Source organism: Pleurodeles waltl, chromosome 10 (assembly GCF_031143425.1).
Source record: "Pleurodeles waltl isolate 20211129_DDA chromosome 10, aPleWal1.hap1.20221129, whole genome shotgun sequence".
NCBI classification, from domain to species: Eukaryota; Metazoa; Chordata; class Amphibia; order Caudata; family Salamandridae; genus Pleurodeles; species Pleurodeles waltl.
The window spans coordinates 29,113,794-29,402,151 of NC_090449.1; the positions used below are offsets into that span (position 1 = coordinate 29,113,794).

At 46.1% G+C, this 288,358-nt stretch overlaps 1 protein-coding gene across 1 annotated transcript; it reads right to left on the minus strand.

The window, feature by feature from the left end:
- Positions 1–52,217: 52,217 nt before the first annotated feature.
- Positions 52,218–199,707, minus strand: LOC138262299 (adiponectin receptor protein 1-like). Its single transcript, XM_069212199.1, has 7 exons — positions 199,408–199,707; positions 197,197–197,349; positions 195,693–195,864; positions 161,230–161,416; positions 130,794–130,981; positions 86,006–86,202; positions 52,218–52,370 (listed from the first exon to the last, which is right to left on the minus strand). Exons 1-7 carry the CDS (start codon positions 199,705–199,707, stop codon positions 52,218–52,220), a joined length of 1,350 nt encoding a protein of 449 aa, XP_069068300.1.
- Positions 199,708–288,358: the final 88,651 nt, after the last annotated feature.

Below are 288,358 nucleotides of genomic sequence, written 5' to 3' on the forward strand. Positions count from 1 at the left end.
ACCGCCAACCCTTTAGGCTTCAGGAGGGGGTCACGCCGTCCTTCTGGTATTGGTTCGTTTAAAAGGACCTTGGCCAATCTTGAGTACGATTTTTTCCCATGTCAAAGTATGGCTATCTGCAGAAGCCAAAATGGGGTTTGGTGCGTATGCTGTCTAGTTACACGGCCCACACTCCCCTTACACCTCATTAATGTATGCATGTCCTGGAGACCTCAGGGCACATTAGCTGTGGTTAGCTTATGGTTGGGGTAGGAAACTGGCACTTGTTGCAGTTGCACCCCCCCTTCCCCACACACACATTTTGCCTGATATTGATGCTGACTTGACTGAGAGAGTGCTGGGATCCTACTAACCTGGCCCCAGCACCAGTGTTCTTTTCCTAGCAATGTACCATTGTTTCCACAATTGGCACACCTCTGGCACACAGAGAAGTCCCTTGTAAAAGGTACCAGTGGTACCAAGGGCCCTGTGACTAGGGAGGGAACCTAAGGGCTGAAGCATGTGTTGTGCTACCCTAAGGGACCCCTCACCTAACACATGCACACTGCCATTGCAGACTGTGTGTTGGTGGGGAGAAGAAGGCAAAGTCGACATGGCACCCCCCTCAGGATGCCATGCAAACAAAACACTGCCTGTGGCATAGGTAAGTCACCAATCTAGCAGTCCTTACATCCCTAAGGCAAGGTGCACTATACCACAGGTGAGGGCATAGCTGCATGAGCAATATGCCCCTACAGTGTCTAAGTCCATTCTTATACATTGTAAGTATAGTGTAACCATATTAAGTATATGGTCTGGGAGTCAAAACGAACTCCACAGTTCCATAATGGCTACACTGAATACTGGGAATTTTGGTATCAAACTTCTCAACACAGTACACCCCCACTGATGCAAGTGTGGGATTTATTAAAAAATGCACACAGGGGGCATCTTAGAGATGCCCCCTGTATTCTACCCAATTCTCTAGTGTAGGACTGACTGGTCTGTACCAGCCTGCCACTAGCAGGCGAGTTTCTGACCCCCTGGGGTGATGACCTTTGTGCCCTCTGAGGCCAGAAACAAAGCCTGCTCTGGGTGGAGGTGCTTCACACCTTCCCCCTGCAGGACCTGTAACACCTTGCGGTGAGCCTCAAAGGCTCAGGCCTCGTGTTACAGTGACCCAAGGTGCTCCAGCTAGTGGAGATGCCAACCCCCCGGACAAAGCCCCCACTTTGGGTGGCCAGTGTGGCGGTACACTTAAGCAAAACTAGGAGGAGTGACCACTTCAGCTGGGACCACCCCTAAGGTGTCCAGAGCTGAAGTGACCTCTTCCCTGCAGAATCCTCCATCTTGGTTTGGAGGGCTGGGACCAATCGAAATGTGGCCCCCTCCCCAAAGGGAGTGGACACAAGGAGGGTGTAGCCACCCTCAGGGACAGTAGCCATTGGCCACTGCCCCCTGACCCTAAACACGCCCCTAAATCTAGGATTTAAGTGCCTCCCTGAACCCAGCTCACCAGATTCCTGGCGACCTACAAGAAGAAGATGGACTGCTAAGCTGAAAACCCCAGCAGAGAGGAAGGAAGATGACAACTGCTTTGGCCCCAGCCCTACTGGCCTGCCTCTTGCTTCAAAGAACTTGCAAAAAGACCAGCGACGCATCTAGCCAGCCCAGCGACCTCTGTCAACTCAAAAGGAGTGGTGTGGTGCAGTTGGCAGTGTGTGCTCCTGCAAATTCCTTGGTGACTAGCCATTTCACTGGTAGTGCCATGCATAGTGCGTAGGCATCTTCCCTGTATGTGAGGGTGCTGTGTACACCAACTGTGGTGTTGGCACAGTCATTGACCCTGTGTATCCTTTGTCTCTCTCCCCCCTTTCCTGTTTTGTCATCCTGTCCTTATATGCATTAGCATCATCTGGCGGAGGAACTTAGGCACCCGTGACAAAGGGAGCTGCACCCCACAGGACCCTGTAGGCAGAGTCCACCGACGCTGAGGGCACGAGTGGGACAGAGGGCGAGGGGAGCACCATGGTGGAGACTGTAGGGGAAAACACAGACTCTGATACCTCCCAGCAGCCCCTCAGCGAGTTGCCGGTGCCCGCTCACCCAGGAGGGTATCATGGCTGCTGACCCCTGTGAGGAATGCCAGGACAAGGGCAGAAGAACCTTATAATGAGGCGCATGGACGAACCAGAAGGATCATTGAAAGGACCTTTGGCCTCCTAAAGGTCAGGTCTCCATCTGACAGGTGATCCCTGTGCTACTCATCCAAGAAGGTCTGTCAGATAGTAGTGACATGCTGCATGTTGCACAACCTGGCCCTCAGACGCCATGTACCTTTTCTGCAGGAGGATAAGACTAGAGATGCCCCTATGGCAGCAGTGGACCCTGAGGACAGTGAGGATGAGGAACCAGAGGTTGAGGATGTGGACAACAGAACATCAGTGATACGTCAGTACATCAAATGACACACAGGTGAGACAGTGCAACTTCACATATCAATGAGTATGGTGTATTCTGTGTGGCATTGGCACACTGGCATTATCCACTTCTTTCTCCTACTTACTCTTACCTATGGATGTTAATTTTGCAGATGTTGGTGATATGACAACATTCTCCTGGTGTGATCACAACAGTCAGCTACATGTCATTTATTCTATGCTCATTCTATGTACAGTTCATTTGCAATGGTTGTAGCTGTTTCAATCAAAACAAATTTGCAATACATGAAATACTAGTAGACTAGTTTATTCCAAGGGTGTTTGTTGTAGTGCTACAATATTGAGGGGAAGGTGCAATGAAATGGGGTGATGATGGAGGAAGGTCCAGAGTATTGTTCCAGTCTGTTTGTAGCACAGGTGCATTGTCCATCGGGACATAGGAAGGGGAGCAAAGGCAGTTCAAGGTGGACAAGATGACTGAGTGAGACACAAGCGGGACATTCAGGTGAGTCTCATTTCCTGGCGGTGGTCTTGGCAAATGTCTCTGGCTTCTGTCTGGTTCGTGGGGAACGTTTGCAGGGTGGTTCACCTTCTGCAGGGGGAGGGGTGCTGGTGGCCTGTGTGTCCTGTGGCGAGGCTTCCTGGCCATTACCGGCAGCAGAAGTGGAGGGCTGTTCAGATGACTGGCTAGTGGCAGGGGCCCGCTGGTGTGCTGTTGCTTCCCTCATGATGCTGCCCATTTCTGCCAGCACCCCTGCTAGGGAGATCAGGGTGTTGTTAATGGGCTGCAAGTCCTCCCTGATCCCCTGATACTGTCTCTTCTGCAGCTGCCTGTTCTCCTGCACGTTGTCTAGGATCTGGCCCATCATGTCCTGGGAATGTTGGTATGCTCCCAGGATCACTGAGAGTGCCTCCTGGAGAGTCGGTTCCCTGGTCCTATCCTCCACCTGGCGCAAAGCAGTCCTCCCAGTGTCCCTGTTGGCCTGTGCCTCCGTCCCCTGAACGGTGTGCCCACTGCCACTTACCCCAGGTCCCTGATTGTCTTGTGGGCGAGGTTGCCTGGGGTCCCTGTACAGGTGGGCACACTGATGATTGACGTGTCCTGGGGACAGAGGTGTGGGTATGCAGGGTGGGTGCTGTGATGTGGGATCCTGATGGGGGAGGCTCTGTGGTGGTCTGTGTGTGGGCTTCGGTGACTGACTGTCCAATGGTCCCTGATGGGCCAGGTAGATCATCCAGATCCTGAAGTCCAGAGTTACTGTCATCACTGTGGACCTCTTCTGTTGGAGGACTGGATAGTGGTGGCACCTCCTCTCCAGTGACATTGGCTGGGGTACCTGTGGGGATGTAAATGATGTATTATGCTTCAGGTGTCTGACATTTGTACTTCTGTAGCTTCCCCTCTATGGTTGTTGTTCCCCTGCCAGCTTTTACTTGTGTATGGTGGTTATGATAGTTTCCCTATGCTGTGCATGCTTTGGTGATGAGTGTCCATGCAGGGCTGGTAGGGCTGTCCAAGCATTGGTATTGCATGCAGGGCTTGGCACAGGGATTAGTGTGATGTCATGGTGGAGTGTGTGGGATGGAGTGGAGTGATGGGAGTGACAGTGAGGGTATGTGATGGCATGCAGGTATGCGGGGTGATAATTGTCAAAAGTTGACTTACCAGTGTCCAGTCCTCCTCCGACTCCAGCAAGTCCCTCAGGATGCAGTAATGCCATGACTAGCTCCTCCCATGCTGTGAGTTGTGGGGGAGGAGGTGGGGGCCCACCGCCAGTCCTCTGTATAGCGAGCTGGTGTCTTGCTGCTATGGAATGTACCTTCCCCCGTAGGTCGTTCCACTTCTTCCTGTTGTCGTCCCTTGTTCTTGGATGCTGTCCCATGGCGTTGACCATGTCCACGATTCTCCACCATAGCTCCATCTTCCTTGCTATTGATATCTGCTGCACCTGTGCTCCAAAGAGCTGTGGCTCTACCCTGACGATTTCCGTCACCATGACCCTTAACTCCTCCTCAGTGAAATGGGGGTGCCTTTGTGGTGCCATGGGTGTTGTGTGATGTGTGTTGGTGAGGGTGTGTTGGTGTGTGTGATGTGAAGTGCGTGAGGGGTACATGTGTGTGAATGGTGTGTGTGTCTAGTTGTCTCTGTCCTCTTCTTCTCATTCTTGTGGCGGCAATAGTTGTTGGTAAAGGGGTGTGAGTAATGTGGGTGTGTGTTTTATAGTGGTGTGGGTGTGTGGGTGTGGTGTGTGCATGGGTGTCAGGTGTGTGTTGTTTGAATTGGCCAATGTGGTGGTGTTTTGTATGTGGGTGTCTATTGTGAGCGTGGCGGTATGTACTGCCAATGGTTTACTGCTGTTGAATGTCCACCGTGGTGATTCGTGGGTCATAATGTGATGGGCGTTGTTCTGTTGACGTAACAGTGTGGGTTTTGGGACCACCAGTTTATCACTGACCTTTGGTCTGGCGGATTTGTGTATGTGGCTGAATTTTGTCGGATTGGTGTGTGTGTGTCATAATATGGTGAATGGATATTTACCAGCGCAGTGGTAAGTTGGCGGCCGTCCGCAGGGCAGTAAGGGGGATTTACCGCCAATGTCATAATGAAGGCCTATATCACATTTTGATATAGTATATACAGAGACAGCTTCCTACAGTTCGGCTTTGCCTCTCCCACCCGCTCTTCATGGCACTCTCTCATTCCTCTCTTTAATCATGCCTACCTTTCTCTACCTCTCTCGCACTCATCCACACTTCATGTCTTCTGCTCTCTCTCTTTCAAACCCTGGTAGCCTACCTCTGACCCTTTCTTCCTCCACCATTTTTCTCTTGCCTGCGCCCAACTATCTTTATTTCTCTCCATATCTCATTCCTTCTCTTTCTGAGCACCTATCTCACTTCTTTCTGAACCTTATTCTAGTCCTCTTTTACTTTGCTCCTTTCTCCTTCACTGCCTCCCTTTCTCTTCCTCTCTGCTCTCCTTCACATTTTTCTCCTCGTCTCCTTCAGTATCACCCATTTTCTCACTTCTCAATTTCCTTCTGAATCACTCTGTCTCCTCTCTCATTAGACATCCTAATTCCTCTAGCTCCCGCCTATTTCTTCACATGCTTTCTATTCCGACCCTCTCCCTCCTTCTTTCCCACGTTCTCACCATTCCTCTCTCACGTCTGCCTCACTTTGTCCCTCTCTGACCTCACCTTCTCAGTACTTTTGCCCTTTTAAGCCACTAATTCTCTTGCTGCTTCTCTACTTCTCTCTCTCCCTTGTAATCTCATCCCCGCTTCACTCTTTCCTGTTCTCTGCCTATCCCTCTAAACTTTCCTGCCTTCCTTTAGCTTCTTGTTTGCTCTCTCCCTCTATGCTATTATTTTAATCTACTGCTCTTTGCCTTTCTCTCTCCCTCTTTTTTCCCTTCTCTTACTCACCAGCTCATTCTCTCCCTTTTCCTCCCATTCATCCCTTTTCTGATCCATTTCACCCCATTTTCCCTCCCTTAACTCTACTTTCCTTCCTCCTTTCTCTCCCTCTTTCTGTTTCCTCTCTCGTAACTTGTTTTTTTTCTTTTTTCCCTTTCCCTTTCCCCGCTCTCTCCCCTACTCATTTCTCCTTCCCAACTCTTTCTTTCTCTCCCGCTATCTTTTAGCTCCTTCTGCCACTTTTGCCTCATTTTCTCCTGCTTTCATCTTCTCATTCTGCTGCCTTTAACCTTTACTTCCCTCACTCTCCTTCTCTCCATCACCTGCCCTTTCTCTATATCCCTTTCTCTGGTTGTTTCACTCACTCTCAGCCTCCAAATCTCTCTATTATCCTCCCTCTCTTCTTCAGTCCTTCACTGCCTTCTTTTTTTCTACAAATCTTCCCCTCTGTTTCCATTACTCACTCCTTCTATGCCTCACTTTCTCTATCACTAATCCTCCCTCTCTCCTTTTTTGACACTATTTTTCCTCTCCAATTTGTCCCTCTATTTTGCATCCCTTCTTCTTTCTGTCTCCCCTTTCTTTGTCCCTCCATGTCTTCTTTCATGCCTCCCCTTCTCACATCTCATCCAAGCTGCTCTCTTTCTCTCCCTTCTTAACATCACTGCGTTCTTTGTGTCAGTTTCTTCCTCTCACATTTTCTTTTCTTTCTGTCCCTCCCTCTTCTTTCCTGACGCTCTATCCATCCTCTGACCCAATATTTCTCAGTCTCCCTCCTTTCCTGCTTCCCACTGACTCCCTCTTTCCCTGCTTCTGTTCATGTGCTTCACTCTTCCTTCCACTCTCCTTTCCTCCTTCTCATAATCTTTCCTCTTTCTGCTCTCTCCCACTGTTTCACCCTCCCTAATTCACACCCTCCGTTATATCCCTGTCCCACCCTCAGTTCATCTGTTCTGTGACTCCCTCTCTACTTCCTTTTCTGCCAACTTATAACGCTCCCTCCACTTATCCTTGCTTTCTTCTCTTTTTCTAACATCTTGTCTTTTTTTCTTCACTTTTTGTTTACTTGAGTCCCTTATTGCCTCATTGCCCCCTTTTCTCCATTTCAGTTATGCCTCACTTTGTCCTCCTGGTTTTATTCCTTCCTCTTTTTCTCCCTCTTATTTCCTGTCTGCCTTCATCTTCCTAACTCCCTCTCTCCCTCTTTTAAGTATGCATTTAATTACTCTGCTCTGCTTCTCTTTGACGTACCCACTCTGTCACCATTTCTCATTTCCTGCTGCCCTTCTTTTCATCCCTCAGCTCTCTTTGACTTACTCTTTTCTCCTTGCCTCTTTCCATCTCCTTAGTCTTCTGTGTCCCTTCTTAGCTTACCCACTCTGTTACCATTCCTCATTTCCTGCTGCCTTTCTTTTTATCCCTCAGCTCTCTTTCACTTACTCTTTTCTGCTTGCCTCGTTCCATCTCCTTAGTCTTCTGTGTGTCCCTTCCTAGCTCCTTTCTTGCATACTTTGGATTCCTTTTCTACATCTTTTTGTTTCACTATCATTCTCTTCTTTGCTTCGTTTTGTTTTACAGCCACTGTTTCATACCTTTTGCGTCACAGTGTTTACAACTATCTTCTCTGCCTCAATTTCTTTATATGTGCCATTCACTCCTCCTTTTTTTCTCCGTCTTTGTATTTCTCTCTCCTTCTATCTCTTTTCCTCCATTTCCTCCTATTGCTCACTCACACCTGTCTCTCTTCAGTTCCTTTCCTGATTTAATTCTCTTTTTCTCTCAGGATTACTCTCTGTGTCTTGGTATCTTGCACTTTTTCCAATCCACTGTCATTTTCTCTCTGCTTAAACTATTTCTGTAAAGCCAAATATTTCTTGAAGTTCTTTCATTGCATATCTCTTTCTGTATCAACAGCAAAGGAACAAACAGAGAGAAACCAGAGAATGACTGCCCCAAAACAAACTAGCGTTTGCAATACAATGGGTCTCGCGTTTGCTCGAGTTAGAGATATTAGCGTTGTAAATTCCTAACTGGACTTTTCTTACCACATAAATTGAAAATAAAAAGTAAAATAGTAGACATAAGGAAGCCGATTCGAGGTACCACGGCCGCCATGAGCACGAGTGCGAAGGAGAGACACAAAAGGAAAAAGAAGTTTGCAAGCAATCAAACGTATTGGCAAACACGCAATTATCCATGTAATAGGGTCGATGGCCAAGGCGGTAACAAAATTGACCCAAGGAGGGACAAATGTAAGTCATTTACCAATGATAACAAAGGATTTTTTAGAGGCAAGTTCATGAACGAATGATAGTAATGGGTGTGTGGTGGGCGTGGTTAAAAGCCCACAGAGATTACAACAGGTCAGAGCACTTGCTTGCTATACCTAAAAACGAACAACAACAAGCATCATCTATTCATGCAGCTAAAATGTTAAAGATCAACACCCTTATAAGGGGCATTTAAAAAGGTAGCAATATTTTGTGTCACAGAAGACTATACTAAATACATAGAAATCTTAAGAGAGAAATGTTATAGAATTCTTAAGAGAACCGAAACCCAAAAAGAATGGTAAAGAGTGGCGGTAGAAGTTAATTCTTTTGCATATTTGAGTAAGTCACACTATAATACTCAGATTGAAAATAGCACACTCTTTGTCTTAATTACTTTGCATGTTTTTTTAAACTCTGGGGATGATATACAGTTTGGTAGAGAGGATACTCCATTGCAATGGTGAAGGTTTACAATCTCTGCCAATCTGAAGGTCCGGCTGCCTGGTGGTTCGACCTTACATATATCGACGATGAAGCCTATCCCGGCTCATTCACTGCCATACTCTTCCGACCACCAGATGGAGTACGTGTGACCGGAAGTTCACACACAATACCGTCACATCACCCAATTTAATGCGGACTGTTATACATGTTGTTTGCTGTTCATTAGGGACAGTAAAAGAAATGGTGACATTTACAGTACGGGAGACAATTCCCATAGTGTGGGGGCCATTAGTTTTCACTTTTAAAAAAAACAACAAAAAAACGTAGTCTTTATATTATTTTCTTGCCTACTCTGTCTCACATTGTATAGTTAGGTTTCAGATGGTGTTTCCACTGAAAAGACATTTTTTGATTTGCCTATAACGTTTGACTCAGTAAAATGATTTGCAAGAAACTTGACTACCTACTTACTCAGTCAGCTTTGCCAATTGCTGTGAAGATCCATGAATTGCAGGAAAAAGTTATGGATGGGGGTGGGGGTGAAAAGAGGAGGGCTTTAGATTTTAGCTACCACTGGATAATTTGCTAATAAATATATTTAAAAAATGATGAACGGATTTACAGCAAACTCAGCATCAAACAAAAGTTACTTACCTTTGGTAAAGGTCTTTCTGGTGAATACCTGATGATTCCTCATTTGTTGAGTATCCCAGGTGCTATACTGGATCCAGACAGCTTTATCACAGCTCTTCCACATGGGAAGAGGGTGCTGGTTCCATCTTGGTGCTGAAAACAACACCACTGTAACACCCCATCCATTATTTTCATGCCAAACATGCAGAAGTATGAAGGGACCATTGTGCCAATTTAAGTGGAAGACTTGGCCTTCATGGAACGGGCACTTACGACTTCCAGTGATTCTTTATGTGCTAGAGCTTAGCACAAATGAATGCATGAGATGTCCACCTTGACAAGATTCTCTTGTGGACGACTTGTCCCTTAATGTTGCCTGCTTACCCTACAAAAAGCTAGCCATCTATCTTCGAAAATCCTTTGGGTGGTCACTATAAAAACAAATAAACCTTTTCAAATCCAATTTATGAAGCCTTTCCTCGCCCTTGGTAAGGAGTGGAGGGTGATAAATGGAAGTAAGGGTAAAGGATTGATCCAGCTGGACAGAGGCCACTGCTTTAAGCAGGAAAACTACCCTGGTTCGAAAAGCCAACTTATCATGGATAAAGTAAGTAAAAGGAGGGTGTATACTCAGTGCTCACCAAAGTAACAGCAACCAGAAAAACAGTAACAGTTTTGAAAGAAAAGAGCTTCAACTGAAAACTATGAAGAGGCTCAAACGGAGACATCCACCAAAAACATAAAAACTAAACTGATGTCCCACTGCAGCGTGAGGAAAGCAGCAAGGGGAAATACATTTGTCAAGTTTAGAATGGTAGGTGACTGAATTAGGGAAGGTTAGTCTCGAATGCACAGGAAGGCCAACAACGTTGCAAGGTATCCTTGACAGTGCCTACCGCACACCTGTGTTCTGCCAGCAAGATTGCAAACTTACTGGTCCAAACAAATGGGCCATCGAGGGGATCCACATTGTTCTCAGCACACCATCTTAGTCAAATCAGGCCGAGCAGAGAAAATCACATCAACTACCTCTGTTGGCAGCTGGAACAAACTCAAATGTCACTGTTCACTCTCCAAACATGAAGGTGGAGGCTTTGGATGTTGAGGTAGGTGCAGGACCATCTCCTCTCCACTGGGAGAGAAGGTCCACCCCAAGAGGAAGACAGAATGAGGTACATACGTATAGGAGCAGGAGGTCTGCACATCACACGCTTCTCAGCCAATCCAGGGCAATGAAGGTGGTTTGGGCCCAGTCTTAGAGAAACTTCCACAGACCTCATAGAATCAAGTGCAGGGGAGGACATGGTTAGTGGAGGGGAAAATTCCACTTTATCTAAAACCCTTCTCCCAGGGCACTTTGCAATAGATAATGGAGTGCACCAAACTGTGGGCAATGCATGTTGTTGTGAGTAGCAAATACATCCACCTGAGGGATGCCCAACTGAGCAAAGATGTACTAAACCACCTCTGGATGGAGACACCACTCGTTGTCAGCCAAATGACGCTGACTCAGGTTGTTGGCTACGGTGTTCAGAAGGCCCGCCTGAAGGTTTTCAACCAGTCAAATTCCATGCCGGTGAGCTCAAGACCAGAGCCTTAATGCTTCCCAACAGAGAAATTGCTCCTAACTTGTTGACAGACCACATTGCTATAGCATTGTCTGTCAAGATATGGATGAACCGACCACGAACGGAAGGGTGGAATGCCTTGAGAACATCAGAATCAACTTAGCACGAGCAGTCTGTTTTTCTGGAGACCAGTGCCTTCTAATCTCTAGATGATCACCCTACCCAAGAATGGAGGCATTCATCACCACAGTCACCACATTTGACAGGGGCTGGAAGAACATCCCTACCACAAGGACCACATCCTGCCATGCTAGATCTGCTGCAGCGTCCCAGGAAATCGCAATGGTGTCCAACAGATTTCCCCTATGCTGGAACCACTGGCTGTGGAGACATTTGCAAGCATACGTGCATGATGAGGAGGATTTAAGAAGCAAACCAACCTAGAAGGTATAAGACCTACAGGACTGCAATCAGCTCTTGTGGGAAACATCTGGATCAAATTCTGAATGTACTAGATTCTTTGAGATGAGTGAACATTTTGAAGCAATATTGTTTCCAGCACTCCTCCTAGGAACCGGAGGTGTTAAGAGTGCTCAGGTGAAATTTAAGTGGGACTTCTGCAACTCAGGTGACTCAACTTTCGGCAGTCAGTCGTCCCTGTACAGATACACCAGGATTCCTAACCTTCTGAGATGAGCCTGCACCTCTGCCATCACCTTTTAAAGACTTAAGGAGCTGATGTAAGTCCAAAGGAAAGGACTGCAAACTGTTAATGGGTGGACCCAACCATGAATAACAGATTCTTCCTTTGTGACTGAGGGATCCGTTTGTGAAAATATGCATCCTGCTAGTCTAAGGACAACATTCCATCTCCTGCTTCCAGTGCCAAAGGAACTTGAGCTAGGGAGCGCATCTTGAATTTCTCCTTGTGGTGGAAAAGATTCAAGACCCTGTAATCTTACTATCAGATGAAGGCCACTGCCATTCTTAGAAACCAGTAAGTACAGAGAATAGCAACCCTGCCTACTTCCTTGTTCTGTCACCTACTCCACTGTTCCTTTCTTCAGTGAGACCCCTACCCCCTGCAGTAGAGTATGTAGGGGCTCTTCTGTCTGACAGGGATGGTGAGGATGGATCTACGGCGCAGTCTACTGCAAGAGTAAGGGATACCTCTTCCACAACCTGAATGACCCACTGGTCCGATGTAATGGCCAGTGGAAAAGAGGACACCCACCTCTCAAAAGGGCCCTCTGGCTCAACAAGATGGAAATTAGAGATGCTTCCTAGATGGGTCAGAAGAAGAGGAGGAGGCGGAGGAGGTTGTTGGATGATACTCAGTTTCTCGTTTCTGCAACCCTGGTATTGTTTGTCAAGCCAATTCTGAGATTGTGTTGTTGCGTTTGAGAGGACTGTGGTTGCTTTAAGTTGAAGCATTGAAACATGTGCTACTGCTTTGTAGTCCATTTTGGGGAGGATGTGGGCCAGGGGACACTGCAGTTTCTATACTTTCCTTGAAACACTCATGGTGGATTTGGCCTTATTATTGAACAATTTGGTGTCCTCAAACAGTTCCATCAGTGTGAACCGAATGTTGCTAAAAAAATCCATAGGTATTGAGCCATGCATGGCAAAGGAGGACCACAGATAAGCCCATGGTTCCTGCCACAGACTCTGCCATATCCAAGCCTCACTGGCTATCCTGCCTAGCTGCTACCTGCCCATCCCACACTAATTCTGTGACATGTGCCAGCAAGTGATGTGGCAAGTTTGGAATTACAAGATGGGCCACATACACTAACAGGCAGGTCAAATGTAAAGATTTAATGGCTAGACTTCCTGTCAACAACATCTTCTTCCCAAATACCTTTAGCTTTTTTTAGACTCTTAAAGAAATGACCCTTGTAGAGAACAAAGCCTGAGTAACAAAGCAATTTGATGACATGTGAAAAGACAGAAGGGATGAATCTCTAGTGTAGGCTTGTTGTGCCTAACCACTGTTAGGCTCACTGCGGGTGGGAACTGTTTTTGTCCCAGACTGTAAATACCAAGTCCAGCATAGTATCATTAAATGGGAGCAGAACCTCAGAGGTTTGGCTATCTAGTTGAAGGACTTAAAATGTTAGCCATCAAATCCACTGTGGGCAGACGAAGCTCTAACACCTCTGAAGCTTTCCTAATGCCTGAGTAATAAGATGTCAGCTCAAACTCGTGACACACATCTTTCCCACAAGATTTGAGCATTAGAGCATGGAAGTCTGGGTCGGTAAATGAAACAAACTACACATTCCAAACGTCATCCTCAGGAGGATCATAGCAGCTACCAAACAGGGCATGCACAGTTTCTCTGCAGCTTGAGTGGTGCAGGGGTTTGCTGTTTCTTCGCCATCCCTTGTGCATTGCTACATCACCTGATCACTAGTGCCCCAGACCGAATTTCAGAGGGGCCTAACGCCTGTAATGGCATCTGGATTAGAGCTGGAAAGATGTAAGGTTAATACTGAAGTCATGGTACGCAAAAAAACAGCTGATGGTAGTGTTGAAGGAGTTAGTGCCCTAGGCAAGGGCAAGATGGGAGTAACCAGCGCCAAGGGTGGCAGCTGACACAAAACCATACAGCACTCCTGGTGATACCATTTAAGTAAACTTGAGGAGCCAAGGGCTGTGGTGCTGGGTCTTGGGGCCTGGAGTCGGCATCATGTCCAATGGAGCTTCCGGCGCCTAATCTAACAGAGCTGGATTAACAACCAGTAACTGCCCAAAGATGAACTCGCTTGAGTCAGGAACTGTCTAGAAAGCTTACATTTTGCGTTTCTGGTGTTTTTCCTTAAGAAACCTCAAAAACAAGGACTACGTTGACTGAGGCCCGGATTTTTGTCTGGCTCTGCATTTTTCCTGGCTAGCCATAGAGAACTTGGCTTCCCACTCTTTAGAGGCATTTGAGTGCAGGCTTAGGCAACTCTCATGATTCTGTATTGTGCTCAGAAATGAGACAGCAGAGAAAGTTGACTTTGGGGTTGGTGATGGACATTTGTCCATCACAGTCCTTGCAGGATTTTATTTATGATCCTCTGGTAAGTGACATATTAGCACTCGTAGAGAAAAACAGTGAAGAGAGAAAAACATTAATAAAGCGAGCTCCGGGTCTGTGTTTTAGGCACAGAAAAAGGGAATCAATGTCAGAGTGCCAGGGTGGGTGCTTTACAGTTCCAGTGATGTCATAGTGGAATTGTTTCTGGCACCAAGGTGAAGCCAGCGCTCTGTGTGTGTGTGTAAGAGCTATGGAAAAATATTCTAGATCTGTTCTAGCACCTGGAACATTCAAAAGGTGAGGTACTGCAAGGTAGACGTATCCATCAGAAGTAGAACTTTACACAAACTTTACACAAAAAGCATGTTTATTTAGCTTTGGTGAAAATCCATTCAGTAGTTTTATAGTTACAAGCATTTAAAAAACTTGCCGGGCTTGAAAGGGTTAACACTTTTGTATATCTGTGTTGTTTACATTCCTGTCTATCACATTTAAACTTTTCCTCAAATCAGACTGGATGGAAGAGGCACCAGCTTAAGTTGCTGACCCCTCTTCATTTTTGTGAAGTCTTGATTAGGATTTGGCTGGTGATATTACCCTCACTCCAACAAAGGTCCAGGTCTCCGCCCACCACCATTCTCACTCAGATACACATTTAGGTCTACACTCAGGGACATGAACAATCCAATGAAGGCAAACATACAGTTAGGCAGCAAGTGTCCAATGTAGTCACAAGTTTTAGTACAATGCAACTCAATCGCAGCAACATCCAACAGAAGCAAAAGTTTACAACCCAAGCACAAGTGTATGCACCCCCACTACCCACTCAGATACAAACTGGGGGCTACAGTAAGGATATGAACATTTTGATGGAGGAAGATGTACAGCCAGGCTGTGGGAATCTAACTCAGGTACAAGTTTAATGCACACTGCAACATGTTCAAGGCTACTTTCAGGGATATGAGCATACCGATGGAGGCAAAGATACAGTAAGGTAGTGGCCGCCTTGTATAGGCATACATTTACAAACATCACCACTCACTTTATGGATAAAGTTTGCTAAAAGAAGAAAGGTAAAATGATTGTAGAAAGAAATTAATGGTTCTACAGAGTATATAGTGATAAGTCACACAATTTTTGCAACTACATATCTTAAATTCAGAACTCTTCAAAAAGCATTGAAATTCACAGAAAAAAGTCAAAAAATGAGATATGAATGTAGCTCAAACATATAAAACCACTGAAATTCACCATTTACCTTTGAGGCACAAACCGTAACTTAAACCTCCTGGGCTTGTAAATTACATCACGCTTGAAATCAACAATGACATCACAAATGACTACTTATTACATCGTTTATGAAATCACCATTGACATCACTGATTGACCCATTACTTATGCCACACCCACTCCATATGACATCACACATTACATCATTGGGAACATCAACCTGCACAAGAGGCCAAGAAGGTTGGCTGCAGGCTCATTACCGAACCCTCTGGGTTATCCCTTTCTGCCCATGCAGCTAGGTCCTGCATCCAATCCACTGCAGATGGCCAACCCCCACTGCCCTTAGAAGGTGGCCCACTGAGCTTGGCCTTTGTAACATTATAAAGGGTATCATTTTAAATAAGGCAAACAAAAGCTGGCTTTGCCAAAAAGTCACTAATAACAATAAACAAATGTACATTTCATAAATTCACACCATAGAACCAACCACTAGAGGTCTCCGCACTCCAGCTGTAGAGCATACAGCTCCAGCTCAGACTGCTTTGAAAATAAATAGGGAAAGCTCTCCTGGGGTCATGGATGTAATGGGTCAGGAGACTCACTGTTTTTTTTTAATGCTGCTTGAGGGCTTCTGTACTCCCTGTAGTTCACACAACATTAAAAAAAAACGTTTGGTGGTACCTCTGCCTGTTCTAGGGGCACCACAAGCAAGAAAATATATACTTGAAAAAAGCCCAAGGGCATTATGAGTAATGAGTGGCTTTTGCCAGCTCTTGTGCCAGCACCAAACCTGGGTGCCGGTATGAGCCAGCAATTGTTTTCATTTTTATAAAATTGGGGAGTGGGCTTATGGCCCCCCTCCTTAAGCTATTGCTGACCCCGGGGACCACATCCCCAAGGAAAAATTGTTTTATGGGGAGATGGCTGCAGACTCTTTCCCCAAGCCAAAACAGATTCCAGGGACCACATTTCCTGGGGCTGAAATTATTATAAAGGCAAGCAGGGCGTGCAGTCCCCCTCCCTGAGCCACTACTGTCCCCAGGGAACCCATGCTTCAGGGTTGAAATTCCTCTAAAGGAGATTGGAGGTGTTCAGCACTCTTCTTTGAGCCAACACTGGCTCACTCAGAGAACCTACAACATATACGCTGAGGACAACTGGGGGAGGCCCATGGCCCCCACTGGCTTCTGTGCATGCACCCCTCTTGGGTACAGCGGGTACCAGCATTGCTTTTGATCGAGGGGAGCAGTATTTTTTTCTCTGCATCCACCAGGCAGGAGCAATCTCTGTTTCCCTGCCCACAAGAGAGCAGAGAAATAAATATGTGCTCTCACCCGACGGGAGCATTTTTGCAGCTTCTGCTGGGTGAGAGCACACATTTTTCCCTGTCTGCACTCTTGCCAGCAGGGAAGAAATAGTCTGGGGTGGGCTACCAAGGACCCAATAATTGAGCTGGCCCTGGGGAATGAGGTCCCCAGAGCACTTTGAAGCGGGGGGAGGGGATGCACACCCCCTCACCTTTTAAAATAGCAGCACTGGGGGATGTGGTCCTCAGGATCATTCGGGCACGGAGGGGGTGGCCATGTTGAGTCCCTCCTTCCCTTTGATTAAGCCACGGCCCCAGGGCATGCAGTCCCTGATGCCTTTTAAGGCTTGGGAGAAGGAGTGCCTTATGATAACTCTGGTAGGTGTGCCCCCAAGCCTTCCACTATCATCACAAAGTCTGAAACTTATTCTCGAAAGAAGTGCTTGTTGCACCATCCCATCGGGAGCCACCAGCGGGGAAAGAGCTTGATGCAGGATATCATCTTCCTTTGCAGGTATCAGTAGATTTGTACAGTGCCAGTGAATGATAAAGATTTCTAGGGCACTTTGTTACCCTACAAGGCATCCTGGTGATAAAAAACAGAAAGGCATCATGCCAGAGGTAGGTTGTTTGAAAGAGCAGCACCTTAACATTTTTCCTGAAGGAAAGGAAGGCAGGTAGCTTCACATTAAGGAGTGTAAGGAATTACATATTTTGGGAGATAAGAAAAGGCTCGGCCATATGTACAACTTCATTTGAAGCAGACAGGTACAGGAAGATTCACAGCTGAACGGCACGGCATTTGGTTCAAGCAGTAAAGGAGACATTGAGTTAAGATAGCCTGAACTAGAATATGGAAAGCTCTGTGCACCAAACAGAGGGATTTGAACATGCATTTGATTCCCATAAGCAAATGAAGAAGATTGAGGTGAGAAAGCACAGATTCACCTTGAGGGAGCTTGAGAATCAAACTTACAGCAGCATCTTGGACATTATAAAGCTGGTGAGGTAGGTAAGCAAAGGTAAAGAGAGTTGTAATTTAAATAAGAAATTATGAGCTCTTGAGTGACAGTTTTTCAGGTAAAGATGGGGAGAAGAGGAAGAATCTTATGAAGCATTCGTGGGATGGTAAAATAAGTGGACGCCAAGTGTGTGATTTGAGGTACCATGATAGAATCAAATGAAAAAGAATATCAATATTTTTGGTGCAAAAAGAAGGAGTAGGAGTTCAGCCTAGCTCAATTGGCCAATAGTAGCCAATAGTAGGAGTCTGACTAGTTAACAATAAAATCTCCGTTTTTTTCCCCTTTCAACTTGAGACAGTTGTCACACATTCAGCCCACCACTGATGATACACAAGCAGAGAAGCGGTCCCAAGTAGATGGAATACTATCAGAGATGGAAACCACAATTTGTATATCGTTGGCATAAGACATGATTTTAAAGTCAAAGGATTTTATCAATACCGAAAGAGGAACAATGTGGAAGTTAAATAGAATTTCGGTGAGCAAGGTACCCTGTGGTACCCTGTAAATGACCCTGGATGGGAATGACTGAAATAGAGTCTGACTGCATTCAGTTACAGAGAAAATATCTGAGCCGACTTAAAGGTGTACAAGTTACTTACTTTTGGTATCGATATATTTGGTAGAGACATATTCTAGTTGCAGATTCCTTACCTTTGAATTTTCCCAGGCGTCAGACTGGATCCGGAGATTTTTCTTCGAGCGGTACCTCTGCGCGTCGTCAGGTGGTGTCAGTCGACTCCGTGGGCATCGTTGGCGTCGGGTTCGCCATGATGACGTTGCGGTCGTATATAGGTGCCACTCCGGCGTGCTGACGTCAGTTTCTTTTCACGACTTTCCACACCCGTAGCGCTGAGCCATGAAGAACACAGAGTGGTGCGCCAAAACTAGGGCCCTTAAGGGGACGCACCAGTCCCTAGAAATCAGTTCGCAGTGTGGGGAAGATGGGCAGGTCGGAAAGGAATCTGCAACTAGAATATGTCTCTACCAGATATATTGTTACCGAAGGTAAGTAACTTGTACATCTGATAGAGGCTTCTAGTTGCAGATTCCTTACCTTTGAATAGATACCCGAGCAATACCATCCCCGCTGTTGGGCTGTGAACCAAGATCAGAGCGTAGCACATTTTGATGCATAAGAGTACCCATTGTAAAATGATCCACTTCTGCACCTCCTTCCCCTTCTTCGCACCCACATATCCCACAAAGAGTTGATCATCCACCCCAGAAGTATTTGGTACGATCAAGGTAGAACGCCAACGCTCTTTTTGGGTCCAGGCGGTGGAGTCTCTCCTCTTCATGAGAGGGATGTGGGGGTGCATAAAAGGTAGGCAAGGTGATGGACTGTCCGACATGGAAGGGTGGCACTACTTTAGGAAGGAAAAAAGCCCTCGTGCGAAGTACCACTTTGTCAAGATGTATGGCCAGGAAACGTGGCTTAGATGACAGAGCCTGGAGCTCACTTACTCTGTGGGTAGAGGTAACGGCAACTAAAAAGACAGTCTTGATGATTAAGAGCCGTAAAGGGCAGTTGTGAAGCGGCTCAAACGGGGCACACATAAGGTATGTTAATACCAGGTTTAGATCCCATTGTGGCATGATGAATGGGATAGGAGGAAAGATATGTGTGAGGCCTTTAAGAAACCTCCCAACTATAGGAGATTTAAATAAGGAAGGCTGATCTGGGAACCTCAAGAAAGCAGAGATAAGCAGAAAGATATCCCTTAAGAGTGCTCAGGGTGGAACCCTGCTAGGCATGGGAAAGAATAAAGAGGAGGACTTGAGAAAGAGGAGCAGATAGAGGATCAACAGATTTGTTGATGCACCATGCCACAAATTTCTTTCAACGACAAGCGTATATGGTTTTGGTTGAGGGACGCATGGCTGCCAAGATAACATTACAGACTTCAGATGGCAGGTCAAAAGACTTCAACTGTCGCCGCTCGATCTCCACGCAAGGAAGCAGAGGGTGGACAGGTTCGGATGGAATACCCTCCTCTGCCGCTGCGACAGAAGTTCCTCCCAAAGAGGCAGTCTAATTGGAGGAGCTATGGCCATGCTCAACAGCTCGGGATACCAGACTCTTGATGCCCAGTCCGGAGCCACCAGTATAACTTGGGCCCGGTCTTGCCTGATCTTCATCAGAACTCTGGGCAGAAGTGGTATGGGCGGAACGGCGTACAGGAGGACTAAATTCTACTCGCAACGAAAGGTGTCGCCGAGCGAGTGCTGCCTTGGAAACTCCAATGCGCAAATCATCTGACATTGCATGTTCTATATGGAGGCAAACAGCCTCCCCACTGAAGGAAGAGACCTTGCACCACCTCCGGATGGAGATGCCATTCATGACTGACCACGCATCGTCAGCTGATTTCGGCTGCTCTGTCATTCAAGGAGCTCGCTAGGTGTTGAACCACCAGGGAAATGCCCTGATGTTCCAGCCAAGTCCAGAGGCGTAGAGCCTCTTGACAAAGGGTCTACAACCCCACTCAGCCTTGTTTGTTGCAGTACCACATGGCGGTGGTGTTGTCTGTGAAAACTTGCACTGCTTTCCCCTTGAGAGAGGGAAGGAAAGCTTTCAATGCTTGTCGAATTGCTTGGAGCTCCAGATGATTGATATGAAGCTCGGTTTCCGCCGGAGACCAGAGGCCTCTGATCTCTGCCTCTCCCAAGTGGCCGCCCCATCCCAGGAGTGACGCATCTGTCATGACTGTAAGATCTGGTTGGGGAAAGGAGAGGGATCTGCCCTTGACCCAATCCTGATCCATTAACCGCCACTGCAGGTCTCTCGCAGTTCCTTCCAAGATCTGGACCTTGTTGGAGAGATTCCCCTGTTGTGGCGCCCACTGGAACTCCAGGTCCCACTGCAGAGCCTGCATTTGCCATCTGGCATTTTAAACTAGCAGGATGCAGGAGGCCATGAGGCCATGAGGCCAAGCAACCTCAGAGTCATTCTCACAGAAATCCAGGACAGAGGCTGAAACATCGGTATCATAGCCCGAATATCCTGGACTTGCTTTTTGGGAGGATATGCCCAAAACTGCACTGTATCCAAAACAACTCTGATGAAAGGGAGCGTCTGAGAAGGAGTCAGGTGTGACTTCGGCAAGTTGATAGTTAACCCCAGCCAATGCAAAAGGTTTGCCGTAGTCTGGAGGCGGGAGCCGACTGTCTGGGGCGAGTTCGCCTTCAACCGCCAACCGTCGAGATAGAAGAAGACTGGGACCCCTAACCTGCGCAGATGAGCTGCCACCACTACCATCACTTTTGTGAACACCTGAGGGGCTCTGGTAAGGCCAATGGGGAGCACGGTAAACTGAAAGTGCTTGTGACCTACCACGAATCGTAGGTAACGACTGTGGGCCGGCAAGATGGGAATGTGAAAGTATGCGTCTTGCAAGTCCAACGCTACCATCCAGTCTCCGGGATCCAGGGCAGATAGGACCTGAGCCACTGTCAACATTTTGAACTTCTCCTTTCTGAGGTAGAGGTTGAAGCACTGGAGATCTAACATAGGACAAAGACCATTGCCCTTTTTCGGCACCAGAAAGTAGCGGGAATAGCAACCACGACATAATTCTGGCAACGGAACCCTCGCTATAGCTCCTTTGGCCGAAAGGGCTTGGACTTCCTCGCAGGGAAGCCCCATATGATCTTCCGATACTCGATTGTATGAAGCTGGCATGGCTGGAGGAGGTATCTCGAAGGGGAGGGAGTAACCCCTTCGGACAATCTGGAGGACCCAACTGTCTGAGGTAATGGATTGCCATTGGGGCAGGTGAAGGCGAATCCCGCCGCCAACTGATTCCTGGTGTACCCGTGGACTAGGAAGGTTTGGAGGCTGAGGAGGGGGTGGGGGTGGACTGGGCGACCCACTGGCTCCCTGATCCCCGGGGGCATGGGATCCCGCAGTCGCGCATGGACTGTACAGCATGTGCGGGTCGATGGCCAGGGGGAAAGGATACGGTTGGGTGTCCCTTCCGTAGCCATGAAATGGGCGAAAGGTGGACTGCTGGGGTCTAGAAGCGGGCACGAGGCCAAAGGACCGGGCCGTGGCTCGAACGCCGAGTCCATCTTGTCTCCAAAGAGTCGTGTGCCATCAAAGGGCATGTCCATCAAGGATTGCTGGACATCGCCTGAAAAGCCAGATGTTTTCAGCCAGGCGTGGCGTCTCAATGCCACCGTCAATGCAACCGATCTGCCCAGAGAGTCAGTCGTATCCAATCCACAACGAATCATGAACTTCGCTGCATCCCTCCCATCTGTTACAGCTTGGGAAAGTATAGTCCGGGCATCCTCCGGAATTCTAGGCAGCACTTGCGCGACCATATCCCAGAGAGTAATGGAATAGCGGTCCAAAAAGCATGCAGTGTTCACAGACCGCAGCGCTAGACTGTTGGAAGAAAACAACTTCTTTCCCAAGTTGTCCAGTCTTTTTGATTCCCTATCCGGGGGGCGGCAGGGAATGCGCCAGATGAAGAGGAAGCCTGCATGGCAAGGCTCTCAGGCGTGGGGTGTTGGGTGAAGAATTTTGGGTCTGTTGGTGCAGGCCGATGGTGGCAGGCAATCGTCCTATTCACAGGAGCTCCTGTGCTGGGTCTGGACCAAGTACCCAAAAGGACGTCTGTCAGTGCCTCATTAAAAGGAAGAAGGGGTTCGGAAGAGGAGGACTCTGTCTGAAGCACGTCGGTTAGGATATTAGGACTAACCTCCACAAAAGGTAGCTCGAGTTCCAGGACCTCAGCCGCCCTTCTCTCCACCATGGAATATGAGGCACCCTCCTCCATGGCCACAGTAGGAGGAGAGAGCATACCAGTGTCAGGGGAGATGTCTAGACCACTGGGATCACCCAAATCCTGCACCCAGTCCATTTGGGGGTCAAGCTGGTATTCTAAAGGGTCCAGCGTCCCCTCCATAATGGTATGGATCAACCCTGGGCCCAGGAGAGCCCATAGAGAACGGAATCGGCGTAGAGCGACGTCGTTCTAGCTCCGGGTCGTCGGGTATGAGGATGGGATCGATGTTGATTGTGGGCCCGACTGATGTCAGAAGCGTCGACGTCAAACCCAACGCTGGGGAAAGTCGCTGTGGCATGTCCAGCGTCAGGACAGATCCGCAATTGGACCTGGAGTGGCCCTCCAGAGCCGCGCCAAAGCCGACGACTTTGTGTCCGAGGGTGCTGAAGGTGTGTCTGTCTGACCAAAGATGTGGCACATTGCCTCATAAAAGTCTTTGAGTTGGGCAGGGGTGGCTCTGGCTCCCGGGGAAGTCGGGGAAGTGCGGAGCCGACCCAGATGAAGGCTCCGAGGACGGAGGACTAGAGTGTCGGTGCTCTTCCCGCGCTGCATTGTCCGAGTGATGGGGTGAAGTCAAAGAGCGTTTGTCCTTCTTCGACTTCTTCTTTTTGTGACCCGAATGTCCTGATGACTTTAAGGACGAAGAGTGGTGGTGACTCCACGGCCAATTTCAAGACCTTCCTCTCGAACGAGACCGTGAGCGCCGTGGAGTCAAGTGTTGGGCCGCCATGAGCTTTAGGGTTCAAAGCTTTCGGGTTCATGGCCCGACACTCATGACTTCGGGTTGTGATCGCGCACCAGGCACCGAAGACACATGAGGTGCAGATCCGTCACCGACATAGTTCGGTGACAGGAGTTGCAGGGCTTGAATCCAGTCTTGCGGGACATCCCTCCACGCATCCACAAACTCATCAAACGAATTTGACAAAAGTGTTGACGTAGTCAAAAAATAACTGAGGTTGCTCTCTCCGGATCTGCGCGTAGGCTGGCGTAGAAAGAAAAGAACTGATGCCAGCACACCGGGGTGGCACCTATATATGACTGCAACGTCATCATGGCGAACCCAACGCCAACGACGCCCGCGGAGTCGACCAACGCCACCTGACAGCACGCAGAAGTACTGCTCGAAGAAAAATCTCTGGATCCATTCTGATGCCTGGGAAAATTCAAAGGTAAGGAATCTGCAATTAGAAGTCTCTATTAGATACCAAAATCAAAAAGACTCTGGATAGGGATAAGATGAGAACCCATGTCAAGGGGCAATGAGAAAACCAGTAGGACCAAGGCAGGCGAGCTGCCCTGGTTGAGGACGACTGATATCATCTGCGACAGCTAGAAATGCTATTTCTGTATTGTGAAGTGCACTGAAACATGAAGGGGTTTCATCAGATAGATTATTTTCCTATGAATACATGGAGAGTTGAATATTGCCCTGTTCTTCCAATAACTTCATATGCAAAGGTAATAAGGAGAAAGGTTGCTATTTGGCCAACATAGCTGGGTTTAAAGTATTTTTTAAGATGGGGTATGGCTATAGTATGATTTCAGCTGGATGGGACTGTGGCAGAAGCCGAATAAAGATCAGAGAGATCAGTAATAGAGGGAGTGAGAATATCAAGAACTGTAGCTAGGACTTGGGGGATCGACAAGGATCTAGACGGGAGCCTCATTTAATGTAAGTAAAAAAATTGTCTGACTGAATCATCAGTAAACAGAGTAAACTTGAAAGACAGGACCCCGTAGCTGATGTTGAGTTTCTGGTGTAAGTATCAGAGAGGACAGTAGAGAGGGGTGAGTAGAAGCTAGAATAGATTTTAGCTATTTTGACCTACAAAAAGGAGGCTAAATTGTCACATAGTTCCTGAAAAGGTACAATGCTATTATTAAACACAGCAGAAATTAGGAGATTTTTAACATCGAAAACAATTCTCTGTCTTTCAGTTTTCAAAGCAAAGTATGCAGAATGTGACTAATTGTTTATAATACTTAGTAGCTTTTCTATAGGATTCTTTAGCATTTTGACTGTAAGACTTCCACTCTAGCTTCTTGATGGCTTTGCACTGACGCTTTCCAGTGCAGAGATCTTCCAAAAACCAGGGATATGAGGGAGTGTTTCTGCGAGACTGATAGTGCTTGACAGTTGAAACAGAATCTACTGCTAAGCAGACTGATGTGTTAAACAGGTCTGTGCCTGCTCTGATTTCAGATGGTAGGGGAGAAGCAGAAGCCTTAAGAGCAATAGAAAACCTCTTCTTGTTGATTTTGGACCAAGCACGAGTAGGTTTGGTGACCTGGGGTTGCATACACGAATAGGCTTTCAAGATATCATAAGGAATCGCATAATGGTCAGTTCAGATGAGAAGTGGGTCTTCACTTCTACGGTATCAAGTTTGGTACAAAATGAAGTCAAGAATATGCCCCTCAACGTGGATTAAAGATGAGATTTTTAGATACAGTCCTAAGATATTTAGACAGACAATTAACATGGTGAATGTAAGGTCCGAAACCTCTGCAGCTTCAAATTTAAGGTTAGCTAGGACTGTAAAATTGGCTGCTTTCAGGGCGTTTGGGGCAATGAAGTCAGCAAGGGCAGCACCAAAATCAGTTTTAGGACCAGGTGAGCAAGACATAAGGCCTCAGAGAGTGCAAAAGTGGAACAGATTTTTCACAAATAGAGAAGATGATTCAAACTCAGCAGGTAAGAGTGGTCTAGCTCAATGCAAGAGAAATTGGACTTGAAATGAACAGTGACCCCACCTTCCTGTTTATATTCTCAACGTAAGAGGAAAAATCCAGAAGGGATAGGAGCAGCTATTTCTAGTACTGAGCTTTCTCTCTGACATGTGCCTTAAGAACAAGACATCTGGATTTTAAGTTTCAATACACTTGTTGATGTCCAAATGGTGTTTGGGAAAAGTGTGAACGTTCAGAAGAAACCACTAATAGTGGGGAAGAGAAGAAGGGCGCTGAGTGTGCAAAATGCGCAGTGAAGTGCCGCAGATTGCAAGATATTGGAACATGAATAGCATAGGGATTAGAAGGGGCCAAAAGACAGCACTTTCCAGAGGTACTGAGCATTCTTTGGTCGTCTGAAATGTAGAGTGTAATGTGTGGATGAATTCTGGAAGGGCCAGGGGTCCTTGCACTAGACGTAGAGGCGTGCAGACAGGCTTGCCTTTATTGTCCCTTCATCTGGCACTGTTTAATGGTTGACAAGATCTTCAAGATGTGCTCTGTCGATAAGAAAGCTTTCCCGGAACACGTGTGAAGGGCGCACCCCAAAAACGTTTTAGAAGAGAAAAGGGGCAAAGCCGATTATTCTCTTTTAAGAGTTAGCTTTAGGCAGGGGAAAATGGTGGAAGGAGGTCTGCGTTGAAACTCCGGCTTGACAAGATGATCTGCTCTTGATTAGTCAGTTGAATGGGTAAGAGAAACAACTTAGTGACTGTAGGAAGTTGGCTCTGTATATACTATTTCAAAGTAAGAAATAGTGTGCACAGAGTCCAAGGGTTCCCCTTAGAGGTAAGATAGTGGCAAAAATAGATAATTCTAATGCTCTATTTTGTGGTAGTGTGGTCGAGCAGTAGGCTTATCAGAGGGTAGTGTTAAGCATTTGTTGTAAACACACAGGCGATAAATGAGGAACACACACTCAAAGAATTACTCCAGGCCAATAGGTTTTTATATAGAAAAATATATTTTCTTAGTTTATTTTAAGAACCACAGGCTCAAGATTTACAAGTAATACTTCAAATGAAAGGTTTTTCACTTAGATACTCTAGGAACATTGAATGAACACAATATGATGTACAGTCTTTGTAAAAATGGCAATAAGCTATTCTAAAAGTGGACACAGTGCCAAAATCAACAGTTCCTGGGGGAGGTAAGTAAAGGTTAGTTTTGCAGGTAAGTAAAACACTTACAAGTCTCAAAGTTGGGGCCAAGGTAGCCCACCGTTGGGGGTTCAAGGCAACCCCATAGTTACCACACCAGCAGCTCAGGGCCGGTCAGGTGCAGAGGTCAAAGAGGTGCCCAAAACACATAGGCTTCAAAGGAGAACAGGGGTGCCCCGGTTCCAGTCTGCCAGCAGGTAAGTACCCGCGTCCTCGGGGGTCAGACCAGGGGGCTTTTGTAGGGCACCGGGGGGGACACAAGAAGGCACAGAAAGCACACCCTCAGCGGCACAGGGGCGGCCGGGTGCAGTGTGTAAACAGCCGTCGGGTTTTAGATAGAAAGTAATGGAGGGACCTGGGGGTCACTTCAACGATGCAGGCAGGCCCAGGGGGGGCTCCTCGGGGTAGCCACCACCTGGGCTAGGCAGAGGGCTGCCTGGGGGTCGCTCCTGCACTGGAGATCGGTTCCTTCAGGTCCTGGGGGCTGCGGGTGCAGTGTTAGTTCCAGGCGTCGGGTCTCTTGTTACAGGCAGTCGCGGTCAGGGGGAGCCTCTGGATTTCCTCTGCAGGCGTCGCTGTGGGGGCTCAGGGGGATCGTCTCTGGCTACTCACAGGCTCGCAGTCGCCAGGGAGTCCTCCCTGTAGTGTTGATTTTCCGCAGGTCGAGCCGGGGGCGTAGGGTGCAGAGTGGAAAGTCTCACGCTTCCGGCGGGAAACGTGAAGTCTTTAAAGTTGTTTCTTTGTTGCAAGAAAGTTGCACGTTGTTGAACAGGGCTGCTGTTCACAGGAGTTTCTTGGTCCTTGGTTGCAGGGCAGTCCTCTGAGGCTTCAGAGGTCGCTGGTCCCTGTTGGATGCGTCGCTGTTGCAGTTTTCTTCGAAGTTGGGAGACAGGCCGGTAGGGCTGGGGCCAAAGCAGTTGTCGTCTCCGTCTTCACTGCAGGGCTTCAGGTCAGCAGTCCTTCTTCTTGTTAAGGTTGCAGGAATCTAGTTTCCTAGGTTCTGGGGAGCCCCTAAATACTGAATTTAGGGGTGTGTTTAGGTCTGGGAGGGCAGCAGCCAACGGCTACTGTCCTGGAGGGTGGCTACACCCTCTTTGTTCCTCCTCCCTGTGGGGAGGGGGCACATCCCTAATTCTATTGGGGGAATCCTCCACTCACAAGATGGAGGATTTCTAAAAGTAAGGGTCACCTCAGCTCAGGACACCTTAGGGGCTGTCCTGACTGGTGGGTGACTCCTCCTTGTTTTTCTAATTATTTCCTCCAGCCTTGCCGCCAAAAGTGGGGGCAGTGGCCGGAAGGGCGGGCATCTCCACTAGCTGGGATGCCCTGTGGTGCTGTAACAAAAGGGGTGAGCCTTCGAGGCTCACCGCCAGGTGTTACAGTTCCTGCAGGGGGAGGTAAGAAGCACCTCCACCCACTACAGGCTTTGTTCCTGGCCACAGAGTGACAAAGGCACTTTCCCCATGTGGCCAGCAACATGTCTGGTGTGTGGCATGCTGGCAGAAACTAGTCAGCCTACACTGGAAGTTGGGTATGTTTTCAGGGGGCATCTCTAAGATGCCCTCTGGGGTTATTTTACAATACATTGCACACTGGTATCAGTGTGCATTTATTGTGCTGAAAAGTTTCATTCCAAAGTTCCCAGTTTTCAGTGTAGCCATTATGGAACTGTGGAGTTCGTGTTTGACAAACTTCCAGACCATATACTCTTATGGCTACCCTGCACTTACAATGTCTAAGGTTTTGCTTAAACACTGTAGGGGCATAGTGCTCATGCACATATGCCCTCACCTGTGGTATAGTGCACCCTGCCTTAGGACTGTAAGGCCTGCTGGAGGGGTGACTTACCTGTGCCACAGGCAGTGTGAGGTTGGCATCGCACTCTGAGGAGAGTGCCATGTCGACTTAGTCATTTTCTCCCCATCAGCACACACAAGCTGTGAGGCAGTATGCATGTGCTGAGTGAGGGGTCCCTAGGGTGGCATAAGACATGCTGCAGCCCTTAGAGCCCTTCCCTGGCATCAGGGCCCTTGGTACCAGGGGTACCAGTTACAAGGGACTTACCTGAGTGCCAGGGTTGTGCCAATTCTGGAGACAAAGGTACAGTTTAGGGAAAGAACACCGGTGCTAGGGCGTGGTTAGCAGCGTCCCAGCACACTTTCAAGTCATAACTTAGCATCAGCAAAGGCAAAAAGTCAGGGGGTAACCATGCCACGGAGGCATTTCCTTACAGTGACCATGCCTCTGGAGAAAAGCCACCAGTGGCATCAGGCACTTTGTGGAGACCCTTGGATACGATTTTAGCCTTAAGGATCATTTTTGACCAAAAAAGGTCACTGTCAAGAACACGCGATGCTTGGGTGTTTGGGAATATGAAAGTATGGCCCATGCATTTTAATCATCTGATGAAATTAGAGCAGTCGAGGATCTGTTAATGGCAACTGTGGAAAACAGCTTTTTTTTAGTCACTTTGTAAACTGTCATAGGCCTAGGATAGGACATCAGTCTCCGTGCTTTTCTTCATGAGGAAGAACCTCAAGCACAAGCAATTATGTTGGTGTAATCTGGGGAGGAGCTCCAAGACCTGTTTCAAGCATGGACAGAATTTTCTGCCTGACAGAGGCTGAAGGTCTCCTTCGCTTGGTCTTTTTTCACAGCAGGACACAATGAGGTCTATAGCTGAACTCTTACATTTATCTGTGCAAATTAGGTCCAGGACATAATTACTGGTGATGTACCCTGGGGTTGTTGGTGTCCTAACGACTAAATCAGGCACACCAATTGGACAGTAGGCAGGTGACAAAGGTTTGCCTAGGAAAGCCTTACATTGTGATATTGGGCAGACACACCTCAGTTACCAAATAAGATTATATGACTCAATCAGGTTAAGGAATATAAGTATATTATAAGTCCAATCAACAATTTACCATGTACGGATTTTCTATAGATACATATAGGAGCTCTTGTAATTGGTAAATGCTGTGTGCAATACTAAAATGAGTCCCCTGAAAGCCAACAGGGACACTTCATTGAGCCAAAAAGTGGAAGGAGTATAGTAAGGATGATGTAGTAAGAATGACATAGATGGTAAGTGTATGACAAGAAAAGCCAATGATTCTATTGTTTTGTAGGAGACGGTTACCTCAATTCTGTGTGGTAAAATACTTTGAAAATTAGGATAATGGTAGCTTAGTTTAAGTATTTGTACCAAATATGGGCCCTCAATTATGTGAGCACTGTAGGTGTGTAAGATGCTTCTTTGAGGTGGTCATTGATTAACTTTCTAATTATCATAATATAGTTCACTGTGAGTAAGAACAAGCGTGGAAAGGTGTTGGTACCACCAGTCGAAAAAAGGATGCTGGTGGTTTTAAAAACAGGCTCCCATGCGAATAGTAATTTGCAGTAGGTTAATTTTAGATCCTTGTTTGGGCACACGTATTTTAGCTTAGGCTTGTGGCCTGTGCCCTTTAACCTAGTTACATGCTCCATTTCATTTATTCATTTTAATTCATTTTAGCATAACTTGTTTTTAGAGGGATGTTTTATTTTTCTAATCGGCTGCTATTCTGCAAAAGTATATTTACTGCTTTCTTTGCAAGACATTTCACCATGTACCTCTGCCCAAGGCTGATCAGGGCTGTACATGATAATCTATCTAGAATTGCCGCCACAAGAGTGCGCAGACAGGCCGACACTTAGACACATGATCACGTTAGGCCTGTTTCTCAGAACACCAACATGTCTTATTATAAAAACATCATAAAGGCCTAAAAAAGTTAGAGAGGTCATTTTGGCCAGTGGATCCATCGTATGCTGTATGCCATTCCATTGTCACATTGCTGACTTCAGCCCTGTCTCTGCAACCAACCGAGGAGATGGCGGGCAGACCCCTGCTTGTCAGGTAAGGGGCGGGTGTTCCTTCCATGGAATAAGTATGGGCAGAGAAAAAGGCTATCACTGCCAGACTCTGGCATAGATGCTAGGAAGTGTGGTTAGGAATTATGTTTATTCCTATATGCTGGGGTTATTTATTTTCTTTCCACTCATAGTAACAATCATGATTGTGCTATGTTCCATCATTCTAATAATCTCGGATCATATATCTTATCATAGATTGCAGGCCTTTCACTAAATTAATTGAAAGCTGTCCTGCATCTCTTTGTCCGCCTATGTGTGTGTGAGACCTGTGCTAACAAGAGAAAGAGGTAGGATCTGCCAACCCGACTTCCCTGCAGAGTCATAGAATGTCGTGCATCAGGCTTCCACAAATCACCCTTACTTCTAGGTTTGGGTGAGGTACCGCTGGCTAGCTGAAAGAGTTAGGCCGACAACTACCAGACAGTGTGGGATGGACTCAGTCCTCTACACGCGATGGTGTTGCCGCCCAAAACCAGCATTCTTGTCCCCATGACAAGGGTCCTATGACAAATTCAGTTCATTAATAAACAACACAGCTCATAACAGATCAATGCTATGATCTACATACAAATTCTCAAGAACAAAGTGAACTACTGTGGAAAATCAATCCAAATACATGATGCAGTCTATTAAGTCCCTTAATTAAATGAAAATATTAAATAAGTAGCCGAAATATGAGAGCCATAATAGAATGGTGATGGTGGTTTCAAAACCAGGTATCCTCAACAGACGTAGGGTGTTAGTTAATAAGAAATCACATTATAGATACTCCTAGGAAAGGTAAGGATATTTGCTACATATGTATCTTTTAAAGCATATTATGTGGGATGTCTATGCTAAGTATGGTAGTGGGGCAGAAGGGCAGTACCCCTGGTATTGTTAATGATATATTCCGCATTGGAGCTACAAGAAAAAACAAAACCAACATAATGTGTACCACATAATGGAATCGTAGACTTGGAGAATAACATGTTTATGTAAGCACCGGAGCAAATGGTCCGCCTGTGGTGTGCGAGCCATTCACCATGTGCTATAGGAACAGAAGTGGCCACGATGGAGGCTAGGGTGGCTTTTGAGTGTGATTATCTGCATTTCAGGATGCTGGCCTCTGGCACTCTCTCTTAATATTTATTAGATCAAAAGCATTTTGGGGTCCCCGCAGGCATTGAGGAATTAAGATCCTACAATGCAGAGTTTCCCATCACTAAATCCCCCAAAATTAAATTCAGTCCCAACACACGATGCACAAAATACTTCTGACCTCATTTTAATCAAAGAACTAAAATCAAATGTCTTCTCTGCCTCGTCTCTCCTTTGGTAAATACAATTCCTTGGCATCACACTCGATTAAATCATGTCCTTAGTCAAGCACAAAAATAATGTAACCTAAGTGGTTGATTACCACATAGACTCTCTCTCTCTAAAAAGATAAAACATCTTTTCTACCTCAATGATCTAAAAACTGCAGCACATGCACTGGGCATCTCACAATTTCAGCAATGTCTCAGTTCAATGCAAAAGGCAAGGTAACATTACTGCCCACAATAACATATGGGACAGAGATCTCATGTAGGCAGAACACTTGACACAATCCAATCCAATGTATATAGAATTTATTCAATCTTCGCAATAATACATCACAGGTGCATAACTGTTTAGAATTCAGCCTGAACAAACAGCAATTAGCCCAGAAAGGGAATTCATCAAAATCAGCAAAAACCTTAAAGACGCCCCAATGGTCATATAAAGAAATGTAATATTGGAAGAGAAATCTAGATCAAGGCCAAACAATACATAGTATAACCATTTTAAAGCTACTTTAGAAATGCTCCAATTATATAACTTAAGGGCATCCGCAAGTACAGATGCAGAACTCAAGCAAGTAGTGAATATAACTTTATAGATCGCTGCAGAGGGCTATATCGATTGCTAAAGGCCCTGAATCCGAGTTATAGGACCTCGCCGCAGGGAAGTGGCCTTTAACAACCAGTATAGATTGAGGCAGAAAGGCTATAATGCTATTAGAGCATTCCACCCACTGAGGGTAGAATGCCCTAAGTTATAAAGGGAGAAACATTAAGACAAACATTGAAATGCTAATGCTTTAGCTCTAGGGTTATACAAGTAATTATAAGCCTGGAACTACCCTATTGTCCTCAACGGAGCTCTCAACAGTCCAATGTTATAATAAAACAGTAGAATGAATATCACATGTAAGGAAATGCCTCCTTGGCATGGTTACCCCCTGACTTTTTGCCTTTGCTGATGCTATGTTTTGAATTGAAAGTGTGCTGAGGCCTGCTAACCAGGCCCCAGCACCAGTGTTCTTTCCCTAACCTGTACTTTTGATTCCACAATTGGCACACCCTGGCATCCAGATAAGTCCCTTGTAATTGGTACCCCTGGTACCAAGGGCCCTGATGCCAGGGAAGGTCTCTAAGGGCTGCAGCATGTATTATGCCACCCTGGAGACCCCTCACCCAGCACAGACACACTGCTTACCAGCTTGTGTGTGCTAGTGAGAACAAAATGAGTAAGTCGACATGGCACTCCCCTCAGGGTGCCATGCCAGCCTCTCACTGCCTATGCAGTATAGGTAAGACACCCCTCTAGCAGGCCTTACAGCCCTAAGGCAGGGTGCACTATACCATAGGTGAGGGTACCAGTGCATGAGCACTGTGCCCCTACAGTGTCTAAGCAAAACCTTAGACATTGTAAGTGCAGGGTAGCCATAAGAATATATGGTCTGGGAGTCTGTTTTACACGAACTCCACAGCACCATAATGGCTACACTGAAAACTGGGAAGTTTGGTATCAAACTTCTCAGCACAATAAATGCACACTGATGCCAGTGTACATTTTATTGTAAAATACACCACAGAGGGCACCTTAGAGGTGCCCCCTGAAACTTAACCGACTATCTGTGTAGGCTGACTGGTTCCAGCAGCCTGCCACACTAGAGACATGTTGCTGGCCTCATGGGGAGAGTGCCTTTGTCACTCTAAGGCCAGTAACAAAGCCTGCACTGGGTGGAGATGCTAACACCTCCCCCAGGCAGGAGCTGTAACACCTGGCGGTGAGCCTCAAAGGCTCACCCCTTTGTCACAGCACCACAGGACACTCCAGCTAGTGGAGTTGCCCGCCCCCTCCGGCCCCGGCCCCCACTTTTGGCGGCAAGGCCGGAGAAAATAATGAGAATAACAAGGAGGAGTCACTGGCCAGTCAGGACAGCCCCTAAGGTGTCCTGAGCTGAGGTGACTCTAACTTTTAGAAATCCTCCATCTTGCAGATGGAGGATTCCCCCAATAGGATTAGGGATGTGACCCCCTCCCCTTGGGAGGAGGCACAAAGAGGGTGCACTCACCCTCAGGGCTAGTAGCCATTGGCTACTAACCCCCCAGACCTAAACACGCCCTTAAATTTAGTATTTAAGGGCTCCCCTGAACCTAAGATTTTAGATTCCTGCAACAACAAGAAGAAGGACTGCCTAGCTGAAAACCCCTGCAGAGGAAGACCAGAAGACAACAACTGCCTTGGCTCCAGAAACTCACCGGCCTGTCTCCTGCCTTCCAAAGAACTCTGCTCCAGCGACGCCTTCCAAAGGGACCAGCGACCTCTGAATCCTCTGAGGACTGCCCTGCTTTGACGACGACAAGAAACTCCCGAGGACAGCGGACCTGCTCCAAAAAGACTGCAACTTTATCCAAAGAAGCAGCTTTAAAGAACCCTGCAATCTCCCCGCAAGAAGCGTGAGACTTGCAACACTGCACCCGGCGACCCCGACTCGGCTGGTGGAGACCCAACACCTCAGGGAGGACCCCCGGACTACTCTACGACTGTGAGTACCAAAACCTGTCCCCCCTGAGCCCCCACAGCGCCGCCTGCAGAGGGAATCCCGAGGCTTCCCCTGACCGCGACTCTCTGAAACCTAAGTCCCGACGCCTGGAAAAGACCCTGCACCCGCAGCCCCCAGGACCTGAAGGACCGGACTTTCACTGCAGAAGTGACCCCCAGGAGTCCCTCTCCCTTGCCCAAGTGGAGGTTTCCCCGAGGAAGCCCCCCCTTGCCTGCCTGCAGCGCTGAAGAGATCCCTTGATCTCTCATTGACTTCCATTGCGAACCCGACGCTTGTTCTAACACTGCACCCGGCCGCCCCCGCGCCGCTGAGGGTGAAATTTCTGTGTGGGCTTGTGTCCCCCCCGGTGCCCTACAAAACCCCCCTGGTCTGCCCTCCGAAGACGCGGGTACTTACCTGCTGGCAGACTGGAACCGGGGCACCCCCTTCTCTCTATTGAAGCCTATGCGTTTTGGGCACCACTTTGAACTCTGCACCTGACCGGCCCTGAGCTGCTGGTGTGGTAACTTTGGGGTTGCTCTGAACCCCCAACGGTGGGCTACCTTGGACCAAGAACTGAACCCTGTAAGTGTCTTACTTACCTGGTAAAACTAACAAAAACTTACCTCCCCCAGGAACTGTGAAAATTGCACTGTGTCCACTTTTAAAATAGCTATTTGTGAATAACTTGAAAAGTATACATGCAATTGAAATGATTCAAAGTTCCTAATGTACTTACCTGCAATACCTTTCAAACAAGATATTACATGTTAAATTTGAACCTGTGGTTCTTAAAATAAAATAAGAAAATATATTTTTCTATACAAAACCTATTGGCTGGATTTGTCTCTGAGTGTGTGTACCTCATTTATTGTCTATGTGTATGTACAACAAATGCTTAACACTACTCCTTGGATAAGCCTACTGCTCGACCACACTACCACAAAATAGAGCATTAGTATTATCTCTTTTTACCACTATTTTACCTCTAAGGGGAACCCTTGGACTCTGTGCATGCTATTCCTTACTTTGAAATAGCACATTCAGAGCCAACTTCCTACATTGGTGGATCAGCGGTGGGGTACAAGACTTTGCATTTGCTGGACTACTCAGCCAATACCTGATCACACGACAAATTCCAAAATTGTCATTAGAAATTGATTTTTGCAATTTGAAAAGTTTTCTAAATTCTTTAAAGTCCTGCTAGGGCCTTGTGTTAGTCCCTGTTAGCATTTCTTTTAGAGTTTAAAAGTTTGGTAAAAGTTTGAAGTAGAACCTAGAACTAGTTTTAGATTCTTAAAAAGTATTCCAACTTTTAGAAGCATAATGTCTAGTGCAGAGATGAATGTGGTGGAACTCGACACCACACCTTACCTCCATCTTAAGATGGGGGAGCTAAGGTCACTCTGTAAAATAAAGAAAATAGTAATGGGCCCCAGACCTTCCAAACTACAGCTCCAGGAGCTGTTGGCAGAGTTTGAAAAGGCCAACCCCTCTGAGGATGGCAACACAGAGGATGAAGATAGTGACTTGGAGGAAAATTCCCCCCTACCAGTCCTATTTAGGGAGAACAGGGCCTCTCAAGCCCTGACTCCACAAATAATAGTCAGAGATGCTGGTTCCCTCACAGGAGGGGCCAACAACTCTGAAATCACTGAGGATAACTCCAGTGAAGAGGACATCCAGTTAGCCAGGATGGCCAAAAGATTGGCTTTGGAAAGACAGATCCTAGCCATAGAAAGGGAAAGACAAGAGATGGGCCTAGGACCAATCAATGGTGGCAGCAACATAAATAGGGTCAGAGATTCTCCTGACATGTTGAAAATCCCTAAAGGGATTGTAACTAAATATGAAGATGGTGATGACATCACCAAATGGTTCACAGCTTTTGAGAGGGCTTGTGTAACCAGAAAAGTGAACAAATCTCACTGGGGTGCTCTCCTTTGGGAAATGTTCACAGGAAAGTGTAGGGATAGACTCCTCACACTCTCTGGAAAAGATGCAGAATCTTATGACCTCATGAAGGGTACCCTGATTGAGGGCTTTGGATTCTCCCCTGAGGAGTATAGGATTAGATTCAGGGGGGCTCAAAAATCCTCGAGCCAGACCTGGGTTGACTTTGTAGACTACTCAGTAAAAACACTAGATGGTTGGATTCAAGGCAGTGGTGTAAGTAATTATGATGGGCTGTACAATTTATTTGTGAAAGAACACCTGTTAAGTAATTGTTTCAATGACAAACTGCATCAGCATCTGGTGGACCTAGGACCAATTTCTCCCCAAGAATTGGGAAAGAAGGCGGACCATTGGGTCAAGACTAGGGTGTCCAAAACTTCCACAGGGGGTGACCAAAAGAAAGGGGTCACAAAACCTCCCCAGGGGAAAGGTGGTGAGACAGCCAAAAATAAAAATAGTAAAGAGTCTTCTACAGGCCCCCAAAAACCTGCACAGGAGGGTGGGCCCAGAGCCTCTTCACAAAACAATCCTGGGTACAAGGGTAAAAACTTTGATCCCAAAAAGGCCTGGTGTCGAAACTGTAGTCAGTCTGGACACCAAACTGGAGACAAGGCCTGTCCCAAGAAAGATACCACTTCTAACTCCCATCCAGCTAAAACTGGAATGGCCAGTCTCCAAGTGGGATCAACAGTTTGCCCAGAGCAAATCAGGTGTCACACTGAAGCTACATTAGTCTCTGAGGGTGGGGTGGATTTAGCCACACTGGCTGCCTGGCCCCCTAACATGCAAAAATACAGGCAGCAGCTCTTAATTAATGGGACAAGTGTAGAGGGCCTGAGGGATACAGGTGCCAGTGTCACCATGGTGACAGAGAAACTGGTTTCCCCTGGCCAATACCTGACTGGACAAACTTATCCAGTCACCAACGCTGACAATCAGACTAAAGTACATCCCATGGCTATGGTAACTTTAGAGTGGGGAGGGGTCAATGGCCTGAAACAGGTGGTGGTCTCCTCAAATATCCCAGTAGACTGTTTGCTTGGAAATGACCTGGAGTCCTCAGCATGGGCTGAGGTAGAACTGAAAACCCATGCAGCCATGCTGGGTATCCCTGAACTGGTGTGTGTCAAGACTAGGGCACAGTGCAAGGCACAGGGTGAAAAAGTAGAGCTGGAGTCTGGAAAAATGGCCCAGCCTACCAAGAGACAAGGAAAGTCAGCTGGGAAACCAGCTGCAACACAACACCAAAAAGAGAACCTCTCTTCTCAGGAAGAAGTTCTGCCCTCTGAGGGAACTGAGCCTATGGAGCTGGAACCTTATCAGGTTGAGCTCTTGGGCCCAGGGGGACCCTCAAGGGAAGAGTTGTGTAAGGGACAAGAAACCTGTCCCTCTCTTGAAGGCCTTAGGCAGCAAGTTGCTGAAGAGTCCAAAGGCAAGAAAAATGGAACACATAGGGTCTATTGGGAAGATGGACTCCTGTACACTGAGGCAAGAGATCCCAAACCTGGTGCCACTAGGAGAGTGGTAGTGCCTCATGGTTTCAGAGAGTTTATTCTGACCTTAGCCCATGATATTCCCCTTGCTGGGCATTTGGGACAAACCAAGACGTGGGAGAGGTTAGTCAACCACTTCTACTGGCCCAATATGTCCCAGAAGGTTAAGGAGTTTTGCCTCTCCTGCCCCACCTGTCAATCCAGTGGTAAGACAGGTGGGCATCCAAAGGCCCCCCTCATTCCACTTCCAGTGGTGGGGGTCCCCTTTGAAAGAGTGGGTGTGGACATAGTTGGTCCACTAGAACCTCCCACAGCCTCAGGAAATATGTACATCCTAGTAGTAGTGGATCATGCTACTAGGTATCCTGAAGCTATTCCCCTTAGGTCGACTACTGCCCCTGCAGTAGCCAAGGCCCTCATTGGTATCTTTACCAGAGTTGGTTTCCCTAAGGAGGTGGTTTCTGACAGAGGTACCAACTCCATGTCAGCTTACCTAAAACACATGTGGAATGAGTGTGGAGTGACTTATAAATTCACTACACCATATCATCCACAAACTAATGGCCTTGTTGAGAGATTCAACAAGACATTAAAGGGCATGATCATGAGGCTCCCAGAAAAACTCAAAAGGAGATGGGATGTCCTCCTGCCATGTCTACTTTTCGCTTACAGAGAGGTGCCTCAGAAGGGAGTAGGATTCTCACCCTTTGAACTTCTGTTTGGCCACCCTGTAAGGGGACCACTTGCTCTTGTTAAAGAAGGCTGGGAGAGACCTCTTCATGAGCCTAAACAAGACATAGTGGACTATGTACTTGGCCTTCGCTCAAGGATGGCAGAGTACATGGAAAAGGCAAGTAAAAACCTTGAGGCCAGCCAACAACTCCAGAAGTTGTGGTATGACCAAAAGGCTGCACTGGTTGAATTTCAACCAGGGCTGAAAGTCTGGGTTCTGGAGCCTGTGGCTCCCAGGGCACTCCAGGACAAATGGAGTGGCCCTTACCCAGTACTAGAAAGGAAGAGTCAGGTCACCTACCTGGTGGACCTAGGCACAAGCAGGAGCCCCAAGAGGGTGATCCATGTGAACCGCCTTAAGCTCTTCCATGACAGGGCTGATGTAAATCTGTTGATGGTAACAGATGAGGACCAGGAAGCTGAGAGTGAACCTCTCCCTGATCTCCTCTCATCAGACCCTAAAGATGGCTCAGTAGATGGAGTGATCTACTCAGACACCCTCTCTAGCCAACAGCAGTCTGACTGCAGGAAGGTCCTGCAGCAGTTTGCTGAACTCTTTTCCCTAACCCCTGGTCAGACACACCTGTGTACCCATGATGTGGACACAGGAGACAGCATGCCTGTCAAAAACAAAATATTTAGACAATCTGACCAAGTTAAGGAAAGCATCAAGGTGGAAGTCCACAAGATGCTGGAATTGGGAGTAATTGAGTACTCTGACAGCCCCTGGGCTAGCCCAGTGGTCTTAGTCCCCAAACCTCACACCAAAGAAGGAAAGAGAGAGATGAGGTTTTGTGTGGACTACAGAGGTCTCAACTCTGTCACCAAGACAGATGCTCATCCCATTCCTAGAGCTGATGAGCTAATAGACAAATTAGGGGCTGCCAAATTCTTAAGTACCTTTGACTTAACAGCAGGGTACTGGCAAATCAAAATGGCCCCTGGAGCAAAAGAAAAGACAGCATTCTCCACACCTGATGGGCATTATCAGTTCACTGTTATGCCCTTTGGTTTAAAGAATGCCCCTGCCACCTTCCAAAGGTTGGTGAATCAAGTCCTTGCTGGGCTGGAATCCTTTAGTGCAGCTTATCTTGATGATATTGCTGTCTTCAGCTCCACCTGGCAGGATCACCTGGTCCACCTGAAGAAGGTTTTGAAGGCTCTGCAATCTGCAGGCCTCTCTATCAAGGCATCCAAATGCCAGATAGGGCAGGGAACTGTGGTTTACTTGGGACACCTTGTAGGTGGAGGCCAAGTTCAGCCACTCCAGCCTAAGATCCAGACTATTCTGGACTGGGCAGCTCCAAAAACCCAGACTCAAGTCAGGGCATTCCTTGGCTTGACTGGGTACTACAGGAGGTTTGTGAAGGGATATGGATCCATTGTGACAGCCCTCACAGAACTCACCTCCAAGAAAATGCCCAAGAAAGTAAACTGGACGGTAAAATGCCAACAGGCCTTTCACACCCTGAAACAAGCTATGTGCACAGCACCAGTTCTAAAAGCTCCAGATTACTCCAAGCAGTTCATTGTGCAAACAGATGCCTCTGAACATGGGATAGGGGCAGTTTTGTCCCAAACAAATGATGATGGCCTTGACCAGCCTGTTGCTTTCATTAGCAGGAGGTTACTCCCCAGGGAGCAGCGTTGGAGTGCCATTGAGAGGGAGGCCTTTGCTGTGGTTTGGTCCCTGAAGAAGCTGAGACCATACCTCTTTGGTACTCACTTCCTAGTTCAGACTGACCACAGACCTCTCAGATGGCTGATGCAAATGAAAGGTGAAAATCCAAAACTGTTGAGGTGGTCCATCTCCCTACAGGGAATGGACTTTATAGTGGAACACAGACCTGGGACTGCCCATGCCAATGCAGATGGCCTTTCCAGGTTCTTCCACTTAGAAAATGAAGACTCTCTTGGGAAAGGTTAGTCTCATCCTCTTTCGTTTGGGGGGGGGTTGTGTAAGGAAATGCCTCCTTGGCATGGTTACCCCCTGACTTTTTGCCTTTGCTGATGCTATGTTTTGAATTGAAAGTGTGCTGAGGCCTGCTAACCAGCCCCCAGCACCCGTGTTCTTTCCCTAACCTGTACTTTTGATTCCACAATTGGCACACCCTGGCATCCAGATAAGTCCCTTGTAACTGGTACCCCTGGTACCAAGGGCCCTGATGCCAGGGAAGGTTTCTAAGGGCTGCAGCATGTATTATGCCACCCTAGAGACCCCTCACCCAGCACAGACACACTGCTTACCAGCTTGTGTGTGCTAGTGAGAACAAAATGAGTAAGTCGACATGGCACTCCCCTCAGGGTGCCATGCCAGCCTCTCACTGCCTATGCAGTATAGGTAAGACACCCCTCTAGCAGGCCTTACAGCCCTAAGGCAGGGTGCACTATACCATAGGTGAGGGTACCAGTGCATGAGCACTGTGCCCCTACAGTGTCTAAGCAAAACCTTAGACATTGTAAGTGCAGGGTAGCCATAAGAATATATGGTCTGGGAGTCTGTTTTACACGAACTCCACAGCACCATAATGGCTACACTGAAAACTGGGAAGTTTGGTATCAAACTTCTCAGCACAATAAATGCACACTGATGCCAGTGTACATTTTATTGTAAAATACACCACAGAGGGCACCTTAGAGGTGCCCCCTGAAACTTAACCGACTATCTGTGTAGGCTGACTGGTTCCAGCAGCCTGCCACACTAGAGACATGTTGCTGGCCTCATGGGGAGAGTGCCTTTGTCACTCTAAGGCCAGTAACAAAGCCTGCACTGGGTGGAGATGCTAACACCTCCCCCAGGCAGGAGCTGTAACACCTGGCGGTGAGCCTCAAAGGCTCACCCCTTTGTCACAGCACCACAGGACACTCCAGCTAGTGGAGTTGCCCGCCCCCTCCGGCCCCGGCCCCCACTTTTGGCGGCAAGGCCGGAGAAAATAATGAGAATAACAAGGAGGAGTCACTGGCCAGTCAGGACAGCCCCTAAGGTGTCCTGAGCTGAGGTGACTCTAACTTTTAGAAATCCTCCATCTTGCAGATGGAGGATTCCCCCAATAGGATTAGGGATGTGACCCCCTCCCCTTGGGAGGAGGCACAAAGAGGGTGTACTCACCCTCAGGGCTAGTAGCCATTGGCTACTAACCCCCCAGACCTAAACACACCCTTAAATTTAGTATTTAAGGGCTCCCCTGAACCTAAGATTTTAGATTCCTGCAACAACAAGAAGAAGGACTGCCTAGCTGAAAACCCCTGCAGAGGAAGACCAGAAGACAACAACTGCCTTGGCTCCAGAAACTCACCGGCCTGTCTCCTGCCTTCCAAAGAACTCTGCTCCAGCGACGCCTTCCAAAGGGACCAGCGACCTCTGAATCCTCTGAGGACTGCCCTGCTTCGATGACGACAAGAAACTCCCGAGGACAGCGGACCTGCTCCAAAAAGACTGCAACTTTATCCAAAGAAGCAGCTTTAAAGAACCCTGCAATCTCCCCGCAAGAAGCGTGAGACTTGCAACACTGCACCCGGCGACCCCGACTCGGCTGGTGGAGACCCAACACCTCAGGGAGGACCCCCGGACTACTCTACGACTGTGAGTACCAAAACCTGTCCCCCCTGAGCCCCCACAGCGCCGCCTACAGAGGGAATCCCGAGGCTTCCCCTGACCGCGACTCTCTGAAACCTAAGTCCCGACGCCTGGAAAAGACCCTGCACCCGCAGCCCCCAGGACCTGAAGGACCGGACTTTCACTGCAGAAGTGACCCCCAGGAGTCCCTCTCCCTTGCCCAAGTGGAGGTTTCCCCAAGGAAGCCCCCCCTTGCCTGCCTGCAGCGCTGAAGAGATCCCTTGATCTCTCATTGACTTCCATTGCGAACCCGACGCTTGTTCTAACACTGCACCCGGCCGCCCCCGCGCCGCTGAGGGTGAAATTTCTGTGTGGGCTTGTGTCCCCCCCGGTGCCCTACAAAACCCCCCTGGTCTGCCCTCCGAAGACGCGGGTACTTACCTGCTGGCAGACTGGAACCGGGGCACCCCCTTCTCTCCATTGAAGCCTATGCGTTTTGGGCACCACTTTGAACTCTGCACCTGACCGGCCCTGAGCTGCTGGTGTGGTAACTTTGGGGTTGCTCTGAACCCCCAACGGTGGGCTACCTTGGACCAAGAACTGAACCCTGTAAGTGTCTTACTTACCTGGTAAAACTAACAAAAACTTACCTCCCCCAGGAACTGTGAAAATTGCAGTGTCCACTTTTTAAATAGCTATTTGTGAATAACTTGAAAAGTATACATGCAATTGAAATGATTCAAAGTTCCTAATGTACTTACCTGCAATACCTTTCAAACAAGATATTACATGTTAAATTTGAACCTGTGGTTCTTAAAATAAACTAAGAAAAGATATTTTTCTATACAAAACCTATTGGCTGGATTTGTCTCTGAGTGTGTGTACCTCATTTATTGTCTATGTGTATGTACAACAAATGCTTAACACTACTCCTTGGATAAGCCTACTGCTCGACCACACTACCACAAAATAGAGCATTAGTATTATCTCTTTTTACCACTATTTTACCTCTAAGGGGAACCCTTGGACTCTGTGCATGCTATTCCTTACTTTGAAATAGCACATACAGAGCCAACTTCCTACATCACATTTCCAAGATAAAGACGAATGTGCAAGGAAATCTGATTCCTGGATGGTGACAAACACATAAATCAGAACAGGCAGCAAACATACTCGTGCATTCACTTTTCTGAATATCTTAAACTGAAGTTTATATCTTATAGAATGGTTTTTTGGTCATAGACCTAATCCCAAATGGGAGCAGTCTTGGTCAACCCAAACCTGCAGTCTTTGTTGTTATAAAAATAAATCAACACTGCATAGTTTATGTACCTGTCCGGAGCTATTTGGTGCTCCGAACTGCTGATATGACCATATTTAACAACACTGGAAGTAGTTACATGTAGGCAAGCATTAATCAAGAGTCTAAACAGTGAGCCCATCCAGACAAACTGCAGGTTTGTAAGATTTAAGTGCATAGCAGCTACTAAGCTTGATTCAATGGTGTAATTATTGCCAGATAGTGAGGCTAGGCTGATAACTGTTTTTATTGTAAATACGGTACGCCAGCAACTAAAAAGACTGGTTTAGTTGGCTGAAAACAAACGCGAATTATTCAAATGACAAGTGTAAAGGCCGTTAAGGCACTGTTTTTTACTTCTAGTATTTTTTTAATAACTTATTGGATTGTAAAATGGTGTGAAATTGTAATGATGGTAATTAATCGAACAATAAAATCTACTAGTTACTCATTAATTGTCCTACCACATTTTTAAGGGGCTCCATTGAAGGCTACCCTTCACTCCAAGTAAACACTCAATACAGCTTTGACAAATATGACTATATAACCCCAAAACATACTAACTTATTTTGAATACCTTTGGATGGTAGAGTGAAATTCAAGATTGGATGTTTAACTTACAAAACAATTCACCTAAGGACTCACCTAATAGGCGATCTACTCATCCTGTCTGGAGAAGGTCTTACTAACAAAGACTCACTGCAGCTCTCCAAAGTTCAAACGTTCACAAACTCAGTTATTCTGTGGGCCAGCAGAATCCTTCTTGAATTCTCTACCACTGTACGTAGAATGCAACCCTCGCTAGTCACCTTCAGGAAATGTGTAAAAACCTACCTTTTCGAGCTATCACTGTAAATGTGACTCTTCAACTCTACCAATTGTCTGATTTTGAACTGCAAATTACAACTGCAAAATATTTGCTACTGTTAACCATTTTGTTACAGACCAAAACATGAAGTCTTTGGGACTGATTTAGATCTTGGCGGTAACAGTCCTGATGTTGACTTTTCAACTGGAAACTCGTCCGCCTCTGAGACAGTCCGCCTGTCGTACTTAGATTTTGGCGGTCTCACAGACGAAGGCCCACATTCGAACTGCTCCCTCAGCCTAGAAATATCACCTGCGTCGACGGTGGGAGAGGGAAAAGGGGCTGCTGGTGTGACCCCTGTTACCCTTTCCGCCATGCAGATTTGGATGTGTCTTACCGTCAAGAAAAAAGGGGCGGTGAGACCTCCATGTCTGAGTTGACAGTTAGGGAGGGGTGGGGGGGAGAGATACTTACCTTTTTCCCCCCATTCCAGCCCCGTCTTCAACTGGACACAACTGGACAACACTTGCCATCACTGCTGCCACCAACCCACGGAGAAAAAAACACCCCCTTGTCACCAGACTCGAAGGTAGGGATGCTCCATAGGTAGGGACCACTGCAGGCATATACATGACACAGTAATTTTTTTAAAGGTTACTGTGACATGCATATGTCGGGGACACAAGTAGGTCAGACACGGATGGGGACACACTGGTAAACAACACATATTGCACACGTACGACAGTGTCATGGTGCTAGTATTAATTGGCAAATGAATGCTGGCACCACAATGACAGTATATTCACACCTGTCAACTGTGTCTATGTGTACACAATGCTAGGGGACCTGTCCCTGTCATGTTGTGCTGTGAGTTGTGTGTGTGAGTCAGCAAATGTATGTGTGAATGCAATGTGATTGGCTGGGTGAGGGGGGGGCTGGAGTGGGGGCTGTGGTTGTGAGTATGTGTGTCACGTGCATCTGGGTTTGATGTTGTGTATGTTGTGTTGTGTTGCTGTGTGTTACATTCAGGTGAGTGGTGTTGTGTGGTTGTCATTTTCATGATGTGTGTAGTTGTGCTTGTGTGAGTGTATTTGTGTAGATGAGTGTGTAATTGTGTTGGTTGTTGTGGTTGTGTGTGGGTGCAGTGTCAATCATGAATGTATGTTGTGTCATGGATTTGGTCAATGTGTGTTTGCAGCATGTACGTGTTGTGTTGGGATGGGATGGCAATGGATATGGGTGTGTATGTGGTGTGTTGTGTTTTGTGTAGTGCAGAGGGACAAGTATGGCAAAGGTAGAGTGTGTAACTTACCTCTATTCCACAGCCACTGCCATTGTGCGATGTCCACTGAGTCCCGCAATGTCTTCCCTCCATCAATGAACTGCCGGCAGTACACTGTCTTCAGGGCTGTAACATCTAAATGTTGACGGTCTTCTCAGGTCCGGCGCGGCTTGGTAGTGCAACCCGCAAGATCTAAATCAGGCCTTCAATTTGCCCTCTTTATTTGTAATCCAAACCTCTTGCTCTCTCTGACAGACATCTCACCTCTGCTCAGTAAATATAACTGCTCTGCATTAATATATGTTTTTTAACTGCAATGCCACTCTCTGTCATGAAAGTTGAGTCATCTCATTTCATAACTGTTTGCATTTGTTCCTTGTTATTACTGTTAATTGTAAAGTATACCACATGCTCATGTTAATTTGTTCAATGGAAAGCCTTCTAATACCACCTAGGGGCAGTAGTGCTCTAGAAAACCATAAAATGATAAATAAAATACATAAAATATGGTGTATTCAAAATATAGCATCGTTAGGAAACCAAAGAACAGTATTTTTGAACAGCACTGTGTGAACTGACATTGTGAGGAAATCACAGCACAGCACTGTACATGATTCATACAGCAGTACGGTCGGAAAAGCTAAGATTAGCACTGCGAAGAAAATCATAGACCATACCTACAATTACCAAACTGTACAGTACACCACTTTAAAACACAAATTTCTCTCTCTCACAAGCACATACATAAAATGAACAGCAGATCCTGTTTTCCTTAGCTACTACTTGAACCGAGACAAACATTTTGAACCTTGGTGACCTTATATAAAAATGCTGAAGCAAATCTTTCAGTCCAGTTTTGAGATGTAAGACATGCCTACACTATGTAGGTTAGAGTAACTAAAGCGAATCCAGTTAAGATCTGCAGACTTTTCAAGTCGATCTGTTGACGAAGTGTGTAGAAGGCAGAGTGTAGTACCTTCGTTAACTGTTGTTATTGCCACCAGTGGAAGTGATCAACAAAGGCAAAGTCAAGCCTTTAGAAAGGGAAGGACTGGAAGACATGGTTACTTATTTGTAGTCCTGGTTCTGCATCTTAGTCATCATTGAAGTCCTAATTGTTACAAACATTCCCAGCTGCCTGCCTGTTCCCAAATGTACAGCCCTAAAAATAGGGAAAGCCATTAGACAAGTACATTGCAGCATCCTGCTCCTAGCTGGCTGCTAAGTGTGTGCTGCATGATGGTAAAATGAGACTTAAGAGGCATTACATTGTGAAAGTGCATCTAAAGGTCGTCTGTGCTCTATAAAGAGGTCTAGATCAGTGGTTCCCAACATGTGGCTGAGGGCCCCTTGGGGTCCCCAAAGCCTCCTCAGGGGGCCTGCGACAGCTTAGAGATTAGGTCCTCAGCTTTCAGTAATGACTTAGTGGGGGTCCCCGGATTTTAATAATGTTCAGCGGGGGTCCCCAGGTTCCAGTAATGATAAAGTGGGGCTCCATAGATGTCAAAAGGTTGGGTACCACTGGTCTAGATGCTCCCAAACCAACATGCACTGTACTGGCAGTTGCCTCACAGATTCAGTCCCTCTTAGTGAATATTTAGAGATAAAATCATACCAATGTTTATAACTATGTGTTCATATGGCTGAGAAAAAAGGTGGGTGGGCTGTTTATGAGTTTAACGAAGATGCAGAACTTGGCCTACAACTAACATTTCTTCTATGCTGTAGGAGCTTCATTGATAGACAGAAAAGTTAAATAGAGTAGAAAGCATGTCCCCAAAACGGAGTCACTCAGCCAGTATGGATAAACACAGGAGATTTTCTAATTAGATTATATTGGATCTAAGAAAATAGATTATTCATAGCACCTTGATTGAGTCAGCTCCCGTGTCAGAATCAAGGCAATTGTGCTTTGTGAACATATGGGCTGACTTCCATGTGGCCTCTTTACAAATCTCAGCTAATGGAATATTTCATAAACATGCTTCAGTGGCTGCTTTAGCTCTTGAGGAATGAGTTTTAGGCTTAACAGGAAGAGATTTATTAACCAATTGGTAACGCAAAGATAAAGAAGAAACAATCCTTGTTTTGATAAAGCTGTAATCGGACCAAATTTCGAATAATTGGTTAGACTTCCATATTAATTTGGTTCTATCCAAATAAAATCTTAAAATAGTAAAACTCTTTTGGCAGCTAAGGAGTGTAGGAAGCATTCATCTGGAGTAGATGGATTACTGAAGCATACAGAAAGTGTTATTGTTTGTTATGGAAATCAGAAACTATTTTAGGAAGATATGAAGGGTGTATTCTTATGACAGAACTTGTAATTTGCTAACTCTACCAACTGAAGTGATGGCAAATAAGAAGGCTGTCTTTCAAGAAAGATGCTGCTGTAACCAAGCCTTGTGAATGGGTTTAAATGGAAGTCCCAATAATTAATTTATAAAGTACAAGATTTAACTTCCATGAAGATGAATGTTTCTTCTGGAATGGTAAACTTTCTTCAACCTCTTTAGCAAATTTGTACAGGATGTTTGAACAAGGAAACTTGTGCTGGCGTTTTCCTGTATGCTAGTATTGCAGCAAGGTGTATTTTAATAGATATGAACTGCAAACTGGATTTGGTTATATGCAGAAGACAGGGCAACTTTATTTCTTCTTGGCATGGAATAGAGTCAGTCCTGTAATGCTGGCACCAAATACAGAATCTCTTCCATTAGAAAGAATAAGATTTCCTTGCTGAATGTCTTTTTTCTTCCCTTAAAACTTCCATGCATTCTTGAGGTAACTTCAAAGGTTCATATTTTCTGAACTCAAGAGCTACACTGCCAAATTCAATTATGTCAGATGCAGATGGCATACTTGACCTTGCTGTCTTGGCAATAGTGTTGGCTGCACAGACAGCTCTTATGTGGTCGTAGGGGCATTTGCAGATGGTCTGTAAACCCCCACTATCTAGGCCATTTGGGAGCAAACAGAATTAGTGTTGCTTTGGATCTCCTCAATTTCAAGATACCTACTCGAATTCGAGGTAATGGGAGTAAAAGCATAACACTTCATGATAAGTTCATCAAAAGGACATTGCTTTGAGGTCCTCGTTCCGCTGAGGCAAAGCTTTGGTATTTTGCACTCAGAGCTATGTGGAATAGGTATATCTCCGGGAATCATCAAGAAAAAAAGACGTCTTGCAAGACTGCTGTCAAGCAGAAAAGACATCTTGCAAGACCCGTTTGTGATTTTCTCTGAAATATTGCTGTAAATAGCTGCCCTTTGTCCTGGAAGGTGCCCTGCCTTTATCAAAAGATTCCTGTCTTGTAACCAAGACGAGGTTTTGTGGGCATCTAGCAACAGAGGCTCAATATAGTGTCTCTATGTTTGCTTAGAAACTACATCGCAGTGGTATTGTCCGTCTGCACCAAAATCCGATCCACTGTCAGAGCTGCCAGTACCATCTTAATAGGTAGATGTATTGCTCTCAACTCAAAGAAACTGATGTGGTATGATGTTTCCTTTGGAACCTATAGGCACTGAACACACAGTTCTCCTAAAGAAACACACCAATCCAACAGGAAGGCATCTGTCACAATTGTCTTGGAGGGCAGGTCTTAATGAAACAGAATTCCTTGAATTAGCTTGTTCTTCTTGCACCACCAGATTAGAGACTGTTTGCGGACTACAAAAAAAAGGATCTTGCTCTCCCAGTGCTACTCCTTCTACGTCCACTGATCATCTAAGCATTGCTGTAAAGGTATCATGTGAAGCCTTGTGTCAGGACAATGGCTTTACATGATGTCATCAAACCCAGAATAGATTTATGATGGGCTGGTGGGTTTGATGAATGTATGAGGAGACACTTTTTCAGAATGGACAATACTCTGTACGCTGAAACAATCACTTTTCCTCGTTTTGTGTCTAAGGTCGCTCACAAGTAGTTCAGAGCTTGATCTGGGAATAAGGCAGAATTTTTGTAATTGATGGGGACGCTTAACTGATGAAGAAGTTAATTGGTACTTTGTAAAGCACGGGCAGTGAAGGACATGGATAAATGGGCAAACCTACCCCTTAGTGTCCTAGGACATGTTTCCCTTTTTAAAATGATGAAGCTACCCAGGTTCCTTTATGTACTCAGGCTCCTTTATGTGCTGTAAAGATTTCTCTCTCTCCATCCCCCATGCCTAGTTCCAGCAGCACATGGTCTATACAAGGCTTTCTTTGGGGGAATAAAACACCTAAGATTGCTTTCCAGAATCTGTGCAATCCACACACGATGGGGGAAATGGGGGAATGGGAATGGTCTCTACTACTAGGAATCTGAGCTTCAAGTGAGGTCCTAAAGATTCTGCCTTCCATCTTGAGGTGTCCTTACTTTGCTGGCAGAACATCAACAGACTCCTATATGGGGCCCCAGCCCCATGCTTGCTCCTGTAAGTGCCGGAAGTCCCACTCCACTGCTGGCAGGCCGCCCTTCTATGGACCGGATGGGACCGCAGACCCATCCAGGAACTAGCCCCTATAGCAGGGCACATGGCTTCAGCAAACTACCATACTAAAAGGCTTTAGCCGATGGAATTTTACATGCATTTCAAAGTTAGAAGATGTGAAGGTTGTCACACAGTTGGTATCCTTTGCAACATTAAAAGCAGACTTCACACTCCACAAACTCCAATTTTACAAATACCTCTACTTACAATTATGGAATGCATTGATGACCTACCGACAAGCGCTAACCGACCTTCCGGAACACAACCCTTTAGAATGCAGAATCACATGTGGCACATTAGGCCATGGAGCTATCTTGACAATCTATAAATCCCTTGTGCTAAACACCCCAACTTATGGTGCCTGTTCAGGAGCGGTGGGAAGACTGCGTGGGCCCTTTGGACTAGAGTGATTTATGGGATGCGAAGATCGCCCAGAGAGAGCTGGCCAACTCCTCCCGCCTTCACCTTATAACACTGAAATACTTACACATTGCCTGCACTGCTCCCAGAACTCTGCAGCAATGAAGATGTGCACAATGGCCTCTTATACCGGGAAAATGTGTTTCTGCACTAAAATAATCAGATACCCGATGGACTGCTCCCCATGCATTGCCCTATTGGGGATTCTGAATGATGGGGGTGGTCTATGGGGGGAATGCATACTGGTGAATATTGTGGTCACCATGGCAAAGCGGGAAATTGAAAACATAGAAAATTTGCCCAGGCCTGTTGCAAACTGCATGGATTGTAGCGATGGACTGGTGGTCAAACTGGAGAAACCAGTGGACCGGGCTTGGGGATGCCCGCACAAGCATGAGAAGATTTGGGGAAGCTGGTGGGTCACTAGTCCATGATGCTTTTTATCCGATTCTCACCATATCTAGTTGCATGTACGTGATGTACTTTTCTGTATTGTTTTCTTGTTTGTAAGAAAATGTGATTAGACAAAATACTTGTTTGTTAGCCAATACTCAGTTTGGCATTGTTGGCAGCTTTTATTAGCCAATCATTCATGTATAGCTAGACATGATGTTGATCTGGAGACCATCAACCTTGATGCTATAAGTGGAGGCAAGTTCAAAGGTCTCAAGGGCATTCAACTTGACCTTCTGGTGGAACCCAGAAAGACAGAGGCCCAAGAGATGCTGGTGTTGTGTCTGACGACAATCTACAAGTTCTGGTAGAAGGTACTTCTATTATGGAAAATGTTTGTGACAAAGACACTCTTTAAGACGATCTGGTGTAATGCTCTGTTTCTTAATGTCAACCAAGTTTGAGGAGAAGGGTGATTTTATGTCGAAGGTCTCTTCTGCACTGAATGTTTCGACATTGAGTGGCCTGCCGCTGAGCAATGAAGTGCTTCAACATCGACGATCTTCCTGACATTAAATGATGGTGTTTTGGTATCAAAGCTGACACGGATCTAACACCTGAGAATAAGCATGTCAGCGTCGTACCTTTGGCTGATGTTGAGCAAGACTGACGATGAGGCAAGTGTCAAGAATGATGATGACTCCCTCTTTCTTAATTACTGGACAACTTTTCCCTGTATATGTGAGCACTTAGGCACAGTAAAGAGGGGACGCTTTCTGGAGGCCTTTTCTGCTTTCAACTGAGCCACCACCTCTTGTAATTTGTCAGACAGTCTGATCCCCTCACAATCCTTTAACTTCTTTCTGACAATCCTTAGAAAAAACTCACATTCAGTGGTGGAATGACAGTTTGGGATGGAGATTACACAGCCTTGAAGGTGGTCAGAGATTGCCTTTTTTCTGCCACATGAAGAGCACTTGACAAAGTGTAGATATTGTCACAGAAAAAAGTACATGGAAAAGCTTTTAAATCCTTCACAATTATGGGAAGCACTGAGTGAAGTTGCAAAAAATGATGTTCTGAGCAAAGTTGCAAAACATGAAGTTCCGTGAGAAGAAGCTGTATAATAGTGGGCTAAAACAACAGCATTCCTAGGTCTCACTTGCATGGGTCAGGGAAAAAAGAACTGACTCTGAGAGGCAACTGCCAGTACTGTGCATGCTGGGAGTGGAACAATGCAGACCTTTCTTTTCCCTGACTAACAATAATGTGGTGGACAAGGTGGTTGACAAGACTGTCAAAGAGTCGAAAAGGTTGTCAACAAGGTTTTTGTGGACGAGTTGAATGAATGAGGAATATTTTTGACAGGGAGGTGGGTGATGAGCAAATCAGACATGCTGTAATTAGCAAGACTTACATTGCTGACCGAGCAGCACTGGCAGAGGGCTAGCAAAGTCTACTTTTCCCTGTAATAAAATATCCTGTTAGCCATTTTCATTAAAAAGGGCACTTTTCCAGTCTGCGGGACTCGGAGACAGATTACTACCAGGAGTTCTATTGTTTTCAGCCTTCTTCTTTCGATAAGTGACACTTCACAACCACTGAATTACAAAAAGATGGAAAAAACATCAAAACCCAGTCCGAAGAGGCTGTGAAATCGCTCCTGTTTGTAAAGATGCCAAATGAAGTTGAAAAGCTGGTAATATGGAAACTATGACTTTTTGGAAAGACAAAAAAAGATTATTACACATATATTTTGAACTGCTTCGGAATGCTGCACAGAGTGGGGCTATTCTATGATCAGTCTACATATCCATTTGTTGAAGCTTTTAGTGCGCAGACCAGACAACACCATGTCCTTCAAGAGACTTTCAATGCAGGCTATGGAGGGAATCATAAAGACATTTTATTCAAGAAGGGTTCTCCATGCACTACCCCAATGGTGCCCATAACCATTCACAGGAAGGACTGCCTTCCGGGCGCAGTAAACCTGTTCTCCTTTTTGTCATGAGTTCTGCATATCAGCTCCCACTCGTTGCCCATCAGGTCCGCAGGCTCCACCAGTGGAAGAATGGAACTCCTGCATTTGCGAAATGTAATACAGATGAATCATCGCTCCCACCACGACCAGCGTATGGAAGATCTGGTGGGAATGGAACTTGAAAGAGAAAGAGTAAGAGGCCAAAAGACAGTGAAGGAGAGAAAAACAGAGAGAGTGAGAAAGAGAGAGAGAACGAGAGAGAGAGAAAACGAAAATGAAAGATTATCAAACAGCACACGGGAACATTTTCAACCAGACACTGCACAGCAAATTTGGATTCAACAGTTTTTAACAGCAGTATTGTTAATAATGGGTGCTACAGGTGTAGGAATTAGGTACACTGGCAGAGGTGTATGGGTCTCTCAGTACTAGAAAACTGAGAGGTACAGCTGGTCAGCTTTGAGGCGAACTGGAAAAGCTGTGCAGAACCTTACCCAAAGATGAGAGACACCGAATTATAATCATCCCCCCGTTTCAAAGCAAGCTAAAAAAGGGGTGTACAGTTGTGTTTTGGTCACTCTAATGCTGTTGTGTTTAGCCAGGTAGGTCCTCATTACAAGTGGCTGGATGGAGGTGTGATAAATATTGCCTATTCCGAGGTGTGCCGTAGTAAATGAGGCAGAAGAAAACGAGTTGCTTACCTGTAACTTCAGTTCTCTCGTATTGGTATCTTTCATAGATTCACATGCCTGAATCATCCCTGTTGTCGAAGTGACAGTCCCACAGTACATTAAGTTAGCAGTACACATCAGTACCATAGGCCCTAAAGGCAACGAGTAGTCAGTTTAATAACATATCAATGTCCCTTTTATTAAAAAAGGACCAAGGTTGACTTCTGACCAATCAGGCATCGGCACCCTCTACAACACTCCCAAGAGAGGCAGTTTCTCTCAGATTTTCTACCACACGTTGTGTGAGAGGGAGTCTTCCTGGGCTCTACCAAGTTTTGTTCACACCTCAGGTATTTCACCTAATTTTTTCAACTTCAGAAATGGCTGATACCCCTACTAAGGGATTATTTCAATCCTGCTCCACTTGTGGAAAAAGAGGCTTCATATTGATGATCCTCATGAGGATTGTATTTACTGCCTTCATCCTCATCATAAAGTGAGGGACTGTAAAATGTGCCACAAATTTTCATCTAAAACCCTCAAAGACCGCGAGGGCAAGCTACTTCTATGGCTACAAAGATCTCAGCCATCTATATCTCTCTCCTCAGAGGAGGATTCCGACTCTTCTACAGTCCCTCATAAGAAGTAATCAAAGAGAAAAATATTCTCTGAGGAACAGCCTGAAACAGATTAAAAAAAGCCCTTAAAAAGTCTCACACAAGACTATCAAGGGTGTAACTAAAAAGCATGAAAAACAAAGCCATGAGGCTAGTCAGAGTCTATACCATCCTTCTACTCCATCTAGAAAGGCACTTCCAATCTTCGAAACCATCCTCAGAACCATCAGCTACGAAGCCACAACTGAAAATCACGTCGACAGGAACTCCGTCGACAATGACAGGAACAACCACAATGACATCTAAAATGGCATCAGGGACAATGACAGCGGCGACAACACCGTTGATGTTTGCATTAGCGCCTATCCCGTCGACGAGGATCTCTATGACTACAGCCCCAGTGACGTTCCAAGCACTACCGACAACGACACCTTTAAGGAAAAAATCTTGCCTCCGTCGATGACACAACCAACGATGGCCCTACCATTGTCGATGCAAACGACGGCCCTACCGTCGCCGATTCCACCGTCGTCCACTTCCTCATCGATGCCCCTACCATCGATGACCCCATCGTCAACGCCACTGATGACGACCTCGTTGACAAGGACCTCAGCTACAACATTGCCTCCACTGATAATTTTAAAGCCGTCGATGACATGGTTGATGGTGATCAAAATAACAAGGGAGACAATAACACCAGAACATACCTCTCCCAGCAAAGTTTCTCCTTATCCTCCTAGTCACCTTCTGGAAATAGAGGATTCTGAGGATGACAATGGCCCATGCGGGACAGCATATCATCAGTCGCAACTTCATGTAAAATGTCAAGATTTAGGAGAGGATGAACTGTGATCACTGTTGTGCAGCCAAGCCATGTGACTCCGCCCTGGGATTGCTGCTGCCTGAAACTGCTTATAAGCTGCCTTTTCCTGAAGCTCCTCGTCGTGCATTGGAGTTCATTTCATTGGAGTACCAGACCTCTTGTTGGCCTCTGTTCCAGTTTTGTTCCTACTTTGCTTCAGCCTGAACCTGCTCTCTGTTTCCCAGTCCTGTTCCTGCTTGTTCCAGGTCTCTGTGTTCCAGTCCCGTTCTTGCTTCCTTCAGTCAGAGCTTGATCTCTGTTTTCCAGCCCTATTTCCCCTTGCTTCAGCCAGAGCCTGCTCCCTGTTTCTCAGCCTTGTTCCTGCTTGCTTCAGTCAGAGCCTGCTCCCTGTTTTCCAGTCCTGTTCCTGCCTTGCTTCAACCTGAGCCTGTTCCCTATTCCTGCTTTTGACACCTAGTTTGTTCCTTCTGTTTCGGTTTCCTCTTGGGTTATTGTGTCTGGTAAGTATACTATCAGTCCTCACATGTGTCTAAGCTTTTTTCTTTGTACTGGGGTGGCTCCTGGTTTCCAGGAGGCCATTCCTGCCCCATCCTTTGTCTAGTGTTTTATGTAGACTTAAGTGCCTAACAGTGACAGTGTGCTATTGATGTTTTCCATGAATTGCCACTGTGTTTCCAGCTGGACCCACAAGGGCTTGTCTTGTGTATGAGTGTACAATCCTTGTTTGTGCCCTAAGGGTCCAGAGACAGAATCACTTCTGCTGCCTCCTTTCTATGGGGCTTGTGGGGTGACTATCTGTAAGAGAAAACTGCACAGAGGCATTGATATTCCCTGTTGCTGTGGGAAGTTCTGATACTTACCTGTGTAAAACCTTAGTGGTAACTCCAGTGTGGTTGTCCATTACTGATTAGTTCCCTGTTTGTTCACATTAAGGTTGCTCTGCCTTCACTATCCTGTTTCTGTGCCTTACCCTAGCTGTCCCTTCCCAGTGTATGCCTTTAGCTGCACTTCTGCTTCGGTACACTGCCTTCATAGGGTGATATTCTGTGACCTCAAGGGGTGCCCCAGCCAGAGCCCAGACAGAGCCTCCTTGAACTGTGACAGTGTCACCTTCCATTAACACTGAAGGCTGCAAATGTCATTTAACTCCAATAAAAATCAAAGGTGGGATTCACTAGTAGCCGTTCAATCTCTTAATCAGAGAGTTCAGTCTTTGACAGAAGAGAATGCTGTTTTAACACAAATATTAGCTGCCAGCAGTCAAATTACGCTAGACTCTGTTCTAAAGACAGTAGTATTAAACAAATATGATGGATGCCCAAAACAGCAAAAATAACTTTAAACACCTTTACCATACAATCCATGTTCCGACCCCATCATTTTTGAACTCACAGATCCAACTTTGGATTTTGATTAGTAATCTCTCTGTAAATGCCTTAACTTGGACAAAAACTTTAGTCACTACCAATGAAGTTGTACTTGATAAATATACAGCGTTTATAGAACTGTTAAAGAATGTTTGATTACTCTGAAACACTATGTTCCAGAGAAGTAGCTCTCTTGTATTTTGTCAGGACCCTTTAGAGAAGCTCAAACAAGTAACCCCCTTTAAACAGATGCCATTAGAAGTAAATTTCCCAGAAAAGACACAGTACTCTTTGTTGTGTCAAGGGGTCTGTGATGAAATTAGGGATAAGTTATCCAGATCACCTCAACCTGAGATTCTGCAAGGATTAATGGAAATTTTTTCACAGTTAGAGCTTTGTATTGCAGAGAGATGGGATGAGAGGAGGTGTAACAAGGTACATGCCCTACCTTGCTACCAGCTTTAATTACTAAAATCACAGAAGTAACCTCTAAAAATACCAAACAGCCTATGCAGTTAGGTACCATTGAAGGACCTCTGTCTGAGAAAGAATGAGCAAGGCATAGGGAACAGGTCTCTGTTTATTTTGTAGTCAAATGGGTCACGCTTTATGTATGTGCCCAATTTGCCATAAAAGCCAGGGGAACACCAATACCTACCCCTAGGAATGGAAGTGAGTGCAGGTACTTCAAATGTATTACTCTCTTTAATAATCAATAATACTGTTAATATTTTCAGTCAATACTTTGTTACTGTTACCTCAGGCTACACTGTCCTGGTCAACTATTTCCATGTGATTTTGACAAAATTAGTCTAATCAACACCAAATTGCCGCAGTTTTAAAAGAAATTCCTAATATAGTACGAGCAGAAGATGGGTCTATTTTAAGTTCTGGTTAATTGAATAAGAGAACTGTACTACTAAAAGTGCCCAATGACAAACGTAGAAAATTGGTCTTTTGATTTGACAGCCTTTCTTCATGATCCTGTTATTTTAGAAAGAAAATTAGTTACTAACCTGTAACTGCAGTTCTCCAGTATTGGTATCTTTCAGAGATTCACATGCTTGAATCATCCCCGTCGCCAAGGTGGAGCCTCAGGGTAACCTCAAATACACAAAGCAGTAGGTTAAAAACCACTAGGCCTAGGTAGGCCCCACAGGCTGTTTTATAGCCTATCCATTTTGTTTTGTGAAAAGACCCAAACTTGAGTCCCATCCAATCAGGCTTCGACACCCTCTAGAACACTCCCAACAGAGGCTGGTTTCCCTCAGATTTTCTAGTACAAGTGTGAAGTCAAATATTCGTATATAAGGGGAGCCTCTGAGGGGAGGAGGGTGGGTCGCATGTGAATCTATGAAAGATACCAATACTGGAGAACTGCAGATACAGGTAAGTAACTACTTTTCTTCTCCAGTATTGGATCTTTCATAGATTCACATGCTTGAATCAGAGTAGCGAGCAGTAATGTTGGATAACCAGTGAATTAATCTGTATCTTGCTTATATAGCAATCCTCTGACTGATATTAATAATAATCATAATAAATATAACAGTAATACGAAAAATCGTATCTCTAGTTATTATGCTATAGAAATGTGCCCATGTTCCTATCAAGTTAAAAAAAATTAAGCACAATATCAACAAGACTTGGTATTACGACCAGTACCAAGCTAAATATGACACCAATAAGTACTAAAAGCACTGTAATATAAAAGTAAATGTTAATGAAATTGAAGAACCATATCTCACATACCTTGTTTGTGGGGGTGGGATGTTTTACGAGGCTCACCTTAGCGAAATAAATGCCTCAGCACTGCCTGCCGCACCGCTGTGTCCATGTTACTCGTTTCCTCGAGACAGTAGTGCTTTGTGAACGTATGTTGGCTGGACCATGTGGCCGCTCTACAGATGTTGTGCAGTGGTGCTCCCGCGGAGAGTGCGGCCGAAGTGGCTACCGCCCTTGTAGAATGGGCTCTCACCCTGCTGCGGAGCGGTTTGCCAGCCTGAGTATGACAGAATTGGATCGCCAGGCCAATCCACCTGGATATAGTCTGCTTGGATACTGAGTGGCCCTTTTTTGTCCCTCCAAAGGCCACGAATAACTGGTCTGATTTACGTATGCCTTGTGTTTTCTGCAGGTAAAACTTTAAACACCTTTTAATATCCAGTGAATGTAATGTATTTTCCGCTACTGTCTGTGGATTTGGAAAAAAGGTTTTTAAGATGACTGGTTCCTTCAAGTGGAAAGTTGAGGGAACTTTAGGGATATACTTAGGATTTGTCCTCAGAATTACGCCAGAATTAGTGAATTGGAGAAAAGGCTCTTTAATAGTGAAGGCCTGAATGTCGCTTACTCTTTTAGCCGAAGTAAGAGCCAGTAGTAACACAGTCTTCTATGAAATGAACTTGAGATCTTCTCTGTGGATTGGCTCAAAAGGAGCTTTCATGAGTTGCATTAAGAAAACATTCAAGGACCATAAAGGCGGAGGTCTCCGAACTGGTGGAAAAGCACGGAACAGGCCCTTCAGGAATTGCTTAACAATCCTGGTGGAATATAATTAGACCATATCTTTTGATATACGGTATCTCGAGATCGCTGCCAGATGTACTCGAATAGAGGAGTATGAAAGCCATGACTTTGCCAGATGTAACAGATATGGCAGTATTTGCTCTGGAAGAGAAGAGATAGGATGTATTCCTTCCGCTGCACACCATACACAAAAACGTTTCCATTTAAATTTGTAAGTCTTATTAGTAGTGTCAGCTCTAGCCTTGGCTAAGATTTCCCTACATTCCGAGGAGATGTTTAAAGTTACATACTCATTGAATTCAGGAGCCAAGCCGGTAAGTGAAGAGATGACGGATCTGGATGTCTGGCTTGTCCCTGGTGCATCGTCAAGAGGGTTGAACTCTGTTTGAGTTGCACATGTGGCTGTTCTGAGAGCATTAGGAGTTCCGTGTACCACACCTGTCTGGGCCATCTGGGAGCTATTAACAGAGGGTGTCAACCCTTTGTCTTCATTTTCTTGATCAGTCTCAGTATCAGCGGGATCGGTGGAAAAGCGTAGGCATAGACCCCGGACCATCTCATCGAAAACGCATTCCACCACGATCCTCTCTGGGGAAGCCAACTTGCATAATTAAGGCATTTCTTGTTCTCAAACGTGGCAAACAGATCGAGATTTGGTCTGCCCCATAAAAAGAAGAATTGATAGAGAATTTCCTGGTCTAGCTCCCACTCGTGGTATGGGATAATTGTCCTGCTCAGGGTATCTGCCAGAACGTTGGTCTGTCCTGGCACATGCTCTGCTTTCAGAGAAATGTGTGTGATGGCCCATCTCCAGATGTCCTGAGTCTGTTGCGAGAGTTGCAGAGACCTTGTGCCCCCCTGTTTGTTTAGATAAAACATGCTGGTAGTATTGTCCGTTCTGATTAGTACGCTTGAGTTTTGAGGTTTTGGCAGAAAGGCTTTGAGAGCTAGACCTACTGCTTTGAGCTCCAGTTGATTTATGTGGAGTCAAACCTCAGGAGGGGTTCATCCAAGTCTCTGTCAGGAAGGTGACGTCTGGGGAAGCTAAGTCGAGTAGATTCCATAGCTCTACTGCGTGCTTGTGGATGGAGCGGGTGCTGAGGAGGATACATCTGAGATGGTTGCGTCCTGCCTTGGTGCGTGTGTCGTTGGCGTGGAGGCTGGTGACTCCGCCAAGACCTACCTCAACTAAGGAATAAAGGCCATCACCGAATGGATGAAGAGCAGCTGCCTCAAACTCAATGCGGACAAGACAGAAGTCCTTATCTTTGGCTCCACCCCCTCCGCCTGGGATCACCCCTGGTGGCCTGCCACTCTCGGAACCGCTCCGACTGCCACTGACCACACACACAACCTAGGATTCATCTTGGATCAATCACTATCCAAGACCCAGCAGGTCAACGCCATCTCCTCCTGCTTCAACACCCTCCGCATGCTCCAAAAGATCTACAAATGGATACCCACCAAACCCAGAGGAACAGTCACCCAAGCCCTTGTAAGCAGCAAACTGGACTATGGCAATGCCGTCTACGCAGGAACCACAGGCAAACTCCAGAAGAGGCTGCAACACATCCAGAATGCCTCCGCACGCCTCATCCTGGACATCCCCCGCCACTGCCCCATCACAGACCACCTGAAAGACCTGCACTGGCTCCCAGTCAACAAGAGAATCACCTTCAAACTCCTCACCCACGCTCACAAAGCACTGCACAACACCGGACCAGATAACTCAATACCTCAACAAACGACTCTCCTTCTACACCCCGACCCGGCATCTCCGCTCTGCTGACCTCGCCCTCACAACCGTCCCACGCATCTGCAGAACTACAACCGGCACTAGATCATCTTCACACCTCGCCGCCAAAATGTGGAACACTCTTCCCACCCACCTGCGTCAGACCAAAGACCTCCTTACCTTCAGGAAACTTCTCAAGATCTGCCTTTTCGAGCAGTAGCAGCACCTCCCTCCCTCCTTCTCCCCCTTCCCTCCTCAGCGCCTCGAGACCCTCACAGGTGAGTAGTGAGCTTTACTGTATAATTCGAAACCTCCTCTGAGACCTTCACAATTTTAAACATTAGCTATTTGGGAGTTAGTGGCCAGAAAGCAACAGAAATTTGAGAGAATGAGAAAAGCTGAGAAACTTTAGCTGAGGCGAGATGGGACAGTAAGCAGAAATTTGGGAGAAACTGAGACTTTACAGGGAATTAGGATGTTTACGGCAATTACACAAGAGAACAAGAGCAATGCCAAAGAGAGTGCCGAAAGGAAAGATTCATATCCTTTTGAGGGGAGAGAGCAGAAGTCAAAGGAGTCCAGAAAATCTTTGACTTACGATGAAGACTCAGATGATGACAAGTTTATTTTGCAATTACTGAGAAGTTGTCCCCCACCACATGCAGCACGAGACAGGTCATGTACTAATGCAGATCCTATAGCTCCGATACCAATTGAGACTACACAAAGGCAAATAGAGGTTAGCCATATTGTCCCTAGCACTTCCACATTTCAGACTCCTATGCTGCAGGTTGACATACCCAGGATTTATCCAGACGTCCCTATTTAAAACTCAAAAGAGTTTAATAATACAGACAGGACAAGCGTCCCAAATGAGACAGGTTTACCAGAACTCGACATTGATTCAATTAGAATCTACACCTAATTTGATGTCCCCAATGCAAGCCCAGACGATCCCAAGATACACACCCATAACAATGTCAATATGCTTTGATAAGTCAGAATACAGGAGTAACGCACCCTGGAGATCAGAACGTTCGACCAAGTCGGAACGCTATTTCAGTACCTGTTACTATTGGTCCCTGTCATACTCTTGTTTGCCCAGGGAAACAATAAGAGCAGTGAACAGAATTTTTTAATTCAGGTGTAGAAATGGAAAGGTCCAATGTACATACAGGAAAATGACTCCAATGTAACCGACATTTGATATGACAGGTCCGTTAATTGACTTGAATTACCCCAGGACTCCAGCGAATGATCCGGGGAGACCAGAAATAGGTCCTAACCCATTTTCAGTGACACCAGAGACTCCATGTTTTGCGCTGCAGCAAATACCCAGTGTATGTAATAATAATGTCTCATTACAAGGTTTAATGCCCCAGCAAATAACTAAATGGCTGGAGAAGTTGAGTAACACACCAGGAGATTCCAGTGGAGGAAGTCTGTTAAATTTGACCAGGCTTAAATAAGAACTAGACAAATTAATTGAGGGAACAATTGGATTGGATAGACTTGACTCATACTGAGAAGAGGAGTTGCGCTTTTTGTGCAAACTAATTACCAAAGAAGCGGGATTGGTACATCAGAAATTAGCATACCTGGCAGATAAATACGACATAGAAATTGAGGAAAAGAAACATCAGAGAAGAAGTTACAGATTAGAATCTGACTCAAAGGATATTGAGAACATGAGAATACCAGGAATGAAAATTCACATTAGGGAATAAATACAAAGCATCCAAACATGGGGAGCATTAGATAAATGGAAGGGAGATGGGTAAAGAAACAAGACAAAAGGAAGAGGGAATATGCAAATCTAACTGTTATCGTATAGCAGACTGACGATCCAGTAAAAATATTAACAATGAGAGAAATTCCGGGAGGGAATTTTGTCCATGTCCCTTGGAGCAGGAGTGACATTTTGTCATTTAAAAATGACTACCCCAGATTGAAAGAGAAACTGGTGAAACTGTACCAACAAACAGATAGGTTTGTGAAGCTTGCTAAATGCATGTGGGAGGATCTAGATACACTGTTGGAAAGAGTGGTTCCAGCAGATCTGTGGGTGGAATGCAAAAGACGTTTAGATTGGCCAGTGAGAGCCCCCACGAGACCAGTCCACAGGTGCACCATCTTCTGACGTAATGAAGTACTATTACAAAGTAACTGAATTCTTGAAAATATTGATTGACAGAGAATAGACAGGACAGCTCCTGAAGGAAGGAGTCCATACATGCATACTATGAGAGATTGTTGCAGGCATTTAAACATTACAGTGGTACAGAAACCATTGAGCCGAAAGACATGATTAATTTTGTGTTTAGATTTGTTGAAGGATTGAAACCTGAAATTGGTCAGATGATTAAGAGTCATTTGATTTGTTGACAAGCAAAGCCAATAGATGAAGTATTGCAATATGCTAAGTACTATAGTGACGAGACTGAATTGAAGCAGAGAAAGTTGAAAGAAAAAGCAATGGTAATGCAGATTAAAGCGGCACAATCAGGAATGCAAGGGAGTTTTCTGCAGAAGCCACAGCAGAGAAATATGTTGTTTCAGAATCAGGTAAGAGGTAGGGGTTGTGGTGGAAACAGAAATGTGAACCGTGGTCCTCATTTGAATACTGTAGTCACTTAGAATTACGTGCAGGGAAAGAAAATGTTGTTACCTTGTCATGTTTGCAGAGGCCTCGGACATTGGAAGCGGGCGTGTCTGATGCTAGGAAAGGAAGGTGTTGCCCCACAGACAAATAAAATCAATTATTTTCCTAACATGAGAGGACCGAGAGGTCAACATTTTGCTTTCCAAAACAATGTGAATCAGGTGCAAGGTCCTCAGCCTAAGCAACAGAAGCAAATGCCACGTTTGAGGATGCCACATTCATAGCAAATGCAACCCCAAGTTCAAATGGTACCTAGGCAACAAATTCAGATATCTCAAGTGCCAATGGATCAGCTTCCTTGGCAGGGCACAGGTCAACAGTTTAATACGAGTAATAACACAATACACCAATACCCATCACACAGTGAGAATGGAGCAAATGATGACTGGGCGAGTGAGAGTTCAGATGAAGAAGAATGCGTGTTAGCAGCCTCATTATAAGTAAACCAGAAAGTTCCTTATGTGAAGGGAAAAGTGATGGGTCACAAAGTCTCACTCCTAGTTGATACAGGAGCAACATGCTCTACTGTGAAAAGTGCAGAAGTCCCTTACCTACCTCTTTCAAGTAAAACAGTACAAAGTGTAGGAGTTGCAAACCAGTATCCGACAAACCTGATCACAGAGCCAGTTACAGTCAAAGTTGGAAATTTACACATATTTGGAGTTTGTGACTTGAGTCCAGTTTTCTTACTAGGAAGAGATTTACTGTGTAAAACGAGATGTTCAATTACCTGTTCAAACGATGGAATTGCCATTCAGACACGTAGTGATGACAAAGATGACCAATTTGAGGCAACAGACTGTAACTCAGTCAATGACGAGTACCCCTTAATCAGTTTCTTTCCTGTCTTTACAGTACAAGATCGGACGTACAGGGAACATTTAAGATGAAAGTATGGGATTTTTCGGGGAAAGACATTGGTCTAATAAAAGGAGTTGAGCCAGATAAAGTCCCCGCTAATCCAAGTGCAATTTTTCCCCAGATTTCCCAATACCACATGACACAGGATACAACTGAAGTGATTGCACCAATAATTGCAGAATCTGCAAGGAAAGGAGTCTTAAAAGAAGTATTGAGCAGCCCATGTAACTCACCTATAATGGGACTGCGAAGGCCATGTGGGAAATTTCAAATAGTTCAGGATTTGAGGAAAATCAACGATATTGTTATTAAATGTTGTCCAGTGGTGCCCAATTCAGCAGTGATATTGTTTCAGATCCCATGTGATGCTGATTGGGTCACCATAGTGGACCTATCACAAGCATTCTTTTCGGTACCTCTTCACAAGTATAGCCAGTTTCTCTTCTGTTTTAAATTCCTTGACTGTTTATATTGTTGGTGCAGAATTCTGCAAGGGTTTTCAGAGTCACCGTCCATCTTCAACCAGATACTGAAGAAAAACCTGGAGTCACTGGAAATGCCTTTCTAATTGATGTTGGTCCAGTACACTGATGATTTGTTGGTTGGTTCAAAGACGAAGGAAGACTGCAGGCAAGACACCATTGCCTTATTAAATCATTTGGGAAGGAACAGGCACAAAGGGGGTGATTCTGAACTTGGCGGGCGGCGGTAGCCGCCCGCCAAGCGGGAACCGCCAGAAGACCGTACCGCGGTCAAAAGACCGCGGCGGTCATTCTGGGTTTCCCACTGGGCTGGCGGGCGACCGCCGAAAGTCCGCCCGCCAGCCCAGCGGGAAACACCCTTCCCACGAGGACGCCGGCTCAGAATTGAGCCGGCGGAGTGGGAAGGTGCGACGGGTGCAGTTGCACCCGTCGCGAATTTCAGTGTCTGCTAGGCAGACACTGAAATTCTTTTTGGGGCCCTCTTACGGGGGCCCCGCGGCACCCCCTACCGCCATCCTGTTCCCGGCGGGAGAACCGCCAGGAACAGGATGGCGGTAGGGGGTGTCAGAATCCCCATGGCGGCGGAGCGCGCTCCGCCGCCATGGAGGATTCTCAAGGGCAGCGGAAAGTCGGCAGGACACCGCCGACTTTCCGTTTCTGGCCGCGGCTGAACCGCCGCGGTCAGAATGCCCAGCGGTGCACCGCCAGCCTGTTGGCGGTGCTACCGCGGTCGTTCGCCCTGGCGGTCCCCAGAAAAACTACAGTATTGCCAGAAAGAAGTGAAATACTTGGGAAACCTAATTGAAAAGGGAGCTAGAAAAATTTCCAGAGAGAGGGTCACTGCCATATTACAGATGACTCTCTCAGTTACACAAAGAGATGTTAGAATGTTTCTGGGAATGGTGAGCTATTGTTGATAGTGGATTCCCAATTTTTCAATCATCTCAAAACCACTGCAGAAGTTGACACACAAAGAGGTTACCGACCCCCTAGAGTTAGATCAAATTTGTATGCAAGCCTTTACTGATCTGGAAGAAAGTATGTGCAAAGCTCCAGCTTTGGGAATGCCTGACTACACGAAACCTTTTATTTGGTTTTGTCATGAGCGTGATGCATGTTCCTTGTTCTTCTTGACCCAGGTACATGGTGGTGTAAACCACACATTAGCAAATTTCACTGCTACTTTGAACCCAGTTGCAGCAGCTTTAAATGGCTGTTTGCAAACTGTGGCAGCGGTTGATTTGAGTCTCACTCAGAGTGAGAGCATTGTGATGGGACATTCCTTAACTGGTCTGGTCCCTCACTCCGTTGAAGTTTTGCTTACCTGAACAAAAACCCAGTGCCAGATTGACCCGATATGAAACTATAATTTAGGGTTCGCCAAATGTTACTCTGAAAAGGTGTCCAGTGCTTAGCTCAGCAACTTTGCTTCCAAAAGAAACTTTTGAAATTGACAAATTAAAAGATGTTGAACATGACTGTTAGGTTACGGATATGTGCACAAAACCTAGACCTGACATTCGAGATACCTGATTGGAAGAAAATGATCACATTATTTTTGTTGATGGTTCCTGTTTAAGAGATAACATGGGAACACTGAAAGCAGGATATGTTGTGTGCACAATTTCTGGTATACTCAAAGCTTTGTGGTTTCAGGGAGTACATTATGTACAAGTGGCTGAATTGGTAGCTCATACTGGAGCATGCCATGTCTCTGCACAGCTTAAAGTTACCTTTTATACAGCCAGCCAGTATGGATTTGGAATAGTGCACAACTCTGGTCAGCTATGGTCACAGAGAGGCGCTTTGACCTCTTTTGGTTCGCCAGTTAGAAATGGTGTCAGAATTCATGATTTGTTACAGGCTTTACAAATGCCTGAAGAAATTGCTGTGATGAAATACAGTGCACACCAGAGATTACAAGAATTTGTGTCAATGGAAATAGATACGCAGATCAAGTCGCAAGGTTTTGCTCATTGAATTGTATATCTTTTAAGCACAAGTGGGAACTATTACCTGAAGAAGACGTTTATGTGTTGCATGTCATAGACACTTGGGATGAATTTAAATTTTTGCAGGAAAATGTTAACAAAGAAGAAAAGAAAACGTGGGTTAAACTGAAATGTGTACAGAAAGAAGATAACGTTTGGGTTACAGGGGAGGGACAAATAATCTTGCCAAATAACCTGTTGACTCAAATGGCTAGATACTACCATGGACAAGCACATGTTAGGGTGGATGCCATGATTTGCACTTTAAAAAAGTTTTGGTTTAACCCAGGATTTAGACAGGTTGCCGAAGCAGTTTGCCATCGTTGTGTCATCTGCCAGCAGATAAACGTGGGTAAAAGGACTGTAGTTAATTTGAGTGTTAGACCTGACAGTCTTAGAGTGGTCATCCCCCAACTTTTTTCCTGCATCCCTTCACTTTTCTGACACTGTTTGTGCTGGTTTTAGGACTCTGCACACTTTACCACTGCTAACCAGTGCTAAAGTGCATATGCTCACTCACTTAAACATGGTAACATTGGTTAATTCCCAGTTGGCATAACTGATTTACTTGTAAGTCCCTAGTATAGTGCACTAGATGTGTCCAGGGCCTATAAATTAAATCCTGCTAGTGGGCCTGCAGCACCCAAATAAGTATCCCCTTAATCATGTTTCAGGCCTGCCGTTGCAAGGTCTGTGTGTGCAGTTTCACTGCCACTTCGACTTGGCATTTAAAGGTACTTGCCAAGATTTAAACTCCCATTTTTCTACATGTAAGTCATCCCTAAGGTAGGCCCTAGGTAACCCATAGGGCAGGGTGCTCTGTAGGTAAAGGGCAGGACATGTGCATGTGAGTTTGATGTGTCCTGGTAGCGTAAAACTCATAGATTTGTTTTCCACTACTGTGAGGCGTGCTCCTTTCATAGGCTGGCATTAGGGCTAACCCCATATACTGTTTGAGTGGTAGATTCTGATCTGAAAGGGGTAACCAGGTCATATTTAGTATGGCCAAAATGGTAATAGAAATTCCCGCTTATTGGTGAGGTTGGATTTAATATTACTATTCTAGAAATGCCACTTTTAGAAAGTGAGCATTTCTCTGCACTTAAAATCTCCCTGTGCCTTACAGCCTGTCTCCAATCCGCTGGTTGACAGCTCCCTTTACCCAGGCAACCACAAACACAGGATACTTAGTCCCACCTGCATTTATGTGCATACTGAATGGGTCTTCCTGGGCCAGGAGGGTCGAGGGGCAGACACTTACATTTCAAAGGACAGTGGCCTGCCTTCACACAATGGACTGCCAAACCCTCTACTGGGGCTCTGGTGGACAGGATTGTACTGGTAGGGGACCCTGTGCACTTCAAAACCACTCTTTGAAGTCTCCCCACCTTCAAAGGCATTTTTGGATATTTAAACTGGATTTTTGACCCCACCAACTCAGACCTGAACCTGCAACCTGTCAAGAGGAACTGCCTGGCTGCCCAAAGGACATCTGCTTTGCTGTGAAGGACTGCTGCCATGCTGCCCTCTGACTTTGCTGAGAAGTGGTCTCCAAGGGCTTGGATTGAGCTTGCCTCCAGTTTTCTGAAGTCTCAGGGCCAAAAAAACTTAATCTCTTCAAGGAACTCCTTGTGCACCAAAAATCGGCGCACAGCCTGGTGGAAAAAGACACACAGCCTGCCCTGCGACGAGAAAATTGCCGCACAGCCAAACCGGAAAGACGCAGCCCGACTTCCGAGTGAAGAATTGACACAGTGCCTGGGTTGTGGCCGGAACTTCGACACACAGCCCTACCGGACCGACGCACAGCCGGACCGGAACGACGCAGTCCTACTTCCAGAATGAAGCATTGACGCAGTGGCTGCCATGCAATAGAAAATTCGGCACATCGACGCAACGCCTGTGACTTCGTCCCGCACGCCCAGGATTTCCACACATCGTTCCTGGGCGTCAAAGAGAAATCCGCATCACAGTGAGGAACCAAGACAGCATGCTGGGAATCGACGCAAAAGCCCCTTACATCGTGGAAAGAAATTACGCATCACCTGTGCCTCTCCGGAAATTCCGACGCTTTCTCTTTTTTTTCCCACTCATCTCCTCCTCTGCGGTCTCCGTGCATGTTTTTTTTTTATGCAAACCAGGTACTTTATGAAACCAAGAGACAACTATTGATTTCTAAGATTTAAGACTCTTTAATCTTGCAAAAGTGATATTTTGAATTGTGCTTATTGAATCTTTATCGTTTTGACCTTAATTTAACCAGATAAATATCCTATATTTTTCTAAACCTGTGTGATGTATTTTTGTAGTGTTTTTACGGTGTTAGTGTATGATGTATTGCACAAATACTTTACGCGTTGCCTTCTAAGTTAAGCCTAACTGCTCAGTGCCAAGCTACCAGAGGGTGGGCACAGGATAATTTGGATTGTGTGTGACTTACCCTGACTAGGACTGTGGTCCCTATTTGGACAAGGGTGTATACCTCTGCCAACTAGAGACCCCATTTCTAACAATGAGCCACACTGGAAGAGCGGGACGTCCATTTAGCAGAATGCACATGGATTTCATTGAGATGCCTGTATGTGGAGGATTGAGATATGTGCTGGTGATTGTCTGCATTGTTAAGTCACTGAATTGAAGCCTACCCTGCTTGAAGAAATGACAGCCTTCCAGTAGCAGAGCTACTGCTTAGGGAACTGATACCTCGTTTTGGTTTTCCGGTCTCTTTAGAATCAGATAGGGGAAGTCACTTCAACAATGAAGTAATTAAATTACTATGTTCAGCCTTAAACTTTGAGCAAAATTTGCACTGTAGTTACCACCCTGAAGCATGAAATTCTCATAGGCGGAGCAATGAGACTGCCAGCGGTTCCTGCCAATGCTCTTGTGAACATAAAAGGTATATGGTGTTGGATTACTGCAAGGGTCTGGCTGATGTGGTTCACTCTTTTCTCTCATCAGGTGGAGGCCATAACTGTGCAGCCATCCCAAGACCAGAGTCACAACTTGAGAGCTGGAGACTGGGTTGTGATCAGAAAACACTTGAGGAAGACTTGTCTGGAGCCCTGGTGGAAAGGGCCTCACCAAGTAGCACTGGTTACTACTACGGCTGTGAAGTGTGAAACAGTCTCGAACTGGATTCATGCCAGCCATACTCGGAAAGTACCCTGTCCTTTGGACAATGAAGAAGAGTTGTTGAGAGTACCAACAACGTCCAGACAAACTCCAGAAGCAGACAAGGGAACTGGAGAATCTGAACCAGTCTGAGCAGACTGAGGAAAATGCAGACACTCCTGTAAGAGATGAGACGGAGGACTTACAGTAAAAATGACATAGAACAAGCTTCAGCTGAGGTCGTAGGGGGGTCTAGACAGAGGAGGGCTCACCCAGAAGCAGACGATTTTGAAAATTAGGAAGAACAGCCTACCGACCCAGTGAAGAAAGTTGAGTCAAATCAGAGTCAAAAGGATCTGACTCCTCCAGAACCAGTTGCAGGTACATCAAGTCAAAATCCTGCAGAACAAGGAGAAGCTATAAACCCAGCACTGAAGAGAGCATTGACAAAAATATCACAGAAAGAAGACAAGTGGCCAGGATCACCAGCAAAGAGAAAAGACTCAGCTGCAATATCAATGATCGAAGAAGTAGACACCACAAGAAAAGATGATCTGAGTGATGGGGAATTAAGTGGAGATTGAAGACTGAAAAGAAAAAAAATTGCAAATCGAAGATACGCAGGGCCTGAATAGGCATATGCAACAACTATTGACTGGCAAAGTTCATTTTTGTCATTTTGTTTTGATTGTGAGATTCCAGGTCAATACTTTGGCACGTGAAATCGATCAATTAAATTAACTTTGAGAAAATTCTGTGAAGCTGAAGAAAATAAAGAAGACATTTAAACAACCTGAGAAGCCTTTGAAATAAGCTGTAAATAACTGCCAAGAAGACTGAAGATTCTTGTTTTTGTTTGTTTTGCTGCACAGTTAAAGATCTGATTCTTTATAGATCATGAGTGACCATAACCAACACGCCAGAAAGAATAGGTGTGATAAATACATAGGTATTGGCTTAGCAATTGTATGCATGACGGTATGTTTGCTATTGATTGTGCAATTGATTGTGAGAATCTGCTTTCTCAATTAAGCTGTAACTAATCATACTTCTGCTTTAGAAACTACTACTACACTTACAGTTAGACAAATTTAAAAGAGATGAGATATATATATATATATATATATACATACACACGTAGATAATTCACAAGGAGTTCTTTGCTCTATTGCTTATTGCGTGAATATGTTGAGATTATGAATGCAAGAGTGTGTTATGTTTGCACGCAAATTCATCCATCAGTAGAAGAAGGGATTACCTTTCAACGCTTGCCACTAACATACGGAATTAGTTGCAATCTTCTATTAACAAGATAATATAACCTAGAATACATACAGTATTTTTATTCAAATCATGCTTAGGTGTTTTCTTTTGTTCCCCTTGTTAAATACCTGAGTAGAGTGGCTAAAGTAAATAATATAGAATTAGTGAGACGTTTCTTTGAACCTACATTGACATTTGGTAGAGCTTACGCGCACAGGAACATTCTCACATGCTTACTTACACCAATAGAAAATAATTTCTTAGACCAGAGTGATGACAGGAAAAAGGCATTAAAGGAGAAATTAGACAAGGGCTTAGAAAAAAGGACATTTAGAAATGATTATGCATTTAGTGAAACTAAAACACAAGGGAAGTTAGCCTTAGATGCACAACACATAGGGAAGCTATGTATATACAGGGCACAAACTAGAACTAATACCTTGTTTGTGGGAATGAGTGAATGCAGGCACGCGTTTCTTTTCCAGAGTAAATGGACTTTCATGTTAAATGTACAAGTCCCAGCAGTTCCAGGGGTTTATTACATACGTGGCCCAAATGCTTATTACCGTCTTCCAGGAGGATGGTTTGGCACAAGTAACCTGGGGATAGTTTTCCCAAAGATTTATCAACATGAAAACTTAAATGAGGCACCTAAACTGAATGGCTTCCGTCCGGCTAGGTCAAAGAGAGAGTCTTATTATGGCATAATTGGAGATATATTTGGAGCTATAATTCCCTCGGTAGGGGTTATTCTGAATTCCATGAAAATTCGAAAGTCGTCTACTATTGTGGATAACATGCTGACTAGTTTTACAGGAGTCATGGTCCTAATTAAATGGCTGCAGTAAGATCTATGACTCTTCAGAACCGCCTTGCGTTAGACATCATTTTAGCATAGGAGGGCAGAGTCTGTAAAATGCTGAATTCGCAACATTGTTGCACCTATATTCCAGACAAATGCAGAGAAATTAGAAGCTTTATTAACAATCTGACTAACATTAACTCTGACCTAAAAGTTCTGAAAGAACCTGAAGTTTGGGAAAAGGTTGGCAAAGGTTTTACTTCTGAGGGAAATTGGCTGGGCAACCTAGGGAAAGGTACCATTATGAAAATAATACAGATAATATGAATTGTTGTAATTTGTATCATTGGATTATGGAGAGTTCATAAAATGTATACTGTAATCAAAAGACAGAAAATGAAAAATGATCAGAGGAGGGAAGAAATTAAATTAGACTTGAAGAGGAGTAAATATTTCGATGAGAATTTGAAAAAGAAAAGAAAGGTGAAACATTATCATGAGCCCAAATGTTAAGATAAACAAAATTTGTGTTACATGATGTAAGGTTTGATGACACATTTAGTCATCAGAGGAGGGATTGTGAAAGCTGAATTAATTACTAATACATTTACATTGGTAAAATGTTAAGAATTTACATGAATTAGGATAAAATAGAGAAAAGTTTGTGTATTGGAGAATGTGGCCACCATGACATGTACGACAAATTAATAATGAATTCACACTTATAGTTTAAAAGATGTGCACAGGTAGAAAAACTGTATTAGTGGATCGTATTAACCTATCAGTACTATGCATCTGCTTTAATAATAGTAGGCATTGATTAATTACAAGGTTTGGGCCTAGCTGACAGAGCCTCATGTTAAGTTGCATGGTATAAATAAATGTTTGTAAATGTCTTGTGAAAGCAGAGAATGAATATTGTACATACATTGTTCACACTGTGCTGACCAAGTGATTTGTAAATGTCTTAAACTTTCTCATGAGAACTGCTTGTTTAAACGCCTTGCACTAGAAGTGGATACTTTGTAGACTTGATGTATGAAAAGATGTTCCCAGAATTGAACAATGGCCGCACTGACTGCAGCTAGAATTGCAACTAAAAAGTTACCTGACAAACCTGATGATGGGAACAGAAGAGGAGCCAATCATCGACGTGTGAAAGACTGTTTAGTTATATTTCAGATTTAGAGTTTAGAGACTATTGGTCCCACTGTAAACGTACGATTTTCCGACCAATGACAGCGTGAGAAAATACTTTATGGATTTTAATATATCCAGACTACACTTTGTGGAGCAGTCAGCTATTCTTTCTCTTCTTGTTAGAGTCCTGTTCGTGGAGCACCGCAGTTCCAGATGTTCTTTTCCCTTATAACCATCCTCATAGGGAAACTGTGTCAATGCTGTTGATGTTGTGTACTTAGTTCATTGTTTCTAAGTTGGTTCAGTTAACTTTGAGCCTGACCGTGGCTGAGCGAATCCCTTTCATTGTTCCATTGCCAACGCTAACCAGACGGATATCCCCCCATTGAAGAAATCACCTATTGATGATTCATTGAGGAGAGGTACAACAAGCTGCTATTCTTTCTGTGCTACTTTTGTTCTTTCTTTTTTGTACCAACCCCTATTTTTGATAGAAGCCTTAGTTGGATGTTTTTCCAAATTAACTTTGACTAAAATTGTTTTGCATGAAGCCAAAAGATGCTATTCGAATTAGAGAGTTAGTCTGTATGAGATTCTTTCAACGCTTTGGTCAGCCTATGTTGTTTAATACATTTGCATATGGCTGGGTCCAACTGGGGTGGCATGGTGAGCAAAAGAACAATGGATTAAACCCAGATCTGTGACTGGGGGTGAGTGTTTGCATTGTTCAGCACTTCGTCCATCATCCTTTTGTGTTGCACAGGGGTACTGTCTTGCGTATGAAGGCAAAGGCTTACCTCCACCAAAGTTGGACAGCTCGCAGTGAGGACCAAGGGGACTACTTTGTACCATTACCGTGATGCCGGATCCATGCAGCTCAGAATGAGAGGAGACTCACGCAGCTGGTCGTCGTTGTAGTTGGCGCCTGCGGATCCAGGGGAGTGACTCATTCACTCCAAGGGAGATTCCTTCTTGTACAGACTGAAGACTTACCGCCATCAGAGGATGCACAGCTGGGGAAATGTTGCAGAAGCTGGAAGGAGCTGTGGAAACAATGAAGCAAGCAGAGTCTTTGTTGTGGATGCAGATTGTTGGTTCCTGGAGGGTACAGTTGCGGTTCCAGTGGCTAGAAGTCAAAGTAGAGGTTGCAGAGGAGTCCTGCTGGAATCTTGCAAGCCAAATCTGAGGACCCACCCAAGAGAGAGACCCTAAACAGCCCTGAAAGGGGGATTGGTCACCGAGCCAGGTGACCACCTATCAGGAGGGGGCTCTGACGTCACCTGCCTGGCCTGGTCACTCAGATGCTCCCAGAGGTCCCTGCCAACCTCGGATTCAAGATGGCAGAACCCAGGGACCCTCTAGAGGAGCTCTGGGAACCACCCCTGGGGTGGTAATGACAGGGGAGTGGTCACTCCCCTTTCCATTGTCGAGTTTTGAGCCAGAGCAGGGACAGGAGATCCCTGAACCAGTGTAGACTGGTTTATGCACAGAGGGCACCAAATTTGCCCTTCAAAGCATACCAGTGGCTTGGGGAGGCTACCCCTCCCAAGCCATGTAGCACCTATTAACAAAGGGAGAGGGTGTTACCCCCCTCTCCCAAAGGAAACCCTTTGTTCTGCCTTCCTGGGCTTGAGCTGTTCAAGCAGCAGGCGGGCAGAAACCTGTCTGAGGGGTGGCAGCAGCTTGGGCTGGTAGAAGCAATACTGGGGGTTCCTCTAAGGAGCCCCCAGGGTGCATGGAATCATACTTCCAATATTGGCAACAGTATTGGGGTATGATTGCGACATGTTTGATACCAAACATGCCTAGGTTCAGAGTTACAATTATGTAGTTGGACATAGGTTCAGTACATGCATAAAATGGCGTCCCTGCACTCACAAAGTCCAAGAAAATGGAACTGGAGTTTGTGCGGGCACCTCTGCTAGTGCAGGGGTGCCCTCACACACAGGTACTTGCAGCCTGTCCTCTGAGCTAGTAGGGCCTACCATAGGGGTGACTTACAGTGACCTGGTGCAGTGACATGTAGTGAAAAGGGTGCATGCACCCTTTCACGCAGGCTGGAAAGGCAGGCTTGCAGATATACTTTGCATGGGCTTCCCATGGGTGGCATAATTCATGCTGCAACCCATGGGGATCCCCTGATACCCGAATTCTCTGAGCGCGTGGGTACATATACTAGGGACTTACAAGGGGGCACTAGTATGCCAAATGTGGGGTGTAAGTGGTTCAAGTAACCAAGTTTGAAGGGAGAGCATACTCACGGGGGTCCTGGTTAGCAGCATCCCAGTGAACACTGTCAAACACACTGACAACAGGCAGAAAAAGGATTGTAACCCTGCCAAGAAAGAGGGTACTTTCCTACCTCCCCCTCCACCCCCACAAAGGAAGGACAATAAGGAAAACCTTGGCCAGATGAGTTTTCATTGTCTAAGTGGAAATATCTGCACTGGAGTGGTTACTCCCAGGTCTATGTTCCACTGTATAGACCATTCCCTGTAGGGATATGGACCACCTCCACAGTTTGGGAGTTTCACATTTCATCTGTTTGAGCCAAAAAAGGGGTTTATAGTCTGTCTGAACAAGGAAGTGAGTGCCAAAAAAAGTATGGCATCAGCTTCTTCAAGGCCCAGACCACAGCAAAGGCCTCCCTTCCTATAGATGACCAATGCTTTTCCGTGGTAGTCAAACTTCGACTTATAAAAGATACAGGTTGGTTCTGGCCCTCAGTGTTAAGTTGTGATAACACTGCCCCAACCCCTAACTCAGAAGCATCTGTCTAAACTATGAACTGCTTGAAGGAGTCAGGGCTTCTTAAAATAGGTGTAGAGCATTTAGATTGTTTAAGATCCTCAAAATCATTTTGACAGCTAGTTGTCCATTATACTTTCTTGAGCATTCTCTTTGAGGGGAGGTCATTAAGAGGGGCTACAATAGAGCCATAGTTCTTAATGAACCTCTTTAATACCCAGGGCGGCCTAAAAAGGCCCTCACCTAAGTTTGAGTAGTGGGGGGAGTCCAATCCAAAATGGTTTGGATTTTCCCCTGTAGTGGTTGAATCTGGCCTCCACCTACCAGGTGGCCTAGAAATGCAACCTTCCTCTGCCCTATCTGGCACTCACAGGCCTTGACAGTGAGGCCTGCTTTCTGCAGAGCCTCCAGAACATTTCACAGGTGGACCAGGTGATCCTCCCAGTTGGAGCTAAAGACAGCTATATCATTTAGATAAGCTGCACTAAAGGCTTCCAATCCTTGGAGAACAGAATTCACCAGCCTCTGAAATGTGGCAGATGCATTTTTCAGATCAAAGGGCATCTCAGTAAAGTCATAGTGCCCTCCAATGGTTGAAAATGCTGTCTTTGGTTTAACATCATCTGATAATTTGATCTGTCAATATCCTGCAGTCAAATCAAAAGTGCTCAGATACTTGGCAGATGTCAGTGTATATATAGGAGTTCATCTGCCCTAAGGATAGGATGAGCATATGTCTTTGTGACAGTGTTGAGCTCTCTATAGTCAACACAGAACCTAATTTCCCTGCCACTTTTAGGCCGGCCTACGGCCTGGCGGTGCCAGCGGTCTTATTCCGCCAGGGCAGTGCTGCTAGCAGCAATGCCCTGGGGATTACGACCCCCGTGTCACCCAGCCTTTGCATGGCACTTCCAACGCCATGCAAAGGCTGGCAGACGCGGGGTCCCCGCACTGCCCATGCAGTCAGCATGGGCAGTGCTGGGACCAACATGGACAGCCTCATCGCGCTTTTCACTGCCTGAATTACAGGCAGTGAATAGCGCGACGGGTGCTGTCGCACAAGACACACCGCAACATGGCCGCCGGCTCGATTACGAGCCGGCTTCAATGTCATGGTGAGTTTCCTGTTAGGCCAGTGGCGGAAACACTGTTTCCGCCTGCTGGCCCAGCGGGAAACTTGTAATAGGGCTAGTGGGCTGAAAACCGGAGTGGTGGTCTTCCGGCTCAAAGAGTATGGATAATGAGGCCCTAAATTCTGTTTGATGCACTTGCACTGCTCCCATGAATCAATCTGAGGAAATTAACTCCATTTAGCCTCCCATTTAAAATTCCTTTTAACATTTTTAGTTTTACATTTCGCTTCTTTATTTATATGCAATATAATAATTTGGTGTTATTATTTAATTTTCTATGCAGTCACGGATTCCCTGCGTTGGCTTCGTGGACCCCCAGAGGACCCCAGACCACAGCTTAAGAACCACTGCTCTACACTTTACCACTCCTCTCCCTTCTTCCTTCTTTAAATATCTTCTCTGCAATAACTACAACCAATCAAGATCTGTCACCCAGAAAGTGCAATTCTTTTACAAACAATGTAAATATGTGTTACGAAGGGATCCCCTAGGCCAAGACTAGTACTTCACAGGAATCATAGCAACTGTCATTACCAAAGAAAAAAGAAACCCAACTGAGACAGCCTTATAATGATCAATCAAGCCAAGACTTACAGGTACTCTACACCAAAATATTAAAACTAGAAGAATGATGCGCATAAATCAGGATATTGCGCTCAATAATTTAGTTTGAGAAACTATTTCCTGCTTCGATAATAAAAGGAACTTTTGTCTTTTAGCACCTTACTGCCTTGCACTAGTAAATTCCTTCCTGCAGCAGAGAATATTTCCAAACTGCCTTACACTAAGACAAAACACACCAAATTTTTAAAAAGCCAACGCTGATCTTGACGTCATGGAGAACTACTGACTCATCATAAAACTTCCATGGCTGGCCAAAACCACTGAAAAAGCTGTCACAACACAACTAAAAAAAATAATCAAAAACAACTCACTGCTCTTCCCCTCTGAGTTATATTTAAGGACAGGAATAGCAGTGAAACTGCCATAAAAAAGGCTTTGATGATATCACACAAACACTTGACAAAGAAGACATCTGCAATTCTAATTTTACTCAACATGATGGAAGCATTCACAATGTTGATCATGAAATTTTTCTGCCAACAGAAATCCAGAAACCAGGATGGGCCTAAAAGAGATGGTGCTCGCCTGGTTTCTAATCTTTTCTCTTGAGTCGATCCCACCTGGGACCACATGCATCCAGACCTGAACGGGTACCACTCTGGCCACCTAAAGGCTCTATCCTATAACCATCTTATTCACCCATGATATACCACTTTACCTCTCCTCTGTAAAGGACATCGTAACTCTCAAAACATGCATGGAAAACAATTTCTCAGGGGCCTCTAAAAACGCCTTAATTCTTAATCCACAGAAAACAGGATTATTTCTATAACAGTGTATGACTAACTAAAAGATTTACAAAACATTAATTTAAGCATTAAATTAAACTTGATGCCCATCCACCCCCATCAACAACAGCAGAATCATTGGACTTCATTGTTGATAAAGCACTTCCTTTGGAAACTCATATGAACAGGCACGCGTTAAAAAACACATTTCAACCTATGTCAGTTAAAAAGAATAGAACATGTGCACTTAAACAATCAAATCAAGACAGACACTCTCAGACTCATAGGGCTTGATTCACAAACTGCATTTTGTAGGATATAAAGTAGTACTTAAGCAATACTACTTACTACATAATGCAACTCACAAACCTATGAGTGTAGATCTCCACTTCCACCTCTCCTATCTATGGGGAGATCCTCACACATGTAAGTTTAACCCTTAATAATAAATGTGGGAGGGACTGGGAGAGTGGCTAGAAAAAGGGGTATACTTATTACTAAATTGAAGGGGTTTAGTGAGGAATAAGAAGGGAATTGGCAAGGTTTATAAAGCGATTCAGGGATGGACATGCCCCCACCACAAAAGAGATTCACAAATCACACTTTTAACATTACTACACCCATAAAGGACCCAAAACAGTGGTATGTGTACTCCAGCTCAGAGCCGGAGTAAGTCCAGCACCACACATGGCCAACCAGGAGTACTGCATAGAAAAAAATAAAACCCCATTGGAAATAATGTTAAATTTAACTAAATTATTTCAATTACTTAAAAACATAACTAAAATGATTTACTGCTAAAAAAAAGTATGAACATAAGACATGAATTATTTTAAAACATATTAATAACATTTTGCAACTGAAACATTAATGCAACACTGTTTTGTAATCAAATATAAGTACATTACCTTTCATTAATTCTATACATTATCTTTAATAATTTTAGTACATTATGAAAAATATATTTCTTTTTTTTTTACTTTAGGTGGGATCTTGCTTAATTTAAAGTTCGAAAATATAATTTTAATTTAATATATTCATAATAATTGAGTTTTCATTTTAAATTAAGTCAATGCTGCTGTCGTTTTTCCAAAATTTGTTCTACATTTAAAATAAATATATAAGGAAAAGTTACATAGATGTAGCCATAGTTCTGCATCGTAGGAATCTTCACTGAAGTCACAAACTTAGAATAATTCTGTGCTGCCTGCGCGGATCCCAGACAACCTTCTTCAATAAGTCTTTATGTCTCATAAAAGTCTTAATCATATTGATCACTTGAAACATTTTCTTCATATTTGCAGTGTAGACTATCAGTGATGTGCTTTTCTTTGAATTGCTGAAGCAGTGTAGTATGAACAGAAGTGAGAGGAAAAAAAGCCTTTTTGAAATCAGCAACACTTTGTCATAGAAAAAAGCTGGTCCTGACAAAGGCAGCATGAAAGGAAAAAACAGCCTGATGGGCTAACACTGAAAGCTTGAAAACAGAGTATGTACCTTTAAAGACCCTAGAGAGACCTCTTCCCAGAATACACTGCAGTGGCAGTTTGCCTGAGAGAGTCAGTTCTTTTCTGCGATGGTCATGGATCATTGATTGATCTGACAGCCGGGGAGGAGGGAGGGTGTTTATGACTTCCATGAAGATTCCTACTATGCAGAACTATGGCTACAGGTATGTAACTTTTCCTTCTGCATCGCAGGATCTTCATTGATAGTCATAGACTTAGAATAGAGTAGCAAGCTAACACATATCCTCCTGAAGCGGCTGTCAGTAATCATACACTATGAAATCGCAAGCAGATTATTTGGTATCTAATAGATTTGAGAAGGTGTAACTTGTACATAGGAGGACAAGCTAATCTATTTAAAAAGGTTTCTCAATGTTTCCTGTCCAACTCAAGAATCAGTGAGTGTGTCAGTGTTTAGGCAGTAGTGTTTTGTGAATGTATGTACAGCTCTCCAAGTGGTTGCCTTGTAAATGTCTTGTGTAGGGACATGCCTCATCCACTCCGTGGTGGCGGCTTTTCCTCTAGTTGAATGGGCTCTTGGCTTATATGGTAGAGGTTAATTTGCTATTTGATAACATAAGGATATGCAAGACACAGTCCACTTTGTAATATTTTGTTTACAGGTTGCTAGACCTTTTCTGATAGGGCCATAATTTATGAAAAGGTGATTAGAGTTCCTAATGGATTTTGTTTTGTCCAAATAAACCTGGATAACTTTTTTCAGGTCTAGGGAATGCAGTGCTCTCTCTGCTGGAGAGGAGGGATTCGGACGAAAGTAGGTAGTGTGATAGATTCATTGATATGGAAGTCAGTGACTACTTTGGATGAAAAAGAAGGATGTGTGCCTAGTACTACTCTGTTATGCTATGGTATGTAATAACGTAAATGGTTCTACTGAAGAGAGAGCCTGCAATTCACTAACTCTTCGAGCTGAGGTGAATGCAACTAGAAAAGCTGTTTTCCATGACAAGTGTTGTAGAGATGCCTTATGGATAGGATCAAAAAGGAGGCCTATTAGTTTTGATAATGCTAAGTTCAGTTCCTAGGGATGTGATGGTCTTTCTATTGGGGGAAAGACCTTTTGAATCCTTCTAGGAAATCTCTGACTACTGGAATCCTGAAAAAAGATTGTTGTGCTGGAGTTTTTCTGTAAGCTGTGATGGCTGCTAGGTGAAATTTAACTAAAGAGAATAGAAGTCCTGATTTGGCTAAATGTAGTAGACAGGATAGAATTACATTCTTCTGAACAACAATGAGATTGTAGTTTCTGTCTCAACACCATAAGCAAAAACATTTCCATTTGAATGCATAATATGTCCTAGTGGACGGACGTTTAGCTTCTTTCAAATTGTTCATGCATTCTGCAGGGAGATTTTGGTGTCCATACTGGGTGATCTCAGGAGCCATGTTGCCAAATTCAAAGACTGGATTGTTGGATGTAGAATCTTGCCTGGCGCTTGGAGAGCAGGTCTGGTCTGCTTGGTAGATGTTTGTGATGGTCTACGGATAGCTGAAGGAGATCTGTGTAACACTAATGTCTTGGCCAATCCGGGGCTACCAGGTTCATTGTGAGCTGAGATTACGTTCTGGATCAGTGGAACTGGTCGAAAGGCGTACACAAATGGAATTGACCAGTTCATCAAAAGGGCATTGCCTAGAGACATTGGTTCCATAGCCCCGGATGCATAATTTTGGCATTTTTTTGTTTGGAGAGGTGGCGAATAAATTTAATGTTGGCATGCCCCAGTCTTTGAAGATACCTTGAAGTACCTTGCCGTTGAGTATCCATTCATGATTGTCATCGTGATGACATCTGAAGAAATCTGCTTCTAAATTTTGTACTTCTGGTATGTGGAAGGCTGTGATGGAGAGCCCTCTTGCCAAGGCCCAGTGCCAAATTGTTTGAGCTTGAAAAGAAAGCTGCCTTGACCTTTTTGCAACTTGTTTGTTGATATAAAACACTGAGGTGGTGTTGTCTGTCTGGATCAGCAGGGCTTTTGATTTGAAAGCTGGAGGAAAAGCTTTGCAAGCCAGATGAACAGCTTTCAGTTCTAATAAATTTATGTGATATTGTTTTTCCTTTTGGGACCAGAGACCTTGGATAGTCAGGTGTTTCATATGAGCACCCCAGCTTGTTAATGAGACATCTGTGACAACTGTTTGAGTCGGAAATGGTTTCTGGAATGGGAATCCCAGCTGGAGATTGAGAGTGACTGGTGAGCGTTGGTAAAAAGTGGAATTCAGTCTTCCCAAAGGCCTGTGTGTTGTGACCACTGATCTTCCAAGCACATCTGAAGTGGTCTCATATACAGGCGTGCGTTCAGAACTGTGTAAATGCATCATTGATGCCATTGACCCCAGTAAGGATGCTTCTTGTCTTACCGTCTGCTTGGGCTGAAGTAGAAAATGTGTACACTTCTTTTGTATAGATAACACTCTCTCTTCCGAAGGAAACACTTTTTCTTGTTGAGTGTCTAGGGTTGATCCTAGGAAATTGAGACACTGCACTGGCATTGATTTAGATTTTTCTGAATTGACTTGTAAACCTAGTGATGTTAGAAGAGATGTTGTCATGGCTTAGGCTTTGTGCAGAGAGTGTGCCCTTTTTAGCCAGTTGTCCATGTATTGATATACATAGGCACCTTTCCTTAGTTGTGCTGCAACTGTTGCCATGCATTTGGAAAAGATTAGAGGAGCTGACTTTAGGTTGAAAGGGAGTACTGCGTACTGATAGTGATGACTGCCTACTACAAGACAGGAATTATCTGGGACGTGGAATTATTGGGATGTGGAAATATGAGTTTTGTAGATCTACTACACAAAGCCAGTCATTTTTCTGTATATGGGGAAAACTTTGGTGAAAGGACAGGATCCAGAATTTTTCCTACTTTATAAACTTGTTGAGCAGTCTGAGATCTAGTATAGGTCAAAATTGGTTGGGTTGATGTTTCTTTTGAACTTGGAAATATCTTGAGGATATAAGTTATTTTGATGCTTAGAAACTTTCTCTATTGCTTTTTTCTACAGTAAAAGAAATGTTTCTATTTTGAGCATGTGCACATAATTTGTAGAAACATGTTTTGGAGGGATTTGTGTTGGAGGGCTTGAGAAACAAAGAGCATACCCTTGCCCAATGATGTTTAAAACCCATTTGTCTTTTGTGATCTTTCTCCATTCTTCCAGGAAACGTTGCAATGCTCCCTCCACAGGAGTGGGTAACAGTGCAGGGGGTGGACACTTCTCACTGCTTAGACTGACAATGTTTGCCTTTGGAGTGAGACGATTTGTGTGTAGGAGATCATTTCCTCTGCTCTGGTATGACCTTTGCAGTTGCATTTGTGGTTGGTATTGGCAAGGCCATCTAGGGGTTTGAACCCTATGATAGTAACTGTGTTTGCCCCTAGGCTTAAATTGTTTGAAGAATGTTTTCTGTTCTTCCAATCCAACAGCCTTGAGGGTTTCTGTTCATTTTTCATTGACGTTTCTTCCTCCATATGTTTTCCAGATAAGGAGGATTCAGAGAATGGCAGATTGGCAATTCAATTTTTAATTGTGCATCAGGTTTTAACGATGAGTCTTAGTCAGGATGTGCATCGAAAAGAAATCCCATGTGCAAATGCCTTTGCGGATAGTGCCACCAAATCCACAGCTGCACTGATGGATTGGTTACAAATTAGGGAACCCTCCTCCACTATCTCTAGGGAGTCTTTTTGACGATGGCCTGGGGCGATCGTCAATGAATGTCTTCATTCCTTCCCAAATTGTCTGATGATACCTCCCTAGCAGAGCTGTGGAATTGGCTATGTGTAAATGGATGGTAGCTGTGCAGCACACTTTCTTTCCTATTGTATCCATTCTCTTGCTCTCGCGATCTGGTGGAGCTGTTGTCTCTGGAGTGGACGCATGTCTCCTTCGTACGGCCGTTACAAATATTGAATCCGGTTTTAGATCTGACTTGAAGAAGTCCGGATCCTGTTGTGGTGGTCTATATTATTTAAGTAGCCTTGGAGTTGCTGCTTTTTCTGTAGCTAGCGGAGGACCTGGGTTGCAGAGTCTCCAAAATTACCACTCTAATAAGGGAGTCTCTAAATTAAACATTCAACTGGGCACTCCTCAACCATCAGTATCGGAGACCTGCCCCGAGTTCAGACCTAAAAATACTACTCAGAAATGCCATTTGTGAATTCCCAAAGTTGTAAACTTAGACGTTTGGTCTAACTTTAGAGTCTAAAGTTGTCCCTGATCACACACAAATATTATGAATAAGATATGTATGCTTATTGCAGTTGAACATAATTATGGAAATTTCTCTAGATTGCCTCTATGATCCAAACATGGGGCCCGATTCACAATGGTACACTTAGACGTTTGATCTAAACTTAGACCAACGTAGACGTTTGATCTAAACTTAGACCAACTTAGAGGTTTGGTCTAAAGTTTAGACCAAACCTCTAAGTTGGTCTAAGTTTAGATCAAACGTCTAAGTGTACCTTTGTGAATCGGGCCCCATGTTTGGATCATAGAGGCAATCTAGAGAAATTTCCATAATTATGTTCAACTGCAATAAGCATACATATCTTATTCATAATATTTGTGTGTGATCAGGGATGTAAACAAACATTAGGAAAATAACTGAAGAATTGGGGGATGCAGTGGAAACTGTAGAAGGGTAAAGTTCAATTAGTTAATGCGTATGTTTACACATTTCTCATGTCTCAAAGAAAGTTAGAAGTGTTGATCAGCAATATTGTGGCTTGTGAAGTCATCCAAGATCTGCTCTATCTTTTGTGAAATCCTGGGATTTCCTGGTAGGGCCTCTTTAGAGCTATGTGCGCTTCTTATGTACATGATCCATGCCCACCAAGTGTGATATGAAATGCGTTTAAAAGATTTCACTCAGTAAGAATACATTTGGTAGCAATGTCCAAGAGAAAGTCAAGAAGTGCAAGATTGCATGTCGTAAGGGTCCCCTGGAGGAGAACTAGGATTATTGGTGGTTAACCATTACCTCTACCCAGGGGGATATTTGTTATTAGTCATAGGCACTAGGTAGAACAGCAAGCCCATCCATAACAATGTGGGAAAGACAGAAAAAAACAACACTACAGTAATTAATAATTTTGGTCCACTTGGGCATCTGCTCTGAAATCTGTATTAAGACAATAATGTCTTGTAAAAGTATTACGGTCCTCCGGGAGGCTGATTTACATATATGAGCAATGGGTATATTCCTTAATAATGCTGAATTACTCCGGGTTGAACAGGCTTGAGGACTAACAAATTAGTTGATGGAAACGCTGCAGCAGTACAGGATATATGTGTATGTATATATATATATATATATACATATATATTGGTCAAACTGCATATGGATCCTGGTAAATTAAAAGCACTTGGGGGGTCATTACGACCCTGGCGGTTGACGGAGAAGTGGCGGTTTTACCGCCAACAGGCTGGCGGTAAAAAATTGTAATTATGACCATGGCGGTTACGCCATGGTCATCCGCCACTTCTCCGATCAGACCACCATGGCGGAGACAACCGCTGGGCTGGAGACTTGGGTCTCCAGCCCGGCGGCCGTCACAAGACCGCCGGCGGTATCATGACCCGGCTTACCGCCATGGATTTCATGGGGTTTGGAACCGCCATGAAATCCATGGCGGTAAGCACTATCAGTGCCAGGGAATAGGGGTCTCCGCCACCCCCCACCCCCTCCCCCGAGTCCGTCCCCGACACCCCCCACCCCCCTGCCACCCCCCAAAGGTGGCAGGACCCCCCTCCCCACCTCTACCAACGACATCACAACACAGACACACACCCGACACGCATGCAGGCACCACCAACACACATTCCCGCACACACACGAACAAACATGCCAACAGACACACAGTCATACACGCACACCCTCATTCAGACATACACGCACACATCCATACAGACATACATACAGACAGACACGCACACATTTCCATTCACACTACACCCCCGCATGCATACACGCACTCACACACCCCCTCTACATACTCACACGCACACCCCCATGCACCCACACATCACACAACACCCCCCCCACCCGCCTCCCCTAACGGACGATCAACTTACCTTGTCAGTTGATCTTCCGGGAGGGGACGGGATCCATGGGGGCTGCTCCGCCGCCACCACACCGTCAACAGAACACCGCCATGCCGAATCACAGAACGTGATTCGGTGGGCGGTGTTCTGTTGACCAGGCGGTGGAGGTGAAGAAACCTCCACTTCCCCGCCGCCCGCCAGTATGGCTGTTGGCGGCTCTCCGTCCGGAAAAGGACGGAGGGCTGCCAGCAGTCATAATACGCCGAGCGGAAAACCGCCACAACTGGCGATCTTTAGCACGGCGGTCCCTCGGTGGTCTTGTCAAAAGACCGCCGAGGTCGAAATGACCCCCTTGGTGTTGGAGGTCAGTACTGAAATGAACATAAGCTATGTGTGAATTTAGTCCAAGAACATCATGGGGTGCTGGAGGTCATAACTGAAGTGCACTTGTAGATCTGTTTATGAACTGGACTAACCCAATGCTGAAGTGAGACTTGAGGTGCACTAGTGGTGCTATGTGTACGTATTTGTACTCGAAGAGCAGGGACGCTTCAGGTTAGGACGAAGGTACAATGGTAGAGTTGTGCAGAGGTACTGGTACAGCATGGAAGCTGCAGGTCTGTATAAGGTGCGCTGGTACAGCTATATATAGGTCTCAGGGTTGGAATAACAATAGTAGCCGCGGTTGGTAACTGAGGTGTTTTGGCGTAAGTCTTAGTACTGCAATAGCAGGGATGCTGGCGTTTAGAAATTAGGTTCTTCAAAATTGATTTACGTTGGGAGAATTGTATACTCTTCTGTACTAGATTAGCAGTACAGTTTGTGATTAAGGTGTGTTGGTGCAAATGTCTAAAGATCTTAGTACATGAATAACTGTGGACCCTGCGAGCTGGGATTGCAGTGCATTGAGGAACTGCATGACTATGAATTTGTTAAACTCACCCATATGTCAAATCTGCCAGGACAGAAGCGTTCAGGAATGCGGCCTGCATACACGGCCCCGCCGATGAGGTAGAGCATGGCCACGAACATCAGCCCTCCCAGCTGGGTTGGCTTAGCCGCCTCCATGATGCCCCCAGAAATCACCAGGAAGTGTATGAATGGTATTAACCCACTGAGGGCCAGCCCCAGGAACACACCTGGAAGGAAACAAGAGAGAAAGGTCAGTCAAATAGTTAAAAGAACATAGTCTATACCAGCCAAGTACAACACGTGCTAATCAAGTGTAGAAGATTTAGGTCCAGCGTCCCCATGACCCCACACCTGTACTGAAATTTAGAATCCTGCGCCTACACTTGAATTCAGTAAGGCACTGAAGGCTAGAGGTTTCCAAAGACCTTCCTACAAAAAGCAGAGTGGATGGATGGCAGAAGACTCAAAATCATTCTCTCTTGAAACTGGAAAAAGATGACTCTAAAGTTGGTATTCCAGAACATTTCAGACAAAGGCCATGATGCACTCACACACTGTTTTCTCTATCCATACACATTCACTTACATGCCTAACCATCCTACGTCTCATGCTGTTTGCTTCTATACATGCCAAGGACTGGCTAGAAAACTAAATATGATCACAATTGTGGCTCTCATGAAAGACATCAAAACACTACTCACATAAGACACATCCGAAACACACGCCTTCCCATCGAAGCCCACCTATGGAGTAGTGTAAGTTGTCCAAACAGTGGCATGTCAAGGGTATGAAGCTGTATATAAGCGCAACTACAGTACAGTTCGAGAAAAATCTAGCAGAAAAATTGAAAAAGACTGTGCTTCTCAAAAGCAGTTACAACAGGACAGGGTAAATCTGTTAAGGCTTGAGACGGTATTAACACAGGAACCTTCATGGAACCCATAGCAAACAGAAAGACAGGAAACTAATTCATAATGGAGGCTCACTGTCCATGTACTAAGGTGCAGCGGTAGACCCATTTTACTTTCTAGTTCTGCACTTGTAGGTGTCATCATTTGATTGTGTGTTATTCTGTTTTTTGTTTGCTCAGCGTTAAGCTAGATCCTAGCAGATCTTACCAAAGATTGTTTAAGTAATTTGTACTGGTGTGCTGCCTTCATACGAAATAATTCTGGATGTTGTGAGTAACAGCCTAGTTGTGGCTTCAACAGGACTCCAGCAAAGTACATATACAGTTGTACCGCAACAAGGAAAGCAGATATGGTATGTGACTTAAAATGGTGCGCTGGGGAAGGGGGAGTAGCTACCTAGGCTTCAGGATGGCAGAGCCTTCTCTGCAGCTGTTTTCTACCTTTCTGACTTCCGGCAACGTCAGTGATGAAATCAGGGGTATGTAGTGACCATCAGGACACGTCACTGTGTGGCCCCTTCCCTAAGAGGGCTGTCTTTACACTTGTCTACATGAATTCCTGTAAAGACATCGCCAGTAAGGTGACCCTGCAAATAAAAGGCTGGCTAGGTGCACATGCCCTCACTGCAGTTACTAACTGCGCTCTACCCCCATTCATGTTGCACAAGAGGTCACAGAAAAATAAATAGATGGGAATGCACCTTCAGGTTCTGGGAAAATACAGAGATTTGTCACGAGGTGCTTGTCCTTCCTCTGGTAATATACACAGGACTTCAGTTCCCCACATTGTCAGACATTCACTCTTTTGGTATATTTAAAGGGCTTAGGTCTGCAGTGTTGGTTCCTCCCATATCCAGGGAACCTAGACATGGTTTCCGAGCACAGCACTGTCTGACATTATCTTGTATTTGGATGTCCTGATTTACCATTAGTGCACTATAAGTTCACCTCGTGATGTACTCCATGATACTGGTTTGGTGCTAAAGTGCACCCAAGCAAGCACTTATAAGAATCCCTATGTAAAGTGTACTACGTTCCAGTCCACATATGTAACCATCAAAGTGGCTTCATACTGATTAAGGTTCTGAGGGACCCTCAGGTGTGCGTCCTTCCACTAAGATTACCCTGATTCAAAGTTTGCTTTGTGCTTTGTACTAGGAGATGTTTATTTACAGTGCTTGATTCAGTATGATAACCGTAACTACAAAACAACCAGAAGCCCTCCAGAAAGCTTCATTCGGAGTGCACACAGACATTCATTCTGGACATCACTCTCTCAACCCTAATGGCTCACACACATCCTTTTTCAATTCTTCATAGGCAAGGATATCTGTTTCCTACAGGATGACATAGCATCCATAGGTGTCCTAGTGGATAGTGATCCAATAAGTGGGTGAGGTAGTAAAACTGTCATGAGAGGAAGTGTGAGGTAACTATCCCCTGTGCCTATCTTTAGCCCACCAATATGCTGGGCCAGGCCTGCAAATTCTGTTTTCAAAGTATGAGGCATTCAGTTTGGGTCATCATATGGAAGAAGGTCTTGTCCTCTGGTCAAACTAAGATCCATCCCAGTACCAAAGGGTTGGTAGCCCTCCCTGGTGATTCGTAGAACATTGCCTACTCACTACCTTCCGAAGGGATTACAACACTTGTGTCCAACTCTTCCCTGTCCTCTGTGTCTCATAAGGGCAGGCTGATTGCTGCAAAGAGTCTCACAGAACCTGCAAACTGCTTACCCAACAAAGCTACCAGCCCTGAGGTCCCTCGGTGTCTGGTCCTCCCTCTTGGGTGAAGGCAAGCAATCCAAACCGAGCAAGGCAGGGCAGATGTCTCATAGAACTGCCTCATGGGCAGTGCCAGCAAATACACCTTTTCTTCCTTCGGAGACCTGCTCTTGACTAACCAAAAATCTGAAAATGTCTACTCACTCATACACTGTCAAGCACCATTGGCTCCTTGTCACTCATCCAGAAAACTGTTACATTATCACTATTTGCATCATCCTTCTTTCCTGAACATATATTATTATCTTCTTACAAAGCCCGCAAACATAGGGCTCAACTTGTGACCTGCTGTCAGTGCACGTGCTGTAGTCACATAGCACTTACATGAAAACTCACACATACCTGTAAGAAAGGTCTGCTTACAATGAAGAAAAGAGATGCTTTACCTCCAGCATTTTCAGACCCTTCTCTGCTCTGGTCATCTTTAGATGCTGCCAGTCCTAGCACTATCAGTCCCACTCCCTCCCCTGCTAAGAGATTTACAAGAGACTAACAGCCCAATTTATATACTGGCGGGTGAAGGGTAAGTCTGTCAGGGTGATAGAGTAAATTACTCCGTCACCATGACTGAGTCTATGTTCTCCAAATTTACAAATCACTGGCAAGCTGGTGGTCATTTCTGAGCATTGGCAAAAATTGCTGTCAAGGCAGTTTCTGTCAATGCTTTTTTAAGTTTTACATATGACTCCGTCAACATGACAGAGTTGTCTGTCAAAGTTATTTTTTTTATTCTCAAAAAGTAAAGCCGAAGCAGGGTTTTCTTTTCGAAAATGAAAAAAAATAACTCTACTCTTGCCATGGGAGTACTCACATGGCAAGAGGGCCATTTGACAGCTTCCAGGGTTTTCCAACCGGTGACTGGCAGTGAAAACTGACCTGTATGTCTGCCCATCAACATTAGGTGGGCAGACATAGAGGTCAGCCTCCAACATCTCTTACTCCATCAGAGGGGTGTAAACTTGGAGGATATGGAGTAGTTTATGCCGTGGTTACACCAAAGTTCAACCTGCATTTACATCGGGCGGGCGGACCTTTATGTTAGCAGTAAGGGTACTCCGCTGCAACAGAGTATCCTGACCCTTGCCGCTCCCCGACCACATATAAATGACCCCTTAAGTCCTCAGCACTGCCAGTCCCTCTGCTGTCCTGGGATACAAAAAGGAGTACTGTCATGGTCGCCTAAAAATAAGCTTAGGTCTTCAGTTGCCACCACTCTCAATCGTTCTTCTGCTCCGAGATACACAGGGGATTTTGACTCTAGCACTGTTCCTCCTCGGTCCTAAGACTACAAAGAACACTTCTGTCTACCACTGCTAGTCAGACTTTGTCCTAGAATATAGATAGATGACGGCTTGCACTCTATCACAGTCAGACCCTCCTCTCTTCTGAGATATATTGAGAATCTTAGGCTTGATCACTGTAAATCCCTCGTTGGCCCTTCTATGGGGTATACACAGAGCCATAGACTCAACAATTATCATTCCCTAACCTATTATCTAGATATAGTGGGGTCTTCATTTTATTCATCCATACCTACCTTATGACTTTCCTTGTTTTAAGGGGTAGAATTTGTATTTATGTTAGGGTATATTTTTGACTGGCTCTACTATGACCAAATCTGACAAAAAATGTACCCTTGAATAAATACTGGGTCTTATTCTGGAGAAGTGTATTTTTGAACAAGGTGTGATGTTGCAGGTCTTGAGTTACATAAAGCTGTAAAGATCCACATGACTGGTTTTGACTAGTCCTGGAATGGGCAGCGTTTGACTCTGAAGGAGCCCGATACTGAATGATTTAAAATATGACTGAAAATATCAAGCTTTGTAGGTCCCCTCATCAAAATCTCATGAAATATTAGTATGCCATTAACTGGGAAGACCTTAGGTGAGACCTAAAAGAAAATGTAAGATACAAAAGTAACATACGTGTAACCCTAGTTCTTCATCATGGGTCATCTCTTTGAATTAATAAAAGGTAGGCTATATTGGTGCAAATAATACGTACAGATGTTAATTTAAAAATAAACAAAATAGTGGCAATCAAAGCGATTAATAAATAGAACTGCAACAAAGTAACAGTGCTTCACAATTTCCGTGCATGAAACGACGGAACCAGACTGTTCTCCTAATCCCTCCGTTCTTGGCCCTAGCTAAGCTTTTTCAGCACTAACAGGATCTGCATACGTTTCTAAGGTGGCCTCTCATCCACATACCTTAGCTGACCAATAATCATGTTGTTCTGTACTAAGAAGGCTATTCTCTGTCTCTGAACTCCGTGACCTGTAGCCTTCCCAACAGGCTAAGAGAAGCCTGTCTGTGGCCTTCACAAGTGATGTTTAAAGTTATATGTCTGTGAACCAAGTTTCACAGAAAGTCAAAGATTCACCTGTCTGCCTAACACTTGCCTGAACACAGTTTATATACACTTTTCTGATTATTTTTAAAAGGGAAGACCTCAGAATGAATGATATCATATTAATCTAATTTCACCTACTCTTAATTCTGCAAGGCACTGTAAATCCCGTGAAAACAGATACATGAATATTTAATGTGCTATCAAACTACAGTAAACCAAATATTATACAGCGTAGATACTAAACGCAGCACATGTTTATAAATGAGAAATGTGAACTGAAATCAATAATTATTTTGAGAGGGAAGAACAGGCTCTACTGCACATTTTTGCAGAAGAGCTATAACTTCCACCCATAGTAACAGCAACTGATGTTTGCTGTAGGCGTCGGAAGGATTGGTGGAGGAGAGGATTTAACTGAAAAGTGTAACCACTTTGTATGTCCAAGCCCCACTGCTGGTAATCTTTTGCCACTCTCTGAGATGACTGAAAACACCCCCTCCACCCTAGTGGAAGGAAGTGGGAGAGTCACTGTTTTGACTGGGGCTTTCCTGAGGAGAGGGATCATTGGGTTTTTTAAAAATATTTTTTATTGAGTTTTCATTACAGATCTGTGCAGCATAAACATGTGTTTACATTGGTAGGATTTAGTAGATCTGATATAACTTTTACATTCACACAAAACAAAAAAGAAAAAATAACATAACTTAGGTCTTATTTTAACATTCAATATGTATTTATCTGCTGTACATGGTTGAGGGATCTTGCAGTTTAGCACTTGGTGGCCCCACATCGGAGCACCTGGTTATCTTATTCCCTGATAGTTCTTGTTGTTTGTGATGGGGGAAAGATACCGAGCTGATGTCTGTTTACTAGGTGTAACGTGGTAGTATTCGTTATGCGTGTTCTGCTTGAGTGATCAACACTTGTTGGTCGCTGTGGGTGACCGGAGCTTGTGAGATGCAGAAGTAGGTACCCACACATACCAGGTGGTGTGTTTCGCCCATTTGTTTAATTATGTTGAAACTAATTGAGTTCTAACTGGGTTAGCTCTAGAGCTGTGTCATTGTCCAGTTCATGGCGGCCTCTCATCGTTTTTAGCTTCTAATCTGGTTACTAAAATTTCCCAGGTTTCACATCCTGTGTGTTGTTGACCCCCACGTGCTAATTTACTTAGCACCTGGGATTCTGTGCGGGTCCAGCGCAGTGTTAGGGAATGCCAGGATTTCAGATCGGGCGCTTTGGACGCTTTCCAGTTCATAGCAATCAGCCTTTTGTACAGCACATATGCTAGGTCTGCAAACTTATGTAGATGCCTGTGTTTCTTTTCTCTTGTTCTCATCCCTAACAAGCAGGATTTGAGGTCCACTGCAACTGCAAGACCCGTCATTTCTGAGACCTCTTCTACAACTCCTATCCACTCACTGTGTATCTGTGCGCACTCCCAAACCATATGGTAGAAGTGTGCCAGTGGGGCTTCACACCGTGGGCAGGTAGATGCTGATTCAGGAAACATACGATTAATCCTGGCTGGAGATAGGTATGTTTGGTGTGTATAGTTAAATTGTGTATAGCAAAACCTGGGATTTCTCGATACCCCCAGAGTGTGATAAAGGGCTTTTGGCCAATCCGCTGTTGGTACCGGGTCTGGCAGGACTGCATTCCATCTATCCCTTACGCTCTCCTAATTGAGTTCGGGGGGTTTATTCAGGATTTTGTACAAATTTGTCACTACTTTTGTTTGATTATCGTATTGCAGCATGTGATGTAGTGTGGGGGAAATCGGAGGTTCCAGATCTCCAGCCATCCATATCTTTTTGATTAGGTGGCATATGGCGTAGTAGGCCAAAAAGTTCCCGGGATTCACTGCTGTGAGGGCTTGTATAGATTCAAATGACATCAGTTTCCCCTCTTCAAAACAGTCCCCTACCAATATTATACCCGCCTCCGTCCAGGTCGTGAGGGCGTGCGACCCCACCGCGTCAACCCATCCCGGAATCAATCCCAGTGGGAGGAGTGGCGAATAGGGGAGCACCTTATAGCCTTTTTGTATGTACCTTTGCCAACATGAGTGTGCCACTGCCATTAACGGATTACCAGGTGCACCTTTCGGTGTTTTATTTGTTAGCCATGTGAGCAAGGGTACTCCATGTAAGCGCGCCAGTAGCCATGCGGATTCCGCATGTGTCGGTCTGTGCATCCAGTTTAGTATCCACTGTAACTGTGCGGCAGCGTAATAGAGTTCGAAATTGGGAGCGCCCAGCCCTCCCGCACTGATTGGGCGCTGCAATGTGGTGAGTGCGACTCGCGTTCTACCCCCACCCCATATAAGCTGCAGTAAGACTGTGTTCAGGTCTCTGAAGAAGCTCCTGGGGATCCAGAGTGGTAGTGCCGCAAAGTAATATAGCAACCGAGGTAGTAACAACATGTTTGCCACCGCCACTCTGCCCAGAGGCGACAATGGCAGTTTGGTCCAGAATTGCAGCGACCCCTTCATAGAAGCTAGTGCTTTCCCCAGGTTCCCGTCTCTAAGATCCTCATTTCTATGATATATGTGGACCCCCAAGTATTTGAACGTATCAAAGCACCATTTCAGGCGACCCACAGGGGCATTCTCTTTTTTTGCCGGAGACCATCTAGTTAGCAAGAATACACACGATTTATCCCGGTTTACCACCAGGCCCGATAGTTCCCCGTATTCGTCAGGAGTGACATTACTGAGGGTATCGCCTCGTTTCCCTTCCGCACATATATTAGGGCATCATCTGCAGACAGTGATATAATGTGGTATAGCCCGTCTCTGGCTACTCCCCACCTATCTTTCATAGCACGTATTCGGGTAGCCAGTGGTTCCATCACTATGGCAAACAATAAGGGAGATAGGGGACATCCCTGCCTAGTGCCTCTGGTAATCGGAAAACTCTCGGATATAACCCCTCCCGTTTTTACCCTGGCTTGTGGCTTGGCATACAGGGGGTCATTCCTACCCTGGCAGTCCGAGACTGCCAGGGTAGGGGACGGAGGAAGCACCGCCAACAGGCTGGCGGTGCTTCAGGGGCTATTCTGACCGCGGCGGTAAAGCTGCGGTCAGAAAAGGGAAGCCGGCGGTTTCCCGCCGGCTTCCCGCTGCCCCAGGGAATCCTCCACGGCGGCGCTGCAAGCAGCGCCGCCATGGGGATTCCGACCCCCTTCCCGCCAGCCTGGTTCTGGCGGTTTTCACCGCCAGAACCTGGCTGGCGGGGACGGGTGTCGTGGGGCCCCCTAACAGGGCCCCACATTGATTTTCAGTGTCTGCTTGGCAGACACTGAAAATCGCGACGGGTGCAACTGCACCTGTCGCACACCAGCAACTCCGCCGGCTCCATTCGGAGCCGGCATCCTCGTTGCTGGTGCTTTCCCGCTGGGCGGGCGGGCGGCCTTTTGGCAGTCGCCCGCCCGCCCAGCGGGAAAGTCAGAATTACCGCGGCGGTCATTTGACCGCGCTGCGGTATTCTGGCGGGGGAACTTTGGCGGGCGGCCTCTGCCACCCGCCGAAGTTAGAATGACCCCCACAGTGTCTGTACCCATTGTATGTAGTTAGGTCCGATTCCCATACTCTGCATAGTGGCAAATAGGACGTCCCACCCTAATGTATCGAATGCCTTCTCGATATATAATGATAGTACCATCTCATTATGTGCTTCCGGGGGGGTATCTCCCATGACACCCAGCAGTCTACGGATATTTAGAAAAGTGTTACGTTCTGGGATGAATCCGTTTTGATCCTCGTGTATCAAGGTGTGTATGACAGGAGCTAACCTGTTAGCCAAGATTTTGCCTAGTATTTTACAATCTAAATTAAGGAGCGATAATGGCCTATAGAATTTGACGTCTGTGGAGTTGCGTCCTTGTTTAGGAAGGACCACTACCATTGCCTCTCTTTGTGTTGGAGGCAGCGTCTTACTGGTCCATGCCTCCTGAAACACTTTCATCAAGTGGGGCTTTAAATGTGTTGAATAAGTGGAGTAATATTCTATTGGAAGGCCATCTGTTCCTGGGGCTTTATTCCTGGGCATCTGCGCTACTGCCAAATCTATTTCCTCCATTTTCAGAGGAGCTTCCAGTAACTGCCTGTCTGCCTGCGATAATTGCGCCAGTGGTGAGTCCGCCAGAAAGGAATCAAGTTGTTGGGGTGTGCATGTTGTAAGTTTGGTGTAGAGATTCGTGTAGTATTCCCTAAATGCCCCATTGATCTCTTCTTGTGTGGTGGCCATTTTGCCGGATTCTCCCCTTATGGTCCCTATGGGGGACTGCTGGCGGTTCTTACGTAGGAGCCACGCCAGCAGCCTGCCCGATCTGTCACCCTCTGTGTGTAGGCGCATTAAGTGATATTTGTGGTCATGTCGACGGAGGCGAGAATCTACTTCGTTATATTTCGTTCGCGCCTCTTTTAGCACTGTGTAAGAGTCTCATTTAGTGCACTGCTATTTCCGTTGCTCTCAGTTCCTTTTCTAGTTTGTTGACCTCCGCATGTAGAGTGCGCCTCACTCCCCAGGTGGTTGAGATACAGTGCCCTCTTACTACAACCTTGTGCGCCTCCCATTCTAACGCTCTGGAACCGGTGGAGTCTTTATTGATTTCCCAATCCTGTCTTACTGTTGTGTTTAATCCATCTGTGAACACCTGATCCTGGAGAGCCTCCACCGGCATTTGCCAGGTGGGGAACTCCGAGCGTCTCCTGCCCCAGTTCAGTGTTATTCTAAGTGGTGAGTGATCCGATAGTGTTTTGGCCAGGTATTCTGACTTATTTATCTGTTCGCATATATCCCAGGTCCCCCATATTATTATATCTATTCTTGTGTGTACTTTGTGGGGTATTGAATAGAATGAGTATTCCCTCTGCTGCGGGTGCTTCGCGCGCCATAAGTCATATATTCTCATGTCGCCCGCCCATGCTAGCAAGGGACTTCTGGCAGTTCTATTTAGTGTTGCTTTCGGGGTTATATTTGACCTATCTAATTCTGCATTCGGTGTGCTGTTAAAGTCGCCACCCCAAATGGATGGGGCTGCGGGGTTTACTAATAATGCTGGAGTGAGTGTGCCCAGGAATTAAACTATCGCACTATTGGGGGCATAGACGCCAATTATTGACAATTGTTTCCCGTCTAGTTGCCCCTCTATTACGACATATCTGCCACCCTGTTCTGTTCTTTGTGAGGTTTGGACAAAGGGGACAACAGCTCCTATCCATACCAAAACTCCTCTGGCAAAAGCTGAGTACATTGTGCCTACCACCTGTCCATCCCATTTTTCACGTAACTTCCGTAAGTCTGGATCCAAACAGTGTGTCTCTTGGAGAATGGTGATGTGTGCGCACTGGCGTCTAAGGCTTGCATGTACCCGGGATCTTTTGCTTGGTGCACCCAGACCTCCCACATTCCACAAAATTATTTCATATTGACGCGTTGAAGGGTTTACGTTTTGCGCCATATAGCATTGTGTAAAACACCTGCCTGTGGTGCAATCCTGGTGTCAATACCCGCCCGAATCCCTCCCATCCCTACCTGGTATGTAAGTAAGGCTATCAGCCCTAGCAGTTTCCTGTGTTTCGGATTTATCTTTTGAGCACAACTTATCTATCACCCCCCCTCCTCCCACCCTAATTAAACCCCACACCCAACTATGAACTTGTGTTAAACTACACAACTCACTACTACTTAATAAAACTTGTATCCATGTGAATACCTGAGGGGGAGCTATATTGGCAACCAGATGTGGCTCACGTACGGGGCTCACATCCTTCCGCAGACATGGTCTGCGTGTACATCTGGGCGCTCCCGGATTGTTTACCCCTCCCTGAGCACATAATCAATGACATTAAATAAAGTTTTCGGTAAGGGGGGATAAGTAGTTCAAAAGATACTCATGGTCAGCGACTGCATCTTCTTCCATATGGGAACACGCGCAGATAGTCTGTGCCACCCTACAAGTTTGTCGCTCATTCCGGGGGGGAAACGGCTGGTATCCTGTGTCTACAGTGCATCCATGGATCTGGGGGTGAGCTTCGGGCCCTTTAGTACTTCTGTTATCGTGGAGTCTGAGCTGGCCGAATCAGATTCCAGGCTGTCTGCAGGGATCTCCCGGAGTGCCTCAAAGGAGTTTTGCCTGTGTAAAGGAGTTTCTTTCAAGGCTTTTGCCCTTTCTTCTGCTGCCTGTTTTTCAGTGGGTTGTCCTTTGGTTCTTTTCTTGGAGCGCTTCCGCAATGGAGAAGTTAGCCATTCCTCTCCTTCGTCCGTTCCAGCTTCGGGTCGTGCAAGAACTTTGGCGTGCAGCCACGTCCAGGCATCCTCAGGGGAGGTGAATACGTGGGTGCGTTCATCTGATATTACTCTCAACTTGGCAGGGAACAGTAAGGCGTATTTAATATTATGCTCGCGGAGGCGTTGTTTAATTTTTACATAGGAGTTGCGTTGTCTCTGTACCTCCTGGGTAAAGTCTGTGTAGGCATTAACTACTGAATCCTCATGTCGAAATGGGCCTTTGCTGCGGAACTGCTGTCATATTAAATCGCGATCTCCGTAGTTTAAGAATCTTGCTATCAGCGGTCTAGGTGGTTGTCCCGGTGCCGGGGGCCTCCCCGGGACTCTGTATGCCCTTTCCACAGAGAAGAACTTTGATGGGGCCCCATTTAGTACCTCCTTTATCAGCCATTGTTCTAAGAATATTTCTGTATTCTGCTCTGTTAGTTTTTCGGGAAATCCTAAAAAGCGTACATTGTTTCGCCGGGACCTGCCTTCTGCTTCTTCAGCGCGTCGCCATAAGATCTTCACCTCTGCATCCAGCCGTTGAATTTGTTTTTGGTTGTCCAAAACCGATGGGTTCAACTCATTTAGCACCACTTCTGCTGATTTCACTCTCTCCGCCAAATTGCGATCGTCCACTCTGAGTAGGTTCAAATCTTGTGATACTGTGTCTATCCTATTTTCCAAGGAAGTTTTAGTGTCCATAATCGCCTGTAGTACTTTTTCAAATTGTGTAGAGTGGGCTTGGAGTGTGCTTTCCAATGATTGTAGAGTTGGTACTAGCTGTTGATCGCTTGGTGCCTGTCCTTGTGTGAGTCGGTCTTGATTTTTCAAGGATCTGGTTCTCCCGGCCATGATGCGTTACCGTTGGTCGACTTGCAAGGAGCGTAGCGGCGTAGCAGTGCGCTGCTTGGACGATGGATTCCGCCATTATTGCGCTCAGCAGAGTGGGGTTTCTCCCAGTGGCTCAGTCAAATCTGTTTACGGCCCTCCCTGTGCGAGAAGGCCGGCGGCGGGGCCCGGTAAGAGCGCACCCGTATCCAGCGGCATCTCCAGGTATTAAGTGCATGCCTCGGGGACATGTGACCGTCCCTCTCCGTTCCTTGTGAGTGCGTGTTCCCTTAACCCCTAACGGGGGTGGGGGGGGGGACCCAGATGGTGATGGCGCAGAATGAAGTATAACCGGAGAAGGGGGTGAGGGGGCTCCAGACTCACCCAACCTCTCAGCCCCCTTTCTGGTCCCCTGTGGTTATTATTATTGCTTCCGTTGGCAGTGGGGGAAGAGGTCCTCTAGCGGCAGTCTGCAGCTGCCTCTTCTCCACCCGTGCATCTCCGGCGGGCCCGGGCAGGTATTTTCCCTTTGCGGCGCGGCTCTCTCACGCCTGCGCCTCGGCTGTCTCGCTGCCCCGCCTGCTCCTCTATCATTTTCCGCCGGAACCCTGCAGGACGGCGCGTATTTCCGGAGCTCTACACAAGCTCCTACGCGCTCCCGGGTCGAAGTACGGCGGCAGGCACAGGAGGACAGCAGCAATCTCCGACCCTCAGGGCGAGCTGGAGGGAGCGGGGGGATGAAGGAGAGCGGGCCGCCCTCAGCACCGACCCCCACGCGATCAGGAGCCTCCCTCCAGGACGCCCCTCTTATCGTGCTTCTGTTACACTCGGCCAGGCCCCTAGGCAATGCCTGCGCCGTCTCTGATTACTCGGGTCTTCATGGAGAAACCACGATGCCTCGCCCGCCGGCTCCCTCGCGGCCCGCACTCCGGCCCGATCACCGCGTCACAGCTTGCGGCGCCGCTCGGCTCTTGGAAGCAGCCAAGTCCTCGGGCCAAATTTCTGTGCATACATGCACTATTCGCCAGTCCGGGAGCGCCCTACAGGATATTGTTCGAGGGTCCGAGTCGGAGCTCTCGTTTAAGCGTCCGTCTCGGCCGCCATTTTGGCTCTTCCGAGAGGGATCATTGATGTTGTTATTCCAGACCTTCAGTAGTATCAGGATGATTGCTAGCTTTGTTGTTTGGACACATAGGACTACTGAGGGGATTGAACACTTTGTTTGGGGTGGTAATAGAGCTCCACACATCTGTACTGCGTCTTCAAGAATCTTTTCTTCTACATTATGCCTACTGGCTTATGGGTGTTAGCAGCATTCCTCATTCTCTGCATCTCATTATCTATGTGGGATACAAAAAAACTGTTTTGAAAAATGTGTTTAAGATCCTGTATGTTCTAATGCTGAAGTATCAGTAAAAATCCCAAAATAAAAAATGTAGTCGCTTTCTGAAATATAATAATCGTATTTAAAGAGACCCTTTTCTTTGTATTCTTTGTGTGAATGATGGCCCTTTGGTGTATTGATGTTTGAGGAGTAGCTATCAAAATGATGTTTCACGACATTCAACTAAGAAAGGCCTTACTTCGCACTCATAATGTGCCCTGTTATTGATAGGTTTGTTGTTGGGTGCCTCAATACTGCCTGCTACACTGTCAAAGTCTTTGACAACAAGCGTAACCTACCCCTAGACTCTAAGTCGGTGGCGTTGATACCATAAAAATGGTGCCTCAAAATTGCTAGAGTAAACAAAAAGATGATGAATGGACACTTGAATCAATTTCAGCCACTGAAAAGCACTCGAGGCTGCAAACCAGACCATGATTTTCGCCCACTAAGCCACGAGACCAGCTATATGCTATCAGACAGACAGCTTAATATCCACATCTTAGCATTCATGGCACAACCAGGGAGTAAACCTGAGGAATCAAAAAGGTGGTGGGTGGAATGCTGGAATCAATCTCATGGACATATTCATATCCATCGTTGTTTGCCAACCATACCACTCTAAACAGAGACTAGCCCTGTGCAATAAGAATGGGTCTTGCTCCATTAGGAACAGTCCAGTCTGAAATGATGGTGACTTTCACAGTTGATGTTAATCTTCTTGGCAGTGATGTTTGATCATCGATCGTGACATCGAACATGTCTCAGGATCCCTATATGGCAGTGGTCTTCAAACTATTTAATGCCACGTCCCCTCCAGTGAAAAAAAACAGTAATCGGGCCCCTCCTCTAAAATTCTTTACAATTATTTTATTAAACTGGCAATGTTTAAATATGTCTAGACTTATTTAAACATTGCAGTTATGTTCTGTTACCGATTTAAAATTGCAATCAAATACATGATTGCCAAACATATTATTCTAGTGAGGCAGGCTTTACTAACGTGCAAACGTATACACAGTGTGATTATTAGAAATGTGGCTGATGGGTTTGAAGAATATTGAAAGTCCCTTCTCTTTTGAAAACTACTCCCAGCTAGGATATAGATGACAAAAGCTGTTAGTGATGGCCCATTTCAGAGTGGCTTAGTGCCGCTCACTAAAATAAAACACTGTTATCAGTATAATGCTTCTTTTGGCCAGAGCCTGGTGCCCCCCTCCCCACCCACGGATCACTTGAGGGCTCCCTAGGGAAGCCCACCCCCCAGTCTGAAGACCCCTACTGTATGGGGATGCCATTGGTGATGAGATTTGTAGGCTATCATTTCTTTATCAGATTTTTATGTGGTAGTTGCACTGTTGGTGGTGATACCACAGACCTAGAGACAGATACCGCTCTCGACCTATTGTTTTTCTTTAAAGCATCAGCACCAGACTTTAAAGATGGCCTGATTATCTCTCTACCTCTTGGTAAGGGGCTTTAACAGTCATTTTTGGTATGAAAAGACACGCTTCTACAGTGTGGCTGTCTGGTAAATAAAGGATACAAATGAGATGAAGGTGGTTGTTGAATTGTTTTCATGCCCCATCTAAGGAACTTTTTAAAAAACATGAAGGCATTCCGGACAGTAAAAAGTAGTAAGATGTCTGCAAGGGAGTCCTTAAAAAGTGAAAGAGGGGCTACAGATTTAGGAAAATAAATTTCTGACTAACCTGTCATTCCAAACCTTGAAAAAGGGCAAGGCTCAGTGTTCAGTAATTCTCAAAATGAAGTAAAGAAATATGAAACACTTCTAACTGCCTAGGCTGTGCTATTTGGAACAGCTGGGCCAGCTTGCAACCTCAAAGGCACAATGCAGCCTTTTACCTCCCTAAGCCTATAGGCTGTCATGCTTACCTGCTGATTTATTTTTTCCTGTCAAAAAAGGGAATTTTGAATTGCAAAAACTTTAGTTTTTAGTCACTCATATTTTAGGTTCAAATTATTTTTTCTGGTATGAAACAATATACAGAAATTGGACTATATGACCCGCACTGAATGGGGCAGTATAATAATAATGACTATATGGATGTATTAATAGTGACAACATGGAGTGCAATGAAAAGTAAACAAAATAACCATCTCCCCCCCCGGGAGCACATTTACCTAATAATACAGCAACAATGAGAGGTAACACTAGTGCTTAGACGCTTTCAAGACCCGGTTCCCTGTATCGAGGCTGGTGCATCGAGGAGCCTCAGAAGCCGGAGAAATTTGGAGCATGTCAATTCCCTAAACTCTGTGGAGAGGAGTGTCAGAAAAAGGGCCCCATAACTTGCGGAAAGAAACAGCTTGGTTCGTTAGTGTGAGAGTGATATTCTCCATTCCTAAGATGTGCCACAGGCGTTGTATCCATCCTAGATGCGTGGGAAGAGTATCAGTGCCCCAATGAGTAAGTATGTTTTGGGTGGCCCCGTCCAAGGCCAAACCTATTACTCGCCCCCTGTGGCACTTCAGAGGGTTGGTAAGGACATTAAGGAGGCCCAATAATATATATGGCGGGAAGTGGGGAAGCTGGGTTTGAAGATGTGAGCTGATGTCCTGCAGCACTGCCCCCGGTAATCTGTAGGCTTCGGGCACTCCCATAGAATATGTGTCAGGATGCCTAAGACACCACAACCCCTCCAACATCTGGGGTTGAGTGAAGGGTCCCCTTTGTGAACATGTGCAAGTGTAAGATACCAGTATGTAACATCTTTAGTCGCTTGCCATATTTCTAGCTGTGTGGCATGCCCTGTAATACATGTCCTCCCATTCCCTATGTGTGCAGAATCTACAACTGTTTTTTAAAGATAATAGAAATAAAATGTGCTAATGCAATATTCATAATTCGTTTTAAAGCAAAGTAAAAGAGAGTTAAACAAAAGAGACTTGTTTAGTAAAAAGTGATCAGAAACCCCTCACAAAGGTGGATATATTTCATCTCCATGAATATCAGCAACCATCTAATTATGAACAAGAACAGATACCAAAACCTGTAACAATAATGAGAGTACAGAGAGCATCATAAAAGGCTCCAATAAAGCCAAACCTAGTTTACTTGTTATCCTAATTCATCATTGCAGGAATCTTCACTGAATTTATAAACATAAAAACAGCTGCTTCCCTGAGCGGGATCCTGTAACAGTGTTTCCCAAACTGAGCTATGACCCACTGGTGGGTTTTGAGCTGATTTTTGGTGGGTCGCAAGTCCAAGCAATAAATAAAGATGCTTTTAAATGTTGTATTTATGTTGTCACATTTGCTCTGCTTCAAAGACGGAGGTCAAATGTCAGGCAATGTCTTCTGACAAATTACAGCCTATTTTTTAACATGTCAATTGGTATTTACAATCTCCTTCCACTTTGCAGTCAGAGAAAGAAAAATAAAGTGAATAATGTGACGGTCTTGCTGGGTTACAGAATTGTGAAAGGAAAGGCTGTAGGATGTAATTTTTTGCAACACTAAACAAAATGTAAATACCTATAAATAAATTATACAAATTCAGCAGTTGGGGAAGCAAAAATGAAGCTCATTGTTTTGTAATGTGACTGAAACTAAGATTTGATTTGGATAAAAACAAATCAAGACATTTTACTTGGTGATGCACAAATGATAAATATTGACTAAAACCCGATTCACACACATTATCAATTGTGTGGAGTACAGTTTTATCAGTAAAATTGCATGTGTGTGCAAATGTATTAGTCATTTCAGTGGAAAACGTGCTGTTTGTAAATGACAGTGCACTACCACACAATGCTTTAGTTACATTAAAAAAATCATTACAAATGTCACCAGCACCCGGAGATGGCAATGTAGGACCATATGACACTTGCTATATATATCTTATGTATCTTTTAGATAGGTAGATAGTTGCACAATTGATTAAAATCATTACATATGGGCCCCTGAACAGAGGAGAAGCTACTCAAATAAGAATAAAAAGCAAGTATGTAAAACATTGACTAAGAACATAATAAAAAGAGTGATGCATCAAAATCAAATGCATTGAGAGGACATTAATAGTGAGCGGGCTGTTCCTCTACAAACTAAAAGCCCCCCTTCAGTCACTGTTTATAGGCCAATTGCTGTGGGGGGGAGATGAGGAAGCAAGGCTTTAGAGCACTGACAAGTTAATCATTGTGAGAGTATGAAATTCAAGTATGGGGGCAGTCTTGGGAGCTTGCCAAGAGGCAAGTAAAGCAACTGCAGCTATCATGCATTTCACAAAGCGGGCAGCTAACTGTGGGGATTCACCTCTCAGACACGTTTCTAAAGCGCCTCGGACACTTAAAATGCACCAGGCAGGTCGAAGCCAGAACTTCCATAGCGGAAGCAGCTTATCACAGATAGAGTAAATGGGTCAGTGATTCCTCTTCCTTCGCGCAGAGGCGACATTGTCTGTCAGTGTCATCCAGGTTCCTTCGGTTATACCAAAAGGACTGCAAATGAACTAATCCGAAGTGCAAGCCCATTAGTTGATGTTTCGTAGTCCAGTTGAGAGGCAGAGAAAGATAGGTTGGGGGGACCCTGGCTCGTACAACGAAGAGGGCAACGCTCCATGGCCCAATTTCTTCACAGCTTGCGCATCACAATCTGTTGATATTAACCTAGCTTGTTCAATCAGCAGTTTAGTCACCAAGGGTACCGGCAGGCCACTTGTCCAGATTGCACGCACTCCCAAGGCCTCAAGTGTCACGGTGTAGGTACTCCTCAGACTCGGTGTGATGCAAACAAGGTCCACCTCCTGACACCACCAAGTCACTGATAAAAAACCACAGTGCATTGGAGTAATCAAGCGAGGGAAGGAAGGGGAAGGATCAGCAGGGACGGGATAACTGTAAAGAAAAATACACAGTGTTAATTATCACATTGTCTGTCTATTCTCATAAGGTCTCACTAAAACCAAAACGACCCGGACTGCCCATAACTCATAAGGGCAGAACTAGTCCAAAGCCTGACTATGTTCCATCAGCATCACCAATGGATGCCCCAAGCCACCTACGGCCACTAATAATCACCTAAGGGTCTCACCGCCCTTCCTCCTAAACAATACTACAGAACGTATAACGAAACGAACATAAGGAGAAAGAATAAGGTGAAGAAAATCTATTTTGTACTTCTTCCTATGATTCAGTTAACCCACTAAGCCTTTCGTTAATGTCACGTATATTTGAAGAAGTACTTCGTTCATATCTCAGTGAATGTTGACAAGAATTATTTGTCCCGGCTGTTTGGAATCCTGCAAACAGTAAATCTCATTCTGAATCGCCGCCAACAAAAAGCCAAAAGATTATGTCTCATAAGATCGCCGTTCCTTTATTATGGTACCTCAAAAGTAAAGTGCTCCAATTTATGACAGTCACTCCCAACCTGGCCGTAAGGAATGCAGAAATAAAGAAAGGCGATAGCCTCCGGCAAGTAGCAAGCTTGCCGCTTACCACCTTCTTAGTACTCGGAATTCGAAAGGAGGAGCAGCTCGGAACTCCTTCTGCCAGTAAAAGGTCAGTTTCCAGGAGGGGGCCTTGCTGAATCTCATTCCTCTTTTCGGGCCGCCGATGAGTTCCCCCCTGGGGAACGCCGTCCGCTCCTACTTCGTTGAGGCTCCGACCTGCCTCATTAGCACAAATAACGCACACCCTTTCCAGGGTGCGCCGACTTTTACGCGATCTCTACCGCGCTGGGCTTCATGGGAAGTGTAGTCCTTAATGACTACAATCTCCCGATCGGCCCTGTAGGCGCCGGCTAGCACCTGACAGTACGCCCACCTCCAAAGCGCCTCCTAGGGCCAGGTTTAGTGGGATGACAAGCATGAAACCGTTGCACCGCCCTAGGGGCATGAACATTGCCTTCCGGCTCCCATGAATCCTCCTCGGCCTCATACCCTTTCCACGACACCAAGTACCATAACTTACCCCCCCGTAGTTTGGAATCCAACACTTTGCGCACCTCATACTCCAGCTGTCCGTCTCTAACCACCGGAGGCACCGCCCGCCGGGTCGCGGACAGAGCTGGCTTCAAAAGGCTGCAATGAAACACCGGATGGATTCTTAAGGAAGCAGGTAAGTTGAGACGGTAAGCCACAGGGTTTATCTTGCGTACCACCTCATAAGGACCAATGTAACGAGGATGAAAGATGCTACGCATCTTAAAACGTATATACTTGGTGGAAAGCCACACTCGGTCCCCTGGCTGGTACACCGGCCCCTCACGCCGATGTACATCACCCCATTTCTTATACTGTTCCTTGGCTTTATCCAAATTAAATCGTATTTTCTTTTGCATGGATTGTAGGTTCTTAACCATAGCATGGACAGTAGGTTGATCCGTGACATCCCGAGGTATGATTATGGGCAACATCTCCGCGTGGAACCCTGTGTTAGCACGAAAAGGAGACTCCCTTATCGAGCTATGCCAAGCATTGTTGTACGATAGTTCGGCCAGCCATAGCAATGACACCCACGATTCCTGCGCGTCTTTTGCATAGCACCTCAGATATTTCTTCAGGGTTTGGTTGAGACGCTCCGTCTGGCCATCGGTTTGTGGGTGAAAACTGGTGGATAGGGCGGATTCAATGCGCAGAACCTTGCACCACATGCGCCAAAACCTAGCAACGAACTGGGGGCCTCTGTCTGAAATAATGGTTCTAGGTAAACCATGTAACCGCACCACTTGAGACAGAATTAGATGGGCGGTCTGACTTGCTGTAGGTAGGTTTCTACAAGGGAGAAAGTGACCCATCTTGGTAAGACTATCAATTACCACCATGATAGCATTGTACCCCTGATCCATTGGCAATCCTACCACAAAGTCCACGCTGATGGTTTGCCATGGTTTTTCCGGAGTGGGCAAAGGCATCAGCTTGCCCTGGCTCTTCGCGTTTTCTCCCTTGGATCGAGCACATATCTCACACCGAGCTACCCATGTCGCAACGTCCTTAGCCCAACCTTTCCACCTGAAATGTCGTTGCACTATTTGCGCAGTTTTGGTGTACCCCGGATGACCAGCTGTTACCGCATCATGACACCAATTGAAGGCTTGCATTCGAAGTTCAGGTGTTGGTAAATACAAACGATTACCTTGCAACGGTATTCCGTGCTTAAGGGTACGGTCCTGACTTACTTCGGCCCACTCCTTCCACTGAGCAGCAGACTTATGCTTAGAGACCTTTTCTAGGAAGTGAGATATATGAAGGGCACAAAGCACTTTTTCCGGTTGGATGATTGCTTCATCAGGTCTTGAAGTGACGTTCCTCGCGTCCCTTTGTCTAGACAGTGAATCTGCCTTGCGATTGTCGACCCCAGGACGGAAGGTTACTACAAACTCATATTCTGAAAAGAACAGAATCCACCTCATTTGCCGCTGGGTAAGCTGTCTAGCCTCCTTCATATACTGCAGGTTTCGGTGATCAGTATATACCGTGACCGGGTGTTGGGCCCCCCAGAGATAGTGTCTCCATTCCTGAAATGCCTTCTTGATGGCTAGTAGTTCTTTTTCTGCCACCGTATAATTGAGTTCCGCAGCAGATAGCTTCTTAGATAAAAACGCCACCGGATGAAGCTGTCCTGAGGTCTTGTTTCTTTGGGATAACACAGCCCCAATGGCTATATCCGAGGCATCTGCTTCGACTATAAAAGGTACTTCTGGCTGTGGATGCTGGAGTATAGGCGCTGAGCAGAAGGCCTGTTTTAAGAAGCAGAAGGCCTCCTCTGCCTCCTCTGACCAAACAAAAGACACTCCCTTTCTTAGCAACCTTGTTATAGGTGACACAATGTGGGAAAAATGACAGATGAATCTTCTATAGTAATTAGAAAACCCCAGGAAGCATTGCACGTCTCTCACACTAGTGGGCACTGGCCACTCTTGAACCGCCTGTATTTTTCTTGTCGACATGCAGAACCCTTCCGGGCTTAAATCCACCCCCAAGAACTCAACCTTCTGTACATGGAACTCGCATTTGCTCAGTTTGCAATAAAGATGGTGCTGTTGCAATGCTTGGAGTACTAGGGAAACATGTTCCATGTGCCGCTCTAAGGAGGTAGAATACACCAATATGTCATCTATATAAACGATCACAAAGTGGTCTACGTATTCTTTGAGAACATCGTTCAGAAAGTATTGGAAAGCCGCCGGGGCGTTACACAACCCGAACGGCATTACCAAGTATTCAAACAGGCCATAACGGGTCTTAAACGCCGTCTTCCATTCATCCCCTTCACGGATTCTGACCAGATGGTAAGCCCCCTTCAGATCTAACCTTGTATAGATAGTTGCCTCTTTCACCTGTTCCAATAACACAGGAATGAGGGGAAGAGGGTATCTATTCCTTATCGTGTTTTTGTTCAGCATTCTATAATCGATGCAGGTTCTCAACTCTTTATTCGCTTTAGCTATGAAAAAGAGTGGAGAAGCTGCCGGAGAACAAGATGGTCTAATGAACCCGATTTCCAGGAAACGGTCCAGATATCTTCGCAAATGTTTGGTTTCTGGGTCTGATAGAGCATATACCCTACAAGAAGGAAGGAGTGCTCCCGGAATCAAATCTATCTTGCAATCGTATATACGATGGGGTGGCAATGTCTCCGCCTGACCTTCGTCGAACAAATCCTTGAACTTGGCGTAAACAGAGGGCAATATCACCGCTTTCTCCACCACTGTGGCCAACTGTAACCCTTGAGCCAACGCTAACGCGGGGGGGTTATCATATAAGGAACCGACTTTCTCACTCCTCACGGACTGAAAACTAACCGTCTTGGCTTGCCAATCGATAACAGGATTGCTCTTTCTTAGCCAGGGCATTCCCAAAATTATTTCATACTGAGGAGCCTCTATTATATCTAGCCTGATTATTTCTCTGCGTGCCGGAGATACTCCACTGAAAACCAACCCCACATCCTCAGTTTGTTCAGTAAGGGGTCCAGACTTCAGTGGTGTACCGTCAACTGCCAACACAATTTCGGGGTTCTTTCTTGGAATTCTCAGAAGTCCCAGTCTCTTAACCACCCCTTCATCTATGAAATTTCCCGTGGCTCCTGAGTCTATCATTGCCCATACAGGATGGTTTCGATCTTGGGACACCAGCTCTACGGATAACAACAGGTGTGACGCCTTTTCTTCTGGTGGCAAGAGGGTTAAAGAAGTCAACCGGAACCCCGATAGGGGTTCTATAAAGGGCAAATCCTCTTTCTCTGATATCTTCCCTGACGTCACCGCGGCCTTTTGAGTGGGGGAGTAGGAGAACCTTTTTCTTGGTTTTTGGGGACATTCTCTCACATAATGACCCTTCCTGCCGCAATACATGCACAACCCCTGTACCCTCCTACTCTCTTTTTCGGCCTTTGACAGAGGTGCCCTAACGGCTCCCACTTCCATAGGTTCCCCGCATAAATCAGGGGAATTAGGAACTGGTCGCCCCTCTCTTTCTGGAATGACCGGCCGCCTATCACCCGCTCTACGCTCTCCCCTTCTCTCTGCTAGCCGATGATTCAATCTCAAGGTAAGATTCACAAGTTCAGTACACGTGGAAGGCTGTGGATCTATTTGGGCTAGGATATCCTTCATGTCGTCTCTTAATCCTTGATAATAGAGAGACATTCTCTTCTCCTCTGGCCACTCTGATTCCGCTACCAGTCTATTGAAGGTGGTAAGATAAGTAACCAGGTCAGACCTCCCCTGTCTCAGTTCCAACAGTTCTCTATCAGCACTAAAGGTGGTTGTTCTGTGATCAAACACCTTCTCAAAGGCCGACCGAAAGGCATTCCAATCCGATAATAATGGGTCATCGTTTCTAACTAACGGCACTGCCCAGTTGGCTGCATCTCCCGAGAGATAAGAAATAGCGAACATTACCCTGGAAAGGTTAGAGGGAAAAGACGCCGGTCTACATGAGAATTGGAGAGACAACTGCGTTAAAAAAGCCTGAACTTTCCTGGGGTCCCCTGAAAACCGTTCCGGACTGGCCAAAGGAATTGGAGGGGAGACGTTCACGGTTATCTGCGGTGTAGATGCTGAGGCATCGAAGGGATTCCTAGTAAGCCTTTCTACCTTGTCCCTTAGTGCCGCTGCCTCCACCCTAGAATCTGCCAACTCTTGCTGCACTAACACTAACGCCTGTAAGACATCATCCATAGATGCCATCTTTGCATTACACCGAGCAGGAGGAGTATTATTCGTGGGTGCGTTATTCTGTCACGGTGTAGGTACTCCTCAGACTCGGTGTGATGCAAACAAGGTCCACCTCCAGACACCACCAAGTCACTGATAAAAAACCACAGTGCATTGGAGTAATCAAGCGAGGGAAGGAAGGGGAAGGATCAGCAGGGACGGGATAACTGTAAAGAAAAATACACAGTGTTAATTATCACATTGTCTGTCTATTCTCATAAGGTCTCACTAAAACCAAAACGACCCGGACTGCCCATAACTCATAAGGGCAGAACTAGTCCAAAGCCTGACTATGTTCCATCAGCATCACCAATGGATGCCCCAAGCCACCTACGGCCACTAATAATCACCTAAGGGTCTCACCGCCCTTCCTCCTAAACAATACTACAGAACGTATAACGAAACGAACATAAGGAGAAAGAATAAGGTGAAGAAAATCTATTTTGTACTTCTTCCTATGATTCAGTTAACCCACTAAGCCTTTCGTTAATGTCACGTATATTTGAAGAAGTACTTCGTTCATATCTCAGTGAATGTTGACAAGAATTATTTGTCCCGGCTGTTTGGAATCCTGCAAACAGTAAATCTCATTCTGAATCGCCGCCAACAAAAAGCCAAAAGATTATGTCTCATAAGATCGCCGTTCCTTTATTATGGTACCTCAAAAGTAAAGTGCTCCAATTTATGACAGTCACTCCCAACCTGGCCGTAAGGAATGCAGAAATAAAGAAAGGCGATAGCCTCCGGCAAGTAGCAAGCTTGCCGCTTACCACCTTCTTAGTACTCGGAATTCGAAAGGAGGAGCAGCTCGGAACTCCTTCTGCCAGTAAAAGGTCAGTTTCCAGGAGGGGGCCTTGCTGAATCTCATTCCTCTTTTTCGGGCCGCCGATGAGTTCCCCCCTGGGGAACGCCGTCCGCTCCTACTTCGTTGAGGCTCCGACCTGCCTCATTAGCACAAATAACGCACACCCTTTCCAGGGTGCGCCGACTTTTACGCGATCTCTACCGCGCTGGGCTTCATGGGAAGTGTAGTCCTTAATGACTACAATCTCCCGATCGGCCCTGTAGGCGCCGGCTAGCACCTGACATCAAGGGCGTGATTTAGGTACTTGTGCCAATTTGTTGCCAGGTTACTCATCAGTTCCAAGACAGTGTTTTTTAACATGCAGTCCTTCGTCTGCTTAGGTTTCAGGCTATAGGCTAGGAACTTGGCTTTTAATATCCAGTGCTGAAAGGCTAACCCAAACTCTTGTAGGATTTGAGCAAGCGATGTGCAGTTTGGAAGCAAAATACTCTTTGATAGCAAGAAGATGTGCTCTGTCCAACCAACTGGCCATTTGATCTCTGAATGTCAATGCCCCGTAAGCAATGGTGGGGAGGAATTTGCATCCTATTACCTCCAGAAGAGGGGATAGATCTGGATTCTTCATTGATTTCAGCACTTTATGGAAAGCCCATATTAAGGAGTTTGCTGCCCCCTGTTGGGTGTTGATGTGTGTTGTCAAACGGCCTCTGTGGTCCAGCCGAACCCCCAGATATTCGTAGGCAGCCACCACCTCAATGGCCTTCGCCTCAATGGACCATGTCCCCCCTTTTACCAGTTTGCGAGCGATTATCATTACCTTTGTTTTCATTATGTTCACTTTTAAATGATTGGCCTTGCAGTAGGCAGTGAGCGCATTAAAAAGCCTCTGGAGGCCAGTCGACGTCTGGTCAGTAAGGACTGTGTCATCTTGGTGATGGAGTGATTGAATTTTGAGACTGGCCACTTTAGGTGGAAATGTCCACACTGTTCACCGGGCACAATCGCAAACCTTTCTTGTGGACAGGAACCAAATGTGAACCCCTCCATGTTTGAGGAATGGTAGCTCCCAGTAGACATTCCTGGAATAAAGGCGCCATTACTGAGGCCCATTGGGACGGGGCCAATTGTATCCTGCAGCACGTATCCGAGGGGTCAGGGCCAAGCCAGGCCATGCCATGCCATAAGCCATTCAGGGCCCTTCACTGGGACTTGAGCGTGCTGAGATCCACTGGGAGATCCACATAAACATCTTTTATATAGGATTCCCATTCCCAGGGGGCAATGTTGGTAACGGTCACCTGGCGATTTGAGTTGGAGCTTTTGATGATCTGTAGCCAGAATTTCCTCTGATCCCTAGATTTTATTACCTCATGCGAATCGAGCCATCTCTGAGCTTCCTCTTCTCTCCTTTGGGCAGAGAACTTTCCTGTGTTCTAGGCGAATTGTGGTGACCTGGGTTCACAGCTGTTTATTTGCCCTTTTGTCTCTATTGAGCTTCCTCAAGACTTTATTTAAGCTTTGTTTTAAAATCCCTATTTGATGATTTGTATTAGCTGCAGAGCTGGTGTTCGCAAAAATTTTACAATTTTCTAACCTTTCCAATTTGCCTAGATGTTTCCTTAGATGGTCGGCAAGGATTTCCCAGAGGTTTGCTGTAGTGGCTTCACCGCTTGCTCACCGGGTCATATCCAGGAAATGGTCCACGACTGCTCCTTGCCCATCGAGATTTGCCACATACCACTTTATTTTCCTAATAGGCTCAAGATCTTCTTGGTTGCCAAAGGGTCTTGTTTAGGGTAGGTGGAGCTCCGACTTCGCATGAGGATTGCGTGATCGCTGCCAAAGGAAGGGGAGACATCAAACTTGGTTATGCACTGGAAATGGGCAGGAGACATCCAGATGTAAGCGAGGGGAGCCATCCTGATTCAGAAGGTACATGTGTAGGCTACAGACAAATGTGTGCTGACTCTCCTATTTAATGAGGGCAGGCCTAGCTGGTTTAGGAAGGAAGCCAGGACAATGCCTGTTTATCAGTTCTTTAGAATTCTTGTTGATCAGGGTATGGCCCATATTTGATCCGCAAGGGTCACAAATGGGCTGGTCGCTCTGTGGGCATAAGGTTTGTGTTACAGTCTCCCATCACTACCCACATATCATATGAGTGTAAAGTTGACAGGTCTTTCAGAGTGAGACCATAGTTGCCTTCCTTCTTGTTTTTGCAGGATGGTGATAAATTTACCCTAGGTTGAGGGTGTGTCCAGCCCTTACATTGCTGGTCTTCACCAGCAAAACTTCAAGAAAGATGTAGTCACCATTCCCTGTACAGAGTACTGTGGCAGTTGCCGCCAGATCATTTTTCATGTAAATTGACACCCCTCCAGAGGTGTGCCCCCAGCCCGTGAGGCTTTTGCTGGAGCTTCGTAGACTACAAATCGGGACAGGAAAACGAGAGAAGAGCCCAAGTTTTCTGCAGAGCGATACTGTCACATTTATTTAGCTTGTTGATGGCTGCCTTTTTGGGTTCAGAGTCAATTAAGTGTTGTATGTTCCATGAGCTGATTTTCACGTTTATATTTAATTTTACATGTTTATACTGATGCCGTTACCATCAAAAAGGTACATCTTTATTGAACCCACTAAGCAAAATATTGGACTATTATGTTTTGTTATTTTGAGAAAAAAAGACAATACAAATACTTAATGATGTATTTAAGTGAAAAGGGTTACTTACTTGTAACTATGATTATCCAGCAATGGTATCTATCATAGATATACATGTTTGAATTGTTCCCCGCAGGTAGGCTGGGAATCCTGGGTAATCAATATTAACACAGTAGTGTATGTAGACACTCCATAACACTGAAAACAACCACAGACTGTGTGTAACCAGTCGACCTCATTATGTGACCTGAAGTCTGGCCAATGATGTGATTAGAACCTAAGCTCTACCTCTTCAGGAGACTTCCAACTACAAAACTTTTGAGCTTCTACCAATGTAACATGTATACATCCTGGGGCCTCACACTTGAGTGAGGAGGGTAGGCTTAATGTGAATCTGTGAAGGATACAAATGCCTGAAAATTACTATTACAGGTAACACTTCTTTTGTCGAGCGTTGGAACTTTCATAAATTTACATGCTTTAATTAAGATTAACGAAGCAGTACCGATTTCAGAGTGCTAGTTGGGAATGAAGCTCACATTATATGAGAAGGTTATGGAGCACTTCTTGTCGCACAACTGACTCCTTCCTGATTTGAACATCAATGCAATACGTTCTTCATATTGTCATTTACAAACTTCTCTCAGAGATATTCCTGCAAAGAGACATACTTCTTGAGCTGTGGGCTGTAGTGCCTGAAACAGGTCTGTCCATATTAGTATGTGCCAAGATCATACATAAGCTGATCCAATGGTGACGTATTGATTGTTGATCAATGTATCCTATACAATGTATTGTGACTCTACATTAAATGCCAATAAAGAAATATGAAAACAAAAGATGATCTACTTGACTAAAGCCTGTTTAGTTAAGGGTTTCCCCTCGGTTGAATGAACATAAGCTTCAAATAGCTGATACAATTGACTTAAATATTTGGTTTATTCTAAATAAAACTTCAAACATGTCTTAACTTTCAAACAATAGAGAGCTCTTTTCATTGTTGCGGTAAGTTGCAGCAAGAAAGCTAGCAATTAAATACTTTCTCATTGATGATATGACACTGGAATTTTAGGAATGAACCTAGGATTGATTCATGGTTAGAGTAACTATTTTAAGAGGCCAGAAATATTGATCTTTACAAGAAAGTACTCACTCTTCTTGCTGATGTTATGGCCAGCAGAAATACATATTTACAGAATAGATGCTGCATGGATACTCTATGAATTGGTTTAAAAGGGATTATCTTTATATTGAGCTCTCATAATGGTTACACTCTTGTGTTGAAAAGAAAGAGAAAATGCCTTCCATGAATTTCATAATAAACCTTACAGAAAGAAATAGATGCTAGATGTACTCTTAATGAGGTATACATGAAGACTACTTGGGGAATATTAAAAATTGACCTAATTTTATGCATGTGTCTATATTATAAATCACTACTACTTCAAAGTCAACGTCTTCATGGTAGCTAGGGTTCTAGTGGCCAAAGTACTTTTGTATGGTCCTCCGAAATATTAAGATGACATAACTTTAGTCATGAGGAACCAAGACATTAATAGTAGGGATTAAGGGTTGTGATGTAGTATGAGTTCATTGTTCCTGGACAGTAAATTAAATGTGGCCCTGTCTTGAACTGATTGTTCAGTGTTTGTCAGTGCTCAATTTGTAAATAAAAACGTGTCGGTGTCCAAAGCTCTTCTCTGAAACACGTGGCTGCTGCAGTTAAAGAGTTCGAAATACTGAGATGGCATAATCCTGAAGCCATCTCAGGCCTATTTAATCCATTTACAGACACTCCCTGCCCCTTCAGCTCACTTTTGCAGCTTTCTGATTTCTCCCTTTGTGACGCGTTTTCGTTTTTCTCTTCCTCCGTCTTTCCCATATGTGTCTTTTGCTCGCAGTAAATGCTTGAAAGAGAAAAATAAGTGCCGGCACTCAAAAATAAGTGTTGGTGCCCCTCACCAAAAACCACCAGCTCAAATTAAGCCCTGGTGTTTGTGCTGACGTGTTCTATGAATCTGTAAAATGATGTTGCCTCAGCCATGCTGGAGCCACTAAAATCAATCTGCAACATTCTCTCTTGATGTTGCATAATACTCTGGGCACTAGTGGATTAGTCGGAAAAGCATGCAGAGATTTTTTGACCGATCTCACTGTAACTTTCTGCCATTTGAGTTTCTGGGAAGGGCATATCAGGAAGCATGTCATAAGGTATGCCTTATCAGTCATTGCTTGGCAAGGGCATACGTCTCCAAATCCACGTGTCAAGACCATTTCAGGGAAGAAAAGGCTGGTATTTTTCACGGAACATTGATGCTGTCTGGATTGTGCTTCATCCTACACGATGCTCCCCCAATGACAAACCGAATTTACCTGAAGTTGCTGAATTCTCCAGTTGTCTGGACATGGCAGCGACCATCTTGAGTTATTGGGTATAACTGATTTCATTTTTCACAGCATCCTTGCTGTGCAGTAGTGCTAACCATGTTTCTGCAGCAATGACCTTGCTTTGGATTCAGGCTCTCCTTTCACAAAGAACAGTTGCTTCCTTGACAGTTTCTCAGAGGACATTTGGGAATGCAGAGAATTATTCTGAAAAGTAAGATGAGTTGAGAAAACCAGCTTCAAATTATTTGAATGTTTAAGTTTGAGCGTCACTAAAGACTTGGGAAATTGTTGCTTTTAAACTTGGAGGTTTGACCCTGTGATGGATCAAGAAGTGCTCTCATATCAAGGTTTTGTTACACAACATATACATGAATAATTTTGCACACAAGTTCTTAACATGAATATGAACTGCAGATGACAGAAGCAGACTATTAATGTCTATTAAATACTTCTAAATTGAATGAATAAATATTTTATTGTGTACTTATTTAAAAGCATTACAAAAGCTCAAAATCTATACAAGTAAAAAAGTAACACCATACAAAAAATCAGAATATGCAGAATAAAGGCAATAACATCAACCTATAAGTTAGCTCAATAGACAGAAAAGAAGAGCACAAAATACATGAAGGTGATTGAAGCCGTAACAGAAAACATTATATAGAAATATAGTCCAGGTAAGTTAAGAAGCAAGTGTTAACAATCCTGTTGGCGGGGCCGTGCATGAAAAGTGCAATTTAAAATACAAGAGGGACCCTAGGTTAAAATAGGTTGCAACCTCAGCAATTACAAGACCGGCAATTAAAACCTAGAGACTTTAATTAAGAGCAGGGACGTGATAAGAAGGTCGTCAAGTAAATTAAGAAGCGGGTGTCAAAGAGGTCATGATGACTAAACAATATCCTACTGTGCAGAGTGTAACAATAATATATAAAATCATGCAAGCGCAGGACGCAATACTGCAATATCCTGCTGCCATAAGCCCCCCCTAACTATATGCCTAATAGTACCTGAGGTCAAAAGGCAATAAGTAAGGTGTTAAAAACTGACATACATGGCAATACTGAAAGCAATATCCTGCCGGTATAAGCCCTCTCAACTATATGCCTTGTTGTACATCAGGTCAGAAAGGCAGAAAGGCAGTAAGGCATTAAAACTGACATACATGCAAAAGCATACCACCCTTCAATGATTTTCATCTGGCTCTGTGGCATCATACAGACTCTGTCCAGCCATGACATGAATTTTCTAGTCTAGGCAAGGCCTTTTGCAGTCACTGATGAGTAAATAAATGTCATGGCCTCATTGCAGGTTCTTATTCCATTTAGTAAAAAAAACAGGTCTGAGATAAATCTGACTCTGAGCAAGCAATGCAGGACAGCAAAATATCACATGGAGAGCAGTTTCTGGAGAGGTGACACCTAGACGGCAAATTTTGATTGCTTTGGGATGTTTTTCCCCATGTGCCCGATATTTGTTTATGGGCAAGATTAATAGCCGTGTCATTAGTATATTCCTAAAAGCTTGTCTCCCCAGGCCACCTTTAAAATATGGCTGTAGGTGGTCGGCTTCATACGGTTGAAGTAAGCGCTCTAATCCATGGCTGCCTTTGATTTTTCTGATCTCCTGTTCTCTTGATAATCGTTTGCCCTGTGCTTTTAGCGTCCTCTTTAGAGCTTCTGGTGTCACCAGGGTGTTTTCTGTAGCCTCTAGACTCACATTCAGTGTGGCTGCAGCCGTGGCTAAATATTGTGACCAGATGGATATTTTTCCTTGCAAAATGATACGAAGTGCAGCTCTAAATGAGTCCAGAGCAGCCCTAGACCACTAATGGTAATACTTCATTATATCTTTTTTCACAATAGACGTCCATGTTGTCCAGCCCAAATTCTAGGCGAATCAAGGTGCGCTGTGTCCCTTTGGGGATGCCAAAGATCTTTCTATATGCCGAAACGTGGCAATGTTCCAGAGTCTCAATGAACATGCCTGGAAATGCCAGGTGGCCATAGGTAATAGTAGGTAAGACCTTATGTATCACTCTCAGAATACCCTCCCCTGAGGGACTCTGGAAGCTATGATGCAACTTACATAATGCATAGGCTGTCTTTGCGGCCTTTCAGGTTTGTGCTTCGGCTTGCCTGATTGGCTTTCCTGATTCCAACAGCCAGACCCAAGGTAGTTGTATTTACTAGTTGTGCATAACCTGAGTGGGCCCAGTTGTCACTCTAGCGGTCTTTCTTTGGATCTTCACCCGAACATCAAGACTTTTGATTTTTGAGCATTTAACTGTAAGGCGTTCTTGATATTGTAAGCATGGAGTAACCCCCGCGCTCTTGTTAGGCCAACTCGGGTGTGATCCAGCAATACAAGATCATCGGCTTATTGTATTATAGGAAGTATGCAGTGCAACAATTTGGGTGGAAATATTCAGCCCTGCAACAGCGCAGCACCCAGGTCGGCTGTAAAAAGGTTGAAAAGAGTTGGACCGATGACACAACCCTGCTTGAGCGCCATATTTGTGTATATTTTCCTGTGGCATGGCTATGTGTGATCCTAATGCTCAACCATGTATCCATATACAGAGTTGCGATTGCTGCCAATAGTTGCTTTGGAATGCCCCACATAGCAAGTTTGGCCCAGAGAATGTTCCCATCTACTTCATCAAAAGCGGAACAATAGACAATAAAACTGGCATAGAGTGGAGGCATATTGCCTTCAGCGGCATTTCTCTCCAAATAAGAGAGTGCATTGGTTGATGAATGTGTCCTAAACCCACCCTGATAGTACGGGTGATATTACTTTTATTGATATTTTTAAAGTGGCATCCAGAGTCAATTAGGAAGCAACAGTTTCTTACCTGAAACTCCAGTTTTCTCGTAGCGGAATTTCCATGATAAGTCAAACGCTGAAAAGTCCCGCCCACGTGCGGGGACCCCCAGAGCACTTTTTCACAATATATCTTCTGAAGTGCAGATGTTCGCCTTTCTTCGGGAAGGCCTACAGAGTCACTTAAGAGATAAACATATTATGTAGCCTATAGGAACAGGCTACATTGGCCCAAATACTCATCTTGTACTTATAAAAGCGGCCAGGAGATTTTATAGGTATATAATTTCATGTTGTTTTTGTAAAAACAGCATAAATATCTTTTACAAACACTTTTTTTTGGTAGAGTAGATAGATGAAGTGGGGCAGTGTAGCCCCAATAGGCTGCCATTATATGAGTTAAAATTCATTTTGCGATGGATAGTCTTGTGTATTTTACTGTGCTATCAAAAGGCTAACAAAACACTCTACTAGTCCAAAAGCACACTCTACTAGAGGAAAAGCGTCTACTACCGCTTTGCTGTGCAATATTCCTATTCCAGAGATTTGCAAAGCTGCAACCTGGAAATCAGTTCATACATTCACTGAGTACTACTGCCTAGATTCCGACGCTGGAGCAGATGCTCAACTAGGGCAGGCTTCCTTCAGAAAACAATTCGCTTAGATTGTCCAGTTCATCCTCTGTCTCCTCCTCCACGCTATGGGCAGGGCTTGCTATTCTATTCAGTGCTTATGACTATTTATGAAAATCCCCTACAAGAGAAGGAACATTGTATTACCTGTAACTCCAGTTCTCTCGTAGAGGAATTTCCATGAGAAGTTATAAGCAACTCTCTCTCCTCCCGGGAGGAAGAGACACAGGTCCAACAGTAGACTAATAACATAAGTCGCCTCAAAAAGAACTGAAGCAACTGCAACCTGCTCAGCATGATGGGATGTTGGTGGTCTCCGGGTTCTTAAAGGTACAGCCTCAATTGCTTAGAGGTGGCTAAATCTGTATGGAGGGGACCATAGTTGATAAACAATTGGTAAGATCTGTGGATGTCCCGTGCCTTGTCAAGATAGCATTTCAGAACTCATCTCACATCCAGGAAATGGAAGGGTCGTTCTACTGGGGTAGAGGGATTCCGAAACAAATGTTGGCAAAGATACTGCCTGGTCAACATGAAAGTCCAAAAACCACGTTAGGAAGGAATTTTGGATGAGTCCTCATGGCCACTTTGCTAGAATGAAATACAGTGTATGGTTCATGCGAACAGCGTGCCTGGATCTTTCTAACCCTGCGGGAAGATGTGATTGCCACAAGGAAAGTGGTTTTCCAAGACAGGTGTTGGAGAGAGGCCTTGTGTAAGGGTTCGAAGGGTTCCTGCATTAGGCGTGAAAGGACTATATTGAGCTCCCATGGAGGGGAAGGGCGCCTAATGGGAGGAAAAACCTTTTTCAAACCGTCTAGGAAATCCTTGATGACAGGAATTCTTAAAGAAGAGGTTTGTGAAGGACATTTTCTGTAGGCAGTAAGAGCTGCCAAGTGAACATTTATAGAAGAGAATTGGTAAGCCAGACTGTGCCAAATGGAGTAGGTATGGAAGAATGACATCTTCCTGGCAAGTGGTAGGGTCCTCGTTCTTAGATAAACACCATATGCAAATTCTCTTCCATTTGAAGGCAAATGCGGAGTGTGTGGAAGGCCACTGTGCCTCTTTGAGGATCTCCATGCAGTCTTGCAGAAGATTCAAATGTCCATACTGCACTAGCTTAGGAGCCATGCTGCCAAACTCAAAGAGGAGAGATTGGAGTGCACAATCTGGGATCCGAATTTCATCAGTAGATCTGATCTGCATGGCAGCTTGAGATGTGGATAGACAAACCAGTGAAGGAGGTCTATGATCCATCATTGACGAGGCCACTCCAGAGCTATGAGTATCATCTTGGCTCTCGAGTGGGACAGCTTGATGAGGACTGCCGGGATTAGGAGAATCGGCGGAAAAGCGTAGAGAAATCTGCTGGACAAGTTGATCCATAGGGCATTCCCCAGTGTCCCTGGTGGAAGTATCTCAGTACAAAGCTTTGGCATTTGCTGTTTTCTGCAGAAGAAAACAAGTTGATGGCCTGAGTACCCCACCATTGAAAGATGTTTTAGACGATGCTGTTGTTTGAGACCCACTCAGGGTTTTTTAGAGGAGTCTGCTGAGAGAATAGACATGAGCGTTTTGGACACCTGAAACGTGAGTTGCAGTGATCGAGAGGCTTCTGGCCAGAAGCCATTTCCAGATTGTTTGGGCTTTGTGAGACAAGGGCCTGGACCTCGTCCCTCCCTGTTTGTTGAGGTAGTACATGGTTGTTGTATTGTCTGCATGAACAAGTAGGGAGCTGGAGCTGAATGATGGATGAAACGCCTTCAGCGACAGATGGACTGCGCGCAGCTCTAGGAGGTTGAAGTGATATGTTGATCCTCTCTGCAACCACTTGCCCAGAATTTGCAGGCAGTCCATGTGGGCTCCCCATGCTAGTAAGGAGGCATCCATGACTATGGTCTGAGGAGGAATCTCCTGATGGAATGGTGTACCTCGCAGGAGATTGGTTGGAGAGCACCACCATTTCAAGGACAGCTTCACTGTTCTGACTGTTGGATTGGAGGTTTTCATGAGAGCTTGAGATTTCTGAAGGATTGATAAGCGTCTCTTCTCCGAAGGACAAACGATTGTTTGGAGGGTGTCGATGGAGGCCCCCAGATGGTGAATTAGTTGCACAGGGACAGAGTCTATAACTTCAGCAGAAGACCTCGTACCCTCTTGCAAGACTTTCTTGGCTTCCAATTTAGAGTCCTCTGGCAGCTGATCCAGATAGGGAGCAATGTCCGCCCATAGCTGTCTATCATATCTGCCTATGATAGCCAAAGAATTAAAAGCTCTTATCATAAGCGAAGCCATCAAAGAAAAACGCTTCCCAATATTATCGAGCCTTCTACCCTCCTTGTCTGGTGGAGTAGAGATTGGTGCTGAAGGGTTTCTGGATCTACGTTGTGGCGCTTGGGCAATGACTGAGTCCGGTTTGGGATGGCCAATGACGCAGGCCAGAGAGTCTTCCGGGACCTTATATTTCTTGTCAAGGCGAGGCAGAACCGGGGTGACGGTCGCCCGGTTCTTCATTACCTTGATGCCCTCATCTCAAATATAGTCCACAATTGGCATAGACTTCACACTTTTTTTAAATGGCTCTTTGAAATCATACAAGAAACAGTCCACCTGCTTCGTGGGCATGGGCAGCTCAAATCTCTTTGCAGCTCTTTCCAATAAGTTGTGAAAACCCCCGATGTCACCAGGAGGGGAATCCACTGGAACCGGGGAGGGTGAGGACGGGGTAGGAATCTGATAATCATCCCACTCAGTTATGGCATCCGGCAACTCTCCCTCCTCTCTGTCATCATCAGATGAACACAGATCTTGTGTTGGGATTGAAACTGGCGTCGTTGGTGGTATATGCAATGGCTGGACCCACGGATAAACCGGAGTAGAAGGAAGAGGCACAGAGGGTATCATAGAAGGTTGCTGTACTTACGAGCCGGCTGGCGGAAACCGCCTTCTATAGTCACCCAACATCAGTTGTTAATCAGCTATCAGCGATCCCGGCAAAGAAACCATCTGTTCCTGATAGGGATACTGCTGTGGTTGGGAATAAAATGAGTGCGGATCATGCTGTATGTCCTCCTCTAGATCCTGGCACTTCACATGTAATTCTGATGGGCTATGAACAATCCCAAAAGGGCCCTCGTCTTCCGAATCTTCCTGTTCCAAGAGATGTGTAGGTACCAACGCTGATACCCTACTTGGAGATGTAACCAGTGGCGAAAGCAAATCAGACTTCCTATGTCTTTTAACTCTCATCAACGGCATCGGCAGCGCCGACGGAGACAGCACTGACGACGGAGAAAGTCTCGTCGACGAGGAAGCCACCGATGGTAGCACCATCGTTGACGGTCTCACCGGCAGCATCGTCGACGGAGGAAGGGCGATGGGTAAACTGATCGTCGACAAAGTGACTGCAAACACCGTCGACGAGGACGTCGTCGATATGAGCATCACTGAAGAGGAAGCAGCCGTAGAGACAGTAGACGTTGTCGTAATCAACGATGAGGCTGTAAATACACCTTTCGACGCTGCCATCGACGATGCTGTCGTCGTCGCAGATTTTTCAGATGACTTCTTAAAGACATGTTTTACCACAGGAGGTGGCTTTGGAGGCTCGGAAAAGGCTCTTTTGCTACGTTCTGATGAGACAGAACCTTCCTTAGAGTGTCTTTTAGATGAAACAGAACTCCTGTGTGGAGAACTGGAAGGACTGCCAGCTTTAGAAGACACCTGTTTGGTCTTTTTATGAGCTTTTCTAGGTGGATCCTCAGAATGGTGAGCTTGAGGAGATCTGCCTCTTTTTTGTAACTTTCTTGATGAGGAGGAGGACTCCTCACTGTCAGAACCAGACACTGGGTTTGATCTGGATTTCAACTTCTGGAGCCAAGTCGGTAGCCTACCCTCTCTGTCCTTGAGGGTTTTGTTAGAAAAGGTTCTGCATACCTTGCAGTCTTTGGCTACATGGTCAAGATAGAGGCAGTAAATACATTCTTTGTTTGGGTCTTCAAAGTGAAGTATTTTCTTCCCACAGGTTTTGCAAGCTCTAAAAAGATTTTTCTTTTCCTTATCTGACATGTCGAATTTTGACAAAATACAATTCCTTTAGGCAAAGTAAGAAGATGACACCTTACTTGCTGAAGAAATCCACTTTCTTTGAAGAAAAAACAGTAGAGATAGACTTCTCTGGAGATTTGACTGAGCAGAGCTCAATGGAGACTCCCTAGCACGACGTGCGGTAGAAAATCTGAGGGAATGGAGCTTCTCTCAGGAGGGTTCTAGAGGGAGAGGAAGCCTTATTGGCTGGGACTTGCTTTGGTCCTTTTCACTCATTGAGACAAAGATAGGCTACTAAAGTGAAAACCTTTGGGCCTTTTTTCATTGCAGTAGCTTCTATATTGCTGTTTTAATGTACCGGGGGCTCCCATCTCGACGACGGGGAAGGATTCAAGCATGTGAATCTATGAAAGTTCCAATACTGGAGTAAGGTAGTGTTGTCATCTTCCTGATAGGTGACATGAATGTTGAGTATGAGATCATTCTTGGTTGTGAAGGCAGGTTAAGAGATCGCAATGGAGCTTGAACTCATTATCAGACATACTGACAGTTCCACCCTATCTGTGAATTTATAAACAAACATGCTAATATGAAGGGTTCAGGGGGCCACAAGCACAGCGGGTAATTATTTAAAAGTGTATAACTATCAATGAAGGTCATATAATGCAAAAACACCACAATGTTAACATTGGCAACCAAGGATTCCAAGCCTGATGTGAAGGACTAATTAAAGCAAGTGAATTTATGAAGGATTCAATACTATAAAAAGTTACATTTTAGAAAAAAAACACGATTTGTTTTGTTACAACACACATCATGTCAGTACAAGTGAGATTGTTAAAGCTCTTGTACGGAAAGTGCAGCTAACAACAGCACTGAAGAGAACAGAATGTTTAGGTTATGTGTACAGTTCATAATAAATAACACCGATTAAACAATGGACAAAGGTAAAGTTACAATGAGTAGTTTGGGACTGCCATTATGATGAGGACAGCCCTATTCCATAGAAACCCCTGAAACATTCCCCTTGTTAACAGATCTCTGTGAAATATGGGTTTTACACCACGGCACTCTGTGCAACAAAAGCACCCATACAAGTGATATATATTCTGCCTCGTGAACAGATGCATGGACCTCCGAGCAGTTACTTGATTAATGTCAGCAGCAATTTTGACATTTCTTAACACAGCAGCAGTGGCTTCTTTACCGCTCATGCAATGTGCCTTGGGTTTACATGACAATTATATGTTTGCTAACTGATAACATATATTTGTGCACAAGACAATCCCATTTTAAATGGACTGTTTCAAACTACTTAAGCAGTTGTAACTGGACTATAATTAACAGAGTTGTTATATTTTATGTCTTTTGTTTTGTCAAGTTAGAACCTAAGGACAGTCCTGATCTCTAGTGTATTCTAAGATCACTCTTGTGGAGATGTATGTTTCTTAAAGACACCAGTAATGAAGCTGGCTAGTTTACATAAAACTCAAACACTACCTTGGGAGGGTAGAAAAGACAAATAAGTTTTCCTGATTAATAGAAAAGAACGTTGTCAAAGGTACCTGGAAACAAAACCTTGGATTTGCTAAATGTGCTAGATGATGTTATAGCAAACACAAATGCTGCCTTTCATGATATAAGCTGTCGGGATGCCTTGTGAACAGGCTCAAACGGATGAGCCAGTAACAATACAAAGTTCCCAATAAAGGGTCTCTTAATTAATGCAAAAAGGTGTTTCTTTAATTTCCCCTGAGACGTCCTCCATCTCACTCGTTTTAAAATAAAGGACATTTATGATGGCCATCAGTGTACCTTAATAGAAAAGATCAGCAGGCCTTACATTGGCAAATGTAGAAAGAAAGGTTGCATTGCCTATCTGTGGTAAATGATCAGTTTGACATCCCTCTGATGACAAAAAAGCAGGCTCTCTTCCGCTTGTGAGCATAGGCTGAACTGTTGAAAGGTCCTGTCACTTTAACAAAAATGTTCTTAAGGGAGATTGAAATAGCCTTATTGTGTTGTATTCCTAAACCATGCTGCTAGGTTCTTTATGCACCTTAGTCTCTTCTGAACATTTCTTGACACGTGCTGAAGGTCTCTGTACCACCAGTGTCTCAATTAGAATCAATGTAGCTTTGAGTGTCTTGGTTTAATCAAGGTCAACAAAATCATGAGAACTGGCTGAAAAACATAAAGAAATTGTCCTGACCAATTGATCAGTAGTCCCTGGTATCTGAAGAGTGGGCAGTTTCTGCTTTCTACTGTAGCAAAGGAAGCTACTTTAGACAAATCCTAATCTAGGATGACATCATGAATAAGGTTGTCACTTATGATCCATTTGTGGTTCTTTTTAATAAACTTACTCATAGCATCTAATTTTTCCTTTCTGCTGTCTACAATATGAGCTCTTTCTTTACTAGTTCCTTGCCACAAGTCCCTTAGATATTATTTGCTCTTCCAAAGAGATGCTTCTCTATCTTGTGCCTTTTTATTTTTTTAAAAGGCAGCACCATCAGGTTGATATAGCTGGGAAAGAGCTTCTTCGAAGAAGTGACAGCTACGTTGACAGTCATCATCGTTGAAACAGAGGGTAGTCCTTGGGTAGTTTGCAACCCTTAAAATCACTCAGGGTGGAATAACTGTCATTAATGTTGACTTTGTTAGAGGATACTTCAAGAAAATAGGAGAAATGCAAGAGTTTGTCAAAAAATCAAGTGTTTTTTTAAAATGTGAATGCTTCAACATTGAATTTCTTGAAGTGGAATGTTTTGATGAGAAGCATCTTGATATTGAAGTGTGCTCCGATGTCGAAGGGGATCACGCGAGAAGCGTATCTTCCTGGACGTTGCATCCATCCTCAACATTATATCTGTATTTCAAGGTAAGCAGTTCTCTGTCTTACTTGCATTGATGATGAATGCCTCGAGGTCCAACGGAAATGCGATGACAGTTATGACTGGAGGTGTTTCTTTACTTTCTTCTGCTCCCTAGATCTACCTTTCTGGGAGTCCTCTGAGCCTTAGCGATGGACATCAGGGAGAAACCTCTTCTCTGGCCGCAACTGCATGTTAGAATATTGAGTTCAAAAATATCCACCTACAAAAAACTTGCAGAAAATCAGTTGCCACTACATCATCACCACAGTACATATAGGGAAAGATAGATTTACAACTCTTAACTCCACATGTGCATAGCATTAAGATATATATATATTCTATATATCCACAGAAGGTTAAAGTGATGTTATAGTTAGGAATTGTAATATTATTTTGCTTTACATTAAAAAAAACTAGAAATAAACAGAAAAAACTAAGGATAAAGGGACGATATTGTTAGGTGAAAATGTCACTTAAAAAGTACAGTTTTAAGCAAACAAAATCACTGAAATTCACCAGTTAAAGTTATCTCAAGTAACTAGATCTTGTGCCCTAAAGAAGCTATAACTTATGCCCTAGCCATGCAGTGCTAATTACCTCCCATATTAGATCATTCACAACATAACTCATGACCGTCTTGATGGTAACCGAGCCTCCTCAAACCTTGTTTTTGAAATGCAAAGCACTGCGGCGTTTTTTAAATGAAAGTTATCTGTTTGGGGGGAAACTGTGTGGATTGAAGGGAATGCAAGGGGGAACGTAGTTATTAAGAGGCCATCTTTGGGTGCCACTGGCCACGAGAAGTTAGAGCTCTAACAACTTTTCTCACAGGCCATCAGCTCTCGGCCTGCCTACTTAAGTGCGGTTGGGGCGAGGTAGGACCAGCTGTCTTGACGGTATCCAGGGTTCCCCATTGCTTGTTTTTAAAATATAAAGCACTGCAGCGTTTTTTAAAAGAAATATATCAGTTTGGGGGAATTCTGTGGATTAAAGTGAATTCAAGGAGAAAGGTAGTTATTTAGCTGCCATCTTTTGTTGCCACTGGTCACGAGCAGTTAGCGCTCTAACAACTTTCCACACAGGCCATCAGCTTCTGACCTGCCTACTTAAGTGCAGCCGTGACGTGGCCGCGCCACTGGCGTGCCACAAGTGTGCCTAAGGCAAGCCCATCTGTGCCCCTCCACATCTGAATGGGCACAGCCACAAGTGCGCCTAAGGCAAGCCCATCTGTGCCCCTCCACGTCTGAATGGGCACAGTTGCCAGGGATGCTGCTTCCCAACCAGGGGGCAGGCTTGTCGATTCAGTTCCACACTGTGTGCCCTTTGTCCCCTTATACTTGAGGTTTGTAGCCATTCACTTAATGTCCCTGCAGTAAAAAGAAATTGTTCAAACTGGCACTTCCAGTTAACTGCCTCTCACATCAAGCTCTTGGCCTCCTCTAAACACCTTTAGGATATAGTAAAGATAACACAAGTATTTTACATAACCATAGGAGCTTGGATGAAGAACCAAATTTTGCTTGTTGTAGATTTTTTTGCTTAAACTGCTGCTCGTTGGTTAAACACCAACAGGACATGTACATTTATTTAAATCAATTAGATCCCAGGTGCTATATTTCTAACAGAAACATTGCTAAGTAACTCCTCAGGTCCGGGTATTTTAGCTGCTCTCCCGACTGGCTATCAAATCTCTCATGTTGATCGCTACAATAGAAAGGGAGGTGGAATTGCAATAATTTTTAAAGATGTTTGATTGTAAGACTGAGAAGCTTAATATCCCAGATTGCGAGGCACTGTTTTTCTCCATTGCTCTATCTAAGAAGTTTACCATATCAGGAGCTCTAATCCACCATTCTCCTAGCACGGTGGGCAATTGGTGTACTGATATTGTTGAGTGGCTGACCGCAGCTCTTCTTAAATGTGCCAACATTACCATTAGTAGCTATTTTAATATACATCTGGAGGACAAAACTTATAGTATTGCGAGGTCCTTAAGTGAGGACTTTTTGGCCTTAGATATCAAGCTGATTAATATTTCCCCCACTCACAAAGCTGGACACCTGCTGGATACAGTATTCACAAATCTGAGAAATACACAGACTTGCCTCTACCGCTGATATGGTCTGACCGTTTCGCAGTTCCCTGCTCATTTTTAATAGACTCAAAGTTACAAAGTCAAGAACCTTATTCTGTCTCCTCCAGTAGGAGTTGGGCAAAATTGAATGTCCCTCTGTGGAATGCTACTTTAGAGGCTAATCCCCCTCTGCTTTGTGACTCAGTTGTACTAGACACACTTGTGATTGACAATTGGCTTAGATCCTCTTTGGACACCTTAGTACCCATTACCACTAAAAAGCACCACAGAACCCTTCCCCAGGTTCCATGGTATAACAAATCTCGATATAAGAGAAAAAGCTATGTAAACAGCTAAAGAGGGTATGGGGTAAACTTATAACACTGAAGATAAGGTAAACTATAAAAACCTCTTAAAATTTTACTGTAAAATCTGTCATGAGGTCAAAGCTGCGTACTTCACGAACAAAATCACTGCAACCCAAAACTTCCCCAAGACTCTTTTTCGGGTAGTGAGAGCTCTGTCAGACCCGACAAACATTGCACCAGTTACCCTTCTTTCCCAAATACAGTGTGATGAAATTGCTGAATTCTTCATCAAAAAAGTGGCTGGTATTAAGGCCGCCTTCCCCAACAAGGCTAAGGCTAACATTCAAACAGGTATCCCTAAGGTAGACATTGTGCTGCAGGGGTTCCAGCATTTGGATGTGCCATCCTTCCATCTATTACATCATGTTCCCCATTGGATCCTTGCCCCCCAGATATACTTGGTAAGCTTTCCCATTCGGTTATGCAGCAGATTACCCAACTATTAAATCAGTCACTAGTGAAGGGTGTGGTTCCAAAAATCTGGAAAACTGCGTTGGTCTCCCAACTATTAAAAAACCTAATGTGGATCCCCCTGACATGGTCTATCTATAGGTCTATCGCTTTGTTGCCCTCTTTTGCCAAAGTGTTGAAGAAACATGTACATTTTAAACTTACAAGACACATAGAACTTAATGACTTACTCCTCCCTTCACATTCCGGATTTCGAATAGGTCACAACACCAAAACGGTGCTCTATGCGGTCATTGAGTTTTTGAGGCATCAAATGAACAAGCGTGGAGCTGCTGCACTGCTTTTGTTAGATCTCAGTGCAGCATTTGATACTGGTAACCATAATAGGCTCATACAAAGATTAGAGGGAATGGGAATGCAGGATACTGCTTTAAATTGGCTTAAATCTTTCCTGGATGATTGTACCTTTCAGGTACATACTAACCAATATAGGTCAAATTCTCATCAGTTAGCTACTGGTGTGCCTCAGGGGTCCACTTTGAGTACTCTGCTTTTTAACCTATATGTCGGACCATTGGCAGATATAGTTGAAAATTGTGGCCTCACACTCTTTTCATATGCAGATGACACAAATTGGGGTATCTCTGTCATCTAAGGACAACCAGAATACATAGGCCTCGCTTTCCTATCTCACCCAGGTTTCAGCATGGATGGGCATGAACTCTCTAACGTTAAACGAAGAAAAGATGGAGGAGTTGTAGGTGGGTAACCTTCCCACCCCCTGGGGCTCACACTTGTGGCCTGTGACTAAATGTAAACCCCTAACCCAGTGTCATCCTTAAAGAACTTGGGAGTTTGGTTGGACCATAAACTCACTATGAGTCAGCAGATTAACAAAGTAGTAGCCACTTGTTTTGGGATACTAAAATGTCTCAAGAAGATTCTTTACTGTCTTCCCACCTTGGCTCAGAGAACTGTAGTCCAGGCCTGAGTTATCTCTAGGCTGGAATATGGGAACATCCTATATCTGAGGGCGGCAAAATTATTGCTCAAACAACTCCAGATCGTGCAAAATGCATCTGCATGTCTTTTGTTTAACCCCCTAAGTTTTCCTCTACAGCCAGTCTGTTAAGGACCCTCCAATGGCTAACCATTGAGCAACGTGTGCAATTTAAGGCGTTGTACTATATGCATAAATGCCTATCAAACACCAGACCCATATATCTGTGATATTCCCCCAAATGCCATCTGCAGTCTAGCCATTTGAAGCTGGCCATAATTCCTAGAATTATGAAACCCACCCAAGCAGACCGTGCATTCTCCTATCTGGGACCAAGACTCTGGAATGACCTGCTTGCAACACTGAGAAAATGTGATTCACTCCTTGCATTTTGGAAACTTAAAAACTTGATTGTTTCACTTGTCTGGTTCTTTTTAAATAGGATCCCCTACTAGCGGGTACTCTGGAGTGACCCATTCCACAATTGAGCTGGCGCTGGGAAATCTTTTTTAGGTAGCCATGTGCTCTATGAAATATGCATAATAATAAAATGCATAATAATTTTCTATGACATCATTGATAACATCACTGCAACACAGTGCATGGAGTGGACTCCCTGCACTGCCTTTCCTCATAGTTTTTATTTTCCTTTCTTCCTTCTTTCCTTCCTGCCTTTCTTTCCTCCTCTCTTTCATACAACTGCTGAGAAAAAGCATACAAGGCCACAAAATTATGTCCTAACGGCAAGCTGATCACACGGTACAGAGTAGCGGGTGAGTTTCAGAAACCACCAGCTCTCCTAACAGAACAGCAGTATACAGAGTCTCTCCATGGCACATATCTAGCTCCCCTGTGCGTCTCTGTCCTCACCCATGTCTTCTTTCTGCCCTCCTACATGTCCCTAGCTATTCTGCTTTGCCTTCTTGTATGCCTTCCCACCCTAGCTTCCCGGTCCCCTCTTCACTCCCACCGTTCTCCCGGTTTGTCCTCTCACCTGCGCGTACAGCTCTGTATGGCGTGCTGGAGAAGCATTCCCACTGGGACACAACAATAGAGGTGGCGCCCAGCAAGGCAATGGTTGTCAGGTGCGTGAACTGGGCTGTTGGGGAGCAGTAAAACCAATAGTAGATCCAGGGGACAAAGCTTCCTATGATCTGCATTGTAATTCCACAGTAGTCCAACCTAGAGGAAGAATGGTACAGGACAGCTTTCAATGGGGGAACTGCATGCCGAGACAATACTGATGTAATCACACCACTGCAATGATTTCCATTAATAAAATAACACAGAATAAAGCCACATTTAATGATGTCTATATATGGTGACCAATGACATTTACAATGGTACTGACTGGTCCACTAAAATTAGGCTAAAAGGGGTATAATTGGGCATGATGGAGTCGTTAGTCTCCACACTGCAACAGGAAGCTGTCACTGTGAGACCTCTTGCTTGCAGTCCCATAAGGGAATGGCAGAGTGGCGTCACAGACAGTTCTACTCACAGGCTTCAAATGGGTTGTGATTAAAGCCATTCTTATAGTCTGGGTGCCACCCTGAAGCTGCTCAGTCTTCTATTCCAGATCGACAGACGGACTTGCAAATATAGTCCTTATTTCCACAGCTTTTGTGGCAGGCAAAGGTGGCACCCAAGCCACCTAATCAGCCACAGTATGGTGAAAGGAACACAGAAGCTGAACCCCCTCCTCAAATCACAATCTACTACTGTTTGCTTCCAGAAGGAGTACTGACTCTTGTTGTTCTCATAATTCAGGATAGAGTCATCTGCTTTGGAAATAAGCACCAAGAGACAATATCTGTAGTATACTCTGTACAAGGGTATGTCATCCATCTATCAAAGCCACCCATACATACACACACTAGTTTGGATCTGTGTATTTTCTTGGGGGGGTGGGGTGAATCGGTACAGACTAACATGAAAGAAGGGAAGGAAATAAGTTACTTACCTGTAACTCTGGTTCTCCAGCATTAGTATCTTTCATAGATTCACATGCTTGAATCCCTCCCTGTGGTGAGACTGGGAACCCCCGGTAACATTCCAAATTGCAGTACACATAAGTATTATTTTCCATTGACACTCAATGATAATTTACTCAGCCTACCCACATCAATATAAATGACCCAAACTCGAGCTAATCTGAACCAACCATACCCAGCTGTCCCCTTCATTCATGCTTCTAACCGCCAGTTTTTTGGAACCGCAAGTTCCTTTCTTATCATTTTAGTTTTCTCATAATTTTAAGGAAGCCTTCAAAAATGGGAGATGGGCAGGCTGCATGTGAATCTATGAAAAATACTAATGCTGGAATACCGGTGTTACAGGTAAGTAACTTGTTTTCTTCTCCAGCAGTGGACCGTTCATAGATACAAATGCTTGAACCCAGACTGAAATATCAGTACCATCATTCAAACTGTGGAAGGTGGGAATGAGGCTTACTTCATGCAAACACACTCCTAAGAACCGCCTGACCCGTTGTAGCCCCCTTGCTTACTTGCAAGTGTACACAGCAAAGCTTAACGTAACAAAAGCATGTGTCATTTTCCAGGTTGAAGCTTTACAAACGTCCAACAATGATACTCCTGCAAAAAAGCTGCGGTCGTAGCCATTGCCCTTGTCGAATGAATCCTGACTCCCTATGTCATGGCCTTTTCAACCCACCATGAGTTATAACAATACATGCCCTAATCCATCTTGCAATCGTTAGGTACTGCATTTCATTTACTCCCCAAACCACACGCCACAAATAATTGATCTTTGTGTTCCGAATCTCCCTAGTTACAAGTAAATCAAACCTCAGACATCTTTTAATGTCCAACAAATGTAGTCACTTCTCAGCTGCAGTTGCAGGCTTTGCCAAAGAAATTGGTAACGTAATTTCTTTCCTCGGAGAATTATTCCAAATTGTTAAATCCCTTACTACATCAAAGATTGACAGAAATGGCCCAGAATCTACCGTCGCACATTGCAACGATCGGGCAATATTTTTTAAAGATAAAAATCTTTGACATATACTGATTTCTACAAAGTATAATCCATCCCACAGGGAGAGGGCATCAGACGCACTCACTTTATTACCAGCGAAATTCTTTCAACACTTATTAGTAAAGGGAAATCTGGTTCCCCTGTAAACGACCCCACCCTCCCCCAACTCCTTCAAGGAGCAGAATGTAGCTTTCCAGCTCTACAACTTAACCTTTAACTTACTACTGGAATAGACCCCTCTGCGTGGTCTGTGCGGAAACATGCTGTAGTAAACCATTATTAAAAAAAACAATCTGGATTCCTCATGTCCAAGGAATTACAGGCCTATATCCCGGCTTCCAACTGTGGGTGAGATAGCAGAAAAGCATGTACACCACAATCTGTCCCTATTTCTGGTGGGAACCCCCTCCTTCGCCCACTCAGACAGGGCCCCGTCCATAACACCGTACTGAACTGCACTCTTAGTGGTCACAGGGCCCCGTCCATAACACCGTACTGAAACTGCACTCTTCGTGGTCGCAGGGCTCCGTCCATAACACCGTACTGAAACTGCACTCTTCGTGGTCGCAGGGCCCCGTCCATAACACCGTGCTGAACTGCACTCTTCGTGGTCGCAGGGCCCCGTCCATAACACCGTGCTGAACTGCACTCTTAGTGGTCGCAGGGCCCCGTCCATAACACCGTGCTGAACTGCACTCTTAGTGGTCGCAGGGCCCCGTCCATAACACCGTGCTGAACTGCACTCTTCGTGGTCGCAGGGCCCCGTCCATAACACCGTGCTGAACTGCACTCTTCGTGGTCGCAGGGCCCCGTCCATAACACGGTGCTGAACTGCACTCTTCGTGGTCGCAGGGCCCCGTCCATAACACGGTGCTGAACTGCACTCTTCGTGGTCGCAGGGCCCCGTCCATAACACGGTGCTGAACTGCACTCTTCGTGGTCGCAGGGCCCCGTCCATAACACGGTGCTGAACTGCACTCTTCGTGGTCGCAGGGCCCCGTCCATAACACGGTGCTGAACTGCACTCTTCGTGGTCGCAGGGCCCCGTCCATAACACGGTGCTGAACTGCACTCTTCGTGGTCACAGGGCCCCGTCCATAACACGGTGCTGAACTGCACTCTTCGTGGTCACAGGGCTCCGTCCATAACAAGGTGCTGAACTGCACTCTTCGTGGTCACAGGGCCCCGTCCATAACACCGTGCTGAACTGCACTCTTCGTGGTCACAGGGCTCCGTCCATAACACGGTGCTGAACTGCACTCTTCGTGGTCACAGGGCCCCGTCCATAACACCGTGCTGAACTGCACTCTTCGTGGTCACAGGGCTCCGTCCATAACACGGTGCTGAACTGCACTCTTCGTGGTCACAGGGCCCCGTCCATAACACCGTGCTGAACTGCACTCTTCGTGGTCACAGGGCCCCGTCCATAACACCGTGCTGAACTGCACTCTTCGTGGTCACAGGGCTCCGTCCATAACACGGTGCTGAACTGCACTCTTCGTGGTCACAGGGCCCCGTCCATAACACCGTGCTGAACTGCACTCTTCGTGGTCACAGGGCCCCGTCCATAACACGGTGCTGAACTGCACTCTTCGTGGTCACAGGGCCCCGTCCATAACACCGTGCTGAACTGCACTCTTCGTGGTCACAGGGCTCCGTCCATAACACGGTACTGAACTGCACTCTTCGTGGTCACAGGGCCCCGTCCATAACACCGTGCTGAACTGCACTCTTCGTGGTCACAGGGCTCCGTCCATAACACGGTACTGTACTGCACTCTTCGTGGTCACAGGGCCCCGTCCATAACACCGTGCTGAACTGCACTCTTCGTGGTCACAGGGCCCCGTCCATAACACCGTGCTGAACTGCACTCTTCGTGGTCACAGGGCCCCGTCCATAACACCGTGCTGAACTGCACTCAGTGCTCACGGAGGAGCGGAGGATGCTGCTGGACCAGGGAGGGTCCGCCGCTGTCATCCTTCTCCACCCGAGCGCTGTATTCAGCACATTAGACCATGAAACACTTACTGAAAGAATGAGTGAAGCTGGACTAGAAGATCATGCTCTAAATTGGCTCGCTTCTTTCCTAGAAGACAGCACATTGCAGGTCCGCGAAAGCTCCTGCTATGTGGACAAATTCCCCCGATGTGCGGGTTGCACAGGGCTCTGCCCTCAGGCCCACAAGTTGTATCTTACACATGCATCCGCTGGCTGACACGGAGTTCGGCACACAATGAGCCGTCTCAGGCCGGGAAAGGAGCTCGTCAGCATCAGCTGACCCCGTCTTGGAAAAAGTAGTCAGTGAATGGCAAGCTGCTGCCTAAAACTAAACGGGGAAAGGCAGGAATTCTAATACTGGGTAATATTCCTATCCCCCATTTGACATCCGAATCACCGAAGTGTCCCGGTAAAGCACTAAGCCCGGCAGTGCCATTAAACGCCTGGGGGTGTGGCTCGACAACTCTCTATGGAAGCACAAGCCGGGCATTCTCAGACCTCTTGGAAAAATCCTAGACCTACTCCCCCCCTTCCAGAAGAATTGTTGTCCAGTCCCCAGTACTATCTCGTCTTGACTACAGAAACTCCCTATTCCTAGGTTCCCAACGACACGTGACACAAAGACTGTAAACTGTTTAAAACTCAGCGGCTCGACTGCTGCTCAATGTTCCAAAGCACATCTCGGCTGAGCATGGCTTCGTCTCCCTTCATTGGCTCTTTGCTGAGCAATGGGTGAAGTTCACGGCGTTAGCGCACAGAGGACTTCTTACAAAAGGACCCTCCCTGTTCAGGGCCCTACTGATACCATACACCCCGAGCAGGTCTCAGGTCACCCACTGATGGACGTTTAAGAGTGCCCCGACTAGGAAGGGAACAATGGGGTGGACGGCCATTCTCCCATCTAGTCCCAAAACTGCGGAACTCACTGCCTTTCAAGCTCAGGCTGGTAGATAATGAAACTAGGTTAAGTAAGCAGTTACAAGCATGGGACTTTCCTAATTAACAACAAACCAATAAAGATCGTGGTGTAGCGTAGGTGTTTTACTGTGGTTTGGCTAGCGCTGGGAAGCCTTTGGGCAGCCATGCTCTTTATAGCACAGTAGTATAGATGAAACGAAGCTGACACTTTCGGTATAAACGTCAGATTTGTCATCATAGTCACCTTTTCATCTGCAAAAACAGTTACGGCTCCCTGCAACATAAAGCTTGCATCTCGCTAACTCTTCTTGCTGATGTTATAGCCAATAAAAGTGCAATCTTCCATGTCAAATATTTTAGTGCTGCTTTATGAATAGGCTCAAATGGCCCCTTCATTAAGGCTACAAAAACAGTATTTAATTTCCATTCTAGCGCCACCTTTTGTACTAGTGGAAATGTTTGAAATAAGCCTTTCATAAATTATTTTATCACTCTCTACACATACAAAGACATCTATTTGGGTTTCCTGAGAAATCTTGAAATTGCTGAATGATGCACTTTTACTGACCTAAAGGACAAACCTGATTCCGCCAAACGTAACAGATAAGGTAAAAATACAGCTCCATGCTCATTGGATCCAATTCTTTTTCACGTGCCCACTGCATAACCCACTGTCATTTCATATTGTACGTCTTGACTGTGAATTGGGCTCTTGTCTTCTTTAAAACCTCTCAACAATCCTCTGGGATGCTAAATGCCCAACTCCTAAGTACAGGTGAGCCATGCCATCAGGTGAAGCGACTGTGGATTGTGGTGAAGTACCTGTCCCTTGTTCTTTGAAAGAAACTGTGCATCTGGCTTGAACTTCACTCGCCATTCTACACACAACTCCAAAAGGTCTGCATACCAGTGTTGACATGACCATGCAGGCGGTACTAAAATCTGTGTGCATCTTTCCCCATCTTGCATATTATTGCATACTATTAAAGCAATTAACGAAATTGGAGGGAATGCATGAACAAACTTCCCAGCCACATTTGTTGAAAATGCATTGCCTTGTGTTCCTGGGCAAAACCATCTGCTCACAAACGTTCGCCAAGTCTGACAGTTGCAAACATATCCCATTCTGGCTTTCCCTACCTTTTAAATATGTCTAATTGTGGTGAGTCTATTTCCCACTCGTGAGTATCCACGTCTGCTCAATTGATCAGCCTCTCTGTTATCCACTCCTGGAATGTACTCTGCCATCAATGGGTCTCCACTGGGAATCAACCATCTCTATATCTTCTGCACATCTTTTGGAAGGATCAACAACCTTATGCTTCCTTTTCTCCGTATATAATACATTGTGGTCGTATTGCCCAGCCTTATCATTACCTGACAGTTCTTTACTAAATGTTGAAAGGCTTTTAATGCCAGCCCCACTGCCTTTAGCTCCAATACATTTATGTGCAACTTTTTCTTCCTGACCATACACCATCTACATTCATGCTGTTAAACATGCTCTCCATCCCCATCTTGGAAGCATCCATAGTCAGATGCATTTGTGGCTTCTCTGACCGCAGTCTTAGACCCTTTAAAACATTCTTGTTCCACATCTACAAGCGAAAAGCTTTCTTCATGCTCGGAGTTACTTTGACTATATCGTCTCACCCTCCACTTCTCTGCTGCCACTGACTGCTCAACTCCTCCTGAATAACTCTCATTCGAAGGCGGCAATGAGGAATCAGAAGAGTATATGAGAACATAGGGCCATATGTACGAACAAATTTTCCCATTGACACAGAATGGGAAAAACCCTTTGCTACATCTGGCCCATAGTCCGTAACTCCGCCTTGAGTATTCTTACGGTTAGCTTTTCCTTTCCTGTCAAAACTGTCATCTGCTTCAATAGCTTCCTGCCTCTTTCTTGTGAAGGGAACACCATCCCTTTTGATGTTTTCAATCTCGATTGCAAAAACACAAAATCCCTGCTTGGCTTCATATTTGATTTCCATGTATTTATCACAAGGTCCAACTATAAGAACACTTCCTTCGTAAACGTGCTTTTGTAACATGCTTGCTTTTACAACCCAATCGCCCAGGTATGGGCACACCATACCCCCCTTTCTCCTTATAAATGCTGCTAATGGAGTCATACATCTGGTGAAGACTTGAGAAGCTGACCTCAGACCAAAGGTAGGTCTTTGAACTGATAGTACTGACCTGTCACCTTAAAACAGAGATATTTTCTGTGTTTCTTGTGAATTGGTATTTTGAAATATGCATCCTCCAAGTCTATTGAACTTAGAAGATCTCTCTTTCTTTTAAACGGAAGAATTTACTGTAATATGACATGGTGAAACTCTGGTTCTTTATAAATGTGCTTACTGCCCTTAAATCCAATGTTGGATGCCATTCTCCAGAATTTTCAAAATAAGAAATGATCTTGAGTAGAATCCCTCGTATACTTCCTACAACTGTACCCTTTCAATAGCTCTTTTCTTTAGTGATTTTGCTACCTCTGCCTTTAACTCTCTTAAATGGATTTGTGACTTCTTTACTGGTGGGACTGATAGTGGTTCCTCTAAAAATTCAGTCCTACAATGTCCAATATGCACCCGTCTGTGCTCTGTGCTGCCAACTTCTCAAAATAAACTGCATTCTTCCATTAAATGGCATGTCCATCCCTTGTGTCTGGACTTCCAGTCTAAAAGATGTGCTCTTCTACCAGCCAAATCTCTGCATGACAGTCACATTCCCAACCTGCCTAAATGTGAAAGTTGAAGCACCCATGGCTTCATCTATCAATGAAGCAGTCACTTGTTCTCCATTTCTCAATATTGCCTTTGCTTTCTCTTTATTCTTCTCTAGGAATTTTTCAAGGAACAGCATCATGTCACTCCACAACTGTCTGTCATATCACGCTACAATAGCAAATGAATTCACAATCTTAATTGCATCAGCTGCCAACACAGTTACTCTCTTCCCCGTAGAGTACCATTTTCTGCCTTCCTTGTCTGTGGGAGCTGTACAAGAGGATGAAGGATTCCTTGATCTCCCCTGTGCTGCTGCTGATACTATGAAGCCAGTACACATCTGGTTCAAAATACATCCCACTGCATCATCTGTGGCCTTGTATTTCTTTTCAATTCCTGACAGATTTATTGATGTACTTGGTAGATTTTGGATCATCGCTACACCTTACTCACACAGAGGTTCTAGGATAGGAATACATTGTGTGCTCCTGTGTGTTTTTTCCTCAAATCAAATACAAAACAATGTTTTTCTGAAACAGGGACTGGATGACTGAAGCTTTCTGAAGCTTTCTCTATTAGAGAATGGCACGTCCCAATATCATCTGGTGGCAAACTCTTTTGTGTCGGTTCCAGACTGCAATCCTTCTGCACAATAAAATGATTTATTTAAAATCCTCTGCTGCAGGCCCTGGTTGACTTCTTGTGCAATTATCATCATCATCATCAGTATCAGCATCATTATTGCCACTAAATGGAGACTCTGCTCCATCATCTTTCTCGCCTTCATCTGCAGCCACTTGCTCTGGATTTACATTCTCCAATAATGTTTGCTTCCATTGACTTTCCCGGGTTTGTGCAGGTAGTGGTTGCAGAATTGGTGCCAGAGGAGTCTTTTTTAACTTCAACTCCTGCCCATTCTATGCTGACTGAAGTGGAAGTCTCTTATAAATATCTGCAATCTTATCTTGTAACAATGTCAGGATCTGCATTGGTACCTGAACCAGTTTTTCTGAAGGGTGAATCCACTGATCCCTTCTTTTGGCCTTTGATAAGTCTGGGGATCGTAAATGCTCCCCAAACTCCACCTCACCATCTACATCATCAATGGACTGGATGTTCAACTCTCCCGGATGAGTCTTCCTTTCCTCTTCCTCAGAACTATCTCTTTCACTAAAGAATGCTTCCATATGATCTAGGTCTTGTTCAGTGCCTTCTTGATCATGTATCAATTGATGTTGCTCCTCAGGCGAAATATCTTATAATAAACACTGGATTGGTCGTAATGGAATTGGCAACACCAACATTGATTCCAAAATAGTTTCCACTTTCCCATATTTCATTTCCTTCAGTCAACCCTTCGATGTAGTGGGTGTTTGCTTCTTTTCAATCATCAACTTTTGCCGCTAGCCTCTAGCAAATTCCTTGTTTACAATAAATCCTTGTTGACGGCACTGCCTTCGTCGATGGCACTTCCTTGTTCGATGGCACTTCCTTTGTTGATAGAATTTCAACTGTCGCCGATATCTCTCTCTCTCCAATGATTTTTAGGGTCGAGCGCACAAGCGCTCCGTCCCTGTTGTAGTCTCTCTTTGGGCTTTTAACCACACCCATGTCACGTATGTCACTTTTATTGGTTTGTGGTCTTGCCTTTTAGAATATGCTTGCTTTTATTAGTGAAAGGCAAGCACATGTCATGCCTTTTCTGGTGTTTAGCCCACTTACACAGCACCGGTAAACTACTGAAAACATACGAGGCTCCATGTTTTCAGCCTGGTTTCTGCACTACTTTGTCTTTTTATTTTCCACACAGCGCGATCGTGCTGGGTTTTACATAGCGCGATCGTGCTCGTTTTTTTTCTTTCAATTTATGTGGCAAGAAAAGTCTGGTTAGGAGTTTACAAGCTAATAGCTCCAACTCGAGCAAATGCGAGACCCGTTGCATTGCAAATGCTTGTTTTGTTTGTCAATGGTAACACCTTTGTTGACATATCTTTTAAGGATGGCGAACCTACCTTTGTCCCCTTTATCAGTAATTTTGCCTTATAACTCGATGATGCCATCAACGGTGACAGTCTTATTCTTGTCGGGTTCCAATCTCTCCTACCTCTTGGCAACCTCTGAACCTATCCCATAATCAATTACTTTTTTCTCGTCTACGTGTTCTCGTCACCTTTCTTCCTTGATGCTTTAGTATCTGACACTGAGGCTGTCTTAGATTTTTTAAATGGTACCTCCTCTCTTGCAGGATCTCCACTTTTCACCTTGTGCTTCTTGTGTATCTCACCAGAGTGCTTTTGACCTAATGTCTGATTCTTAAGAGTAGAGGGCCTTTTATCCTGCTTTTTTTGATGTATTACTTTTCTCCATTTCCTTCTCCAAGATGGCAAGAACCAAATGCCTCTCAATCTTTTAAAGCCTTTGTCAAAATATTCCTGCAAATACTGCAACCTGATGGCTTGTGCTTAGGGTGGAAGCAGGATAAGCACTTAGCATGTGGGTCCTTCACATAAATCTTCTTCTTTCCACGTCATTTACAGGCCTTAAACAAAGGCTTTTAAAAACTTGCTTCAGCCATAATCTGAAAATGTTTTAATTACTCTACTTTCTCTTCTCTCCACAGAGCTGTCAAAGAGGGTTCCTCACACCTGAACGTGCAGCTGAAAATCTGACCGGTGGATGCATCAGTGAAGGGAACAGATGGGTGAGGTTGGTTCTGATTGGCTGGAGTTTGCATCATTTAGAATGATCTCGATAAGATGAGTAAAGTATCATTGAGTGTCAATGTAAATGAATGCCTATTTGTGTACTGCTGTTTGAAATGCTACTGGGAATTCCCAGTAGGAAGACAGGGAAGGATTCAAGCATGTGAATCTATGAAAGATCCAATGCTGGAGAAGAAAATAAATTACTTACCTGTAACTGTAGTTATCCGGTATTGGAATATTTCATAGATTTACATGCTTGAATCATTCCCCGTTGTCGAGATGGGAGTCCCGGGTACCATAATAAGCAGTGTACAATATATTAACAGGCTTAAAAGGAATGTAGAATTCAATTTGACAGCTTATCCATTATCTTTGTTAAGAAAAGAACCAACGTTATGCAGTGACCAATCAGGCGACAGCACCCTCTAGAACTCTCACCACAGAGGCTCCAGTTCCTCAGATTTTCACGCACAAGGCGCAGTATACTGTAAACACAATAAGGGGACACCTCTATGGGGAGGGAGGGTGGGTCGCATGTGAATCTATTAAAGATTACAATACTGGAGAAATACAGTTACAGGTAAGTAACTTATGTTCTTCTCCAGTATTGAATCTTTCATAAATTCTCATGCTTGAATCAGAGTAGTTAGCAGTTACAATACCAAATTCATGCTTACATATTAGAAGTGGAAGGCAGGTAAATAATTTATAGGATGGCTCACCTTATTGGAATAGATGGCGTAAAACTGCTTGCCCCACCACTGCATCAGATTTGTCAGCTTCTTCCAGGCAGTAGTGCTGTGTGAAGGTGTGTCTGTTAGACCATTTTGCTGCTCTGTAGATCTGTTGTATCAACACATCCGCAAATAGAGCTGTTGATGTGGATACAGCTCTCAGAGTGAGGTCTTACTCTATCCGCTAATGGTTTTCCTCCTTTAGTATGGCATAATGGAATGGTCTCTGCGATCCATCTTCCTATAGTGGCTTTGGTTGCTGGAAAGCATTTTCTAAAGTTCCCGTAAGTGACAAATAACTGGGTTGAATTACGAAATTGCAGTGTTCTATGCAAATAGAATCGTAAACACCTTCTAACATCTAAGGTATGAACTGCCTGTTCGGCAGGCGACTGGCGGTTTGGAAAAAATGTGCTTAGAATAATGGGTTCGTTTAAATGAAAATCCGATGGGATTTTAGGTATGAATTTAGGATTTGTTCTAAGGAGAATAATGTCGTTTTTTAATTGCATGAAGGGTTCCTTTATAGTAATAGCTTGTATCTCACTTTGGGGGTCATTACGAACCCCGGCGGTTCAGCCCTCCATGCCGGCGGCGGCTGAAAAGCCCGCCACCGGCATGGTGGGCTGAACCGCCATATAATGAACAGCAAGAGGGCCGCCATAGGCGGCCCCCACCCACCGCCAGGCTGCCTCCGACGGACAGCATCATTATCCGACAGGGCAGCGCTGCTGCCCCTCAGATAATGATCCCATTTCCTCCAGCCTTTCTCTGGTGGGTTTCCCCGCCAAGGAAAGGTTGGCAGAAGGGGTGCTCCGGGGCAAGTGCATGGGCAGTGCAGGGGCCCCTGTGCAGTGCCCCATCGCGCAGGTCACTGCCCGATTTACGAGCAGTGATCTGCTCAACGGGTGCAGCTGCACCCACCGCACAGAGGCATTGACGGCAGCTCCATGTGGAGCCGCCGGCAATGTCCCGGCCAGGCATTCTGCTGGGCCGGCGGGCGGAAACTGGCGGTCTATAGAAAGACCGCCAGCATGAACACGGCGGTGTTAACCGCAGTGTTCATAATGAGGGCCTTAGTCTTCTGGCCGATGTAAGAGCTAGTAATAGTGCAGTTTTCCCTGTAACGTATCTTAGTTCCGCTTTAGGTAAAGGCTCAAAAGGTGCTTTCGTGAGCTGGGTCAAGACCAGGTTACAATGCCACTTAGGTGGTGGTGTCTTTACTGGGGGAAAAACTCTAAAAAGCCCTTTCAGAAATTGCCTAATAATCCTTGAGGACCAGAGAGATGGTGTTCTATCCTCTCTTCTAAATCGGGATATTGCTGCTAGATGAACTCTTAGGGATGAGTGCGAGAGTCCAGACCTTGCTAGTTGTAAAAGGTACGGTAAAATCTGTTCCGGATTTGAAGAAAGCAGATTCAAGCTATTTTGCTGGAACCAATAGCAAAAACGCTTCCATTTTAATTTATATGATTTATTTGTGGAATCTGCCCTTGCTTTAGCCAGAATTTCTTGACAATCAGATGAGAAGTCTAGGTTTCGAAACTCATGGTATTCAGGAGCCAAGCTGTCAAATATAGATGCCCCGGATTGGGATGCTGGATCTGGCCATTGTGCATTGTTAGTAATGTATGACTGGGCCTTAGCTGTATGTATGGACACTCCGATAGGAGGAGAAGCTCCGTGTGCCAGAACTGTCTGGGCCAGTTGAGGTCTATGAGAATGATCCTGCATGGTTCCCTCTTGAGTTTGCAAATTACTCGCAGGATTAGAGGAACTGGGGGAAAAGCGTAGGCAAACATCTTCGACTATCTGATCGCAAAATGCACCTCCCCACAAATCTTTTTGGTGACGCCAACTTGCGTAGTACTGGCATTTGCGGTTGTTCCTAGTGGCGAAGTGGTCTAATTTCGGCATACCTCATTGGCTGAATATGTTCTGCAGTAACCGATGGTCGAGTTCCCATTCGTGGCAGGTTGAGGACAATCTGCTCAGTGTGTCCGCTATCACATTTGATGATCCTGGTAGATGTTCCGCTCTGAGAGATATCTTGTTGCGAATTGCCCACTGCCAAATCTCTTGTGCCCGATGTGACAATGCCTGTGATCTTGTTTCCCCCTGTTTTTTTAAGTAGTACATGCACATAGTGCTGTCTGTTCTGATGAGCAAGGAGGAGTTTGAAATTCTGGGAAGGAACAAACGTAGCACTAGAGTTATGGCTTTGAACTCGAGGTAATTGATGTACTTTTTCTTGTTGGGACTGTCCCATTTTCCGCTGATGGAAAGGTCCTGTAAGTGCGCACCCCAACCCTGTAGGGATGCATCTATTGTTATTACGTATTCCGTTATTGGGGACAGATAAGTTAGACCTTCTTGCAAGTTTTTCCTCTGTGCCCACCAATGTATGGAGGGCTTCATGTCTGTTGGTATTTGTATGATGTCGTCTAAGGAGCCCTGAGATTGTTTCCACTGCTTGTCTAACTCATCTTGCAACGGTCTCATGTGAAGTCTGCAGTTCGGAATCAGAGGGATGGAAGAATTGCTAGGAACGATTTTTATGTCCGAACTGAAACGGACTGTCTTTTGATTAGTTTGTGGGCAAATTGCTGCATCTTTATCGGTCTGTCGAACAAGAGTGTTGCCTTGTCTGTGCTGGTATTGACAACTGCTCCCAGAAAGGTTATCTCCGTTTTCGGAATGAGGGAAGATTTCTGAAGGTTTGTAGTGAGACCCAACGTGTTGATCAATTTGAGGCATATGTTCGTGTGCTCTGTGTTTGACTGTGGTGATGGGGTTTTGGTCAGCCAGTCGTCTAAGTATGGGAATACCTGAACTCCTTTTTGCCTGAGATGTGCCGCCACTGGGACTAGCATCTTTGTAAATACGCGAGGGGCTGATTTTAAACCAAAGGGGAGCACTTTGAATTGAAAGTGAGTGCCGGCTACCTGGAATCTTAAATATTTTCAATGATTTGGAAGAATGGGTATATGGAAATATGCATCTTTGAGGTCGATAGATGTCATATAGTCTGCACGAGCTAGGAGGTGCAAAATGTCCTGTGAAGTAAGCATCCGAAAAGTTAGTTTTTTCAGATATTTATTTAGCTGGCACAGGTCCAATATTGGATGCCAGTCTCCTGCTCCCTTCTTTATTAGAAAGAAACTGGAGTAATACCCAAGTCCCTTCCGAACATACGGTACTCTTTCTATTGCTCCATTTGATAACACAAGGGAGATTTTTTTTAATAGTTGTTTTAGACGTGGAGGGGGTGAATCCGTGGGCGGGTGTTTTTGCAGCTTGTTGATAAATTCGAGGGTGTGCCCCCGAGATATGACATCTAGGACCCATCTGTCCGTTGTTATAGTTGCCCATTGGACTAAAAATTGGGAGATTCGACCTCCTAATGTATGTGATAATTTAGTCTGTGGGGTAGCCTGCGCTGGTGTTAGGTCATTGCTTCCTGGAAGAGTCTCGACCTCTGGTGGGGTGTCTCCCCCGAGCTGGTTGCTTGTAGGCTGCAGCAGGTGGTTGTCTATGCTGCTGAGAGTATTGAGGATGAAACTGTCCTTGGTAGGGTTAATATCGTTGCCTATTGGTCTGAGGCCCTTCCCAAAGGAGAAGGTACCCTGACCTCTGGCTCTTCTAAAAGGTGGTCGTTTAGTTTGTAACATACCCAGAGATCTGGCTGTGTCGGTATCAGTCTTGATAGCCTGTAAGGTGTCATCTATATGCGTCCCAAATAAGGATTCGCCATCATAAGGCATGTCCAAAATCTTACTCTGCACCTCAGGCCTAAAGGACATGGCCTTTAGCCAGGCCTGTCTTCTGAGTACAGCTGCTCCTGCTAGCTGTCGAAACCCATTTGCGGAGATGTCAAGTGCACAATCTAATATTTTTGCTGAAGCTTTCTGGCCTAGGAGAATCTTTTTTGCTTCGTCTCTCCAATGGTCTGGAAGAAGATCTATAAATTTCAACCTACCACATTTGTCTGTCAAACCTCGCTAGAATCGCAAGATAATTTGCTGCACAAACTGTAAGCTCTGCCATACTCTAGAATCTTTTCCCAACAGAAACAACGACAACGCCCATCTCCATCAGGAGGTGTTGTGATGGGTGCTGATAGGTTCTTGGAACGCCTCTGCGCAGCTTGACTTATAACAGAGTCTGGCCTCGGATGTCCGATCAAACAAACTAGTGCATTGTTTGGTAATTTATATTTTTTATACAGTCTTGGCATAACTGCTGAAATGGTGGCTGGATTCTTCATAGTACGAACTCCCCCCTGCCAGATGAAATCTATTATGGGTATTGCTTTCACCAATTTCTCTCTGGGTTCCTTAAAAATCATATAGGAAACAGTCTGTCTGCTTAGAAGTAAGATGTGATTGAAACCTTGTTGCTGCACGCTCCATTATACTATGAAAACCACCAATGTCGTCTGGTGGGGAGTCCACCAGAGGCGGCTGTGATGGTGATGGTGGTTGTATGAAATAATTGTCCCACTCTGAAGATGTGGAGGCCTGGTCTCTTAGTTCTCCTTCTTCCTTCTGTTCATCTTGCGATATATGCTGGTCATCTGACGGTGGATCCGCTAAAGGTAGTGTAGACAGCGGAACCCCTGAAAAGGATAGCGAAGTAGCATGAGAAGGCGGAATGTGGTGAGGGGACCTTGCTGGTGTTTGGGGCTGTGATGGAGGTACCGATTGAGCAAGTTCGGGAAAGCGTTTATAGTAGTCGTGCAGCACTGCTTGCAAGTTAAAAATCAAATCTTGCGGCATTTGGATTGTATGACCCTGAATATTATGTGAAGGACTGGGCTGGTAGCTGTGCTTCATGTTTTCTGATGTGTAAACGCTGGAGTGGTAATATTGGTCATCATCTTGATCGTCATCCTGGTACTTAACGTGCAACTCGGAGGGGCTATGTGCTACTCCAAAAAGTCCCTCCTCCTCTGATTCGTCGTCTAAGAGATGATGAGGTGGAAATGGTGTAACTTTACTCAGTGAAGTGTGCTTTGGAAGCAGCAGCTGGTCTGTAGGAGACAGGCCAGGAACAGGTATCAAAGGTTGTTGAGATGTAGGCAATAGTGTCATCGACGATGGTTTGACCGACAATGATATTGTCGACGGTGGCCGCATCGACGCTGGTCTTGTCAATGATGGTCTTGTAGACGATGGTGTCATCGACACTGGTGTCGCCAACGGTGGTCTCGTCGACGATAATGTCGTCGATGGTAGCATGGCCGACGAAGATGCCTTTCTGAGACCCTTCGTCGACAGTGGAATTGTCGATGGTAAGGATATCCCCGTATCTATAGGTCTCGTTGGTGGGCTCATCGACGGTACCTCCTTAGATTCCTTGGACGACGTACGCTTCGCTGTGATGCTGCAGGAATACAGTCGACGATAATGGAGACGAGGACATTATCAAAGGCGATGCTGCCGTTGAGAAAGTTGGAGTCATCGTGGTAGATGTCGTCAATGATATCGTCAACGAGATCGTCGTCGACTGTGAGATTTTTGAAATCTTTGATTTTGTTCTCCAAAACCATTTTTGTGGTAGAAGGAAGCGATTTTGAAATTTTCTTAACAAAACTTTCTGTGCTAGCCGGTGTCGAAGGCTCAGAAAAGACTTTTGAGGAGGATTTCTTCTGTGGCACCATCTCTTTTCCATGAGATTAGGTGTTTTTTTGTGGGGCTCTGAAGGCTCCACTTCCAACGATCTTCCTTTCTTGTGGGAGTTTTCAGTCTTTGGAGAGTCATCACTCTCTTCATCAGAGAATGCCTCCTTAGATTTACGTTTTTGTAGCCACAAGAGGAGTCTTCCTTCTCTGTCTTTAAGAGTTTTTGTGTGAGAAAGTTCTACAGATTTTGCAGTCCACAACTTTATGATGTGGATGTAGACAATAAATACACTCTCTGTGAGGGTTTTCTGAATAAAGTCACTTTTTGTCACAGGTGTTAGATGGCTTAAAAAGCCCTTTTTTTTTAGATCCTGACATGACATGGTCAGAGTGTTCCAAGTTGTAATAAGAATAAATCTTAAAGCTGACCTGACAAGTATCCAGTATTCTCAGGGAGACTCCTATTACCTGACGTGCAGTAGAAAATCAGAGGAACTGGAGCCTCTGTGGTGAGGGTTCTGGAGGGTGCTGTCGCCTGATTGGTCAATGCATAACTTTGGTTCTTTTCTTAACAAAGAATATGGATAGGTTGTAAAATGGAATTCTACATTCCTTTTAGGCCTGTTAATATATTGCACATTGCTTTTTATGGTACAGAGGGACTCAACAACGGGGAATGATTCAAGCATGTGAATCTATGAAAGATTCAATACTGGAGAAAGAAAGTGTAACCCTAGTTCTGTGGGGTCCCCAGAACACTTTGGGCCTGATTCACAAAGGTTAATGTACACTTTTGTGTAAGTTTACGGTTCTTTGCTATTTAGAGGGATTTAAGAGTAGTATCTTTACAAGTGCAGAGTCTCCACACATAAAATGCTAGGCCTTTTTGTGTGCGGAGACTCCGCACTCGTAAAAATACTACTCGTAAATCGCTTTGTGAATAGCAAACAATTGTAAACTTACACAAAAGTGTAAGTCTACCTTCATGAATCAGGCGTTAAGTTTCTAAAAATATGGTCATATACATTACTTTGGAGGTGAAAGCTCTCATTTTCCAAATGCAGGACTAACCTCCATAGCCTGTACAGGCCACAGTTGTTTTTACTTTTGTTATTCATCAACAAAACAATATGTGAATAATACACAAAATACCCTTGCATCATGATAATTAACATTTACTGCAGTCAATCAAAAAAACTCTAGTCGATGTGTGGGAGAAACAAACATGATGGAAACAATAGCCTGCTAGGCTGAATTACACAGAAGTGGAAAACATGCACCCTTCCTTTAAGGAGCCAACAGATTCCCTCTACTAGGATGGTCTGTATTGGCAGCTGACTCACAAGTTAAATTCTTTTTAGGAAGATTTTCAATTTAACTGCATCAGCTGCGTCAGAATTTGCTGTTGAGAATGGAGAGAATGCGGATGTGGGATAGTTGTTTATGATTCATCAAGAAGAAAGCAGCAGGCTACAAATCAACACACCCGACCAAGAGTCGCTAAAGTATAGAAGAAAATTATATTTATCTGTCCTTCTTGTGTGCACTCAAACCAACACCTGCTGCCAAGGTGTACTCCTTTAAAACTAAAGGGAAATTACAATTTATAACAATGGCAGTGCACCGCCACCAGTAATACAGAATGTCCAATTCTTTGATTTGAAATTGTGCAAATCTTCTTTTTATTCCTTTTTTCTCTTTCCTCTCTCTTATCCAATAATACATGAATTCACAACAGCAACAGCCAACGCTTTTCGTCCTTTCAGATAGGACTTCTTCAGGGCTAAACAATTGGCCTCAAATTTGATGAATTTAATCGTTGCTCTTTAAGCCATAGGTACCTCCAAAATAAGCATCTCTTATTCCTCCACAGACTGAGCAATACAACAATATCGGCATGCGTGAAATGCGGCCATTCTATATTACTGGTGGCAGTGCACTACCATTATTCCAAATGATAGTTGTTTATGACTTCAAGTAGCATTTCTCTATGCATCATAGGATCCTCTCTGACAGTCATATGCTCAGAACAGAATAGCAAGCTTATCCCAGTAGTACAGCAAGCTTCAAGATTCAACAGCAAAACAATCCAGAAAAAATACCTGCAATCAGAACCTTACTTAAAAAGATTCTTCAGAGCTTCTTGGTCAACGAACATATCAGCCCCAGTATCTTCATCTATATGGTGACGCCTAGTGAATGTATAGATAGACTTCATGTCTGACACTGAAACATTTCTTGACCTCTAGGTTTGCGAGGAAATTGTATGTTGGCTAGCTTGTAGCAAAGGGTTATAAAAGAAACTATCAGTCTAGAAATGGACTGTTTGAATGCTGCCAAGCCAGAATGAAGTGGACTGTAATTGATAAAGAGTAGGTTAGACTTCCTTAAATCTTATGTTCTGTCCAGGTATTATTTTAAGACTCTACTACATCTAAGGAATGGAGTGGACCTTCTAATGTTTTTTTTTGGGGGGGCCACACAGTCATCCTCCCCTGGCTGATTTTGGCCCCAGGGACCCCATTCCCCAGGGTAATTCTGGGGGCGGTCTTTTTCTCGCGTGGCGGTGTCGGCGTTGGCATTGGGACCTAGTAAGGAGAAAGTAGTGAGGACAAAGGAAAAGGAAGAAGGCACTCAAAAAATGGGGGAAAAAAACAGGGAGAAGATAGGAGCAAGAGTGATGCATCAGTACAGGGAGGCTTGGGCCTTGGGACCTGCTCAATGGGGTTGCGTTACGGCCTCCATTAAGTAGGTCTTTAGAGGGTGGAAGGGTGCTGGGAGACAATGGGTGAGGCTAGGCGGGAGGCAAGAAATAATGGGCGGCATGCAGAAGGGTGTAAAGGGAAAAGCAAAGCGACGGCACACAAAAAACGGGAAAAAGCAAGAAACTGGCTCACAAAAAATGAGGGAAAAGCAAGGAGAAAGCAGTGATATTGAGGGAAAGGCAAGGAGAAGGCACACAAACGGAAAAAGCAAGGAGAAAGCACAGAAAATAACGGGGGAAAAAGAAAGAAGGCACACAAAAAATTAGTGCGAAAGCAAGGAAAAAGCAGTGAAAATGAGGGAAAAGTAAGGAGAAGGCACACAAAAAAAATGGGGGAAAGCAAGGAGAAGGCACACAAAAAAAGGGGAGAAAGAAGTGAAAATGAGGGAAAGGCAATGAGAAGACACATAAACCAGGGAGAAAGCAAGGAGAAAGCAGTAAGAATAAGAGAAATTCAAGGAGAAAGCTCTAAAGAAAAGGGGGGAAAAGCAAGGAGAAAGCAGTGAAAATAATGGTAAGGCAAGGAGAAGACACAAAAAATGGGGGGAAGCAAGGAGAATACACACAAAACCAGGGTGAAAAGCAAAGAGAAGGCACACAAAAAACAAGGGAAAAAGCAAGGAGAAGGCACACAAAAAAAAAGGGAAAAAGCAAGGAGAAAGCACTAAAAATGAGGGAAAGCAATGAGAAGGCACACAAAAAAACTGGGGAATAGCACGGAGAAAGCAGCAACGACAAGGAAAAAGGAAGAAGGCACTCAAAAAACATGGGAAAAACAAGGAGAAGACAGGAGCAAGAGCAATGCAGCAGAAAAGGGCGATCTGGGCCTGGGACCTGCACAATGGGGTCGTGCTGCGGCCTCCATTAAGTAGGTGTAGGAAAGTACCATCCTGCCTGGCATGTTACCCCCATATTTCACTGTATATATGTTGTTTTAGTGTATGTGTCACTGGGACCCTGCCAGCCAGGGCCCCAGTGCTCGTAAGTGTGCCCTGTATGTGTTCCCTGTGTGATGACTAACTGTCTCACTGAGGCTCTGCTAACCAGAACCTCAGTGGTTATGCTCTCTCTGCTTTCTAAATTGTCACTAACAGGCTAGTGACCAATTTCACCAATTCGCATTGGCATACTGGAACACCCTTATAATTCCCTAGTATATGGTACTGAGGTATCCAGGGTATTTGGGGTTCCAGGAGATCCCTATGGGCTGCAGCATTTCTTTTGCCACCCATAGGGAGATCTGACAATTCTTACACAGGCCTGCCACTGCAGCCTGCGTGAAATAACGTCCACGTTATTTCACAGCCATTTACCACTGCACTTAAGTAACCTATAAGTCACCTATATGTCTAACCTTCACCTAGTGAAGGTTGGGTGCAAAGTTACTTAGTGTGTGGGCACCCTGGCACTAGCCAAGGTGCCCCCACATCGTTCAGGGCAAACTCCCCGGACTTTGTGAGTGCGGGGACACCATTACACGGGTGCACTGTGCATTAGTCTCTACCTATGTACAGCATCACAATGGTAACTCCGAACATGGCCATGTAATATGTCTAGGATCATGGAATTGTCCCCCAATGCCATTCTGGCATTGGGGGGACAATTCCATGATCCCCCGGGTCTCTAGCACAGAACCCGGGTACTGCCAAACTTCCTTTCCCGGGGTTTCACTGCAGCTGCTGCCAACCCCTCAGACAGGTTTCTGCCCTCCTGGGGTCCAGCCAGGCCTGGCCCAGGAAGGCAGAACAAAGGACTTCCTCAGAGAGAGGGTGTTACACCCTCTCCCTTTGGAAATAGGTGTCAGGGCTAGGGAGGAGTAGCCTCCCCCAGCCTCTGGAAATGCTTTGATGGGCACAGATGGTGCCCATCTCTGCATAAGCCAGTCTACACCGGTTCAGGGATCCCCCAGCCCTGCTCTGGCGCGAAACTGGACAAAGGAAAGGGGAGTGACCACTCCCCTGACCTGCACCTCCCAGGGGAGGTGCCCAGAGCTCCTCCAGCGTGCCCCAGACCTCTGCCATCTTGGATTCAGAGGTGTGCTGGCACACTGGACTGCTCTGAGTGGCCAGGGCCAGCAGGTGACGTCAGAGACTCCTTCTGATAGGCTCTTACCTGTGTTACTAGCCTATCCTCCTTCCTAGGTAGCCAAACCTCCTTTTCTGGCTATTTAGGGTCTCTGCTTTGGGGAATTCTTGAGATACCGAATGCACGAGCTCACTAGAGTTCCTCTGCACTTCTCTCTTCACCTTCTGCTAAAGGATCAACCGCTGACTGCTCAGGACGCCTGCAAAACTGCAACAAAGTAGCAAAGACGACTACTGCAACCTTGTATCGCTTCATCCTGCTGGCTTTCTCGCCTGTTTCCTGGTGGTGCATGCTCTGGGGGTAGCCTGCCTCCTTCTTGCACCAGGAGCTCTGAAGAAATCTCCCGTGGGTCGAAGGAATCTTCCCCCTGCAACCGCAGGCAACAAAAGACTGCATCACCGGTCCTCTGGGTCCCCTCTCAGCATGACGAGCGTGGTCCCTGGAACTCAGCAACTCTGTCCAAGTGACTCCCACAGTCCAGTGACTCTTCAGTCCAAGTTTGGTGGAGGTAAGGCCTTGCCTCCCCACGCTAGACTGCATTGCTGGGTACCGCATGATTTGCAGCTGCTCCGGCTCCTGTGCACTCTTCCAGGATTTCCTTCGTGCACAGCCAAGCCTGGTTCCCCGACACTCTAACCTGCAGTGCACAACCTTCTGAGTTCTCCTCCGGCGTCGTGGGACTCCCTTTTCTGACTTCGGGTGGACTCCGGTTCACTCCTCTTCCAAGTGCCTGTTCCGGTACTTCTGCGGGTGCTGCCTGCTTCTGTGAGGGCTCCCTGACTTGCTGGGCGCCCCCTCTGTCTCCTCATCCAAGTGGCGACATCCTGGTCCCTCCTGGGCCACAGCAGCATCCAAAAACCCTAACCGCGACCGTTGCAGCTAGCAAGGCTTGTTTGCGGTCTTTCTGAGTGGGAACACCTCTGCAAGCTTCTTCACGACGTGGGACATCCATCCTCCAAAGGGGAAGTTCCTAGTCCTTTTCGTTCTTGCAGAATCCACAGCTTCTACCATCCGGTGGCAGCTTCTTTGCACCCTTAGCTGGCATTTCCTGGGCATCTGCCCTCTCTCGACATTGTCGCGACTCTTGGACTTGGTCCCCTTGTTTCACAGGTACTCAGGTCCGGAAATCCACTGTTGTTGCATTGCTGGTGTTGGTCTTCCTTGCAGAATCCCCCTATCACGACTTCTGTGCTCTCTGGGGGTTATAGGTGCACTTTACACCTACTTTTCAGGGTCTTGGGGTGGGCTATTTTTCGAACCCTCACTGTTTTCTTACAGTCCCAGTGACCCTCTACAAGCTCAAATAGGTTTGGGGTCCATTCGTGGTTCGCATTCCACTTTTGGAGTATATGGTTTGTGTTGCCCCTATACCTATGTGCTCCTATTGCAATCTACCGTAACTTTACATTGCTTGCATTACTTCCTTTTGCTATTACTGCATATTTTTGGTATTGTGTACATATATCTTGTGTATATTTGCCATCCTCATACTGAGGGTACTCACTGAGATACTTTTGGCATATTGTCATAAAAATAAAGTACCTTTATTTTTAGTATATCTGTGTATTGTGTTTTCTTATGATATTGTGCATATGACACCAGTGGTATAGTAGGAGCTTTGCATGTCTCCTAGTTCAGCCTAAGCTGCTCTGCTATAGCTACCTTCTATCAGCCTAAGCTGCAAGAAACACCTCTTCTACACTAATAAGGGATAACTGGACCTGGTGCAGAGTGTAAGTACCCCTTGGTACCCACTACAAACCAGGCCAGCCTACTACATTGGTCGTGCAGCGGTGGGATAAGTACTTGCAACTACTTACCACTTTGTCATTGTGTACTTTTCATAAGAGAATAATATACAAAACAAGTTCAGTGTATGTACACCTAACCAAAAAGTTTTGCTTTTCTTCTCTTACACTATCTGCTAAGTGCTGAAAAGTACCTCTAAACTTTCAAAAAAGTTTCAAAAAGTTGAAAAAGTTTTTTTTCTGTTTCTTTAAAAAGTCCTGAAACTTTTTCTCTCTTTTATCTGTCTCTAAACCTTCTTCTATCATGTCTGGTGTAGGAACTCCTCTTAATTTGGTCAATACAACTTATGACCACCTTAACTTTAAGAGCCTAAGGAGTCTCTGCATTGATAGAGGTTTAGTGGTAGGAAAGAACCCTTCTAGAGAATTATTGTCTAACATGCTCATTGAGAATTATAAGGCCTCACTGGGTATTACAGGAGATTTATTAAGAATTATGTCTCCATTGCAGCCCCACTTAATGATCTCAGTTCCAAGAAAATACCTAAAAAGGTATTGTGGACAGCTAGCTGTCAGAAAGCTTTTGAGGAGCTGAAACAGGCCATGTGCACTGCACCTGTCCTAAAAAGCCCATGTTACTCCAAGAAATTCATTGTTCAAACTGATGCATCTGAATTAGGGGTAGGGTCAGTCTTATCACAACTCAATTCTGAGGGCCAGGATCAACCTGTTGCTTTTATCAGCAGGAGGTTGACCCCTAGAGAAAGGCGTTGGTCTGCCATAGAGAGGGAGGCCTTTGCTGTGGTCTGGGCACTGAAGAAGTTGAGGCCATACCCGTTTGGCATTCACTTCATTGACAGACCACAAACCTCTACTTTGGCTAAAACAAATGAAAGGTGAAAACCCTAAATTGTTGAGGTGGTCCATATCTCTACAGGGGATGGACTATACAGTGGAACATAGACCTGGGAGTACCCACTCCAATGCAGATGGACTCTCCAGATATTCCCACTTAGACAATGAAGACTCATCAGGTCATGTCTAGTCTTATTGTCCTTCGTTTGGGGGTGGGGGGTTGTGTAGGAAAGTACCATCTTGCCTGGCATGTTACCCCCATATTTCACTGTGTATATATGTTGTTTTAGTCTATGTGTCACTGGGACCCTGCCAGCCAGGGCCCCAGTGCTCATAAGTGTGCCCTGTATGTGTTCCCTGTGTGATGACTAACTGTCTCACTGAGGCTCTGCTAACCAGAACTTCAGTGGTTTTGCTCTCTCTGCTTTCTAAATTGTCACTAACAGGCTAGTGACCAATTTCAACAATTCACATTGGCATAATGGAACACCCTTATAATTCCCTAGTATATGGTACTGAGGTACCCAGGGTATTGGGGTTCCAGGAGATCCCTAAGGGCTGCAGCATTTCTTTTGCCACCCATAGGGAGATCTGACAATTCTTACACAGGCCTGCCAGTGCAGCCTGAGTGAAATAACGTCCACGTTATTTCACAGCCATTTACCACTGCACTTAAGTAACTTATAAGTCACCTATATGTCTAACCTTCACCTAGTGAAGGTTGGGTGCAAAGTTACTTAGTGTGTGGGCACCCTGGCACTAGCCAAGGTGCCCCCACATCGTTCAGGGCAAATTCCCCGGACTTTGTGAGTGCAGGGACACCATTACACGCGTGCACTGTACATAGGTCTCTACCTATGTACAGCGTCACAATGGTAACTCCGAACATGGCCATGTAATATGTCTAGGATCATGGAATTGTCACCCCAATGCCATTCTGGCATTGGGGGGACAATTCCATGATCCCCCGGGTCTCTAGCACAGAACCTGGGTACTGCCAAACGGCCTTTCCTGGGGTTTCACTGCAGTTGCTGCTGCTGTCAACCCCTCAGACAGGTTTCTGCCCTCCTGGGGTCCAGCCAGGCCTGGCCCAGGAAGGCAGAACAAAGGACTTCCTCAGAGAGAGGGTGTTACACACTCTCTCTTTGGAAATAGGTGTCAGGGCTGGGGAGGAGTAGCCTCCCCCAGCCTCTGGAAATGCTTTGATGGGCACAGATGGTGCCCATCTCTGCATAAGCCAGTCTACACCGGTTCAGGGATCCCCCAGCCCTACTCTGGTGCGAAACTGGACAAAGGAAAGGGGGGTGACCACTCCCCTGACCTGCACCTCCCAGGGGAGGTGCCCAGAGCTCCTCCAGCGTGCCCCAGACCTCTGCCATCTTGGATTCAGAGGTGTGCTGGCACACTGGACTGCTCTGAGTGGCCAGGGCCAGCAGGTGACGTCAGAGACTCCTTCTGATAGGCTCTTACCTGTGTTACTAGCCTATTCCTCCTTCCTAGGTAGCCAAACCTCCTTTTCTGGCTATTTAGGGTCTCTGCTTTGGGGAATTCTTGAGATCCCGAATGCACGAGGTCACCAGAGTTCCTCTGCACTTCTCTCTTCACCTTCTGCTAAAGGATTGACCGCTGACTGCTCAGGACGCCTGCAAAACTGCAACAAAGTAGAAAAGACGACTACTGCAATCTTGTATCGCTTCATCCTGCCGGCTTTCTCGCCTGTTTCCTGGTGGTGCATGCTCTGGGGGTAGCCTGCCTCCTTCTTGCACCAGGAGCTCTGAAGAAATCTCCCATGGATTGACAGAATCTTCCCCCTGCAACCACAGGCAACAAAAGACTGCATCACCGGTCCCCTGGGTCTCCTCTCAGCACGACGAGCGTGGTCCCTGGAACTCAGCAACTCTGTCCAAGTGACTCCCACATCCAGTGACTCTTCAGTCCAAGTTTGGTGGAGGTAAGGCCTTGCCTCCCCACGCTAGACTGCATTGCTGGGTACCGCGTGATTTGCAGGTGTTCCGGCTCCTGTGCACTCTTCCAGGATTTCCTTCGTGCACAGCCAAGCCTGGGTCCCCGACACTCTAACCTGCAGTGCACAACCTTCTGAGTTCTCCTCCAGCGTCGTGGGACTCCCTTTTCTGACTTCGGGTGGACTCCGGTTCACTCCTCTTCCAAGTGCCTGTTCCGGTACTTCTGCGGGTGCTGCCTGCTTCTGTGAGGACTCCCTGACTTGCTGGGCGCCCCCTCTGTCTCCTCATCCAAGTGGCGACATCCTGGTCCCTCCTGGGCCACAGCAGCATCCAAAAACCCTAACCGCGACCCTTACAGCTAGCATGGCTTGTTTGCGGTCTTTCTGCGTGGGAACACCTCTGCAAGCTTCTTCACGACGTGGGACATCCATCCTCCAAAGGGGAAGTTCCTAGTCCTCTTCGTTCTTGCAGAATCCACAGCTTCTACCATCCGGTGGCAGCTTCTTTGCACCCTCAGCTGGCATTTCCTGGGCATCTGCCCTCTCTCGACATTGTCGCGACTCTTGGACTTGGTCCCCTTGTTTCACAGGTACTCAGGTCCGGAAATCCACTGTTGTTGCATTGCTGGTGTTGGTCTTCCTTGCAGAATCCCCCTATCACGACTTCTGTGCTCTCTGGGGGTTATAGGTGCACTTTACACCTACTTTTCAGGGTCATGGGGTGGGCTATTTTTCGAACCCTCACTGTTTTCTTACAGTCCCAGTGACCCTCTACAAGCTCAAATAGGTTTGGGGTCCATTCGTGGTTCGCATTCCACTTTTGGAGTATATGGTTTGTGTTGCCCCTATACCTATGTGCTCCTATTGCAATCTACTGTAACTTTACATTGCTTGCATTACTTCCTTTTGCTATTACTGCATATTTTTGGTATTGTGTACATATATCTTGTGTATATTTGGCATCCTCATACTGAGGGTACTCACTGAGATACCTTTGGCATAGTGTCATAAAAATAAAGTACCTTTATTTTTAGTATATCTGTGTATTGTGTATTCTTATGATATTGTCCATATGACACCAGTGGTATAGTAGGAGCTTTGCATGTCTCCTAGTTCAGCCTAAGCTGCTCTGCTATAGCTACCTTCTATCAGCCTAAGCTGCTAGAAACACCTCTTCTACACTAATAAGGGATAACTGGACCTGGTGCAGAGTGTACGTACCCCTTGGTACCCACTACAAACCAGGCCAGCCTCCTACAGTAGGTCCCTGGATGGTGGAAGGGTGCTGGGAGACGATAGGTGGGGCTAGGCGGGAGGCAAGAAATAACAGGAGGCATGCAAGGGGAGCAAGGGAAAAGTAAGGAGAAGGCACACACAAATGGGAGAAACAGCAAGGAGAAGGCACACATAAACAACAGAACTGACAAGGAGAACGCAGTGCAAACAAGGTGAAAGCGAGGAGAATGCACACAAAAATGGGGGAAAAGCAAGAGGAAGGCACACAAAACATGAGGGAAAAGCAAAGGGAAGGCACTCAAAAAAACAGGGGGGAAAGCAAGGCGAAAGCAATGAAATGAGGGAAAAGCAAGGAGAAGCCACACAAAAAAACTACAGAAAAAGCAAGGAGAAAGCAGTGCAAACGAGGGAAAAGCAAAGAGAAGGCACTCGAAAAAACAGGGGAAACACAAGCAGAAAGCAGTGAAAAGGAGGAAAATGCAAGGAGAAAGCACACAAACATTGAGGGATAAATGGGAAAGCAGGGAAAATTAAGGAAAAGCAAGGAGAAAGCAGTAAGAACAAGGGAAAAGCAAGGAGAAGGTACTAAAAAAATGGGGGATAAAGCAAGAAGACAGGAGCAAGATCTATGCAGCAGGGTGGGGAGAGCTGGGCTTGCCTGGGACCTTCTCTTGATACTGAGGTTGCTCATAATGTTCATCATAATGCTGGTCAAAGTGGGGAACACAATATTGTGCTTTTCTTCTTCTTTTTCAAGCCATGGCTGAACGACTCCCCTTTCTTTTGGCTAAGTGAGTAGTGTTTATATTTCTCTGCAATTTCCTCCTGAAACTCCACATGAAGCTGCATTGAGCTAATAGTAGGGCCAAAGGGGCCGACCTTAGTTGCATTCATTCTTCAGGTTTCACGTTTCAAGAGAAGATAAAAGGAGATTTTGCTGGGTGACTTGTCTTGCGGCGGTAGGACTGAAGAAGAGCCTGAGGCTAATTTTACTGTCTGTTTTGCAATAAGTTCAGGTGGGATAACTGACAATCTTGACATATGGCATCTCCTCAACAGTAGAACCATTGATGGCAAACATGTAAATGGAGTTGTAGACTAATTAGGAGCTGTAGACAAGAGAACGCTCATCAACGAAGCGTCAATGAGTAGAGTCTATGAAGTAGGAGATACTCACAATAGCTTTTATAATAGATGAGACAGCAGCAACAACAATGGGTAGTGTCGTGGGATGGGCACTACAAACAGTGGAAGACAAAGAACTTAAAGACAACTTTGATCTTCCCTTTGGTGGAAGAGGTGTCTCAGAATAGATTTTGGAAGTCTTGTTTGGTTGTTCGCCAGAATTTAAGAGGGGTTTTACGGCAGTTCCTTCAACTACTTCTTTATCCTGGACAGGAAGGCACATATGCCAAGCCAGATTGCTTGAAACGTAATTGATATTAATTATTTTCATCTCTTATATCTTTGTGGACAGCTCCTACAAGTGAGGTTCCAGATGTACATTTAGGGGCTTGTTGTCATGACATAGTGGGGGTGAGGTGGCCTCTCTGAGACAAAGGCCCTCATTTTAACCCTAGCGGTCTTTTGAACGCCATGGTTAATGAGGCGGTATCACCGCCAAAAGGTTGGCTGTGTATACTGCCACATTATGAGTGTGTCAGGTTGGCTGCAGCCAATCTGCCACATCAACACTCATACTTCCATGGCGGCATGAACCGCCAGGCCAGAGATGTGCATCTCCGACCCAGCGGACCACACAAGACCGCCATCGGTATAATGAGCCGGCCTACCACCATGGTTTTCACGGCGGATCCACTGCCACGAAAACCATGGCGGTAGGGCTACCGGTGACAGGGAATTAATTCCCTGTCAACGGTAGAAGGCTCCCCCACCTCCCCCCGCAATCACCACACCCTCCCTAGCCCCCATAGAATAACAGTGCCCCCCAAACCGCAACCACACTCCCCACAATCATGCATGCACACACACACATGCACGACACACGCACCCATGCACCACCACTTCCATACACGCATTCACTAACACTCATCCATACACGCATTCCCTCACACTCATCCATACACGCATTCACTCACACTCATCCATACACGTATTCACTGACAAATGCTCACACGCATACACACTGACATGCAGACACGCACTCACTATAACATTCATACACGCATTCACTCATATGCATACAACCACACACACACCACAACACTCACAGACACATACACACACGCACACATTCATACACACATGCAGACACCACATACTCACACACAACACCGACACCCTCAACCCTCCTCCTCTGACGGACGCCTAACTTACCTTGTCCGGCAAGGAGGTTGTTCGGCAGGGAAGGGGAGCTGCTACCGCCAGCAGGACACAGCCAGGCCATATGAATGGCTATAATTCGGCTGGCGGTGTCCTTCTGGCAGGGCAGTGCAGGTGGTAGCACCGCCTAGGCACCTTGCCCGCCAGCATGGCTACTGCCGGATTTCCGCCCTAATTGTGACAGAAATCCGGCAGTGTCCATATCATGGCGGGCGGAAGACTACCAGCACTGGCTGTCTTCTGGCGCCCATGGCATCGGAGGTCTTGGGAAAAGACAGCTGATGTCATAATGAGGGCCAGAGTCAGATAATGCACAAATTTTAGGGACAGACATTTAGGGGGAGATGCAGAACTGGCAGATTGTTAGAGGAATCTTTAGCTTAGAGAATTATGTTGCAGTCTCCTTGGAAAGGCATGGAAAACAGATAGAGAGGCAAAGGCAGAGCTTACTTGGAGAATACCTGGGCTGCCTCCTCAGCGATAACGGAAAGACAGTCACACTTGAATTTTAAGCCATCACCTAGGAAGGTACAGCCAACTGTAGCTTTTACTTTTCGAAATTAGGAATAAGCCCTCACCACCTTGCCCACCTGTCCTGGGAGGGCTATGACAAGATAGGAGAGCTTGAAAGAACTTTAACTTGGAAAATGTCAGTAGCACTGCCTCATCAAAAATAACAATAGTCAGGCAGACAGACAGACACACAGAGAAAGCTCTTACTTGGAGAACATAAGGGCCACCTTCTGGGAGCGACAGGACACAGTGTGGAAAAGCCAGGAGAAAAAAAGGCACAGGGTGACACCTAAAAAGAAAAGGCCAACTACAAGCTTCTCCTTCAGGGGGTCCACAAAGCGAACATTAGGCCTGAAAATGTAGGCGATGCCAGTGAACAGGAAGAACAGGAACCCTGGGAAATGGGAAAGATAACAGTAGGGGACATGACAGAAAAGAGAATAAAAAGAAAGAAATTAGAGGTGCCATTTCAAACCAACAATCGTTATAAACAGCCAGAGCATACAGACGATTCAAAATGAGTGACAAAACCCATAACCCAAGGAGTGCCTTCTTCATGAGGAGACTGATGACACAATTAAATTATTAATAAACGTCTTACAGTCTGTTATCGTAACAACATACTTTTTCTGATAGTATTCTGATCCCACAGGGCCAAAACGTAGAGCTATTTCTCAGATTTCAAAAGGCGTATTTGTTCAAGAACTGGACACTGGAACTATTCATTAGGACACACAGATCTTGCATGATGCAGCAAACATTGCACCTATTACTTATTAGGATACACGGGTAGTAACACTCAGGCCTCAAAAGTTCCCCATTCTCTTGCGTTATACAAATCAAAGAGACCTCACATATGAGAGATGTTCCTTTGATTAGATGACTAGTATAACTTTCAGGTTACTTGGATGTCAAGGACAGGAACAGCTGAACTGTCTCTCAGATTGCACCGTGCATCCATGTAAAGACAAGTCTTCCTCTAGTTACAAAAATGTTTCTTACCTGTAACTGCAGCTCTTCAGCATTGGTATCTTTCATACATTAACATGCTTGAATATTCCACAGCATTCTGGCTGTGAACCCTTAGTAGCTGATGCAACATAGACCCACAAGAACACTGGAAACAACCATAGATCATATAGCTTATCCACCTCACCATACATTACAAACATCACCATAAGAGAGGGATATGCACCTATCTCTACTCCCCTCAGTGACTCCAGGTTAGGATTTTTTCAAGCTTATAATAATTTATGGTATCCATATACAATGGAGCCTCATTGAAAGGGAGAGTTGCAGGAGAATCTAAGAAAGATACCAATGTTGTAGAACTACAGTAACATGAGGTAAGTTTTCTTCTTCATCAATGGATCTTTATATATATATATATATATACATACACACACCCACACACAAAATAATAAACCAGACAGGCAACGGGGAGCAGGGTTAAACTGTGAGGAATCCACAGGTAGCTACTGTATCCACCAGAAAAAGTGTTACCCATGGTAAGTAACCTGTTCTTCTGATTGATACAACTACCTGTGGATTCCTCACCTTATGAATAGAATCCCAAAGCAGTCCCACAATCGGAGGCAGGTGCTTGACTGGTCAAACCAAGAAGTCCTAGAGAACGGAACGGGCAAAATTGCCATCCTTCCTCACTTCCGAGTCTAAACAATAATGTTGCTCAAAAGTGTGGAGGGAAGCCAAAGTCGCTGCCTTGCAAATGTCAACAACAGGCACACTCCTGGCTAAAGCAGAAGTGTCCGACTTGGTCCTGGTTGAATGAGCCCTAATGCCCTCAAGAGGATCTTTACTTGCCAGAGAGTAACAAATCTTTATGCAAAGAAAGACCCACCTTGAAAGAGTTCTTTTGTGGACAGCTTTGCCTTTAATTCTGTCCACATAGCCAAGAAAGTGCTGCTCAGCAGTTCTGAAGTCCTTTGTCCTTTCAATATAGAAGCTGAGAGCTCTCTTTGGATCCAGGCGATGCAGCCTTTCCTCCTCCTTGGATGGGTGGGGAGGAGGATAAAAATATGGAAGTGTTATAGTCTGTCCCAGATGGAAGGGTGTAACTACCTTAGGCAGAGAAGCCATCCTGGTTCTCAAAACCACCTTACCCACATGGACGGTAGCGTAAGGGGGTTTTACACTAAGAGCTTGCAGCTCACTCACACATCTAGCTGACGTGATGGCTGTCAAGAAAATTGTTTTAAAAGTAAGGAGCCTCAGTGGGCAACTATGCACTGGTTCAAATGGTGAACCCATCAAAAAAGTCAATACCAAATTCAAATCCCACTGGGGCATAACGAATGTAGTGGGAGGAAACTTGTTTGTTAAACCCCTAAGGAATCGAAGAACTATAGGAGAGTTAAACAGAGGGTAGATCAGGAAGACAAATGAAAGCTGGCAGTGCAGCGAGATAGCTTTTTACAGTTGCCACAGCACGCCTTTGTTGCGCTAAGGATAGAGAAAACCTCAAAACAGTAGACAAATGGACATTTAAAGAGTTGATATGTCTCCCCTCACACAAACTAACAAACTTTGCCCATCTGCCAGCATAGACAGACTTGGTGGAGGGGCGCCTGGGTGTAAAATAACTTACACCACTTCAGGGGGGGGGGGAAAGAACTCAGATTGCCCCGTTCAATCTCCAGCCATGAAGGTTCAGGCTCTGGAGGTGAAGGTGTAGAACCTGCCCCTGCGACTGCGAGAGGAGGCCTGCCCTGAGAGGGAGACGGAGCGGAAGGCACAGCCAGGGCTGAAGGAAGTCTGTGTACCACACCCTTCTCAGCCAATCCGGGGCTGCTAATATGACTTGGGCCCGTCTTAATGAATATATCTCAGAGCTAGAGGAATCAAAGGTATGGGGGAAACGTGTAAAGAAGCTGATTGCTCCAGCTCAATTGAAACTCGTCCCACAATGCCACCTGCATCGGATACTGGAGACTGCAGAAAGACTGCCAGTGCGCGTTCTCTTGAGTGGCAAACAGGTCTATCCGAAGTGTTCCCCACAACTGGACGATGTGAGTAACTTCCTCCACATGAAGACGCCACTCGTGATCAGCTGAAAAGTGCAGACTGAGACTGCCGCACGTACATTCAGAACTCCGGCCAAATGGTTTGCCACTACGCAAAACTGATGGCCCTGAGCCCAGGACCAGAGCAACAGAGCCTCACTGCTGAGAAGATACAACCCTACTGTTCCCTGCTTCTTGATATACCACATTGCGGTAGTGTTGTCAGTCAAGACGTCTATCGACTGACCGCGAATGGACAGTAGGAAGGCCATGAGAGCCAGACGTATCGCCTGCAACTTTAACAGATTGATGTAAAACATCTGTTCTACTAGAGACCAATGACCCTTGATCTCCAGCTCCCCCAGTTGAGCTCCCCAACCTAGAGTGGAGGCATCCGTTGTGACTGTGGACACTGGAGGTGGAAGTGAAAACGGCCTTCCTTGAGACAGGTTGCCCTGTACACTCCACCACTGCAGATCCAGTGCAGCATCTCTGAAGATCGTTATTGACTCCTTGAGATCCCTCTTGTGTTGAAATCACTGCTTGCGGAGGCACCCCTGGAGAGCCCTCATGTGCCAACGTGCGTGAGTGACCAACAGAATGCAGGAAGTGAACAGACCGAACAGATGTAGGACCTTTAGGACTGGAACAGGCGCTCCCTTTTAAAACATTGGAATCATCGCCTGTTTGTCCTGAATCCTTTGGGGAGGAGGATAGGACTGATTCAATGTTGTGTCCAGTATTGCCCCTATGAACAAGAGGCACTGAGAGGGCTCCAGGTGAGATTGAAGCTAAGGTTGAACAATAATTGGGATGTCACCTGCAAATGAAGGACCACTGACTGGGGACTTGGCTTTGATCAGACAATCGTCCAGGTAAGGGAATAATGATACTCCCTTCCTTCTGAGATGCGCTGCTACCACTGCCATCACCTTCGTGAAGACTCGGGGTGCGGAAATAAGACCAAAAGGAAGGACTGAAAACTGGTAGTGTTACGACCCTACCACGAACCGGAGATACTTCCTGTGTGACTTCGGAATGGGAATGTGGAAATATGCATCCTGCAAGTTGGTAGACACCATCCAGTCTTCCTTGTCCAATGCAAGAAGCACCTGTGCTAGGGTCAGCATTTTGAACTTTTCCTGTTTGAGGAACCAAATCAAAATCCTCAGGACCAGGATAGGCCTCAAATGACCACCCTTCTTGGTAATCAGGAAATACCTTGAATAACATCCCTGACCCCTTTCATGCTCCGAACCAACTCCACTGCGCCCTTTAATAGAAGACCTTTCACCTCCTGTTGAAGCAACAGATGACGCTCTTCTACACAAAAGGACTGACGGAGAGGGAAGGGAGAAGGAAACTCTCAAAAGGGAAGGGCATAACCTTTTCTCACAATACTTAATACTCATGAGTCCGATGTTATTGGCTCCCTATCACTTGAGAAAATGTAACAATCTTCCCCCTACGGGCAACACATGCTGGAGGAAGCGGAAAGAACTAGGGTTGCTACCCTGCCTGGTTCCCTCCAGAGGACGAAGAGAAAGAGGAGGAGGAAGGCTGCTGTGTGGCACCTCTCGATCTATGTCCACGCCCTCTATAGGACCTGTAGAGGAAATTGAAAAGCTGGACTTAAAAGTGCTGCGTGTTCCACAAAAGGATGAGCCACGACCAAAAACCTCTGAATCTCCGGAATTGCCTATAAGATGATGAAGACGACTGACGGTCCAAAGATTTTGCAGTGGCTCTGCTGTCCTTAAATCTCTCCAGGGCAGAGTCAGCCTTTGTCCCAAACAGCCTGGCACCATCAAAAGGGAGGCCCATTAATGTTGATTGTACATCCGATGAAAAGCCAGAACCTCTAAGCCACGCATGCCTCCTGGTGGCAATTGATGTCCCCATGGCTCTTGCGACAGTCTGCAGTGTCCAGGCCTGGAAGGATTACTTGTTCGGCTGCTGCTTGACTATCCTGCAAAAGTTCCTGAAAATGTCTTTGAACATCCTGCGGCAACTTAGGGACCACCTCCTTGGCCGTATCCATCAAGGCGTAGATGTATCTAGCCAGCACACAGGTTGCATTCAAAAACTTCAAGGCCATACTCCCTGAAGAGAAAGTGTTTTTAGCAGTTTGCTCCATCTGCTTTGACTCCCTATCAAATGGAGTTGTAGGGAACGAACCTGGAACTGCCTTAAAAGAACAAGAAGCCTCTAACACCACGCTTTCTGGCATTGGGTGCTGTGTTAAAAATGTTGGGTCCCCTTGAGCCACCTTATGTCTCATGGCCAGAGTAGTCACTGACTTTTCCCAAATATCCAGTCAAAGAGTCATTAAAAATAAGCAGAGGTTCCGAAGATGAGTTTGTGGGGTGCAGCACTTCCGTTAGAATATTAGTCTTCAATTCTGAAGCGGGCAGGGGTAGATCTAAAAGGTCTGTCGCTTTCCTGAAAACCCCATGACAGGTTGAAATTTCTGTCGAAACTGCACCTCTGGGCGACAAAAGTTCCCACTCTAGGGGAGTGTCCAGTCCAATGGCCGTACTGAGTCCCTGGAACTCATCAGAAGGTTCAGGAATATCCCCTTCTTCTAGGTGTTGCTCTTGTCTACTCTTCTAGCAGCTGTAAGGCTTCCCTCCTTGTTCTAAGTCTTGACTTCAAACGTGGTGTTCACTGACATCGACGGCACCCGAAAAGTGCAAAGTCAGAAGAGAAGCAGGATCCACACTCTGCGCTGGAGTAGACTGAGCCAACTCCGCTCGAAGTCTGTCTGCCGTCGGTAACAGCGCCATCTGTGGTGATGGTGTCATCATCGGTGTCGAACGAGATGTCGTAAGAAAAGGCAGAAAAGGAGCCTGCCTGTGCGCTAAACATAGCATTAAGGAACAAGGACGAATCCGCTCCTGGAGCCCGAAAGGCAGGATACCCCTTCTCGTCTTGTGGAGGTTAGGTCTGCTCAAACTCCTTAACCTTGAACTCCTGATGCGAGGATGTTGGAGAAAATTGAGCCACCGGGTTCGTCGGTGACGCCAAAATTTCCACCAGCGACATCGCCAGAGACGCCTCAAGTGACTTTGGCTGGGGAGATACCAAGGGACTGACTTCCCAAGTTGTATGGGGTTGTGACATTGAAGTCAGTGAAGGCGACCTAGGACTGTCTCTGGACGAAAGGCGAAGCGATCCATGACGACGCTGCTTCTTGTAGGACTTTGAAGATTTATGTGACGAAGAGTCCTGAGTTTTTGACCTACAATGTCCCCTCTTCTCCTTCTTAGCTTTGGAAAGAAAGAGCTTTGCCTCCCTCTCCTTCCGAGCCTTCGGATTCACGCTCTAACAGGATGAGCAACCAGCGACATCATGATCCGAACTTGGACACCACAAACAGTTTTCATTCGGATCTGTCACCGACATGTGACCTCTGCACTCTCTACAAGGTTTAAAACCAGATTTTCTTGGCGGAGACATAGTAACAAAAAATTCCCTCGACCGCTGAAGAAAGCTACGGAGAGCTAGATACCATTACCTCAAAGGCGTGGAAAAAAGGGAACTGACGTCACCACGCCAGCGAGGACTTCTTATGGCTCCGATGGCGTCAGATTGTGTCACGTGCGGAGCCGTGCTATTATGACATCCTCGTTGATGTGAAGAGCTGGAAAGAAAAGTTTCTGACGAATGCTGGCGCATTGGGAGAATTCATAAGGTGAGGAATCCAAAGGTAGTTGTATCCATCAGAATCTGCCCATTGTGACATGATGGCAAAAGGACATATGACTAGAACTGGACAGGGGTCTGAACAAGTTTTTTAAACTGTTTAGGAAACCAATGCTTGCACACCCAAGCAGAAGCCCTTTTTAAAACCTTTATGTCAACTCAGACATCTAGAGGAATAGAACTGACGCCAAACAGTAGCAACATGATTAGAACTGTCACTTGTTCCATTAATGCGAGAACATCCATATGCATGAGCACAGACAAATATTAAATAAAAACAGTGCATAAGTCACTGAATGCCAAAAGTATATCTTGCACACGGGTGCTGTAATACTACAAAGGAGCCGTACATGGCTACTGGTTATGTGTCTGTGATAAACAGTATTGTCTCAGAGAAGAGCAAACATCTTAGGATATGTCTGATGAGTTGTTGCAGAAGATAAAGCCCTTAAACTGTCTACAGACCTTTAGTACTGGCTCCAACCCAAGCATGAAAATGTGTCACCTAGCTGGAACTGCAGTTCTCCAATATTGATATATTTCATAGATTCATATGCTTGAACCATTCCCTGTTGTCGGAGTGGGAGTCCCATGGTACAATTAATTAGCAATATAAAGAATTTGTACATATAAGTCAATATTAAAGTGCCTTCACTTTCACAACTTATTCACATCATTAGAAAAGACCCAAAGTCCAGGCAATCAGGCAACAGCAACCTTTTGAACCCTCATCACAGAAGCGCCAGTCTCTAAGATTTGCTAGCACAAGTGAGATATAAAACAAGAGGAACTAATGGGAGACTCTATGGAGAGGAGGGTGGGTTGCATGTGAATCTATGAAAGATATCAATACTGGAGAACTGCAGTTACAGGTAAGTGACTCATTTCTTTCTCCAGAATTGGATCTTTCATAGATTCACATGCTTGAATCAGAAGCAGTTATTATAGTTACACATTTTGTGTTATAAATACCCTTTGAGGAATGTTGGTAATGGTGCGATCTATCTACATACTAATACATAAACACAGTATATGTGATAAAATATATGCATCCTATTTATCAAAATATTGTAACATCAAGTTTTACTAGTATTCAAAACTACAGAGGCTCACCTTAATGAAAGAGATGGCGTGACACTGCCTGTCCAACGACTACAGCACTGCGATGTGCTGATTCCAAGCAATAGTGCTGCGTAAATGTGAGGAACCTTTTCCAATTCACAGCACAAAATATATTTTACAGCGGAACACCCGCAAACAGGGCCATTGAGGTGGGAACTGAGATCCATTTTGCGATGGTTGTCCTCAAAACTTATTCACCTTGCCTAACTGGACCACAAGCGTCTAACAGTTGTTCAGTCTCACGAATCTGCTTAGTGCGCTGCAAGTAGAATTTTAGGTATCTTTTGATGTCAAGCATATGCAAAGATCTCTCCGCTGGAGATGTCGAATTTGGGAAAAAGGTTCTTAGAATGACTGGATCATTGAGATGAAACTGTGATGGAACCTAGTGAATGAATTTTGGATTAGTCCTGAGGATGATATAATCCTCTGTGAAACATAGAGAAGGTTCCTGCACTGTGAACGCTTGTATCTTGCTCACTCTTCTGGCTGACATGAGCACCAACATTACAGCTACTTTCAGTGTGAGACATTTGAGGTCCATCTTGTGAATGGGTTCAAACAGAGATATGATAAACTGAGAAAGAACTACATTTAGGTGCCATTCCAGGGGAGGAGCATGTACCAGACGAAAAACCCTGAACAATCCCTTCATGCATTGCTTGATGATCCTTGCGGAGCACAGTGAGAGAGAGTTCGAGGAGCGTCTATATCTTGATATTGCAGCAAGATATACTTTTATAGACGCATGCACCAATCTTGCTCGAGGGAGCGAGAGAAGGTAAGGTAGGATCTGCTCTGGTGATGCTTCTACAGGATGCAGCTTGGACTGCTGGCACCATAAACAGAATCTTTTCCATTTCGGTTTGTATGTTTTGATGTTAATTCCACTCTCGCTTTTGAGAGGATATCCCTGCAGTCTTGGGGAATGTTCAGATCTTGGAGTTCATGGAATTCAAGAGCCATGCACATAAGTGGAGTGAATCTGGGTCGGGATGTGGGACCTGGTCCTTGTTCACTGTCAATAGTGTTTGCATTGCTGAAAAGCAAATGGGCACGGACTCCGAGAGGAGAAGAAGCTCCCTGAACCAATTTTGCTGGGCCACCTGGGAGCAATCAGAATGAGGTGACATCTTTCCACTTTCATCCTGTTGAGAACTTTCGGTATGAGAGGGATGGGGTAAAGTTTATGCATAAATCCTGGACCATCTGGTCAAAAATGCATTCCTCCTTGACCCTGGGAGCGAATGCAGACTGGCGTAGAACTGGCATTTGTTGTTTTGTTTGTTGTGAAAAGATCCAAAACTTGTTTGCTCCAAGGTCAGGAGATTTTATCCAGCTGTGACTGAACCAGGTCCCACTTGTGGCAACTGTCCTTGGATCTGCTGAGTGCATCCGCCAAGATATTGTTTATTCCAGATACGTGCACAGCCCTGAGAGCTATCTTGTGTGTTGCTAGCCAGCCTCAGAGTTCTTGGGCTTCCTGGGAGAGCGCCAGCATTCTTGTACCCCCTTGCTTGTTAATATAGTGCACGCTGGTTGTGTTGTAAGTGCATACCAGCACTGAAAAACCTGCTATCTGTGGTAGGAATGCTTTGAGGGTAAGAAAAATTGCCATGACCTCCAGGTGGTTTATATGCATGGTCTTTTGGAAGTCGGACCATTTCCCTTGAATCTGCAGGTTTTATAGATGGCCGCCCCAGCCCTCTAGGGAAGCAACCGTGATTATGACAAAGTCGAGTATTAAAGGTAAAAACGTGACACCCTTTGAGAGATGAGAGCTCTGGGAACAACACACTAATGTTTCTACCATTCTTGGTGTTATACTGACTAGTTCCTCAAACGACCCTGTTGGCCGAATACACTGCTTTTGTAGTGCCTCTTATAATGGTCTCATTTTCAGGCATGTTAGAGGGACCGGAATGATTGCGGAGGACATCATGCCCAGCAGCGACTTGACTGAAACTGACTTTTATCTGGAGAGTTTAATAGCCAGATATTTTAGTCATTGTTGTCTGTCCTGAGAGAGAAAGGCTTAGTCTTGGAAGGTATCCAGGGTGGAGCCCAGAAAAATTATCTGATGTACTGGAGTTGTCGAATTATGCTAATGATTTACTGTGAGACGCAGGTTTTGAAATAATGTGGTGCAAGCTTTTGTAGACTTGGATGCCTCCGACGGTGTCTGAGATTTTGGCAAACAGTCAGCCAGGTAGGGAAATACCTGATGACCTTCCTTTCTGAGAGCGGCTGCTAATGGGGCAAGGCATGTGGTAAAAATGCAGGGAACTGACTTGATTCTGAATGGGAGGCCCTTGAATTGGTAATGGTTGCTGGCTACAGCGAATTGGAGATATTTGTGGTGCTTGGGATGTAAGGGAATGTGGAAATATGCATACTGTAAGTCAAGAGTTGTCATGCAGCCTCTGTGGTTCAGGAGATGCAGGATATCTGAGAGGACCACATCCCCCATCAGCCCCCCTGCGAGGTGGAGAGCGCTAAGACGCAACTGTGACGTGTCCACGGATACACACCACCTGCGTCGTATGGACCTGCCACCTGTGCTCGCTGCACACAGCGGCTGGGTGGAGGATGAATAGGTAAATCAGAGTGATGCTGCCTTTGATGAAGTAAGTGCAACCCTTCCCTTCTTTCCCACCCATTTTGGAGGGGGGGCCCCGAAGGAGGGGACTGGCACTCTAGCACCGGACCTAAGTGTGCTATAATTGTGATTAGACCACAAATGTGACAGGTACCAGAAAGGAAGGAGGGCGGGGGGATCCAAATTTTTAGAATTTTACATTTTTTATAATTTCTAGATCCTCTCACCATTTCAAGCTTGAATTCTTGGGGGCGATGTATGGACGCCTTCTGTGTCGAGCACTCCAATACATTGTATATCGTCTGAGGCCACAAACATTATTCCCTGATATAATCACCTGGCAAATTTAATTAATAGTTGTAGATCTAAGTTAGTGAGCCCCTGTTCGGTTACTTATTATACTGGCTGAGAGACAATAAAGATTGCCTCCCCAGCATTGAGTAACAGAATTACCAGAGTTTAACTGCCCCTGAGGGAGCAGGTTTGAAGTCAGGGATACAGAGAAGCTTAAATCGGGTGACCAAGCCGCTCGTTTTGACTGTGGCAGTTTTCTCCTTACTCCTTGTTCCTTCTCTTCCTCTTTTCCATACCTTGACTATGCAGAGTGTGACTACAAGGGGCATCTCCCCCACCCCAGACCAGGGGGTAGCGACCCTATAGATGTAGGGGAAGAGAGTGTATATTCTTCTTATTTGAATGAAATAAGTAGACAGAGGCTTTACGCTTACTTGAATTGATGATTGCATGGTTTTGTGATTGCACTTTGTCTGTATTGGGGTGGTGCATGTTTTAGTTTAGTGGGTTCATCAGTAATTTAAGTCATCAGTATATGCCCTCTACGATTATTTCCATGTGGGACCAGATTTGTTGTGGTCTCTTATGGCTATTTTTATTTTTTATCATTTTTGTCTTTGTGTTCATGTAGGCTCTACACCAGCTCGAATAATCTTCAGGTAGGTCCGCCTTATATGTGTTTACTAACAAGAAGGTTAGGTTTCCCTATGCATAGTGTTTTACAAGGGATCTCAGCCCCTGAAGAATGCCCCTGGCCTGTTATGACCTAGTATGAGGGCAGAAACATGTTGGCCTTGACGTTGAGAGAGACAATAAGAGTCATCACACTCTAACACCTGTCCATCTTTGTGCTTTTAATCTTACCAACAGACATCATAATTAAAAGTGATACAAACTGGTGATCTGGTAGGTTATTTTAGTGTAATAACTGGATCCCTGCATTATCCAGAAAAATCTAATCTGAGCACTCCTTTTGGATGTAGAAGTCCATGAAGTTCAGTCCGCCCAGGCGGCACTGTCCTACCTGGGTGGGGATAGGTAGTCACATGATGACGCATTACACTATTATGTGTGTAAGACCAACTATTCCGTAAAGGAAGAACCCCCCACGCATGTCTCACGTGAAGGGTCTACAAAAACCTCTAAAAGCCCCCATACCTTTTGTGTGTATGGCCAAAATATTTTTGAGGTAGTATGGTGGTAACAAACCTCCCTCTCTCTCCTATGTGTGATATATCTGAGAGAGTGACCATTTGAAAGGATTGTTTCTGAAGAAATTTGTTCAACCCCCTGAGGTGTAGGATGGGTCTCCATTCCTCCTATTTCTTTCTGATGATGAAAAAAATGGGGTAGATACCCATGCCCTTTTGGGAAAAGGAACTTTTTCGACTGCTCCATTGGGAAGCATGATGAGAGCTTCTTTTTTCAGTAAGTGAAGACGAGGGGGATGCGTTCCCCTTGGTGGAAGGGCTGATATTGCTGGAAGTGTTTAAATCATCCTCTATGGGGGGAAAAGCCTCTTCCTCGTACCCCTCGAAATGGCAATTTTCAAAACTGCAAGGTTCCAAGGGGCTTGACCGTATCGGTATCACTCTTGATGGCTAACAGTGCATTGTCTATATGCTTCCCAAACAGTATTTCTCCATCATCATCTTGGAATGGATTTATGGCGGAAGGATGTTGATTTGAGACAGCCGTGCCGTCTTAACACAGTGCTCCTACAAGCTGTTGACAACCAGTGGAGGCAGTCTGTAATCTCAGGCACTAGGTCAATGAGGGTGCTGATATATGACCACATCTGCCTATTGTAGGCCTTAAATGGCGAGGGAATTAGCCACACGAACAGTGATGGCAGACATGGTGGAGAACTTCTTTCCTGTATTGTCCAAGCACCTGCCTTCCTTGTCTGGCGGAGCTGAGATGGGAGTGGAAGGATTTTTATAATGACGATGTGCCGCTTGTGAGATTACAGATCTGGTTTAGGGTGTCCTGTTAGGCAAGCAGGGACTCCACAATTGACATACTGGTGTCTCCTTATATATGTCCCTAGTAAATGGTACTTAGGTACCCAGGGTATTGTGACACCAGGGGTCCCCCATGGGCTGCAGCATGTATTATGTCATCCATGGGAGCCCATGCACAGTGTGTCTGCAGGCCTGCCATTTCAGCCTTAGTGAAAACCACAAGTCACCCCTATGGTGGGCCCTTCCAGCCCAAAGGTCAGGGTGCAGGTCCCTGTGTGTGAGGGCACCCCTACATGAGCAGAGGTGCCCCTATGAACTCCAGTTCCATGGCACTGGACTTTGTAAGTGTGGGGAAGCCATTTTACCCATGTACTGGACACAGGTCACTACCTATGTCCCGCTAAATAATGGTAACTCCAAACCTGGGCATATTTGGTATCAAACATGTCAGAATCATACCCCAATACTAATGCTAGTATTAGCCCTATGATTCCATGCACTTTGGGGGCTCCTTAGAGGACGCCCAATATTGCTCCTACTAGTCTTCAGGCTTTTCCAGTCAGCCTATGCTGCTGTGGCCCTTCAGACAGTTTTCTGCCCTCTTGCTCCTTCACCAGCTCAGGCAGAGGAAAGCAGAACAAAATATTTCCTTTGTGAGAAGGGAGGCAACACCCTCTCCCTTGGAAACAGGTGTTACATGGCTTGGAGGGGTAGCCTCTCCAAGCCACCAGTTTGCCTTGAAGGGCACATCTGGTGCCCACCTTGCATAAACAGGTATGCACTAGCCCAGGGACCCCTGGTCCCTGCTCTGGTGCACAACTGGACAAAGGAAAGGGGAGTGATCACTCCCATGTCCATCACCACCCCTGGGGTGGTGCCCAGAGCTCCTCAATTCTGCCAACTTGATACCAAGATGTGCAGAGGCCCCTGGAGAAACTGAGTGGTCAGGTAAAGCACGTGACGTCAGAGACCCCTCCTGATAGGTGCACACCATGCAATGTGACCAAACCCTCCTTTAGGGCTATTTAGGGACTCCCTCCCAGCAAGACTTCAGCTGCACCAAGAAGCAAGAAGGAACCTCCCTTGGAGTGAAGGCGTCACTACCCTGCATCTGCAGGCACCCACAGCAACGAAGTTCGGCTGCGTAGATCTGCTATCCTCTGGAACTGCCTGGATCCTGCATCACAGGTGGTGGTCTGGAGTGGTCCCCTTGGTCTTCTCTGCCCGCTGTCCAACTTGAGAGACGGAGAGCCCTTGCCTCTCCTTGCAGGACACTACCCCTGTGCACTGCAACTCTTGCAGCAACCAAGGCTTGTCATCTCCTGCTCCAAGGGATCTTCAGGCTACAAGTAGCCCCCAGCACTTCATCCTTGCGAGGACAGTCTCTCCTCTGCTGCTCCAGTGACATGGGACTCCTCTCCAGGTATGCTGATTGGGTCTCACTGCAAATTACTGTGCCTGCTGCCAGTGGGTTGCCCATGGGGGCTGAAACTGCTTCTGCTGGCTCTCCCGACTGCTGAGGGTCAGCCCAGACTCGCCTCCAAGGGTCGCGTCTCATGGCCCTTGCTGGTCCTCTTTAATCTTACAACTCTTCTATTTGCCAAGGCTTGTTGGTGGTTCTCCTAACTGCTGACCATCTGCAACCTGGCAACTGACGTGGGACATCAACTATGCAGCTCGAAGGACACCTCTGCAGCGAATGGACTCCACAGCTGGTCTTCTCCTTCCCCCGTCGACCTGGATCTACATCCACAGAAGGGTGGGTAGTCACTCCTGACCCGACTGGACACTCCAACGTGTACTGGACTCGGTCCCCTTCTTTTGCAGGTCCTCTTCTTCCAGAATCCACCTTTGGGTTCCTCTGGTTTGGTCCGGTTCTTGCACAATCCAAGCCCTCTTGTTAGCCTTTGGGAAAAACAGGTAATAACCTCTGCTCTCCTGGTCGCTGGGGGCCACTAAGATACTCACCTCTTGGGGATCCGAGTTCTCCCAGTTCCCCTTTAACTACTCCATACCCTTGGGTGGGGGACTTCACATCTCATTCCACTGTTTTAGTATATGGTTTGGCCCTCCCCTATGGCCCTAGATATTTTTCTACAATTCTTGCTAATATTTGTTGTTTCTATGCTAATTTATGATTGCTAGTGTGTGTGTGTGTGTGTGTGTGTGTGTGTGTGTGTGTGTATATATATATATATATATACAAGAAAATAATGGCAACGCACTCCGTTGAGGCTTATGGCTTATTCTTCCACTTTAATCAGTGCAACAAAACAAAACGACGCGTTTCGACCAAACGGTCTTCTTCTGAGTTTACAAGTCCTTTCACTATGTTCACTTTTATATTCACACACCATTATTACCAATACAATGCATTGTGGGATTTGTAGTACATTGCAAAAGAAAATAATTACTTTATATGTGAATGAATTCAAATATTATAATACCACATAATATAATTTTTAAATTTGCATATCCACAAAAATTATTTTAACAAAATTAGATTAATAATGAATTTGAGAGGCAAAGACTGTAAATTTCAATATCATATGAAATATTGTCAAGAATGGTTTGTTAGCCAATAACTCTTGATTCATTCTTGAAGCATCTTTGATGCTTCTTACAGATCCCAATTTCCTTGATATCAGAGAATTTTAAAATATTATTAAAATATTTTGTAATTCAAATAATCCGACAATTATGCAATAATATCATATATACATAGTGTATACTTACCTCCGGTTGGGGGGCCGTCTATAAGTAATCGAGTGTAGTGTTACTGTAAAAAAGAACCTTTATTTTTGTAATACTGTGTGGTTCCTTTCATGTGTGATAAGTTACTGTGTGGCTATTGTGGTATTGCATAAGCTTTGCAGTTCTTGTAGATAAGTCTTGGCTGCTCATCCACAGCTACCTCTAGAAAGCCTTGGCTTCCAAAGCACACTGTCTTCGTTCACTAATAGGGGTTGCCCGGACCTGGTAAAAGGTGCCAACACCATAGGTGTCCTCCACACACCAGGCCAGCTTCCTACAGCACTTGAATGTCGCCCTGTCTGGTGGGCAATTCAAGATAACCTTGGTAGTGGTGTAAAAAATATCTTTGCTTGTAGGTTGTAGTAATGGCCATAATATTGCTCTTCTTCCTCCTCTTCTACTTTATCCTGGTTTTTAACCTGGAGTTCTGAGGGGCTGTGAGCTCCACCAGTCCTGGAAGCCACCTGGTGTGTTAGGCTCAGGGGAGGCAGCTTGTGAGGAGATTTGAGTCTTTTTCTGCTTTTTTGAGATTCTTTGAATGACCCATGATGTGAAACTTTAAGGGCCTTTTTTGCTTTCCACGTAGGTCCCCTGGCCATGGGTCATTTCTCTTTTGTGAGACCTAAATGAGTGTCACTACTTTCCTCCGAAGATGTAGGTTTTTTTGCGTCTTGGATTTTTGCAGCCATAATAAAAGCCTTCCCTTCCTGTCCTTTAAGGTTTTGAATGAAAAAGTGCGGCAAACATTACAATCCTTTACCTTATGTTGGGGGTAGAGATAGTAGAGGCAGTCCTTATGTGAGTCATCCACATGAAGCCTTTCCTTTCTACATGTCCTGCAGGATTCTGAAGAGGCCTTTCTTTGATGTTTCAGACATTATGGAATCAAGTTGTTAAATTCCAGCAGCTGAATAGAAGAAAACTGAGCACAGTTCAGGGAGACTCCCTTCACAAGATGTGCAGTAGAAAATCTAAGAGACTGGAGCTTCTGTGGTGCGAGTTCTAAAGGGTGCTGTTGCCTCACTGACTGGACTTCAGATCTTTTCTAATGATGTGAATAAGTTGTGAAAGTGAAGGCACTTTAACATTGACTTATATGTAAAAGGTCTTTGTAATGCTATTTAATTGTACTGCGGGACTCCCACTTCGGTGACGAGGAATGATTCAAGCATGTGAATCTATGAAGATACAATACTGGAGAAACTGGCACTCTGTGCTTAAATGATAGTAGTGAAATGCATCACAGGAGAGAGAGAAAACCTAAATTAAATACAACAATAAAGCAGCCAGAAGAAAAAGATCAAATCTGAAGAATTCTTGTTAATTTTGAAATACGCTCTGGAAATTAGTGATATGAGTGGCCTTTTAACTGTTTGAGAACGTTTCTGAGATCCCAGATAGTACTAACAGCTGTCAAATAGAAGATACTTGAAATTGTGGTGCATGGCAAACATATTCAAACTACAGCAAACATGAGATTCAGCTGTCTGTTGTCCAGTGTTTATTTAAAAATAAACGCCATACATCATCCTGCTGACAGCGTCTGTCCAGACATTTCCCAATCCTGGTGCATGTTCTGCTAACAGATCCACTTTGTGTTTTAGTCTCCAATGCTATAGCTCCACGACATCACAACAATGATAACAACTTTATAACTGGTAGTAGTAGGTTACATTAACCACACATCCAAACAAATATAAGGTAATGCAGGAAAGAACAAAATATATAGTAGTATACAAACAGTGTTTTGTGGGTGCTATGTCAGGCTGCATCATTGCTATCTGTAAAATGCAACAAGAGTATTGTTAAAAACCACATTTGAATGATTGTGGGATGGTCTGGAGTACACCAAAATTTAATGTCCAAAATGGTGGTATTGGTAACCAAACAGCCGTCCACATGCAGTATAGGTTTCACTTTTTATTCAAAATCCATATCAGCAGATAAAACCATTGTCCATAACTAGTATATCCATGTATGTAATAAGGTAATTTAAACACAAAATCAGCAATATAATACTGCAGGTGAGTACAGCTAAAGACTTATTATTGAATCCTTAAGAATTCTGAAATCTGCTGCTTATTTGGCCAAAGTCTTCATGGACAAATACAGCTGACATACATAACTACTGACTTTTTCAAGGCCGCCCCCCCCCCCCCCCCCCCCACATTTATTAAACATAAGGTGAATATGCTCAATTGACGTGCACCGTGATTTCCACACAAGATATATCAAATTAGTACCTTGGCCGGTAATGGAAATCCTATGCGGGGGGAAAAAGTGAATTAAATGATCACACAGATGTACTGCAGTGGTTTCTTCCTCTTGGAGAAAAAGCTTCTGAATATCTTGCAGCACAGTCTACTATGACACTGATATATTAGTAATCCCTCTCAGGGTGAATCAGAGGGTGTAGCAGTCCATGCCAATCCACTGGAATGACACCTGAATGAAAGGTAATGGCGTAGATGCAATTCTGCAATGGAGTCATATTTCTTTAGTTGACAAATAGGACATGTTTTACAAATATTAGCTGCCTCGATATACATGCCCTGCCAGAAAACTTCTGAAAGATGATTTGTTGAGTTGTGTCAGCTCCCTAGTGTTCCCCATTCAAATGGCTATGAGATAAATGTGAAACATTTTCCCAATAACACCTTATGTTACAAGAGTTGTATTTTAGAAGGATTTGTATTATCGGGTGCTATCGTAAATACAGATCCTCTATTCTTTTGATAACATGGTTCTGTGGGGCTGGGAGTCTAGGCCGATTTCTCCCTTTCACTTCAGAATGTATAATTAATGTATTATTCTAAACATGTTCCTGTCTGAAGGAAGGATGATCTACAAGATTCCAGTCTACTGGTGAATTACTCTGAGTACTAACTACAAAAGTGTAGTTATGTTTCTATCCTCTTGTCTGTACTCTCGGTGTATTTCTATTGTTACTTATTTGGATGAATCTCTTCTTGATAGACGAGGCTTCACTCGAAAATTGAGGAAATATTCGTTTTCATAGAAAATATCCGGAAGTAACAATATCTGTACTTATTACTACTGGTTCAGGAAAGTGGGGGAACAAATGCTAAAGGAAAGATGAACTGCTGATCAGCTATTCTCATTTACATTTGTTTAAAATAATATAATGTATTGCCACATGGATACAGGTAATGGGTATGGAAGGTCCTTCTGTTATATGATCTGACAAGGAAGAAATAATGACCATTTGTAAACAACCACTGTCTATTACTCATGGCGGTTCTAGTCAATGTGTTAAGAGTTTGACAGACGTATTGTATTGTTAAATTGGCAAGCATTCATCACACTTTAAAAAAATTAAAATGTTTTATTGCATTTTGAAGTGATATCAAACAAACAACAAGCTCAGTCAGGCTAATCTGCGAAACAGTTACATCACAAAGGAATGCTGTTTGCTCAACTTGCGCTTCGACACCGTCGTACATTAAGCACCTTTGTTTAATAGTTCGAAGTCCCAGGAAGTTGTGCGCTACTTTGACTATTCTCTTCTGATGCTAGTGTACTAGGCAGCATGTTTCCCTGCCTCCCACTCCCGGGCCATCTATCACACTTTTAACAAGTTTTTACTTTAAAAAAAAAAAAAAAAAAATCCAAAACGTGATTTTATTTTTAAAAATGCAAAAAATAGTGACCCCCCCCCCAACATTGAAGTTTTCTCCCATGGTGTGGGAATCATTATTTTGTTTTTACTGTCCCTCACCTTCAGGTTTTACAGATAACACCATCCATTCTAAATAGGGGTGATGGTGTTATGTGTTAACTCTGACGGCCCTATGATAGTGAGCACACAGAGGCGGCTGTAGCGTGGGTATAACTTTTCGTTTATTATTATGTGGGTAGTCAATAAATTAGAGTATACAGATGTTCCATAAGAAATGAAACCACGTCCTGTCCAAATATAGTCCGTAGTTCTTTATTTGTCTGTTTTCAATCCTCTTTCCTTTCTTTCTCATTCTCTGATTCTTTTCCCGTTACAGGAAGTTCCTCCGTCTTTCAAGGTTCCCGTCACCCGGGATCATGGGGGAGAAAAGAAAATAAAGGCCCTGTTCCGGTAGGTGGTCTATTGTATGTTTATCCTTTTCTACTTTATATTTTTTTATCTTCATGCAATAAGGGGTTTTCTGAGGGGGGGGGGGGGGGGGGGTGAGAGTGTGGTTTTTTTTTAGAAGCAGAAAGGGTAACTACAGATCCCAGTATACCCTGGTGTTGATGCGTGCAAAGCACTACTGGATCACCTTAGTACAACCTTCTCACGTGGTATCTATATACATAGTAGAAACTTATAACGATGCCTGTGAAGTTTCCCCTTTCACAGCCCTTCCCCGTACCTCCCCTGTCCTCTGTGCCCAAGACTGTGACTGCATAAGGGATCTCGTCCCTGCTACAGGGCCGTGGTGGTCCTCAGCGTTCCTCCCAGTCTCGGTTTTCTCTGGTGTCTCCATTAACGCTTCCGTAGGCTGCTTGGGTCGCTGCCTCGGACCCTTTTCCTTCTGGTCTGCTCTTCTGTCAACTGCTCTCTCTCCTTGGGTATCCACTGATCCTCGAGTGTCCCGGGTTTTCCTCCTCTCCGCCTTCCAGTGTCTCTCCATCCTTAAGCGATATGTTTTTCCACGCGTACCAACGTAATGCGTTGGATCGTCTCCCTGGAGCTTAGGTCCCGGCAGCTCCGGGTCTTCCAGGCCTATATCGCCTGACCCTGGTATGGCCTCCCTGTTACAGTCACTCTCCCCTGAAGATGGCTGATACAGCCACGGGTCTATAGGACATCTCGAGGGGAAATCCGCATTTGTTTGAGTGGTACCAGGTTGAAGGGATCTCAACACTCGCTGGTTGGTATCTTTATGGTATGCTAACCAGGTCAATAGGGCAAGATCAACGCAAAGGGTCATCCTACTAGATAATTCTGTAGGGCCTCAATAGCCCATTTTATGGCCAGACACTCTTTTTCACTGTTTTTTCCGAGATAGTAATTGCTGACTGATATATGCAATGGGGTGGGGAAGTCCTTCATGTGAAAGGACAGCACCTAGGCTTTGGTCAGAGGCATTTCTCTGTAATGTGACAGGTTTAGCAAAATTGGGACTTTGTAGAACGGGATGAGTAACCAACATCTCTTTGAGTCTTTGAAAACTGTTAAACTGAGCCTCAGTCAGTCCAGCTATCCTGTTTGGTTGATTCTTAGCTAGAAGGTCTGTAAGAGGTGCCACGTGGGAGGAATAATGGGGTATAAAGCGTCAATAATACCCCACCATTCCTAAGAATAAACACACATCGCATTTCGTTTTGGGAGGGGATATCTTTCTGATCGCCTCAGTTTTATCTCCCTGTGGTCTGATGTGGCCCTTTTCTATTACATAACCTAGATAGTTAATGGAGTTCCTTGATAGTTTACATTTCTCTGGATTGGCTATCAGCCCAGCATCCTCTAAGGACTGTAGAATTGCCGACAGCTGATTCAGGTGCTGTTCCCAGGTGTTGCCGTAGATGACGATATCATCAAGATAGGCTGCTGCGTACCCTTGGTGGGGTCTCAGTATCGTATCCATGAGACGCTGAAAGGTTGCTGGGACCCCATGTAACCCAATGGCAATACTAAGGAATTATATAGTCCTGATGGTGTAGAAAACACAATTTTTTCTTTGTCCCTGGGGTTCAGGGGGATCTGCCAATTTCCCTTAGTTAGGTCTGATGTGGAGAGATACTTGGCCTGGCCAACCGTTCAGTCATTTCATCAGCTCGGGGCTTCGGATAGGTGTCAAAGGTAGTTATGGCATTCAATTGGCAAAAATCTATACAGAATCTGATAGTACTGTTTAGTTTTGGCACTAGCACTACTGGGGAACACCATGGACTGTTGGACGCTTCTATTATGCCTGCCTGTAACATCTTGTACCTCCCTTTCTACCACCTGTCTCCTGCCTTCTGGGATACAATATGGTTTTAGGCGTACGGTTTTCCCTACCTCGATTCTGACATTAGGTTGAACTAATGAGGTTTTTCCTGGGGTTTTGGAGAAAACTCCTTTGTGGCCTTTGAGTAGTCTTAGTATTGGGGTCCTTTGCTGCTCTGTCAGATTGGGGCTTAAGTTTAGTGTGACATCTTCCTCTTTGTTAGGCTGGGAAAGTAAAGGTATCTCTGAGGTCTTAGTCTTATTTATGAAGAAGACAGAGTCAGCTGCCCTAGGTGGGGGTTCCCTTCTTCCCAGGGCTTCAGGTGATTGACATGTTATATCTGGCTTTTCCTAGAAGTGTGTCGGATTTCAATTCCAGAAGTAACCGGGGTAACCTTTTCTAGGACTCTAAATGAACCCTGCCACTTAGCTATCAGTTTGTTTTCTGCGGGTAATAACACCAAAACCTTTCTTCCAATAAGTATATCTCTGAGTCTTATCCTGATGTCATACCTTTTTTTCTGTTTCCCTTAGGTCTACTCCAGGTGTAGCCTCACATCTTCCCAGACAGTGTAAAGGCTTTCTTTTAGTTGTTGTTGTGTTCTTCAGTATATCCTGTTCTTCTTCCTCTTTCTCCTCCCACTACTCTGCTGCCATATAGAAGCGTCCTTGGGTGTCTTCCAAATACCATCTCAAATGGACTATGGCCAGTTGAGGCTTGTACATGGGTTCGGATGGCGTATACGACCAGGGTAGCTTTTTATCCCAGTTCCTTCCTGACTCTGTGATGGGTTTTTTCAGAAGGGATTTGATGGTTCGGTTATAACTCTCCATCAAGCTGTCCGTTTGGGGATGATATACAGATGAACGTATCTGTTTCACCCCCAGAAGTTGGCATATCTGGGTCATGAGGCGTGACATAAAAGGAGTTCCTTGGTCAGTCAGTATCTGTTGGGAAAAACCTACTCTAGAGAAAAACCCAAGCATGGCGTGTGCTGTGTTTTTGGTGGTCATTCTGGTGAGTGGTATCGCTTCAGGATAAAGAGTGGCATAATCCACTAACACTAAAATATAATGGTAGCCTCTGGAAAAATACACCAGTGGTCCCACCAAATCCATCCCTACCTGGGGGAAAGGGATCTAGATTAGGGGCAATGGCAGTAGTGGGGCTTTAGGGTCAGAATATGGGTTTACCAGCTGACATTTTGGACAAGAACTACAGATTTTTCTTATATCTGAAAAGTCACCTTGCCAATAGAAGTGGCAGAGGAAGTACTCCTCCGTTTTATCCCTGCCATAATGGCCACCCACTACCTGCCCATGTGCCAGATGAACGAGTTACTTACCTTCGGTAACGACTTTTCTGGTGGATACATTAGCTACCTGTGGATTCCTCACCTAATGAATACTCCCATGGCGCCAGCATTCGACGGAAATCTTCTTACTAGTCTTTGCACGTCGACGAGGACGTCACTCTAGCCCACGCGACGCCGTCTGACGTCATACAGGCAATAAGAGGTCCTCGACGACGTGCCGACGTCAGTACCAATCATTTTTTACGTGCATGAGAACAACCAGGCAATGCAATGAAAGAGCAAGGCAACATCCCATAACATTGTAAAAATACACAACATTGCATGAATAACTGTAAATCTTTTATATATATATAACTCTCTCTTTTTAAAATATATATACACATCAAGTATATACACAAAGATATATACATATATACATATATAAATATATTATATACAACATCTATTGCACCCTCGAAGACCAAGAGGAGCGTACTCAAGGATTACTTGGTAAGACCAGAAAGGCAACAGGGAGGCGGGTGGGACCGTGAGGAATCCACAGGTAGCTAATGTATCCACCAGAAAAGTCGTTACCGAAGGTAAGTAACTCGTTCTTCTGATGGATACAACTACCTGTGGATTCCTCACCTAATGAATAGAGTCCCAAAGCAGTACCACGCCCGGCGGTGGGTGCCTAAATGGTCAAACCAAGAAATCCTGCAGCACTGACCGTGCAAAATGGCCGTCCCTTCTAACCTCAGAATCCAAACAGTAATGTTTTGCAAAAGTGTGAAGGGACGACCAAGTTGCGGCCTTGCAGATGTCGACCACAGGAACACCTCTGGCCAAGGCCGAAGTGGCCGACTTAGCTCTGGTGGAATGAGCTCTAATGCCCTCAGGAGGATCCTTCTTTGCCAAAGAGTAACAGATTTTAATGCAAAGAACAACCCACCTGGATAGTGTTCTCTTATGGACTGCCTTTCCTCTCCTCTTGCCCACGTATCCAATAAACAGCTGATCCTCCAGCCTGAAATCCTTTGTTCTATCAATAAAGAAGCTCAACGCCCTCTTTGGGTCCAGACGGTGCAGTCTTTCTTCCTCTTTGGAAGGATGAGGCGGAGGATAGAACGTGGACAAAGTAATTGCCTGAGCCAAATGGAAAGGTGAAACAACCTTCGGGAGGAAAGCAGCCTTGGTCCTCAACACCACCTTATCCCCATAAAAAGTTGTATAAGGGGGCTTTACTGATAAGGCCTGCAACTCACTCACTCTCCTTGCTGATGTTATAGCTATCAGGAAGACTGTTTTTAAAACCAAATACCTTAAGGGGCAAGAATGCATAGGTTCAAAAGGGGACCCCATAAGGAAAGTCAGGACCAAGGACAAATCCCATTGCGGCATAACGAATGGCTTTGGAGGATATTTATTTAGAAGACCTTTCAAGAATCTGATAACAATAGGGGATTTAAATAAAGATGGTTGGTCTGGAAGACATATGAAGGCTGACAAGGCCGATAAATAACCCTTAATGGTAGCCACTGCACAACCTTTCTGCGCTAGAGACAGAGCAAAAGACAAAACTTCCGATAGATGAGCATGCAAAGGATCAATCTGCCTCTCTCCACACCACGCAACAAATTTAGACCATCTATTAGCGTAGATAGATTTAGTGGAGTGTCGCCTGGCCGCTAATATAACATCCACTACCTCAGGCGGGAGAGAGAAAGAACTCAGGTTGCCCCGTTCAATCTCCAGGCATGTAGGTGCAGACTCTAGAGGTTGGGGTGTAAAACCTGCCCCTGCGACTGCGAGAGGAGGTCTGCCCTGAAAGGGAGACGGAGCGGAGGGCACATTGAGAGTTGGAGAAGGTCGGAGTACCATACCCTCCTTGGCCAATCCGGAGCTATTAGGATGACTAGAGCCCGGTCCTGGTGAATCTTCCTCAATACTCGAGGAATCCAGGGTATGGGAGGAAACGCGTAAAGCAACTGGCCGCACCAGGTTATTTGAAACGCGTCCCCCAACGCTCCCTGCATCGGATACTGGAGGCTGCAGAATGACGGACAATGCGCGTTCTCTCGAGTGGCAAACAGATCTACCCGAGGAAACCCCCACCTCTGGAAGATTAAACGGACTTGATCTGGATGGAGATACCACTCGTGGTCTGCCGAGAATTGGCGACTGAGACTGTCCGCATGCACGTTCAAGACTACGGCCAGATGGTTTGCTATCAAGCAAATCTGATGGTCCTTTGCCCAGGACCATAGTCGAAGAGCTTCTCTGCAGAGAAGGTACGACCCCACTCCTCCCTGCTTGTTTATGTACCACATCGTGGTAGTATTGTCCGTTAGGACCTGTACCGACTGACCACGAAGGGAAGGGAGGAAGGCCTTGAGAGCCAGACGTACAGCCCGTAACTCTAACAGATTGATGTGAAACATCTGTTCCTCTGGAGACCAAAGGCCTTTGATCTCCAGATCCCCCAGATGAGCTCCCCACCCTAGAGTGGAAGCATCCGTTATGACTGTGGCCACTGGTGGCGACTGCTGGAACGGCTTTCCTTGTGAAAGATTGTTGCTTGCAATCCACCACTTCAAATCCACAGCAGCATCTCTGGAGATCTTGACAGTACTCTCTAGATCCCCTTTGTGTTGAGACCACTGCCTTCGGAGGCACCACTGAAGAGCCCTCATGTGCCAGCGAGCATGCGTGACCAACAGAATGCAGGAGGCAAACAGACCGAGCAGACGAAGGACCTTGAGGACTGGAACTACCGCTCCAGTTCGAAACATTGGAACCAGATCCTGAATATCTTGAATCCGCTGAGGCGGAGGAAAGGCCCGACCCAATGTTGTATCCAGTACTGCCCCTATGAACAGGAGGCGCTGAGAGGGCTCTAGGTGAGATTTGGGCTCGTTCACCGAAAAACCCAGGTCGAACAACAACTGGGTTGTTGACTGCAGATGATGCGACACAAGCTCCGGGGACTTGGCTTTGATCAACCAGTCGTCCAAGTAAGGGAATACTGCTATCCCCTTTCTTCTGAGTTCTGCCGCAACCACCGACATCACCTTTGTGAAGACTCGAGGTGCTGAAGTAAGACCAAAAGGAAGGACCGCAAACTGATAGTGCTGCGATCCCACCACAAACCGGAGATACTTCCTGTGTGACTTGAGTATCGGGATATGAAAGTAAGCATCCTGCAAGTCGACAGACACCATCCAGTCTTCCTTGTTCAACGCCAAAAGCACCTGTGCTAGGGTCAGCATCTTGAACTTTTCCTGCTTGAGGAACCAATTCAAGATCCTCAGGTCCAGGATTGGTCTCAAACGACCATCCTTCTTGGGAATCAGGAAATACCTTGAGTAACACCCTCGACCCCTTTCCTGCTCTGGGACCAACTCCACCGCGCCCTTTGAAAGGAGGGCTTGTACCTCCTGTTCTAGCAACAGGAGGTGTTCTTCTGAACAATAAGAAGGGCGGGGCGGGATGAGGGGCGGGAACTCCCGAAAGGGAAGGGTGTAGCCTTTTCCCACAATACTGAGAACCCAAATGTCCGTTGTAACAGTCTTCCATTTGGTGAGAAACTGCTGTAATCTTCCCCCTACAGGAGAGGAGTGAGTGAGAAATGGTGGAAGCCTAAGGCTGCTTTCCCTGCTGCACCCCTCCAGAGGACGAGGAAGAGGCAGAGTGCTGCTGAGAGGCTCCTCTGGTGCGGACCCTACCTCTCCCTCTAAAAGATCTATAGGGATGGGAAGAGGCAGGTTGCTGATATCTTCCCCGAAAGGAAGAGGAGGAAGAGCCACGCCCAAATCCACGAAACCTCCTGAAAAATCTGGAAGAGGCCGTGGAAGAAGGAGCTTGGAGCCCTAACGACTTAGCCGTGGCCCTGCTCTCCTTAAAACGTTCCAAGGCCGAATCAGCCTTGGCTCCAAACAGTTTGTCCCCATCAAACGGGAGATCCAACAATGTGGACTGTACATCCGCAGAAAAGCCCGAGTTACGGAGCCAGGCCTGCCTCCTTGCCACCACAGTTGTGCCCATTGCTCTGGCTACCGAGTCGGTCGTATCCAGTCCAGTCTGGATAATCTGGGTCGCAGCAGCCTGGGCATTTGAAACAACATCCAAAAGACCCTGGGGAAGCTCTGTAAATGATGAGGAAATGTCATCCATCAGAGCATGAATATACCTCCCCAGGATACAGGTTGCGTTGGTGGCCTTCAACGCCAGACTGCAGGACGAAAATATCTTCTTGGACTGCGCCTCTAGTTTCTTTGAATCTCTGTCCCCAGGCACCGTCGGGAAAGAACCAGGCGCTGACTTGGATGAACAGGAGGCCTGCACCACCAAGCTCTCCGGCGTAGGGTGCCTAGACAGAAAACCAGGGTCAGTCGGAGCCGCCCGATACCTCCTGGCCACGGCTCTGTGAACTGCTGGGGAAGATGCCGACCTCTTCCACACCTCTAACACCGGATCCAGCAGAGCGTCATTAAATGGCAAAAGAGGCTCTGCCGCAGCTGAGGCCGGATGTAGCACCTCTGTTAGAAGGTTTTGTTTTGCCTCCACCACCGGCAAAGGCAGGTCCAAAAAACTAGCTGCCTTCCGTACCACTGCGTGAAAGGAAGCAGCCTCCTCAGTATATTCTCCCGGGGACGAAAGATCCCACTCAGGGGAAGTGTCCAGCCCACTGGCCGACTCCAGACCACGCAGCCCATCACCCGAGTCCTCTAGCTCTCCTTCCTCCAGGGCTCGTTGGTACTCCTGCTCCTCTAATACACGGAGAGCACGTCTCCTCGAATGAAGCCGTTGTTCAATACGCGGAGTCGACAATGCCTCCGCCGAAGTCGAAGATCGGCGCCGATCTTCAGAAGCCACCGACGCCGCGTCCGGCGCCACAGGTAACTTCGGCGCCGACGAAAGAGCAGTCGAAGCAGATGGACCCACCGGAGTCACAGGCCGAAATCCCGACGTCGACGGGATGGAAATCCCCGGGGCCAATCCCTCTGAAGCCACCGGAGCGGCCACCGGCGCCGACACCGGCGCCGAGCCCACGTTCCCAAAAGGGGGAAAGGGCATAAAGGGTGCCGGCCGAAGAGGCGCAGGATCACCCAATGAAAAGGCCAAAGGCCCAGCCGGAGCACCCCCTGGAGCCATCTGTTGGAAGATGGCATACATCGCATTCAAGAATGCGGAACTATCGGCTCAAGGGGTGGGAAAAGCCGGATACTGGGGTGCCTGTCTCGGAGGCGACCCCGACGCCGGCCTCGACGTCTGCAACGCCGGAGAAAACACCTGAGGCTCCAATACCTCAATCACCGACGCCTGTCCAGGTGAAGTCGGAGACGCCGGAGAGGGCAACGGCGTCGAAGGATGCGGCGTAACCGTGGGACTGATCTCCCATGTCCTTCGGCGCCGATCCGAAGACCTGGAACGAGTCTCCTTTGAATGACGCCGAGATTCTCTACGGCGCCGGGAGTCTCGATGACGCCGATGTCTTGGTGAAGAAGACTTCTTGTGATGCTTCTCCTTCGATTTCGCCATAAACAGCTTCGCCTCACGTTCCTTGAGGGCCTTTGGATTCATGTGCTGGCATGAATCACAAGTCGAGACGTCGTGGTCGGAGCTCAAACACCAAAGGCAATCGGAATGAGGATCCGTCACTGACATCTTGCCTCCACACTCACGACAAGGCTTGAATCCAGACTTTCTCTGCGACATTATTACCACAGCGAAAGACTACGCAGCAAAAATACACTGTAACCACAAAAGTAACAGTTGCTCCCTCGAAGATAAACGTTTCGAATGCACAGAAAAAAGGGAACTGACGTCGGCACGTCGTCGAGGACCTCTTATTGCCTGTATGACGTCAGACGGCGTCGCGTGGGCTAGAGTGACGTCCTCGTCGACGTGCAGAGACTAGTAAGAAGATTTCCGTCGAATGCTGGCGCCATGGGAGTATTCATTAGGTGAGGAATCCACAGGTAGTTGTATCCATCAGAAGTAGTACCTGTATACGGAATGGAAAAGGAACAACCAACTAGCTTATTAGGTTCTTGTTCTGTTGTACAATTCTATATAATAACCCATTTTCGATGAGAAAATAGAAACCCACCTCACCAGTGGGTTCTGCGACAGTGGATTTCCACGCATTTTTCAGGGAGGCATCGTCTCTCTGACATATTCTGAAACGCCCAGGTATGGATAGGACTCTCTTCTATGCAGGAGGAGAAATGGATTGGTCAACTGCTGGGTCTTTTTTGTAGAGGCCTTTGCTTTGTTCTGTCTTTCCTCTTTTGGTTACTATTGTTTTGTCCTTACCGAGCTCTATATCTTTGGTGGAGAAAGGGGCATGGGTCATCCAGGCCGTTACTCGATTCTGCATACGTGTTTCTTCCAACAAGTTCTGAAAGTCTGGATAATCCGTACCTATAATGATATCTTCAACCAATTGATGACGGTTTCTCCTACGACCCATTGTTTGGCAGAGATCTGGCTTGCCTTGATTACTGATTCACTACACCCTGAATGTATTAATGCCAGAGCTGTTATCTGATTCACTTTCAGCGTTTTGGTATATCGCGGGGTCTTCCCACCTGGACACAGGACCCTGCCCCTTGTTAGTCCAACCTCCATTGGCTCCAGAGTGGGTAATTTATGAGGACAGTTCCGTCTGATGTGGCCCCACTCAGCACAGTTATAACACTGGGGAATTTGGCTTGGTTCCTAGGGTGGGTAACGCACATTTAGGTCGCCTTCCTGGGGTGTTTGATAACTGGTTTTCTGAGAAGGAATGCTACTTCTTAGAGCTTGGGTTATCCTTTTCGTTGGAGTTACTTTGAACTCGGAAGCTCTATGATAAGCATTTGCTAACTCAATAGCTTGGGAAACTGAGACATCAGGATGTTGTTTGATCCAATTGTGTGTGTGTACCCGCGGGTAGTGCCTCCAGGAACTGTTCCAACAACATGTGGATAATCTCTTCTTTGGAGCCTATAGAAAAGAGCCCTGGAGGTTTCTGAGACACTCAATTTTGTTTTCTCGAATTTCAGTCTATAGTGTTCTGTGTGTAGCCCTACTTGTTCAAGTATAGTTTCTTAGTCTCCCCATATGTGTTTTGTAACGCTTCCCTATCCATCTGGGAGGTTTTCGCTTGTTCTTCCCATACTAACTGTAGAAGTCGTTGCCCCTGTGCAAGTCGAGCTATCATGTCTTCCAAAGATCGTTTGCCCTTTATGCTCCCCGTTTTGCTCCTGTCAACTCCTTTATCCAACTTCTGACACCACTGTGATAGGGAGCACACAGAGGTAGCTGTAGCGTGGGTTTAACTTTTCGTTTATTATTATGTGGGTAGTCAAAAAATGAGAGTATACAAATGTTCCATAGGAAATAAAATCACGTCTTGGGCATATATAGTCCGTAAATTCTTCTTTTATCTTTTTTCTATCCCCTTTTCTTTCTTTCTCATGCTGCGGTTCTTTTCCCGTCCGCCGGGATCATGGGGGAAAAAATAAAACAAAGGCCTCGGTTTATGTAAGTGGTCTATTGTATGTTTCTCCTTTATATATATTTTTCTTTATGCAAGGTTTTAGAAGCAAAAAGGGTAACTAAAGATCCCAGTATACCCTAGTGCTGATGCATGCTAAGCACTACTGGATCACCTCAGCGCAACCTTCTCACGTAGTATCAATATACATAGTGGAAACGTATAACGATACCCGTGAAGATTCCCCTTTCAATGCCTTTCCCCGTACCTCCCCACTCCTCTTTGCCCTAGACTGTAAGCGACTGCGTATGCAATCTCGTACCTGTACCAGCCACGACCCTCCAGTGCCTCAGCGTTCCTCCTGGGGACTTGGTTTTCTCTGGCGTCTCCGTTCCCGCTTCTGTCGGCTGCTTGGGTCTCTGCCTCGGACCCTTTTCCTTCCGGTCTGCTCTCCTGTCGACTGCTCTCTCTCCTCGGGTCTCCACTGCTCCTCGAGTGTCCCGCCTTTTCCTCCTCTCCGCCTCCCAGTGTCTCTCCGTCCTTAAGCACGTCGGTATGTTTTTCCATGCGTACCGACATAATGCGTTGGATCGTCCTCCTGGCGCATATGTCTGGCGGCTCCGGGTCTTCCAGGCCCATATCGCCTGAGACCTGGCATGGCCTCCATGTTACAGGCCCATACTCCATCAGGCCATCCGAGCAGTATGTCAGCAATAGAACCTGCATAGACTCATACCTGCTAGACAACATACTCCCCATAAATCAGGCAGGGGGACCAAGGGTCTGGTGGGCAGGGTGCTCTGACGCAGTTGCGATGGAGAACCCTCTCCACCAAACTCAAAATCAGGCAAATAGATCCTTTAAAGTTAATCCTACTACTCCAGTCTAGGGAATATAGGGAACTTATATTGAAGGACTGCATCTCATTCATGATGCTCTCTCAAAAGTCTGCATCCCTCTCAATGTTACAACACGGGCCTAGACTCCAAAGTGCTACATCACCCCACACAGTTGTCTGTAAAATGATTACCATCTTTTTTGGCCACAGCATTAAGTGTATGGGAACATGGAAATGGGCTACTTGTAGCTCCAGCGAAGTAAGGACCTACCCTCTCTGTGATAGCAATAGGACATCTTGCAAGGTGACCATACAAAAGGATTTTTTCTTCAGAACTTGTTGAACTATCTGAGGTTCTGAATAGGTAACCATTCAACTGTGACTTTCATGCCTAGGAAGAACACAGAGTAAAAGCCCCAATTTCTCTGGGACTCCAGCAGTTTCTCAATCACTGCTTTGAGAAGAAAATGAATTCCCTGCTGAAGTTTCCGTGGATATAGAGGGTGTTCTATCCTAATTGGCCGGCCTTTTCAGCGACTCCAGAGTGTGCCCACACTGCACCAGCTGAAGTAGCAGTAATCAGTAATAATCTTTGCCCATTTGGGACTGAAACATGAGATTATTCCCCCTACAGCCTGTGTGGGGACTAGCAGTAGGGGTGGGACCCATAGACGGGTCAGGCTTATTCAGCAGTACATGGAAGCAGCATTGTGCCTAATGAATAGCAGTGGTTGCAGTCTGACTGCCTAGAAAGGTATAGGCAAACTTGTCCAACTTACAGCTGGTAGGTTCTGCTGTACGCCTGTGAACATCTGGAAACCAAGAAAGAATGCGCAAGGACCATGTCTGACTGTACTGTAGCGCTCTTCGTGAGTGCACTGTAACAGTGTCTGTGTTTATATGGTACAGCACACAGTCCATGTTTGCCAAACAAAGCCTGTCAAAAGGCATGTTAAGCATCATTCCTTCCATGTCCAAGAGGAACAAAGTTGACCTGAGCCAGCCTTTCTTCCTGAGCACTGATTCCTAGCTAATGCAGCACCTGCTAGTTGCCAAAAACAGCCTTGGAGAAGTACATGGCTGTATCAATAATGGTGAGGCACTGGGTCTTTCCTTGATTATGTCTTTAGCTTCCCCTTTCTGTCTACAGGGATTTACACAATTAGAGAAGAGATGTCATGCCACATTTGGTGGTTGTATCGCCTGAGGACGGTCAATGCATTGCTGCCTTTAGGGATATTGTTGATATGGAGCCAGCTCTGTGCCCCAAGTTGTGAGTACACCTACTGTTTCTGTCTGGATGGGTACAGATAGTTGTTATGATGGAATCGTGTTTCAGGTGTCCACTTAAACATAATGATGTGGAGTCAGTTGCCCTGTACTTTTTTTTTAGGAGTAGCCCCACTGCTGGCTGTGTAGCAGGTACAGGCATGCTTTTTAAACCCCTCCTTCCACAACAGCCAGGATATGGTTATACTTTGTCATCTTCCTGGGTTGCTCTTTGAAGGCATACAAAAAGGCACTGCTGTTACATTAAAGACACTGGAAGATTAGGAGAAACATCTTAGTGGATATTTTCCAACAAAGAATGTAACTGGGTGATGTTTTCTGATGGAGAGTCTGGTTGTGAGGGTGTTCTCTTCTTTAAGTATTGATAATGTTCCTTCATTCTTTCTCATCCTGGTGAATGCCTTCATTCTCTAGCTTGTCAACAAAGGTCTCATTTTCCTGCTCAACTGGGTCTGTGTCCTGATCGCTATCTAGTTAGCCTTCACATTCCACATCTCTTGCTGGCTGAGGTACTGGTCTCAGCAATGGAAGCTGCACCTGTAGGTCTGGATAACATACCATCAGAAGTATGGAGAGCTGTTGCTGAAGTGGGACTGGAATATGTTGCTGAGGTGGCCATGGTAGTGGATCTAAGGAGAATAATGATGATGAGGCTGTGATGCCAGCATCTGGAAGGCTTCCATCATGTACTAGAGGTGGTTATGATGGTGACCAGAACTGCACTAATGGAGGTTCCCTGTAATGACACCTGGGTTTAGTGACATACACAATCTGTACTGTGACCTTCAAATGGGAGACTGTCAGAAGAATTATCTTTGTATTCTTGTGTCTGAAACTGTGTCCCCTTCTGGTGACTCTCCATATTTGCCTTACTCGTACTAAGATGTGTAATATGCATCAAGGTGTGCTGGGCTGTGTGCTATGTATTATGCTTGGTCATGTTTGCTGAAATCCTGTCCCAACTCCGAATCCAGGATCTGCACTGTCAACTGAGCCTACTTGGTGAGTATGAAATTAAATGAGCTGGAAGAACCTCCTTTGATGGCAGACAGTAATGCCTGCTGTCATCAACTTCTGTGTAACTTTACCGCTGTTTGTTATTCACAAAGGGATTTACAAGTAGCATCTTTACAAGTGCGGAATGACCTCACATAAAAAGATAGGTCTTTTTATGTGCGGAGACTACGCACTTACTTAAATCCTTTTTTGAATAGCAAACAAACGTAATCTTACACACAAGTGTAAGTCTACCTTTGAGAATCAGGCCCTGAGTTTGGTAAGATAATTCCCTTCTGATTAACTCACCAACTGTATAACTGCACCTTAGTTCCTTGCTACTCATGTATTTCTCTGTTCAGCTCCAAGTCTCATTAATCTGGTTGTGCCTGCAGCCTCCTTCCGGAAGTTCTGAAGTTGTCGGTAACCACCTGTGTATCTCTCTTTCTTGCTTCTCTTCTCCATTCCCTTTCTGGCCCTCTGTTTGATCTGCAAATCTCCATACTGGCTGACAGGGAGCATGGGGAGCGGGATTCTCATCTGAACAACAGCCTGTCTTGCAAAGTTTGACTTCAAGTAGAAGTCAAAATCCAACACAAAATAAGGTTTGTGACAGTAAAGAGCAAAACTCTTCCAGGGACACAACTATGAGATGCAGTATAAATCTAAGCAATGATGGCTTCTAAGGGGTGCAGAGAGCTTAGCACAGCCACCTCAACAACTGACGTTTTAGCTGTTTCAAATGAGGTGGACATGCTGCTAAACAAACACTGTTGGTTGCCCTGTGACCTTTTTAACACCGTCTGTTGCAATTTAATGTTAATGGGGATTCCCAGCTTGACGAGTGGAAATGATGCAAGCATGTGAATGTATGAAAGACCTGATGCTGGAGAACAATGGGTACTGAGGAAAACTCAAGCAAGTTAATCTGTGACAGATTCAGTGCTGAAGAAATATAAGTTACAGGTTCAGGACTTAGACAGCAGAGATAGCCATCAGCAAAACGTTCTGGCTCTTTACACCACATAATTCCAATGCACAAAGATGACAAAGTACCCAGCCAATGAGTCAGACATGGGTCAAAAGGACTATAATATGACCTTTACAGTAGCTGTCATTGGTACCTCTAAACTCAGACACCTCTCTAATGGATTATAATACAACATGTACAGTAACAGCATGTGGTGTCAATGAAGTTTGCTACACTGTTGTCTGATGCTCCCAACTCAATACCCTGACTAATAACACCCTACCAAGAGTCTTAGAAGAATTTAAAATGTCAGTTATCAATCAACAATTTATTACCAAAGGAAACGCTCTGTGAGGTCAGGCTCTTTGACCCTTGCACACTGATATACTGTCTTAGGTTTACGCTTACCAAGGAGATGGGTCCAGATGTTGCCTGTCTCTGTGTGCAGCCGGAATATGCTTAAAAAGCAGGCACGGAATGAAGGTAAGGGAGGGCGGTACCCATTATAGAGGAAGTCATTGTCTTTCAGCCAGTCGGGCAGCCGGTCATATGGCAAGGCAGACCATCGCACCCCCCAGACCTGGAGAGAGAAGGAAAAGTGGAATCTGTTATACATTAGTTAGAGAAGGCACCATGGACAACTGGCATCATTTGCTTTACAGCAGCTGGAGACAGTCAGCAGTTTTCCCATGCTTAGTGTCATGACCTGGGCCTTTGCAACTTGTTCTCATGTTTTGACGAAAAGCAAAGCTTGGGATGTAACCTCAAGCCCCTTCATTGTATTTTAAGGTGCAAACCCAGGAGCGAAGACCTGGCAATTGTATTCAGACCTCAGTTCAGAGGGCATCACGTGTGCCTTTTACCTCCAGTCTTTACATTACCTGTCATGGGCCGTAATACCAATCCTTGCATTATAACCACTAATTATGTGCCGGGGGCATGGCTGCTAGTACTTCCTGTATGACAGGGAGGGGGCATGACATGGGCCGTATTGACCAGTCCTCCCTCTACACAAAAAGGCATGACCTGTGTCTTCTTCAGTTTAGCTATGTAACTTTTCCTGCCCATGAATTCCAAGGGAAATAAACAGTCATGCAGCCCCATTTCACATCATTGACTTGCAATGGTCAAGTCTGGCTCTTAGGCTGGGCCTTTATCAATATGACCAGATTTTGACCTATGCACATATGAGTGAATTCATAAGTTGATGGCCTAGTTATGGCTGGTGATACTGACATTAGCCACTTCCTAGACAATGCCCTAGTTCCAGGCCTGAGTCGCAGCTGTGAATTCCTGTGAATAGCTGTTGCCCAGGACCCTCTTACTGAGTCCAAAGAGGCATGCTCTACTTTGAGAGCTATGACTATGCTAATGAAATCTGAACATTACCTTGATTCTGATAATCACCCGGAATAGAACCCATTCGTGACCTGTGACCATGCAAATTAATTCTCTACAACACCGCCTTGTCCTTGAGTGGTGTACCTCTCAATAAATTCCCAGGATTAATGCCTACATCTTGCCATATGTACTTTGCCACTGAACTCCATGGCACTCTGCCTTGTCCTTGAGTGGCAGACCGCTTACTCTATCCGCAGGGATAATACTTTGATCTTGAAACGTGACTTCTCAATGAATCCTGAAAGATATAATCTACCTTGTAATCTATGAATATGCCACAGTATTTCCAGTGACACTAACTAGTCATTGAGTGATGGACCTCTCAGTGAATCCCCATGAATTTGACATACTCATTAACATTTGACTCAGCTACTGTATTTTCATTGGTACTATCTTGTCCATGAATGGTTGCCATTCAGTGAGTTCCCCAAAATATGTTACTTGGCCTGTTGAATTTGCATTACATGTGTGTACAATACACCCCCCTGCTCTTCCAGTGGTTAATATTCACCTTCAAGGCAAACTGCCTGAATCTCTCTTTAGAGGTGGGAGTCTTGAGTGGAACTGTCCTGACTTTGAGACCATCCTTCAACCCTTCCTCATCCTCTTCCTCCTCATCCCGCTGGGATATATTGGACTCACAGCTCACGGTTGCTGCACTGTCCTGCAAAACACACAAGAGGGGTTTCGTAGTCCTGGTAAGCCAGGGCAATAATTACACAATGCCCACATGAGAAGTTAAGACCATATTTATTCGAATTTTTCCTACTACAATATCGATTTTTAAATATCATCCTATCAAAATATTATTTCTAGGCTACTGACCACCACAATATTGTAAGGTGAGTAAACATAGGTAAATATTCTCAACTCCAATATATGCACCTTGACAATATGCATAGCATGAAGGTAAGAATGTATGTGCACGTTTCTTAACTCCACATCTATGTACCTTGAAAACGTGTATGAAAATTAGTTACTTACCTGTAACTGTGGTTCTCCAGTATTGGTATCTTTCATAGATTCACATGCTTGAATCATCCCCGTCATCGAGGTGGGAGCCTCACGGTAACTTTAAATACATATAGCAGTAAGTGTCACACACTAGGCCATAATGGCCCAAAAAGGCACTTCTATAGCCTATCCAAGTTCTTTTATAAAAAAAGACCCAAACCTGAGCCACAGCCAATCAGGCGTCAACACCCACTAGAATACTCCCAACAGAGGCTCTTTCCCTCAGATTTTCTAGTACAAGTGTGAAGCAGAAGGTTCATCCATAAGGGGAGCCTCTGAGGGGAGAAGGGTGGGTTGCATGTGAATCTATGAAAGATACCAATACAGGAGAACCACAGTTACAGGTAAGTAACTAATTTTCTTCTCCAGTATTGGATCTTTCATAGATTCACATGCTTGAATTAAAGTAGCGAGCAGTAATATTGGTTAACCAGATAATAGCTGTATTCTCATATTAAGAACAATAATAATAAAAATAATAATAAGAGTAACTCTACTCCTAGTCATTACTCAATAGCAATATACCAATGTTCACAGGAAGATAACAATCAGGCACAATGACCAAAAACATCAGCATCACGATAAGTATCGAGCTAGCTACAATAATAATAACCACAATAATCATTAAAAGTAGGAAGGTTAACCTTGACCAGATTAAGGAAACGTAGTTCACATACCGTGTTTGTGGAGGTGAGATGTCCAGAGAGGCTCACCTTAATGAAATAAATGCCTCAGCACTGCCTACCCCACCGCTGTATCCATGCTATTCGTCTCTTCGAGACAGTAGTGTCTTGTGAAAGTATGTTGGCTGGACCATGTGGCCACTCTACAAATATGCTGCAGGGGCACTCTGCAAAGAGTGCTGCAGACGCGGCTACTGCCCTTGTAGAATGAGCTCTCACTTTGCTGTGGAGCGGTTTACCAGCCAGAGTATGACAGAACTGGATCGCCAGGCCAATCCACCTGGCAATAGTCTGTTTGGATACTGGAACGCCCTTCCTCGCATCTCCAAAGGGCACAAATAACTGGTCTGATTTGCGTATGTTCCATGTTTTCCGAAGTTAAAACTTCAAACATCTCTTAATATCCAACAAATGCAACGCCATTTCTGCTACTGTCTGCGAGTTAGGAAAAAAGGTTTTCAAGATGACGGGCTCATCCAAATGGAAACTTGAGGGCACTTTCGGAATATACTTAGGATTCGTCCGAAGAATTATGCCAGTAGTGGTGAATTGAAGAAAAGGCTCTTTGATGGTGAAGTCCTGGATTTCACTTACTCTCTTAGCCCAAATAAGAGCAGTAACAATGCAGTTTTCCATGAAATGAATTTCAGTTCTGCCCTGTGGATTGGCTCAAAAGGGGGTTTCATGAGTTGCCCCACGACCACATTTAGGGACCATAACAGTGGAGTCTTCCGCACCGGTGGAAAAGCTCGAAACAGACCCCTAAGGAATTGCTTCACAATCCTGGTAGAATATAACAAGACAGTGTCTTTAGATCGGCAGTACCTTGAAATTGCTGCCACGTGCACTCGGATGGAGGAATAGGAGGGACCAGACTTTGCCAAGTGCAACAAATATGGCAGTACCTGTTCCGGAAGAGAAGAGATAGGATGGATTCTTTCCACCGCACACCACACACAAAAACACTTCCATTTCAACCTGTAGGTCTTATTGGTAGTGCCTGCCCTAGCTTTGGCTAGAATTGCCCTACATTCGGAAGAGATGTCTAAAGTGGCGTATTCATTGAATTCGGGAGCCTGGCCGACAAGTAAAGAGATGACGGATCTGGATGTGTGACCTGGTCCTGGTGCACTGTCAACAGGGTTGGCTTCCGTCTGAGTATCACATGTGGCTGTTCCACGAACATGAGGAGTTCCGTGAACCACACCTGTCTGGGCCACCTGGGTGCTATTAATAGAAGGCGACAACCTTCTGTCTTCATCTTGCCGATGACTCTCGTTATCAGTGGGATCGGAGAAAAAGCATAGGCATAGACTCCTGACCATCTCATTGAAAACGCATTCCCCCATGCCCCTTTTTGGGGAAGCCAGCTTGCATAATAAGGGCATTTCTTGTTCTAGAATGTGGCAAACAGATCGAGATTTGGTCTGCCCCATAATCGGAAGAATTGGTTGAGACCCTCCAGGTCTAGTTCCCACTCGTGATACTGGATAATCATCCTGCTCAGGTTATCCGCCAAAATGTTGGTCTGTCCTGGTACGTGCTCCGCCCTCAGAGAAATGTTGTTCGCTATGGTCCATTTCCAGATGTTCTGAGCCTGTTGCGAGAGCTGTAGAGACCTTGTGCCACCCTGCTTGTTTAGATAAAACATGCTCGTAGTATTGACTGTCCTGATCAAAACTTTCGAGTTTAGAAGCCTTGGTAAAAAGCCTTTTAGAGCCAAATCTATCACCTTGAGCTCCAGCTGATTTATGTGGAGTTGTTTGTCTTTTCGAGTCCAGGACTCGCTGATTTGTAGATCCTGAAGGTGGGCAACCCAACCTTCGAGGGAGGCATCCGTTGTCACTATGTAGCGGGGCACCTGATGAAGAAACGTGAGACCGCTGGACAAGTTGGCTGGTGTCACCCACCAAGACATGGTGGTCCGCATTGCCGATGTGCTGAGAATTTTGTCCTCGAAAGAGCCCTGTACCTGAAGCCACTGGGCGTCCAATTGCTCCTGTAGGGGTTGCATATGTAGTCTGCAATCTGGGATCAGCGGAATGCATGACGAGATCATTCCCAGTAATGACTTGTAGGTGCAACCTGAAACACACTTTTTTGTCAAGAGCTTGCGGGCCAAGGTGTTCAGCTTTTGTTTTCTTTCCTGAGAGGGGTATGCCTTGCTGCGGACAGTGTCCAGTACCGCTCCCAAGAAAGTCAATTTCTGTGTGGGGCGAACGTGTGACTTTTGGTAATTGATGGTAAGTCCGAGATCTTCGAACAAATGGAGGCAGGCGGTTGTGTGGCGCACCACCTGAGCCCTTGAGGGTAATTTGATGAGCCAGTCGTCGAGACAGGGAAACACCTGCATGCCCAACTGGCGTAGGTGCGCTGCCACTGGAGTCAGCATCTTTGTAAAAATTCTGGGGCTGATTTCAACCCGAAGGGAAGGACACAGAACTGTAGATGCATACCAGCCACCTTGAACCTGAGGATTTGCGATGGTTTTGGTGTATTGGAATATGACAATACGCATCCTGGAGGTCTAGGGATGTCATGTGATCTCAGGTATTTAAGAGGCGCAATATGTCCTGCAGCGTTACCATCCTGAACGACTGCTTCTTCAGGAACTTGTTCAATGATCTTAAGTCCAGAATGGGGCGCCAGTCTCCTGAAGGTATCTTTACCAGAAAGAAGCGTGAATAGAACCCCTTGTTCCTGTGAGGCGCAGGGACCAGTTATATTGCCCCCTTGCGCAGCATTACATACACTTCCCTGAGGAGTTGCTTTCATCGTGGAGGTGGTGGGCCTGACGGAGGGATGTTCGGTGGTCTCTGTATGAACTCCAGAGTATGTCCCCTGGCCACTATATCCAGCACCCACCTGTCGGATGTTATGCTTGACCATCGAAGGAAGTGAGAAGTGATGCGATCCCCAATTTTCGAGCCTCAGGTAGCGTAGGAAGCTGGTATGGCCGTCTGGTCATTGTTTTCTGCTGGTATCTCTTCCACGGGCAGCCGATCTTCCCTTCGCAAGGTGCCTATAAGCAACGGTAGGTGGCAATCGATAATGCTGTTGTTGCTGGCTGTATTGCTACCGGGGTCCTGCCGAAGAGGACTGGTACTGGGGTCTATACTTTTGGAAACCACCTCGAAAGGAGTAACTTCCTCTACCCCTCGCACCACGAAAAGGCTGTTTCCTGAACTGCAACGTACCAAGGGATTTTGCTGTGTCTGTATTTGTCTTGATGGCCTGCAGCATGTCATCCACATGCTTCCCAAAGATGCTTTCCCCATCAAACGCCATGTCCAGAATTCTGCTCTGAACCTCCGGACGGAAGGAAATAGACTTCAGCCACCCCTGTCTACGCAAGACCGCTGCTCCTGCGAGCTGCCCGAAACCTGTCAAGGAAATGTCGATTGCGCAGTCAATGATCTCAGCCGCAATCTGCTCACCCTCCTGCAGCACCTTCCTTGCTTCCAACTTGGCATCCTCAGGCAAGAGGTCTAAATAAGCAGAAATGTCTGCCCACATCTGGCGATCATACCTTCCTAAAATGGCCAAGGAGTTATCCGCCTTCACCGTGATCACCGCAGAGGAAAATTTCTTTCCAATATTGTCCAACCTCCTTCCGTCTCTGTCTGGCGGCGATGTAATAGGTGCCGAAGGGTTCTTGGAGCGCCGCTGCGCCGCTTGAGATATTACCGAATCCGGTTTTGGTTGCAACACTAAGCAGGCTGGAGTGTTATCAGGGGCTTTGTATTTCTTTTCCAGCCTCGGCATCTGGGAAGGCACTGTTGCTGAATTTTTCATAGCCTTCAACCCCTCCTAACATAGGAAATCCACTATCGGAATAGCCCTCACAGACCTCTTTGAAGTCATATAAAAACAATCCATTTCCTGAGAGATAATGGGCAAATCAAATCTCTTGGCCACTCTCTCCATCAAATTATGGAAGCCCCCTATGTCCTCAGGGGGTGAATCAACCAGCCCTGCCGGCAGTGGTGACGGTGTGGGAATGAGGTAGTCATCCCATTCACTAGGAGCTGCTTCCATTATCTCACCTTCTTCCCTCTCGTCATCTGTAGAGAGATGATCATCCTGTGGTTGGTGAACAAACAGGATGCTTCTGTGTGGCGTTCCTGCAGAGGCGTCTGCTGACTGTAAGGCCTGGATGGAGTTACAGGCGTCGACGGTGGAAACCTTCAACAGTAATCCTTCAACATACCCTGGAGATCTGACACTAACGATCTAGGCATGGGAAAGGAAGTCTCTGCCTCTATTGCTGGGTATGATGGATCCTGCTGGAATGTAGTTGACTAACAGTTGAGTTGTTCTTGCCCTTCATCCTCCTCATCCAAGTCCTGGCATTTTACATGCAGCTGCGATGGACTACTGGCTGCGCCAAACATTCCGTCCTCCTGAGAATGAATAGATGTCCTCGTCATCATCTAGGCGATCCTGTGGAGGGTATGGCAACACCTTGCTCGGAGAAGTATGCCTTGGAAGAATCAGCGATGTTTTCTCCCCCATGGTGATAAAAGAAAGAGGGAGGAATCTTGACGAATCCTGCTGCACCACCAAATCTCCAGAAGATAGTATCATCGCCGATGGTTGTGCTGACGAACTCTCTAATATTGTTGTCGACAGTTCAGTTTTCGTCGTCGACAATTCTCTCGTTGACGCTCCTCTTGTCAACAGTGCCGTCATCGTCGCTGGTGTGCTCGCCGACGGTGCCTTCTTCACCCTCATCGACAGGTGTTTCGTCGACGGTAGTGCCTTTGTCAACAGATGGACCAACGACGCTTCCGTCATCGTCGTCGACGTCTTCGCCGACGATGCCTTTTTATAGATTTTTGCGGTGATGATCGTAGCTGATCAAATCGGCGACAACGTAACTATCATCGGGAACAGGCACGGTCGTCGACGGGGTCGTCGTCGATGGGCCTTTTTTGGCAACATCTGAGGTGAGTCTTACCGGATCCTTTGCCGGCGACAGGGACAGAGAGGCACTTCTTGTGGGTGCCTTGTTTCCCACAGGCGTAGTATGCTCTGAGTGAACCTTTTTCAAGAGTTTTAAGTGGGTCTCTGATCCCGAGGTAGCAGTCTCTTGGCGCTTATGCTTTTCCACAGATGTATATTTCGTCTTTTTAGCCACTTTCTTGGGTGGCTCCTCAGGCAGCCTTCCTTTCTCTCCAGATCTTTTTAAGGAGGGAGAAGTATGAGATGAGGTCTCACTCTCATCTGAAGACGGGTTTTCCATGGTGTTCTGGCTTTGTAGCCACAACAAAAGTCTACCCTTACGGTCCTTGAGGTTTTTTGACTGAAGGTGCAACAGATCTTACCGTCTCTCACCTTGTGATCTGGATGCAGGCAGTAGATGCATTTCTTGTGGGCATCATCAATATACAGTCTCTTCTTCCCACAACTGCCACAATCTCTGAAAAGACCATTCTTAGTCTGTTGAGACACACTGTCCACTGGAAAGCTGGGTTCTCTGAGAGAAAAAATCCTGTCAGAAAATATACTGAGCAGACCTCAGTGAGACTCCCTTCACACGACGTGCGGTAGAAAATCTGAGGGAAAGAGCCTCTTCTGGGAGTATTCTAGAGGCTGTTGACGCCTGATTGGCTGTGGCTCAAGTTTGGGTCTTCTTTTTAATAAAAGAACATGGATAGGCTATAGAAGTGCCTATTTGGGCCATTAAGGCCTAGTGTGTGACACTTACTGCTATATGTATTTAAAGTTACCGTGAGTCTCCCACCTCGACGACGGGAATGATTCAAGCATGTGAATCTATGAAAGATCCAATACTGGAGAACGTGATGTTATGTAAATGTGGAGTTAAGAATAGTACATTTATGCTTACCCATACATACGTGCTTTCACAATATTGTGGCAGTTAATAATGTGGATATGATAATGTAGCAGGGTAATTTGTTGTCACTTGAAACTGTGACACACATCCTCACCCCTGGCATAATACAGTCCCAGCCCTAGTTAATGTCACTTTAAATTAGACCCATCACTTTAATATATTACAATTAGGAAGAAAGAAAATAGGTAGGGTGTGGACTATCTTCATCTATATCTAAGGAGGTAACTTGGTTGAAATGGGGCCTTTTGGTAAAAGAGTACACACCACCTTAGGCAGTGCATGTATGTTCTAAGTATGTATGTATGTAGTAGTATCTGTATAGAGCAAAGCTAACTGAAAAGCAACATTGCACTGAAAAGGGGCAAGAGCCAAGACAGTCTGACTGTAGTGAATGTCTGCATACCACTAATCTAAGTGCTTTGTTTGACTATTTGGCATGCTCTAGCACTGTACAGAAGTAGAATAATAAAGACATTTATATTTCCACAAAAGGGAGGAAACCAAAAACATTCTTGTCCTAATTCTCTGGCTTATTGCTGGCTTAACAGACCCCTTATTGTAGCACACAAAGGAAGCAAAACAATATAACCTGGAACCTCTACACTCAGTAGATGTTAGAACCAGTCTGATATGCCCAATCGATTTACAGAAATCTCTGTCTTTAGCAATGGATTCAAATCAAAAGGTGTAATACCACTGGGGAGGATTACTTAAATGTAATCGCTGCACCAGTCTCACAAAGACAGTGGATGGAGTTGCAATACATGTGAAGGAAGGGTAGTTTTGCAATTTATATTTTGGAAGCTTTGTCTATTGAAGTATGAAAATCTTTATTGCATGATTAATTAAAATCGTTGCACCAAATTACAATAAAAGAAAGAAAAAAAAAACACCCATAAAATACAAAAACTGTTAACCAACATAATCCCACATAAAACCCATGTAGGTGCATAAATTGCATAGGCTCCTAAATAAATACATTAAAATACAGATAGAATAATCCAATCATGCAACCACCTAAAGTTTTACTGTTGCACGAAGTAAGCTTCCATTGTCCCTCCCTGCACAAGCACTTTCTGGTTATTAGATCATTTGCACAATACTGTGTCTAACGTTTCGCGAGGCCCACTAATTAGCCCATTTCTTGGGGATAAAAGTCCAAGATAATACATTCCATGACCCCGTTGTATGCACCACAGAGCCTTGCCTGTCTCGATGGACTTTGCCATGAGCTACTAAATTCTCAGTTTGATGAGCTATATTAAGCTAATATATAGGACATCGCTGACTCCTCTAGGCCACTTAGATTCATAATGAAACAATTCAAATGCAAGCATCCATGAGCCCAAAGCTGCTTTAATGCTCGACCCAGTGGGTAACCTCTTTCTCCTCATCATTCCAGAGCCCAAAGCCATCACAAAGAAATGTGGGGTAACTTGGGAGGTAAGAGCCATTTCGTCAGTGTCGTTTCTTTGTAGACCTCACCCCTTCTGTGAGTACCCTGCACTAATTTGGCCCCTTGCCTGGTGTAGAGCCAGTCTCAGTTTATAAAAAAAATTCCCAAAGCAGGCTAGTTCCATGGGGACCATTGCAGTGAATATGAGTCTTATAGCTTCATTACATATTCTCACCCCGTGTTTCAAGAACAGGGGTTTCAAAAGTTGACGTCTTTCTGAGGCCAAACATGGGCAGCAGCATACAAGATGTGTTATAGATTCAGTGTTATATTTACACAGAGTGCATTCCTGCAAGTGCCCCTGTGCCATCTTCCACTTATGTCAGTAGTCCCAGGAAGGTAGAGTTAAGAGGTGCATCTGCAGGATGGTCTGGAACGCTCGCTCTCCTAAAGGTGCTTTCAAATAAGGCTGGCCTTTAGTGGTTGCGTAAGATTCAAGCAAGCTTTCAGCTCCGCTGATATCCCTGACTATTGAGATATCTTTGCCTCTGGAGACTTGCATGCCTAACTCTTGAAATTATTTCTTCAGCACCTCTTTTGTGATAAAGGGGTCTGTAGTATAGGAGGGAGCCAGATTGAACTGTTCCTCGCCCTGTGTTAGATAAATGGCCCAACTGCTTCTTTTGCCTTTGATGATTGCTTTCAAATCCCCCCTCAGGCTGACGGCATCCGCCTTGCAGACACTCTGATAGAGCTTTATCATGTCCATTTCGCACGTTATGTCCATTCTTATTATATCTAATTCCAGACGTATCCCTACATGCCTAGTTGGTCTGTGGATCTTAAAAACCCTTTTATAGGCTCTCATCTGGCAATTCTCCAGTGCAGTTGTCAATCTGCCAGGGAATGCCGGATGGCCGTAGGTCATTGCAGGTAGCAATTTCGCCTTTAACATTCTCCTTATTGGCTCTGATGCTGGTGCCTTAAGCCTTGATGGAGTTTTGCTAATGCATGGGGGATTTTCTCTGGTTTGGATGTAAATGCCACTGCTTGGTGTGATACTCTCCCCGTGTTTGATATCCAAACTCCTAGGTAGTGATATTTATCTTTCATCCCTATACTAAATGGTCCAAGTTTCCATGTTCTTTGCTGCTTTTTTGCCTGGCGGCCGAAGACCAGGACCTTGGTTTTTGCTGCATTTGCTTTTAAGGCATTTCTTTCATTATAGCTGTGCAGTATGTCTAGTCCCCTTTTTTGCCCAATCCGAGTTTGGGCAAGCAAGACCAAATCATCTGCGTATTGGATTATGGGGAGCACAGACTGTCCCAGTCTCGGAGAGAACGTATTTCCTCTAAGCAACTCTGCATCCAGATCAGCTGTGTATAAATTTAAAAGCGTGGGGGCAACAACACAGCCCTGCTTTAGACCTTTCTTGTTAAGCATCTTCCTGGTAACATGTGTGTTTGTGATTTTTATTCGTACCCAAGTGTTGGAGTATAGTGCTGTTATTGATGCAAGCAGTTTCCTTAGTATTCCCCAGGTCGCCAATTTCTTCCAAAGGACGTGGCGCACCACCCCATCGAAAGCCGCAATATAATCAATAAAACGTGCAAAGAGCAGGTGAGATGATGGTTTCAATGCTTTTTGACAAGATATGAAAGTGCAAGGACATTATCTAACGTAGGAGAGCTAGGTCTAAAGCCAGTTTGATATGAGGGAATGACGTCATTTGCTGATATCCAGTTTTCTAGCTCTTGAAGCAAGGCCCTTGCGGCGGCTTTGCCATCTAAATCTAATAAGGCTATCAGTCTATAATTTTCAGGACGGGTAGTACCCCCTTTGTTTGTAAATGGGTTGAAGTATTGAACCCTTCCAGGCCTCTGGAACCACCAAAAAGTGTAGACAGTCATTAAATAGAGCAGTCAGAGGTCCATCCCAATACACTTGATCGTCTCTGAATATCCTCCCCAGAAGGCTATTGGGCCCAGGAGCCCCATATCGCCTCAAGTTACCAAGGATCATTTGCACAGTTTTAATCGTGACTGTTACCATCTTGTCATCTAACCCATCCGCTTCGTAGTACCCGCCAGCGAGTCCTTGAGCCTCTGCATATTTAGGGTCCACATAAAGATTTCCCACGTGCCTTTCCCAATCACTGGCAGAGATCACATTAGCACTGGTTTCGGATGCATATAGCAAAGAACTGATATAGTCGCAGAATTCTCTGCTTCTATTAGGCAGCAGCAGCGCAACCAAGCATTTCCAGTATTCTTCAGTCTTTTTTACCTTCAATGACCATAGTGCTCTTTTGTACTCTTTCCGTGCCAGCCTCCTTAGGATGTCCATTGCAGGGGTTTTGTTCCTCATATAGAGTATTTCTACCTGCCGGTACCTTCTTTTGTACAGTACACATTCCTTGGTTGCTGGCAGCTTATCCACCCTTTGTTTTTTACCCCCAGTGTGGCCAGCCTGCGCTCTGTTGCAAAGGTGAGCTTGAAGGTTCTTAAGCACATTCTCCCATTGGTCAGTTATCTGGCCCGCACCATGTTGGAGTTTTATTGGGCCGTTAGCCTGCTTCCATGCCTCGTATTTTGTTTTGCAGGCTGCACTCCATTTAATTTGTTTTGTTAATGGGCATAAACCTGCAATAAGTTGACGGCCAATAGCTTTATAGAGTTCATATTTCATTGCGCCAAGATCGACTTCTATTACCCCTGGGTTATGGTCACTTTCAGGTCTATAAACCAACTTGTGGCTTGAGCACCTACAGATCAGTGCTGGGCTTAGAAAGATATCATCTATTGTGGATATATTTCTGAAAGTTGGAATGGGTGTGCCTGCTGCTAAGCTGCTGCAGTCCGTCGTTTTGGGATCATATTCTTTAAGGAAAGTTTCTATAACTGATCTAACTGGGTCCGGACAGGTCCCCAATTCTTGACCAAGCTTGCGAATGTTAAAATATATTGCCATCACATATCCATGCCCTGGGTGTTCGTAAACAAACTCCTTCAGCAAGTCCAAAATAGATTTAACCATCATCTGTTTCTTTCCTTGATGTGGGTTAATATATATGTTTGCAACTGTTACCAGGATGCTTTTTTTTTTTTTTCATAAGGCTAAGCTGTGAATAATTATCACTTGCATGTTGCTCGTTGATTTCTCCCAAATTACTAGTTTGATAGCCAAGTCTAACTTAACGTATATTGCAAGACCTCCAATATGTCTTCCAAACATTTTTGTTTTGTGGGCGGGCGACTGGATTTTAGTAAAACCCTCTATAGTTAGAGGCTCTGCCGACCATGTTTCTTGGAAGCACATAATATCTACATAATTTACAAAGTTCTTAATACTGAAGCTGGCTTTAAGGGAAGCCAAGCCAGTCACGTTCCAGCTAATTATTTTGATAGATTTCTATTCAGATTTTAACGATGTTACTTTGTTCAGACCATGTAGTCATTGTGGATTCCTTCTGACTAATCCAAGTGTAGGTGTTAAAGTTCACAGCTAGTAAGTCTTCCGATGTCAAATTTGCAAATACAGATATGTGATATAGTAATTGTAGAATGTTTGATCTATTGAGAATATCCCATGGCCCCGGAGAAACATAGAATGGAGTGAGGATTACGGTCAACCGATCAGTAGTTTCCTGAGAGTTTGCAGACTTTATATTTAATGCCCTAATAGAGTCCTAGTTGGGCTCAGGACTATGTATCATAAAAGGTTGACTTATTTTTTCTCTGCTCTAGGCCCTCACCTGACCCGTCCCTGCTCTTCCTGTGGATGGATCGTTTCTTGTAAGTTTTTGTATTCTTGCTACCCTCTGTTTTGCTTTCCCTGTTTCAGTATTGTGCTGCTTGCCTCCTGTATCCCGCAAGGATCTAGCCCCTTTGCTCTATAGAGTTCAAGTGTAGTATCTTTTGGGGTCAAGTGCCAATCAATGGCATGCATCTTATTTTCTCTGTCACTTTTTTGTTTTAGACCTGAGCCCCCATTATTGACATGTGGCTTATTGTTTTTTCTAAATTGCCTTTTGAGATACTCCTCCTACCCTTCAGGCCCGGTTGATATATCACAGAATTTGTCATAGGGATGGCCCAATATATGCCATGTCCACCCCCCCATATTCTCTTGATCCGTTGCACGCTCTATCTCACTGGCCTGTGACAGCCCCTTTGCAATGGGGGGTGCTCGCCCAGATTTTACGATGGGGTTCTCCATCCCAGAGCTGGCCAGTGAAGACTTATGATCTTCTTTGCAGACCGAAGCGTCCTTATTGTCAGTGATCTGAAGTTTAGGCTCGACGTTGGTTGTCTGATCTTCCTCAATTGAGCAGATGCCCGTTGTGGGAGCAATCGCCGATCTCTGCTTAAAGACTGGATAAGGCTCCAACAGATCTGGGGAGTTAGTAGTGTCATTAGACGTTTTCCCAGTGTGTTTCTGCCTGATGTTTTTTTTGTGGCTTTGAGTGTTTTTTCAGTCTCTTCTTCTGTCTTCTTGTTAGTTGTGGCTGTTGGTCATGCCCAGTGTCAGACTTACACAGCTGATTTGAGACTATGGGCCTCATTCTGACTTTGGCGGGCGGCGGAGGCCGCCCGCCAAAGTACCGCCGTCAGAATACCGCTGCGCGGTCAAAAGACCGCCGCGGTAATTCTGAGTTTCCCGCTGGGCTGGCGGGCGACCGCCAGAAGGCCGCCCGCCAGCCCAGCGGGAAACCCCCTTCCACGAGGATGCCGGCTCCGAATGGAGCCGGTGGAGTGGAAAGGGTGCGACGGGTGCAGTTGCACCCGTCGCGATTTTCAGTGTCTGCTATGCAGACACTGAAAATCTTGGTGGGGCCCCCAGGGGCCCCACGACACCCGTTACCGCCAACCAGGTTCTGGCGGTCAAAACCGCCAGAACCAGGCTGGCGGTAAGGGGGTCGGAATCCCCATGGCGGCGCTGCCTGCAGCGCCGCCATGGAGGATTCCTCAGGCCAGGGGAAAACCGGCGGGAAACCGCCGGTTTCCCTTTTCTGACCGCGGCCTGGATGCACCGCCAGCCTGTTGGCGGTGCATCCGCGGTCCCCGGCCCTGGCGGTCCATGACCGCCAGGGTAGTAATGACCCCCTATATCTGGATTTGGCACTTCTAGGCTGTTTTTTCCCATGATGATAGTGGGGGAGAATGGGTGCACCATGAAAGGAGGCTCTTTTCTTGGTTCATTCTCCTTGCTTTCCAACCCCTCTTCATTGGGTGTGGGTGTGGAGGGCCTCCCTTTGCAAATTTCTTTGAGGGGTGCTGTGTCATGCTTCTTGCCTCAAGGTGACGTACTACTGGTTGCAGTTTTCCCAGCTGGTTTGAGGTGTTGGATTAGGCTAGTTAGCAGCTCCGGCAGTATTGATAATTTATCTATGATTGCTTCCGTATGGCTCCCATCCACTCCCTTGCCAGATGTACGTCCATGGACCCACCTTTCTATATTCCCAATGAATGGGTTCAGTTTATTATCTAACAAGAGTACATTCTGAGCCATCATGTGGGTTAATTCTAATTGAATCTCCATCTTATGAGATTGCCACGTGAGAGCCTTAACTGCCGCTAACAGGGAGTTATTGATAGTATTTATAATGCAATCAGTGCTGCCCACTGCCTCCCACCCCTTATTGGGCGAGTTTTCTTCTCCTATATCCTCTTTGAGATCTCCCCTGAGCTCATCCTCTCGGCTTTCTTCTTTCAGGCTTGTTTCTTGCAGTCTCCTGCCTTCCTGGGCTATTAAGTCAGGGGAATCCTGCAAGACCCTCTGTGTCCCCAGTACGAGGGGAGTGGGTCCAGCTGTTATCGAAGAGCTCTTGTACATGCGATTCCACCAATTGGGATAGTACTGTCTGATGGATCTCTGCCATTATTTGCAGACGGCTGTTACTTGGATGCACTGCCTGCTTCCTAAATGGCTGTTCAGACGTCAGGACTAATCTCTTTGCTTCAGCTTGGTGTTCAGCGCCCATCTGATTGGTGTTAGTATTATTACCAGTGTCAGTTTTAGTGGAACAACTATAATGGATCTTATTTTTCATGCTCATGCTTTCTCCTATTGCGGTGTCCGCCAACTCTATTAATTCCCCAATAAGTGAGGCGTCCAGGCTGCTGTCTATGGCTGCAGTGCAACCGGACTTGTTTTGTGCTTGCTCTGATTGCATTGACTTGATCACTGGATCAAAAGCCAGGTTCGGCAAGGCGGTGGCGGCCCATGAGCCTTGACTGCCCTTGGAAATAGTGGATTCAATTTTTCCCCCACAGTGCCTAAACCATTCCTTGTTCTTGTGAAATAGTTGTGTATATAAGGTTTGTTAATATTTGGGACCATTCGCTTCCTGCTCCTCTATGGATCCTTCTGGTGCTCCTGGGACTTAGATTTTTTACCCGAGGTCGATTCGTTGACAAATCCGACACAACTGACCAGATCTGTGGGAACTGGGGAATCTATGGGTTCCACAGATTTAAAGGCTCTGACACCCATGTCATCGGACTCAAGGGACTTGCAGGGCCTGCCGGGCTTGAGGGGCTCGTGTGACACCAATACTTTTTGATTCCTATTTTAGACACATTAGATTTACTGCACAGCCCCGGCACCTTGGAACCTGGTTGTGGCCGGTCTGCTGCCTTAGGCAGCTTTCTTGGTTTGGTGATTTCCCCGTGTGCAGAGAAGATTCTGTGTGCCAACTTCCAGTTATCGCCAAATATTCTGCAGGCCCTTTGTTCTTTCTGTCTCTTATGATTTGCCTCTTTTACCTGTTTTTCTGGCGGCCTTTGCACCCTTTGTGACCTTTGTGCCTTTTGTATCACGATTCTTGCCCTCCGGTGTCGTGGTCTATTGTTCTCAAAGGGTGCTTGAGCAAAAGACCCAAGAGGGAGCAAACTATTTAGAATATATACCACCGGGCTTTGGGATCTTAACAATTTATATGCACCTCATATGCATAATGTATTGTATTGTATTGTAATCGTATTTATATATCGCTTACTACCCCTGACGAGGCGTTGAAGCGCTTTTCGATGAGTAGCATGCTACTCCGGAACCCAAAAAGAATTAGTGATGGATTAGTATAGTTTAATAATGAGTACATTTTTAGTATTATTATGAGTTAATTTGAGCCGCGGATATGAGAGTTTGTTAGTTAGATTGACTGGAGTAATGGAGGGGTGGAGGAGGAAAGAAATCCAGAAGTGTTAATTGGGAGTATATCCTTCATTTACTCAACCCAAAGGCTTGGGACGAATAAAGGGGGACGGAGGGGGAAGAGTATGTGGAAGGGTTAGGGAGAGCATAGTAGCAGGGTGAGATGAATGCAGGAGAATCTAGTAGGGTTGTGTGGAAGGTCACAGAGGTAGAGTGAGGTTTGGTGAGTTAGATGTGGAGGTGGAGGGAAAAGCTTAGGCAGAGATATTTAGGAGATGAAAGTGGTAGAAGGGATGAGTCAGAGTGAGAATGGAGGATAGTTTGATAGAGACATGATATAAGAGTGATGAGTAGATAAGTGTGATAAGATGAGAGCAGGAATTCATAGATATCTAGTATAACAACCCAAAAAACCAGGAGCCATGCAATGATCCACGAACATGCCAAGCACAGAAACAACATATACACATACATACACACATATATATATATATATATACACACACACACACACACACACACACACACATGAATACACACACATATGCACATACAATGCATAATTAGAATCATGTGTAAAAATACTTAGTCAGACAGGTTTAAAGAGTGTGTGTGTATTTTATTGTTATGACAGTAACAATACATATTTTCCAAAGAAACTATAAATAAATAGAAATATACAAATAATCTGAAAAAATATTTATCCACATAGACATATGCAGTTCATAGTTGTTTGAAAAAGGTGGTTATGAAGGAAAGAGCCAACTCTTGAGTAGTTTTCTGAAGACAAGAAAGTTATCTGTGGCTCTTATAGTTGGGGGTAATGAATTCCATAGTTTGGCTGCTTGGACGGAGAAGGATGTACCACCTATAGTCTTTTTCTTGTATGGTGGTGTTCTAAGGCGGGGTGCCAGTCTTGAGCGGAGGGTTCTTTGTTGGATGTATTTGGTAATTTTCTTTCTGATAAAAAGCGGTCCTGTTCCATGTATAGCTTTGTGGGTGATACAAAGCAGCTTGAAAGTGCATCGTCTGGCGACGGGTAACCAGTGTAGTGCTCTCAAGGCAGGGGAGATGTGGGCTTGCGGCTTTATATGTAGTAGTAGTCTGGCTGCGGAATTCTGGATACGTTGTAGTTTTTTCATAACAGATAGAGATGATCCATGGTAGAGGCTATTGGCATAATCCAGTTTGGATAGTACAAGCGAGATAGTAGCTTGCACCTTGTGTGGAAATCCGAGGTGGGGGAAGATGCGTCGTAAAGTCTTTAAGGTGATGAAGCTTGTGCGTGCTAATTTGTCTACTTGGGCATTCATAGTTAGCTTGGAATCCATTGTGATTCCTAGGTTTTTCACTTCCTTGGATAATTGAGGAGGTGGTCCGAGATCGTCAGGCCAGACGCACAGAGGGTCATAATGTTTCCAGTCACCACATATGAGTATTTCTGTTTTGGAGGTATTTAGTTTGAGATGGCTCCAGGTCATCCACTGATCAACGGCTCTGAGGCAACTGAAGATTTGTGAGTTTTCAATGTTTTTGGGGTCTTCTAATTTAAGTAGTATTTGTGTGTCATCTGCATAGTTGTAGCATGTGAGATGGAAATCATTGATCAGTTCTGGTAAAGATATCATGTAGATGTTGAAAAGCAAAGGTGAGATGATTGACCCTTGGGGGACCCCTGCTTTTGTGAGGTAGGGTTCGGACGAGAAGGGGGGCGAGTGGATGATATTCGCTCTTTTTTGGAGATAGGAAGTAATCCAGTCGAGAGCAATCCCTTGTATGCCGGCTTCGTGGAGTCTTTGAGTTAGGGTGTCATGGTCAACCGTATCAAAGGCAGCTGAGAGGTCCAAGAGAAGTAGTTCAGCAACTCCATTTCGGTCGACTGTGTTTTTAAGATCGTCCCAGATGGCCATGAATGCTGATTCAGTGCTTCTTCCTGGGCGGAATCCAGTTTGGAAGTCTGAAAGTATAGAATTGTCTTCAATGAATTGTGACATCTGGGCGAATGCTGCTCTTTCTATTAATTTGCCCAGGAAAGGTCCATTTGCGATTGGTCTGTAGTTGTTGGGGTCTTGCGGGTCTAGGTTTGTTTTATTTAATAATGGTCGTATGTATGCCTTTTTCAGGTCTGCAGGAAAAGTTCCTGAAGTTAAAGAGTTGTTGATGATTCTTCTTACAGGTGTGGCAGCAGAAGTAGATAGCAGGATGTTCTTGAAGATTTGTGGTGGGCAAGGGTCAGAAGGGCAACCAGAAGGTCTGCTTGCTTTGACCAAATCCATAAATTCATCCTGGGATATTTGTTTGAAGGACTGTAGAGGTTGGGATGGTTTATTCTTAGAGGGTATTTTAGTAAAGGGGTTGGTGCTGATGGTTTTCTTCTGTTTTAAATAGGAGTCCAGTGTGTCTGCCTTGGTTGTGTAGTGAGTTGCCAATTTGTTTGTGAAATCTTGAGTGGTGGGATGACTTCCTTCCATGCATGTAGGTTTTCGAAATTCATTGAGAATTTTATAAAATTCCTTGGTTGTAGATTGAGCAAAATATGCATTGAAATATATGGGCCCCCCCTTTTCTTAGTTGGGCCATTTGAGAAGTAAATGCAGCATGTGGTTTCTACATGAAAGGTAAGTCAAAAACAGAACAGCAAGTGGGAGAGTACTAAGGTTTTTCCATTGACACATAATATATGATCAGCACACTATGGCTATGAATACTCTGTACATCGAGATGCATTTGGATAGAGCCCTGTGGCATTTATATTCACAAAAGCAGGATATCACAAAAGCCATCTGAAAGCAACTGAGATTTACAAACAAGTTCTGTGAATATAGGGCACCCAAAGGACGACTCACTGTATCAGATGGCTTGGAACCATTTTACAAGATCAACAACTTTTTTTTATATTCCAGGAAAACTACAAGTCACCTTTTTCTGAAGACATCCGCTACATGTAAAAATGGCAACTTACTGCAACTGGCATGTAGCATCTTTAAACACCTACCACAGATATATGAGTAGGCTTTTTGGCAAAAGATACATTTACACATAGGTAATCCTATGGAAATAATGCACATAATGTGAGACTCTAAGCAGAGTGATCAGACTCATCTTTAGTCTGAAAAAACATGACCACATTTCAGCTTATCAGTCTAAATTAAATTAACTTTTTATTAAACAACAAACTATGCTAAACACTATGGCCCTCATTTTGACATTGGCGGTAAATGCCGCCAAACGCCACGCTGACGGCCGCCAACATACCGCCGCAGTGGCAAATATCCATTCACCATATTATGATAAACACACACCAATCCGACAGAATACAGCCACATACACAAATTCGCCAGCCCAAAGGTCAGTGCAAAAGTGGCGGACCCAACACCCATACCGTTACGCCAACAGAACAACGCCCACTACATTACGAACCACGAATCACCACGGCAGACATTCAATGGCGGTAAACCATTGATGGTACATAGCGCTCAGAATGGATACCCACATACAAAACAACACTACATTGGCCAAAACTAAAAACACACACCTGACACTCATACACACACCACACCCACCCACCCACAGCACTATAAAACACACACCCACATTACCCACAACTCTTTACGAACAACAATTATTGCCAGGAGATTGACACGACCAGCACAGAGACAACTAGACACACACACCACTTACACCCATATATCCCTCACGCACTCCACATCACACACCCCACCACATTAATAAACACACTCTCACCAACACACACCACACAACACCCATGGCGCCACAAAGGCACCCCCGTTTCACTGAGGAGGAGTTAAGGGTCAGGGTGGAGGAAATTGTCAGGGTACTGCCACAGCTGTTTGGAGCACAAGTACAGCAGATATCCATTGCCAGGAAGATGAAGCTATGGTGGAGAATCGAGGACAGGGTGAACGCCGTGGGACAGCACCCAAGAACAAGGGACGACATCAGGAAGAGGTGGAACGACCTACAGAGGAAGGTACGTTCCATTGCAGCAAGGCACCAGCTTGCCATACAGAGGACTGGCGGTGGTCCCCCACCTCCTCCCCCACAGCTCACAGCATGGGAGGAGCATGTACTGGCATTACTGCATCCTGAGGGACTCGCTAAAGTTGCCGGAGGACTGGACACTGGTAAGTCAACATTTACTGCTTATCACCCCATACCTGCATGCCATCACACCCCCTTACCCTCACTCCCATCACTCCACTCCATCCCAAACACTGCACCTACACATACACATATGACTAATCACAATGCCAAGCCATGCATGCTATACCAATGCATGGACACCCCTCCCAGCCCTGCATGGGCACCCATCACTAAAGCATGCACAGCATAGGGAAACTAACATTCCCTCAATACATCACCATACACAAGGAAAAGGTGGCAGAACAACACCAACGACAGACGGGAAGCCAGGGATGTACAAATGTCTCACACATGAAGCATAATACATCACTTACATCCCCATAGGTACCCCAGCCAATGTCAGTGGGGAGGAGGTGCCACACTGTCCAGTACCCCAACAGAATATTCCCCCAGTGATCGCAGTAGCTCTGGACTTCTGGATGACCTACCTGGCCCATCAGGGACCACTGGAAAGCCGGTCACCCAAGCCCACTCACAGACCACCACAAGGCTTCCCCCATCAGGATCCAACACCACAGTACCCACCCAGCGTACCCACGCCTCTGTCCCCAGGACACGTCAATCAGCAGTGTGCCCACCTGTACAGGGACCCCAGGCCTTACCTCACCTCCAAGACAATCAGGGACCTGGGGTCAGTGGCAGTGGGCACACCGTTCAGCGGACAGGGGCACAAGCCAACAGGGACACTGGGAGGACTGCTGTGCGCCAGACGGAGGACAGGAGCAGGGAACCGACTCTCCAGGAGGCACTCTCCTAGATCCTGGGAGCCTACCAACATTCCCAGGACACGATGGGCCAGATCCTTGACAACGTGCAAGAGAACAGGCGGCTGCGGGAGGGACAGTATCAGGGGATCAGGGAGGACTTGCAGGCCATTATCACCACCCTGATCTCCATAGCAGGGGTGCTGGCAGACATGGCCAACATCATGAGGGAGGCAGTGGCACACCAGTGGGCCCCTGCCACTAGCCAGTCCACTGACCAGCCCTCCACTTCTGCTGCCGCTACTGGGTAGGAGGCCACGCCACAGGATCCACAGGCCACCAGCAACCCTTCACCTGCAGAAGGTGAACCACCCCGCAAACGTTTCCTGCGACTCAGACAGAAGCCATAGACACTTGCCAAGATCACCACCAGGAAATGAGACTCTCCTGATAGTACCCCGTGTCCCACTCAGTCACCTTGTCCACCTTGAACTGCCGTAGCTCCCCTTCCTATGTCCACTTGGACACTGCACCTGCGCTGCAAACAGACTGGAACAATACTCTGGACTTTCCTCCATCATCATCCCATTCCATTGCACTTTCCCCTCAATTTCTTAGCACTAAAATAAACCCCCTTGAACACAACTCAAAATACTTGTATGCTGCATTGAAACAGTGTATTTATGGAAACAGTTACATCTGTTGCAAATTAACTGTACACTGTGAAAGCATAGAAATAATGAACTGTAGCTGGCTGTAGTCAGCACATCAGTACACAGTTGTCATTGCACCAAAATCTGTAAAATGATAATCCACAGGTAACAGTAAGTAGAGGTAAAAAGTGGTTTATACCATCATGCCGGCACAGCCACACAGAATACAACAATAGTCATAGAAATGTGAAGTTGCACTGTCTCACCTGTGTGTCATTGGAAGTACTGACGGATAACGGATGTTCTGTTGTCCTCATCCTCATCTTCAGCCTCTTCATCCTCACTGTCATCAGGGTCTACTCCAGTCTCCTCCTCCTCCTGCAGAAAAGGTACATGGCATCTGAGGGCCAGGTTGTGCAACATGCAGCATGCCACGACTATCTGGCAGGCCTTCTCGGGTGAGTATCACAGGGATCCACCTGTCAAATGGAGGCACCGGAACCTGGCCTTCAAGAGGCCGAAGGTTTTCACGTTGATCCGTCTGGTTCGCCCATGTGCCTTATTATAAGGTTCTTCAGCTCTTGTCCTGGAATTCCTCACAGGGGTCAGTAGCTACAATAGTTTTGGGTAGCCAGAGTCACCTGAAGGTATTGAGGGACAACATTTAGCCACACACTATCCTATGAGGTTAACACCAGAGGCATACACTAACATACAGTGGGTGGGGACCAAGGCTCACCTATTAGCCACACCCTGTGCCTCGGTAGTTGGGCCATCACATTTGGGATGCTGCTATTCCTCAGGACAAAGGCATCATGCACCGACCCATGATACTTAGCATTGACATGGGAGATGTACTGGTCCACCAGGCACACCATCTGCACATTCATGGACTGGAAACTGTTACGATTCCTGTACACCTGTTCATTCTGGCGGGGGGGAACACAATATGTGTCCTGTCAATCGCCCCAATAATACTGGGGTTTTGTCCCATTGCATAGAATCCGTCTTTCAAAGTGGCCAAATCTTCCACCTGGGGAAAGCTATGTAGCTGCACATGTGTTTTACCAGGGCAGACAACACTCTTGCCAGCACTTCTGAGAACACTGGCTGTGACATTCCTGCTGCCAAGCCCACTGTCACTTGGAAAGAAGCTGTCGCCAGGAAATAGAGCACTGATAGCACTTGCACAAGAGGGGGGATCCCAGTCGGATGTCGGATAGATGAGATCAATCATTTATAAAGCGGGCTACTCACCCGCTAGGGTCTCAAGGTGCTGACAGGGGGGTGGGGGGGAGAAGCTACTGCTCGAACAGCCAGGTCTTGAGGCGTTTCCTGAAGGTCAGGCTCCAACTGGGCACACAGCTCTGTGATTGTGGCCCTGTCCAGTCTATAGTGGAGTATAATGTGCCAGTCCTCCAGTGTAGCTAAGTACACCAGGGGTCTGTACACAGAGGTATGTCTCCACTTCCTATTCATCCACAGCGGTAGGTATCTAAGGGACACAAGAGTGAGTAGGCTGTCACAATTGGAACAACAAAACCACAACAGCAGTCCACATGGTGCGATTATGTATTGGGACAGTGTTAATACGAAGTATGTGCCAATCTAATCTGTGATGCAGCAAATGTCGATATGCCTGTTCCACCCCACCTGAAATGGCGACGGCCTGTCCTGTATGTAGGGACAGGTGGAAGTGAGGTAACTCTGCTGAGGTTGGGTGTTGTGGCGTAAGGTGGTCTTGCACTGCCGTGCAATTCCTCATTGGATAATATGGGACTCTATGGAGTACAGTGGCCAATGGGGATCTACACCGGCGGTGACTGCCATTTTCTAACTCAATCCTCGCTTGTTTCCTGACCTTCAACGGGAGAAGACCTACACTGCGTGTGCTGCTGTGACCTGTGTCTGGAACCTACCATGGCCCGTGTGACTGGGGAAAGGGCTCAAGCCTTCACTTCGGACGAGTTGGAGCGACTGGTGGATTGGGTCCTACCCCAGTACGGACAGCTGTAAAGACCAACAAGTAAGTAGACTTTGGCCACGATGCATGTGTCAAGGATACATGGAGATGTGTGTGCAACCATTGTGTAAGGGTGGGAGAAGGCTGGGCGGATTATCTTTTGGCGGTGTACATGTTGTGCGTTGGGCTATGTGTGTGTCAATGGTGATGGAAACAGGTATGGTGGGCCATTTGTGTGACGGGCTGAACTCTTTGTTTAATGGTGTTCTCCTGTCTGTATTGCCTCTGCAGGTCAGCGCCCATCAAAAGAAAAGATTATGGCGTGACATCGCCAAGGACGTGCGGAACCTGGGGGTCTATGGCAGGCGGAGCACCCACTGTTGGAAACAGTGGGAGGAGCTGAGACGCTGGCCACGGAAGACCGCAGAGGCCCAGCTGGGGGATGGCCTCCCAACGAGGAAGGGGTGCCCGTCGGACCCTGACCACCCTGATGGCCCGCATATCAGCTGTGGCCTACCCTGGGTTTGGATGGGCGCTTGAGGGAATCACAGCAGCCACAAGGGGGTGAGTACAGTGGGTATCAATACATATTTTGGCTGGTGGGATGGTATCTGGGTGGTGGATATGTGTCAGTGGATGCCCCTAAGGCCAGGCCAGACATTGCAGCGTGGATCATCTGAAAGGTAATACAGGTGACCTAGCTTCTTAGCAGTACATTTCAGGCAGGGCATCATGGGTCCCAGGAGTGCTGCAGTTGGCGGTGTGTTGTCTTCATCTTGCCTTAATGACTAGCCATATGCTTGGTAGTGCAATGCATAGTGCTTAAGCCTGTTCCCTGTGTGTGACGGTGAAGTGTATGCCAAATGTGGTGTTGGTGCAGTCACTGACCCTGTGTTTCCTTAGTCTCTCTCCCCCCCTTTCTTGCTTTGTCATCATGTCCTCGTGTGCATTAGCATCATCTGGCAGAGGAGCAGGGGCTCCGGCGACAGAGGGAGCTGCATCCCACATGACCCAGGAGCCAGAATCCACAGACGCTGAGGGAACCAGTGGGACAGCAGGCGAGGGGAGCACCACGGCGGAGACTGGAGGAGACAACACAGACTCAGATACCTCCTCCGATGGGAGCTCCCTGGTGGTGGCGGACACCTCTGTGAGCACCCCAGCTGCAGCTACAGCTGCCGTACCAGCACCGCCCTCCCAGCAGCCCCTCAGCGAGTTGCCCGTGCCCGCTCACCCAGGAGGGTGGGCATCTCCTTCGCCCCAGGCACCTCAGGCCCTGCCCCAGTCAGCCCTGCTGCCCTGAGTGAGGAGGCTATTGACCTTCTGAGATCCATCTCTGTAGGGCAGTCAGCCATTGTGAATGCCATCCAGGGGCTGGCATCCCAGATGCAGCAATTAATGCATTTCTGGAGGGCATCCACAGTGGATTGGCGGCCCAACAGAGATCGATTCAGGTTCTGGCCTCCTCTCTGATGGCCATTGTCCTTGTTTCTACCATACCCCCTCCAACTCCCACTTCCCACTTCCCAGTCCCATTCTCCTCAACCCCAACCCATCCCAAGCACACATACAGATGGGCATGCACACAAGACAACACCCAAGAGTGTCACAGGCAAACACAAGCACCACATTTCATCACACAAGCACTCACGCAAACACCATACAGTTACAGACACGACAACATCCACTGCCTCCACTGTCTCCCCCTCCTCCTCATCCACCCCCCTCCCAGTCATGTCCACACTCACACCTGCATGCACTACATCAACATCCACTACCAGCATCACCATACCAAGCAGGACACACACCTCACTAGCAGACACCGCCACAACAGCCATGCATGCGTCCCCTCTGTCCTCTCCCACCCTGTCTGCTCCCCCCCTTAAAGGACACAAACGCAAGCACTCACACACCCAACAGCCATCCACCTCACATCAGCATACAGTCCATGCACCTTCACCCAAGTCCAGCAGACATACACCTCCAACAACCACACCCTCAAACTCCACTCCCATTACTCTTCCCACCTCCCGCCCCAATGTCCCTAAAAACCTTTTCCTTTCCCAAATTTACCTCTTCCCTACCCCTCCCCCATCCCATCCTGCTCGTATAGGCAGGGTATCAAGGACACCGCCCATCACCTCAGCCACACAGTCCACGGGGACAGTGGTAGCACCACCTACTCGTGGTGGTAAGGATAACACTCCTCAATCGAAGAAGGGGAAGGAGCCCGCACTACCAGGCAAGAAGGGTAAGGAGCCTGCACCACCAAGAAAGAAGGGGAAGGCACCTGCACCACCAGGAAAGAAGGGGAAGGGGCATGCACCACCAGGAAAGAAGGGGAAGAGCTCATCCATCCCTGCCAGGAAGGATAAAGGATCCACACCCCATGTACTGGAGGAGACGAAGCCCTCTACTCCAGCGGAGGTTGTCAGGGTGACACCTCCACCACCACCAGCTGTCACGTGGCCCCCACCGTCAGCTGATGAATTTCAGCCATCAGAAAGTGCAGAGGCTGCCAAGGAGGCTCCTCCCTCCACCACCACACTGCAGCCATCAGAAAGTGCAGAGGCTGCCCAGGAGGCTCCTCCATCCACCACCACACTGCAGCCGTCACTGCCAGCGGACGCCATGTAGGCCACACTCCAGGGGCTGCTGTGCAAGTTGCCCCCTCTCGAACCAGTGGGAAAGTCACCCACCTGAGAGACTGTGGCCTTGCACAGCAGTACAGAGCAATGGGCATGGAGCCCCCTCCAGAACCAGTGGGCTTGTTCCCGCATCCGGCTGAGATGCACCCCCCACCCCCTGAGGTGCCTGCTATTTGCAAACTGATGCCCCTGCTGTGTACTATCCGGATGTGGTCAGGATTCAAGTTGTGCCTTAGAATGTGCCCTGTGGCCACGTGGGCCCTCTGAACATTGGTCTGGCCAGTGTCCCTTTGTGTACATGTGTACATATCTGTTTCATTGACAAATCGAATTACTGATTTTGAATTTGATCTGATTACAATCACTTTCGTCCATTCCTGTTGTCCTTGTATTAGTCTGGCATTTTTCGGGGACAAATTGTTTTTCATGTGGAGCTGGTTGTGTGTGTGTCGGGTGTGTGTCGTGCGTGTGTGTGTCACTTACATTTTCCTCCCACCCTCCCTTGTGTGCTAGGCGGCTCTACTCACCGTCGTCATCTTCATCAGCGTTGGTGTTCCAGGTGGAGCATAACTTAGAAGATCGGGAAAACTTGCAGTTCGGGTTCCATGGCGGCATTGTTCTTCCCTGTGTCTCCGATGGTGAGTCTTTTCTCTTCTGTAATGTGTTTCCTCCAGGCTTTTGAGGGCGTTGGTACCGCCCTGGAAAAGGTGGCGGATTGTAGTGTCGTAATATGGTGTCTTCCGCCTGGCTGTTGTTGGCTACCGCCGTGGTGAGTGTTCTTTCCTCCCTGGCTGTTAGTGTGGAACATTGGCTGTCTATCGGAGTTATTACCGCCATGGTCATAATTTGGCAGGACTTACTACCAGCCTGTTGGCGGTATTACCGCCACTTTATCACTCACCGCCAGGGTCATAATGAGGGCCTATGTGCCATCTGAAAGTGTACACATCATACACCCTCATTACCACACAGACATATTTTGTATCAATGAAGACCAAAAGAGACATCTGATCCTACAAAGACACTAAGGGCCAGATGTAGGTAGGAAAAAATTAGCGAGTCGGAAATTGCGAGTCGTTACGACTCGCAATTTCCGACTCGCTAAATGGTATCCAAGAAGAAAAAGTGACTTAATTTTGCGACTCGCAAATGAAGTCGCACCGCAGATTGCGAGTCCGCTGTTTGCGAGGTCGCTTTTTGCGACCGCGCTAAAAACGAACACGCAAATTGCGAGTGGGTGTCGCAAATTGCGACTGTGCCGCAAATCGAATGCAGGTGCAGCAGAAAACTCTGGAAAACACTTCCAGGCTCTTGATGATGACATCACAGCCAGGAAGTTTACTAATACACCTGGGAGGAGGGAGGACCACACCCATTTTAAACTGCTGAACAGCCAACAGGAGGAACAGCAGCTACAATGGCAGAAACTCCTAGGAAGAGAAAACTGAAATTTGCTGAAAAAGAACTGGAGGTGCTGACGGAGGAATGCTGCCAGCACCACGAACACCTTTTTGGGAGAGCAGCCCTCAGTGTGCCAGAGGTGGAAAAAAGACGGATTTGGAGTGACATACAGGACAAAGTCAACTCAATGGGTGTGAGCCACCGGAGTATTGAGGAACTAAAGAAACTGTAGTATGACCTGCGCTCCCGGACCAAGGAGAGGGTGGCAGAGCAGCTCCGGGAGATGAGGGGCACTGGAGGGGGACCATCCACCATACCACCACCCACAACCTTGGAGGAAAGAGTGGAGGAGACCCTGGAGCCAGAGGCAGTGTCCGGCATAGGAGAGCTGGACACGTCAGCGCCAGGACCATCAACCGGTGAGTACCATGAGACATGCATCTACACCCATATCTGCCATACCCCCACCCACCTAGTACACAGCAGCATGCACAACCAAAATAGCTCCATTTCAGAGTAGCAACCACCTGCATGGTGCATTATGGGCAATGTAGTCAAGTAGGCAGTTGATAGGCAACAGTTTATTAGGAAGCAGATAACAGATGGTAGATGCTGACAGTGTGTTCCCTATGTCCCACAGGTCTCCCACACGACACCACCTCCAGCCACAGCGTCCAGGGGCCACAGGTCAGCCACCAGCCAGCACAGGACCCAGGACCAGCCACCACAGGGACCTGCACCACCCAAACACAGTCCCCTCCTGATGCACCAGTGGCCATACTGGAGAGTGAGCCAGCACCCAGTCCCAGCCACAGTGCCAGTGTACAGGACACGGAACCTCCACCGCGTCGCAGGCGACGTCTCAATGTCCCTCCAGTGCCACAGGGTGAAGCAGGGGACGCCTCCATGTCCGCCGCCGAGGCTGCACTCCTACATGGTCAGCGCCTGCAGACAAGAGAGATAAGAATTATTTCAGGGGCCATTCGGCGCATGGAACGCAACCAGACCACAGGGCTGCAACTGGTCCAAACTGAGCTGCAACAGCTAAACACCCATGTTGGTGACCTTGCGCTCTCAATGAGACAACTGGTGTCAGAACTAGTCACCGAGAGAGAGGGTGCAAGGCGCCGTGACCGACAGCTCATCCACCGGCTGGACCGCATGTCTGCCTCCATCGTCCGGCTGGCTGTTAACACCACTGGGCTGTCACGGCGCACGGTCAGCCTCCAGGTGGACATGGGCCACTTTGCCAGTGATGTGGCATGTGGGCTGGGACGTATTAGCCACGCATTTGATCTTATGGAGGCACGACAGGTGGCTAGGGGCGCGGCAGACACGCCGCAGGACAGTGAGGAGGGCTCTACCGTTAGCAGTGTCTCAGCCACAGACACCAGGGTATTGCGCAGTGGTAGCGCACTGCAGGGCACTGCAGACGCACCAGGAACCAGCCATGCTGGGCGAGCACGGCGTAGGGTGTGAGCTACGCACTGTCATTGACTGGAGGCACATGAGGTTAATGTGTCCTCATGGCAGGTGGACTTTTACAGCCCCTGAACTGTAGTTTGTGTAAATAGTTTTTTGGTGCACATTATTAAAGTCCTTGTTTGTTCCACTTCACACCTGGACTCTTTGTGTGTGACATTCGTGTGTGTGGTGACAGTTAGCACGTACCTTCCAAAGTATTGGTTTGCAATGTGGTCCCGTCTCTGTCTGCCTTGATTTGCAATGCTTCTATCCCCATGATGGCGATGTGGTACCTCTTGCTCGTCATCCTCCGAATCTGGGTCTTCTGGGGTGAGAGGTAGCCCACGTCTGGTGGCAATGTTGTGCAGTATAGCGCATGCGCCAACAATCTTGAAAGCTGTTATTGGGGCATACTGGAGGGCACCTCCACTTCTGTGGAGGCATCTGAATCTTGCCTTCAGCAGTCCAAAGGTCCTTTCTATAATATTTTGGGTCCTCCTATGTGCACTGTTGTATCGCCTCTCTGTCTCATTGCTGGGTGTTAAGTACGGGGTAAGTATCCATGGTCGTAGTGCATATGCACTGTCACCTGTTTGGCACAAAATGTACAATGTTAGCTGGGCATAGATGGGTTCCACATTGACCTGTGTGTATGTCTTCAAGGTGTATTCAGCTATACCTAGGAGGTATCCGTCTCCAAACTCCCCACGTTCTAGTCGTTGGTGTATCCCACTGTGCCTGAAAATGTAGGAGTCATGTGTACTCCCTGGAAATTTGGCAACCATGTCAGTGATAACATAATGGGCGTCACATACCACCTGGATGTTCAGTGAGTGGGTACACTTCCGGTTGCGGATTTGCAGGAGGGCATATTTGTATATGTGTCCCGTCTACACCCCCTATTACATGGGGGAAGTTGGCAATCCTGTAGAATTCCAACTTGGTGCTGTTGATTTCTGCCTCATTCCTGGGTAGGTATATGTATCTGGACATGTGTGTGAGTATGGCATCTAGGAATGCTCTGAAGAACCGTGAGAGTGCACTTTGGGATACCCCACCTGCCACAGCAATGACCCCCTGATAGCTACCCGAGGCCAAGAGGTGCAGTGAGCATAGCACTTGCATATGTGTGGGGATGGCGCTGCCACGCACAGTCTGGCGTTGAAGCTGCGGATTGAGTAGATCTATTAAATCTAGGATTGCTGCACTGCTAAGTCTGTATTTATCATATATCTCCTCCTCAGTTTGTTGGAAAAGTGTCTGTCTGGTTCTGTATATCTTCTCCTGTCTCTGGCTCCTCCTCCTCATCTGCTGTGCGGCGTGGGATCTCCTCCTCCTTGCTATCACATATATCTCCGCCATCTTGAGTAACCCAGGTGCCTTCTGGGTCTCCTTTTATACTTTCATTCTGGTTACCACCTGCTCTGAGTTAGTGGTAAATTGGGTGTGCAAAATGGGCTTTTTGCAACTAGTCGCAATTTGCGAGTGGCTATTGCATATGGTTTGCAACTCGCAAATAGCGACTTCCTATTTGCGGGTCGCAAAATGGGGTCGCTATTTTTGCGAGTCGGTAATGGCTTGCGTCGCATTTTGCGATTCGGAAATGGGATTTTTGCATCCCATTTCCGATTTTGCGGGGTTGCAAATTGCGATTCGGGCCATTTGCGACTCGCAAAAGTTTGCTACATCTGGCCCTAAGCCCTTCAACTCTTAATGGCAAAAAATACGATGGTAAACACCTCGCCTCATCAGAAACAGACAATGGAACAATCGTACCCCATGTTGGAAAAATGCCCAGTCAATAAAAAGCTTCAAACCCATTTTCAAAAAAATATTTGTAAAATATCTCTCTGTGGTGCCTAATGGGTATCTAAACTTTTCATTAGTTTCTGTAATTTGCTTTATCCTTGCTTTGTCCCGATCTCTTGTTACCTCCACTCCCCTGTGCCTTGAGACTAGAAATGTTTTCTGGCACATGCTGCACATAAATAAATATTTACAAATTACCCTGAATATCAGGCAGGTAACCGCTCTCTTGGACATACACTAAACATGCCTGTTTTTGTGTGATTTGCCACTTGTAATTATGGAGAAAAAAGTTACTTACCTGTAACTACAGTTTTCTAGCATGGGTACCTATCATAGATTCATATGCAACCCCACCACCCCCATTTCTAAAAAAGCTTCTTTATTCCTTTCAATCTGAACTTTGAGCTACTGAAGGATTGTATCTCAGAACTCTGCATTTCACTGGGTTATGCAATGAGTTGTGTAGGCTATACGCAGTGCAATGGTAAATAGAGTGTTTTCTATTACTGCTACTGTCCAGTAGCCTGATGACAGGGAATAAATAATTCAAGCATATGAATCAATGAATGATACCAATGCTAGATAACATACAGTTAAAGGTAAGTAGCTTTATATTTGATCCTGTTTCAAGATGGCTTGCCAGTTCGTCTTCTATCTGTTTTTACTGGTGTCAAGAGATTACAAGGCATGCCCTCACAAAGTTAAGAGATGGTTCACATGGAGAAATTAGCAATATTAACCCTTGCTTTACAAAGATTCAATACTTTATCTAGAGTAGCACAAAGCACTATCAATCTAAAGGGAGGGTGCACAACATAGAAAGTGTGTTTTGGTTCATACAGATAACCTGAGTTACATGATTTTGTTTTATGTAATTTTTTGCAATAATATGCTGTTGTAATGTTACATTATTACTTTCCTGGGAATTCATTGAGAGGTCACCGGCAAAACACAAAGGAAGGGTTTGCGTACTGCAGGACAGCTTGGGCAGTAAATATGCATAGTACATGTGAGAAACCAATACCGTATTTATCCAACTTTGTTATATTCCCACTGGCACCTTAACCTCTTTCAAAACTACCCAAACATAAGGCAGTGAAGTGAAAGTGTTTAGCACTCTACTCTGCCTAGACACCACCATACCTCAGATGTCGCAACACAAGTGCATAAGGATGGAATTCAGAGGCGAGCACCCCAAAAGGAGAGAAGAGTAGGCATCATATTAATCTGTAAAAAGATACTGATACAGGATAGCTGTAGTTACATGTAAAACGTGTTTATTCTCCTGCGTTGTTTCTTTCTCAGATTCATGTGAATGAATCAGAATGGCAAGCAGTTTACAATACATACATTTTTTACCAGAAGAGATAAGTGGGTAATTAGTTTCACCTTAATCAGGTTGTGAAGAATTTTTACCCAGTTGCTGCTCTCTGGTTACATTCCTGTCTAGGCAGTAGTATGTGGTAAGTCTTATAACGTGTAATGTGCAAGCTCTGCATAGGTTGAAAAAAGGGCTTTCCTGCATACAGAGCTTCAAGAGTTGAAACACTTCTTGTACAGTGAACTCTAAGGCACCCATTTACAGGACGGTTGGCTCTGGAATGGAAGAATGTGATACATGCTGAAATGCATCTGGCGAGTACCTGCTTACAAAGCATACTTTGCTTCATAGCTGAATGAAACAAAAAACATATCTAATATTTTTCATTCGGGAATGCAGAATTTTACACAACATTTGATGACCAATGAATGTAGGGATTTCTCTGCTGGAGGAGTCGGATCCAAAAAGAGAGACAATGAAACAGTGGGTTAACTGAGGTATAAGAGTGAGGGAACCGCAAGGAAGAACTTGGGATCTGTGGAATACACTGCAGATGCTTTGAAAACATGAATGTAAGGTTCCTTGACAGTGAAATCTCGAATTTCCCTGAATTTTCTTGATGTCCCAATGCTTCCTGGATAGGACACGTGAAATTGACAAAATAGTATAAGTGGGAACAAGAAGACCATGATCTGTAGGAGGGCCTGCTACTTTCTTGTCTCCTGAGGCGGGACACCTTCGATGATAAGCATTTATGAAATTCTGGGACTGCATCTGAGAAAAAAAGAAATCTGTGATGTCTTGGGCGAATGGGATTGTGGAAATATGCATGAAACAGGTCTAGAGAAATCAGTAACTCTCCATCCAGTTGAAACTGTAGAACACCCTGCAGGGCTATTACCTAACACAATTGCTTCTCGAAAAACGTGTTTAGAAGATGAAGGTCAAGGATGGGTGGCAAACCTCCAGTCTTCGTTTTCACTAAGAAAAATCTTGAGTAGAAGCCTTTGTTTCATTAGAATTTAGGCACCAATTCTGTAACATCCCTCAGCAGCACAGTAAACATTTCTTAATAAAGCTCTGAGGTGCTCATGCTTCCTCACTGTTGGTGGGTGTTTCAGAGGCTTTTGTGTAAATTCTGGGGCATGGCTAATTTTGATGAACTCTAGTATCTCTGGTTGTAGTTCACCATGAAGGTAATCCAGCACGTGAAGATGTCGAACAGTCTGTGGAAAGTCATGCTCTCTTGGAGGGCTCATTAAGCATCTGTTTGGGTGTCACAATTGTGCTGGGATGTTGTTCACAAGTAAAGAGTGGCCGCACAGTGTCTTGTGTGTTGAATACTGTTGTAGGGTGTTGGGCTGACTACAGTAGAAACTATTGAAGATTTATCACAACAATTTCAGGTTCACTAAGGCTATGTTCACTAAGCACCAAACTGCAGAATCAAATACTCATGCCACAGACGTCTTTAAACTGTACAAACAGCTGGAGCCTCCAGAGGCTATGAGTAATTACACTGAACCTTTATAAGCACCCAGTGACATATGTATCAACATTTCTTCTAAAAAATCAATAACTTAGTTACCTCCTTTCCTCATCTCTCCATCAAACTGGATCAACCAGTATCTACATCCTGTGCTGTATCTTGGACTTCTTTCAGCTTCTTCAATGCATCTCAAATAGCAGAACTTTTGAACCTGATGTCTTTATCCTTTCCACAGGATGTATGTCCAGTCCACCAACTAAAAAATGTCAGTGCTACTATTATTCCCAACTTGACTGACCTTTGTAACTTCTCTTTTTCCACTGTTTGCCTAAGGAATGGAAGAGGGCCTTAAGTACCCCATTTTTAAAGAAGCCATTCCTTGATCTCAAGATCACGGACAACTATGGCTCTATCTCACTGCTTGCTTTCTTTGGCCAAACGCATTGAAACTATGGTGAATAAGCAGCTGACCTCATATCTTGAAAACTAACCATCTCCTACATACAGTTCAATCCTGCTTCAGCAAAGGCCACTCAACTGAGGATGTGCTACTGAAGGTCACCCAGGATGTCAGAGACATCCTGGCCAAAGGAGGGGTGGGTGCTCTGATATTATTAGAACAGTAAGCAGCATTTGACACCATTTCCCACTCCATCCTTTTCCAGAGGCTAGAATCAGATGGAATTGTTGGTAAGGTATGTGCATGTCCCCCCCCCCCCCCACACTTTATCAGAGCAGACACAAGCAGTACCACTTGCAAGGTTAGATCTACTCCAAAACCAATTAGCAATGGCGGGCCACTATGAAGGGTTCAAGCCCTATCCTTATCAACCTTTGTCTTTCCATTAACCAAATTGATAGACTCCTTTGCCAATATTTTCTACTCTAAAGCCAATGACACTCAATCGATCATCAGAAAAAGATTCTCAAGGGAATGCCAGTAGTTTTTGGAATTGTATTTAATTCTTTAATTATGGAATAAAGACAGAACATTGAGTGTGATTGTTGGTCCTTGCTTCTGCAAGGCCTGTCCTTTCTTCGCACTGACATACCCCACGAAGAATGGGTCATCTACTCTGTACTCTCATGTGCAGTCAAGAAGGAACAACAGCACTATTTTTGGGTCCAGACAGTGGAGTCGCTCTTCCTCCTTGGAGGAATGTGGTGGAGCATAAAAGGTAATCAGAGTGATTGATTGGCTTACGTGAAAGGGGTGACCACTTTCGGAAGAAATGAGGCTCTCGCTTGAAGCACCAGTTTGTCTGGATATATCATGAGGTAAGGAGGATTGGGTGATAACGCCTGAAGCTCATCGACCCTCCAGACAGATGTTATTGTCACAAGGAAGGCCGACTTGATGGTAAGCAGCCTGAGAGGGCAGTCATGAAGGGGCTCAAACGGAGCGCACATCAGAAACGTCAGACCAAGATTGAGGTCCCACTGAGACATGACAAAGGATGAAGGAGGGAACATAAGTTTAAGACCTTTCAAACCCCTATTTTTTACAACAGGAGATTTGAAGAGGGATGGCTGGTCAGGTAACCTAAAAAAAGCAGAAAGAGAGGGGTAGCCCTTCAAAGTGCCCAGAGCAGAGCCCGGCTTGGCAAGATAAACAACAAAAAGCGGAACCTGAAAAATAGGGGTAGGGGGAGTCAGGAAGACAATCATTTTAACTTTCAGAACATCATGGCACAAACTTTTGCCAACAGCAAGCATATACCGTCCTGGTGGAGGGATGCCTGGCTGCAAAGATAATGTCACAGGGTCCGATTCTCACAAGTATACTTAGACGTTTGGTCTTAACTTAGACCAAACGTCTAAGTTTACGACTTTGGCAATACACAAAGGGCATTTACGAGTATTATCCTTATGTCTGCGCTGAGGGCGGAGATCTGCCCCGAGTGCAGACCTAGAGATACTACTCATAAATGCCCTTTGTGAATTCCCAAAGCGGTAAACTTAGACATTTGGTCTAACTTTAGACCAAACGTCTAAGTTTACCTTTGAGAATCGGGCCCACAGACTTCGAGAGGAAGGTCGAACGCTGTAAACTGTTGACTCTCTAATGCCATGCAAAAAGGAAGAGTTAACATATTTAGGTGGAGGACCCTCCCCTGCTGCTGTGAAAGAAGATCATCTGAGGGGGCAGCCTGTTTGGAAGATCGATGGCAATGCTCAACAGCTCGGGATACCAAACTCTCCGTATCCCATTCAGAGCTACAATATGACTTAGGCCTAGTCGTTCTTGATCTTCCTGAGAACTCTGGGCAGGAAGGAGTACAGGAGACCTGAGCTCCACTCGAGATGAAAAGCGTTTCCAAACAAGCTACCTTGGAAACTGCCGTGCTACAAAACTGCTGATGTTGCACGTTCTCTTCGGAAGCAAATAGATCTAACCAAGGCTCTCCCCACTGCTGAAAGAGACCTTGCCCCACCACTGGGTGGAGATGCCAGTTGTGATCCGCTCTGACGTTCAACCACTCTGGTGTTCAGAGAGCCTGCTAGGTATTGAACCACCAGGAAAATGCCCTTATGTTCCCTCAATTTCCAGAGATACAGGGCCTCTTGACAAAGGGTCCATGACCCCCCACCCTGTTTGTTGCAGTACCACATGGCGGTGGTGTTGTCTGAGAACACCTGCATTAGCCTTCCCTAGGTGGAGGGTAGAAAGGATTTCAATGCCAGTCGGATTGCACAGAGCTCCAATAGTTTGATGTGGAGTCTGGATTCCCCCGTAGACCACAGTCCTCTGATCTTCGCCTCTCCCAGATGGCCTCCTCATCCCAGGAGTAATGCATTGGTCACTAATGTCAGATGTGGCTGGGGAAGGGAGATGAGCCTGACCCAGTCACAATACCTAGCAACCACTGTAGATCTTTTGCAGTGCCCTCTGAGATCTGGACCATGTCTGAGACACTCCCCCGATGCCGCATCCACTAGAACTTCAGGCCCCACTTCAGAGCCTGCGTTTGCCAGCGGGCATCGGTCACCAGCAGGATGCAGGCAGCAATGAGTCACTGCAGCCTCAGAGTCTCACCAAAATCCAAAGACAGAGGCTGAAACATCGGTATCATAGCCTGAATATCCTGGACTCGCCATTCGGGAGGATAAGCCCATAACTGCACTGTGTCCAGAACAGCTCTGATAAAGGGGAGCATCTGAGAGGGAGTCAGAGGTTACTTTGGCACTTCGATAGTGAACCCCAGCGAGTGAAAGAAGTTTGCAGTAGTCTGGAGGTGGAAGACAACAGCCTGGGGGAAGCCCTTCAACAACCAGTTGTCAAGAAAAAAGGAAGACTGGCACACCTGATCTTTGCGTTACTCTTCAACGACCGCCATCACTTTGGTGAACACCTGAGGGGAGCTGGTAGGGCCAAACAGTGAACTGAAAGTGCTCATGGCCTACCGTGAACCGCAGGTAGCGTCTGTGGCCAGACAGGACGGGAATGTGAAAATAGGTGTCTGGCAAGTCCAATGCTACTATCCAGTCTCCCATGCCCAAGCCAGGCTGGACCTGAGCGAGCGTGAACAACTTGAACTTCTCCTTCTATTTTTAGTAAACACATTTTTATTGACATTTTCAGTTATTAAACGATCACACAGTCATAGAGAAGTACAACATTTTCCAGTGCGATAGCTTAGCCTATTCAACTCTTGTTAAGTATACTATTGCGCTGGGTCTTTAAAAACTCACTATCATCCCCTCCACCCGGAACCACCCCAACTCCCCACCCTCCCAAGTGAGTCTAGATTTGTGTTGCGGGATGAACATTGTGCGATTAAGTCATGTGTACGCCGCCATCCCTGTGGGAGACAGCATCAAGGTCCTGCCCAGTATAGATGTCTGCTGTCAGGTGTGATGTGGTCGGGTTTTATCAGTTTACCTCTTATTCAGGGGTCAGGGCGATAGGGGTTGCCTTCTTCCATGGCTTCCATTACAATGTCCCATCCCCTTGCTACTTCTAGGGATCCCATCCCTCTTTTGACCTCCCCCAGAAGGGTATCCACCTCGCATTTAGCCCATTTTTCGAATTCCCTTTTCGATTGAGTTATCTTTGGGCCTGTCGGGTTTTTCCAAGTCATGGCAATCTCCCTCTTGGCCAAGACATAGGCCAGGTCCTGGAATCGGCTACTGACCTTTGTTTTAGACGTGTGTGGGAACCATCCAAGTAAGCAATGGCCCACTGTACAGGAAATCACCCTGTCCACAGCTCTTGCCACTGTCTGGGTCACCTCTCCCCAGAACGTCCCTAGCGTTGGGCAATCCCAAAACATGTGCTTGAATTCTGCACGGAGCAGCCCACACCTAGGACATTTCGTTCCATCCGTGCTGAAATGCCTATTAATCTGGCCGGAGGTTAAATAAGCTTGATGCAGCACATAAAAGTTAATAAGCTTGAATCTGGCATTTCTAGGCATCCTGGGGAAGCCCTCCAGTATTTGCTCCCACGCCTTGTCAGGGATAGTGGCACCCAGATCTTCTTCCCATTTTAGTCCAAGTTGGGCCAACGAGAGAGTCTTATCCAACCGTATTCTGCCATTTAAATTTGTGACCGCTTTTATCTTACCCATTGAGGTCATTAGATAGGTACTAGTTATCTGTATTAGAGGCTCCCCAAATCCCTCTCGCCAATGACGCTGAATACCGTCAGTGACTGAGCCGCAGAGCAAAAAGTGGCCCCCCTGTAGATCAAGGTCTGCTCTGAGGTCCTCGAATGTTGTCATTGTCCCATCCCTAAACAGGGTACCCACTGTCTGTACCCCTGCAGCATCCCAGGATTGGAGCCCCTCCCAGTTACCCGTATGCGGTAGCGCCAATATGGACAGCAGGAGAAGGTCTGGGGAGTTGGGGTCATTATCTTAGTTTTGCATAAGCAGCTTGTTCAGCATTGAATCATGGTTTTCAATTCAGGAGAGTCCCCGGCCTTGTTGCATCTGATCCCCAATAGCACCTCCAATAATCTTGTCAGCGGAGGGGTGAATGGCTTCACCGAAGCCTCGGGAGCCTGTCTGCTTGCTATCTATTGTGTGAGCCACTGAAGCTGTGCCGCCAAATAGTAGGCCTCAAAGTCAGGGACAGCCAACCCTCCATCCATGGATTGCCTTTGAAGTTTGGCCAATGCCACTCTCCTTCGCCCACTGCCCCACAGGAATGATATGACTGGTGTTTCCACTTCGCTAAAGGTGCCCCCGGGTATCCATATCGGTATTACTGTAAAATAATATAGTAGCCTAGGCAGGACTATCATTTTAAGAAGCGCCACCCTATCCGCTACGGACAATGGCAGAGTCTGCCAGAAAGACTTATTGGTCTTGATGGACTGCAAGGCTCTCCCTACATTTTCCTTGAAGATGTCTTGTGGGTTGTGATACACCCTGACCCCTAGGTAAGAGACACAGCGCGTTTCCCATATTACAGTATTAAACTCATGAGTGGGCATCACAGGAGGACCTAGTGGGTCCCGAAAGAGTACCAAACCTGGAGAGCATCAGCTGGGCCCCTGGCAGCTCTTTATGCATATTCCCCAGAAAAATCAGCAGGTCGTTGGCATATAGGGCTATGCAGTGGCTTCCTCTGCCTGCTCTTATTTCCTGGCCTCCTTCTCCCCCTCAAGCTGCGGCTGCCAATGTCTCCATCGATATTGCAAACAGCAATGGAGACAGGGGGCAACCCTGTCGAGTGCCCCGCTCCACTGCGTAACTTTCTGATATTGTCCGATCGATGTGAACTCTGGCTGTGGGCTTGGTATATAGTAACCGCACCCATGCAATATATTCAGACCCCAAGTCCAGCCTGGCCATCACGGTGTAAAGGAAGCCCTATTCTAGACTATTAAAAGCCTTCTCAATATCTACAGCAACTACGCCCGCTGTCTTGTCGTCATAGGAGGAGTCCCTCATGACCGCCAACAACTGGCGTATGTTGTCTGCTGTGTTTCGTCCCGGGACAAAGCCTGCCTGGTCTGGGTGTATCAGCTTCGGCATGTAAGGGAGGAATCTCGTCGCCAATATCTTACTAAGAATCTTGTAGTCCAAATTCAGCATGGACAATGGTCTGTACGTGCCGCATTCTGTTGGATTTTTACCATGTTTTAATAGGGGTGCCACAACTGCCTCTCCTGCTGTCGCCGGCAATATTCCCCGTACTCTGGCAGCCACATAGAGGGCCTCCAGCCTTGGGGCCAGCAGTTCTATGTGCATGGCATAGACCTCGAGCGGGAAGCCGTCTGTCCCCGGTGTCTTCCCCATAGTTAATTCCTTGATGGCCCCCCTGATTTCTTGTTGAGTAATGTCTCCTCCCAATTGCTCTGCTGTCTCAGGAGTAAGTGTGGCGAGTGGCATCTGGGACAAGTATGCCTCTGTGATTTCTCTATCATACAGGAGGGTACTTTTATATAGCCGCTCATAAAAGGCTAGGAAATGTGCATCAATTTCTTCCTGTCCATAGAGGCTATCCCCTATGTCCGTTTTCATTTCCAGAATGATTGAGCCTCTCTGAGTCGGCGATGCCACCCACGCCAGCATATGGCCCGCCTTGTCCCTCTCCCCGAGTGCTCTTGCTATGTAATTCCTATAGTCAAAGCAGCGAAGACGTTCAATGCACTCCGCTACTGTTTCTATGAGCTATAATATTTTATGCTGGTGGTTTGGATTCTCCGGTCTGCTCTTTTCTGCCTCCCTCAGTTTGTTCTCTGCCACTATGGTGTCTCTAAGTAGCGTTCTACGCGTCCCTTCTGATCCCGCTCTGCACCTCCCCCTCAGCACTACTTTGAAGGCATCCCATTCTATCAAAGGATTGCTGGTTGTGGCCTCGTTATCCCAAAAATTTAGCAATATGTTGTTTCACCTCCCCCTTATATTGTGCATCCTCTAACAATTCTAGTTTTAATTTCGATGTGGGGATACGGGGAGGAGCAGACCCCACTTTGGTGATAGCAATATTGGGTTCTGGTCTGAGACAGTGCGAGCCAGGTATTCAGCATTGTCTATATGAGAGAACACACCTGGTGTACACAGGAATGCGTCCAGCCGAACATGTAATTCATGTATATAGGAGAAATACGAGTAATCTCTGATGTCAGGGTACAGTCTTCGCCACGCATCAAGCAGGCCCCAATGTGATTGCTAGGATGTGAATTGCCATACTGCTCTAGTGAGCGGAGAATCGTGCAGAGGGGAGTGGGAGCAGTCTTTAGTGGGGTCCACCACACAATTAAAATCTCCTCCCAATACTAGTGAGTGTTAAAGGAATGGGGCCAGGCGGCCTGACAGCTGTGCAAAGAATGTGCTCTATTCCGAGATGGGTGCATAAACATTAATCATTGCCAGCTCTCCACCCTCCAATTTCCCTCGAATTGCTACAAATCGCCCCTCTGGGTCACTGAAACTATCCAACAATTGGAATGGGACCCCCCGTACCCACATCGGGGTCCCTCTGGCATTGGCAGAGTGAATGGTGTAGTAGACTTGGCCCCTCCATCGTTTCTGTATAGCCTTCCCCTCTGCCTGCGTTAAGTGTGTTTCCTGAAGCACTGCCACCTGGACCCCTCTCCTCTGTACGTATGAAAATACCTTCTACCTTTTCACAATCTTGTGCATACCCCGGACATTCCATGAAATGAATTTATATGAGTCCAATGTAGCCATACCACTGTCCTATCCACAGCCGCTTCTGTGCCCATCCCATTTCCATCGACAACCGCAGACATATCCTCCTGCACCATATCTTTAGATACAAAACTACCAAACTCTGTGACTCACACTGCCCTATAAACCTAACCTAACAAGTAAGTTCTCAACTCCCCTTCCCCAGGACAAAAGGGTTTTTGTCTCTCATCCAAACCTAAACAATTACTTCAACTAGTCTATCGAATCTGGGGTGGTCCTCAAGTTCTCTTAGAGGAGTCTGCAGTGTTGGCTGTCTCCCCCCTGTCTTATATTTGTGACTGTGTTGTTGGGCTCGGCCTCCCTCCTGCAGGTTCTGTCATCTCTGATTGTTCTTTCGACTTTTCATGACAGGAGGATGATTCCCAGACGAGTCTTGGAGGCCGTCTGGCACCGACCCAGGTCCTCAAGGATAAATTCAGAGAAGAGCGAGTTAGATGATGCAGTCCGATGTCCCTAGAGTTACTTCTGGCCCCGTCTCATCTGATGTGCACGTTATATCTGAGTCTTAATCCTATCCTGAATGCTCCATCTCCCCGCCCACCACCTGGGGGAGCCAGGGTCTGGTCCATCCGGAGAGGCCACTGCCTCCATCAGCTTTTGCCGTTCCCTTTGCACCTCTTTGTTGGAAGGAGCTGTCAATTTGTGGGTCATGCTATGTTGGGTTCTCTTTTGGTGCTGTGGTTGCAGGTCTTCAGTGAGATGGTTCTCTCCTGGTGAGGACTGAGTGTCTATCCGCTGCCATATTTCCTAAAGTGTTGTAAAAAACTGTGCGCCCCCCCACGGCCATCACCCTCAGTTTTCCTGGGAATATCATTCCATACTGTATCCCCATTTGCCGCAGTTTTTGTTTAGCGTCTCAAAAAGTAGCCCTCTGTTTCTGTACTTCCCGCGAAAAATCTGGGAAAATACGGACCGTGTTATTGTCTATTGCACAGTTGCCTTTCCTCCTGACTTCGCTCAGCAAATAGTCCCTGTCCCTATGATGCAGCAAATGGGCTATAACCGGCCTTGGAGGAGCCCCCGGGGGTGGGGGCGCACTGGAACTCTACACTCTCTCGAGTGCGAATAAGGGAGAGAGTCCATCCTCCGCCACCTCCTCTTTAAGCCAACCCTACAGAAACTCCACCATGTTATTCTTTTAAATGCGTTCTGGTAAGCCGATCACGCGCATACTGTTTCGTCGGGAAAGATTTTCTGCATCCTCCGCTCGTAGTCCCAGGTCGCGAATTTATTTCTCCATCTTGCTCATATTCTTGGTTGTGTCATTAATCTTTGGCAGGATCTCTTTGACTTGTTTTCCGGTTGTTGACACTTTTTCAGACAAGCGACGGTGGTCATCTCTGAGTATAGTTAAGTCTGTGGCCAGTGCATCAATTTTCCTTTCTAATATTTCACGAGAGGCTGTTATGGCTTGTAAAATGTCCTGAAGGGTGGGGTCCTGGTCGCCTCCACAGGGCGGGTGTTCTTGGTTTCCTGTGGTCCCAACATGGCGCTTACAGTAATGTCGTCCGTCACCTCCGCTTCTTTCTTGCGGCCTACTTTTCTCATAACTGGGTCTATGTTGTCCAGTGTCATCTTTTTCGATACTGGTGGCCAGGTCAGGTCGCTTGGGAGGGGGGCGAAGGTAAGGAAGAAACGGGCCCCTCTCCCACTAGCGATTCTCCAGGCCCTCAAGATCCTAGAGGCTTCCCGGCTGCTTCCCCACCTTTCTTGTGAGTCATCCTTCTTAGGCGTGGTGTGGGATCCACGTCATCCCACCTGCCCCTTCTCCCCTGTGACTGCACTGTGGCAGGCTCACAATTCTGCAATGATCCCCTTTTATTTTGGCTCTTAAGTTTTTACTGCACTGGGATCTCCCCCAGTGCGGGGTACCTTGAGTGCAGCGGGCCCCCTCCAGTGGACTGTCTCCGTGGTTTGCTACAGTAGGGGACTATTGGGCCCACCGTGGATCCCCACTCACCACTCCTTCTCCTGGGCAATGTACGGGTCAGAGCCCAGTGTCCTCCACTCCTAGGCCCCAGCTGTCTTCCTGGGCTCCCTGCGGCCCTCGCAGCTCTGGTGAAGCCAGGCAGTCCTCCTATCGCTGTGTGTGCTGGGGGCTCTCTTGTTATGCAGCATCTCAAGCAACGTCTGAGATCACCTCTCCACTCCTCTCGGCGCCCTGTACTGACTTGGTGCCCGGCCCCTTCCCCACAGGGCCGGTCGCTGTTCCCCAGGATCCCCGCTGCCGCCAGGGCCTGCCCCCGCGGAGTGCCTCCGTTCTCCGTCGCCGCAGGGAGGTGTAGGGCCAATTCCAGCTCCTCGCACTCTGCAGCCTTCGCTGAGCTCCCCGCCAGTCCAAGCTGTCTACCCGGCATCCACCACGCCCTGCACACTCTCACTGGTGCTTCACAGGTGGTGCACAGTCTCAGGCTGCAATTCCCTGCAGAAGGGGCAGTTATTCCGGCTTTGCGGGTCTCAGCCCCCATCTTGGTCTCTGTAAGGAAATGCCTCCTTGGCATGGTTACCCCCTGACTTTTTGCCTTTGCTGATGCTAAGTTTTGATTTGAAAGTGTGCTGAGGCCTGCTAACCAGGCCCCAGCACCAGTGTTCTTTCCCTAACCTGTACCTTTGTTTCCACAATTGGCACACCCTGGCATCCAGGTAAGTCCCTTGTAACTGGTACCCCTGGTACCAAGGGCCCTGATGCCAGGGAATGTCTCTAAGGGCTGCAGCATGTCTTATGCCACCCTGGGGACCCCTCACTCAGCACAGACACACTGCTTGCCAGCTTGTGTGTGCTAGTGGGGATAAAAAGACTAAGTCGACATGGCACTCCCCTCAGGGTGCCATGCCAACCTCACACTGCCTATAGGTATAGGTAAGTCACCCCTCTAGCAGGCCTTACAGCCCTAAGGCAGGGTGCACTATACCATAGGTGAGGGCATAAGTGCATGAGCACTATGCCCCTACAGTGTCTAAGCAAAACCTTAGACATTGTAAGTGCAGGGTAGCCATAAGAGTATATGGTCTGGGAGTCTGTCATGCACGAACTCCACAGCACCATAATGGCTACACTGAAAACTGTGAAGTTTGTTATCAAACTTCTCAGCACAATAAATGCACACTGATGCCAGTGTACATTTTATTGTAACATACACCCCAGAGGGCACCTTAGAGGTGCCCCCTGAAACCTTAACCGACTACCCGTGTAGGCTGACTGGTTTTAGCAGCCTGCCACACTCCAGACATGTTGCTGGCCACATGGGGAGAGTGCCTTTGTCACTCTGTGGCTAGTAACAAAGCCTGTACTGGGTGGAGGTGCTTCACACCTCCCCCTGCAGGAACTGTAACACCTGGCGGTGAGCCTGAAAGGCTCACCCTCTTTGTTACAACACCACAGGGCACTCCAGCTAGTGGAGTTGCCCGCCCCCTCTGGCCACTGCCCCACTTTTGGCGGCAAGGCCAGAGGAGATAATGAGAAAAACAAGGAGGATTCACTGGCCAGTCAGGACAGCCCCTAAAGTGTCCTGAGCTGAGGTGACTCTAACTTTTAGAAATCCTCCATCTTGCAGATGGAGGATTCCCCCAATAGGATTAGGGATGTGCCCCCTCCCCTCAGGGAGGAGGCACAAAGAGGGTGTAGCCACCCTCAGGGCTAGTAGCCATTAGCTACTAACCCCCCAGACCTAAACGCACCCCTAAATTCAGTATTTAGGGCCTCCCCAGAACCAAGGAACTCAGATTCCTGCAACCTAAGAAGAAGAGGACTGCTGACCTGAAAACCTGCAGAGAAGACGGAGACACCAACTGCTTTGGCCCCAGCTCTACCGCCTGTCTCCCCCCCCTTCTAAAGACACTGCTCCAGCGACGCGTTCCCAGGGTCCAGCAACCTCTGAAGCCTCAGAGGACTACCCTGCATCTAGAAGGACCAAGAACTCCTGAGGACAGCGGCTCTGTTTCCCAAAGACTGCAACTTTGCAACAAAGAAGCAACTTGGAAACAACACACGTTTCCCGCCGGAAGCGTGAGACTTTGCACTCTGCACCTGACGCCCCCGGCTCGACTTGTGGAGAACAAACACCACAGGGAGGACTCCCCGGCGACTACGAGACCGTGAGTAGCCAGAGTTGACCCCCCTGAGCCCCCACAGCGATGCCAGCAGAGGGAATCCCGAGGCTCCCCCTGACCGTGACTGCCTGCTTCAAAGACCCGACGCCTGGTAAAGACTCTGCACCCGCAGCCCCCAGGACCTGAAGGATCCGACCTCCAGTGCAGGAGTGACCCCCAGGTGACCCTCTCCCTTGCCAAGGTGGTGGCTACCCCGAGGAGCCCCCCCCTTGCCTGCCTGCATCACTGAAGAGACCCCTTGGTCTCCCATTGATTCCTATTGCGAACCCGACGCTTGTTTGCACACTGCACCCGGCCGCCCCCGTGCCGCTGAGGGTGTACTTTTTGTGTTGACTTGTGTCCCCCCCGGTGCCCTACAAAACCCCCCTGGTCTGCCCTCCGAAGACGCGGGTACTTACCTGCTGGCAGACTGGAACCGGGGCACCCCCTTCTCCATTGAAGCCAATGCGTTTTGAGCACCACTTTGACCTCTGCACCTGACCGGCCCTGAGCTGCTGGTGTGGTAACTTTGGGGTTGCTCAGAACCCCCAACGGTGGGCTACCTTGGACCCCAACTTGAACCCCGTAGGTGGTTTACTTACCTGCAAAAACTAACAAACACTTACCTCCCCCAGGAACTGTTGAAAATTGCAGTGTGTCTAGTTTTAAAATAGCTATATGTCATATATGTGAAAACTGCATAAGCTATTTTGCTAATTCAAAGTTCCTAAAGTACCTACCTGAAATACCTTTCATTTGAAGTATTACTTGTAAATCTTGAACCTGTGGTTCTTAAAATAAACTAAGAAAATATATTTTTCTATACAAAAACCTATTGGCCTGGAATTGTCTCTGAGTGTGTGTTCCTCATTTATTGCCTGTGTGTGTACAACAAATGCTTAACACTACCCTCTGATAAGCCTACTGCTCGACCACACTACCACAAAATAGAGCATTAGAATTATCTCTTTTTGCCACTATCTTACCTCTGAGGGGAACCCTTGGACTCTGTGCATATTATTCCTTACTTTGAAATAGTGCATACAGAGCCAACTTCCTACAGTCTCCTCGCAGTCCTCGCTGTCCCGGCAAGTCGGGAGCTGATCCCAGCGTGCGTGTCTCGCCCCTCCCCCCCAATTGCTTCAGCGGTCCCTCCCGCACTTCCAACTGTGTGTCGGGGGGGACTGGAGCCCTCTGGGTAGCAGGATACAATGGGGTGAGGGATTACAGGCGGGAGCCTCACCGAGAGACTTCTTCCGCCATCGGTGTCCGGCCACGCCCCCTTCTGAACTTCTCCTGCTTGAGGAAGAAATTCAAAGGGAGCAAGTCTAGGATAGGACGAAGACCTCTGTCCTTCTTGGGCACCAGAAAGTAGCAGGAATAGCAACCACGACCCACTTCTGGCGTTGGCACCTTCTCTGTGGCTCCCTTGGCCAAGAGAGCTGTCACTTCCTGGAGAGAATGGATAAGTAATCCTCCGTCAGCCTGGTGTATGTTGCTGGCATGGGGGGCAGTTAGTCACGAACGGGAGGGAGTAGCACCTTCAGATGATCTGTAAAATCCACTAGTCAGATGTTACAGACTGTCAGTGGGGCAGGTGACGGTGAATGCTGCCACCTACTGGGTGCCCTTTATGGTTAGAGGGTTTGGAGGTTGCAGCTGCCAGGGGGATGGGGGAGAGGGGTGTGGTGGACAGGTCTGAAAGCTAGTTGCCCAATCCACAAGGTCTGTGGGCACCGCGCCCTTGCCCACACAGAGGCTGGAAAGTATGCATGCGGGATGGCTGGGAGGGTAGAGGCACATTTGGAAGCCCGTTCCGTGGCCACAAACTGAGCGAAACGTGAGTTGGGGTGACGTGACGCCACAGAAAGACCCAAGGACCTGGCCGTAGCCCTGCTGTCTCTAAAGCGCTTCAATGCTGAATGCTCCTTGTCTCCAAACAGATGGGAGCCATCAAAGGGCATGTATGCAGGCGTGGCACAGGAAGGCAACCATTGATGAAACTGCTCTGCCTAGGGAGTCAGCAGTATCCAGTCCACATCGTATTATGAACTTAGCTGTGTCCTTCCCATTGGCAATAGCCTGGGAGAGCACGACCTGGGCCTCTTCCGCAACTGTTGGCAGCACCTGTGCCACCATGTCCCACATAGCGTGGGAACAGCAGCCCAAAAGGCACGCAGTGTTCATGGACTGCATTGCCAGGCTGATGGAAGAAAACATTTTCTTCCCTAAGGTGTTCAGCCTCTTAGATTCCGTACCAGAAGGTGGGGTAGGGAATGCACCAGGATTTGATAGGAAGCAGAGGTTTGGACTACCAAGCTCTCTGGGGTAGGGTGTTGGGTGAGGAAATTTGGGTCCCCTGGTGAGGGATGGTGTTGCTGGCAGGCAATCGTCCTGTTCACAGGAGCCCCCGTGCCGGGCTTGAACTAGGTCCCAAGTAGAACTTCCATGACAGCCTCATTGAAAGGGAGTAGCGGTTCTGAGGGGGACACTCCCTGTTGCAGCACCTCTCCCAAGACATTAGTCTTGACTGACACTGAGGGAAACTGAAGGTCAAGGACCTCAGCTTCTCTCCTCACCACCATTACAAAGGATGCGCCCTCCTCCGTTGCCACGCTATAAGACAGCATGCCAGTATCTGGAGAAGTGTCCAGTCCACTGGCCTTACCCAGCTCCTCACACCAGTCTAATGTCTCATAAGGCTGGGATTCTCCATGGTCCTGTGAATCCTTCCATTTCTCCCCATAGGCATAGAGCCCAGGCTCTGGCATGGAAGGCCTTGCTCCAGCAGGAATCAGCGTAGATCGACTCCCTTCCGGCTACGTGTCAGAGTCGGGGATCAGAATAGGGGTGGCGCCGTTCTCTTCGACTTCTTCTTGTGGTGTTATGACTTACCTGAGTGACCTGACAACTTAAAGTGCGACAAAGATCTCGGGCTCCGGGACCACTCTTGGGACCTTCCTCTTGACTGAGATCTGGATCATCATGGCCTCACACGTCGAGCTGCCAGAGATCACACCCTCAAAGCCTTTAGGTTCATGACGTGGCAATCGGTGCAGGCCTTCAGGTCATGGTCACGCTTGAGACACCAGAGGCACACAAGGTGCGGATCCTTCACCGACAGTGAGCGATGACATCACTGCCAAACCAGAAGAAAAAAACTCAAAAGTATTGTCAAAATATATCTAAGGGGTAGCTCTTCTTCGGATCAGCACTGACTGGTGTGGAAAGAAAAGAACTGAAGTCAGTGTGCCTGGTTGGCACCTGTATAGGGACCACGAACGTCATTTCCGGTGAGAGTGACGCCATGCGGAACCAAACAATGCCACCTACAGGTATGCAATGGTATTGCACACAGAAAACAATTCCAGGTCCAGTCTGACAACTGGGAATACTTTTAAGGTAAGGAATCTGCAGATCGATGTCTCCATAAGATGCAGCTGCTTTAGTACATAATAAATTTCACAATCATCATTATCAACAGCAGGCATACCATTGTTGGGCCTTGCTATAAAGAGACCATCATCAAGATGTTTGTTGGCTCTTTTCAAATGTGCCTCTGTTACACCGGTCAGCCTTAGGGTGGTCTTCCCTCAAACTTTTTGCCTTCACCCCTTCTATTTTTTCAGTTCTTGTTTTTGTTGGCCTTAGGACTCTGTGTACTTTACCACTGCTAGCTAGAACTAAAGTGCTTGAGGCATCTCCTTTACACACAGTAGAATTGGTTTACACCCATATTGGACTATTTAACTGTAAGTCCCTAGTACAGTGGTACTCAGACCTCCACTCTTCAGTACACATTTGGACCAGTGGAAGACACAGAAGAAGGACTGTTGTGCAGCTCTTCAGCAAAAGGGACTGCCACCCTGCTGCCCTCATGTATTGCCCTGTTTCCCTGCTGCTCTCAAGCCTGAGTCAAGGACTGGACTTGCCTCTTGAATTCAGGACCACCAGAGTGACTGCAACAGCTAGTTGCCCAGCCTCCTGATCAGACGCATCAGGGGGAGGACAGGCTTCCTCCAACTTCTAACCAGCACTTGCAGTTTGCTAGCTGTACGTCCTACCCTCCCAATTGGTGCCACCACAGCCATTGACTCTTGGAAGTGGGCCTGAAGGTGCTTTACCAGCTCCGACTTTGGTCCCAGCAAAACAGACGCATCAGAGAAGCCAACCACAAACTACGCATGGAAGCTGTGGTGCATCGCCTCACCAAACTCTGCATCAGGAATGCTGCATAGTTCGTCTCTGGTGCAGGACTTCGCCTCTCCGCCTGCAGCTTTGTCAGGAACCACCGATGCACAATGCATCCTCAAGCAGGCCTTCCCACTGCAGCCCCTCATATATGGCATACTCAACAACAGCACAGTACCCTGCATCACAAGTCCCACAGATTTTTCAGAACCTATGGAGAAAAACTCATCCTGACTCAGGACTTCACATCACAAGCCTCTCGACAATGGCATCCCTGAAGAGGGGTATTACTTAAGGGAAGCTTCTCTAAGGGCATACACCACTCGCCTTTCCAACTTTGTGGTTTTAGCTGAAATGTTGCCATATAACTTGCAGTTGTTAGCCTTCTGGTGGGGCTGCAAGACATATAGACACACTTTATAGGAGTAGGCAGAAGCTATAGACAGATTAGGGCCTGCAAATAGATTTATTTTACTCCTTAGCAGGTATGATTTCCAAATCACAAGTCCAGAGAAGAAAACCACAGAGACACCTGCTTAGGAAGACTGCAACTGAGATTAACAAATGACTTCAAGTTAATTTTTGAAGCAAACAAATACAAATGAGATGTACATTGACATTGTGGAGCACAGTGCTGCAAGAAACTCCATGGTCATGATGCATGGTAGAAACAGAGTTATGGTGTCCACTATGGGAGTGGAGTGTCCATCACTTTAACTTCACTGGCTAAAGGCTGGACTGTTTTCAATTAGGTAAATGTGCTACTTAATACACACTACTGTTTGTACCAAGATATATTAATAATCTTTACTACTCGATATTAAATTACCAGGGTTCCCAACCTGAGGACAAGGTAAGTGGTTAAGAATACAAATCTATAAAAGGTCCAATTCTCAAGAAAGAAGCCAGGTCCATTCTGTGATTGTTCACTCTCCATTCCTTGCCTTGTGTGTTCCTTTCTCCTCAAGGCTTAAGCCACTGCCATTCCTTAACTCTTTACTAAGTATCACTATTGCCTACCATCTGTCAGCTAAGGACAGCTTTATTTGCTTTTATACCTAGTTATATTCTAAATGAGCCCTGGGAACTCTGGAAATGGAAGAAGACAGGTTTGAGAATAAAATGTATAATACCATGTCTATTTACTAAGACCTATATTGTGCAAGTATGTCAGGAGCTATTGCGTCAAGTTAGAGAAGTTCAATGATACCCTCCCACTACGGCCCAAGGAAGATTGTTTTTCTTTCAGAATGATGGTCAGCATGAGGTTTTAGATCATCTGTAATCTGGTGAGCACTGAAACCAGCAGCATGCAGTCCGTGGTCACTGCAAGTAGATATGTTTGCTCTTATGAATCCTCAATAGCATGGTGTGGCATAGCACAATACAGCATCACATGCACAGATTAGGAGAGAATAATATGATATAACATCATAGCATGGCACAATATAACATGACATCATCAAAGAATTGCATTAAAACATAAAATGGCATACATAACATCCCATTGTAAGATGTGGTACAGTACTGCCTAGCATAACACATTATTTGGTACAATAGCATAGCATAGCATGGTATAGCACAGCATATGATGGTATAGCTTCTGGCAGTACTGTAATGTGCTATTTCACAAAGGTATTGCATATCACACCATAATCGAACAATAAACAACAGCACAATACAGCATACAATTATATTAAATAACTTCATACACTTTAAATCTCCAGAGTGAACCAAGACACACTTTAACTAGTCTGAGCTTAAAAGAGCACATCTCACACCCAACACCTCACTGGACCCACCCACGCCACCAGACATTTCTTGGGCCCTTCCTCGACAACATCACTGTCAACAAATCAACACTAATCACATGAACAGACCACAGCCTTGTCAGTTTCAGCAACCCCGCAACACACCACCAAAGACCAACCACTACGAGGCCTGGCTACCGAAGCTGGAGGAACATCCCTGAGGAGGACTGGGTGTCTGCTTTCTTTAGGCACTGACCTAAGTACACCACCACCCTGCTGAAAGCCATTGTGAACTTCAACAGCTGGATCACCGCACACCCTATCCCCCTTCAAGCACAGCAAATCAGCAAGAGAATGACCACAAGCCATCTGGTATACACAAGACCTCTGGCAGACAAAATGCCACTGCAAGCAACCGGAGTGCAAATGTAGAATGAGCCAAGAAACAACAGACAAGGACATCTTCAAATCAGCCCTGAGATGAATCCACCAACACATCCGGAACATCAAGCACGCAGCATTTGCAGATCGCACTGACACTGGCACAAAAAGCAGCAAGGAAATCTTCTCCTTGGCCACAGAATTGACTACGCCTGAAGCCACCTCTAATATCCCACCTCGCAAGACCTCTGCAACAAGGTTTCAGAATTCTTCTGGAACAAGATAACATCCATATACTGCAAATCTGACTCGCAACAAGACCTTGTCAACGTCACTAGTCTTCTGCCCATCTCGGTCAAAAAACGCCCCTGACCACATTGTCCACACTACAAATGAGATTGCTGCCATCATAAAGTCCATGAAGTCCATCTACTCTGGGGCCCCATCCAAACCCTGTCCGCCATCACTACAAATGAGATTGCTGAAATCATAAAGTCCATGAAGTCCATCTACTCTGGGGCCCCATCCAAACCCTGCCCCCACAACATTTTCACCAAAGGTGTCACACCGATTAGCGAAGCTCTCATTCCCGTTCTGAATATGTCCACTGACTCAGCCACCTTCCCGGATACAAGCAATAAGCTACAATCACCCCTCTGCTCAAGAAACTCTCTGCAGACCCAGCCTTGTTTGACAGACTGGCCTCCCTCCTACCGTACCCTGCAAAGGCTCAAGAGAAACTCCATAACAGAGGCCTCACCAAGCACCTCACCCGCTACAGCTCTTCAATGCCAAGAAGTCTGGCTTCAGGCCCAACCACAGTACAGAAACAGATGACATTCACATGATCCTAGACAGAGAAGATATGATGGCCTTCATTCTTATGGACTTCTATGCAGCTTTCAATGTGGTTTCACACCTCGTCCTAATCAGACACCTGCACGAAATTGGAATCCAAGGACATCCTCTTTCTTGATGGACATAACTCAAGCTGTCAGCCTTGCACCATACTCCTCGGAATCCCACATATTTATCTGCGGGGTACCTCAAGGTTTGTTTGTCAGCCTGACCCTTTTCCACGCCTATATGACCCCTCTGGCCAACATCATCCGCGCACATTACATCAGCAACCTTTCCTACTCTGACAACACAAAGCTCAGATTCTCCCTCTTGGACAAGACCCTCAACACAAGGAACAAGTTTACCGCCTGCTTCTTAAAGTCGCCACTGGCTGAAGAGCAACTGTTTCAAGGTCAACATTGACAAGAAGGTGTAGTGATATTCAGAAAAAACGCCAGGCCATAGGACTCCACATGGTGATTAACCGACTTTGGTCCCACAGCAACCCACAGCCACCACATCAGGAATCTCCAGATCATCATTGACAGCAGGCTGGACATGACTGCTCAAGTCAATGCGGTCACTGCATCTTGCTTCCACACCCTGAAGATGCTGAGTAAGATCTTCAAATGTGTCCCAAGCAACACCAGAAAAAATGTCACTCACACCCTCGTCACAAGCAAGCTGGACTACGGGGACATCCTCTATCCAGGAAACACCAAGCAACTCACCAGAAGAATAAAAACCACTATAAACCTGGAAGCCAGACTTTCTCAACCTTCCATGCATAACACACATCACACCACAGCTTAGGGAACTCCACTGTCTCCCAATACACAAACAAGCTGAGTTTAAACTCCTGACTCACACACCCAAGGGAGTACACAACATAGGCCCATCCTCCTAAACAATTGTATTTTCTTCCATCAACAGCCCAGACACCTGCGTTCTGCCGTGCTCCTACTCACATACATCCTACATAAGGAAATGCCTCTTTTTGCATGATCACCCCAAAGTTTCTGGACTGATGCTGCTGGTTTTTCGACTCTGAGTGTGCAGTAAGGCCTGGTAACCAGATCTCAGAGCCAGTGGTTTGACCATTAAAAGTATAATGTTAGATTGACAATACTCAAACCCAATTGCCATAACTTTCTTTAATTATAGGTCCATAGTATATGTAACTGAGGTACCCTTGGTCTGTAAGCTGAAGTGTCCCACCAGGGCTGCAGCACTGACTGTGCCACCCTGGATGTGACAACGTGAAAACATAATTGCCCAGCCTGCCACTCCAGACTGGCAGAACAGTTTTAAACTGCCAAATCAGCTTTGCCATTTAAACTAATGACAAAGCCCAAACCTCCTAGTTTGATATAATAAGTCACCCTTACAGCAGGCCTATCAAGTTCTAAGGCAGGGTGCTGTGTATTAAAACGCAGGACACATATTTTTATATCCTAACAGCAAAAACCCCAATTTGTAATTTTTACTGTGGAATGGTGCTGCGGAGCTGTGATTCAGAGATCCTGCTTCGTCGTTGAGGATTCCATCGGTGAGCGCTTGCGATGTGAAGTCTGGCATCGAGGATTCGAGGATATGTTGCGCAGTTGAGGCAATGCGTTGGTTCCAAGGAGCTGTGATGCAAGAGCCTGATTTGTCATGGAGGCTGCTGTTGACAAGAGATTTGCAAAGAGAGGACTTGCGCTGGGGAAGCTTTGAACATCGGCAGTTCCAATGTGGGCTGGGAGATCGATGTAGAGTCCTTGTATTGGGATAATTCTCGCAGGCAAGGCGATGCATCAGTTCTGCTTGGGCTTGCACTGTGCGGCAAAGGCAAAACGTTGGTTCTGCTGGGTCCACAGATGGGCTGGCAGAGCACCTTCAGACCCACTTTCAAGGGTCCAGGACTGGGGTGGCATCACTTGGCAGCGTAGGACTCAAAGACAATAGGTTGTGGAAGCCTTCTGTCCCTGAGGCTATAGTCAGGAGGCCAGCCAACTAACCTTTGAAGTCGCTCAGGGGTCCTGGTTTCAACTGCAGGTCCTATCCTTCTTGCAAAGTCAAGAGGGCAGCAGGCAGCATGTCAGCACAGCAGGGCAGCAGTCCTTCAGAGCAGTAGTCCAGGAGAGTGGCAGTGCTTGCAGCAGCACAGCTGTTCTTCTTCCTTGCAGAGTATCCACAGGTCAAGAAGTGTAATGAAGAGATGGTGTCTGGTGTCCAATATTTATACCTAGTGCCCTTGCTCTGGAAGGTGAGAGAAACTTCTAGGAATTCTCTCTGAAGTGCACAGGATCTCTGCCCTCCCTGCCATTGCTCCAAACTAACTGGATGGGATATGCAGCCCTTTGCATGGAGGCAGCAAACAGTCTATTCAAGTGTAAGTAGGGCTGTCCCCCGATCAGCCCTCCCACCCTGCCAGTGATAGCCCATCCAGGCACACCTAGGCTCTCTATTGTGTGGCTGTCTAGGAGGAATACACAAAGCCCAAATGTCAGCTACATCCAGTCATGTGACCAAGCGACTGGCTACAGGCACTAAATCGCTTAGAGAGAAAAATGCCAACTTTCTAGAAGTAACATTTTTAATACTAATGTAAAATTTGATTTCACCATGATAGAGTATTTTTCACTACAATTCTAAGGATGCCAAACGTTAACTGGTTACCTGCTCCCATTTAGAAATCATCACTTATTAAATGTAATAAGGTAACTGCAATGTTAGCCTGAGGCAGAAGTAGGCCTTGCAGCAGTAGAAACATAATTTAAGAGCTTTTCAATATCAGGACATGTAAAGCTAACAAGTACATGTCCCACTTTTTAAATGTGCTGCACCCTGCCCTTTGGACTGCCCAGGACCTACCTTAGGGTACTAAAAGGGAAGGTTTTGGCCTCGCAAAAGTTTGTTTTGCCAGTTCAACATGGCAGTATAAATCTGCACATACAGACTGCAATGGCAGGCCTGATACGTGTTTAAAGGGCCACTTAAGTGGGTAGCACAGTAAGTGCTGCAGACCCACTAGAAGCGTTTAATTTACAGGCCCTGGGTAGAGGTACTCCCACTTTACATGGGACGTATAAGTAAATTACATATGCCAATTGTATGTACACCAATTCTATCATATTTAGAGAAGAGAGCACAAGCACTTTAGCACTGGTTAGCAGTGGCAAAGTGACTTTTGAGTAAATGCAACTTTGCCTAAGTTTTCAGGTGCTTCGCCCAGATGACAGCCACAAGATAGCCTTCTGGCCTCCTGGGGAGAAGTGTGAATGAGTCCCAGGAGGAAGAACAATAGAGGCCTGCCACTGAACAAGGTGTCTGTGGTGCCTGTGTCGTGGAAAAGTTGAAGCAGCATGTTCAGGCCATTCAGTAGCCACAATCACTTGATTGCCATTGACTGCTAATGTGCAGCCCCGACGACCAAGTCCCAACACTCAAACATCTGTATCTGGTCACTTCAAGTGTGCCGGTGTAGCCCAAAAATAACTGTTTAAAAGATTCAAAACTTTGCAGATACCTGTTCACATTTTCGAGTGAAAAGCTCAGATTTAAGTTTTACTTGAAAATATGCATTTCCAGAAACCTCTGGTGGATTTTGTTAGTTTTGGTGTTGAAAAATTCATAAAATTAAAATTGATGTTTATAACTTGGTGTCGATATTCTTTCATGTTGCATGGCTTTTCCTATTTTGTTGCTTTGGCACTTCTAAAAGCATTACACTTGTTCCTTTGTTTAAGCCTGACTGCTTCAAGCCACAGCTACCCATGATTAAGCTAAGGTTTAACAAACAAGCCTGACTGGACCCAAGCTGGTTTCATGAGCGCCGTACCACCATACAATACAGCAAAAATCCTCACACATCCACAGAAACAATGCTGAAGGCTGGGCCTTCTTGTGCATCACTTCTAAGCGTTGAACGCCCTCCCACTACAAATCAGAGCCCCCTTCCTTCTTCCTGAGATCTGCAAGAAGCTGAAAACATTGCACTACGAATACCCTTAGTTCAAGGCAAAGCTAGGCAGACTCACCTTGTTAGCACCAGGATTCCCTTACAGGTGACAGTGTGCTGAACAAATACTCATAACATGACATAACACAACTCTCTCAATCTGGATGACATACTGATTAAGGAATGGGCAATACTCCTAAGGCCCTCACTGCGAATCTAAAGCTGCCTCTTATTCCTTCAGTGTCAATACTCTCGATGTTTGGTGAGTTTGACTCCTAGGCTCTTAAAACGCCTAAAATAGGTATGAGAGAAACCTCCAAGCCTTTTTTCAATAGGAATAAAAGCTAGAACCCTGCCCCTCCTCCCAAACATTCTAGGCTTTCCATTGTCCCCTTCTTATGATTCCCCACTCTTCCGCTCATATTATTCAGATCAACTCTTCTGGGGCTCCTATAAAGCTTGAAACCTGCAGGACTGTTGCCATTCCTGGTGAGCTGTTTATATGCTCTGAATTCCATTGTGATGCGCACATGTACTGGTTAATCGAATGCAAGCGATGCATGTGAGCAGTGTGGCTAGCTTCCCTTGGCTGCATTTTCTTTAAACTTCTTTCATGCAAATTCCAATGCTGCCACAAACAACAGAAAGATCCAACAGTTGACAGGTAAAAGTCTATAGGAACATAAGAACCATAGTCACTAGAGAAGAATCCTGATTTAAAGTGCTAGATAAGTACAAAACAGCTGGAAAACAGAAGGACACACCCTGAGTAATAAATCACATAACTGAGGTCTAGAGACAGAACTGGCATAAAATATCTGCCCCCAGAGATGTGCAAGGTGCTTCTAGGCCTCATAGAGCTTACCTCAGCATGAGGATACCCGTTGCCTACAGCGCCTAAATCCTGTGATGGTTGGATCTCTCTTGATGCCTGACTTGCTTGGAAGATGCTGGCTTCTTGCTCGGGCGCAGCCATTCCCTTGGCCTTTAGGAGGAGCAATGATGATGAAAAGGTCAGCCTAGGCCTCTTCTTGCTGCCATGTCATCACCTGGAATGGAAATGAACAGCATGCTGAGGTTGTCACTGTTTCACCTCATGGCTTACGTCTGAATCTGCCCTAGTTTGTTCATCCCACCCACCCACCATCTGGCTGCAATGATTGCAGATAATTTGAACACACCATTGACTAGCAACTCTCAGGTGTAGGTAGAAATGTAAGCACTATGAATCTACTGAAAAGGATGCAGATAACTTTTTATTAAAGATGGAGCATATGGTCCCCTTGGACCAAAGCTGAGGTGAGACTGATGGATAATTGAGACAATAACTCAATTCCTCAGAGATTAGGACTTGGCATGGGGAAGGGCCTGAATTCCCAAGAGACTTCCCTAACAACAAATTATGTTCCAATTGCCTTTATCAATTTCAATCACAACACAAGCCACTCCTTATGTCTACCGATCTCTTTAAGCCTATATAATAAAATATATGGATGGATACAGTGTTAAAGTTTTGAATTTATGCTCATGGTTAAAATTAAGTTATGTTAATGAGGCAACTATGGTTAGGTTCAGGTTAAGAGTCAGGGGGAGATGTACGGTCAGAGGCAGGGCTAATCTACTGATTAATTTTAGGGTGTTATTTATATGATTCTCTAAAGAATAACCGTTGGGGCCACGGTCAGGTTGAGGATTAGGGCAAGGGTTAGGTTCAGGTTTAGGTGTTGGTAGAAGATTATATTTAAGGTAATGAAGGAACTATGGGGGTTATTCTAACTTTGGAGGAGTGTTAATCCGTCCCAAAAGTGACGGTAAAGTGACGGATATACCACCAGCCGTATTACGAGTTCCATAGGATATAATGGACTCGTAATACGGCTGGTGGTAAATCCGTCACTTTTCCGTCACTTTTGGAACGGATTAACACCTCCTCCAAAGTTAGAATAACCCCCTATGTTTGGTAGTTAGGCTAGGTTAGGGGTTGGTAGTCAGGCTTTGTTAGGGGTCTGGGTTAAGATTAGTTTTGGTGAGAGCGGAGGCTGCAAAAGAACATTTACAAAGTAGGACATTTACTGTTGAGGGGGGGTTGCTGTAAGGGATTCTCTGTAAAGGTATTTCACTGTCACGTCTTTCCTATGACACAGTTCTAGCATGCAGCCATAAAACCTGACATTCTGGTCTCTGTCAGTCCAGTAAAACTCCTCTTGTCCAGCTGCGCAACCACTTGTAACTGGACTAACAAAGTTGGTACTGAGAGCCCATTTCAATTTTTTTTTTTTATTATGTTAAAGCTTATGAAGTAGTGTTGAATTTATGCTACAGGCTGCAGCATGTTAGTGACTGGCAGCAGACCTGTCAATTGGCAGCTCAGGACCTGTCAGCAGCCATCTCACATTCCAATAATCTGAAAGGCTGACATATCTTGGACATGACTTTATGCTGGTACCTACAAGAGTCTGGTTTAAATCATGGAAACTTTAATTAAGTTCTCATTTTAAAAGAACAGAATACTCTGCTTTAAATATGAACGTGAGAAATCAGATTATAATTTTGGGTGGAAGACTACCCACCTCAAGGAACAATCACAACCCGTAAGGGTGAACCCTCAAAGTAAATGAATCTGAGCTCAACCTCCAATTAGCTATGGTGTAAAGGGTTTAGGCAGTACCAAAACAATAATAACAGTTGAAATGCAAAACATGACATCCCAAACCAAATTAAAAAAATAAAGTAAAAGTTGATAAACAAAATGACAGAAATCTGACAAAGAGAACCAGAGATAGGAATTTAGAAAGTTTTAAGTAGAAAAAGCCCCAAAAAAGCAAAAAACCTCAATGACAGTCAATGGTCACCGTAGATCGGGATAAAGGCTCAATTTGAGTCTGACCGCGATGGCATGCAGGTTGAATATACCAAGCAGGTTTGTCCTGGTCAAAGAATTTACCTTCTGATTTAGTGCCTGATTTTAACTTGGCAGTCTGTCACAAAATTGATTTAGATTAACTGTGCTTAAATAATATATTAATTCTACAATCCACATTAAGTTTAGTTTACATGATTTTCCTGATTTATTCATTATGTACTCAAATGTTCTCATTTGCTAGTTTCACATTGTTTATATTTAGATTTAGCAGAGGAACAATGCATTTAACTTTAGGTAGCCAACATGCATTTAGTTCGTTAGAATGAGTGGGCTTAGGTGCTTCACTCCAATATGAAATAAACATTGTATTTCTGCTTGCTGTTTATAATATTTTTCTGTTTCAGATGTCAAAGTCACATTGTGCTCATTTAAATACTATTCTTTACTAGTTTACATTTTGAAGACCGTAGGATAGTGATTAGTTGGTTTGGATCAAAACTTCAACACCTGAAGTGGACAAGAGAGCTGAGGAGGCGATACTCTTCAGCGATACTGTCAAGGCCGCAGAGGAAGAAAGAGCTGGCATTGTAGTATTCCTTGAGAAGAAGGCTGACACCAGGTACAGAGAGAAAACTGGGCTGTGACGTGGTCATCGCCTGGTGGGAAACCAGAAGACTGTATCGTTTGGAGGCAATGTTGTATTTAAACTGTGCAAAGCTTGGTTGATGGTTAGATTACTTGTCCCTGTTTACCTTTCCAGGCGGATGTCTTCTTTCATCTCCTGAGGCCAATGCTCCTTATTTTCCTGCTTGCAGAGATAATCTTGAGAGCTAGTGCCTTTCTTCTGATTCTAATTGGAACCTTCATCTGGTTCCTCTTTTGATTCCATATTTGCTGATACCAACTACTTTCCCCAACCTACCCACAATGTCAGCTTAGAATATGGATGGTCCTTTATAGAAATTAGTCCTTGTTTTGCTTTGCATATGTTGCTTTTAATATACTAAATCTCTGTATTATCAATTGGACTGCTTGGATTATACTCATGTATGCTGTGTCCAGGAGTATATCAATTTCACTTGAATGATTTGATTTGAGAAGTAATTTTACTAATCTGTTAATAAACATTCAGGGTTTGCACTCCACTCTTCTCTTTCATTACTGTGGCGGAATATCTGCTTCACTGACAATGAAATGCTAACAAATTTTCAATTTCAGACTCAGTTCGAGACAAAGACCCCTGTGGGTGGAGATAGAGTTTCAAATCTGCGCCAAGATTAGCAAGGCGCAGAGACCATCTTTATCTTATCTTACTATCACCACCAAAGCAAAGTTCGGCCCACCGTATTCAGAGCTGGGTGGAGCTTCAGCATGCTCACAGTAGAGACTACTCCATCTCAGCTGCCGACATGCACCTTGAACGGCCCAAAGGAGTAAGGGTCATCAGAGGTTTGGCCATTTGTTCAGCTCTCCTATGTAAAGCGGGCAACCACATGCTAGTTTTCATTGTCTGCCCCTCCCAGGTAAAACCTGGCTGTAACGGCCAGTGAATACTGCAAAAGGACCCCCACACCATGTGAGAAAGTTCCCACGCCATCCTCTTTGGGCATTTTCAAGATGGCAAAGGTCTTGGACCACAATACACTTGGGTTCTGAGGAACGCGGTGTATGTGTGGGGAGTGTACCAAGGTGTCCTCTCATATCTAACAGTAAACAACAGTTTGAGGCTGTCACTATGTCTATAACAAACCCAGAGACAGAGGTCTGTTGGGACAAAAGCAGACTCAACCAGAAAGCAGATCCCCAAGAATTGCCTTGCCATTTTGTTCTGACTCCTTTCAAGTGTGCCCCCAGAGTTACGTGTAAACCCAGCAGATCTGTCAAGCAGGTTTTGACATTCAAGCAGAGTTGGACACTGTAGTGTCAAAAATAATGCCCACACCTTCCACAATGTGTATCCTCTGCCCATTCAGATCAGCTATTGTTTGCTCCTGGGGCATTTAACACTCTTCAGGACTAATTATTGTCTGGGAGATGTTAGAGAGCCAATACAAATTAACCTTCAGGAATTTTATGCTAGGAAAAGGTAACTTTCTAAAAGTTACTTTTCCATAATATTTATGCACATCCTATTTCACTAATAAATTTGATTTTAATAACTATTAAAAATAGTTGTTTAATAATTTTTCTAGATGATACAATTCCCTAGATACATATTAGAACTTTGAAATATATTCTGGTTTTCTTCGTAGGACAGACCATAGTGAAAAAAGCTTTTGGGTGTTAGTCACTGTAAGGCATTCTAGCCTACAAGTCCTACACAGGTGTGACATTATTTAATATTTAAAAGGAAGGTTCTTATAGTCAGGCTACAGTGGTAAACCTGAAGCCATGTTTTCACTGTCATTATAGTGGATGACACAATACATGCTGCAGTCCACTAGTGCCATTTAATTTTCAGGCCCGAGTACACTTTCCAAGATATACTAGGGGCTTATAGGCAATTTATATATACACTAAGAATACCCTAATTTAACCATGTTTAAAAAGGGGGCAAATTCATGTTACTACTAGTAGGCAGAGATAAAGTGCAAGGAACTCTAAAACCAGCAAACTGGAGGATCCATCAAAGGTCAAATATCTGGGGTGACCTTGCAGAAAAGCTGGATTTCCCAGAATTAAAATAACAAGAAATCCACACAACCAGCTCAAAAGTCTATTCTGATTTTAAATTTGTAATACGTTATTGCAGCAACATTCCATCCATGGCGATATCAATAAAGACAAATCAGAATATTCATAGTTAATAACATTGATGAACCATCAGAATATCAGGTATCATATCATAATACTAATAAATAGCTGTATATTGGCCCTAATGTAATGTAATAACGTGATCAAAGTTTACATACCCCCAATTACAAAGCAAAGGATTTTTGAAAACTAATCACAAAGCTCATTAAGATGATACTAACTGCCTTGATATTTTATGAACAAGTCAAATTTGTTGAGGTACATTTGTCCAATACTATACAGCACAGACATCCCTGAAAACCACTTCTCAGCTGAAAACAAAACATCGGATTTGCATTTTCTTAGAATCTGTTTATTCATTACAACTAAGGTTCACCACCCACAATTTGTGACCATAGCTGAACCCACTATATGCAGTAAAATAATGAGGCAGCAAACATAAGGGTGTCTGATCAACTTTAACTGCAACAATTCATTCAACAGTTCAACCCTTTATTACAAAATAGTTTATTTTACAACAGCATGAACATAAAATAATCCAGTTTGTAGTTCCAGCAACATTCAGAAATGAGAGCCAAGAGCGCAATATCCCAAATTACAATGAGCAAATAAAATACCCAGAATTACATGTTTCATATCACTGTTTTCTCCGTAAGTCCTAAGTTCATGATTCTGTGAATGTAATGAAACAATTTTTGGCCTCTTCCGGATTGAGAACAATATGGAGACATAATGAGGGGTATCTTTATGGTGAAGCCCTTACAGTATGTCTTGTTTCTCTACCTACTTTGAATCTTTGCTTCTAGTTTGGTTTTGTAATATCATGTCTCAATAACACATTTAAAATAAAGAAAAAGACAAATTTAACAGCACTATTTTGTATTGGTGTCCAATTAATAAAACAAAGCACTTTCTCTTGTATGAATCTTAGACTGAGATCATATTTAGCCTAAATGTCTCTCTGCACAATCTTTCCCTCATTTGCACATTAATGTGAGGCCCTACATTGTTTATTCACCAAACCCTACACTTATGCAATTTACCCATAGCAGTATTGTTATCATAAGTAAGTGTATACTGAACAGATACTGAAAATTGATTTTACTGATTTTAATCAGAATTCCATTTCATTTATTGAAGACAATCTTGCTTACAGTTCACAAAGCTGTGTATCTGCTCTATCTACGTGGATGATTATGTTGCACCTTTTGCAGTTTATACGTATACTTTAAAAAACTAAAATCCATAATTTTGTTATGTTGCCAACCTTGTGTTATCAAACTAAAATCCATAATTTTGTTATGTTGCCAACCTTGTGTTATCATGAAAATACCAGTACAGCATATTATTGGTAAGTGTAATCACTTTGGTTTTCCAGAATAAAGCCCTATGATTTCTCAATTTACTTGCAGCATACCTCTTAATATCTGAAAACCAAATCTTCCATTCATACAGGCAGAAAGAGAAAGATTGAGGCATACTTATTTTTATCACCCATGTAAAGGATCCATAAATACAAAAAAATAATATATTAAATAATTTTTTGCAATGAATATGGCATAAGAAAAACATCAAATATTGTGAAAAGCAATGCTGTGGGCTCAGTTAAGAACATTATTTTAGTAAATAAATACAACTGAGTAGTAGATTTGTATCTCCTGAAATGACTCTGTACTTGAGGTAGTTAAAACAGACCAAAAGTATAAAGAAACAGACCTAGCTTATTCATGAAATTCTTATCACCCCTTATCATTGCTAGACTATAAGAAAACAGATTTCACTTAGACGAACAAGTAGAAAGAAACTTTCATACAACAAATATTCAAAATGGTACACTTTAGGAACCAGATTACAGAAACTAGAACTGTGGCATGAGGTGCTAAAAACATAGAAAACAAATATGTGTATCTTACTACACTTAACCTTGTAGACAGGAAAAGTGGACACAGGCAAGTAAGAAAGATCATTTTTGTGAAATCTGAATTCCCAAAATTTGAGGAGATCATTTGGATATAACTGATGCCACTGTGTTCAGGTCGCTGAAGTGCAGAAATCAATCTTGCAAGTAACAATGGTAAGATTACTTAGACAAGATGATTAATCTTCTTGGCTGGAAGATTTTATATGTTTTAATCTCAATTACTACACTCGAAACTGAACAAGATATTCTGAAAAGAGACCTATCCGGTTAGCATGTATAACAGATTAATACACTTTGCAAAAATATGGCTAAATATATTAACAAAAGGCACATAACTTTCCTAACTGCTGAATTAAACTTTTTGGCGAAAAATGTAGGTTCTCAATTTGAAGCTTGTATGCAATACATTAAAGGGTACATTACATTCTGGATTTATGTACAGCAAGATAGTGCAACAAAATTATGGATGTTTTGAATATTGTAGAATTAAATGGGAAATGTGTTGAATAGGTGGCTGCAGTGAGAATTAACACTGAAAAAGCTTCTGATCAAGTTTGTTTGTCGCATTCAAGTCTGGTATTATCCAAATTTGGTTTTGAGAATAATTTTAAAGGCGAAATATAATTGTTACTGTAAAGAAGTAATCTTTTGCTATGACTAAAAAAAACTGCCTGTACATGGCCCTGGTTTATGAATTTATTGCAGGAATGTTAATATATTTCTGGTCACAAAATAATTTAATCAAACTGAAGTTCTGTCACTGCCATGAACATCAGTTTTCTTGTATACAAACGAGATGGGCTAAGGATGATACTAAGTATTCAAAGATTATTAATACAAATGTAATGATAGTCAACAACCCTCACTCTAAGTACTAAAATGAAGCATTTCAGAAAATGTTCAAAAATCATGTTCTCATCACTTCACTTGTGAGAAATACAAGGGTCAAGTGGCTTGAACACTACTCTCTGCCTTTTGCAGGAGCATTTGAGTGTATCAAATACAAAAAATATACAGGATATCGCACACTTGCACAGTCACTTATTGCGCAGTACTACAATTAGGCCAAAACAATTGCAGGTATAAATAACATTCACACCACACATTCTTTACATTTTTGATCTTCATCTGTTGTTCGGTTAATAATGCGAAACAACTACCAACAATTTCAATACTTGTTTTGCAGTATTACAAATGCATTTTCCGGTTTGCACTTGTTTTTATCACAGACTGCTGGCTTCTCAGTGAAGCTCTCAGTCTAGACAATTAGAAGCACATAGAAATGATTAATTCCTTCGATATCAGAAATGTGAAACATGAACAGTGCTCATTAGGAATTCCCATAGTCACTTACTTTCTCTGAATTATTCTTCCCCAAACTTTGAAAAAGGCCACTGACTGTTGAGCTATCAAAATTAGTTAGCATTGTTCCTGGTGTTCAATCAATCAATCAAGGATTTATAGAGCGCACTAATCACCCGTTAGGGTCTCACAGTGCTGGGGTGGAGCTACTGGTCGTAGAGCCATGTCTTGAGGCTTTCCTGAATGTCAAGAGGTCTTGGGTCTGGCGAAGGTGGAGCAGTAGGGAGTTCCAGGTCTTGGCGGCTAGGTGAGAGAAGGATCTTCCTCCGGCGGTGGTGCGGGGGATGGAGGCGAGGGCGAGGCTGGCGGAGCGAAGATTGCGGGTGGGGGTGTGGAAGGTGAGTCTGTCGTTGAGGTAGGCTGGGCCTGTGTTGTGGAGGGCCTTGTGTGTGTGGATGAGGAGTTTGAAGGTGATCCTCTTTGATACTGGTAGCCAGTGAAGGTCTCTGAGGTGGGGGGGGAAATGTGGTCACAGCGTGGGATGTCCAGAATGAGGCGGGCGGATGCGTTTTGGATTCTTTGCAGTTTTGTTAGGAGTTTGGTTGTTATTCCTGCATATAGGGTGTTTCCGTAGTCCAATCGGCTGCTGACCAGGGCGTGGGTGACAGTTTTCCTGGTTTCGACGGGAATCCACTTGAAGATTTTGCCGAGCATGCGGAGAGTGTTGTAGCAGGAAGAGGAGATGGCATTGACCTGCTGAGTCATGCTGAGTGTGGAGTCCAAGATGAAGCCTAGGTTGCGTGCGTGGGTGGTGGGTGAGGGCGCTGTTCCTAGGGAGGTGGGCCACCAGGAGTCATTCCAAGTTGAAGGGTTGGTGCCAAAGATGAGGATTTCTGTCTTGTCTGTGTTTAACTTGAGGTGGCTTGATTCCATCCAGCTGGCGATGGCGTGAAGTCTGTTGTGGAGGTTGTTCTTTGCAGTTGTAGGGTCTTTTGTGAGGGAGAGGATGAGCTGAGTGTCGTCTGCGTAGGAAACTATGTTGATGTGGTGGGTTCGTGCGATGTTGGCGAGGGGGGCCATGTAAACGTTGAAGAGCGTGGGGCTGAGCGAAGATCCTTGGGGAACGCCACAGTTGATTCTGGAGGCTTCTGACAGGAATGGTGGGAGGCGGACTCTCTGGGTTCTGCCTGAGAGAAAGGACGAGATCCAGTCGAGTGCCTTGTCGCGGATTCCAGCATTGTGGAGGCGTGTGCGGAGAGTGTGATGACATACCGTGTCGAAAGCTGCGGAGAGGTCCAGGAGGATGAGTGCTGCTGTTTCTCCTTCGTCGAGCATGGTCTTAATCTCGTCTGTGGCAGCAATGAGTGCAGTCTCAGTGCTGTGGTTTCTGCGGAATCCGGATTGGGGGTGTCGAGTACCTTACTGTCTTCCAGGAACCGGGATAGTTGGCTGTTTACAATTTTTTCGATGACCTTGGCTGGGAAGGGGAGGAGGGAGATCGGCCGGTAGTTCTTGGGGTCATCTGGATCTGCCTTTGGTTTCTTTAGCAGGGTGTTGATTTCTGCGTGCTTCCATCTTTCTGGGAAGGTGGCTGACTCGAAGGAGCTGTTGATGGATTTGCAGAGGTGGGGGGCGATGATGATGTTTTCCTTATTGAAGATATGTTGTGGGCAGAGGTCCGATGGTGATCCGGAGTGGATGGATGCCATGGTGGTGGCAGTGTCCTCTGTGTTGACGGGGGTCCAGGTGTTGAGGAGGTGGGTGTTGCTTGGAGCGTTGGGTTCTTGGGTGTTTGAAGTCAGCTGGTGGGTCTGGGGTTTGAAGCTATTGTGGATTTCTTCTATCTTTCAACGGAAGTGGGTTGCAAGTGAGTTGCAGAACTCCTGTGATGGCGGGGGTTCGTTGGAGCAGGACCTGGGGGTGGAGAGCTCATTGACAATGCCAAAGAGCTCTTTACTGTTGTGAGCGTTGGCGTGGATGCGGTTTTTGAAGTGGGTCCTTTTGGTGGTGCGGACCAGTTGGTGATGTTTGCGTAGGGCATTCTTGTAAGATTGTAAAAAGCACCCTTTCAACTCGACAATTTAGGACCCACCATACATCTAAAAGTACCCACCAAGTGTAGGTCATAATTTACAAAATTTGGCTGCAACCTTCTTGGGTGAGTGAGCCAGTGAATGACAGATTTATAAAACACATTACACTGGTAAACACAAAGCATTCGTTTGCTACTGTTGTTAAAAGGCCTCCCCTTTTTCACATGATTCAATTTCACTGGTTATATCTCTATTTCGGTAATATCACTCACATCTCATGTGTTACTTTTAACAGCTGTTTCCAGCTTGGTTCTTTGTTTCATGCTCACCAACAAACCAATGTTATCCTTGGTTCATACTTGGCCAACCATACTTTAAACGTTTTCTGATTGCCTGACATTTTCTGGCTTCTTCTGCTTATTAGGAAGATGGATTTTCTCTTTGTTCATCAACTTCCTATAAGACATTTTCAGCAAAAGTATTTTCCTCTATGGTGTGACAGTCTGTAATATAGACAATAGGCAGTGTATCTGCATCCCTTTTAGCTTATTGTTTCACAATGAAGAGCCACTTTAAAAACAGCGAAAGGCAGAGTTAAGACAAAAGAGGTGAGAAATCGCAAACAAATCTGGTTCCCAAATGTTGTATATCCACTCCTGTCCCCAGAGGCATCAAGTGAAGCCAACAAAAAATGTAGGTTGGAAAATACATTTCTGTTAGATTATCCAAAAACTAGCAAGCCAAGCGCAAGGGACCCAAACACAAGAAACAGAACTGAAGTAACCACCAGTGCAAGATATAATGGGATAGTGGTGCTTCTAGCTATCTTAATGATTCAGTTGTCAATGTTAAACCTTGTCAGGTTGGTATCCTTATCTACTGCCCTGGCTTTTTTATTTTTCTCCTTTAAAAGGCGATCATGAAAGATGGCTATAGTTTCTCTTGTGGCTTTTAAAGTTTAATTTGCTCTTTAATTAGAAAGAAAAGAAAATTCGGCCAATAAAGCTGAACAAATATTTTATACCAAAAATTAGCTTATTTAAAAAAAATATTATTGGCCTGGTTTAATTTTGGATGGACAGCCCATCCTCTGCCAGGACAACGGACTAAATTATTTTGTGGCCCTCACGGGTATTCTATCTGCCAAATTATTAAATGTCCACCTGCCATATTATGAAATGTCTACTGGCCCAGTGGACATTTCAAGAATCATGGCAGTTTCTGCCACTGCATTGTAACTTTGCCAGACAGGTGAGTCAAACATGATGGAGCCATACTTCTAAGTTACCTTTTTTATATTCAAAAAGAAAATTCCAAAGGGGGATTTTCTTTTTGAAAATATAATCCCCCCCCTTCCCTCTCCATGGGAGTTTCCTTCCATTGATCACTCTTCAATGCCCCTTATAAACATGTCTTTTTTGACACTGACGAGCATTGAAAGTGGCTAAATGTCTGACCTTCAAAACTAGGCAGGCAGACATATAGCCAAACCTCTGACAGTACTTACTTCGTCATTTGGATTAAATAGTTTGACCAAGGCAGAGATGGGGTAGTCTCTGTCATCGTCAAATTATGGTCAGCCCAAATTTAAATAGGCTGGGCAGACCATAGTCTTGGTGGGAAGGAATTCTTTGGCCATTGTTCTTTCTCCACCAAGACACAAATTGAACCCTATATCTGTTGAAAAATGCTCTGTGAAACGGGACCTATGCAGTGCCATTCAGAGTTTAGGACTATCAATAAAGATCCAGTGATCCTTCAAGACCAAATGCAAGAACACATGAAGAAGACACCACAGAGTGGTAGCCATTAGTGGTGCAAGCAATATTCTGCTTGCAGAGCTCTGAAATAAAAATGAAACTTGTAAACATAGAACTAAAATTGCATCCCAAGACTAAGAGGCAGCTTGCAGTCTGAACAATAGATTATGGTTTGGTTATGAAAACTCCAGACATTCTATTTGTCTTGCCAGCTACTGTCAAATACGCTTAAACTTGTTTCTAAATTAAGCCCCCCTTAGTCGTCCATAAAATATGTTCACATTTCATCTAGTTCTTTGGTGCTTACAGGGCATCATACAAGCATAAATAGATCCAAAACTTCTGTGTCACAAACTGATTCAGGACTTTCAACCAGATGGAGCTTAGTATTCCTCAAGATGTAGCTGCGTACAACAGGTGCAGGCCATTACAATATGTTGCAGAGATCACTGCAGGTGTGTGGAGGGCCATTCTTCACAACTAGGTTTGCATGATTAGCCAACTGTGCTAAATTCTTTACTAAAGAAACACCTATGTCAATTGAGCATACATTTGAGATACATTGATTATGCAGTCCATGTTAGTGCTGTATTTGCTGGAAAGGTCACAGAGCAATATTTAGGAGGAACATGAATCAAGACAGGAAGAGGAAAACAACTTAGAGGCAAAGGAACTGATGAGACAATTGCATGCAAATATGTGGAGAGATTCATATTGTGTGCCCATCAAGGAAAGGAGGAATACTATTTGGCAATTTTTGTGCCAATTTTTGTGGAATGGCACAGTTCAACAACGCTGCACTCTAGAAAAAGCTATGGTAATAAGTTGAGGAACGTTTTGACACATCTCTCACCTTCCTCCCATCTGGAAAGAACAAGAACTTTTGCTGTGATTTAAGCAAGATCCCAATTCCTCTTTCACAAAGAACTGAGGTAAATGACACTGACAAACCATGATGAGGTAACAGTTTCCTTAAGAGCAGTGTAATTTTTCAATCTCTAGAGGCAACAATTTTCTTTCAATTTTCCTTTAAATATGTTTGCGAGGTGAGTGTTGTCAGCTGATGCACTGCTGCGTCCAACACTACGTGAGCAGATCAGCTCTGCTGCTCTTTGCTTCTCTCAAAATGACTCCTGGGGCCTCATTACAGGTATGCACACTGTACTTCTGGGACTCTGTGCCATATCACAGCAAATGCGCTGTTCCCAAAACCACATCTATTCTGAGAACAGCGCATTAGTAAAGAACGGACCAGCTGATGGAAGCCACCAGTCTATGTATCACAGTGCAGGCTGCAACCACTCTGGCTTTCAAAAGGGGGGGACACAGATGCCTTGCAGACAAGTGCAGTGAGTGACTGCAACCGTCTGCAGGAAATGCCGTCAAAGGGGCACAGTTGAGGGGGGTGCTCTGACTGTGCATCACATCTATATGGTGCACTGTCAGAGCCTAATGATGGCTTCTTTCCCCTTGTTCTGTGACTTTCATATGGAACAGACATAAAGGAACAGAAATAAGGAAGCGTCCCAGTGAGATGACAATGGTGCACGCTTAGCCCCAGTGTGATCTGTTACAGAAGAGGCTGCACGTTGAATCTGCAGCTCCGTTTGCAAACCCAAAGTGCCATTGGAGTGCAAAATGCAGGTGCAAACGACCCCTGTTCCCCCGGGGCATCTTTTATAATTCGCCCTCTTGCACCAGCGTCAGAGTATAACTACCTGTTAACATAAACATTATCATTAATACATTCGTTTTCGACCCCATGCCCCTCTTCAGGATTTCAGGAACAATGGATCCCTTCTTATGCGAGATATCTGGATATTAATTGTGAGTATTAGATAGCAGTGTTAGTGATATAGGAGTAGATCGGTTCCACCCCGCAAATTATACCTACTCAAAGGCCCTTGTCTCTTCCTCTCTTTCTGTCCTGCTGGGTAAACAGTATAGTCCCACGGTTATCGGCATGCTGATCTCCACTCTGTACATTAAGGTGATATTCCCTGTACCTACTCAAACAAACTGATAAAAATCCCAGATAGCAGTGCTTGTCGCTAGAGTCATAGAAAACAGCACTGGTCTTTCATGTCCACATTGATGGACCTGTGTCTGGTGAATGGGCTGCTGCCAAGTCTGCTGCAGAAAGGAAAAGATAACGAGTGCCTTATGCCATGTAGCTACTGGTTTCAGTGGTGTCAAAGCTATGGTATTTTGTACATTATTCATTACCCCATGCAGCATTTAAGTAGTTTCAAAGTGTTTTCCCCACCACCATCAAGGAAAAAATTCTCACGAGAGTCAGTGCCAAGTCAGATTTTCTGTATACCTATATTATAAATGTATATACATTTAGGCAAAATGTAAATCATGCATAAAATCAATGGATATCCTGAGAGTTTATCTTTTATGTTGTAACATTAGACACCACTGCTACATGGCTTATGGAATGGAGGTTGGTTGGCCGCAGGAATAATTTTTTCCCACATGAGAGTTTCATCAGGGAGATTCCTGCCCCCACCACTTTTATTTATAGTGAAATTCCGTCACAGGGGCACTGTTCTTTTACACAGTGACTTCAAGCAGGGTGAATTTCCACTTTTCATCCGCTTATTAGAAATTCTACCCCCTCTGTTATTCCAGCCACCCAGCACTATTGATTTATATTATGATTAGATCCTGATGAGAACATCCTTACAATACCCTTTGTACCTGCCAACCAGTTGCATAATTTTCTGGTAGTCAACCCCCCTGGTGGGTATGTATGCTTACCCGCTAAGAGCCAGATGCCCTGGGCGAGATGAGACACCGGCATGCCCTGGTGAACGAGGAATTCTTCTTCCCTTTTTCAGATACCTGGCTAGGACAACATGACTTCAGGTTGTGTCACCCAGCTGGCAGTGTGATGTCATAAAGTCAGGGAAATTAATACAGGCCAAGCATAACCCAGCCCCACCTAGTACTCTAACTTGTCCCTAAGGTTATAGCACTCATTCCTATATAAATTAACACTGTAATTACATATACTCTCCCTTCAATCATGTAGCCATCTCAAACAGCAACAAGAATGGTCATGGTAAGAAAATCTGTGTTCGCACTGTATATTTATATAGACAGCTTTAGTGTGGTTTTAATCAGTACGGGAGCTTAAATGCCACTAAGCATTAGTGTAAATTCTGTAATGATATTTTATATGGGCTCTTTTGAGATAATAAGCTTTTGTTTATCAATTGCTCGCAATTTAGTTTCATGTTAATAATAGGAGTGGTGCAACAGAAGAAAGGGAAGAACCAGCATGGCTCTGGATTGCATGTATGACGCAAACCAAATTTTAAGGTTTGGAAAATTAACATTTTAATTTTATGGTGCTAATGTCCGAGCTGCCAAACACTGGCAGAATGATTTGTGGCAGCAGTATTGGTCTTGTGGGTTGTATTAGAGATCACAAAACAAGGGGTCATAGAACAGTGCTACGAATATTTAAGAAATATTTAATCTGTGACTGAAATCAACGATTCTAAGATTCCATTTCCCAATTACCGATTTGCATTTCACACGTGATAACACTGTATGTGTGAGTGTGACTTCACTAGAGCTGCGCTGGGATAGGTTAGTTGGTGAGAAAGGCGGCAAACAGATTGGTGGACAACTGTGAAGCGTAATTGGTTGAGAAGGCAGACAAAAAAGGATTCTGGGATTTAAATGTACTTCCTGATTTGACTGAAGGGCAGCATAAAGTACAGAAATGACATTTTTCAAAGCATTAAATAGTGCCCTAAGAGGAGATTTGTAATTCCAGTTAGAACAGGGGAAGTTACACTGCCAGAAGGTACACCCGCATATATCATATTCAAAGAACAAGGTCCTGCACCATGTCTTTGGCTAAATCAATGGTGCAAAGAGACAGAGAAAGAAGGGAGCTTAGCGTTTACTGCCCACGGAACATTTAATTTGAGAATCTTAAAGAATTTGAGGAGAGTACTGTATGATTCGAAACCTCCTCCGACACCTGCACAATTTGAAGCATTAGCTATTTGGGAATTAGTGGCCAGACAGTAACAGCACCAGAAATTTGAGAGAAGAATGAGAAAATCTGAGAAAACTTTAGCAGATGCGAGATGGGATAATGAGCAGAAATTTTGGAGAGCTCAGACTTTAAAGAGAATTAAGATGTTTCCTGCAATTACAAAAGAGAACGAGAGCAAGGCCAGAATGAGTACCAAAAAGTGGGATTCATATCCTTCTGAGGTAAGAGACCAGAACTTAAAGGAGTCTAAAATCTCTGACTTATGATGAAGACTCAGATGACGCTGAGTTTATTTTACAATTATTGAAAAGTCGTCTCCAACCATATGCAACACATGAGACAGGTCCAAGTACTAATGCAGACCCTACAGCTCCAATAGCTATTAAAACCACAGAGACAAATACAGGTTAACCACAATGGTCCTACCACTTCTACATCACAGATACCTATGCAACACGTTGACATACCGAGAATTTATCCACATATACCTATTGTAAATACAGCAACGAGCTTAATGGTGCCAACAGGACAGGCTGCCTACATGAGGCAGATTTATCAGAAACCGACACTGATTCAGATGGAGCCTACCCCTAATTTAATGTCTCAGATGCAAGCACAGACAATCCCGAGATACACCACTATATCAGGATCACAGAGAGAGATGTCTGCATTAACAAGTCAGAATACAGGAGTAATGTACCCTAGAGATCAAAACGTCCAATCGAGTCCAGACACTGTGTCAGTCCCGTTACTATTGGCCCCTGTTATACCATTGTTAGCACAGGGAAACAGAACAGAAAATTCTGAATTCAAGTGTAGAAATGGAAAGGTCCAATTAACATACAGGAATGATGACCCCCAATGAAACAGACATATGATATATGGCAGGTCCATTAATTGACTTTGATATTTGATGATGACTCCCAGTGAAACCGACATTTGATGTGACTGGTCCATTGATTGAATTGAGATGCCCCAGGACTCCACAGAATAATCCGGGGAGACCTGACATATGTCCTAACACAAGCTTGGTGACACCAGAGAGTCTGTGTCTAACGTTACAGCAAATACCCATTGTAAGTAATAACATTATCTCTTTACAAGGTTTGACAGCCCAGCAATTAACTGAATGGCCAGAGAAGATGAGTAGTATACCAGGAGATTCAAATGGAGGAAGTCCACTAAATTTGACCGGGCTTAGACTAGAAGTAGACAAATTAATTGAGGGAACAATCGGTTTAAACAGAATTGAATAACACAGTGAAGAGGAGTTGAGCTACTTGTGCAAGCTAATTACCAACAAAACAGGATTGGTATATCAGAAATTAGCAGATCTGGCAAAGAAATATGACATAGAAATTGAGAAGACGAAGCATTTGTGAAGAAGTTACAGATTAGAATTTGACTCAAAGGACATTGAGAACATGAGAATACAAGGAATTAAAATTCACATTAGGGAATTAATTCAGGGCATTCAAACATAGGGAGCATTAGATAAGTGGAAAGGCAGATGGGTAAAGAAACGAGACAAGAAGAAAAGGGATTCTGCAAATTTGACTGCCAGTGCACAGCAGACTGAAAACCCAGTGAAAATTTTACCAATGAGAGCAATTCCGGGAAGGAATTTTGTCCATGTCCCTTGGAGCAGAAGTGACATTTTGTCATTTATAAATGATTATCCCAGGTTGAGAGAGAAACCAGTGGAATGGTAGCAGCAAAATGCCTGTGGGAGGATTTGAATACCCTATCAGAAATAGTGGCCCAAGCAGACTTATGGTTGAATGCAAAAGAAGCATAGATTGGCTGATAAGAGAACCTCCACAAGATCGGGCTACAGGTGCACCATCTCCTGATGTAATTAAATATTACTATAAGGTGGATGAATTTTGGAAAACGAGAATTTCTCCCCAAAACACTGATTGGCAGAGAATAGACAGGACAGCACAAGAAGGAAAGGAGTCTACATATGCATATTATGAGAGATTGTTACATGCATTCAAACATTACAGAGGTACAGAAACAATTGAGCCGAAAGACATGATTCATTTTGTGTGCAGGTTTGTTGAAGGATTAAGACCTGAAATTAGCCAGATGACTAAGAGTCATTTGATTTGTTGGCAAGCGAAGCCGATTGATAAAGTATTGCAATATGCCAAGTACTGTAGTGACGAGACTGAATTGAAGCAAAGAAAGTTGAAAGAGAAGGCAATGGTGATGCAGATTAAAGTGGCACAATCAGGAATGCAAGGGAGTTTTCCACAGCAGCAGGGAAACGTGGTTTCAGAATCAGGCGAAAGGTAGAGGTCGAGGTGGAAATGGAAATGTGAACTGTGATGCCGATTTGAATACTGTAGTCACTCAGAATGAGGTGCAGGGATTGAAAAGGTTGTTACCTTGTCACACTTGTGGAGGCCTCAGACATTTGAAATGGGAGTGTCCGATGCTAGGACAGGAAGGTGTTGTTCCACAGACAAATTAAATCAATTCTTTCCCAAACATGAGAGGACCAAGAATGAGAGGTCAATTTCAGAATAATATGAACCAGGTGCAAAGTCTTCAGCCTATGCCTCAGATGCAAATGCCACTTTTGCAGATGCCCCAGTCGCAGCAAATGCAACCCCAAGTCCAAATGGTACCTAAACAACAAATTCAGATACCTCTAGCCCCACTGGTGCAGCGGCAGATGATGCTTCCTCAGCAGGGCACAGGTCAAATGTTTAACACGAGTAATAACACAATACATCAATACCCATTACACAGTGAGGATGAATCGAATGATGACTGGGTGAGTGAGAGTTCGGATGAAGAAGAATGTGTGTTAGCAGCTACCTTAGAAGTAGACCAGAAGGGTCCATACATGAAGGGAAAACTGATGGGCCACAAAATCTCATTTTTAGTCGACACAGGAGCTACACGCTCTACAGTGAGAACTGCAGAAGTTCTCAACTTGCCCCTTTCAGGGAAAACAGTGCAGATTGTGGGAGTTGCAAACCAGTATTTAACTAACGTGATTACAGAACCAGTTAAAATTGGAAACTTCAGAGACTTACAGAAATTTGTAGTTTGTGACTCGAGTCCGGATTCCTTACTAGGAAGAGATTTGCTACGCAAAACGAGATGTTAAATTACCTGTTCAAATGATGGGATTGCCATTCAGACAAATAGCGATGATAAAGATGACCAGCCTGAAGGAACAGATTGTAATTCAGTAAATGAAGAGCCCCCCTTAAGAATTTATTTCCTGTTTTTACGATACAAGATCTTCCTTCTGACTTACAGGGAACAGGTAAGACGGAAGTATGGGATTTTTCAGGGAAAGATATTGGTCTAATCAGAGGAGTTGAGCCAATTAAAGTCCCAGTCAAGCCAAATGCTATTTTCTGTCACGACTTGAGTGCTTCTTACCGCAATAACCAATCTTGGTCTTATCCTGGGTAAACTGAGAGGGTCGAAAGCAAAATATACTGTTAAGGAGTCCAGAACTTCTTTTAACTTGTTTGGGTCTCCCGAATAACATGATGTTGAGGCGGAGATAGTGGGTACATCAATGGATCGAGTCACCAGGGTGTGTTATAGAGCAGTATTTTCGGTACGTAGTTGTTGTAATTCTTGTGCCTGTTGCTGTACGGTATGAAGCATCAACTGTGCAGTTTCCACAACATCTTCTGGTGGACCTTCTATGGCACTCGAGCAACGCAGAAATTTTGGTTGTTGCAATCTGCTATGACTTGAGTGCTTCTTACCGCAATAATCAGACAGGTTCTGAGCACCACTTGGTTTTCTTGCTTGTTCTGGATTGACCAAGGTAGGGGCAACCCTTTCCAGTAGCCATGGTTCTGTTGATAATAAAACACCAAGCAGGCCATAACTTCCAGAAGGAGTCCCAGAGGAAATAACCCAACGTGGGAAAAAAATCTAAATCAAGGACTCCTGAAAAAAGAAGAACAAAAGCACAAAAAAAGAACTGGAACAATGCTGCAGGCAGAAAAAGAATAGGAGAAATCCAAAATCACAGGATACGGGAGTGAGGATCACAACCACAAAGGAAGTGTTTGCAACGCAAGGAACAGAAGACCAACTGTGCTTATATACTGACAAACAGGAAGTGACTAGCAGGAAGTAATGAAGACACCATCTTGGATTGGGAAGGACCACATTTAGGTGAATGGAAAAATAGCCATATTATTGAAAGGTAGTGAGCAAAGCATGCAGGGAAAGGAACACAGACTCTTGGGAAGAGGAAACATGGCTAAGGCAAGGAAAAGAAAAAAGGAAGAAAAAAGAGGAAAACAGCAAGAACAGGTAAGCAACTTAAGAGGGTACAGAGCGAGGGCAGCGTAAACAGTGCCCAAATGGAAAGTTTAGCCAAAAAGCGGACCGCAGAAGAAAAGGCAGTTCGAGATGCAGACCGTCGATCTGACCGCAGCCTGTAAGTGAGTCGCCGCCGGTCTTCCAGCGTCACATTTTCCCCCAGATTCCCCAATACCACATGACACATGATACTTTCAAAGTGATTGGACCTATAATTGAGGAATTTGTAAGGTAAGGCATTCTAAAAGAAGTATTGAGCAGCCCATGTAACTCACCTATCATGGGTTTATGAAAACCCTGTGGGAAATTTTGGATTGTTCAGGATTTGAGGAAAATCAATGATATTTTGATTAAATGTTGTCCAGTGGTGCCAAATCCAGCAGTCATATTGTTTCAGATCCCATGTGATGCTGAATGGTTCACCGTAGTGGACCTATCACAAGCATTCTTTTCTGTACCTCTTCATGGGGATAGCCAGTTTCTTTTGTGTTTTATATTCCTGGAACGAGTATATTGATGGCACAGAATTCCTCATGGGGTTTCAGAGTCACTGTCCATTTTCAATCAGATACTGAAGAAGAATATGGAGTAATTGGAAATGCCTTTCCAATCGACATTGGTTCAGTACATTGATGATTTGGTAGTCGCTGCCAAGACAAAGGAAGCATGCAGGCATGATACTATTGCCTTTGAAATAATTTGGGAAAGAACAGACATAAAGGTGGTCATTCTGACCTCGGCGGTAAAAGGCGCCTACCGCCGGTCAGAAATCCTCCATAATTCCGCCGCGGTCGCGGTAACCCGCCACGGTCATTCTGACCCGCAGCAGCCAAACCTCCGAAAATCCGACAGCCACAACAGACCGCCAGACCAGCGGTCGGCGGAAAAGTGGAGGTGACCAAACCTCCACCGTCACGCCAACAGAAATACGCCCATGCCATTACGACCCACGAATCCACGCGGCGGTCTTTCAAACGCGGTTTTCCATTGGCGGTACACACCGCCGCGGTCAGAATACACACAAACTAACAAAACTCAGCCACATTGGCCGATTTGAATTCCACACACCTGATACACATACACACACCACTCCCACACACACAATACAATATAAAACACACACCCACATCACCCACAAACCCCTACGACAAAAAATTCAGAAAGAAGCACTGAGAGACACAGCAGCGATCACAGAATACCATCACACAGAGGCACACTACACCATCACCCACACAATATCCACACACAAAACAACACACACCACCACACTCAACACACTTAACTACACATACTCCACCCCACACATCATACACACCACTCCATGGCACCCCAAAGACACCCCCGCTTCTCAGACGAAGAACTCAGGGTCATGGTGAAGGAAATCGTTCGGGTAGAGCCCCAGCTCTTCGGCACACAGGTCCAATACACCAGCATTGCCCGGAGGACGGAGCTATGGCAGAGGATTGTCGACAGGGTCAACGCTGTGGGACAGCACCCCAGAAATCGGGAAGACATCAGGAAGCGATGGAACGACCTACGGGGGAAGGTGCGTTCCATGGTATCCAGGCACAACATCGCCGTGCAGAAGACTGGCGGAGGACCCCCACCTCAACCCCCACAATTTACAACATGGGAGGAGGAAGTCTTGAACATCCTGCATCCTGACGGCCTCGCAGGAGTCGGCGGAGGAATGGATACTGGTAAGTTGAAGCTTCACTACTGCTTCCCCCCCAACTGCATGCCAAATCATACCCCAACCCTCACCCCAATCCTCGAACCCCACCCTCACCCCCACCCCCACCCTCACCCCCACCACCATCCTCACCCCCACCACCATCCTCACCCCCACCACCATCCTCACCCCCACCCCCAGCACACCTATTCCCTGCCAATGTCTCACCATCACAACCCACACATCCCAAAACCTAGGCCTGCATGCGTCCACTAAGCATGGACACCCATCACTAAAGCATGCCCAATGCATATACACATCCCCCCCACAAGCCACCCTCACCAAAGCCCCCACACACGAATGCCAGCACTTGGGGACACGGGAACCCACAGATACACCCATATGCCACACATTGAAACTATAACCATACCTCTATACCCCTGCAGGACCCGACCGTCAACACACCGCCACGGAGGGCCCAGAATTCTCCACACCCCCCACCCAAGAGGCCGTCAGCGATGACAGCAGCTCTGTCGACCTGGACACCGATGACCAGCCCGGACCATCGGGGACCTCTGGAAAGTCGGTTCCCCTAACACAGGCACAGGCCACTACAGACCCAAACCCCTCTGGGAACACCAGCACAGCTCCCACCCAGCGGGCCCATGCCTCTGTCTCCAGGGCGCGTCAATCTGCGATGTGTCTACCACTACAGGGCACCCAGGATAACCCACCACCCCAACAACAACAGGGACCTGGGGGCAGTGGTAGTGGGCACACCGGCCAGGGGGCAGAGGCCCAGGGAAACAGGGCAACTCGGAGGGCAGCTGTGCGACAGGGGGGGGACGGGCCCAGGGAACCCACTCTCCACGAGGCCCTCACCACCATCATGGGAGCATACAACCGCTCCCAGGAGACGATGGCGACGGTACTGGCCCGGTTCCAGGAGATCCAGGTACTGCAGGAGGAACACTATCGGGGGTACAGGGAGGACATCAGAGCCCTCACCTCCACCCTGGTTACCATGGTAGGGCTGCTGCAGGACCTCATCAACACCAGGACGGACACTCAACAACAACAAAGGGCCCCTGCAACTAGCCTGGACCAAGAACAGCCAACCACCTCCGCCGGCGCTAGTGGACAGGAGGCCCCCGCACAACAGCAGCCCACCAGACCCCCACCTCCTGCAGGAGAAGAACCACCCCGCAAGAGGGCCCTGAGATCTCGCAAGAGGACAGAGTAGGATGTCAAGACCCCCGCCAGCAAAGGATACCACCTGATGTCATCCCACTGTCCCACATTGTCACCCTGTCCATCCTTGAACTGCCCATGCTCCATCTCTCCACAGGCCTCTGGACAATGCACCTGTGTGACTGTTACTCTGGACTCTGCCATGGACATTCCTTCACCATAGCCCCCACCCACTTGAAACCACCCATCCCATTTTGAGCACTGAAATAAACACCCATTTAGCACAAAACTATCTGGAGTCTGGCTGTGATTTCAAAATATTGTAATTGACATGACAGTGCAAATATGTCCTTGTACATAGTGAAGTCAACAAACAGCTGCCACAAAGCTGTAGTCCATGGGGAAACGAAGCACAGGACTCGTAGTGGGGACCCCAGATCTGAAATAGGGAGGGAAAAGCCACAACTCAGTCATCATACACTGGGGCAAATAGACAGGCAGCAGAGATGCAGGAGAGTAGTTCACATTTACTAAATTATGTTTGAATTGTTACCTGTGTCCTATTGGAAGTACTGTTCAATGATTCTGTCCCTGTTGTCTGTTTCAGCCCCGTCGTCTTCCTCCTCGTCACTCTCCACAGGTTCCACAGCTGCCACTACACCACCGTCTCGACCATCCTCCTGCAGGAAAGGCACCTGGCGGCGCAAAGCCAGGTTGTGAAGCATGCAGCAGGCCACGATGATGTGACACACCTTCTTAGGTGAGTACATTAGGGATCCACCTGTCATATGCAGGCACCTAAACCTGGCCTTTAGGAGGCCAAAGGTGCGTTCGATCACCCTCCTAGTACGCCCATGGGCCTCATTGTACCGTTCCTCTGCCCTGGTCCGGGGATTCCTTACTGGGGTCAGTAGCCACGACAGGTTGGGGTACCCAGAGTCCCCCAATAGCCATACACGGTGTCTCTCTAGCTGTTCCATCACGTAAGGGATGCTGCTATTCCTCAGGATGTAGGCGTCATGCACTGACCCAGGGAACTTGGCATTTACATGCGAGATGTACTGGTCAGCCAAACACACCACCTGGATGTTCATGGAATGGTAACTTTTTCTGTTCCTGTACACCTGCTCCCTGTCTCTTGGGGGAACCAAAGCCACATGGGTCCCATCAATGGCACCAATGACGTTGGGAATATGTCCAAGGGCGTAGAAATCACCCTTCACTGTAGCCAATTCGCCCACCTCAGGGAAAATGATGTAGCTCCTCACGTATTTCATCAGGGCAGACAACACTCTGGATAACACCTTCGAAAACATGGGCTGAGACATCCCAGAAGCAATTCCCACTATTGTCTGAAATGACCCACTTGCCAGGAAATGGAGTACTGACAGGACCTGCACCAGAGGGGGAATCCCTGTGGGTTGGCGGATGGGGGACATCAGGTCGGGCTCCAGCTGGGCACACAGTTCATGTATAGTGGCACGGTCAAGCCGGTAGGTCAGGATAATGTGGCATTCTTCCATTGTCGACAGGTCCACCAGCGGTCGGTACACGCGAGGATTCATCCGTCTCCTCGCCAAACCCAGCGGACGGTGCCTAGGAAGGACAACATGGAGCACAGAGTCAAGCAACCCACAGGTACGTACTCACAGCTTGCACAGTAAACGATTCTCTATGCAGTGAATGGCGTGTCTGAGTGGCTATGCAAGGCCTAGGCCTGTGTGACGCAGTTGAAATTGAGCCATGTGGACCCTCGAAATGGCGGCTGCCTGACCTGTGAAGTGTGACAATGGGATGTGAGGTCAATGCGCTGGCGTGGCACACCGCGGCGGTCGGCGGTCGAAGACCGCGGCGCGAAGCCGCATTGGTTAACATTGAAGCCTATGGGTTTCAGGAGCCAATGGCGAAGGGCGCCGGCGGTGGCGGTACGCCCCGCCGCGGTACGCACCGCCGCGGACGTGACCGCCATTTCCTATCTACTTATCCACTTGCGACTTGAACTTTCACAGGAGAGGACCTATACTGCAAGTGTTGCTGTGACCTCGGTCTGGAAGGGACAATGGCTGCTGCGACTGGGGAAAGGGCCCCTGCCTTCACTGAAGAGGAGTTGGAGAAACTTGTGGATGGGGTCCTCCCCCAGTATGCGCTACTCTACGGTCCTCCAGACCAACAAGTGAGTTTAATTCAATATGGATTTGGGGCCACTGGCTGGCTTGGGGGCCTGGCGGGGGGCCTGGCGGGGATGGGGGGCATGTTGGGGCTGGCGGGGGGCCTGGCGGGGATGGGGGGCATGTTGGGCCTGGCGGGGGGCCTGGCGGGGGTCCTGGCGGGGATGGGGGGCATGTTGGGCCTGGCGGGGGGCCTGGCGGGGATGGGGGGCATGTTGGGCCTGGCGGGGGGCCTGGCGGGGATGGGGGGCATGTTGGGCCTGGCGGGGGGCCTGGCGGGGATGGGGGGCATGTTGGGCCTGGCGGGGGGCCTGGCGGGGGGCCTGGCGGGGATGGGGGGCATGTTGGGCCTGGCGGGGGGCCTGGCGGGGATGGGGGGGCATGTTGGGCCTGGCGGAGGGCCTGGCGGGGGGCCTGGCGGGGATGGGGGGCATGTTGGGCCTGGCGGGGGGCCTGGCGGGGATGGGGGGCATGTTGGGCCTGGCGGGGATGGGGGGCGTTGGGCCACTGGCAACGAAAATGCAGACAAACTTGAACGTGGTATTTCTCCCTCCCTGTACGTGTCACGTAGGTCCGCGCCCATGAGAAGATCGGGATTTGGCGTGCCATCGCCAAGGAAGTCCGGACCCTGGGGGTCCACCATCGACAGGGCACCCACTGCCGCAAGAGGTGGGAGGACATCCGCCGCGGGACCAAGAAGACCGCCGAGTCTCTGCTGGGGATGGCCTCCCAACGTAGGCGGGGTGCCTGCCGTCAACTGACCCCCCTGATGTTCCGGATCCTGGCGGTGGCCTACCCTGATTTGGATGGGCGCGTGAGGGCAGCACAGCAGACACAAGGGGGTGAGTACAAGCATCATCTACTCTGTTGTCGCGCAGTGGAGGTGTCTGGGTGGGGGAGGAGGGCTGTGGGTCCCCCTAGGCCAGGGCGATATCTGTAGGCTGGGCACCCCCGTAAGCCCCTGTGTCCCCAGCCACCACCCTCAGTAGTGTGTCAGTACAGCCATCCCTGGGCCGTGTCACCCATGGGTGCAGTTGTCAACTCTAGGCGTGTAGGGCATGTTCCACGGAATGCGTAGCGGACCCCAAGTGCGCAACTTAGTGCAGGGGGCATCTGTGTCTGTCATGTCCGCTAACTGTACCGGTGATCCATGTACTCAAAATCTCTTTATTTCTCTCTCCCCCCCTCCTTTTTGTTTGTCTTTCTGTGCTTGTGTGCATCAGCATCCACAGGCGGAGGAGAAGTGGCATCGGGGCAGGAGGGAGCTGCATCTCACATGGCCCAGGAGGGCCATGCCACAGAGTCTGACTGGACCAGTGAGACGGAGGGCGAGGGGAGCTCCACAACGGGGACGACTGGACCCTGCAGCGACACGGACACGTCCTCGGAAGGGAGCTCCCTTGCGGGGGTGGCACCATCCGTGCCCCCCACCATTACAGGTACAGCCGCCACCCAGCGCACCATCTCGCCCTCCCAGCAGCCCCTCAGCGTTCGCCCCGTGCCCGCTCTGCCAGGAAGCCGGGCATCTCCTTCGCCCCAGGCACCTCAGGCCCTGCCCCTGTTACCCCCGCTGCCCTCAGTGAGGAGGTCATTGACCTCCTCCGAACGCTCATTGTTGGGCAGACTACCCTTTTGAATGCCATCCAGGGGGTGGAGAGGGAGGTTCATCGCAGCAATGCGTACCTGGAGGGCATTCATTCGGGTCAGGCTGCCCATCAGCGATCGTTCCAGGCTCTGGCCTCAGCACTGACGGCAGCCATTGTCCCTGTCTCCTGCCTCCCTCTACTAACTCCCTCCTCCCAGTCTCCTGTTCCTCTGCCTGTCCCACCCACACCATCAGACCAGCCTGCACACACCTCAACACCCAAGAGCAGCTCATCCAAACATAAGCACCACAGATCACGCAGACATTCACACAAGCAACATTCCGATGCAGACATGCCAACAGTCACTACCACCTCTGTGACCCCCACCTCCTCATCTCCCTCCTCACTCCCTGTGACGTCTACACTCACACCTTCATTCACCTCACCATCAGCCAGTGTTTCCATCACCAGCATACCCTCCACTCCAGTCCGCACACGTGCAGTCACCACCCCCACTGCCATTTACACGTCCCCTGTGTCCTCTCCCACTGTGTCTGTCACCCCCTCTTCCACACCACACAAACGCAGCCACCCACCCACCCAACAGCCATCCACCTCACGACAGCCTCCCGCTCCTGCACCTGCACCCAAAGACAGCAAACTTGTCTCGCCTACAACCACATCCTCTCCCTCCACTCCCATACCCACTGTACCTACCACTCTCCATTGTCCCAAGAAAATCTATCTCTCTACTGCTACCTTCTTTCCTGACCCTGAGCCCCTCCCCTCCTTCTCGTCGGGGTAAAAAGAGCACCTCAGCCACCACCAGCCCTGCAGCCCCCTTGACAAGGGTGCAGGGGTATTGGAGCCCACCAGCCCGCAGGTCTGGATCTTCGCCCAGCAGCAAGGGGACAGCCAGCCCACCCCCTGGGAAGATGAGCAGAAGGCGGAAGGGCCGCCGCCGGAGCTCGGATTCGATATCCCCCCAGGACACTAGCCAGCCACCGTCAACAGCCACAACTCCAAAGGGAGGAAAGGGCCACAGACTCCCGACTAAGGAGGGCAAGGGCAGCAAGGCGGAGAAGTCAGGCAGCAGGCCTGCTGCCCATGGAGGACCCGTCACAGCTGCCCAGGAGGAGCCCGCAACCCCCATAGCCGCTGCCCCGGGAGGAACCGGCACAGCTGCCCCGGGAGAGCCCACCACCCCCATAGCCGCTGCCTAGGGAGGACCCAGCCCAGCTGGCCAGGAGGGCCCCACCACCCACAGCCCAGGTGGGCATTGAAGGAGCACCATCCCCGCTGCCCAGGAGGGCACCACCAGGCAATGAGCAGTTGGCCATAGAATGGCCGCCGTCTCCAGCACCGCTCCGCTGGGGACCGCCGTCTCAAGAACCGCTGAACTGGGCCCTTCAAGGCAAGAACCGCTGAACTGGGCCCTTCAAGGCAAGAACCGCTGAACTGGGCCCCGCCGTCTCCAGCACCGCTCCGCTGGGGACCGCCGTCTCAAGAACCGCTGAACTGGGCCCTTCAAGGCAAGAACCGCTGAACTGGGCCCTTCAAGGCAAGAACCGCTGAACTGGGCCCTTCAAGGCAAGAACCACTGAACTGGGCCCTTCAAGGCAAGAACCGCTGAACTGGGCCCCGCCGTCTCCAGCACCGCTCCGCTGGGGACCGCCGTCTCAAGAACCGCTGAACTGGGCCCTTCAAGGCAAGAACCGCTGAACTGGGCCCTTCAAGGCAAGAACCGCTGAACTGGGCCCTTCAAGGCAAGAACCGCTGAACTGGGCCCTTCAAGGCAAGAACCGCTGAACTGGGCCCCGCCGTCTCCAGCACCGCTCCGCTGGGGACCGCCGTCTCAAGAACCGCTGAACTGGGCCCTTCAAGGCAAGAACCGCTGAACTGGGCCCTTCAAGGCAAGAACCGCTGAACTGGGCCCTTCAAGGCAAGAACCGCTGAACTGGGCCCTTCAAGGCAAGAACCGCTGAACTGGGCCCCGCCGTCTCCAGCACCGCTCCGCTGGGGACCGCCGTCTCAAGAACCGCTGAACTGGGCCCTTCAAGGCAAGAACCGCTGAACTGGGCCCTTCCAGGCAGGAACCGCTGGCCCTTTGGCAGACGTGGCAGGGCAGGATCTGTCTCGGGCAGGGCTGCAGGATGTCCTCTGGCCAACATGCCTCCTCCAGTGGCAGTGGAGTCTGTTATGGACTGTTTGGACTGTGGCTTTGCTCTCCCCAGGATGGCCCAGTGGGCAGGCCACCCACTGTATGGACTGTTTGGACTGTGGCTTTGCTCTCCCCAGGATGGCCCAGTGGGCAGGCCACCCACTGTATGGACTGTTTGGACTGTGGCTTTGCTCTCCCCAGGATGGCCCAGTGGGCAGGCCACCCACTGTATGGACTGTATGGACTGTGGCTTTGCTCTCCCCAGGATGGCCCAGTGGGCAGGCCACCCACTGTATGGACTGTTTGGACTGTGGCTTTGCTCTCCCCAGGATGGCCCAGTGGGCAGGCCACCCACTGTATGGACTGTATGGACTGTGGCTTTGCTCTCCCCAGGATGGGCCAGTGGTCATGGAGTCCCCTCGTGGATCTGGCGTCGTGTACTCAAGTGGCTGAGGTGCCCCCCTTCCCTTCCCCCTGAGGTGCCTGTCCTTTTTTCTTTCTGATGCCCCTGCAGTGTTCTCTCCGTGGAGTTCTTGTCGTGGGACTGGGCCTTGCCCCTTTGCTCAGGACCCCTGTGGTCCACGGACAGTGGTTGGACTACATTTAGTAGCTGTATATATTTTGTATATAGTTTATTTATTTATTTGGATTACTGCTGTCCATTTTTCAATATATCTGCCCGTTTGAGATCTCTTCTTTTGGTCTTTGCATTATTTCGGAAGGGGGGGGTTTGTGGGTTGTGACAGTGATCTGTGGGAATGCATTGATGTGTGTGTTGTAGTGGGTGTGGGTGGGTGGGTGTGTGCCGGTAATCTTTTCCCTCCCCTGTGTCGTAGGTGCAGTACTCACCGATGTCTTCCGCGCCGCCGGGCGTGCTCCTGGTACAGGAGCAGGTATAGGAGTGCGGGGATGACCTGCAACTCGGGTTCCATACTGCCGGAATCTCGCGTGGTGTATGTGGAGGTGAGCGTTTTCCCGTTCGTAGTCTGTTTCCGCCGTGTTTTTATCGGTGGTGCTCCCGCCCCGGAAAAGGTGGCGGATTGGTGGGTCGTGATAGGGTGGGCGGTACATTGTCTGCCGCCTGGCTGTTGGCGGGGACCGCCGCGCTGTTTGTTTGTTCCGCCGTGGCGGGCGGAGTGTTAATGCGGCGGGCTGTGTTGGCGGTTCCCGCCAGGGTCAGAATTGCATATTTTGGACCGCCGGCCTGTTGGCGGGTTGGCCGCCGCTTTATCACCGACCGCCAGGGTCAGAATGAGGGCCAAAGTGTCCCTAGCAAAATTACAGTATTGCCCGAGAGAAGTGAAATATTTGGGACACCAAATTGAAAAGGGAGCTGGAAAGATTTCCAGAGAGAGAGGGTCACAGCTATTTAACAGATGAATCCTTAAGTTACGCAGAGAGATGCCAGGATGTTTCTTGGAATGGTGCAATATTGTCACCAGTGGATTCAAAATTTTTCAATCATTTCAAAGCCATTGCAGAAGCTGACTCACAAAGAGTAAGACCAAGCTTGTATGAAAGCCTTTACTGAGTTGAGAGAAAGTCTGTGTAAAGCTCTGGCTTTGGGAATGCCTGACTACACAAGACCATTCATGTTGTTTTGTCATGAGCGTGATGCATGTTCATTGTCTGTCCTGGCTCAGGTCCATGGTGGTGTAAACCACCCAGCAGCATATTTTTCCGCTACTCTGGACCCAGTTGCAGCAGCATTACCTGGCTGTTTGCGATCTGTAGCAGCGGTTGGAGTGAGCCTCACTCAGACTGAGAAGATTGTGATGTGACATGGTTTAACTGTTTTTGTCCCTCACTCCACTGAAGTTTTGCTTACCCAAACTAAGACCCAACACCTTACCAATGTGAGGTTGATCCGACATGAAACTATAATTTTGGGATCACCAAATGTTACTCTGAAAAGGTGTACAGTGCTTAACCCAGCAACTTTGCTTCCAAAAGAAAATGGTGAAACTGATAAATTGAAAGACGTTGAACATGACTGTCTGGAAGTAACCGATTTGTGCACAAGGCCTAGACCTGATATTCGAGATACCTTATTTGGAAGAAAATGACCAAATTATTTTTGTCGATGGTTCCTGTTTGAGATAGCATGGGAACATTAAGAGCAGGATATGCAGTGTGCACAGTTTCTGGTATACTCAAAGCTTCCTGGCTTCGTGGGGTGTAGTCCACACAAGTAGCTGAGTTAGTGGTTCCTACTGAGTATAAACCAAAAAATTGCACACACGGTTCCAAAAAGCGGGGAATTGTATCTACCGGTTCTGCATATCAGGGAAACCAAAAGGTTGTAAGCACGAGCCCTCACTCACCTTTCGGTGACATGCTTCATCATAGGGCTGTGCTCCTCGTCAGGCCGGCGCTGCAATGCCTGACGGGCCCCACACGGGCGCTCTTTGCCGGAGATCTTTTTGAGCGAAATGCATACCGGTCAAAAGTAGGAATCGAGTTCCGGGAAACCACAACGAACGTAGGTCTACAGTTTGCACCACAACCGAAGAAAAACCACAGAGGATTTTTCTCAACTCGATGTTTGTCCCCCGATGAGGCCCTTCATTTAGTATTTGGAGGGCTCTGCTCTCCCTAGTATGGGTAGCCCAAGTGTTTGAAGGATTAGGTACGTCTTTTGAGGTCCTGACGAATCGCATAGCGAGAAACATGTTGTAAAGAAATGGCTCCCTGTTGCAGTTACCCCCCCACTTTTTGCCTGATACTGATGCTGATGCTGACTTGACTGAGAAGTGTGCTGGGACCCTGCTAACCAGGCCCCAGCACCAGTGTTCTTTCACCTAAAATGTACCATTGTTTCCACAATTGGCACAACCCTGGCACCTAGGTAAGTCCCTTGTAACTGGTACCCCTGGTACCAAGGGCCCTGATGCCAGGGAAGGTCTCTAAGGGCTGCAGCATGTCTTATGCCACCCTAGGGACCCCTCACTCAGCACAGACACTGCTTGCCAGCTTGTGTGTGCTGATGGGGAGAAAATGACTAAGTCGACATGGCACTCCCCTCAGGGTGCCATGCCAACCTCCCACTGCCTGTGGCATAGGTAAGTCACCCCTCTAGTAGGCCTTACAGCCCTAAGGCAGGGTGCACTATACCACAGGTGAGGGCATATGTGCATGAGCACTATGCCCCTACAGTGTCTAAGCAAAACCTTAGACATTGTAAGTGCAGGGTAGCCATAAGAGTATATGGGCTGTGAGTCTGTCAAAAACGAACTCCACAGCTCCATAATGGCTACACTGAATACTGGGAAGTTTAGTATCAAACTTCTCAGAATAATAAACCCACACTGATGCCAGTGTTGGATTTATTAAAAAATGCACACAGAGGGCATCTTAGAGATACCCCCTGTATTTTACCCAATTGTTCAGTGCAGGACTGACTGGTCTGTGCCAGCCTGCTGCTGAGAGACGAGTGTCTGACCTCATGCGGTGAGAGCCTTTGTGCTCTCTGAGGACAGAAACAAAGCCTGCTCTGGGTGGAGGTGCTTCACACCTCCCCCCTGCAGGAACTGTAACACCTAGCAGTGAGCTTCAAAGGCTCAAGCTTCGTGTTACAATGTCCCAGGGCACTCCAGCTAGTGGAGATGCCCGCCTCCTGGACCCAGCCCCCACTTTTGGCGGCAAGTCCAGGAGAAATAATGAGAAAAACAAGGAGGAGTCACTGGCCAGTCAGGACAGCCCCTAAGGTGTCCTGAGCTGAGGTGCCTCTGACTTTTAGAAATCCTCCATCTTGAAGAAGGAGGATTCCCCCAATAGGGATAGGAATGTGACCCCCTCCCCTTGGGAGGAGGCACAAAGAGGGTGTACCCACCCTCAGGGCTAGTAGCCATTGGCTACTAACCCCCCAGACCTAAACACGCCCTTAAATTTAGTATTTAAGGGCTTCCCTGAACCTAAGAATTTAGATTCCTGCAACAACAAGAAGAAGGACTGCCTAGCTGAAAACCCCTGCAGAGGAAGACCAGAAGACAACAACTGCCTTGGCTCCAGAAACTCACCGGCCTGTCTCCTGCCTTCCAAAGAACTCTGCTCCGGCGACGCCTTCCAAAGGGACCAGCGACCTCTGAATCCTCTGAGGACTGCCCTGCTTCGACGACGACAAGAAACTCCTGAGGACAGCGGACCTGCTCCAAAAAGACTGCAACTTTATCCAAAGGAGCAGCTTTAAAGAACCCTGCAATCTCCCCGCAAGAAGCGTGAGACTTGCAACACTGCACCCGGCGACCCCGACTCGGCTGGTGGAGAACCAACACCTCAGGGAGGACCCCCGGACTACTCTACGACTGTGAGTACCAAAACCTGTCCCCCCTGAGCCCCCACAGCGCCGCCTGCAGAGGGAATCCCGAGGCTTCCCCTGACCGCGACTCTCTGAAACCTAAGTCCCGACGCCTCGAAAGGACCCTGCACCCGCAGCCCCCAGGACCTGAAGGACCGGACTTTCACTGTAGAAGTGACCCCCAGGAGTCCCTCTCCCTTGCCCAAGTGGATGTTTCCCCGAGGAAGCCCCCCCTTGCCTGCCTGCAGCGCTGAAGAGATCCCTTGATCTCTCATTGACTTCCATTGCGAACCCGACGCTTGTTCTAACACTGCACCCGGCCGCCCCCGCGCCGCTGAGGGTGAAATTTCTGTGTGGGCTTGTGTCCCCCCCGGTGCCCTACAAAACCCCCCTGGTCTGCCCTCCGAAGACGCGGGTACTTACCTGCTGGCAGACTGGAACCGGGGCACCCCCTTCTCTCCATTGAAGCCTATGCGTTTTGGGCACCACTTTGAACTCTGCACCTGACCGGCCCTGAGCTGCTGGTGTTGTAACTTTGGGTTTGCTCTGAACCCCCAACGGTGGGCTACCTTGGACCAAGAACTGAACCCTGTAAGTGTCTTACTTACCTGGTAAAACTAACAAAAACTTACCTCCCCCAGGAACTGTGAAAATTGCACTAAGTGTCCACTTTTAAAATAGCTATTTGTGAATAACTTGAGAAGTATACATGCAATTGAAATGATTCAAAGTTCCTAATGTACTTACCTGCAATACCTTTCAAACAAGATATTACATGTTAAATTTGAACCTGTGGTTCTTAAAATAAACTAAGAAAAGATATTTTTCTATACAAAACCTATTGGCTGGATTTGTCTCTGAGTGTGTGTACCTCATTTATTGTCTATGTGTATGTACAACAAATGCTTAACACTACTCCTTGGATAAGCCTACTGCTCGACCACACTACCACAAAATAGAGCATTAGTATTATCTCTTTTTACCACTATTTTACCTCTAAGGGGAACCCTTGGACTCTGTGCATGCTATTCCTTACTTTGAAATAGC

Excerpts from the sequence above, each read along its gene's own strand:
- LOC138262299 (XM_069212199.1), bottom strand. The coding sequence starts at position 199,707 with ATGGTCAGGAGTCTATGCCTATGCTTTTTCTCCGATCCCACTGATAAC. Across the intron at positions 195,865-197,196 it reads TCAGGCAGTTTGCCTTGAAG|GTCTGGGGGGTGCGATGGTC; the intron begins GTGAATATTAAC and ends TTCTCTCTCCAG. Across the intron at positions 130,982-161,229 it reads GTGGCCCTTATGTTCTCCAA|GTTGGACTACTGTGGAATTA; the intron begins GTAAGAGCTTTC and ends TTCTTCCTCTAG.